This window comes from Petromyzon marinus, chromosome 4, assembly GCF_048934315.1.
Source record: "Petromyzon marinus isolate PM22_M1 ecotype Great Lakes invasive population chromosome 4, UKy_Petmar_22M1.pri1.0, whole genome shotgun sequence".
In the NCBI taxonomy this organism is placed as follows: Eukaryota; Metazoa; Chordata; class Hyperoartia; order Petromyzontiformes; family Petromyzontidae; genus Petromyzon; species Petromyzon marinus.
Window position 1 is genome coordinate 12,863,782 of NC_133670.1, and position 234,429 is coordinate 13,098,210.

At 47.9% G+C, this 234,429-nt stretch overlaps 3 protein-coding genes and 1 long non-coding RNA gene across 8 annotated transcripts; 3 read left to right on the top strand and 1 right to left on the bottom strand.

The window, feature by feature from the left end:
- The first annotated feature begins 7,540 nt into the window (after positions 1 to 7,540).
- LOC116938687 (proto-oncogene Wnt-3-like) lies at positions 7,541 to 38,307 on the top strand. The gene is made up of 4 exons (XM_032946171.2): positions 7,541 to 8,500; positions 23,876 to 24,117; positions 31,084 to 31,349; positions 36,185 to 38,307. Exons 1-4 carry the CDS (start codon positions 8,388 to 8,390, stop codon positions 36,662 to 36,664), a joined length of 1,101 nt encoding a protein of 366 aa, XP_032802062.1. The 5' UTR covers positions 7,541 to 8,387; the 3' UTR covers positions 36,665 to 38,307.
- Positions 38,308 to 85,773: 47,466 nt separating this feature from the next.
- Positions 85,774 to 108,365, top strand: LOC116938685 (uncharacterized). The gene is made up of 13 exons (XM_032946169.2): positions 85,774 to 86,889; positions 90,823 to 92,103; positions 93,279 to 93,416; positions 94,393 to 94,522; positions 95,746 to 95,877; positions 96,944 to 97,042; positions 99,014 to 99,183; positions 99,944 to 100,094; positions 100,210 to 101,205; positions 103,110 to 103,216; positions 103,704 to 103,758; positions 105,077 to 105,180; positions 107,374 to 108,365. Exons 1-13 carry the CDS (start codon positions 86,770 to 86,772, stop codon positions 107,560 to 107,562), a joined length of 3,672 nt encoding a protein of 1,223 aa, XP_032802060.2. The 5' UTR covers positions 85,774 to 86,769; the 3' UTR covers positions 107,563 to 108,365.
- Positions 93,623 to 124,205, bottom strand: LOC116938686 (uncharacterized). Of its 2 annotated transcripts, none has more exons than XR_004402307.2 (2): positions 124,020 to 124,205; positions 93,623 to 94,554 (listed from the first exon to the last, which is right to left on the bottom strand). It is a non-coding gene; the product is annotated as an uncharacterized LOC116938686 (long non-coding RNA). The 2 variants fall into 2 exon arrangements; XR_012931055.1 differs by having other exon boundaries at positions 93,623 to 94,557.
- Positions 124,206 to 124,690: 485 nt separating this feature from the next.
- On the top strand, positions 124,691 to 216,779 carry LOC116938683 (sodium channel protein type 2 subunit alpha). 4 transcript variants are annotated; one of them, XM_076056996.1, is made up of 29 exons: positions 124,691 to 124,876; positions 125,564 to 126,063; positions 134,074 to 134,384; positions 140,522 to 140,639; positions 141,568 to 141,658; positions 142,148 to 142,276; positions 144,351 to 144,442; positions 147,651 to 147,878; positions 149,278 to 149,341; positions 152,181 to 152,322; positions 153,268 to 153,480; positions 155,056 to 155,292; positions 160,650 to 161,051; positions 161,972 to 162,107; positions 162,570 to 162,808; positions 166,382 to 166,555; positions 172,092 to 172,448; positions 178,747 to 179,010; positions 181,699 to 181,932; positions 189,009 to 189,129; positions 192,075 to 192,229; positions 194,772 to 194,945; positions 200,161 to 200,283; positions 203,697 to 203,978; positions 205,114 to 205,167; positions 206,351 to 206,488; positions 207,831 to 207,935; positions 209,102 to 209,372; positions 211,583 to 216,779. In XM_076056996.1, the coding sequence occupies exons 3-29, from the start codon at positions 134,127 to 134,129 to the stop codon at positions 212,803 to 212,805; spliced, it is 6,024 nt and encodes a 2,007-aa protein (XP_075913111.1). In that variant the 5' UTR covers positions 124,691 to 124,876; positions 125,564 to 126,063; positions 134,074 to 134,126; the 3' UTR covers positions 212,806 to 216,779. The 4 variants fall into 4 exon arrangements, with proteins under 4 accessions (XP_075913111.1, XP_075913108.1, XP_075913119.1 ...); XM_076056993.1 differs by lacking the exon at positions 200,161 to 200,283 and adding an exon at positions 200,599 to 200,721 and having other exon boundaries at positions 124,692 to 124,876; XM_076057004.1 differs by lacking the exons at positions 124,691 to 124,876; positions 200,161 to 200,283 and adding exons at positions 128,729 to 128,823; positions 200,599 to 200,721 and having other exon boundaries at positions 125,864 to 126,063.
- The last annotated feature ends 17,650 nt before the right edge of the window (positions 216,780 to 234,429 follow it).

A 234,429-nucleotide genomic window follows, 5' to 3' on the forward strand; every position in this document is an offset into this window, starting at 1 on the left:
ATGACGCCGGCGGTGAGTGGTATCAGGTTCTGCCCTGCCGTCCAACACAAAGATCCCCCCGTATAGCATCAACAGACTTTTGGGGCAAGTGCCGTGAGTGAGCATGTATGTTGAACTTCTTTCGCGCCGTACGTAGCCAACTGTGCAGAAGTCGGCAGTGCAGGTGGGGTGGTGGGAAATCAAAGCGAACACCCACGAAGGCCGGCAAGGCACACAAGGGATGGGTGTGTGGCCAGCACTATCCCCGGCCGTCTTTGTCTCCCGAGGGGCGATGTTTGCACAACGCACCAGCTACTCACCAATCCGGACTGATATTCGTGTTGGAGAATGGTAAAACAAAACCCGCCATGATCCATACGGAGCGGAGAGGCCTTCACCCAGCAGAGGTTTCACAAGGGGCTATTTATTATTCGTATTCCGGTATTTTAAATAATATTATATTCTTGGTTCTTTTGGTAAAGTCACGTAGAAAATAAATTTTTAATAAAAAATAAATTTTAATTTCATTTTCTATCTACGTGACTTTACTGAAAGAACCAAGAATATGAATTCCTGCAGTCACGAAAGTTTAAAGTCAAAAATATATTTTTAATAATATTACAACCACCTTATGCTCCCTGTATTATAAGACACTCCAGAAAGTAAGAGGCACTCAAAATGTCCTTCCCAGTGTCAATAAAGATACACAAATATGGTCTCACACACACACAGCTACCGGGTTATAAGACGCACCCCGCAACGATTGCTTGAAAACATAAGGCAGGAGAGGGGGGGGGGGCGGGGCAGTAAGGGGGGTGTGGTGCGTCTTATAATCCGGAGGATGCGGTATAACTGGTGAAAGCGCTTGCGTGTTGAGCGCCGCGTTCCAGACGTCTCGTGAGACGTTTCGATTGTCATGCCTGACAGCCAAAATGGGACTTGAGCGATGGGTAACCCACTCCGCTCCGCGCATTAAGCCCCTCATTCTCAGCGCGCTAATGAGTAAGTACCCAGCGGTGTTACATTCTTCCTTCCTTACGGGGGGGGGGCGGGGGGGGCGAATCCGCCGCGCCGCGAGCTCGAAGATGATTGCGACGCGTTGGGTTGTGGCGCTGCGACTCTGCCGAACACCACTCGGGCACTCCTCGTGTTCCTTCCTCGCGGGGGGGAGGGAGGGGGGAGGGAGGGGAGGAGGGAGGGAGGAAGAGTGGGGAGGAGGGAGGGAGGGAGGGAGGGGAGGAGGGAGGGAGGGAGGGGGGAAGGAGGGAGGGAAGGTAGGGAGGAGGGAGGGAGGGAGGGAGGGAAGGAGGGAGGGGAGGGAGGGAGGGAGGGGAGGAGGGAGTAAGGGTGGGGAGGAGGGAGGGAGGGAGGGAGGGAGGGAGAGGAGGGAGGGAGGGAGGGAGGGAGGGAGGGGAGGAGGGAGGGAGTAAGGGTGGGGAGGAGGGAGGGAAGGTAGGGAGGGAGGGAGGGGAGGGAGGGAGGGAGGGAGGGGAGGAGGGAGTAAGGGTGGGGAGGAGGGAGGGAGAGGAGGGAGGGAGGGAGGGAGGGAGGGGAGGAGGGAGGGAGTAAGGGTGGGGAGGAGGGAGGGAGGGAGGGAGGGGAGGGAGGGAGTAAGGGTGGGGAGGAGGGAGGGAGGGAGGGAGGGAGGGAGGGAGGGAGGGAGGGAGGGGAGGGAGGGAGGGAGGGAGGGGAGGAGGGAGTAAGGGTGGGGAGGAGGGAGGGAAGGTAGGGAGGGAGGGGAGGAGGGGGGGAGGGAGGGAGGGGAAGGAGGGAGGGGAGGAGCGAGGGAGTAAGGGTGGGGAGGAGGGAGGGAGGGAGGGAGGGGAGGAGGGAGGGAGGGGAGAAGGGAGGGAGGGAGTAAGGGTGGGGAGGAGGGAGGGAGGAAGGGAGGGGAGGGAGGGAGGGAGGGGAGGGAGGGGAGGAGGGAGGGAGGGAGGGAGGGAGGGGAGGAGGGAGGGGAGGGAGGGAAAGGGAGGGGAGGAGGGAGAGGAGGGAGGGAGGGAGGGGGGAGGAGGGAGGGAGGGAAAAAGGGAGGGAGGGGAGGGGGGAGTGGAGTTCCAGGTCGCCGCTGACAGTGGCGGCGAGTGGTGGCAGCTGAAGCCGCGTGCATCGCTCCCCCCCCCCTCCTTTCCCCCAAACCGCTCTGACCAGCGTGGTGAAGTATGGTCAAATTCCCTCCATGACCGACATTTGGGTCGCTCAACCTCTGTCATCCCCGCCGCAACCCACCGTTGCCGATTGCATTGATCATAGCGGCCTCTAGCGGCGGCAGGGCGAACGCGATCCTCCACTGCAAGAATTTATTGTGAAAAACGATGGAATAAATAATACATCGCAACTTGCGATTTGATGCATCGTCTGTTGTAAACTTGATTCGATTCCTCGTCTAACCCCGATCAGAATGTTTCAAAACGTTAAACGGTCTCCGGCCTCCAGCGAGTACGATTATTATTATAATAAGGACCGGTACTCACATCAGCGATCGTTGGTGGGAATGCCATGTTCCTATGGCGGGGGTGCGTCCAACCAGAGGGACAACCCACTGTTGACCTCGCACAAAGTGGTGTTACTCATTTTACACAACCCCGAAGGATGATGTGCCGAGTTGACCATTGTCCCCGAGACTTAAAAAAAAATGCATTTGCAATACCCGACGCTCAACGTAAGATGCACGTCAACCTGCTCCGAATTGTGTCCAGCGGTTACCATTGAGTCCTGTGACGACCAATAATACACATTGCCCATGGTACGCGTGACATCATGGATACGTGAACGCGCACCAAGGGGCCGTCCAATAATGACGTCACGCGATTTTGGACGATTTTTTGACCCCCCCCCCCTTCGTCACACGGCGTCACAAAAAGTCAGACACCCCCCCTCAAATATGACGTCACAAAGCTCTGCCCCCTCCTCCCCAAAAAAACACGCTTCAAATCGCTTTAAACTATTGTCATTGTAGTGCGTATTTAATGTGGCGCTGCACTCTGATGTTGTAGGAGAAAACATTTATTAAAAAGTATATATTTAATTAAGTAGAACGTGTTGTCTATATTTATTTAAAGTTGCGCATTTTGATGTGACGTCACATTTCTCACCCCCCCCCCCCTCTCGTCACACATCGTCACAAATGTCTGACCCCCCCCCCCCCCCTAGGTGCGTGACGTCATTTATGGACGGTCCCCACGTGCGTCTCGGCGGGACCTGGCCACTCGTGCCGCGACTGTCCACCAGGTGGCAGTGCAGCCACGCTACCATCACCACCAAAGCAAAGATCCCCCGTGTAGCCTGAACAGACTGTTGGGGCAAGTGCTGTTAGCGAGCACTTATGAAGACCGGGACGGTACAGGAGGGGGTGGGTGGCAAGCCGACACCCGACCGTCTTTGTATTCCCAGTGGCGATGTTTACACATCGCACCAGGTTACTAATTTGACGCTGAGTCGACCTAGGGGATGCCCAGAACCGATTTAGATGATCGTCACCGGTGTTTGGCCGTGAGCAAGAATATAACTCGAGCCGCCGGGTTCGTAGCGCAACGCGCTAATCGTTGCACCACCGCTCCCATACCATCACCGTCACCGCCATCATCATCATCGCATGCGCCACCACCATCACTATCGCACGACCCACCACAACTATCATCATCATCATCACTTATCATTTTCACCATCATGACTTCCACATGCGCCACTGTAAACAGGTCCCTGCAGGGTAGGCTGGTAGGACAAGTCTCTGCGCTGTCTATTGCTGATTTTACACCCAACAGCACGAGATTTCACTTCGTTAAAGTATTGAAAGGGGACGGACGGACACATTAATCTATTGCAGGCTGGTACACTCAGTTTACAACTTCGTTCCTACCAATATTATCATCAGCACCTAAATTATAATCATCATTATTAAATGCTCCAACGTAATTATCATCATCACCCTTATCATCATTACCACAGCCATTATCATCATCGTCATCTCATACACCACCATACATATCATTATCATCACCCGTGTCACAATCCGCATTATTGTCATAACCATAGCCATCACCATTGTCATAACCAACATCGTTATGATCACCAACACTACGAACGCCATCACCATCTTCATCAAAATCCATATCACCATCGTCAAGACCTATGATTTATCCACTGCAACACCGACGACATCGTTTGTGAACTTTTAATGCCACAATCCATCTACGTGATGCGCATGAGCTGATGTCATCGCTCCATCTCTGCGGTGATCGTACTCTTGGCCGAGCTACACTGAGATTTCTTGGTTCTTTCGGTAAACTCACGTAGATAGAAAATAAAAATTAAATTAACATAAAAAAATAATTAAAATAAAACATGTATCTACGTGACTACACTAAGATTACAGGATGTTTCAAAACATCAGAGGATGAGTTAGGCGCAGAACCACCAAGGCTAGACACGCGCATCGAGCGGCGTTAAATGGTTCTAAGCATTGCATTGGGGAAATAAGAGACATCAACATAAATGTACAGAGTATTAACCACCTCAAATGTGCTGACGACATTGTCATTGTAACAATCAATGGAAATTAACTCGAGGATCTGTTTCGGAGAACATTTATTACGAAGCAGGCTGCAAAGTTGGGCGCAACGCAAACTATGAGTCAACATACAAGTCACGTGCAACAAGTTCGCTCAACTAAGGAGACCAATTATGGAAGGCGGATCGGGATAAGCAATGCCACCTTGTTCATAATTATGACCACCACCCTAACCACTAATACCATCACCATTGTATTCACCGATATCACCACGCATCTGTACCACAAAGCACGTGCGTTATGCAGCATGTTGAAATGTCGTTGCACGTATACGCTTTTGAAATCAACATTTAATTGCAATAACTCCCTCTCAATGCCTGATGTCAGCAAGGCACAGATTCCCGCTACCGATAAGTCGTCATGACAGCCCCAAGACCAAATCATCATCTTAATGCAACTACCGACCAGTAACCATCGACTCTCACTCTGAGCAGTGAAGCTTATTCTATCGCTTTCAATATCACGACACGCATTGCTGTGAATGTTGCAAAAGTAACAATGTCCGGTCCTTTCAAAATCTACTACTCGATTTCGATGTTGCCCATGCCGTGTCGGTCATCGGGGGTTGGTTGACCACACATCACCACGTCCGTCAGTGCGGATTGGTGAAGTGGTGGGGGAGGGGGTGGAGTGATGGGCTCCTGGACCAATTCAGAAATCACTCGCCATTGATGTTCGCCGTGGTGAGGAAATGGAACTGATGTTGCTGGGTTCATATCGCAACGCGAAAACAAAACATCCACTGCAACCACCGCTCCACTCCCGTGACAGCTGTCATAGTTACCCATACGTCGTAAGCAAGCGTCCGGTGATGGCGCGGAAACAGTGGCGGTGCGCAGCTGTCCGTGTTTGTTGAGGTGTTGTTTGCCCGGATTGTATAGGGGTGCCTCAATATCGCGGCCCCTCGTTCAAGTCATTAAGGGTGATCACACTGAGTCGGGGTAGGGCATCTCAATGAGTCAGAGCACTGAGCTGGCACCTTAGAATCCGGGGTCGCAGCCGCCCATCAATAAAACCGGGTTCTCAAGTAGGCATGAGTTCACAATTATTACGAAACAATACGCACCTCGAAATAAATTTGGTTTTCTCCATAGATTTGGCGAAAATTCCAACTCTGGTAATTATAATTAAGCAACTATCGTGTGGATTGCTGCCGCACGATGCACATTTATTTATATGCAGCAGGACGTGAAATAAATGTGTGCCCTATAGTGTAAATAAGGGGCAATTGAAGTTGCTCCTCAGAAGCAGTTCTGTGACATCACCTTCCACGGACCGTTCTCAAACACACGGGGGGGGGGGGCAACTGGAGTAACACATTTTGACTTAAAACTTTCGTGACTGCAGGAATAAAATAAAAATAAAACACAAATAAAAAAATTAAATACAATTTTAATAATGGGGTTTTTGCTTTGATTATTTTCAATGTATTATTTTATTATTATTATTTTATTTTTTTATGTACGTGACTTTACCGAAAGATCCGAGAATATGGAGGAACAAACACACGCAACGGGTGATTGCTGCAAACGTCAGAGTATTTTCTCACAAGAAGTATATTGACATGCAATTATGACGATGCCTATAATAACAATGATTAGTTTTATATAGTCGCGTCATTGTTCATACCAATTCGCATCTCACATCCACCGAGGAACCACAGACGCGAGCTGGCGAACGGCCAGGCGGTGAGTCAGCGTTCCCAATGAGTGTTGGTAAGTGTGGGAGGGAACCGGAGCGCCCGGAGAAACCCCACGCATGCGAGGGAGCAACACTCTATCCCATATACAGAACGGTCAAGCGATATCAGTCCACAGCTCTGCTGTACCGACTTGTCGTGGCAAGCCAGAGTCGTGAGCAACAGGAAGGGAGTTCAGCAACATTTGTGCGGTGATCCACCAACCCTGGCTGCTGCCTCCACAGTGCTGGGTTACAGCCAGCCACGTGCATCATAGCCACCACCGCCCGGCTCGGTAAAACGGAGAGCCTCGTCGAGTCTCAATGTATGTATATTCAACTTCTTTCGCACCCGTACCTAGCCAATCGTGCTAATCGGATGGTGCGGGGTCGGACAACAAACTAAACACAAAAATCAGTGCAATGCCCTTGCGCAAGGGTGTGGTGCAACATAGACGAATAAAAACACCTGCCGTATGGACTTAACAGACGATTGTGGCAAGTGCTGTCAGCGAACAACAATAAAGGTGCCGAATTGCGCACAATGGATTGCTGTGGCAAGAACCACGCCCCGACCGTTTTTTGTTCGCTCGTTGGCGATACTCATTTAACCAGCTACTCGTTTGAAGCCGAATCGACCCAGGGGAGGACCACGTTCAGATATGCGTCACCGACATTGCCCCGCGAGCGAGGAGTCGAACTCGGTTCGCCGGGTTCGCTCTCCGCACGCTCAGCGCGCGCGTCGCACATTTACGCACAGCTCTATTTATAGACACGGACGCGGTACGATAGTGATCACCTGCTCGTACTCGAGCATAACAAACAGACGTCGAGACGTTGACCTCATCACATTATTTTTGGGGCTCCTTTCGCAACGGCGTAAAATTATCCAGGGCTCTTCCAGCCTCACGGACACTCGCGTCAACGGCGCGGATTTCGGCGGCGCCTTAGTTGAGGGAGCAGGCAGTCCCCTGTCCCGCGGCTGCGGTGTTGGGAGCGTTTGATAGGAGGTGGGCAGCGCTACAGACACCCCTCCCCCACCCCCCACCCGGCTATCCTCCCCATTCCTCCTCCCCTCGCCCCCTCTATTCTGCCCCGTCGCTTTAATGCATGCAGCCTTCGCAGCTGGAGTGCCCGACTTGAGACGCCGCTGAGAAGGAGGCGAGAAGGGAAGGCAGCGAAAGACGGATTGAGGAGGGGAGGGAGTAAAGGGAGAGTGGGGTGGGGGGAGGCACACGGGGAGGGGGGGGGCACACAGTGCAGAGAGGGGTGGGAGGACGAGGGGAGGGGGGAGGTGGGAGGGATGGGGGGGGGTGTGAGGTCCACGGCGCCGGGGAGGTGAGAAAGGCTCGCGAGTGAGTGCTAAGACTCGGCGCTGCGCTTTGTTGTGCGTAAACACGGGGCGTCGATTTATATGGGAGATCCTCTCTGGCCGGGCCCCGTTCACACCGCCTCGCCTCGCCCCGATCTCTCCCCCCTTTGTTATGGCGGAAACTCCGAAAAGGAGATGACTAATTATGACTTTGTTGGAGTCGTCATGGGAACCAGCCCTGCGGGATATTTCTAGCTGTTGCGCTATTTTTTTCTGGGACGATCACTGCTGCTGCTGGCTGCTGGCTGCTACAGACGCGACTCCAAGGAGGCGCTGGTGTGGTGTGTGGCGGAGGCGAGAGACGTGAGAGGAGCGAGAGAGGCCAGGGAGGAGACGGAGGAGCGCCTTCCCCATCATCATTAAGCCGAGCCCTGTCGCAATTATCGCCGCTAGCGTAGACTCAGTGACAGCGCGCCGCGAGTGGAACCGCACGCACGATCGCCCCCCCCCCGCCGCCTCGTCTCGTCCTATCCTTCCCTTTTCGGTTCAACTTTGAACAATCTGTTTTTGAGTTCTCGATTTCTTGCCTCGACCTCGCGTCTCCAAACCGCGAGCCGAACTCGTGACTCAAACGAAGAGTAAAGAAAAGACGCAGAAGAAAAAACAACAACAACAACAACAACCAGGCGCGCTGATCGAGGAGCGGCGCGAGAGGAACGAGCGAGGAGGGATCCGTGGCGACGGAGCAAGGTGGGCGGGAGAGACGCGCGCGGCAGGGAGAGAGTGGAGTTTGCTGGAGACACGGAAGTCGAAGTGACCTGGCCTCCCGTGCCGGGAGAGCGGAGAGAGATGGATGCTCGCTGCCGCCGCAGTCCAGTGTGCGCGCTCCTGCCGCCGCTGCTGCTGCTGCTGATGCCACTGCCCATGGTTCGTCCAGGCCACGCTGCCTACCCGCTCTGGTGGTGAGTCCTGCACTTTACTCATCGATTGCGAGGCAGTGCGCGAATCGCTCACGCGCTGCCACGGATTCACCCCCGCGCGCTGCAGCACGAAGAGGTTCGTTTGAATGCGAGAACAACAGAGGCTTGGCACGATGATGGTATTGTAATACCGGTGTTACGCGCTACTGCGCGGCTTTATGCAACACCTGTGATATTATATAGGGTGGCCCAAAAGTCAGGACACGTGTGGTTACTTCATTTATTTTAACACTGGCTTTAAAACATTTCAATCAGTTCATTATTTCAGCTAACATTCGATTCATCATTATTATTACTCTGAATATCTACCAGCTAACATTCTATTCATCATTGTTATTACTATGAATGTCTACCAGCTAACATTAGATTCATCGTTATTATTACTATGAATATCTACCAGCTAACATTCGATTCATCATTATTATTACTATAAATATCTACCAGCTAACACTCGATGAATCATTATTATTATTACTATGAATATCTACCAGCTAACATTCGATTCATCATTATTATTAATCTATAATATCTACTTTCTTCTCCCTGTGGGGTCACCTCAAATCTGTTGTTTATAAAACTCGACCGAGGACTCTGAATTAATTGAGACAACACAACATAATGAATGTTCAAAAAGTGCTAATATAAAAAAGTGCTACATTTATTTCAAAAGAGAATTCACGCACGTATTATGTTAATGGTAGCCAGATTAAATATGTGTTACAATAAATTAAATAACCCTTTGTGACTTGTGGGCCACCCTGTATGTTTGCATTTCGAGGTCATTGAGTCAGATTCCGTGAGAAAATAAGCATTCGTGGTGGTACGGGGCTTCCTAAACAGAGCACTGGGAAGTGTAGGCATCCGAGGGTGAACAACCAAAACAAGAGGCTGTCATTTAGCCCTAATGTGCCTCAAAACACCTTTCAGCAGGGTCATGCATTGAGACGTTTGGCCAATTCTCGTTTAATGAGTCATCTGATCCAGAGTTTGCAATTTCATCAAATGCAGTTAGATAATATTGGCTTTGCACACCAACATTGTCCAGGTGATTTTTGTTTTGTTTTTAAATAGCAGAGACGAATAGAGAGGTCTGTTTATACGATTAACCATTTTAAGGAGCGCTTTGCTGCGTGCGAGTGAAGCAATCAGAGTGCCCGGAGAACAACCCCCACGATGAATCCACCTGCCGTGGCCACTACCTCCTGGCCCCCTCGCAGTCTCACACACGTTTCGCAAAGATTCACGAACGCTTGCATCGAAGGACAACTGGGTTACAGACAGGGGTTACCTTCGCCAACACGGAAGGCGTCTGTTTAAATGAAGAATGTCTGTCTAATCTTATCGACAGAGTAAATAAGAGGTGGGGGGGGGGCAGTTTAATATTCTTTTTAAAAAAATAAGGGAAGATGCCACCGAGGTGTTCGTCAATCGAGCAGACGGAGCGATGAAACGGTCAGCTCGTGTGCAGGGGTTACGTGCTTCTGGAAGTTCATACTGATACTTTAAAAAAAGGATAATCAAAGTCCATTGATTATGTGAGGCTTCTGGACTAAATTTGATTTTTTTAAGCAACTCCTGGATTGGTTTAACTTTTTCTGAGTCTCATCAGCGGTGTTGTGACCCGTCAGGCATATACCGCTTAGTTTCCCCGTGTTGTAGGCAAAGAGTCAGTCGCGATCGTGGGCCTAGAGGACACAGTTCACGAGAAGTTGGCAACAGAGTGCGAACAAAATCGTTCACGACAAAAAACCCCCCCAGAAATATTCATCCGTTGAGATGCGGTTAAATGAAGATACGAATTAGCCCGGCCGCACAAGGGAGCTTCGTGGGAATATTTCAAGTTGGTTAACTCACGTGCAATTATAAAAATAATATCGTTCGTAAAGTTTATGGCACAGTCAAACGTTCTAAAATTGCTGTGACATACGCGGCCGTGTTGTATCCGGTGAGATCACGTTGGCCAACAGTTCGTTAATTGCTGTAATGAATTTAAAGTCTGTACACAACAAATGAATAAATGCAACAATCGCCCGTACAGACGTAAATAAATTGGGGCAAAGTGTTGTTGGCGAGGTGGGGGGGGGGGGGGGAATGTTGCCACCCCCACACCTGACCGCTTTAGTCTCCCTCATAGTGCTGATGTTTGCGCATCACGGCAGGTACACCCATTCATGGCGGAGTCGACCTAGGGAAGGCCCAGACATGACAGGTCTGGTTACAATGTTTGCACGAATGCTAGTAGCCGTAGCGAGGGGAATCGAACCCAGATGGACCCGGGGGGGGTGGTGGGGGAGGGGGGGGGGTTCGTTCGCACGCAGCGCTCCGCCCGAGACCCGCGCGCCTTTCATGTGGTCTGCCTTAAGCTGCTGGGGTGAGGAGGAGGAGGAGGGTTTAGAGACGCGCGCTTCGATTACATCAGAAACGACACACTTTCTATGCCCGCACCGCGTCGATGCGCTGCATTGAACGTACCGCCGATGACGGCCATGCAACACCGACACGCAGCAGCAGCAGCAGCATTCGGTGAACTCTGACGAGAGGACGCAACCCTACTGATGCAACTCTGGGAAGTGGAACCCGGTCTTGAGAGTTTCCGTGCGCAAATTAATGCTGGGAAATATTGGCTCATAAAAGGCCGATAGGCCGATGTGTCATTTGTTTTTTGCGTGGTGAAACGGATCCTTGTCTATTTATAATGCATTACCTATCCCTCTATGAGTGTGTGTGTGTGTGTGCCCATATGTAATTAAACGTATTAATGATACCGTTTCACTTACCCAGGTAAGCGTCGGAGACCACTGAACATTTATAATCGAGTACATTTTTGTTTTCGCGTGGGAGAAAAACGAATGCGACCCGGGACAAAATCCGCGCACATTGGACAGTGGCCCACGTAATGCGTGCGTTATGTGTGTCTGGAAGCCAACAGACCGATAGACTCGAGATGCATTTTTATTGTGGAGGGGCGGGGCGGGGGGGGGGGGGGAACACTGACACGCGCTGATCCTTGCGTGATCCGTCAACCCCACGGGCTCGCCGTCTCGCGCGCCACCGCGCTCGAGACGCTGATGGCGTCGTTGACTTTCTGGGCCTTACGAGCCCTCCTCATCGGGATTCCCAGTGCACTGAAAATGCTCCGGGCTTCGACTAAGCAGCTCAAAACCCGGTTTCAACGTTAGCCGGCCTCTTCAGCAAGTTGTAGCCTGTTTGGATAAACGCCGCCGAGAATGTGTAAATCACCCCTCGACAAATATGCGAGACTAAGCGGTTGTTTATTGCCGAGTTGCTGAATCGACGGACGCCGTCCGACCGCATATATTTCTGTTTCAGTTTCATTTATTCGGTTTAACCCTGCGAGCCATGCGGCTCCTGACTCGGCTGCAACCGCAACAAACAAAAACACGAACAAGAAAACATCTTAAAGTGACTACACGCCACAACAAAAAATCCAGGGGAAAAAAAAACAGCAAAAGTCTTCCAGAAAAAAAAAACACCGCATTTCAACGCTGTGCGCAAAAATCCCAGTGGGATGCAAGTCAAACAACAACAACCGTAAGTCATACTCATTGGTTCTTTCTGTAAAGTCACGCACGCAGAAAGAAAACTAAATCGAAATAAATCACAAATAAAACAAAACTAAAACAAATCACGACGTTTGTGTCGTCGGACAAACGCAGATCAGAGACGTCAGTCAGTCAAGTCAGCGGAGAAAAGTAAAGCGGGCAAGAGCCCACGTCGCGTTCCGAAGGCGAGGATCGCCCAGGTGGTCGAAGCAGCTGGCGAACGAAATGTTAGCCAAAGAGACAGGAGATGGAGCGACAGGACGATCGGTGAACGTGCACGAGTGAGATGGATTGTGATGTCTCGGGAGCGTGAGGGAAGGCGGCAGACGGCGGCGCGGTTGAGTCCTTCATCCAGCAGTGGATAGGCCATGGCTGGCGGCGATGATTACGCGAATCTTGATGTAAACGTGCGCGGAATCAATGCTGGTTCTGTCGCCAGCAGGGAGCTCGTTACCTGCGCCCTGCCTTTGAATGCACGCGTGAAGAGTGTCCACACGGGGAATTTACGAGCACGGATCGCTCGCGTAACCATGCAGAACTGTTGGGGGCAATTGTGTTAGCGAGAAACCTATTAAGGCCGGGATTGGAGCGCGAGTTGGGGTGGCCAGAACCACGCTCGACCGCCTTTGTCTCCGCAGTGCTGAAATTTACCCACGGGACCAAATTAAGGCTGAATCGGCTTAGAGGATGCCCGTGATGACTTCTTCCGCTGATACAAGTGAGGGCTGTAAAAAAAATAACTTAAGTCGACATTAGTAGGAACACACACACACACATGACCGCGCAGACGTAACCCCACCAGCTCAGGAGGTGAAATCAGCTCGCGTGGAGGTGCTTCGTGGGTTGGCACATCGTGGAGGACTCTGGCGGCGGCTTGGGGAGTCCTTCGTCCAGCAGTGGATTGAACATGACCGCTTATGATGAGGACGCCGATGCACTCCGTACGCAGCTGATGTGCGGAATATACAATCGTCCGTGAAAGTTCCTTCCGGGAAAGGTGCCCCACGTTTGTAATCGAACACCCCGCTGATTCGCTTCCCTCCCCGACGTGACGTCGGTTTCAGCACGCGGCTGTGTCAAGCGATCGAGTCCACAGCGCACACAAGGATGCCGATTTACGGCGCACGTGCGTCTACGTGATGTGCAACTTCTTTCGCCACCGTACGTAAGCCAAGCGTGCTCGTTGGAAGGTGCGACGTGCACCGCGGTGGTTTGCCCACCGCGCTGCGAACCCCGCGCCTGAGTTCGACACCCCAACCGGTTCCGCTCTTCCAGCCTCGCCCCCACGCCTCGCGTCAACAACCCGCACGAACGAGCGTGGTCACCATGTACGGTCAAAATAACTTCATTGGCAGACACGGCGTGTGGAAGGCTTAATCCATCCAACAGTAGATTGACGCCTGCCTACGCGTATTGTCCTTAGCGGCTGTTGGCCCCATAGCCGGCTGTCCGGAGTTACATATGATTGCATTTGTGTTTGACGTACGAACGTCAAACTCCAATTCAATCATCGTAAGTTTTTTTGTTTGTTAGAATGGTGTTCCTTTTCATGAAAACAAATATTTCGCCGACACGGGAATGATATCCAAAGAGTCTTGTTGCTGAAACGGTCATCATATACGCCAGATATGGAAATTATACATTCCTCTGGCGGTGATGCAACTATCGTGATTTGTAGTCGATAGCCGCCGATAACGGGTCACGTCCTCTCAACACAGATATACATTGATAATTATCAATAATTATCCGAGAATAAACCATTCGGGCTGTACCACGCGTACCATTCAGAGGAACGCCAGAGCAAATGCAAGCGACGCGTGCGACGTAACTGCATGGTGGAAGTGGCGGTGACGCCGGGCGCGAGAGCTGGTGGCGTCGGCTGACGGAAATGATAACCAAATCTCACTGTGAATATGGCTGGGCTGGGTGGGTGGATGGATGGTGACTGGCTGGGTAGATGAATAGGAGGTGATGTGGATGGTTGACTGGGTGGGTGGACGGCTTAGATGGGTGGATAGCTGGCCAGTCGGCTGGGTGGATGGCTGGCTGGGTGGTTGACATGAATGAATGGGAGAGGTGCATTGATAGATGGCCACTTGGCGCCATGGCTGGCTTGGAGGCTAGAGGGTGCCTGGCGGGAGGGGGGCTGGGGTCTCGGGTGCCGCCCCCCCCCCACCTCTTTAACCTCTTCTCATTCACCCCCCAAGAGCTCTCGATCCCGCATGACATAGAGACCCCGTGCCTCGCTCCGGTACCGACGCAATCTCATTAAAACGTTTCAGTGGCGACACTGACGTGTGTGCAATGTGTATAACGCGCGGCCTTACGTGAATCCGCTGCTGGATGAGGGCATCCCCACGCCCATGCGGGTCGTATGCCCTATTGATCATACTTTATTATGATGGTCAGTGCACGTTGATAAAGGCGAGTAGCATCGACGTTGGAGCGTAGTGCGCTTCAGCTCATCGCGTCGAGAGAAACCTCCAACACCTGTTGTGCATGGCGATGACCCATCCAAGCGGGATGTGACGAGATGTGACGAGATGTAACGCATTTGCGGATGATTTGGTGACAAGATACAGTACCATCGAGGGTTAGGGCCCGAATCACGTGGTTTCTTTGTACGAATGTGACTTTTGATCAGATTTTTCGTGAAAACGTGTGAATGTTACTCCTAATCGCCACAACAGTGGCACAAATCGCCAAGAGGGGTGATGATGATGGTGGTGGTGGTGGTGATAATGATGATGTATTTCAGCCGAGTCCACCAGATGTGAATTGGTAGCATTAAACTAATTTGAAGCCACGTGAAATAATGAAAATCGCAACCAGGGTAAAGGAAATATCTCACGTGATTTACGTAAACTGTGATCAACGTCTGCTGTTGAATGTCACGTGATAAAGTTTAAGTTTGTGTGTTAAACTGTACCCGGCAATCCGGGTTCGATTCCCGGTCACAGCTAACACCGGTGACGATTGTCTGAACCGGTCCTGCGCCTCCGCCTAGGTCGACTCAGCCTCAAATGAGTGCCTGGTGCGGTGTGTAAACATCGCCACTGGGGAGACAAAGGCGGCTGGGCGTGGTGCTGGCCACCCACCCCCTCGTGTACCCGTTGCGGCCTTCATAGGTGCTCGCTAACAACGCTCGCCCCAACAGTTTGTTAACATCTATAGGGGGATCTTAGTCTTTGTTTAAACTGAACCCTGAGAACATGTAAGTGACAAATAACAATTTTACCAACGTTTGTAGACGCGTGTAAAATACGAATATGCACGTTATAAAGTGATGAAGTGCTTCATGATCTATCGAGTCGCTCGTCACGGTAACCGTGGCCAATAATTGCGTAACTAAACACTACGAATTCAGAAGTGACATGATTTACGATTATGTGGCTTGCTCCCTCTTCATGTGCAGGCCACTATTTGCGCTGAGCCCTCTAAGTTTTGGGCGTAAAATTCAACTTCATAATTACTAACTTGATTCGGCGCATAATTACTATTATAATGATGCAAACGCCGCCTATTTAGGGTAACCCCAGGAGAGCCTCCCTCCTGAGTCTCAAGAATCGTGAGGATGCTGCACCACTCGGCTGATGATATTTACGAGTGGCATGCGGGAGTTGTGGCGCTGTGTTGTTTAGAGCGCATTGCTGAAGGACCCGCCCAGCCTGATTTCGATTCCCCGGCCTCGGCATAACATCGGTGGCGAAGCGCCGATAATAAAATCGGCATCCTTCCTGGGCTCTCCCTCCTGCGCGGTGCCGGCGCTTAGCGGCGTGGCAAAGTCACGGCCAGACATCGCCTCTGGAATCGAGGCGAGGGTACCTTCGTCCAGGAGTTGCTTGACCGTCAATGTAGCAGTAAATCCGGAGGACCGCAGAGATAACGGCGCATGCATTCGATGGGGACAACAACCCCGCACCTTCGCACATGTGCAGCGCAGAGCCTCGCGCTGCACCTGTGCTGATCAATTGGCCGCGTCGAAGTTGAGCGTCGAAGGATATTGACCGCTCACCGCGCAAGATGCGGCGAGGCGATTGTGTTGTTCTATCGGGAAGGGATCGTAGCGTCCGGCTTCCATTCAAGGCATGCGCGTGCTACAACGAGTCGTCAGCGTGCACACGGTGCGCAATGTCCTATTGTGTAACAGCACCAGGACAGCATGCTCCTGAAAAAAGTGTTGAGAATCTGTGAGGTTTTCCAGATTTAAATACACCTCATTACGATCTCTATGTATATGTGTGTGTGTGTATGTGGGGAGCGGGAGTGTAGTGGTTAGCGCACTGCGCTACGATCCTGGCGACCCGAGTTCGATTCCTGCTCACGGCCAACACCAGTGAGAATTATCTGAACCGGTCCTGGGTCTGCCCTAGGTCGACTCAGCCTCAAATCAGTACCTAGTGCGGTGTGTAGTAAACATCGCCTCTGGGGAGACAAAGGCGGCCAGGCGTGGTGTTGGCCACCCACCCCATCGTGTACCGTGCCGGCCTTCATAGGTGCTCGCTAACAGCACTTGCCCCAACAGTCTGTTAAGGCTATACGGGGGATCTTTGTTTTGTATGTGCGTTCGTCTAGCTGCGTGAGTGTATTAATCCATGGGCTCAGATGTCTCATTTGTCGGTACCAAGGTGGATTAACTTTCGTGGTTGCAATGTTTTTTAAGTGGCCCAAAAATAGAGAATTATGTGAGAACCATTTGAATTAGCGATATGATTAAATGCATCACTCTTGTTCGCTGTAAGAATGAATCGTATGCGCGTGTAATCGCTACGTGTGTAAATGTTGCCTGTGTTGTTGGAGTGTGAATTTGGATGCGGTCTTCTTCTACGTTCGTCTACACGCGTGTTGAAGATACACATTCTATTTCCGGCATACGGCTAACATCAGTGACGAGTGAATATCCCAACCGGTTCTGCCACAACGAAACTCCCCAAGCCGCACTCACCCAGCGTGGTGAAGTATGGTCATACAAGCCCCCATCACGACCCCCAAGCAGTGGATCGGCTGTAAATTTATTATTTTAATTAACTACTATATACTCTTTTCTGCCATATACGAATGTATATATATCTTACCAATAATCACTTCATGAAGCTGGCCTTTACTTCCAGTGCTGGCTGTTTATCCAGCTGGTTCTGCTTATTTTCTGCTTTCCATGCACGGCTGATTGGGACCTACGGATTTAATCCGCCTTACAATTGTTGATTATTTATTATGAATTATCACCATGAGTAACAAAATATTTAAAATCCTAACTCTAACCAAAAGCACTGTATACATATCTTAATAATACAGTATCGCTACATTATATAACCAAGTAATAATTGTTGACACTATCACATACCTAAGCATGTTACGTGTCGTTGTGTGTGTGGACATGCACGACACATAACGCAGTCGATTATATGAGCCGGTGATTAATGTTGAACTTAGCCCGTGGGGAGAAGCCACATTAGATGAATGTCGCCTATAAATCGTCATTTCCATTATCTAGATCATCTCCATCGTCTGGATCATTATCGTCATCTCCATCATCTCCATCATCATCATCATCGTCGCGTTCACTCATCTCGCTCACGGCATTCACCTATGCGGTCTTGCTCAAGTGTTTCACGAGTCGATTGAAACAGCGCGATACAGTCTACAGCTCGTCTTTACAGTAATTGTATATATGTACTGTCTACAGTATACAATTTAATACGGCGCGCAAACTTGCGTGGTCCGCGTGCGCAGACACAGCCTACAACTGGTGACGTGAACACAATTCAGATGACACACGGCCACTGCTCGATTGGCATATAGAAGGCAATCGTGGAGCATATTTATGCTCAATTATGATTTAATTACGTGAAAATAACATTTGTTTTAATAGATCGCACGTAAGAGTCGATAGGTGTTTCACTGTTACCTAAGTGTATGATTGAATCCACAGATTAACGATGGATGATTACAATTATAATAATAACCGTGTAATCTTTAGAAGGAATGCAATAGTCAATACATTGGTTGAAAATACTAAATCGTAACTTGTTTAAATGTACAGTAAAGTATACATTAAAACTTTTCGTGGATATGGAACAACACCGCCGGCAGTTACGTTAATGGTTGTAACACATGCACACGCGTATATACATACACACACACAATGCTCCCCCGTGAAGCCTTCATAGACTGTTGGGGATAATGCCGTGAGCGCGCACCGATGATAGCCGGCACGGTACACGAGGCGGTGAGTGGCTAACATTAGACCCCAGTGCCTTTGTCTCCCTAGTGCTAATGTTTACACACCGCACCGGATGATAATTGAAGGCTGAGTTGACCTAGGGGATACCCAAGACCGCTTCAAGATAATTCATCACCGATGTCGGCTGTGAGCGGCAATCGAAGCCGGTTGCCGGGTGCGTGGCGCAGTGCGCTAACCACTGCGCCGCCACAACCGACAACAAAACACTCGAACGCATTGTCAACAGTAAAAAGCCCTTCTAATAATAATGATGATGATAATGATGATAATGTTGACCCTGTCATTTATTCCGCGAGGTCACGGACTGGGTATCATTGCACCTTTCACGCGTCGGCGTTGCGCGTCGCACATACAGAATGATGATGCCGTGCGCTTATCGATTTGTATTCTCTACACAATTCTTGATATAGAGTTAAGTGATTTATCATGAAATATATACATAAAAAAATGACATTATTCCGTACATCCCGTAAAGAGTTATGCATTACCGTCATTCTCAGTTGTGCCCAGGTACAATTGACAAAAAAAATCAACACATTCGTCAATAACATTGTGGCCTTAAAGTAACAAAATATATATAATCGTGCTATGAAGAAGGGTAATTGACCGAAACGTCACGTCGCCTATTTGATCTCTTTTTGTTCTTTTAAGGCAACGGTTATTGACGGACGGATGCGTTGAGTTATTTTTCTCCACATAATTCTCATCACTGCGCTTGTGTGGCAGTGAACACAGACTGTATTCACACCGGGTTATGAATGACAGCATCCCACGATAGCACCCACGAAACCATGGGACAGCGAGTTACGGTCGATTCGAGTCCAATTGGTGTCTCTCAAAATAGAGCAGAGTGACGTTTCCACGGCTCGCTCGAGATATCCAGTTATCGCACGCCTGAATAGCACGGTTGGCAACGTACGGTGCGAAAGAAGTTCAACATCGTACATGCGTCGGGTGAGATCTGCAGCTCTCTCCGTGAAACACTTCGCCAGGCAAAGCTCAAGTCCGCGTCGCTGACAGATTTAAATATTACCCGTGTTAATGTAAAATTAAATGTTACATTTATATCTTTCCGCTGCCTGCAACGTGTCTTGATTGTGACCCGTTTTTTATTAATGATTTATTTTCGCGTCCAGAATGCTGAGCTAGGGAAGGAATTTAGGCCGGGCCGTTGAGCGAAATTTCCCTAGAGAATTCGAGCTCCGAAATTTCTCCAGCCTGAATTTCTCAGCCAACTCGTGGTAATAGATTGTATCCATAATAAAGGGTTTTTTTGGGTTAAATCACGTAAATATAAACGTGTCGTTAAACCCGCAACCACCCGGCACAGCCGATTAGTAAGGTTTATCACGTAAACAGAACGTGCCAATTAGTTGCTACTTCAGCACACCGGTGTGTTTGAGAGTAAACCCACAGCGTTTACAATTCGAGTACGACGTTTCGCCGGTGATTACAACCAGCTTCATCAGGCGAATAGCCGGATTTGAGAAGAAGTCTTTCTGTTAGGCTCTCGAATAGAGTAAATGTGATGCAATAACTGCGAGGCTACCGAGTGCCAAGACCAGAGAGGGATTAACGTCGTAAATTATTGGTCGCGAAAGCCGAAGTGTTAATACTCAACAGGCGTTATGGTAAACGCGCTGCCTGGACGGGCATCCCGAGTCCAAGCTCGGGGTGCCCGTGCCTCGTGGCAACTCGATGTGCGTCAGTGTCCACGGGGCTCAGACGCGGGCCTGCGCTGTTCTATTTGTTTGGAGAAAAATTTACTTGCACACGAAAGGTGTACCAGCACTGCTGCGTGGCGGGGCTATTGTACACATTGGCGAATATTTCATTATCATCGGTGGGGTTTTTTTGTTTGTTTTGGCGATATCTGACCCACGTGCGTGCGTGCGTCCGCTGACTTCGCATGCGCGGCTGCACTAAACTCTGCGAGCAATGTTCACATCCCGCTCGACGTACGAAAATGAGCATTCGCAAACGACCAGCGAACCTGCCTCTTTAAATATATACACAATGTCGCTATCGTGTACGCGTGGCCGCAGTTCAGATACAGTACTGTCTCGTCAATGTAAGGATATCGTGTTGTTACAATGTGATCGGCTGTACGTTCTCGTGACTTGACATGACATCCGCCATGGAAACGTGGACATTTTCCACCAGTGACTCAGGGCTGCCAGCGGCGATGATGTTTGCTCGCTCTCTCCGCAAGACGATTGCTCGTAGGCAGAGACCACGTGCGTGGCATGCGCTCACGTCCCGGGCAACGTGTTGGACGGCGAATGCAGGAGAACCGCACCTCCAAGTGTGCAACAACAGCAACGCTAATAATAATACTACGACGACTACAAAGACTTCAAGGCATTGTCTCGCTGGGTTTTTTTTCTCTCTGTCTCTTTAGATCTAGTTGATCGTGATGTTTTTAAGTTAACAAGCTAGTAATATTAATAATGGCCTTTGTGTGAGAAAGTCTCGCCGAGTCTTAACGATCTTTTCAGTGATGTGTTGGGATTTCGATTTAAAGCTTTCGTGACTGCAATGATTCATCTTCTTTGGTTCTTTCGGTAAAGTGACTTTACCGAAAGAACCAAAGAAGATGATGTGTTGGGATGTTTGGTCAATCCTGTGAATGAGATAGCGTGCATGTGGGAGGTTACTTGGAGTACCCGGAGAAAATTCACCACGCATATATGCTACGAAGAAGGGCCATTGCCCGAAACGTCACTTATGGTATACTTTTCCTAACAATGTCACAGTGTTAGTGAGCACTGTGTTGAGGTGTTGAGATTAAAACACGTACCGCTCCGTACATACCGATTCAAGAATCCATCGCTCTACCGCTATCTCTTGACCAACTTCACAGCCCAATCCAACAACACCTGGAATTCTCAGGAAGTCTCCCAGCCTGAGTACTGACCAGGTCCATACCTGCTCAGCTACCAACATTCGATATCGGGCGCATTCAGGGTGATTTGGTCACATGTTTACAGGAAGTAAGCAAATTATGAAACGAAATATCAACCAGAGTCAAAGTCAAGTCGTTTTCCTGCTCAACGGAGATATTGGGCGACGCTCATCTCCATTGGCGGCCCTGAGTCAGGGGTGGAAATTCGACATTCCTATGGCGGGGAACATCACAATCAGTAGCATCAGTTTGAACATTCCACGCTGGTCTAGACTAAATGGCGTGTTATTCTTAGGCTGCTCCCGGCGCTTGAGGCTATGGAAGGCATCCCTCGCGTATGAGCCCTGACATTTCAAAGGTGTTTAGGTCTTGTGCAGTGAGTGTCCACGTCGAGAAGAAAAACCTGAAACGCCAGGCGACCGAGTAGAGAGATACACCTGCCACATTTCTGGGAGGCTCCCACCGGCCCACTTCACATCGCGTGCTGGCAGCTACTCCCGTCGCCATTCTCCGAGATCTTTTTTGAGGGTTGTCCCCACCAACTCTGCTATCCCGCACCCACTGCTCAGGTAGCCGCACCCTTAGCCCGTGTCACGAGTCCGATCATCGAGGTCAAAACGTCTTAAACCGGGGAGGGGGGGGGGGTGGGCAAACATCTCCATCGTCGCAAATGCTCTGGGATATCATGACGTTTCTGGAACCGGCGGGACCGTTCCGGCCGACCTGCGACATTTTGGTAGCACGTTAGAGGGCCCAAGAGCTTGCGTCCTGATAACTTCCGCTGCGCTTCTGTGTAGATCAATGTCCACTTCGGGCCACGATAGTCCGAAGTAGCTAATCGATGCATTTGATTAACATTGACAGTGGGAGTGCGAGAGATCGCAACTTGTCCTGCCGTTCACCTGTCACCTGTGCGTTTGTTCATCTGTGACTCGTTATTTGTTCACTAGTCACCTATTCACCTATTCGGCTATCACGGCAGACGCGGCTATCTCTTTACACCAATGGGCGATTAGGAAGAGCCATCGGTCTTCACGGTCTATGGACATCGTACAACACTACCTGCTTTGATCGTTGGCTGGCACTGTTTACGCATTCTCGTGAGGCTACTCCCCAACCTCCCTCCATGTGAACGTGTGAACAATGGCGATCAACTCCCCACCATAACCTCTTCACCTGACTACCTATTCTTTGTCGTCTGTTCGCCGATCCATTTCTCACCTGTTCATTCATCTCACCTGTTCAACTGTCACTTGTGTACCTATCACATGTTCACTTATCTCACCTGTTAAACTGTCAATTGTTTAGCTACCACATGTTAACTCATCTCACCTTTTCATGTAGTTATCTGTACTCATATGCGACGCCCTCTTGTTACACACACACGTGTTTCGTGTGTGTACTTCCATTCCATCTGCACGTTACGGGGATTTCTGTCTGGCATATTATATTACATAACTGTAAAATAATAAAAAAATGTTGTTACTTGGCGCTGTATTAAAAACTAAAGTGTGTATGCGTGCTAATTCAATCTCTTATTGGTTCACTTTTGGTGTTCATTTTTGAAACAGAACGTGTGACCCTGATCTCAGGACTCACCTGTAAAGAGAGCCTCTTGCCGAGTGGCCTGTCACCTGCTTCTAGATTAAGTCACTGATTGATGGGAGTGAGATTAATTTTCCATCTCAAAGGTGTCCTCCATATTCTCCAGATGTCCCCATTTCCCACGTGTCTCATTACCCCGGGGGGGGGGGGACCTTTAACGTACCGAGGGCTGAATAGGACTTTCAAATACATGTTCGGCAGGCCACACATTAGCGCGCACATTCTTAGCGTTATCCGCCAACGCAAAAACGATTTAGGGTTTACCTTTACCGCACTGATACGATGCCTGTGACTGCTCCCCCCCCCACCCACTCTCACAAAACACGCTGAGGGCGATGCATAGCACAGGCACAGCAAGGCAAAGCGATCACAGCAGAGCGAACTGAGCGCGCGTGTCGACCAGGTACAAAGCTCGACGACTGCAGCGACACAAGTGACAGAACACGCTAAACCATAACACACAGGATTACTGTTGCCAGGGCAAAATGATTCCACTCTAGTACCCGATTAGTGCTGCTAGGATACCTTGCAGTTACTATTTACTATTTTTTATTTTACCAGGTAATGCCCACTAAGCCGTATAGCTGTTATTCAGAAGCCTCCTGACCACAAATGCTAGCTCAACGAAGTGGCTTATCACGTGGAAATGTATAGCGGTCAAATACTCTAAACGCATGTTTATAAATGTGTAGGGGGAAAAAAACCGGAGAACCCAGAGAAAAATCCTAAAAGATACAAACCCCAAATATACAGCAGCAGGCGTCAGGGTTGAACCCACGACCTCCTGTATACCAGCCGAAGTAGTTAACATCTCGCCACCGTGGCGTCCCACGTTGCCTGCCTTAAACAATCGCCTGAGAGAGGTTTGCGGGCCATTTCAAAGTGGAAGCCGTCAATGTGGGCGCGGGCTGAAGTAAAATGAAGTCCCCGGCTGGGCCTTACCCCACGTGTCCCTATCTCCCCGGTGTCCCCGAATCCCGTCTCTCCCCCTCCGTGTTTAAAACCCACATCCCCGTCTCCCCCCCCACCACTCCCTGCAGGTCGTTGGGGGTCGGGCCTCAGTGGGCATCGCTGGGCTCTCAGCCCGTGCTCTGCGCCTCCATCCCGGGCCTCGTGCCCAAGCAGCTGCGCTTCTGCAGGAACTACCAGGAGCTGATGCCGAGCGTGGCCGAGGGCGTCCGTCTCGGCATCCAGGAGTGCCAGCACCAGTTCCGCGGGCGGCGGTGGAACTGCACCACCATGACCGAGGGCCCGGCGATCTTCGGACCCGTGCTGGAGAGGGGTGCGTTGCTCTTTCGTCTCTTTCGTCTGTCCAGCACACCAGTGTCTGGATTTAAGCTAGTGCGGGGCCTGTAGCATATGTTATAAAGGGGCCTTAATTTAAAGAAAAAACACGTAAATATTAAAACACAAATTGTTTACATGTTTAGTGAATTAATTGTATTTTCTCATGTTGCTATAAAGCCAGATAATACGACAAAATCGCTAACCTTAAACACCCAGTCGTTCATAAAAGTTGAAGGCGTTATAGTATTATAGTAATAGACCAAGTGCAGAATCACTGAACAGGAATTGATATCTTGAAAGCATTCATCGCGGGGCCCTTGAAATTGCTGGGCCCGTAGCATATGTAGCTACTTTTGCTACGAGGATAATCCAGCACTGCAGCACACCTATGTCTCCCTCTCGCTGTCTCTGTCTCTCTTGCTCGCTCACTCGTCCTCACGTTTGCTCTGCTTGTTGCTCTCTCACTCTCTCTCTCATGCTCTCACTTTCTTTCCATCTTCAACTTGGTTCCTTCGTGACCATATGCTATCTGGCTTTAACGGTTGCCCAAGTGCGAACACATCGTGTTGTACTTTGCCGAGCGCTGTTGGGGGATTTGGCAAAAGCTGCTTGCGGCTACCCGCGGTGATCTCAACTCTGCAGTGCATTCGGAGACACCCTTGGAGATCATGCGACTTTATTGAATTTCAGCAAAGACGATTGCTCTCTTGGCTGCCTGCATTTAGGAACTGAGATTGCTGTGAAGTGTGAGGCGGCAGGGGTGTGTGATTGCCCCTATGCTCTGCGATGATGGTTTGGGACTGGCCGCTTGGTCGGGTAACAGATTCTGGTCGGCATCGGCGACGTGAAGGTCACTGACCTCGACTCTCCTCACGTGGTGGTTTACGTAGAGTCGCTGGACATCCTCGTGTTGATTGTTGAGGTTGTGGGTGTGGAGACGAAGCAGTTTAGATTGCAGGTATCTGGCTAAAACCACAATCCGGGATGGTTCATGACACCGTTTTGCACTGTGAGTGGTCAGAATGTCGAAGTCCTGGATAAGTTCACTTCACTTGGCAGCGTTATCCAGAGCAACGGAGGTTCTGATCAGAAGTCTTGAGACAACCGAGTCTGGGCTTTGCTCAACCACAGTGAATGGCATTGCAACTATCTTTGCGTAATAATGACGCGCCATGTTTTCAAGGTTCTTGCGTTTCCTGTCTTGCTCTATGGAGCTGAGATGTGACCCCTTAGGGGATCATTGAGGGCATGACTGAACGCCTTTGAAACTGGGTCTCTTTTGCAGAATATTTGGGGTACCGATGATATAACGCCGCGTGAAACCGCAGGCCACTGCAGCAAACTAAGCTTCGGTTTGCTTCCTGCACGATACGGGAACGCCCACTACGCGCTTTGGGCTCCTCGCTTCCCCCTTGGTTGACCCTGCCCACCTTGTTCTCTGATCTAGAGCGTCGTGGGTGGAGGAGCAGGCCACGAGGTCAACCACAGGTCTCATGGCGGTGTCAGGTCGACCGTTGCGATGTGGGGGTAGGAAGGGCGCCGGCTTGGAGTCTTCGCCAGGAGTGCCCCCTGAGGAGTTGGTGCCACAGGGTGGATGGTGTACTCCCACACCTGGCTCGACTTGATGCCTTACTTTTTGTTTCCTATTTGTCTTTTGTAATCATGCTATCCGATCATGTTCTTGGTGTCACGTGCTTATACGAAGTGTCTACAGAGAGCTCTCGCAGATCAATACATCGCTTGATGTTGGAGAAAGGCCAGTGGAAGTAGATATTAAAAAAAAAATACTCCTGAGATTCCTTCGTGTGACCTCTTACGTTTGGTGGTCGAATCAATAATTTGATCTTTATGGACGGATTTTTTAAAAAGCTAAATATGTGAAATATCCACTACATAATGATTTTTTCATGCAGTCCTTGATGGCCGGGCTGAGGCTATCACCTCACTGTGACTGAGAATCCGGTTTAATCACGGGCGGCTGAAACCTCCATTCAAATCCAAGATCTCAGCAGTGCCAGCTTAGTGCTCTGACCCATGAGCCATCCGGCCACCTCAACCTCGTGCTTTTATTGAAGGTCATTCGACTGAAAGCTTGGGTAGCGTTTGTCAGCAAGAACAACCCCACTTTTATATTGTTTAAAAACTTCACTGAATCAGCATACAACTGCACTGACATTCTCTTTCTATGATCGGGGGCCTCGACATGTAGCCGTGGACTTCCAGCCTGTCATTCTGTGGCTGTGCCATCGAGCGGTATTGCAGCAGTTCGCGCACTGCACTACGAACCTGGTTAACCAAGTTCAATTCCCGCTCACGACTGCCAACACCAATGGCGATTATTTAAACCGATCCTGGATCGACTCAGCCTCAAATGAGTATCTGGTGGGATGTTTAAACATCGCCACTGTGGAGATGAAGCTGACCGGGCGTGGTGCTGGGCACCCACCTCTTAGTAAGCTGTGCCGGCCTTAACAAGTGCTCGTTAATAGCACTTGCCCTATCGATATGTTAAGGCTATGTGGGGCATCTCTGTCTTTGTGTCAGGGATTGGTTCACTGATGAGCCCTAATGAGGGCAAAACAAGTTTATGTTTCCTCTGCCGTAGGCTGCCTTGTTGGAAGGGCTATCAGCTGAAAGATTGGCCAGTATACGCCAGCCAGTTAAAATCACCGATGTTAATCGACATTCATCTTTTTTTAAATGTCCGGATTGCTTATACTTTCGTTTGTTTAATTTAATGAGTATTTTCCCGTGTGTGGGTGTGTGCGTGCGCGTGTGGTTTTGTCTGCTTTGTCTCTCGCCCTACTTTAATGCATAGCCCACACCCTGCGCCTGTACGCTAATTTATCATCGAGCCATTTTCCATTTACAAGAGCGTTTTATTTGCCCTGTGCACATTTCACGTGTCTCTTTTTTTGTCACACGATGGATCTCAGGTGGCTTGCTGGTATGTGTAAAGGAAAGTGAGAGACAAAGCCCATAATTACATTGCACCTTAAAACACGGCATTCCATGATGAAACATTGAGCACATGCCCTGCGTGTTCAGGCTAAATGGTCCTCAAGGCCCCATTTGACAGCAAAAACCGAGTGTGAGAAATGGCTGCTGGGACTTTTAAGTGCGCACGCCTATGCACGCACACGTGCATAGGCGTCGCTCGTGCATATGTGGGCTCTTCAACTCACTTCCTCTGCCGTGTCGATTTTCCGGGGCCGTGCCGCGTGACCTTTCAATCAGGTTTTTTGGGTGCTTTCGCATTTTGTCCGGCACCGCGTCCGACGTTTCGCTTCATTTTGCTGGGCGCTGCAGAAGTAGCTCCTTGCTCGTCGAGTGAAGCGTTCGACGTGATGCCGGACAGCTCACGGCAAGACCCGAATACGCAATGGGGAGCTCTGATTCACGTGTTTATCGGCGCAGGGGGTGAGCACTTCCTCACTCCGGTTCGAGGTTAAGGGTCTCATTCAATTTTTGGCGGAAACTTCTTTTCACGCATCGCCAGTGACCATCCTTTGCCAACATGCGAATCTGGCTCTAAATCCTAACAGAAATTACAATTCTCGCTTCTAACACCCGAAACAACCATCAGCGTTCACCGGCATCCTGTAACTTGCACATGGAACAAGACACCCTCCCACCCTCCACGTTTCAGACCGCTGCCCCAAGCTAGAGTCTGCAGCACTTGTGTGTGGTCCATAGCCGTCTGCGGATGGACATGGCTTTGCCGATGATGCCCAACGAGGGTGAAACGTGAGCACACGTGGCTGTTGAAACTCCAAAGCGATTCCCCCCCATTTGGTTGAGCGGTGAGGATCTAGGCTCGTTTCTCGCACCATCAACAGCGACAGAGTCACGGAGTGGGGAGTTGAGACGTCGACGTTTCCACCTCCTAACTGCGTGGCCATGCACGGAGCTGATGAGCGCCTGAACGGACGAACCTTGTGATGCGTACACAGAGTTAAAGCGTAAAATGTGGACGCTGTGTTGAATGTGTGATGCCCTCGGCTCGCAACGTTTGTGCACCACTGCCTATGTAGACTTGTACCTCTGTACTCGACTAACTTTAGCTGTCGTATTGACCCTTGACTTAGTTTCTTGTGGCCTGCAGCCATATGTAGCCGAGCACTTGGCGAGCATCTTAGCCACACTGATCGGGCGCTAGAGAGGACAAACTTTTGACCCGGCTACAACGAGCTTCTAAAAGTATCTCGCGCAGTCCTATCTGTAGCTGCAAGGGACCCTTGCCGCGTCTAAAGTGACCGAGCGTTGTGTTAATGTGTGGCCCGTCAGATGGATATGCAGCGTCGTATCATTCAGCCCCCCAGTAAGGAAGAAGGTTCCTCGTCGTCCTTTCCGCAGATCCATACAGACCATCTGCATCCACCATAGCTTTGCGTAGATAGACGTTCTAAATAGACGATGAACCTATGGTATCAACAGAGACGCATGTGAGGAAGGGAGCGCGGTGTTCGAATCCGTCAGGCTGAACGAGTCGGGAGAAGCGAAGGCTGCAGACGCCGGCGTGATTTGTTTGCTTCTGAAGCACCCAGACGCACTTGCGGTCGCACGCACTCTGTGTGCACTAGTCAGCCGTTTTATGGGATTAAATACACACAGTATATATGTGTTTGCGTCACCAGCTCAATGTTCGGACGCAAGGCAGAAAGTACGTTTGTTGCAACTTCGTTATTGACGCTTTTCGTGAGACGTTCGATTGCCACGACCGTCGCTCGCACACCGTGGTGATCCAAGCGCCGCTTTAGAGTCACGCGGGCCGGTGCAGCTATCGGTCACAATTGTCCTCCACGTTGCCATTGTCCCGAGGTGACGCACGGATCGTATTTACGATGACAACTGTATGTTTGTTGAACTTCTTTTGCACCGTACGTAGCCAACCGTGCTCATTGGAGGTTCGGGGGAAGGACAACAAACTCAGCACAAAAAAAGCGGTTCTAAAGAAGCGAGTTTTAAATGGAGATTTGACGAAACCCGGCACGATCGGAGGCACACGGAGAACGCCCCATCGCCTGGGTGCCCGTTAAACGGGAGTAGCGGCTACCCTGTCGCGGAAGTGGGGGTCGGAACCACGACCCCTGCGCATGGCGAGGAGCAACGGGGCTTGCTCTGTTTCTGAGCCGTCGGGGGAAGAGCCTCGCGTGGGTCGCATGGGTTCGGCGGGTTGGCGGGCGAGGAGTCGGACGGTCGATGCGTAACCCCCGGCGCGATCGTAGCCAACGGGCCGTGCAGACACCCATGGCCACGTGTGCTCCTCCGTCGGTCCGGTGTTGGACGAGCGCGTATTCGCGTCGTGTGGGTCACGGGGTTTCCTTAACGATTCTTCGACCCGCGCCCGTCAGGGTGGTTGGGCTTCGGAGTCAGTGGGGAACATAGACGTGGCAGTGTAGAAGCACAGCACAACGATTGATCTTGCAGCACGGCGCTCCTCTGCAGCCCTCAATAACGCGAGTCCTGTAGCAGTTTATAGCACCTGTTGTAATCCTCAGGTTCAAGCCTGCTTATCTTCTGAGATAATATGTTAGCTCGCGGTATCATGAGTAAAAATTAATGCGTGTAAAAGTAAGTGTGCTTAGTGACATTGTTAATTAACTGATCAACGAAGGCCGTTCAATTGAAGCCACCAGAACGCAGCGAGACGAACGCGCAGCGTGAATATCGTCGGCGAACGCTCACGACACGTGTCAGTTAAAAGGGAGCAATGAGAGACAATATATATACAAAGTCTGCTTATCCACAACGGCATTACTGAGCATCAAGTGCCTGTTAAAAGGTGCTCTTGCCTTGAGATGTTTGATCAATTCCTCAATCAGAAAATCAACTGTAATGTTAGCGGAATGTTGTCTACTTCTCTGTTACAAAACAGTGGTGAAGACAATTGTGCGTTTTTTTTATATTTTATGCTTATATGCAACTGTCAGTTTTCATCTTGAGTGAGACCCTAAAAATACTTTGCAAAGTGATAAAACCTCAAAACAGTCCTCCCATGTTGAGGACTCGGGTCTAACAAACGAACTGTGCCATCGCGATCACATGCTGTGGTCAACCACCACACTGCAGGTCACAACTTACACCCCCACTCACCCACTCAAACACCACACTGCAGGTCACAACTTACACACTCACTCACTCACCCACCACACTGCAGGTCACAACTTACACTCCCACTCACTCACTCACCCACCACACTGCAGGTCACAACTTACACACCACCTCACCCACTCAAACACCACACTGCAGGTCAAACCTTACACCCCAACTCATACCACTCAACCACCACACTGCAGATCACAACTTACACACCCACTCACACACTCGCTCACCCACTCACCCACCCACTTATTCAGCCACTCGCTTACCCACCCACCACACCACAGGTCACAACGCTTCTCTTTCTGCTTCTTCCCTTGCCACTGCTCAACTTTGAAATTCCGTTTCCCACCATCATCATCGCCTGTTTTTGTAAAACTCCTTTAACAATAACCTTGCTCAATTCCAGAATCCTAAACGCGTATCTATCAGCAACCTGAATTGTCATTGCTTAATTTTGGTTTCAACGATCGTGTCGGTGTGATGTCCATTAGAGAGTTGCGCGGCCCTTCACCACCCGACACGGCCAAACAAATCCAGTCGCGACGCCACGGCCGAACGTGCCGATTGATTTTGTTTCTCGGAAAACTGCCGGCAATTGCGAGTGAAAAGCGAGCACGCCAAGGTGGTTTGGCCGTGTCGGGCGGCGGACGTTCACAGCTCTGATTGACGTTACACCTCCACGATGGTCAAACCCCACAATAAACCAACCGCGAATCGTGCAAACGGTCACGCAAGCCCACGTGTGAAACTATCGCGACGCACTCGGCACTTTCGGCAAACTGTGCTCAGCAGCCACGACGAGCACATTGATAAAAATGACGGGCGCCGTGTGATTCCTCGTCCGCTCTCTCCGCAGCCACGCGCGAGGCGTCCTTCGTGCACGCCGTCTCGTCCGCGGGCGTCGGCTTCGCGGTGACACGGGCGTGCGCCGACGGGACGTCCACCATCTGCGGCTGCGACAACAAACACCGGGGCGAGCCGAGCGGCGGCTGGAAGTGGGGCGGCTGCAGCGAGGACGCCGACTTTGGCGTCATGGTGTCGCGCGAGTTCGCTGACGCGCGCGAGAACCGCCCCGATGCGCGCTCCGCCATGAACCGGCACAACAACGAGGCCGGCCGCGTCGTGAGTGCAGCGCCGGCGCAATCGCCACCGCCAGCGCCTACGCTGTCGCGAACACCGCCAATCGCGGCCAATCATCGCCACCACTGCCACGATCACCGCCGCCAGCAGCGCCAATCGCGGCCAATCATCGCCACCACTGCCACAATCACCACCGCCAGCAGCGTCAATCACCACCAATGCCAACACGATCACCAGTGCCAACACAGCGAACGCCAGCACCACAAACGCCACCCTGATCATCACCACCAGCGACAACACCGCCACTTTCGATGCCACCAACCACTATCACCAACAGCATCGGTGTCACCACAACCAACATTGGCGCCACCGACACTACCAACACCACCAACACCGCCGATGCCATGATGACCGCCAACATCCTCAAAACCATCTCTACCGCCACCATCGCTCACGCGACCACTCATTGCCACCGCTGCCATCACCACGACAACACAAACACCATAACCACTGTCGCCAATATCATGACCTGCCACCAACACCAGCACCACTATCACCGCCCACAACACCCAACAGCAACAACAATAGCAACAGCAGCAGACAATTGTAGAGCAATCTTCATTGGCGACCTTCACCGGCAACACATCTATCACGAGTAACTATGGCAACTTGTGTGGCAATGACACAGAGGTGATAGAGGTCTCGCCAAGGAATCCAATGAGAATGGTACCGACAACTGTTGCCAGTGAAGATTGTCCTAAAATTGCCTTGGCGCATCCTGGCCTAAAGTGGTGGCGATGTCGCCATTGATCTTGTGCCAGGCTAGGAGCAACTTGAGACACATCCAAGTTTCTCAAAAAGTTGATAGATCACCCATTCATCTTCATAGATGGTTGGTGCACCAACTACAAAGACAAGCACAGCGCAAGATGGGATGGTGTGTCCATCACTATGCGGTGTTGATGTTCATTTAAGTCGACCTAGGGGAGGTGCAGGACCGGTTTAGAAATTATTCGCCACTGATGTTAGCCATGGCCGGGAATCGAACCCATCATAGTGCCACACACCGCACCACCTCTGCGCTCAAGATTTTCACTCTCGTGGCAGAGGTCAGCAGAATTCCACAGAAGCTCAAGGTTTAAGGTGTGATGTTTATGCTTGTGCAACAGAATGAGGTAATGCGCAGCTGTGATTGGTAAATCTGGTTTTCTGGTTATGTGTTAACCACCCTTAATGAAGTGTGGCTTCACGAAATTAGAGCAGTTTCTCTTGGGACAGAGTTAGAGCACCAAATACAGAAGTTGTTCAATGTACTTTTGCACTTGCCATCCACTCAACGTCAACATTAGAGATCCACAGCATGGCCCCTCACAGCCCTCCCCACTCCTAAGCCCATACAGAGAAAAAGATCCCCCGCAATAGGCTCTGTACAGATTGTTGGGGCAGTTGTTGTTCGCGAGTACCTAATAAGGCTGGCAACTACAAAAATATGGTCCAGACCTTCCTCAGCCTGTTAAGCCGTCTTCTCGCGTCGACGAAGAACGGCGGCGTCCGGAGATTGCCGGCACGGCCCTCTCGATGAAATAACGTCCACGAGAATTAGCCCAAATGCCGCGGCAGGTGAAGAAACCTCCAGCGGGGGAGGGGGGGGGGGGGTGCCTGGATCGTCGTTGGGCGCGCACTGCTGGCACGGCGGGAGCCAACATCGCTCGCTCCCCTGGTGTCAATCGCTCGCACGGCGACAGTGGTGGTAGTGGTGGTGGTGGCGGGGGTGCGCATTCGTGGTTCGAGACAACAGCTCTCGGGCGACGGAGCGCAATGGCCGGTGCGGTGCCGGTGCGGTGCCGCCCCCGGTTCCCACGACGCCCCCGCCAGGTGCTCGCTCTCCGAGGCCGGGAGGACATTTCTCTGCCGCGGCCGCACCTGCTGCTGCTGCTGCGCGCAGGGGGTGGGATGGGGGGGGGGGACTTTGGGAAAGCCAAAGTGGATTCCTGCGTCTAATGTAAACAAGCAGAGGCCGCTTTGTTGCCACGGTGGTGTTTTCTCTCGGAATAAGTGGGAATTTGAACAATGTCGAGGAGGAACTTAACGAAAATATGCAAAAATTACATAAGGCACTTTTTTTTTGGGGGGGGGGGGTGGGGGGGAGGTCTAGCGTGGAGAAGAAGGGACATGGGGCGCGCGCGTTGGCTTTCGTGCATTTTTTTTCGTTCTCGGCAGAGGTCTTTAAGATCCCATTTGTTTGTGAAGCAATGTAAACAGTATCTTGACGTGCCCCGTCACGGTGCAGAGAGCCGCAAAAACCACACTCGCTGCCTTCGCAGAAAATTTGTGTTTCTTTTTTTCTCTCTCTCTCACAACCTCGGCAGTTTTTTTTTTCTCGCGTTGTGCTCTGGCGCACTACGCTACAGGCGAACCGTCGCGCAAGTCAGCTGGACCCGCCGAGCCGGGCCGGGCAGTGAACAAGTGTTCACGTGCGGGGCGGCAAGATTGACACACGCTCCTCGAGCAATGAGAGCCGAGACAAGAGAGAGAGGCCCCCCCCCTCCCCCCCCCCCCCACGAACACCACAGCACTTTAGCGAACGCGGCGAGATGGAAGCTTCGCCCTCCCTATCAACATCAAGATCACGCCTGCGCCGTAGCCGCGGGTAACACCGGAGATGCTACCGTGAAAAATGAAGAGAAGCCCCGCGTCCGCGGATCTCTCGCCCAACGACGAAGCCCAAAAGTGCGCCAGGTGTCTGGCGCGAGGCGTAGGGCCAGAGTGGCGTGCACGGCAGAGGCAAAGGCGCCCTTTCGCAAAAGGGCTGTCCGTGTTTGTCTCGCGGGGGGATGTAATTTAGGGCACGCCACAGCATCAGGTGCTCATCTAAGGGCGAGTTAGGATAGGTCTGGATATCACTCACCACTGCAGTTGGACTTGAATAGGGATCGAACTAACGGGGGGTGCAGTTGCGCGTGAATCCCTGCCCGAGATCAGTTTGAGCCGAGTTTTGGCGTGCATTTGATAAATAGTAGATTTTTTTTTTCGAGAGCATGATCAAAAACGAGGTTCACTCCTTCGCACAGGCTACAGCTTGAGCTCCTGGAGGCACTGGGATCAGCGCTCATACATGACATATGCCGGTCACTTTCCCGCCGCTGCAGTGAGTTCGAGCCGAGTTGGCAAGTGTGAGCCATAGTTGCATAATATCTGCAGAACTGGCTCGGCCCACACGCATTCATCTCGATATTTGGCCATGTGCCCACCTGTCTGTCTCTCTCTCTCTGCTTTGCTTACCGATAATCTTTCAAACTTTTTTGTCACATCCACTGCTGGAAAAAGAAGTCCCCTTTAACAAACAAAAAACGAGTTTTCCCTCGAGATGTCTGCGAGTGGGGCGCACGCCGCGTGACTGTGCGCGAACGCGCTCGCCTCTGAAGAAAGCCTAAGCGAGCGGAGTTGCACTTTTGGTTACATTTCGGGAGCATAGGTTGAGCACTTTGGCACAACTATTGGGCGCTCACTGGCCGTGGATTAAAAATAAAGAATTTGCTAACACTGTTCAACAGCCTCAAGCACACTTAAAGAGGCTTCGGCCAAACATCCCCCGCGCCGAACCTTCGTAAACCAACTCGGCTCATGAAGGCCTCCCCGTGCAGTGTTGGTCACGAGTGTTGTTTGGCCATACCTCACCTTGCTCGTCAACGTTGTTTAGTGGTTAGTGAGGTGTGAGGCAGGATCAGTTCAGATACCAGTCTCCACTGATGTAAGCCATGGCTTGGATTTGAACTCTGGCCGCTGGGGTTTGTAATATCGTTCGTGAACCATTGCGCCACCGCTCAAACCCGACAGCCATCCCATTCTCCTCATCCTAGTTTTTGCACGTTAATGAATCCTTCATGACCTTGACGTTCATATACATCGGATTGTTGGGGATAGACCTCCCAGCCTCCTTCACAGCGCATTTGCCACGACGCATGAAAACTCCCAGCCGAGTCTTGACTTGCGGAATGGTGATGCGGCGTCGTAGATGTCAGCGGCGCAGTTTTTGAATCGAGAAGCGTCCACCATAACAACACGGAAGCCAACAAAAGCGAAGGTGTCCGCTGTTTGATAAAAGGAGCCATCGATCGGCCAGCATCACGCCAAGGAAATACATCCACAAGCCCTGCTGCGTGTGTCCTAGATCAAGTACTCGATTCCATGCCAACTAACATTGGGACCAAGCACAATGTTACTTGAAGAGTGCGTCCGAATGAACACACAAGCACTTCATGCCTAAAGTGGACATCACTGAGCGTGCCCATTCCTCCGTTGTGCGTCTGTGGGGCGTCCGCTATGGTACTCGGGATGTTCAGAGGTTTTACGCCTCCTCCGCTTGAGGTTGGTTTGTATTTGTGTGGACATGTGGACGAGCTTATTGCAGAGTAGAGGTGTTTGGTCGGGAGCGGAGTTGCGAATGCTGTTGTGTTGGTCGCATGTTTTATCACGAACTTAAGGGATCCCCTTTGGGAAACTCATGAGCTGATTAATTGACCCAGAGGGCGAGTTCATTTGCCAGGGTTTCATTTATAAAGCGGATGAAGTAATGACGACGACACACTACGCACAGCAAGATATGTGGCCGCTGGAGGTTCCCAAAGCATTGCACCTCCGATTATCAGGGTTGGCTACGTATGGTGCGAACGTACATACATCAACATAAATACATTACGACCAACGCAAGTGATCGTTGACTCCGTTTTGCCAGCGTCCACACCTCGCAGGCTTCAATGCCACCGTGCCTCTCCTAACCTGGCAGAGTTTTCACGATTCACGAGTCATCTTCACTCAACGCTGCCCTTTCTCTCTCTCCCATGTCCCATCCCCACCGCCCCTCCCTCATCACGTAGTCTATCCTGGACTTCATGCAGCGCAAGTGCAAGTGCCACGGGCTGTCGGGCAGCTGCGAGGTGAAGACGTGCTGGTGGGCGCAGCCCAGCTTCCGCACGGTGGGCGACCACCTCAAGGACAAGTACGACAGCGCCTCCGAGATGCTGGTGGAGCGGCACCGCGAGTCGCGCGGCTGGGTCGAGACGCTGCGGCCCAAGTACCCGCTCTTCAAGCCGCCCGCGGAGCGCGACCTCGTCTACTACGAGACGTCGCCCAACTTCTGCGAGCCAAGCGCCGAGACGGGCTCGCTGGGCACGCACGGCCGGCCCTGCAACCTCACGTCGCACGGCATCGACGGCTGCGACCTGCTGTGCTGCAGCCGCGGCTACAACACGCACACGGAGAGGCGCCGGGAGAAGTGCAAGTGCGTCTTCCACTGGTGCTGCTACGTGAGCTGCCAGGAGTGCGCGCGCGTCTACGACATTCACACCTGCAAGTGAAGGGACCGCCGGCTCGTGCGCCCAGCTCGTGAGCCCGGCCCGGCTGTCTGCCGTGCCGCAAGTTCTCGGTGTTGAGTGCGGGACGAGGATTCGCATTTGTCGGGCGTTGAAATGCCTTAGAAACAAACTCTAAAGCACCTTTGCATCAGATCTCACCGCGACCGTGCTATTGCCCTGCGGCAGCCCGGCCGAGGGAGACCTCCAGTGCATGACTCTCGCTTCTTTTAGTTTGTTCGTGAACTTAAAAAAAAAGACACGCGGCGTCTTGTCTCGGAGCAGACCCCCGTCCCCTCCGTCGATTTTTGTCGCTCTGCTGCGGCTCCGGCGGGGGGGGGGAGGGGGGGCAGCCTGCCCCTGTAAGGAGCACGCGGCGAATCCGCGCATTACTGTGAATGAGTCAAACACTGGGATTTGACGTTCGTTTGACGAGACTCGTGCCGGAACAAAAAAGATCAAAGGGAGGACGGAGGAAATACACGAACAAGGCCAGCGCGAGGAGCCGGGGGCCCGAGCGGCACGACGCGCGAAGAATGCGACGACGGCTGCGCAGGTCGCCCCCGCCGCGGGTCGGGCTCACGACGGCCCGGGCCGACGGCGGCGGTCGCGCCCGTGCAGGGCGCCGAACTCTGACGCCATCGGCGGATATTGCCGAATGGATTCCGGTGCGCGAGGGGATCCGCTGCTGTTTCTGCCGCCGCCGCCGCCGCCGCCGCCGCTCGCGTGACCGGATCTTTCGCAAGCGTTGCTCGGCTAGCCGCGTCGAGCATGACCACCGCCCCCAACTGAGGCGCACGACCCTCCTTCGCCCGCTCGCGGGCGCGCCACGCTCCGTAAACCCGACGCCGAGGCTGAGCCTGAGCGCGCAGCGCGACGCTAAACCGTGTCGAGCCGCAATCCGTGCGACTTCCCAGCTGCTACCGTTGTAGCTTCGCCACTCGCCATGACTAACCCTCGCCCCGCGTTCCCCCCCCCCCCTCCCCTTAACGCTCCGTGGCCAGATTTGGTTGCGTAAATATTTTTTTTATTACGCTCCCCCTCCCACTCCGACCCTCACCCCCGCCCCCCTTCCGCAAAAGTAACTTTTCTTTTTTTTTACATATAATATATTTTTATTTTTAAATACCGTTAAATCGACAAAAAAGTGTAATTGGTGACAAAGTATATAAATGTGAGGATTTGTGCTTCGAGGCTATCCTGCAGCCGAGCCAACTCGAGCGAGGAACCGCCGGGACGCAGGAAGCAACGGGGCGAGCTGCCCCGCCGTCCCGGGCCCGCGGCCGCCGTCGAGCGGGTCCGCGCGACGAGACGCACGCCCCCGCTCGATGAGGATGGTCAAACTGTGCCCGCCATTAACTACCTCAACACTCGGGCCGAGGATTTAAAAGCGCGCCGCGTCGTGGGCAGGAGAAAGAGGGGGTCACTCCGAACCCGTCTAGCTGATTTCTAGGTACTTGTGGAGGGGGGGGGGGGGGTTTCATTAAATGTACGTGATCTAAATCATTTAAAGTTATTTATTTAAAAGGCTGTACATATATTTCCTCATTCTTTGAAAAATGTATACTTATGAAAAAAGTCAATGTTTTTTTTTTTTCCCCCGTCTGGACATAGCTGGTCTTAACAATTAAAGTTTACAGTTTTGATAACGAGGGAATGTTTTGCTTTATCTTGCCATCTCTTGGTGGATGATGTCGAATTTTGCCAAACCTGGACAATGGACGTTTGTTGGAAGTCCCTTTCGCCAGCGGTCAGATTGAGTTGTGGTACTCCTGTCATTGACACGGATAGAGACGGGCAGAGAGATGAACAGAGACAAAGATACTGAAGAGAGACGGAGAAGTAGATTTAAAATGGCCTTTATTGATGTACAGGTAAAAGTCCAAGGAGACCGTGAGTCTCTTTACTGAGGGAGACCTGAGCCTCAATAAGTTGCGGCAAAGCAGCGAATTCCAATGTGAAACAAAACAATATCAGGCAAACACTCAAAATAAACATTGCCATGCAATGCAGAATTAATATTCATGAGAGGATTAATAAACGTACAACTCTTAACCATTTACATCATACAGTATATTTTAAATATGTAGGTGCCTGCATTTTTCTCTCATTTCATAGAACAGTATCCAGCAACGGTCACCAAATAGCCACGGTAACCAAATAGCGACACGAACAGCGACACGAGAAGTTTTAATGAGATGGACAGGACGCTTGAACACAGCGGTAGGCACCATGCCACCCCACGTCCGCACGGGCCATCGCGCGTATGCGAAGGAGTATTACCTAAGTGTCGCGTTGACTTTGGAACATCTGATGATGCGCACGGCCGATCGCTGCCGAAGGTTGATGTCGGTCACCCAATGGGGAGACATCGCCAGCTGAACGCAGCCTTGCGCCTGCTCTGCCACCTTGCTGGGAGTTTTGGTGAGCTCTCTTCCATCTGCTGCTTTTGAATGACGTCTTTTTTTTCCCCGGCATCTTTTCCTCCGGCTGTCTGGTTACCAACCAGAAGCCCACTTTGGCATGCAGAGCACTTGACCAAAGCGCGCAATGTGCCGGTGCAAGGCATTAGCAAAGCATGGAAAGGCTGAGGGATCCAAAAAGCTCAAGGAGCCCCAGATTCAAATCAAAACATACACGCATATAAAGTTTTTTTTTTAAATATATGAGCACAAATTTTAATCCTCAATGAATATAACAAGGGGCCGTCCATAAATGACGTCACGCACCTAGGGGGGGCGGGTCAGACATTCGTGACGATGTGTGACGAGAGGGGGGGGGGGGGGTTTGAGAAATGTGACGTCACATCAAAATGTGCAACTGTAAATAAATATAGACAACACGTTCTACTTAATTAAATAGACTTTTAAATAAATGTTTTCTCCTACAACATCAGAGTGCAGCGCCACATGAAATACGCACTACAATAACAATAGTTTAAAGCGATTTGACGTCATTAATTTATGGACGGCCCCCAAGCTAATCGACAAATAAAGAAAACTCGTATCTTTCATTTATATCATTACATGCATCTCTCGTCTCATCTCACATTATGTATATATTTGTCTAAATTGATAATTTTTTTTATCTTGCTACATATCTACCTCTTGTCTATGATAACCTCCGCTGCCATCTCACTGGGATCTTATCAATTGTAAATGGGGGAGGGGGGCGGGGAGTGTACGGGAGGGGAGCCACCAAAAGCGATTTCTCAGCTCCCACAATTGGCCGGCACAACACGGTCACTGTGGGGCTGGAGTGAGGCCAGCTCTGAGCGGTTATCTTTGGTCGGAATAAAGTTTGATGCAAGACATATACCGAAAGACACACCCCTCTGACTGACTGACTTAGTGATGTAAATGATGGCAATGGTAAATAACGGCTAAATAAATGGTATTTGACACGCATTTGAGGTTATATGTACAGTCACAAGGGCCATGATTTTACTGCGTAGGACAGGCTCAGCCTAAAGTTTTAAACCGGTTTAAGTTACGTGCTAAACACTTCGATTGCCATCGTTAGTTAGTCCAGTAGTTCGCCTCTGGTGGAGTGGGACTCCAGAGCCAATGGGGAGCGAGAAAACCCCGCTACCAGCAACGGGTAACAACTCTGCAAGCACATCGTAAAATAACTTCATCAATTGCCTTGGGATCATTCGTATGTATCGGAGGGTGCGGGGGAAGGACAACAAACTAAACGCAAAAAGCAATTCTAAAGAAATGAGTTTTCAATCTACATTTAAAACTGTGCAGCTCAAGTGGCTTCCTAATATCGGAAGGAAGAGTGTTCCAGTTGGCCCGAAAAGCGCATTTGAAAGCGCGTGATGCAGTGACCATCTTTATTCGATGGTTCGCCAAAAGCCAGTGCAGGGATGACCGGAGTTTGCGTGGCGGTTTATGCTCCTTGAACGAGATCAACGAACACCGGCCCCTGCCATATCTCGTCAAACATTTATCTTCAGTTGGCTAACGGTGTCAGGGAAGGCCAGGCGACAGCGGCGGACCAGGCGAGCGTGGTGGAGCGGAGCTGCAGAGGAAACGGCCTCACTCTGGGGGCAATTGGAGCTCTGCAGGGGTCGTTCTATGAAGCGCCAGGTTCCCTGGGCAGGGAGCGGCTTCGGATGCTGACCCTCGGATCCCTGAACCCTATGCTGGTGGGGGTGCGATGCGGCGCTTTGATCGTGGGACCCCTAAAACTCCCGAGGCCACATCCTATGGCAGGCTGCACAAGGTTGATGAACTCACTGCGGTTCATCGTATTCACGTGTAATGTGATGCTCAGGTATGAGCTTGCCTCGTGCACTGTTGTAGGTTTCGTGAAAGGAAATTAATTTGTAAGTGCCTCCATCTTGCCTTGTACGGTTTGTAAGACTAATGTCAAAGACATCATTCTTTATTTGGAAAAAAAATTAAAATCAACTGTCATCTTTATTTTCATTACTTGAATGCTTTCATTTATGAATGTTGATACATCGCACAAAATGAACTAAAACAATGATAATATATGGTACTATTTCTGACAACCCCTTAAAAAAATGTTTAAGCAAACTCATAATTTTAGGTCACGCATAATAATAATATTTAACAAAAATGTGATCCAAAACAGCGGCAGGTTAAACTTGCCGTACACATCGGGATCAGTTGGTGCCCCTTGTTTAAAGTGAAACGCTCTCAGTACTCTACTCACTGCCCTGTTTGCTCCCTAATCGGCTCATGAACAACACGATCATCATCTCAGGTTTTATTTGCTCAATCACGTGAATACCAGACAATATTTGTTTTTATCGTGAACCGTCCGTCGCTGGTACTGACCGATTCTCCCCACTTAAGGCAGCGAACCGAGTGACGGCTGCATAAAATTGCCTGCAAGGGTGATGCTTCGTAGCAGATCCATCGTCTCGATGGGGGGGGGGGGGGTGATGCCACCGTGAGATGGAATGGCGCGTCTTGGGCCGTGCGCACCCCGTGGGAAGCGACCACCATTGCATCCCACGGTGCTCTGTGAGCGCTCGCGTTTCACGCACACACCTCGCTCTCTCCCTCTCGGGAAAGCCGTCTGTTAATGGCCGCGCAGTGACTAACCTGCAATCATCCCGGGCATCCGACGGATTCCTCATTGTTGCTGCCACCGCAAAGTAGTTGGGGGGTGAGGGGCTGCGGAGGATCATAAAGTGAGGAAACGGAAACGCGGACAAGCGGTGACGCCATCGTGGCACCGCAAACTCCCAGCACGAACCGACAACGATTCCGTCAAAACAACGGCGGTGGAGACTTGCGTCACAAACATTCACTCTGTCCTCGAAGCCGCTCCGTTTGATCTGCAGAATCAACGACTGACAAGGATTTACTGCACCTCGATACAGTGACATCAGTGTTTTGCCGCAGATTTTTATTTTTTATTTTTGGGCCCACGTCATAAATAGTGATTTTATTGTCGAACCGGCCAGAACTGCCCCATAAAGAGGTCGGGTGCTGGTAATTGGCGGTGTCAGGCTGCACATGTCTGCGGGCGACGCGCAGCTCCCTTGTAATGCGGCACCCTAGAATTAGGGTTGAGAGGGGTTCAATTCCCACACAGGGCCCCATAAATAACAACTGCGCGCAGGAATTTGTTTAGGGGTGTAATCGAGTTTACGACATTCATTAAGGTCAGTGGTGGTTTCATGCCCGTCTGGAACATTTCGACGTCATTTGCTAATGACGGCGGCCGCTCTGATCTTCGAAAACACCTGGGGTGCCCTGGGATCAGGCGGAGCAAAACCCTCCTTTCATTTCGGGCATACGCGCGTAAAACGAACGCGAAACGCTTCTCGCTCGCAAGCCCCCCTGGGTTTTCCCCGGGGGTCACACCGATGGCCCCGCGGCAAAAGCCACTGCACGACTCAATGCGCCGGCCAGCGCACGGTAGGCACGTTTATGACTCTACGTGTTCGGGCGGGGGGAGGGGGGGAGGTGCAGCGATGACATGTAAATGTCCTGGTGACAATATTCACAGGCTACTACCGCTTAATTTAGCCCACTTTCGCAAAAAAACTTGCTCTTCGCCGTGTAAAATTACGCGTGCCGATTTGCCGGCGGCCCCCCACGCCTCAAAAGTGCCCATTTGTTTCCCTTGCGCTGGTGATTGCAACCTCTTAAATCCTCCGAGGCAAAGTGTCCCGTGCTCTGAAGAGGCCTGGCCGAAACAAATAGATGGGTAATGGTAATGAGTTGTGCTTATTGCGCGTTGCCCTCACCCCTTATTGACGGACTCCTGTGTGCTACACCAAAGTGCTGGACTCACCTTCACACCGCCTGCCTCCCGTGCCTTCAGTGGCGGCTCGCCGTAAACTCGATTACAGCCCTAAACGGCCGAGGTATGAATTAGGGTTTATTTAGAGAGCACAGAAGATTGCTATGATGGGATCATCGTGAAGACGGCGGAGATAATGTCACAAAGGAGTGGGAGGGGACACCTGGTTTCCCATTTAGAGCGGCGCTTTCCCCCCCCCCCCCCAAAACAAATTCCTTTTTAGATTTACCAAAGTGAAGACGAAAAAAAACCGAACGAACGAAACGACAAAGCCTGTCAAAAGAGAAAAATTATCAAGAGAAGCGTGCACGTAATGACATCTTAACTCTTGAGTTACTGCAGAGCGGAAAGCTGGGGCTGACAGAGTAATTGCACCCCGTGCGGACGGGTGGCCTCGGCTCGAAAGCCGTCGTGGTTTTCACTGCCCGGTCGGCGACCGTGCCCAGAGAGGCGACTTCCGGCTCTGCGTGGGGCCGGGTGAACAACGTTCATCCGCGGCGGCGGCGGCAGCAGAAACGTTGGAACGGCTGTGAAGCCGCCTCGCTGTACCACGGCGCTCTCGCGCTATGCCCGTGACATGATGATGATGATGACGATGACTACGATGAAAAAATGACCACTCAAAGCGTGCTTTGCTTTTGTGGCATTGTTCATATCTGTGTACCGCACAAGACGTTTCATTGAGCAGTAGCGGACCTTTATTTTGAGCAGGTGACATGCAATTGATTTTTTCCTAAATTAATCAGAATGAGATCTTTATTTATAATGGGGGAATCAAATGAGATGTAAAGCTATTTTTCACAAATATAATACAGGGACTATTTTTTAGAACAATGCAATTGCTTGCTTCTAAACTGACAGAAAGTTCTTGTTTTCGAGGGGAGGCGGGTGGACAGGATGAACCTTTGTAACATTTGGTAAAATTGCACGGGATAGATAAGGAATAAATATGTTTATTAAAGGACATTTTGTTCTCATTTAAATTCAGAATATGCACACATGTGGGGATCAATCAGTGGAGTGGTGGCACATCAGTTAGCATACTACGTTATGAACCTGGTCACCTGAGTTTGAGTCCCGACCATGGCTGCCATCATTGGCTAGTGCTCTCTGAACCGTTTATGACCATCCCTTCCATTCGCCAACCAGCAATGGCCAGCTGCGGTGATGTGCAGTCAATTAACTCCGATGACTGTCACAGCACGATGAGGTCTTCACCCAACAGTGATTTGACAGAGCGCTGAAAACCGTTCTATTTTGAGAGGTGCGTGAATATATAAATTGACAGCAAGTCAAGGTTCTTTTGCAGCTTAAGCCCAAGTCAAAGTTATCATTCTGTTGCGAAGTGTTTATGGTTAAATCTTGACTTAAAGCTTTCGTGGCTGCTGGAATTCATATTATTTGGGTCTTACGGTAAAGTCACGTGGACAGGTTCAGATTAAATAACAAAAAACGACGACGTTTCGATCACAACACAATCGGTGACGTCATCAGGAGGCTTGTCTTGTGATCCAAACGTCATAGTTTTTTTTGGTTATTTTTTTGTTATTTTATTTGAACCTATCTACGTGACTTTACCGAAAGACCCCAAGAGCATGTGTGTAGTTACACCAGGGGTCAGCAAGCCGTGGCTCGGGAGCGGTGTGCGGCTCTTTACGCGTGACGTAATTGTATGCGTATGCATTCGCATTGAATCGCGGCTCTTGAAATATTGAGTTTGATACCGAATTCTAAACAAATGGCTCTGCTTGTTGTTTTGGTTGCCGACCCACGCTGGGTTAGACGCACCCCCGCCCCCGTTCTCCCCGTGTGGATTGGAGCCACCTTGATGGGTACAGACATGGGTCTGAGTTCAGAGTGGACAGATTGTCGTGAATCAATTCTCATCACAGCTAAAAATAACTGCTGGCAACATTTCCTCTGTGAAATAAAAAGTGATCCCGGCAACGATCAGACTAGGGCTGTGGCCGCCAGGATTATGCTGATTGCATCTCGACGCGTGCGTTCAGTCACATATGTGGAATCGGACTGACAGATCTATTTTGTATGGGACTCATGCTATCAATAGGATCTCGTTTGTTTATAGGAGTGCAACCCCTACAACAACAACGTATCATTATTATTACAGTCAATGAATACAACTTTGTTTATCATGGTCACTCACGCTTGTGAAAGCTCAAAATTATAGCAAAGTCCTCATTCCCCTCTTCAGCAATTTTCCCCAATGTTGCCAATGGAGACACCAGCAAACTTTCATCAAAACTCTTGACGAATATGAAAAGTCGTCAAGATGAGAATGATAAATGTTGTGACTATAGTGCAATAAAAGCCGTAATCTAAGTGTATTATCGCAATAAATTCTCGTGTGAAGTGGTGTTTAAAGCCAAAGCTCTGAGAGAGCGGCATTTGGAGCAGAGGGACAGCGACAAAACACTGCCGGTGGGTTGGGGCTGTCTCTCTGCTCACGTCCAAATGGGCCATTAAATTTGGCCGTGAATTAAGCAGCGGGAGAGCTCGCTGAATGGGTAGCGCTGAAACGCTGGAGGTCTCAGCGACGCGGGGAAGAGGGGGGGGGAGAGCGAGAGAGCGCAAAAAACATGAACAACGGGCGAGGGCATTAGAGGAGCCAGCGAAGCTGGGTGGGACTCGTGGAGGCTGTGAGGCTGCGGATATCTGCACTGGAATGAGCGGCTGAAAAGGGCCAGCCCGACCCGGGTTAGGCCACCGCTGGGAGGGCCAGCCACTCCCCGCTGCTCCGAATAACGGCTGGAAGCGGCCCTCCCCCACTCCCCCCCTCCCAATCTCCCGCCATCCTCAACCCACAATCCCTCTCCCACACCCTCGCCCCAAAAACCGCAAGCGAATAGAATCGAACCCATGGCAGGGCCGCCCCACACATGCCTGAGAGAGATCCTCCCAGGCGGGGAATAATTAGAAAAAAAATTATATTTCTGACAGAAAGGGACATTCTGCCCCTGCTCGGCACAATGGGTGAATGCGGGTTTGCGACGACGCCACAACAGAGGCATTGGAGAGTAAAAACTAATTCCAGCTTTGCATAAATCCCCCACCCGCCCCCCCACCCCCCATCTCAGCCCTCGCGCCCCCCACAACTCCGTGTCCCCCCGCTGGTGCAGGAGATATGGTGCTGGGCTCAGCAGGCTTCCCCGCTCATTGAGCTGCCATTTAAGAGATATTTACTGGACGTGGTGTCAATCTCCAATAATCTGCGGCATTGTGCGGGGGGCCGTCGGCGCCCGGCGAGGGATTTTTAAATTGGCTCGGGCCGCTGCAGAGCGGGGCCCGAGTAGAATGCGACCAGCATGGGATCACAGTTGCGGGGTTCATATCGACTCAGCCGAGAAAGCAATGGACAATAAAGGCGGTAATTGTATTAATTGCACACACTTTGCGTGCACACGTCGGCACACGAGCGATGCGCTCTCGCGACGGGGGCGTCCGCCACCGTTTGCCTGGCTTGCGCGGTTCAGATAATGTTTTTTTTTTTAATAGCAACGTATTAGAGGCAGCGGAAGAGAAGGTGAGATGTTAATTGCATTCGCACAACAGCGGCGAAATACTCCGTGCAGAAAAAGTTACAGCTCGCTCTCACTCTGTCAGAATCATCGGTAGAGAATTCACGAGAGCCAAGTGTGTGGCCAGCCCCCCCCCCCCCCTTCGTGTGTGCTGAGCGACTCCGGGGGGGGCGGTTGGGGGGGGGGGAGCAGCCCTGAAGAAAGCGGCAACAAAGGTGGCGCTTTCAAGAAATGTTCATTTGCAGTCTTTTGCCGTGTGCGTCTGCGTGCCCTGTTGTGCCCAGCCCCTGTTTACAGAGAGTGCTTGCTTGCATGGAGACAGCCTGGGAAGACGTATCAGAGGATTCCATACTCAGCATGGAGCCGTCGGGTCCGAAACCGATGCTTAGAAAATCCCTCAACCCGTCCTCCCAGCCCTCACCCCTCCCGAGCCCTCGCCCGACCACCCCCTCGGACTCCCGCGCCTCCCCAGCCCCGTGCCCCCCTCTCCCAGCGCCCTGGCTACCGCCAGACGCAGCTTAGCGCTTAACCACCCCTCCCTGACAGATCACACCCCGGCAATCGCCGGACAGTCAGACAATTGTCCGGACAAAAGGGATAAGCTCTCATCTGCGGGGCACCTCTCAAAGGCCGCCTTTGTGCGGCGAAGGAAGACGCAGGAAGCGTCCACACTCCCTCGAGACAACTTAACTTGATTTGCCAGAGCCCAATGCAAGGCGACAGGCGGGAGCGCTGGCTTTTTTTTTGGCGCTGCTTTGCCCGCGGAGTGGACACACCAAACGAGATTACTGTAGGTTAATTATTTTCCCTCTTTGTTGCGATGCGCGCTCTGGGATGCGGATGCCCGCGCAGGGATCAGCTGGCAGCTGTGACGCACGGCGCTCATCGAGAACGCCGAGGGCCCCGGCGGCACGGACCGATACCCGCGGGTGGGACGCGTGGGACGCGTAACGCCAGGCAGGAGAGATGTGCACCACCAGCGCCGCCGCTGCGTACAGACTTAACAACAACAGCAGCACCAGCAGCAAGGCACCTCACACTTTAGCATCATCTCAAAATCTCGGTTTTTTTCCCCCCGGCCTGTAACAAAACACAGTCGCGCATCCACGAATTAAGAGCGACGTTCCCAAAATCTCTGCCTGCCGCGAAAGGAGAAACGCTTGGGAGGAGAAAGTCGACGCGTTGTTTTGTGTCTAATAGCCCGAGGAGCTGTTGGAGGATATTTTTAGTCTTTAATTTTTATTGCTTTTTTGTTGTTGTTCACGCCGCAGCAGCATTGCAGAAGTCAAAGCTACGCCACAATGCGAGGAAAGGCATTCCCTGCGAACGTAAACAGCGAGCGAGCAGCAGCAGCAGCAGGTGTAAGAAGAAGAAGAGTACTGTATACTCTTTGGTTCTTTCGGTAAAGTCACGTAGGCATAAAATAAATCACGACGTTTCGGGCGCAACGCAAGCGTCCGTCATCAGGTGCGAAAGCAACGTCGTGATTTATTTTATTCTTCTACCTACGTGACTTTACCGAAATAACCAAAGAGCATGGATTCCTGCAGTCACGAAAGCTTCAAATCAAGGAAGAAGAAGAGTCTTAGCGGCAGACGCAGCGCCCTCGCGGCCCGGGGGACACTCGAGGGCTTCTCTCGCAGGTATTTCTGCGCCTGCATGCCAAGAACGACGCAGCTCCGCGTGTTTTTTTCCCCTTCTCTTCACCAGAAAGAAAGGGTCTGGAAGGCCTGGGGGAGGGGGGGGGGAGGGTGGCACGTGTATGTGTGTGTGCGCGCGTGTTGAACTTCTTTCTTACCGCACGGGGCCAACCGTGCTGCTAATCGTAGGCACGAGGGAAGGACAACAAACGAAACGCGAAAAGAAGTTCTAAAGGAATGAGTTTTCAATCTGGATGTAAAAGTTCATAGCTCCAGCGGCTTCCGAATATCGGAAGGAAGCGCGTTCCAGACGACCGCAGAAGCGCATCTGAAAGCGCCGCGACGCAGCGACCGTCTTTTTGTCGACGGTTCGCCAAAAGCCGCCGCGAGCGAGCTGGCGAGTGAGAGATTAAGGTCCCGGCCGGGCGAAGTTAGGCACGGTGGGATAGGGGTTTGATGGGGATGCCATTAACGCCGAGTGGCCGCGGCCGTGGGAGAGGGAGGGAGGGCCTTTGTGGCAGCGGCAGGGGGCAGAGGGACACGACCACACGGTTGTTTGTGGCAAACAGGGGAGGTAAAGCTGGACGAGCAAAACCCCACGCAGAAAAAATCCAGCCGAGTAGAAGCGAGGGCCCGGCGAAACGAAGAACCTGTATCCATTTCCTGTGAATTATCCCATCAGGTGATGGCCCGAGGGCTCGACTCCCACCCAAGCTCGCGCGCCCGCTCGCCACAGCCACCCGCGGGAACGCTCAGCCCGCCGGCGCGCCCAGGAATGGGAGGGAGCGGAGGGAACGCGCTGAGACCCCACTTCCCTGACCTTGGCTGCTCTTTGGTTCTTGGCCCTACTTAAGGCGACCATATTTACCCAACCGCTGGGATCTCGCAGCGTGGCTTGCTATGTTTCGAATTACTAATCGCAAAAAGTGGGCAGATTAACTGGGCAATTATGTGCTTTACAGGAGTCTACTTGTTTTGCATTCAAGCTGCGCCGTGAATTTGCCGCCTCGCTCAAACGAGGCTGCGCTGCGGCATACGGGATGAGAAGAAGAAGGTGAAAATTCCAACAAATGTTTTTAAAAGTTAAAGTCCAGAACTTTCGCGCCTTGGGGGAAACTCTGGGCTCACAGACCCCGAAATTCTGTCACGTCCCGGCAAGACTGATTAATGCATTGAGATCTCATTCCAGCAGACGGCTTTCGAACGCCCAATCACTGCTCGGGGGGAATTTCCACACGCAAAAAAAAAGTCTCTCGCGATAAACAACGTGAAACTCAACAAAGTGAGGGCCATGATCGGCGCCCCGGTGTTTCACATTGCCGAGTGCTTGTGCATGAGACAGAAAGGACAGCGAGAAATCTCCACTTGTAGCCCAGGTGACGTACGGATCACAAGCGTGGAAATCGACAAGGAAAGTGGGGAATATTTTTTGAAAAGTGTGCAGGGAAGCATGGTGAGACAAAAGCTTGGAATTACATTGTGACAGGAAGAGAGAATGTATGGATCAAGGAATGTAAGCAAGTTGGAGACGTCATATTTACTGTTAACAGGAGCAAGTGGCCATGGGCAGGACACATTGCCATAAGCAATGATGGCTAGTGGCCGAGACTAACGATGGAGTGACAGACAAAGGGTGTGACGAATGCTTGGAATTACAGGATGACAGGAAGAGAGAATGCGTGGATTAAAGAATTTAAGCGAGTTAGAGACGACATTTACTGTTAATAGGAGCAAGTGGCCATGGGCAGGACACATTGCCATAAGCAATGATGACTCGTGGCCGAGACTAACGATGGAGTGACAGCCAAAGGGGGCAAAAGGAATCTGAGATTGTGTCCCACCGTGATAGCAGCAAAATGAGATCAGCTCAAGTGCAGGAGATGGATATAATTTTGCAAAACCATGACAGATGGCAACACCTTTGGGAGGCCTTCATCTAGCAGTGGATTTATCATGGCTGATGATGATGAATCCCCATTGAGACGGAAAGTCACTTTTGAATATTATAGGATCACCTTTAACATGAAGGGCGAGCGTGCGATCTGTGGTGCAGGGAATTGAAGACTGTGGCTGGTTACGACAGCTCAAGCCATGTCATACTTAACGTGCATTTTTGCACTGAAAGGTCAGGGTAAATTGTCAAGGACGAGCGGTATGCGCCAGGTTTTTTTAAGTGAACAAAACTAACAGAAATAAAAATAATAATTTACAGACTTTTGTCAGTCCACTGCTGGATGAAAGCCTCTGCACACAGTGTCACTTCATCATAACTCCACCTTTCCGGTAAGTACGAGTTGGCAATGGGTGGCCTCCGAGGAACGATGATGCATGCCATGGTAAGGAACGAAAGTCAGGTCACCAGGTTGAGAGTACAGCTTGTTGGCTACGGCACCACCGCTCAAAGTCAATGGGCCCTTTTTATGTTCGTAAATGAAGGAAATTGTATTTGTTTTATTGTGTTGTCGCGTTGGAACGTTCACATGTGCACACGAGAGAGGCCACTGTGTCACTCATGGGGGTCAGGTGTTGTCGATTTGAGATGTGAGGTGGTCATGACATGGTAGCACAACACATTCTTAAATCTATCTGCGTGGCACTTTGAGTGTGACGCCTTCGAATGGCAGGTTTTCTAAGAATTCTCCAGTTTTCTCCATGACGCCAAACACGACCAATGGAATTAGCCAAACATCCCCATGCAGGAGGAGGACACCTCTTCTAAAAAAACAGTTCAAACTAATTTTAGCCATTCCTGGACATTGTTAATGTTATTTTGTGGTGTTCAACTTGAGGCCCTGTAGCGATCCATGCGTTAAAGGTAATTCCTGAGCTAACCTTGGCTTCCAAGCCCACACGTTAACCCAAGGTTGCCTTATCAGCTCCGCGATCATCGGCCCCGGCTCAGCCACTTTCACGCAACATCAATCAGCGTCCATTATATAACCAGGCGCGGTCCCATTCGCTGAGATTCACCTTCCCTTGTTTTCTTTTGCAAAGTCAAATTTGCATCGTCACTTTGACCTGCTCGCCACCACCAGCAGCAGCCATACAAAGATCCAGGCTCAGATTCCCCCACCTCATATTACACTGTGCATTCAGTAAGCCACCCTCTCGGCTGTAGCGTCTCTCCACTGAGCGTCGTTGTTGCAAACTTAAATACATTGTACGTTTGCTTTGTAACGTGCTATACAGCATATTGGTAATTCATCAGTAACTAAAATAAACGTTCGTCATACATAGTCATACGTTTGACTCTTTGAGGTGGAGTGTTGGTGCAGTAGTGGTTAGCACACTGTATTTTGAGCCTGGCAAGCTGAGTTAGATACCCGGCCACAAATATTATCAATTGTGAGTGAAAGCAGAACCGGTCCTGGGCCTCCACTTGTTAACCAACCCGCACGGACCAGTGTGGTGAAGTATGGTCCAACAACTCCTGCATCTGACATCACATGAGGAGGGTATCATCCAACAATGGACTGACAAAAGGCCTGAAACTTACTATTTATTATTGCAATTTATTATCCACTATCCCAAAATATTGTTTTAATACACCACCAGCAACAGCACAATCGCTACTAACAGCACAATCACCACCAGCACGGAACCCCCACTATTACCAACACCTCCACAACCGCCACAAGCACCAACAAGTACCACCACTAGCACGGAACAGTCAAAGCAAATGAGTCAGCGGCTCTTTAATCAGCACTGACAGCAGAACCAGTTAGCGGAGTAGTTTTCTGTGATCACAGGGCTGGACTGTCACCCCGGGGCGAGGGTGGTGGGGGAGGGGAGGTCAGAGTTCTGTAATAACGCACGGGGCTTTTCCACAACGTGGGGCGGCATATGAACGTCCACAAGAATCCAGAGCCATCGGGGCAGGTTCTTGTTAGCAAGAGGGCCGAGGCATTAATTACATCGTTTGACAGCGCAATGTTTGTCTTACCCATCTGCCGATATATTTTTTTCTCCGCGTTTCCCTTTGTCGTAGCATGAATCCTCTTTTTCCATGGATTCATTTGCATCGTTCAATTGTGAACGGTTCTTGTTTGTAAACTGAACCGACCTGTTCCTAACAAACTGGATCTTGATTGGAATCAAACAATGGAATTTAAGGGACTGCGTTGGAAGTGACGCAGAAGCGCAACGCCATAAACACGCTCCACATGCACCATCAACACTGCCTCATAACAGAAACAAATATACGTATGATGTTTTGCAGAAAAGGTTCTTATTCAGAGTAGAAAATATTTTTAAAATGCGCTATTCAAACAGGGCGGTCCGAAAATCAGTTTTACAAAAAACAATAATGTGAGTCTATCTTGGTAATCTAAAATTTGGGCCACCCTAATTGTTAATTCTCAAGCGTTTGTCAACTTTATTCCACGTTTTTATGGTGCAACATTGCAAAGTGCCGTCTCCAAGTCTAAGTATATCAGTCTTCCTGGTCTGGAAAAAGAATATTGCCTAAAATGTTTAGATTTAATGTATTTGATTATTTGAGCAAGAAGGGCCCAATAAGCTGTGAAGCTCCATGTGCGTCCTGCGACGGTACCGATGTTATACAGTACATATCTTAGTTACAATCATGGTTACAAATGTCGCGATACTAACAGTGATTATAATTATCAGTACGTGCTTTACACGTTAAAGGAATAGTAAACTGGTGGAAAACGTAAACAAACATGACTACATTATTTAACAAACTAAAATAAAGGAAGGATTTTTTTAAACTTACTTTAAATATTGTTTTATGTTACAAGGCAGTGCCAACGACTACAAGTGGTGAGTTTTTTTTTCCATCAATCTTGTTTACCCTTCCTACAGTCGCATAATAAAGGTCCCATATTTCACCGTGCAACGACTGAGAAAACAGTGTCACAGAATTGGGTGAATGACATAACCCGAAACCCACGCAACAAGCACAAGGTTCTCAAGAGATCATGGAATTCCAAAGCCATTCACTGATTTAGCAGCACATGTACACACGCACGCATAACGCTAGTTAGGGCTGACACACACTGACCGGGATCGGGCGATCTGTTTGCCTCCAGATGTACCATGGAACTCGAGTTCTATGGTCTGGTTTAATGAAACACCTTAAGTGATAATTTACCTGTAATTTATAATTATTTACATGGCAAACATAGGGAGAGTTCCATTTATGCTGTGTTTCATGCAACTGGTCACAATCTTTGCCAAGACTCTGATAAATACACCCTGGTTCTGGACCCTAACCTGGTTTTATAATAAAATATATATAAATGGCTCTCCAAATCTGTCATGAAGGCAAGGAAGAGGTCACTCCAAATCGCACCATCCCATTATCATGGAAATACCCGTTTCAGCAAGTCATTGTAACAGACGATGGAACAAACTTTGTAATAAAAAAAGGCTGAGAATTGTCCTCCTCTACGGGAGACTCAGACATCCATCTCCCTCCATCTCATCCATCTTGTTCCCATCACATCCATTTCCCTACCATCCACTCCCCTGGCAAGCTTCATGCTCGACTGTCACTCCTTTCATTCGCAACCTCACGAAATAAGTGGTGTCAGAGAGCACCTCTTAATACCGGCATTCGGGGTGGTGTGGCCAATACCACACGTGCCCAACCACATTTGTCAATCGTTGCATCAGGCGACCATCTCATTTTAGATGAGAGTCTACCGAGAAGGGACCCATGTAGTGTTCAGAATTCAGTTGCCACTGGCGCTGTGCATCATGACCAGGAATTGAACCCAGGCGGTTGGTACTGTATACCACAGTGAACTACTGTGCCACCATTTCCCACTGGTCAAGACAAGACAGAATATTTTTTTAATCTCTCCAATTACATTCCAATTGTACCATCAGCCTCATGTCAGGAGACGAAATTTGAATGCATTCAGCAAACATGTGTATCGCCTTGTGTCAGGGGCAGATTCGAAAGAACACATCACAGAAATAATGATTTCACAGAAATAGGCCTCTTTATCCACACCAGGGACACACCTTTCAATGCCCTCTAGAGATTGTTCTACACGTGTCAATCAACCAGATTGCTTTGTCCTCGGAGCTTAAATTAAATTACGAACATACCCTATGTAACTTTGGATACATATGTGCACACGGTGGCTATTGTAATTGCACTCTGCATGTTCAGTGCAAAACAAGCTTTGTAATAATCGGGCTTGTTCAGGGTTAAAATGTAGATTTGTAAGGAGAAGATTGGCAAGCGTGGTAAGGCGGACGATGATGCGTTGTGGGCACGATGGCTTGTGGGACGTATGTGAACTGCTGGACATCTGTGAAAAATAACTTTATAGCTCCTCAGGTTCCTCCAGGATGAATATTCTGATTCTAGGTATTCGTATTGTCGTTATCTACAGTTACCGCCCAGGGTGAGGGTTTAGTTAGCCTTAGTTGTGTCATGAACACACAATTATGGTAAAAACAAAAAAATCCATTTACAGTGTAAAGGTAGCCGATTACTATTGTACATTCCTGGTAGCTCACCATCAAGAAAGATATCAGTCAGGGGAACCCTGGGCTAAGGAATGCGTGGCACTAATTAGACACAGCCCACGACCATGGTCTCGTGGGCTGTGTGGACACACGCCCAAGCAGGGGGGGCGTGTTGATATGAACGTGGTCCGAGCTCGTGTTGTTTTGTCCGCCACGTCGTCACGTAGGGACAAAGCCTGAGCGTGCACTGACTTAGCTGGGGAGGGGGGGGGGGGGGCTCGGGTTGGAGAGGCCCCCAGGCGCTAAGTTGTGAAGAGAGGAAAATTGGACGCGGAGGGGGCACTTTAATTCGCTGAAAACAGGGTCCGTGCCAACCACGCTAGGCCACTAAACTCACGACACCTGGCCGGGGACTGGTATCCAGCCCTACCTACCCGGCACTTTGATGTCGGCCTTGAAGACGGTGAGAAAAGAGAGAGAGATTATTCGTGCGTGTTGTTTTTTTTGGGGGGGTTCTACTTTACTGATTTGAGAAGTGTCCCTGAGCTAAAATACAGCAGCGCAGCGATAATTAATGAGACTCTGGGAAAAACGAAACACGGGGGGGGGGGGGGGATGACCCTCGCCGCTCACAAGCCCCCCAAGATGCACGCGAGGTGCGAGCGTGGGAGTTAGAAAGGCCGCGCCCGTCACACGTCGCGCGACGTCTCACGCCATCAATCCGTGCCGCAGCCACGCACTGCCGCTGTGCGGTCAAGGGTATGGGGGGGTGTTGGGTGGGGTGTTGGGAACGCACCCGCAAGAGTGTCGCCCGTGCGGAGGTTTGCCGGGTCACATCACCCACCCCTCGTGTATGCACGGAGCCACTCTGGCCTCCGTGGTGGGGTTCGTTTCGTGGAGAGAGGAAAAGGAGGAAAGGGGGGGTCCCCTCATTTTTTTGGGCCCCCCTTTTTTTGGGCCCCCCTTTTTTTGGCCCCCCTTTTTTTGGGCCCCCCTTTTTTTGGGCCGTGAGATCGGCAGTTCGCCCGAGCCGTCGATTCAACTCGATGCTGCGAGACTGCCGGTGAAGGCGCATTGCGTGTCGAGACCGGTCCCGTGGGCTCTGCACAGCTTGAGTCAATGCTGCCGAGACGATGCCAATCCCAGAAGGCCGTGCGGATGACGACGACGATGTTGTTGGGTTTGTGTAAGACTACGTTAAATTTATAACACTGGTTAACAAACAAAAAATGTTCCTGGGTAGTGTTATTTCCTAATTGCTGATGCCTCAAAAGTGCAGAAAATTGGTATTATTCCCCACAAACTTTGCTTTTGTTACCAGGACAGTGATATTTTGAAATTTGCCTATTTTCAATGAGAAAATGTGTGCATTTATGTCTTTCGTTCACATACAGTCCTGGTCACAAAAGCAAAGTTTGTGGGGAATAATAGCCATTTTCCATACTTTTTAGGCATAAGCAATTAAAAAAGATAGCACTTGGTACCCAGGAACAAAAATTGTGTTACATAGTGTAATTTGTTACGTGGAGAGAATGATATACATGGAGACATTATCTGCTTAATTTCCCTTAATAGGTTATCGCCTGAGTTGCATTTCCTGCCTTAAAATGAGTACCTCGTGCGCTGTGTAAATAGTAGCCGTTGAAAGACAAAGGCGGTCGGGTCTGGTTCTGGCCACACGACCCCCGTATGTGGCTGTACGGGTATTTGTTTGCACGTGTGAGAAAGTGTGCACGCACAGTTCCAAACCGAGTTGTCACATGAAATAAACGGATCATCAGTTGACATCTGAACCTGGACTGGGCATTCCCCATTTCGACTCAGAATAAAATGACAGCATGGTGCTGTGGTGTGGTCCACACCAGCATTGGGGAGACAAAGGTGGCCGGGCGTGCGTGTTGTGGACCGCGTCATCTGCTCGTGTGACATTCTTGCTTTTTCCTAAGCGTGCGTGCGAGCGTCTGCCGTGTGTCTGTGAGTCTTATTCGCATGGCTTGATGATGTTGATGTAAACCAACAACTCTAATTTTACACAGGTGGTTGAGCCATATAATTGCGTCAGGATTGAGTTGTCTGCGTGAGAGTGGGGAGCGGTAGTATAGCGGTTAGGGCTCGAACCCTACGCCCACCAACACCGGTGACGATTATCTGAACCGGTCTTGGGCCTCCCCGAGGTCGACTCAGCCTCAAATTAATACTTGGTGCGGTGTGTAAACATCGCCACCGAGGAGACGAAGGAGGCCAGGAGTGATCTTGGCCGCACCAACGCCTCGTGTACCGTGCTGACCTTCATGGATGTTTCTCGCGAACAGCACTTTCCCCCCACAGCTTGTTAAGGCTACGCGGGGGCCGTTTGCCATTGTGGGAATCCACTGGGAGAGCTGATTTGTTTTGCATAAACACAAACGCTACACGTTCTTTTCCCCGGACGGGCAAGATAAGATGTTCACGGTCATCGCGAATGTGTACAGGCGGGCTCTAATAAATGACATAACCCGCGTGTTCTTCGTGGGAATGCGACGTAAAATGCTGAGAAAGTCCACGTTGATGGTTGTCAACTGCCAGCTCGGTTTTCATCCTAAATAATGCGGAAAGAATTGTCCTGAGGGCAGCATAATTCATCTGGGAGATTGCTGCTGGAGCAAAAATAATAATAACGTGTATTCGGCGAATGAATAAAATGCGGACCCATACCGCACAAAGACGCGCCTTTCGGTCGGATGAGAGCAATAGCGCGCAAGCGCATTCGTTTCAAATCGCCGCGTGGCGCTCGTGCGCTAATCCTATTGGTGGAAACCCGATCGACATCCCTGGCGCGCGAGTGAGCGCTCGCGAATCGACCCCTCGGGCACATCCAGCAGCGCATCAACCTACAATTAAGTGTGTGTGTGCGTTGAACTTCTTTTGTACAGTACGTAGCCAACCGTGCTAATCGGAGATGCGGGGGAAGGACAACAAACTGAACACACATAGCAGTTCTAAATAAATGAGTTTTCAATGTTGAATTTAAAAGTGCACAGCTCCATTGGCTTCGTAATATCGCAAGGAAGGGCGGTCCAGACGGTCGCGGAAATCGGGTGCCAGATTTCCTCCCCACATGAATGAAGGAATGAATGAACTTGCTTTCGTATTTATTGCGCTCTATCAGTCGCATAACCCAGAGACTCGGAGCGCAGAGCCTCCCCGATTGGCAGCTGTCCACGTGCGGCACAAGGCGACTCAACACCTGGCGCAGTGATGGGCGTAAGGAATTTGTTGGGTGATTTTTCACATTTTTGCAAATTTGAAATGGGATTGACGTCGTATTTATTTATTTTTAGTTGGGGAGGGGAGGAATTTGGAAAACCCGGAGAAAACTCACGGAGAACAGAGGGAGAACATATAAACTGCACATAGAACGGCGCCCGAGTCAGTAATCGAACTCAGGGTCGTTCCTGCTGTGCAGCACAGCGGTAACCCTACCATCCCAAAACACATTCGTGGTAATGGCCAAACATCCCAAAGCATGACCCTCTTTAATAAGTGTCTAGGAACTCAGTGAGGATTTCTTGCCTATATAATTGGCATTCTTATTATTATTTTAGAATAACCGATTGGCGATTTTATTATTTCAATCGGTGACGCGTCGTTAATTAAATAACGAGTGTCGTTTAACAGCTCAAACAGAAACAATCTTATATTATTGGTTCTTTCGGTAAAGTCACGTTTCCCTTCTACGTGACTTTACCGAAAGAACCAAGAATATGAATCCCTGCAGTCACGAAAGCTTTAAATCAAAAGAAACAATCTTGGTCACGTCTTACATTTTCTGGTTACATATTTGCTCCACGTTGCAAAAGTCTTCACAACATTCGGTCAACGACGTTCCATTAGGCAAGGCTCAATGTGAAACACAGAAGAAGAATTTAAAAAAACGACCCTTCATTCCATCTCGGGCCACCTTCGCGACTCCGTGGGTTTATTTCGTGCAAGTGAGGGTCACAGCGCACAGCACCGGTGCTCAGCTCTTGACTGTTGATGAGAAGCGAGTCCCGTAATCAGCAGCGGAGTCCACCTTTTGCATGATCACAGCGCCACTGGTCGTGTCCCTCTCACACGTGGACACTCACTTGCCTACTGCTACCGACAGTTCAAGCGGTAGGCTGCCTCTTATGTAAAAAATAAATACCCTATATGTAGTTACGGTGGCACGGTGGCTAACGCGGCGTTCTGAGTTCGATTCCTGGCAACGGTTGCAAAGTAATATTTGAAGAGGTAAAGAGTGGAGAGTGATTTCTTATGAACAGGTCCCTATAATTCCGTCTCCCTCCCCCACCAACCCTGTTGATAACCAGCGTAGTGAAGTATGGTCAATCACCCCCCCCCCATGACTGACACTGCCGTTTGGGTCACCATCCAGAAATGTAAGTGACCAGGCCTGTATTTGTATGCTGTAACATTCATATATAAAAAGAAAGGACACATCGCCCTGCCCAACAGAGACTGTGGATTTCACAGTCGGTGGCCCTGTATATTTTTGTACAGGACTCGAATTGCACTCAAGCTGTATTTTTAATTCGTAATGCTGGGAAGTAGATCATCTGAACTCCCCTGCTTCCCCAAAATTGCGTCAATTTCAAAATAATAGTTATTGCATTTAGGAATCATCAGCCAATGTCTGTTTTGCCACTGTTTTTGTGAACCTGTTGGATCGCAGGTCTCCTTTTAAAATGGGACTGTCCGAATGAGCTCTGATCTGGCTATGAGGTCGCTCTTTGGTCCTCTGTGAAAGTTTGTGAGGGTTATTACTTAAGCCTGCCTATGGGTCTCTGTGTAAGTGTATACGTCTCCATGTAAGCATATTAGCCGTGGCCGGAAATTGTGCACGGTATAAAATCCAGCCAGGTTGGTGGCTCAGCGGTAGAGCAAAGCGGCTCGCAGTCGGAAGGGTTGCCAAGTTCAAATCCTCGTTTGGAAGTTGACCCAGCCTATCATTCCTCTGGGCCCGACGAAGTGAGTACCACACAGAGTGAGCGCCACTTTGTGTAGTGCCACTTTGTGGGCAAGCCAATAGCGGTTGTTATATGGATAGACTCCCCCCCCCCCCCCCAGCATAGGAACGTGGAATTACCACCACTGGATCACGGCTGTAAACGGTAGACGAGCACCGCCTCAACGCTGGTCTGAGCAGGAAAGGACTCGATGACTTTTTTTTGTTACTGCACTATAAACGACGACGTGAATAACAACGAGGATCTAATTGCGGCGGCACCACAAATGATTGAGCACTCAGCCCATCCGCAAGGGCACTGTAGGTGACAAAGGTGTGCTAACGATTCCAAGTGACAAGGCGGCTTGCCTTGATGAAGACGAGCTATTTGTTAGTTATTGGAACAAAAGACAACGTAATTGGCCGCTCTGGGCCATTGTAAATGGTAATCTTACCAGAGGTAATTGGCCAGTTTAACAAATATGCTGTCAGAGAGACCAGCCAGACTGGATCTGGTCACTGGAGCTCCCAAATTTCTAAATCCATCAGTCAGTGTCCTTCATGTAACCAGATGAGAGGTCACTGGCATTCTTAGCCCATTGTGCAAAGGATATTTGATATGTATAACAGCGCGAACAGTGTAACATCATTATACTAATTTAAACGTGTCTTTTAGCTTAACTGCTGAAGACAGTTTTATGTTATGTAGCAAATACAACCTTATGTAAATGGTAGTTACAAAATACACGTCTGTGTAGATAAGGTCATATTATAAGTAGGCGTATGCATTCAGCAAACAGGCCAACTTAAATGTCATCGGATCCTGTAAAACCGATGTCGTGTTTCAAGGGAGCCGTGCGTTGAAGAAAGGAATCGGTGGAACAACAAAATCTGATTGAGGGGAAAAAACAACCAGGGCAATCACGTACAGGGAGAACACGGCGAGCAAAGGAGATATTCACTGGCTGCCTGCCCGCTTGCCCATCTACTCATCTATTCGTCTCTCCACCCGCCTGTTGCTTTGTTGTCTGTCTGCAAGTCCGCCCGTTCGTCTGTCTGTCCGTCCTGTCCGTCAATCCGTTTGTCTGTCTGCACCCACACCGTCCGTGGGGGTTTTTTTTTTTTGCTAAATTCCTCGTTGGAGTTCTCATGAGTGACGACCCCACGTTGCTGTCCCCGACCACGAATCCCGATCGCAACGAGGATGGGGATGACAATGATGGTGATGATGGTGATGAGGAGGAGGCGGATTAAGGGGTAAGGATGAAGGTTTTGGGGGGGGGGGGGGGGGAGGGTATGGGGGGGTGAAAGGGGGAGGTGGAGGTGAGTGGCGAGCGAGGGGCACGGGGCTCTGTTTTCTGTCACGCAGGCAGGCAGGGAGTTGAGCCGCCGCCGCCGCCGCCGCCCCCGCCGTGATTTAGCGCCGCGGGTTGAGAGGTGCCGGGAGCGCGCGCCCCGCTCGGTGGGCTGCTATACCTTTGCGGTAGGTAGGTATGCGTAGCAATTCATCTTGCGGGGAGGGATCGGGGGCAAGGTACGAACAATCGCGTCTGAAATTGGATATCGCTTTTATGGCGGCGGCTGCTGCTGCAGATGCTGATGCCGCTGCTTTTTTAAATCCTCGGAAGAGAGAAAACACAGCGCTCGGCGCACAGACTCTGGCCAGCATGAGAGCAAAGGCTCGTATTATTGCAGGGTGCAGAATGCAGGTTGCGCAGTTGAGGGTGTCGAGTGAAGGGAGCAGGGTGCAGAGCGCGGGGGAAGTGACTGGATTCACTTTGGCCCCAGGTGGCCACGTTCTGTCCGGTTCCCTTGCCAGCTCCGAGAAGACTTCTCTCTCTCTCTCTGTGTCCTGCTCCTCCCTGCCTTGCGATCGTCAATGCAGCGACAATGGGCAATCACTACGCGCAGAGGAATAGGGGATTGGGTTGTTAGGTCATTCGCATTTAATTGATGAGGAAGTGCTTAAAATATTTCATTCGCGCCACGCCAATGTGGGGCGTTTAAATATTTCAATGCATGGTGTGTGTCGTCATTAGACGATGACAGAATGTACTGGTTAAGTGTCAGTCAAAATTGATATAAACGTGTTAGTTATGCGTCCGAGAGGACGTGCTCCGAGGAGATGGAGCGCTGAAATCAGCTCGTGTGCATATCCCAGGCGGATGATAACATCGCAGAATCATGAGAGGATGACAGCGGCTTGGGGAGGCCTTCATCCAGCAGTGGATTGACGATGACTGCTCATGGTATTATTCTTATTATATTATTGTTTTCTTTAGCGTCTTTCACAAGCGAGTCCAAAAAAAAACTATAAATCTTGAGTCTCAGATGTTATTAACTGGATGAATAATGCAATGAATATCATCATGGTTCAACACTTACAAAGCAAAGTCGTTTGGAGTGGCACGCATGCGACCCACAATTGCTCGGCATGTGAGTGCTTGCTGCATATGCTGCAGCTGCGAGGCCCCGGGGACTTGGGATCGGGAGGTGGGTGGAGGGGGGTACCCCAGACAGGTCTCAAACTGGGCAACAATGGTTATAGGCGAGGAAGCAGCGAGCGCTGCTTGTGGAGATGCGCACCCGGGTGGGTGCAACTGCTGAGCCGTGAACCGTGTTGGTTTGCTGCAGCGTCAGGGGTGGCGATGGCGCTGGCAAAAGCGACGCCGCTCCACGCATCGCGGTTGTCATTCACGCCTCTCTTGGCTCGGCTGTTACCTATCGCCTTGCAAGATTGCGGAAAGTGAAACATAGCTTTGTAATGCAACCCCCGTCGTGTCCTTACGCGTGCACGTGGGGGTGGATGGGCAGGCGGGTGTGCGTATTGTTTTGTGGTCATAAGGGGGAGCGGTGGCGCAGTTGGGGTTCGCGCATGTGCGCCACGAACGGCGCTCCAGAGTTCGATTCCCGGCCATGGCTAAGGTCAGTTGCGATTGATTGTTGACTCCGGTCCTGAGACTCCTCGAGAGCGCGCGTGTATTTATACGAGCGCCCCTGGTGCGGTGTGCAGAACGTCAACAGTGGGGAGACAAAGGCGGTCGTCTGTTGGGCTATTTGTCACAGCACCGCCTAGTGCGCTGTGTCCGACCTCTGTAGATGCTCGTAAATAACACGGGCTCCGAGAGTGTGTTAAATATGGTACATCGGGAGACCGTGAGGTGCATGCGTATCAACATCAGCTGGGGTCTATCCACTGTCATTTCTCGCGATCCTACGATCTCACAAATCCATTTCGCTCCTGCAAATAAACCGATGTCGTCGGTGCCTTTGGGCGGTGATCGTCCCTTTTTACCACGCTGGTCAGCACGAGTTTTTGAAGTGGAGGTTGGGGAGATGATCCAAGCCGGGACCGGTTCAGTGAATCCCTCGCTTCTCATGTTATCCATGGCCAGAAATCTAACTCTGGTAGCAGGGTTCATTGCGAGCCATTGCGCGCCACCCACCGCCCATCTGCTCGTCGAAATGTTTCGCCGCGAAGGGGAATTGTGAAGTTCCTACAGAGCCAAGTTAAAGAAGCCCCTTTCACACTTTATTTCACACAGCTCTCAAACGTCTGGGCACACGAGGGGAGACTGCGTTCTCAGACGGCGTACGACGAAGATGGCCCCGTTTAACCTGCACAGACTGTTTGAGCAAGTTCTACCAGCGAGTACCTTCTAAGGCCGACACGGCGCACAAGGGGCGGCGTGGTCAACAGCACGTCCACCCAGCCGCCTTTGTCTCCCCAGCGCTGAAGTTTGCATATTACACCGAGAAGTCGTTAGCGCTGAATCGATCGAGGAGAGCTCCAGGACCGCCACCGATGTTATAGTCGTGGCCGGGGAAATCAAACTGAGGTCGCGCCGGGTTACCGCGCACGCACGCACGCACGGACACACAACAACAACAACCGCCATTCGCCACTAAGTGGCGGTGCCGTCACCACGACGCTTGTGCCAGGCCATGCCATGTGCACCTTGAGGACCACGTGAAGTGTCGAACGCCCGCTGGCAGGAGGTCACGGGGCAGACCCAGCAGGTGCCACGGGTCGACTGACTGAGACGACTGGCTGATGCACCACCTGTGCCCCCTACTGTGCCAACGGACACACGCGCACGGACACGCACACACACACACATCGCGCGCACGCACGGACACACACGCATCGCGTTCGTCGCCGATCGCGACAGTGACGCGTTGTCGCGATGTCGGGCACGAGCCGGTGGTCGCGCCGTCCGTTTCGCGTCATCGCAGTCGACGTCGTCATCCGCTGCGGAATGGACGACGTCGACGCGCTTAAAGGCGCGTGGCAAAATACTCAGCAAGGTAAATGGGTCGGCCGTCCCAAGACGTCAGTCGGTCACGTTTGCTCAAGTATACTTCGATTGTGACCTAAGACAAGAGGGGACCACAATGAACGTCTTAGGGAACTGCCGATGTTTTTTTTTTTTGCAAAATGCGGCAAAGTCTCGAGTGATTTTGTTTAGAAACTTGTCGGGGTTTTCCGGCCTGTACTGTGTTATGGTGATGATTGCTGATGGGTGTTTCTCGTCATCGACTACATATGTCACCCCAAGTAGGGCTTTCATGGGAAATGGTTTTTAGTTTCAAACAAAGATTTTTTTTCCCATTGAGATCGCAGGATTCGTAATAATTATTCGGTATATTATGATAACAATATTGAGTGTTAGTTTTGTCTTCGAAACGTACCGCAGACATATATTACGTCACGTGAACATATCGTATTTTATTAGCACAGTCTCACACTTACATTCAGTACTGTATCACAACTTTTTTTTTTACACTAGTGACCTCGATTATATCCGTAATATAATTTTCATACAAAACAATTATAGTCCCGTTGTCAATCCGCTGCCGTGCGAAGGCTTCCCCACGTTGCGACGATCACGGGGAGTTGTTTTTTACCATGCTTCATCGCGCTGGTCATCAGTGCCGTTTGGTGAAGGAGGGAGTCAGGACCCGTTCAGAAAGAACTCGCCGCTCGTGCTGTGCCGTGGCCGGCAATCGAACTCAGGTCACAGAGTGTCCAGTGCAGTGCGCTAACTACTTTGCCACCGCTGCCATAACGCCACAGTGGCTGTTCTAAACGCATAACATTTCGAAGTGGCAACGAGCCCGTAACGTCGGCGTTGTCAGTCGCAACTTTCAGAAATTGCGTGGACTATCTCTTTCCTACGAAACATCTAACAGCAATAACTACATATTTGTCAATAACACTGCGACATTAAAAGTAAAACGATATAATAGGCGAAATTTCGAGCAATGGCCTATTCTTGTAAGGTCATAATAAGGCAACGTTTTGAAACGGCCCTTCAAAAAATACATAATAGACATCGTTTGAGACATTGGCCCTTTTTCCGCCTGTTAAACATCTATTTTGTTACGGTTAAGCCCACAGAGATATTGACGAAAGTGTTGAATTTGTTGTTGTGTTCTTTGAGCTAGTGCACCACCGCCAATGCAGTAGCACCGAATACTTTGTTTAACTATAAAGCGCCTAATAATGGGTTGCGGAGATCTCATAACTTCATCCTCTTTCCATGCGAGGCGCGTTGTTGCATCGATTAAATATTCCATTCCTGTGAAGGTCGGCACGGCACACGTGCAGAAAAGAACGACGCGCGGCCGCCTTTACTTCCCGTGGTGTGAATGTTGACTGCACAGCGCATCAGGTCATCGTTCACGACTCAGTCGAACGAGAAGAGAAGGCCCTCGGACAAGTTCAGATCATTCGGGACTGATATTGTGGCCGTACGCACGCACAAACGTAAATACAAACACCCATTTGAGGCTGAGTCGACCTAGGAGAGACCCAGGACCAGGTTCGGATAATCGTCACTGGTGTTGGTCGTGAGCGGGAATCGAACTCGGATAGCCCGATTTCGTAGCGCAGCGCGCTAACCGCGACACTACCGCTCACCGCACACAGGCGCATACACACAGACACACGCACGGACGCATACACACAGACACACGCACGGACGCATACACACAGACACAGGCACGGACGCATACACACAGACACACGCACGGACGCGTACACACAGACCCACGCACGGACGCATGCACACAGACACACGCACGGACGCATACACACAGACACACGCACGGACGCATACACAGAGACACACGCACGGACGCATACACACAGACACACGCACGGACGCATACACACATACACGCGCACGGACGCATACACACAGACACGCGCACGGACGCATACACACAGACACGCGCACGGACGCATACACACAGACACGCGCACGGACGCATACACACAGACACGCGCACGGACGCATACACACAGACATGCTCTTTTCAGGAATATTTTGCTGTTTTTTATGGATTTTCTGTTTGCACAGTCACGTAGTCACTTTAAGATGTTTTCTTGTTCGTGTTTTTTTTGTTTGTTGTGGTTGCACCCGATTCAAGAGCCGAATGGCTCACAGGGCTATATCAAAATAAATAAACTGAAACTGAAACGCGCACGGACGCATACACACAGACACGCGCACGGACGCATGTACAAGACAACGATACAGACTCATGCTCAGACACACACTCACACCAACGCACGCACGCACGCAAACTTTTGCCAAGCAGAATCCGTGAGCGGGACAAGCTCGGGCAGGGTTAGCCCACCGCTGCCCCGGCGCTCTTGGCAGGCTCGTGGGCTCGAGATAATTTATTAAATCTCGAGTTAATTATTGTTTAGCCCCAAGCAAGAGAGGGACCCGGCGGGCGGCGCTGTCAAAGGCAAAAAAATGCCAGCAATCCGGCTGGGCTGGCCCTCGCCGCACCGACAGCCTGTCGAGACAGCGTCGGGGTGCGAGGCGCCGCGACTCGCATAGCCCCACGGCCGTAATCATCACCAGCATCATCGCCGTCGTTATGATCATCGTTGTGATCATCGTCGTTATCGTTGTCATTGTTATGAAAACACCGTGATCATCGTAATCACGATCGACGTAATCGTCGTCATCATCATCATTGTAAATATCGTCATCGTCGTTACCGTCATTTTCATCGTCATGATAATCTTCATCATCATCATCAGCATCTCGTCGCCTTCGCTTAAATTGTATTCAGCCTATTGAACTTGTTTTGGCTGCATTCAAATAATCGAGAATGTCCCGCTATCTCGTCAGATTTCGGAAGATAAACAGGTTTGAGCCTGCATAACGCTTGGATGGATGAGCAGCACGCACAAACAAGTCGCCATAGGTTGCTGCAGGGATGGATATGCGACGAGGCTGCAGAAATGCAGCACAATCCATCGTCATACTTCTATGCTCCCGCTTTTTCTGCCAAACACCTTCATCAACCCGCACTGACAAACGTGGTGAAGTATGGTCAAGTGACACCCCTCCCCCACCCACTACAACCCACGCGAAGTGAGTGAGGCTCTCATCCAGCAGTGAATTGACCAAAGGGGTCTGGACGTGAAGGTTCACATTGAATACGGGACTCGAGACAGGGAGCCAAGGCGCGTGGAAATCTTCTATCCTCCACGTGGGTATGCATTGGAAATTCGTCTCTCTCCCGCGCATGATCCGCCTTGCATGGCTGGAATCTTGAGATTTCTCTCGGGAGTTCTTCCATTCTCACACGAGTGCCCGCAAGCCAACGGTAGACATTGCCGAGAATTTTTTTTTTAAACTTCGTCGTGGATCTCGGGAGATGACCGATCTGTCAGGTGACAGAGTTAATACCGGAGATTTATTATATATTTTTTTAAGCACGCCGCTCCGCGCGAGTTTAATTTACCTTTTGCGATTGGTAATGTACTATCGTGAATTGTTTGTACAAGATAGCACATCTAATGAGTCGCACGACTCTGCTCCAGAAGGGTTTCTGCACTGGCGTGCTTGGTAAATGCGATTTTAAGGCGTGTTGTGCGTGATTGACCATTCGGACACCCATTAATATGCCCGCTCTTACTTTATTCTCGACAGGTGATTGAGTAGCGCCAAGCAAATCAGAACGGCTATGATGAACAAAGAAAATGTCGGGCAACGAACGAAACGAATGTTTGGTTCAAAAGAAATGTTGAAATGACATGTTGTAATTTCGCCCTTGTTGTTTTATGGGGTATCTCTAACAACTCACGCTGTTAGGCAAAAGCCTTCACAAGCAAACATTCGCTCTCGCCCACAGCGTCAAAATCAAACGTGCGTTTTGCGAATGCCGTACCTATTACCCGCAGCCTCAGTGCAACTCAGTGGGGCCACGCGCACACCTTCGTCGCGTTTAGAGCCCTGCTACACAGACGCCAGCGTTGGTGTATAGCATGGGTGAACAGAGAGAAACTCAGGTGCGCGGTGTTTACCTGTGGGGAGCCCACGCGTGTGTGGGCATATCTGAGTTTACACATGCTGGAGTGTCAGTGTGTGTGTGTGTGTCCGTGCGGTACTCTGTGGGGAGCGGTAGTGTAGCGGTTAGCGCGCTGCGCTGCGAACCCGGCCACCCGAGTTCGATTCCCGCTCACGGCCAACGCCAGTGACGATTATCTGAACCGGTCCTGGGCCTCCCCTAGGTCGACTCAGCCTCAAATGAGTACCCGGTGCGATGTGTAAACATCGCCACGAGGGAGACAAAGGTGGCCGGGCGTGGTGTTGTCCACCCACCCCCTCGTGTGGCCTGTGCCGGCCTTTATAGGTGCTCGCTAACAGCACTTGCCCCTACAGTCTGTTACAGGCTACACGGGGGATCTTTGTCGTTGTGCGGTGCTGTAGTGGTGAGCTCGCTACACCACGATTCCCGCTAACGACCAACTATTATCTGAACCAGTCCTGAACCTAACATCCCCTCGGTCAAATCAGTCGCAAATGAGTACCTGACGTGGCGTGTCAGAATCCGAATCTTATCCTGGAGAAATCCGATGAGCTACGAAGCTCTTTTTCTGGGGAGACAAAGGCGCTCCTGGCCACCCACCCCCTCGTGTACCGCCCCGCCCTTAATAGGTGCTCGCTAACAGCACTTCTCTATTAAAAAGTCTGTTATGGCTATGGGGCGGCGGGGGGTGGCGTCCGTGTCTTTGTGTCTCCGTGCGCGGGGGCCTTTTCTCGGTGAGCGTTTGCAGATTCCCTGCTATGAGCAAGCGTGATAATATATAAATATAATTGTATGAGATTTTGGCAAACACAGCTGGCGCGCTCCCGTCATCAGCGCCACGCTCATCACCGTGTGCCGGATTACTGTCAGCCGGGGCTGCATCGGAATTAGCGGCGGGCCGGTTCATCTGCCACGGCAGTTTTCTTCCAAAAACATCCGCAGCGCCTGGAGCTCACGACAGACACCGCCTCTCCACCCCCCCTCCCTCCCTGTTGCACCCTCTGCAGTTTGGGTGCAGTTGTCTTGTGTTGTTATGTTTTAAACAACGGCATTGTGACAGCCTCTGTGCATATGTAGTTCAAAAAAAAAAACCCAGTGCATTGTGGTCCTTGTGAACCTTGTGCGATACGGCCAGCGCAGTTTAGGGGTCTACAGCCCGAAGACATTCAACGAGTTACCAGATCATGTCCGGCATCCGTCCCTGAGCCAGTTTTGCAATAGACTTAACACAGCGTTGTTCCAAAGAGCTTACATGGACTCATAAGAGTGCGCGATAAGACATGCTCAGACGTACTAACTTCTTGAAAATGTAACGCACCACATTCGTCGTAAACCACACGGTTTATGCATTGTGCATGTAGGACGATTAACGTTTCGGGCAAGTATCCTTCTACAGCGCAGGCAGGGGAGTAGAAAGGTCGACGGACTTTGTAGTTGGAGGTTGCACTTTACGCTGACGGACTTTGTAGTTGGAGGTTGCACTTTACGCTGTGGGGCCATGAGAACATGGGATAACTATTGTTCTCTTAGAATCTCCAGGTTTTCTTTCCAGTTTATTTTTGTTTCTTGAAATACAGACGTGCAAACTCCAAATATGCAGGCGGTTGGGTTGGGATCGAACCCACGAACCTCATGTGTACCAGGCGAGGTATTTAACAATTCGCAACCGCATCTGATGTCAGTCGTGACCAAGTTTCAAGTGCAGTGTGTTAATCACCAAGTCCACATACATACAAAGACAAAGATCCCCCCTATAGTCTTAACAGACCGTTGGGGCAAGTGCTGTTAGCAAGGACCTATGAAGGCCGGCACGGCACACGAGGGCGTGGGTGGCCAACACCACCAGTGATATATTCGTCAGCACCAGGCTACTGCGATGGCGTGCATGTCGCAGTGCACGTGAGAACCGTCTCTCGCTCTTTCTCTCTCCCCATCTTTCCCTCTGCTGCCACCTGGTGAAGCCCACTGAGAACTTTGCGATGAATGCAATGGGATTCAAATTAATTTACGTTTTGATATTGAATCGCGGTTGTTGGCGGATGTAGGGGATTGTATATAAGCATGTTGTGGGCATTGACTGTGTACAGGTCAGTGAGGAAGTAGCCAAACACCTCAAGCAGAGCTTTCCTTTAAACAAAATATTGAGAGTCGTGAATGCAGAGCATGAAAACTCACGTCGCCAATTGGAGGCACAAACGCCCACACATAGGCACTTTCACTTAACAAGAAACTAACAACATACATAGGAGAGGCCACAGGGATAGGGTGACCTCTGGCCTCGCTGTTTATCTGCTATGAAGAAGGCCCATTACCGGAAACTTCGCACATTATATACGTTTCCTTTTACGGCAGCGTTATTGACAAATCTGTTGAGTCTTTTTGCAATGTGTGTTGCTTGTGCACGACTTGCCAACGCGGTGCAGTGTCACAGAATAATGTACTCCACAAGGGAGAGAGGTTTCAAGCACGGCAGAGGCGATTGATGGTCGTCATCAGTTTGAGGAATGGAGATTGAGCCGTCTCGTCTACTTAGCAGCGCACCGCGGTGTCCAGCACTCCCTTGAATGGGTGCTGTGCGATATCGTGACGATGGTGAAATGTCACACTGATGCTTAACTACGCCTCACTTGTAAAATTATTTATATTTCACACACAGCATAGTCATTTGCGTCGTTGTCGAGAATATAAACAACACAATAGATCAGCAGGCAATATGTCTCTGCAGCGTAATTTGCATTCTCTCCGCGTAAAAACCGGTCCGAAGTTAGATTGTTTTGGATCATTGCTGCTGAAATGGTGCGCTCCCAGGAGGCTGTGGGGGGCAGATGAGTTACGTTAAACAAAATTGCTGGCGAGTCTCAACAACTTGCATTGCGGCAATACACGTAAAGGGCCAATTGTTATCCACGTGGACCGTGAGGTGGCGACCTTAAATCGCGACGATTTCTGGAATCGCTGTGGGCAATGAATGGTTACACTCTTATCGGGCAGTCCGCAGAGCGGCAGACGCGGGGGCGTTTCGCTCTCATAAGCACTCATCAGCAAGGCAGGCCTAGCTACAGGCGGCCAGACCCATCATCTCGTCTCGGTGGAAGGATGTGGTTATACGTTTGTATTTGACGCTGAGACAACGTGTTGGTGTAGCCGTTACATCTCGCCTGCGGTAAAGCGATGCATGACTGTTAAACTATTAGATGCATCGCCTTCCGTTCCGAATTCATTCAGAACGCGCGCACCATGAACTGAAGGATATTCAGAGGCACGGGATAATAAGTTGTCTGTTTATCGTGGATGTTTATGATGGCTCGTAAAGATTAACGTGGAACACAGTCAACGTGCATATTTTGAAGAATAAAGATCAACACGTTTAACAATAACACTGTCTGTGGCCTTAAAAGGAACAAAAATATATAACAATCGACGTTTCGGGAATCATCCGTTCTTCATAGCACATGCGCTATGTGCTTTGAAGAAGGTCACTGTCCGAAACGTTACCCGTTCTATATTTTAATAGCGACTGTGTTATTTGTGCTCGTGCACCACTACCAAGGCAGCATCACAAAATGATTTGTATAATGTAATTATAACATAGTTTACTGAGTGACAAACACTCTGTACAAGGGATGGCGATAACTTAGGGAAGCATTCATGTGTCATTGGAGTGATCATGGCTCATTTTGGTGGTGGTTGGTGGTGGTGGTGGTGATGGTGGTGCTTTCTCTGGGAAAGCTGCCCCGTAAAGACGCCGTGTGAAACCCAAATAAGCCCTCCTCGTCTTGCGTTCATCGCATGGGAAATTATGATTTTTTTTTTACATAGCAACGTTTATTAGACGCAAGGCATGTGTTATGTGGAACCAGGGCCGGATTAAGGCACGGGGGGGCTTTAGGGGCCGCAGCCCAAGGGCCTTCGCCAGCTGGAGGGCCTTCAGAGATTAAGTGAAAAGTTATTTCATTTGTGAATGCTGAATTTTATTTGTTGTTAGCCTTTATAAAATGTTATTTAATTTTTCTTTAACTTTGTTTTCCTTTTGAAAATATTACTGGGGACCTCACAGTACCTGTGGCCCAGGGACCTACAAAATTTTAATCCGGCCCTGCGTGAAACCTTAACATAATTTCATAGAAAGTCAATAGGACGATACACCAGAATGTATTATTGTTATGTCGAGATACACAGACCGAATGGATGTCGATTCACACAAATCTGTTTGGCCATTTCAGCATCGGTATCTCCCTCACGGTGTCGTGTCTGCCAGTCTCGCCGTGTGGCCTTTCTGCATTCCTTACCACATTGCGTCGAGGTCTCAGGCTGGACACCCCTTTTTTGCCCGGCCAGACCACCTCGCCCCAGGGCCGCCTCGCCTCTCCCACCCGTGCGCCCGCCCAGCGGCTCCTGCATCATCAGACGTGACATGTCTGCAACCCTATAGCATGACCTTGCTTAAAGTGGCGGGGGTGGGCGTGCAAAAAAACTTAGGGCGTCGGGGGCACGAGACAGCCAATGTTAGACAATATTTAAATAAGAGGTAATCTCTAAACAGAATGAGCGACGATACGATCTGCTTTTGTCTTGCGTGCATTCTGCTCTCACCCACCCTCGGTGTATGAGCTAAAGGCTGTGACGCCCATCGCTTAATTGTTCTCATTTTGCCATTGTGCACCCACCCCCTACCCCTGAAACCACTTCAATTTCTATATCGGTGTTGATTCAGTGAACTTAGGCAAACACACGCAGGGGCACGCGTATATGGTCGCACGTGTTCGTCAAATTGGCGAGCTGAACAAACACCCGCCACTGGTGTAACGCGCATTTTGTAGCAACGTGTTTTTGACCTGACCATACGAATTCAGAAGGAGAAGTTGAGGGCGGGGGGGGTGATTCGTACATTTCGTCTACGTAATTATTCCCAAAGTAGCACGACCCTCCTGAAAATGAATCTTGAGACTCGGTGATGACTTCCCAGCAATAATAATAATACTTGTATTGTGCTACTCATTTTATGAACCCCCAGAGAGGGAGGAGGTGATGGGCTGAATTGACCACCGACAAATATTTCCCCTCTTGACCTTACACTTGCTAGTCGAGCGCTCCGACCACACGGCCACCCCCCGGGCCTCAATCAGAAGAAGGTGCGCATGAGCGCTGCATGCTACGACGACTCGCACCCATCGCTCGCTACGCTCTAAATCCGGCAGCCGCCGGTCGTGGCTGCAGGCCCTTTTAGCGCCACGCCGCAGACAGGTGCGCTCCGGGACACGTGAATTGTAATGTGTGGATGCGCGTGATTCACGCCGAGAGCGTGAACTCAGCCGGGTTCTCACGCCGCGCCTCACAATGGGGCCCCTCCTGCAGCTGTGGGAAATGGCTCCGCGTCGATCCGGACACGGTTGCCTCTGGGTCTACGTCTGCATCCGTGCGCCAAGCACGTACTCACGCACGCCCACACATGTATTGTGTGTGTGTGTGTGCGTGCGTGAGTGTACGCATGTGGGGAGCGGTAGTGTAGCGGTTAGCGCGCTGCACTACGAACCTGGCGTTCCGGGTTCGATTCCCGCTCACGGTCAACACCGGTGACGATTATCTGAACCGGTCCCGGTCCTGGGCCTCACCTAGGTTGACTCAGCCTCAAATGAGTACCTGGTGCGATGTGTAAACATCGCCGCTAGGGAGACAAAGGCGGCCGGGCGTAGTGTTGGCCACGCAACCCCTCGTGTGCCGTGCCGGCCTTTATAGGTGCTCGCTAACAGCACTTGCCCCTACAGTCTGTTAAGGCTATACGGGGGATCTTTGTATTTGTACGAATGTGTGGGTGATTGCGTACTTGGGTGCGTCTGTGTTTCCGAGAGAATTTTAACCGGTCCTGGGCCTCCCCCTAGGTCAACTCGGCGTTTAATGAGTAGCCGATGAGGTGTATAAAACACCAGCACTGGGGAGACAAAGGCGACCGGGCATGGTGTTGGCCACCCATCCCCTTGTGTCGCGTCGGCCTTAATAGGTGCTCGCTAACAGCCTTTTGCTCGCTAACAGCGCTAACAGCGAGCAAAAGGCTATACGGGGGGGGGGGGTCTTTGTCTTTGTGTATGCGATATGACCCTAGCGATCTGCGTTTGATTCGCCACTAACATCAGTGGCGAATATCTGAACCAGTCCTGGGCCTCACCTAGGTCGACTCGTCCATAAATGAGTACGTGGTGCGGTGTGAGAACATCAGCAAAATAACATGGACATTCTCTCAGCAGTGAATATTGGTGTGTGTGTATATATGTGTGTGCATGTGGTTGGAGTGGTAGCGTATTTGGTTAACGCCATGCGCTTTCAACCTGATTCGATTCCTGGCCGTGTCTGATCCTGCTTCTGGCTTTTCATAGGTTGACAAATCCTTAAATGAATGCAGCTCCCTTAGTGGGCTGGCTTGTCAGCTTGTATGATGAATGCCTGTGGGATGAGGTGCACGTTTGGTGGCACCAAGTGAGAACCGCGCCTCTACAAAGGAGCGCGCGAGCCACACACGTGCGAATCGAGCGGGACTCGCGGGACCGCCTATTCCTTTCTCTCGCCTCTTCACACGCACACACGAGGCTCGAGTCCTCTGCGGACAAAAGATAAAAAGGCACGAGACTGTGAAGATATCCCCCCGGCACTTGCAGGAAGGCGGCGGCATTTCTCACCCCCGGGAGCCTCGAGGCGCCACCGCTGGTGACCGCGCAGTGAACGCGTCCAGCAGAGAGAGAGAGAGGGAGAGACGGGAGCTGCCGCCGCTTTGATTCCGCGAATTCCCAAAGCTTCGGGGAATGCGAGGGAGGGACTCGCGTGAACTTTGGTGCGCGTACCCCCCCCACCATTCCCTCCACACCTCCGTGTGTCCTCACACCGGGTTTCCCTCGCAGGACATGATTCGTGTCTCGGTGCTTTCTCACATGCTTATGAAGGACACATATATATAATACAGGGACACCACGAGTTACGTCTCCCACTTTTACGTCGTTTCGCAAATACGTCGTCGCTTTTCTGTACCGTATGCGCTACATATTTTTTTCCCCTTTTAACTTCAGTGTTATTGACGAATGGGTTGAAGTTGTTTTTTTTTATTGTGCTTGTGCACCACTGCCGAAATAGCAGCATCACCAAATAACTTACATACGTAAAACTATTCGTGAGAAAATCTTCTTCATCATCATCATCATCACGATCCATGGGCAGATAGCCCGTAGGTGTGCACTGCACATTTCGTCATTGTTTCCACTTTCCTATGTGCTAATATGCTCATGTAGTGCGCATCTTTCTGGCACCAATCTCTTTTGCCGTAAGGGGCCGTCCATAAATGACGTCACGCACCTAGGAGGGGGGGGGGGGTCAGACATTTGTGACGATGTGTGACGAGGGGGGGGGGGTTGAGAAATGTGACGTCACATCAAAATGCGCAACTTTTACTAAATATAGACAACACGTTCTACTTCATTAAATAGACTTTTAATAAATGTTTTCTCCGACAACATCAGAGTGCAGCGGCACATTAAATATACGCACTACAATGGCAATAGTTTAAAGCGATTTGAAGCATGTTTTATTAGTTTTGGGGGGGGGAAGAGCTTTGTGACGTCATATTTGAGGGGGGTCTGACTTTTTGTGACGCCGTGTGACGAGGGGGGGGTCAAAAATCGTCCAAAATCGCGTGACGTCATTTATGGACGGCCCCTAAAGAGAAAATGCATACATATGTATATATTAATATGAAACTGATATAATTTGTACGCACTGCATCCTGATGCAAATGAACTATCAGTATTAATATATATATTAATATACGCGACAAAATGTCTTTAATATTCAATGCATAGATTAAGGGATGCAGCCGATTGCGTACAGCAGTGGTTCTCAACCTGTCTGGTACTGCGGCCCCCCAATCAAGACCACTTCTTCCCATGTCCTCGCCCTCCTCCTCCTCCGCCCGCCCTCAGCTACTCGCCCGCTCCCAACTACTCGCCCCACTCATGGCACGTACAAATGTCTAATGCTGGAGTGTTGTGCATCCGTGTGTTTTGACGCCGCAACGTGGCGCTGACGTTCGACGCACACCTTTAGAACATTCTCCTGCGCGGTATCCATGCCGCAGCCTGCGCCCTCCCACTTTAAAGCCCCGCCCTCCCCCCCTGTGGCATAAGTGAGCCTTGTGAGCCGTGAGGGATGGCGACGGCTGGGGGAAGCCTTCGTCCCGCAGTAGATTCTAATTCATGAGCGATTATGTCGATGGTGATGCTCCTTAAGATCGTTGGCTGTCCTGCTGCCACCCACCAACGACACGCGTGGTCCTGCAGACGGTGGCAAGGAAATCACCGCTCGCTCCGGTCACCGCGGCATTGGGTGAAGACAAATACAAGGCGCGGTAGAACAGCGACCTGCACCCGTTTGAGTCGGTGGCACTTGGGTTCAAAGTCATAAGTTGGCCCCCTTCAGACGAATCATTAGCCCCCGCCCTCCCACGCCCTCCCACGCGCGCTCCACGCTGCGCGTTTCCCGTTGAGATGCCCGATAATTCTGGATTTTTTAGTCGTCATTGTAAATTCCACCTCCACGCATTTCCCCACGCAGCACATGAGGTTCACACCCCTGCTCTACGCGTGTGCACATGCATGGATTTTTTTTAAATATAATTTTCTCCTTTATAATTTGCGCGACGTATCTCTCTCCTGTAATTCATGAAACACTCATTACGCGCTGACACCAGGGAATTTTGGGCAGTGCAATGTATAAATATACTCCCGTTCCGTGTCTCCACAAGTATGATCATAAGGAATAAAAAACCTGTTTTACTCTGTTGGCCTATTATAAAGCAATAGTGTCTATTTAGTAATGTACTTGTGGGGACCCATAGTGTCGAAACTGCGGCTCAGAGTTTTTGCGCTTGCTGGCTTAAAAACAAGCGCTGCTGATCCGACGAATGTCGGTCAGCAATAAGCCTGCAAACTAAAAAAAAAAATCTGTTATTTTGATACGGACATACACACCGGGGGTATGTTTATTTATTTATTTGCCCCGCGTAATCAAGCAATTCTGTACTTAAGCACGCCGCTTCTGTGTTCAATGTATGCGTAATGATGCGCGTCGGTGTTTGGATACTTCTTGTGTAAATAAACAGAGGGTCTCGCGAGTCGTCTTGGAGGAGGAGGGGGGAGGCGGTTAAGAATGAAAAGGATTCAGAATCAGAGTTTCTCTGTGTGCCTATGTGTGTCTCTCTCTGTGCTTCTGTGTGCTCTAGAGGAGTTGTACACCCCTAGCTGCCACTGCTGTAAAATAAAATGAAATGTTTCGCTCCGGATGACGCTGCAAAGTATTATCTGTATTTTGATTTAGCGTGCTGATCTTAAAGGTGCATTGAAAAATTTGATACTCCGACTGATGCTTCTGTTGTTGTGGAGTAACTCATGCAGCCAGCTATGGCTCTAGGATTTGGTGTTACATGTTATTTATGTAGTTTATTGTAGAAATTCGGTCACAGTCCCTGTGATCGCTGTTACGTTGCAATTATGGCTTTATTTTTTGGTGATTTCGAAAAGTTTTTTGGTTTGGACATGTTTGTTTTGTTGTAGTACGGAGTTAGACTGATGGCCTTAATCTAAGTTTTCTTGCGGTTGTTCTTGTTTGACTTGCATCCCACTGGGATTTTTTTGCACACAGTGTTGGTGTACGGTGCTTTTTCATGAATATTTAGCTGTTTTTTTCATGGATTTTCTGTTTGCACAGTCACATAGTCACTTTAAGATGTTTTCTTGTTCGTGTTTTTGTTTGTTGTGGTTGCACCCGATTCAAGAGCCGAATGGCTCACAGGGCTATACCAAAATAAATAAACTGAAGAATAAAACTGAAACTGTGTACGGCCTTCATAGGTGCTCGCCAACAGCACTTGCCCCTATAGTCTGTTAAGGCTATATGGGGGGGGGGCATTTGTGTATCTGTGTTATCCCACTCTGCTTATGTCTGTCTATGTGTCTCCGTGTCTGTGTTTTATCTCTCTCTCAAATGTATAAATATTTGTAAGAACGTAATCAACCAGGTCGGGTGTTGACTGTTATGTTAGCCGACTCTCTGTGTTGTAATGCATTATATTTCTAAGTTTACTAGGTTTGTTTTCTCTTTCATTTGTACCTGATGATGATTGCTTGTGTTGCAATCGAAAGTCGTATGCTATTATTTAATTGATTTTTTTTCTTTCTACGTGACTTTACCGAAAGAACCAAAGAGTCCGTCTATGGCTGACGTGTTTTTTTTTGTTTGAGTCAGCGGAGGGCCAGTCTCGGGCCACGTTACCGCACACGCCAGACGTGGAGTTCTCATCTCAATGTCCTCTGATGCATTTGGCTACGACGCTGCCTATTGATGCCAATTCTGCCTTTCGCTTCCAAGTCCCTTCTTTCCGTCCACTGCCGTAACGGAGTACTCAATTTATTTATATAAACTTAAAAAATCATTTTTTTATATATATAAATCAACTGTTTTTCTTCCATATAGTTACGCAAAAAAAACAGGTTTATTGTCGTTGGTCACGATGATGAAACTGGAGCTGTTTATGCCCTATTTGGCATATAAATAGAGCGGTGGCGCAATGGTGAACACACTGCGCTATGAACTCGGCCACCTGAATTTGATTCCCTGGTCGCAGCTTACACTTCAATGGTTAATGACATCTCAACAGGTCCTACCAACGCGCGTTGAGCAACGTGGTGAAGTGTGGTGAAGCAAGTGTCCGTGTATGTACGTATGTTGCACTTATTTTGCACCGTACGTCGCTCACCGTGCTAATCGGAGGTGTAAATCCATGACCAACACGGTGTGGGAGAGACCTTCATCCAGTAGTGAATTGACAAGAGACGGCGCATTATATATTTATTTACGAGCGATGAAAGGGTCCACATGCAAGCTGAGGTTGATGGGTTGGTGGGGGTGGCGAGCGGGAGGGGTGCCTCTGGCAATTGCCCACGTACAATACACACTCGTGTCTACCACCTTGCCAGGCTGCCCTCCCCCTCGGTGCCAATTTGCAATTAAAACCCCCTACAGCCTCACTTTGCCCCCACTGTGGCCGCACCCATGCGCCCCTGCTAAGGCTCCTTCTTATCGAAACCTCTGTAAGACTCACCTGTCCTCGCTACGTCTTCAGCTGCGAGACGGATATCATTTCCAGCCAATCTGGCAACACCCACCACCACCCTTTTGCGAACAGGCGGCGCTGTTATCAACAGGATCAACTCAACCCCACCCGATTGCTGTTGTTACAACCCATGTATATTCGGCTATCTCGTTATAAGCGTCCATAATTCCTGATGAAGGTATGTTGGACGTAACGTCGATATCATTGTTGTTTTAATTAGCTTAAATATTAACATTTACTTAGAACATTTTTTTATGAACTCATTCAATCAATAGATATTGTCTTGTCCTTACCAGCACAGTGACGTTTCGACAAAGCCCCCCTCTCCCGCCCTACCCCCCCTCCCAAGGACCCAGAAGTGGATTTCCCAAAAGGGGCGGGCGACACGAATGGCACGGAGGTCGTCAACATGTCGGTTCTGCCCTCGGTGATGGAGCCGAGTCTTTACCTAACACGGGGAAGCATGACCGTTAACACAAACATTGACGGATAAATATAAGTTAATGACACTGTAGGACTATGTACGTGTATGTAGACATGCCACTGTAGGACTATGTACGTGTATGTAGACATGACACTGTAGGGCTATGTACGTGTATGTAGACATGCCACTGTAGGACTATGTACGTGTATGTAGACATGACACTGTAGGACTATGTATGTGTATGTAGACATGACACTGTAGGACTATGTACGTGTATGTAGACATGACACTGTAGGACTATGTATGTGTATGTAGACATGACACTGTAGGGCTATGTACGTGTATGTAGACATGACACTGTAGGACTATGTATGTGTATGTAGACATGACACTGTAGGACTATGTACGTGTATGTAGACATGCCACTGTAGGACTATGTACGTGTATGTAGACATGACACTGTAGGACTATGTACGTGTATGTAGACATGACACTGTAGGGCTATGTATGTGTATGTAGACATGACACTGTAGGAGCAGTTAAAATTGCGGAAAGTCCACAGTGGCATTCTTACGGGTAGACTGCGCTCCGTCAGAGAAATGTGTCATTTCCACCACGTAATCATTGGGCCACCATTGGAGATGAACAATGGCAGACTATGTTTTTTTTTAAATACGGAAACTCTTTGACTTTATTTCATCGTCTGTATAAATATACAAATGTTATACATACGTAAAAACACATGTGTCATTTACATTGACAGAGAAAAAACTTGTAAGTAAAGAGCATACGCCATTCAGAGACATCATATTGACTGAAGAAAATTAGGTTGGACGGGATACGTCGCTGCAAGAGATGATGGTCGCTGGTCGAGACTGACGACGGACTGGCAGTCAAAGGAGGAAACACACCCGAGAACAAAGTCCCCTGCGGAGATGGAGCGATGAAATCAGCTCGTGAGAATGTGCTATATGGATTGATTCATTGCAAAATCATGAGATGGTAGCGGCTTGGGGAGCCCTTCATCCAGCAGTGGATTGTCCATGGCTCATGATGATGTATGAGAGCAATAGCATTGCCAATAGTGGTTGATATCGTCGTAGGAGACACGTGGAGCTATAAGACAAAAGCCCCCATTGATGCACTATGTGCCACCTACTCTTAGCCAGCCGCAGTGTATTTTCAACAGATGCAATACAAATTTTGTGAAGAATTCCCTCCTACAGAGAAGGCAGCAAGAGTGGAGTAAGTTTCTCCATTCATATGTAAATATTGATGCATTGTCCAGCCCAGCCAAATTATATATGGTCTGACCTTCCCAGGTCTCCTTTTACAAACACCGATCCCCCCATTACAGAAACACAGCAAATAACGCGCACTCAAAACTCTCATCTGTCTATGACCAAATCGCCCAAAACACACCAGATCTCGTCAGATCTCTGAAACTCAGCAGGTTTGATTGAGTCTGCAATAGTGGTAGGACGGGTGTACGCCCATGCACGTCAGGTTGTCATAGTTTGCTCCGGGCCTACGTGGTGGGCAGGAAAGGGCACTGCGGGGAAATTCGTTGTTGTACTGCGCTTCTGTGCGCCCCGCGTTCACCAACCTGCACTGAGTGGTGAAGTATGGATAATAATCCCATGCTTCACAATACTTTATATACCCACATGTCGTGACTGGATGTCCTAGCCTGCGTGTTTATTTAAATGTGTTCCTCTGCTAGTGCATGACACATGTAGCGTAATGAGGTATGGCTTTCATGTGGTGGCAGTGCTGAAAAGTGGCACAGACGTTTGTATTTGCACTACAATTAATCATGAGAGGGGCTGTGCTAGAGTGACAGTTTGCGTAGAAATCCTTCTGAGAGTATTCCGTGACATTTGATGTCATCTGCTGTAATATACCTCTATAGATCTTCGTGTTATGTTTAAGAAAGGTAATCAGTCATTGCACAAAAAGATGAAGATGTCATAGACCACACACTTTTACAAGCTCACTAATAGTGCTTTTTGTGATCCATTACATGGCCAGCCCTTCATCAAAATCCCCCAGAATTATCAAACCCAAAATTACGGGCTCTTCGGCAAAAACCACAGTGTCGAGTTGATCCCACTAAAGACAAACACCACTTGTAGTTTCCGTCAGCGTTTGTTTTCTTTTGTAGTATATGTTTCTAGAAAGCAAAACATGACAGAGAGAGAGAGAGAGAAATGCATGTTGCCATATTTATGTATTCGAGTGACTGCTATTTATTATTAGAAAAATATATGGACTCGACATTTTGTCTCAGGGTACATTCATTTTGTTTGGTTATGTATTCAAGATAAAAGGGCTTTTACTTTTATCCAATACAAGATATTTCTTGAAAAAATCGTCAAATATAGCGAGACTTTCAGTTAGATAATATTGAGTTCAGTTAATGATCTTAAAAAAATGTTTTCGTCAACTTAACGAAAACATTTTTTTCTCGTGATAAAGGAACACAGAGAGAAAGGGAGGGCCTCGTCTGGCCTGGCGTCGCCTACAGTGAGACCATAGTAGTGCAGCCAACTTCAGCAGTGGAGAAATAATGACGGCTGCGGCTATAAACCATGCCTCCTCGCGCTATGTGTTGGCCTTAATAGGTGCTCTTCAAAAGCAATTTCCCACCAGACGCTGTATATCCCATATACAATAGAATGTATGCTTACATATATAATAGATTAGCACGGTTGGCTACGTACGGTGCGAAAGAAGCTCAACATACATATATGATGCATATTTTGTTTACAAATTAAATAGACTCATTCAGCATCATCAGCCATGGTCAATCCACGGCTGAATTCAGGTCTCCCCAAACCACCACCATCACTCATGATCATGCCGCGTGACAACTTGAATGTTAATTAATAATGCAATTATAAATTGTTATCGTTATATACAAACACTACGACAACCCACCATACAATAAGTGTACATAGAGTGTAATGCTCCCTTAAGAAAATAAATATATATACACATGAGAAATGATTAAAACATTTTAACTAAAGACGTGCACCGCACAAATCTTGGCAAAGATAACGATGCCTTTGATGAAGAGAGATGCAAGCGAGCGTGTACACGCTGTGACCTACGCGGATGCATAACACAGATGTATAACTTCACGTGGATCGCGGTTCGCAGTTTTACCGAGAATAAGAGCCAACAGTGCCACGCATTGGAGAGTGCCCGCGGGCTAAGACGCACAATCAAGTCGTGCAAAAACATTTTCCATCACAAACATCTTATTAGGTTTTATATATAGAAAGTAATGTGTGGGAATGTTTACCGGCTCGCCGGCCCCTCTCTCTCCGTCTCATGTAGTTATGACACACTGCAATTTAGATGTGACTCGAATATTTGCCTTGCTTGTAAATAGCTCAATACGTCTCGGCACTGTCACTGATGTTTTCCTTCTGACGTAAGCTGCCCATGTGTTGTTCTCCTTCCTCCGTATGGTGGGGTTCATGTCGAGATTTGTGAGTGAGCCGTTGGACGCTGTTAAGGAGTAGCCTGGTGAATATCCGAATTGTTTGCGGATGGAATGATCAAAGCGGCGCAACGGTGTGTGTGGGACATTTTTGCGATCGGTGAATTGCAGTCGCACTGCGGGCTATCCTTAATTAGCTGCTGACATCTATGAGACTGCCAGATTTGCGACGTGTAATCGCGGGGAGTGTGGGATACAATTCAGGGTGGTGCAACACGTTTAAAATCTAAAACATTACGCACGTATAAAAATTCATAGCCAGCCTTCTAGGTGATGAGAGTGTCTCCCGGTCTTTGATCAACGCGAGACATTTGTTCTAAAACGCTGGAAGAAACGTCCGCTGCTGAACGTTCCACCTATAAGGCCACAGTCCTGGTGGAGCAACGCTGGAGGTCAGAATCCTGAGTTGAACGGTGTTCGCGCGGCCCCACGTGGCCACACTCTGACATTGCAGCGCCAAAGGTGACCACTTTGGCTTCATATGTTGGAGGTGCATTACGCATACTGTCCTGTAACGATTCGCACCTCTGGCGAATCGGTTTCAAACAATTTTAGTCTCGTTTTTACCGTCTCGCGTGTATTGAGTTTCAGCACAGCGATGCACGGGGGTTACTGGCAGAGGGCTACGGTGTTGATGGTGTAATGAACGAAGGTGCAGGTGGCTATCGTGTGATGATTGGGGTGCGTTGACTTGTCGTTTACATATTTGAGTTCAAATTTTACAAATAACGAGAAGCACCCATCATCATAACAATAATAGTACAGGCTGGAAAAATCACAGGTGGTCGATGATGGAGGTGACTTGAAAGATACATCCCGTGATATTGGTGTGATGTGCAAGTGTCGACCATGCCTAAGCCCACTTTTCTTATCATGTACTATTATAAACATATTATTAATGCCTGCTATCCTAGCTAAATTGAAAATGCTAAACCATTCTCTTTTTAAATTCTTTGGGTCTTTCGGTAAATCCACGTAGATAGAACAAATAATACAGATAATTAAAAATAAAAATAATATCACGACGTTTTGATCACCTGATGTTGATTGCTTGTGTTGCGATCGAAACGTCGTGATATTGGTATTTTTATTATTTTATTATTTGTTCTATCTACGTTGCTGTACCGAAAGACCCAAGAATATGAATTCCTGCAGTCACGAAAGCTTTAAGTCAAGATTCATTCTCTCTTTTTGAACGAGGCACATGTCTCTGTGCTAGTTATTGCCTGGAGGCAGTTTTGGTCAAGAGCCACCCATCATCATCGCTTAAAACATCAAATGGTGCCAGTTGCTATGGGCGTTATTCAACTAGTCCAGAAAAAAATGACATTGCAATGCCAAAGCATTACTGGCTGCAATACAGAAAGCCACACGTTGGGATCCCTTGATGGCAAACTCCACACTCGGTATGTGTGCGTTATGCAAACACCATCAGCTGTCCCATGATGCTCATAAATACACACACAAAGGCTGTGCCATAATGCGCACACGCGTGTGTTGTTTGAAACCAATGATTTTCCGGCCCGTACTATTATTCTGTTATGATGATGTGTGTTTATCGTTATTCGTTAAATTTTAACTCAAAAATGTAAACGACTGGTAAACTCACCACAATCATCACAGAATAATTGTGCTGGTAAACGCATGTGTTCCAAACAGCACACGCAGAAACGTGGCAAAAGCACTCGGTCAGCGTGCAATGTGTCAGCCTTTGTGTACACGGACATCGTAGGACTGCTGATGGCGATTAACTTAACGCACAACGTTTGTTTGTTTAGCCGGGAAAGCCTCAAGACTCTTGTTCAGGAGGGTTCTGTCAAGTTTTTTGCACTATTGGGCGATATTTTTGTCATGCCAATTGAGTAATTTGCAGGTAATGTTTCAACATTGGGATGTTTAGCCAGTACCGGTTACATTCAACATATCCTGTACTGTGTATGCAATGCGAATGTTTTGCTATTGGGAGGAAACCGGAGAACCTGGAAAAAAAACCCCAAGTAGAACCGGGGGGAGAACATACACAACTCCACACAGAAAGTCGCCAGAGTCGGGGATCGAATTCAGGAAAAAAAAATGTTTTGCCAAAAACGGCATTGTTCATAGACGCGCGTGGGTGTTGGGGTTTTTTGTTGTTGTTGTTGTTGTGTTGACTCTTGTCTAAATTCATAAGAGGTTTTTGGGTTAGATCGCGGAAATATATAAATGTGTCGTTAAAACCCGTCACCACCCGACACAGCCAACTTGTAAGGGTTGTCACGTAAACAGAACATGCGCCCGATGAAGCTAGTTGTAATTACTGGCGAAACGACGTACTCAGATTGTAAATGTTGTAGCTTGGCTCTCCAACACACCGTTGTGCTGTACTAGTATACTACACTATACACTACACTATACATTACACTACTATACACTACACTATACACTACACTCCACCGGTGTGCTGTACTAGTGACAAATTGGCCACGTTCTATTTACGTGACAACCCTTACTAGTTGGCTGTGTCGGGTGGTGGCGGGTTTCAACGAAACATTTATATATTATTTACACGATCTAACAAAAAAAACCCCTCTATTATGGATATTGGTCGCGAAAGCCTACGTGTTAAATCTTGTCTGAATTGTCCAGAACTATACTCGTCGGTTCTTTCGGTAAAGTCACGTAGGTAGAAAAATAATATTTCACGACGTTTCGATTGCAACACAAGCAATCGTCATCAGGTGGGACAACCACAGAAAAAAACGACACATTTACAGAAAAAAAAACTGTGGTTGTCCCACCTGATGACGATCGCTTGTGTTGCAATCGAAACGTCGTCATTGATTATTTTTCTACCTACGTGACTTTACCGAAAGAACCAAAGAGTATGGGATTCCTGCTGCAGTCACGAAAGGCTTTAAAGTGAAGATTGTCGGGAACTGCTTGGGCTCGCCTTTAGATTTTGAGCCTCTGAGCCTCAAGGGGTCATCGAGTGCCCCCTAGCGGCTGCGGCACAGATCTCGAGACGCCGACGCCGCTGACGCTGACGCAAGTGACGGGAAATCGGCCCCGTGTGGCCGTGACGAGGAGGGCGAACCCGTGGATGCAAACGAGGAGCCCAGCAGCGGGCGGGTGTGTTTGTGAGTGTGTTTGTGTGTGGGGGTGTTCAGGGTTAGGGGGTGATGGTGGACGAGCTGACGTTCCACATCGCAAGTCCTTCTTCGCGAGCTTCGTCTCGCGATCCAACCGCGCGACTAACTTCAGGGGCCGGGGTGGGGGGAGGATGATGGTGGCGGCGGCGGCGGCTGTGGGGATTTGAAGGCGTCTCTCGTTCGGGTGCTAAAGGAGGAGGAATCGACATTGAAATCATCGTCAGCGGCAACACGAAGAACGTCGTCAGACAGATGAACTGAAGCGGCCCGCCCGTCCATCGGGCTCAACCGCGTCAACGCGAAGCGGCGGTGTTGTCGCTCGCGGCATCGACGACGTCGGCCGAGGGGCCATCGTCAACGGCCAAAAACTAACTAACAAACAACAACAATAACAAACGACAGCTGATGACGATGGGGAGTTTGTTCAACACGTGAGCCGCGCGGCCCGAGGGAGTGGTGGGAAGGATGGTGGAGATGTTGGAGGCGATGTGCTAACGGCGGGGAATCCCGGCTCCCGAGTCCCCTAGGAGCGCTCCACGGCCACGGTCTGCGTCCCTGAGGACCCCTCCACAACCACCACACCCAACCACCACCACCCACAACAACCACCACCAACCACCACCACCCCCAACCACCACCACCACCCCCAACCACCACCCACGAGTTTCGAGCTCGAGTCGCGGGGATGATGCAGGCGAGCCGCGCGGCTCCCGCCTGGGACGTAACGAGCCCGGACGTCCCTGCAGCCTCCTCCTGCTCCTGCTGCTCCTCCTCCTGCTGCTGCTGGGAGGCGCTGCCCAGCCTGGTGAGGTCCCCCCTCTCTACACCGCCTGCCTCTCACGGTCATATATAAAGACTCGAGCGTGGTTAGCCTTCGTCCAGCAGTGGATTGACCGTGGCTGTCGCGATGACGACGAGGGAGGGCTTGGTCGCTTTCTGCGTTGTAAGTTCGCTTAGTGAGCTTTTGTTTATTTTTGTTTTTTATTTGCCGTGTTCTGCGGCGGTGAGGGTGGATGGAAGCAGTTGTGCGGTAAAGACACGGGAGCATAGAAGTGCATTACAACATTGGGGATTGGTCTGCACTGTCCCCTCTCCGTGCACGGCGTTCAACCCCAGCAGCCTCCACGCCTGCTTAGGCGCCAGAGGAATTCCAGGCGATTTGGTCAAAGTGACCCGTAGGCACGCCCGTCAACAACCCCCCTGATCAGTGTCCTTAACTTATTACAGACCAATTCAGACCTTATTGGGTCACCCCGTGCCCTTATCAATCTCAACGTTCATCCTCCAAAGTCCCATCACAAGGGATAAATACAAATAGACAAAAAAAAACATGGGTTGTTTTGCACCCTATTGAAACGGCTGTTACGCGGTATGGACCGGAACACAGTCATCATCATCAGGTTTTCACACCTGATGATGACTGTTTGTGTTACAGTCGAAACGTGAGAATTTTATTGTTTTATATATATTTCATTATTTTATTGTTTCCCTTCAACGTGACTTTACCGAAAGAACCAAGAATATGAATCACTGCAGTCACGAAAGCTTTAAATCAAAACTCCGTGAGTCATTGGCCAAACATCCCCCCCAAGCAGGACCCTCCTGGGAAGTGAGTCTTGCGACTCGCATATGCCGCTTTCATTGGGCAAGTGAAATCAAATGTCGCGAAATTTTGTTTCTGCATTTGTTTTCTGTACACCATGTGCCGTTTGTGTAACAATACAAAACTGGAGCTCTGTGCGAATTACAGATTGACAGGGCCAGAGCTGTTAGCGAGCACCTCTGATGGGGGTGGGTAATGTGCACGAGTTGACGAGGAGGGGAGGGCCTCCAAGTGTCGTTGATGTTGGAGAAGGAAGTTGCTTTGCAGTGGTTTCAAGCAGATAGGGGAAGTGTAATGTTCTGTGTTTTGTACAGGGGCCTAGCAAATGAAATAATGAATACGAGTATAAAGAGCATACAACATCTTGGAACGCGGGGCTTACATGCAAACGAACATGCAAATTCGGTCTATTCGAGAAAAAGTACACATTAGGGTGCTATCTCACTGTACTGTTGCACTGTGTGTGCAATGGCTGATGCACACACAGTGTTTTAGAAGCCATGCTGGTTTATAATTTTAGTTCAACTCCTGACGATGGTGTTCGACAATCGTGCAAAGAGTGGGTGTCTCGACATGCTCTGACCTTGACTAGATCAACTTAGCCTTGTCAGATTCTTGCTGACAGCCTAGAGACATTGACAAGTCTGCACATCGTACGCTGTTGCAGTGTGCAATTCAATATCATTCACTGCAAGCAGTCGCGTGACATTCGTGTCTTCATGTGTGTTGGAACAACTTATCTGGTCGTCAAAGATGTTTACTAACGCATCGGTAAGAAATGCAGACATACAGCATTGCCCAGCCTGAGAAAATTGTCTTTTGTCATGGATATGTACAGTGAGGGAAAAAAATTACTTGATCACCTGCTGATTTCGTACGTTTGCCCACTGACAAAGAAATGATCAGTCTATAATTTTAATGGTAGGTTTATTTGAACAGTGAGAGACAGAATAACAACAAGAAAATCCAGAAAAACGCATATCAAAAAATGTTATAAATTGATTTGCATTTTAATGAGGGAAATAAGTATTTGACCCCCTCTCAATCAGAAAGATTTCTGGCTCCCAGGTGTCTTTTATACAGGTAACGAGCTGAGATTAGGAGCACACTCTTAAAGGGGGTGCTCCTAATCTCAGCTTGTTACCTGTATAAAAGACACCTGTCCACAGAAGCAATCAATCAATCAGCTTCCAAACTCTCCACCATGGCCAAGACCAAAGAGCTTTCCAAGGATGTCAGGGACAAGATTGTAGACCTACACAAGGCTGGAATGGGCTACAAGACCATTGCCAAGCAGCTTGGTGAGAAGGTGACAACAGTTGGTGCGATTATCGCAAATGGAAGAAACACAAAATAACTGTCAATCTCCCTCGCCCTGGGGCTCCATGCAAGATCTCACCTCGTGGAGTTGCAATCATCATGAGAATGGTGAGGAATCAGCCCAGAACTACACGGGAGGATCTTGTCAATGATCTCAAGGCAGCTGGGACCATAGTCACCAAGAAAACAATTGGTAACACACTACGCCGTGAAGGACTGAAATCCTGCAGTGCCCACAAGGTCCCCCTGCTCAAGAAAGCACATATACATGCCTGTGTGAAGTTTGCCAATGAACATCTGAATGATTCAGAGGACAACTGGGTGAAAGTGTTGTGGTCAGATGAGACCAAAATGGAGCTCTTTGGCATCAACCCAACTCGCCGTGTTTGGAGGAGGAGGAATGCTGCCTATGACCCCAAGAACAACATCCCCACCGTCAAACATGGAGGTGGAAACATTATGCTTTGGGGGTGTTTTTCTGCTAAGGGGACAGGACAACTTCACCGCATCAAAGGGACGATGGCCGGGGCCATGTACCGTCAAATCTTGGGTGAGAACCTCCTTCCCTCAGCCAGGGCATTGAAAATGGGTCGTGGATGGGTGTTCCAGCATGACAATGACCCAAAACACACGGCCAAGGCAATAAAGGAGTGGCTCAAGAATAAGCACATTAAGGTCCTGGAGTGGCCTAGCCAGTCTCCAGACCTTAATCCCATAGAAAATCTGTGGAGGGAGCTGAAAGTTCGAGTTGCCAAACGTCAGCCTCGAAACCTTAATGACTTGGAGAAGATCTGTAAAGAGGAGTAGGACAAAATCCCTCCTGAGATGTGTGCAAACCTGGTGGCCAACTACAAGAAACGTCTGACCTCTGTGATTGCCAACAAGGGTTTTGCCACCAAGTACTAAGTCATGTTTTGCAGAGGGGTCAAATACTTATTTCCCTCATTAAAATGCAAATCAATTTATAACATTTTTGACATGCGTTTTTCTGGATTTTTTTGTTGTTATTCTGTCTCTCACTGTTTCAAATAAACCTACCATTAAAATTATAGACTGATCATTTCTTTGTCAGTGGGCAAACGTACAAAATCAGCAGGGGATCAAATACTTTTTTTCCCTCACTGTACTCTGCGTGTATAGTGAGGTGCATTGTTCTGTGTGTACAGAAACAAAGTGCTCTTCTGCTGGTTGTTTTTCATTTACAGTTACGGACTTTTAATGCCTTTAATTAGATTTTTTTAAACCTCTCACTTAGTCTCAGGCCTCTTCAGGAGAGTCCTTGTTTCACCAATTCCATTAATTGCCATTCGGCTTCATGTGGGAGGCAACCAGAATACCTGGAGAAAACCTATTCACAGGAGGGGATAGCACTCTAAGCTGTTCACAGAACGAATACATCCACTGCTGTCACAGCAAAGCTAAGTCTCTCATCCAAGTTATAACCAGGCTCATCTCTGCTTAGTTCTGGAAATCTGAGGAAATCCGGTGCATTCTGGATTAGTTGGTCATACCGATGTTATGGGAAGTCAACAGTGTTCATGTTATGGATATACTAACTCCTGTCATGTAAATGTGGAAATTCCACCACCAACATCTGGTGTTCCGAAGCAGTTTCCCTTCCAAGTAAAATTCAGGTTTCGCCTTTCTTGCTTTTAACGTTTAATACCTAGTTTTTCATCCTTTTAACAATAATCAAAATACGCAGTATCATTATTTATTAATTTGATTAACCAATACGGTGTAACTAAATGTGGCGATCTCTGTTTGAAATGTCTTTTATTTAAACATAATGCCCCATCTCTGATCGCCGTGTAGTGCTGGGTGCCGGCCGGGGGTCCCGTCACGGAGGCACGGCTGGAGGAACTCCTCGTCGAGAGCTTCTCTCACCTCGCCGAGCGCCGCGCGTGCGACTGCACCTCCTGCACCACCATCGTCAGCCTTCTCTCGCACCTCGTCCACAACTGCCACCGACTGACCACCGAGTGCACCATATGCCACGAGCTGTGCCAGCTGATGCGGCGCCACGCGCTGGGCTGCACCCGCGGGTCCCCATGCCCCGTGCTGCCATGCGCGGGGTTGAGCGAGCGCCTTGCGCGCCGTGCTGCCCTCGGCCTGGCGGAGGTGCCCGGCTGGGAAGTTTCCCGCGACCTGGAGTTCGTGCGAGAGCAGGTAGCGCCGCTCCTGTCTGACGGCGCTTTCAGGCCTCGAGTCAGCATAGAGTTCGGTTTGGTCGCTGACGCGGAGATTAACGACGCGACGGATACCGAGCAGAGGGCGAACAGTAATGCTGCCGTGGCCACAGGTCCGCAAGGAGCGGGAGAACGGTTACAATTTGGTTTGATCCGAGGTGCAATGGCACAAAGCACTTTGAAGGAAGAGTCGGGTCGTGTGGAGGCAGAAATCGCTGGTGCGCAGCACAGCACCGACCCAGAGCTGCGCCGCACGCACCCTTCCGATGTGCGTTCCCGGTCCTCGGCACCATCGCAAACCCAGTCGGGAATTGCCTCAATTTTTCTGCCACCATTGTGCGAGGCAGTGGAGATGATAAGCCCCATGGAACAGCTGATGTTCGGACTTAACAGCAGTACGTTCTCCAATTCTGAGGACAGCCTCCTTGCGAACCAAGAGAACATCCAGGCCATGCTGATGTACATCAACGAGGACTTTTCCAACTCGGGCGTACAACTGCCCGACGTCATTCAACCGGAAAATACGGAACTCAACACGGAGGCTGCGTGTGCCCCACAGGGTGCACGACCGTCGTCACCATCATCTCGCGTGATCCCGAACAGCGATGGTCGCACTGCAAAGGCGGACAGTTTAAAACTACGCAAGTCAGACTCACTGCCACTAAGTAGGACCAATCGAGCCCCGAGCAGACCACTGGAGCGACGCACTTCCAATTATACGAAGGCTGTCGTTCGCCCTCACAGCAGCCTACGAGCAGTTCGCTCCGTGTGTCTGTCTGCCGTTCCCGTGTCCGTGAGGGCCCGGGTTTGTGTTGGAGAGTCGCGTGAGCTGAGGGAGCTGACGGTTCACTGGGAGAGCCTGGGCCCGGTCAGCGACTCGGTCTGTGAGGGCATCCTACTCAACAAAGTAAATTCCTGCCCCTTCACAAGGATGTTACGATGATGTTTGTGGCTCACCAACGAGCTGGCCAGCTGTTCACGGGGGGCAGAGGCCCAAGTCTTGATTATCCGGGGTAATGGGGGCAAAGGGTGCCCCGAATGAAACAATACACAGACAATTCTAAACAAATTAGGATATAGAAACTAATTTAATTTCACACACAGGCTGTTACGACATTATTCACCTGAAAAAGCCAAAAAATCAGGTTGTGACGTGGCCAAATATACCAATTAATTCTGTTTTCAGCTCAGAAAGGGCATTCACTCGAGGTCTGAGTAGTTGCTGACCCCTGATGATGCTGGGTTTAATCTCTAGTGAAACGTCGTAGGAAAGTGTCAACACTTTTCTCACTTTTCAACCTAACTGGATTATATCAATACAAAATAATTTGGCACATTTTTCCATGACTCAATGACCTGATATATTTAGCTTTATTGGATGTATAGCCCTAATTGACATTGTACCTACACGATCTAGCCCACAAGAATGCAACTATAAGGCAAGTTGATCGTTTACCCACATAGAACGGGTGAAGACACAGAATGCGTCGTCTGTTTTTATTGCTTCCTGAAGTGGGCAGTTTACTTGCTGACATGTTTGCAGTCACGTGGACGCCAAGTTCTCTGACCTCCAACGAGCGAAGAGAGCAGCTGATAATGAATGCGGTGTGAGCGTGGATGCATGTATTCCTTTATCCACAAGCTCATTTTATATGCAACTGGATATCCGCCTCCAGATAATGCAGAGTAACCTGTATTATTTTTCTGTTTTCTGCAAACCTCAGGAGTATTTCGACGACCAAGTGGCATTTTATTGAATGTTCTTGTGTAAAGAAGCAATAGACATGATTTGCATTTGGGAGTTGCTAAGAGAAGCTGGCTTTGCATTCTTATCTCACTTCAACTCACCACGACAGGGGTTTTGTACCACGTTGTTTGCCTGTGTCGTAAATATGACTCTTACTTCCTCATCAAATGTCTGCGTGAACCGCACTGAATACTCACACCTAGGGTATCATCCCTATTTTGAGGAAAGCCTTGTTTTCGTCACATTGTTTGCTCAATTTTGGCGGTGTCGCGTTTTTGTGAAAAATATCACGATGGCAGGGAGACCGATTGTGTTCTTGTTTTGTTATTGCGCAGGAGCTGAGCCCCATTGGGGGCAGCTACCGGGAGGGGCAGCAGTGGGAGAAGACGCCCCGGCAACTCGGACGTGGCCGCTTCGGAAATGTGTTCGTCGGTCGAGACCTCTGCACGAGCTTCCACTTTGCCGTCAAACAGGTGGGGTGGCGCGGAGTGGCGTGGTGCTGGGTGGCGCTGGCTGGCGCACGTGAATAATGATCGTAAAGGCATTCGCCGTCATCTTATACTCCCACTCATCATTCGCTGTTGTGGTCTATAGAGACCGGGTTGAAGGAGGCTTGGACAACAACCTGCGATGAAGTCACACGCTCGCGCGCATTTCATTCCCGAATAAAGTTTTAAAATGAATTAGCAAGGTCTTTATTTTCCCTAATGACAAAATCGCCCGGACTGCGGCCAATCTCGTCACATCTCAGAAGCCAAGCAAAGTTGAGCCTGAATAGTGTTTGTTTGGGCAACCACGACCCATGACAGGTGTTTTAGGTAGCGGAGCTATGTTGTGGGTGGGGTAGCAGAAGTTCAGTAAAATCCACTGTTGTAGTGTACTTCTTTGCTCCTATATATTTGTGTCCCCCCCTCACCAACTCGCACTGACCAGCATGGTGAAGTATGGTCAAATAACAATGTGAATAGCGTGGATTGTCAATCCAGCAGTGGATTGATACGAAGAAAGCCTCACTGAGCCTCACTGAGCCTTGTGTTTAAGATGGTCCTGCATTGGAATGTATGGCCAGTGAAATTAATCAGTACTTAGCATAGTGTGCAAGGAAAGGAGTGTCCGGAGAAAACCCACCGTGCATACAAGGAGGTAACACTCGGTGGTCTAGACAGATTGCTTCACAAACTCACACGCTGTACTGCCACCTCCCGGCCACAGCAGCACAGTGGGTTTGGGCGTTTCCCCAAATCTCTGCGTGAACCACCGACCTTTGCCTCCTACGTGCGATCACAGGCGTGCACCACTGCTCCCAGTGTGTTGTTGTCGATGACGATGTTGTGGATCGTGGTCTTCGCGTCGACAAGAGCTCCACACAGGTGGAGTCTGTACAGCTGAGCGGAAAGCATGTGTGCGTGTGTGCAATTCATTATCTTTGTTCACGCGGCGTGGTGGCAGCTGAGCGTGGACAAGTTCTCGGAGAACGAGTTGAGCATCTGGAGCCGGCTCGACTCACTGCGCCTCGTGCAGCTCTACGGTGCCGTGCGCGAGGGCCCGCGCCTCTCCCTCTTCATGCAGGTCGCCGAGGGTCAGTGGAGCACCACCCTCACTCTCCTCCTCCTCCTCACACGGATAGACACATACCAATACATACACGTACATGAACACATGGACAAAGATCCCCCTCGATAGTCTTTAATAGACTGTCGTAACAAGTCCTGTTAGCGAGCACCTATGAAGGCCGGTATTGGCACACAAGGGGGTGAGTGGCCAACACCACATCCGGCCAGCCGACTTTGTCTAATGTTTACACAGGCTGAATTTACCGAGGTGAGGCCAAGGACTGATTCAAATATTCGTCACTGGTGTTGGTCGTGAGCAGGAATCGAACTCGGTTAGCTGGGTTCATAGAGCAGTGCGCTAATCATTATACTATCCCTCCCCACACCCTCATATACATATACAAAGATCCCCTGTATAGCCTGAACACACTTTTTGGGGAAATTGCTGTTAGCGAGCAACTATGAAGGCCAACACGGCACATGAGAGGGTGGGTGACCAGCACCACACTCGGCCCCTTTTATCTCCTGAGTGGCGATGTTTACACACAGCACCAGGTGCTCATTTGAGGCTGAGTAGACCTAGAGGAAGCCCAGGACCGGTTAAGATAATCGTCACTGGTGTTGACTGTGAACGGGAATCAAACCTGGGTCGCCTGGTTTGTAGCGCAGTGCGCTAACTGCTGCACTACCGCTCCCCACCCCTCATAAACACATGCATGGTCACATTAATCCATGCACACTCACACAAACACTTTCGCACTGCGCGAGGGTTGCCAGAATGAGACATTAGCAAAGGGTGTACATTTTTTATTTGCAGAATCTATATGCATTTTAATGCTGTTTAACTTCCCGCGTGGATTTGTCTGTGGTACGTGCGGGTTTTTTCCGGGTCCACCAGTTTCCTGTCACACTCAGAAATACCCAAAGAGGAAATGAAACAGTGTCCTCCTGAAAAAAAGAGTGGTGAGGCAAGGCGAGGCTTTCCTGTTGAAGTCATTTTAATGCAATTATTATTTGGTCGGACTCATTGTTCTTGTACCGTGTTTACTTGTGTAATTGATTTTAACTCAACAAAAAAGACAAAATATACATCAGTGGAACTTGTTTCTGTAGTGGGGCACATGGAAGAGTGCATACCCACTGCCCCCAGTTCGTCATTTGAAGTTGATCTCGGAAGTAGTTCTGTGATATCTCTATACTGCTGCTGCTGGGCTGTGGCCGTGTGTCACGGGCACCGTTTCCCACGCAGGGGGCACGCTCGACGTCATGATCTCCGACAACAAGCAGCTGCCCCAGGACCTGGCGATGCACTACACCTGCCAGGTGCTGGAGGCACTCGAGTATCTGCACCAGAACAACGTCCTGCACGGCGATGTCAAAGGTGCGGCCGCCGCTATTGTGGTGGCAACGATCCCTCTGCACTGTTGACGCATATAGCAGGCACCACCGCACCACAGGTTCAGCGTCTGGCTTGGGTTTTTGCTGCCGGGGTAAACGCAGCTTTACAATTGAGCCGGGCACTCAGGTGATTGATTTTTCTTTTTATTTATCAGAGTTAGCTGAGCATGGACCCAAAGGCCCAAAACGGCAAGCAACCAGCAAAACAGCACCGTTGAAGTTGTAGTAGAGGTGTCGATGCATTTTGTTTTTATTGTGAAAGGTTATAAGGACTGGGGAAAAGAGATGATGGGAGGGAATTTCAGTGTTGAGTAGTGCAAAAGAAAGAATAATAAAGTATGGTGGTTGAACGTTAGTATGGATGAACGACTGGACATTGGTGAGGGATGATGGGCTTCCTGGTTGAGACAGGGGCCTGAGGGCCAGGTGCTCAACTGCTGTCCCTGTGGACCAACTATAAAGTTGAGAAATGGCGTGCTGTTCTCGGTGTTGAGTTGGTTCATCTATTGGGCTTATTTACGCCGTCATGTCAGGGCTTAACCCATGGCCTCCTAGGCACATTGCACAGCCAGGCCTGTTGGCTGCCTGTGAGAGACAGTGCCTTGGCTGACGTGGTGGAAAGGGTATCTTTTTCCTTCGTCTATGTGCTCTGCATTTTTTGAGTCTGGTCACCTCACTGGGAGCAGTCCACTGCCCAAGTGTTCCCATCTTTCACCCTCTTCCCCAGCGGGATTCTTCCGCTCACAACACATCGTAGTGAAGCACACGTGTAAGAATTGATTGTTTTTCATTTGTATGTCATAATTGGTTCACGTCATACCTGCAGGTACAAGTGGCGCAACATTCACCACAATGTTTTTACTAAAAATAATGCCCTGATTTGAATTGTGACCCCCAAATCGTGACAATTATCGCGAGAATATCATCTGGTTCGCTGACCCGGACAGCCCCGGCTGAAGTGAATCCCTGATGATGTCCGTATCAAACGCATGGTGGCGAGGTGTTTCCCTGTGTTGGTTAATCCTGAGAGTGTCTATCTGGATTTGCAGCCGATAACATCCTGATGTCGGCCGATGGGAACCAAGTCTGGCTCTGTGATTTTGGCTTCTCTCAGCTGCTGCCCCCGGGTTCCAAGGTTCTCCCCAAAGGTAACGGAGCTCCCCCCGTCAACCCTAGCCACTGCCCAACAGCGTGCCCACTAGGGCTGTGACAGTGCATCCATTCTTCGGTGTAATAATTAAATTTTGATTCATGTAAAGTGCATGCAAATCCTACGTTTTGCTATATTTGGGCCGACAGAGTGAACGTAACTTTACAAACGAGGCAGAAGCACAAGAGGCAACACAAACAAGATGGTACGAACGGAATGGAAACAATCCAGTGAAGGCAATGTTAAAAATACAATTGATTCTCGAATAAAATTGCGGCCCTTTCATAGGGGTTAGATCCGGACTCTCTCGTGCCCAAGGGTGGTGAAGGGGTGCGCAGCGAGACAACCTAATGATCACACAGTGAAATAAAATGTGCAAATAAGCCACCAATATCACCTTGCTAATTCGCATGGATTTCCTCATCATTAGCGAGCTTTGCATGGGATGAAGCAGTGTTATTAAGCCTTCACTTTTGTCTCATAGTAACAGCAGCAATTAGCACGGTGAGCAGTAGCAACTGTGATGCTCAGAGGTAAGGGTGGTGTTTTCAGCAAGAATAATGCACATGTCAGTCCATAACCACTCTGTGTCCTGCACGTGTAACGATATTGCGCTGTTGCTTGAGATCATTTTGGTGAGAGTGATACATTTCGAGGTTGCTGGTGATACACGAGGCTTATAATACTTATTGAACTGGCACTGCTGAGTATCTGGGTTCACAACAAGGTCCAGGCCATCGGTGATTAAAATAGGGTTATTGATGTAAAGAGTCGATGGTCTCAATCCTATCAATGCACAAGCAAATTCATCTTAAATTACAGCCAGGGTTAAGGCCTTCATCCAGCAGTGGATTGAAATCGGACTTTACAACCTCTAGTTAGGTTAAGATACTTCAAATATTAGTTTAGTGACATCATCTTTCGATTTAGCTTTTGGCATGGCCTAACTCAAAGAAAAAATATGGCTTGTAGAATTATCTTCGGCAACTTACGGTTTTAATTGATTTCACGTTATATTGCATCGAAATGCAATCACATCTCGAGTCGCTTTACTAAATATTAAAGACTACATTGGGGCAGTGCCGCGGCACTGTTGGGGACGAAGCGACCGTGCCGTGGTCTGACGCTCCACCGGTCACCGCAACATTTCTGGAATGAAGTCTCTTAGTCCCACAATAATGACACTTTCGTAACGCCATGAATCTACACCGGTAAAGAAAATCCACGAACAATTGTGAAAGGTCATTCCATGACCGCATTCGTTGATTAACCAGCATCGAAGGAAATTCTTCTTGGCTTCAGATTGAACGCAGCGTTGGGCGGGCATTGAGAGGTGATTAGTGGCGTGCTTCCACCTTGCGTCAGTAATAGCCTGTTCCTTGCCATCTGGAAACCCCTCAGAAGCTCCTCTTTGAATTGCATCTGATGCCACGTGCAGGTCTCTGCATCACAAGCAGCCTTGCTATAATGAGGCCATGGGAAATCAATGGAGATCAGTGAAGCTGCCCTTTAGCTCATGTAAGCATCCCAGCAGATTTTGCAGAGGATGGGTGTGGGAAGCTGGGCGGATGCCCCAGGAGGGAACGTTCTCGACGCCGAGCCCCTGGCCACCGATATCACCTCGCTGCCCCATTGGTCCGTGGGCACTGTGTGACGGAGAGCAGGATACAAACTCATTATGCGTTGCTGTGGAGCATTGTAGGTCAAAGCATATCTTAAGTAGAATTTCATTGTGTCCCCGCATACAAATCTATTATGGATAAATAAATGTGTTTTATTATATCGGCCTATTGGTTATTCAGACCAATATTACCCAGTAGCATGTTTAAGCAAGCAAACTCTGGACCGGTTTCAACCTTCTCGGTCTCATCAACAAAGTCAGGCTTGTTAAACGAAGACGGCTGCGTTTCCAGTTATTGTAGGAAATTTACGTAGTAATTCCAAACCGACGTTGCTGTGCACCACCCAGACCAGCAGCCGCGCGGCACGCAGACGCACATGGCCCCGGAGGTGGCAGCGAGTGCCGGCCACGACTGCAAGGCGGACGTGTGGAGCGCATGCTGCGTGCTGTTGCACATGCTGAACGGGCGCCACCCGTGGATGGGGCGCTTCGCTGGCGTGAAGGTGCTCTACTTCGTGGTGAGTGGCGCACGCATGTGCTGTCGCCGCATACGAAACATACGGGCAATGGTCTTGATGCAAACGACGCGTCGATTCTCGCGTGCATGATGGAACGTTTATATTGATAGGGTGAACAATGCTGTGCAAAACAGTCAGAAAAAAATAAAGCCATAAAAACAAGACAAAATGAACTATAACCGCAAAAGGTGACAATTTATCAAATGTCGATGTGGGAGAATTGTATGTATTGTATGTATGTGGTGTCCACGCACCACCATTCACAAAGCCTCAACTCCCCGACTTCATCAGGACAGAGTCTTTTGTTCTCTGTCCTGTGCGTATTTGTCATCAATATCCCAACATGAACACATGAATGCCAATGTCACGAAATAATCTCCATGATCTAATCTGCCTCGAAAACAATGGTGCACGTTAAGGGTGACTACGCGCGTCTCGTGGCAAGATTCCACCCGTGACCTTCACGAGCGGAGATTCAAGAACGCCCGGCGTACGGGTGCAGAATCACCGAGCAAAGCCAACGAACCCACCATATTGAAGAACCGCTGTGAAATTCTGAAAAATTAAACGTAGGCATTGAACCAGCCCACCAGTCTCTCATTTGAAGCCATTTCTCTTTTTAACTAATCTGAACATCTACCAATAAGTTGCTCACCATTCAGCCACGCGCAAAAGAGAGGAGGGGGATGTCACCCTATGTCTCCTCCTTGGTTAATGACTGTTGGTCGTCAAGCTCTGCTGTTGTGGCTGGTGCATGCAGATTGTGCAGCAGGAGGCTCCCGTGAGCGAGGCCCCCGAGTGGTGCACGTCGTGCGTGCTCGACGTCCTGCGGAGCGGCCTGCAGAAGGACGCGGCCGCCCGACCCACGGCCTCGCTGCTGCTGAGGCAGGCCCGTAGCGCCCTCGACGAACGTGAGCCCCTCCGGCGCGTCGCGTCCAAGTGCAGTGCCAAGCCCAGCCTGTGGTGCTCTTGTCGTTGCTGCATGTGTGCGTGTGTGTTCGTGCATGCGCTTTTGTCCGTGTGCAGTGGGAGGCTTGGACACAGCGTTCTCCTTCCAGGAGTGCACCAGCAGCAGCATCTTGGTGAGCGGCAGCCTCACAGGACGCCTCGTGAGCCTGATCAACCGGCGAGCGTCCGGTAACGCGGGCAGCACGCAACTCGGCAGCCTTGGTCAGCGTTCGCTCCGCACTTCTTCTAGCACGGCGCCTCTGTTAAACGAACCAGCGCCGTCACCACCACAGCCACTGCCACAATCGCAGCCGCGGTGGCAGCCTGAGGTTCCAAAGGCAAACCCTGCGTCGTTATTGCAACCGCCACAGTCTAGGCCGCCAGCGACGCACAACTCTGCATCGGCACAAGCGAGTTCCCTGGCTGATGTCAAGCAGACCTTTGCAATGCAGGAGCAAGTGACTCTACCGTCTTTACAGCCTCGACAGTGCGACCAGCAGGGCAGCTCGCAGGGCCCAGAGACAGTGTCCGAGCATTGTTTGGCGGCAGCGGTGGCGGCAAAGGAGAGGCAGTCGTTGCAGGCGGAGGGTAAGGGCGATGCGGGTTCACCTAGGCCGGAGGGCGTGATGCACCCGCAGCCAGCAACGGACGCCAGTGTGGCTGGAGGCCCCGTTGACGGACAAGAGACCGGTCGGCTTGCAGAAAAAGCCAGCCGCGCCGGGGCCACTAGGCACCAAACACGAACGTTGATCTCCGTCGACGCGTTGGAAAACTCGATTCTTGGATCCACTTCGCTGGGTCCCTTGCCTGGCCAGAATAGCAAGAAGCTGCCGAGCAGGAAGTCCCCCGTCGAGCTAGCGTGCCACTTCTCGGGCCGCTCCGCACCGGCGCAGCAGGGAAAGGTGGTGACAGTCGGTGCCACGAGCTCGTCCGTGGCAGCAGCGGTGACGCCCGCAGCAAGAGAGACGCTCGAGGGAGGAGCGGAGCTCAGGGAGGAGCCTCTCCGATTTCCGCTGAGGAGAATGCCGGCCAGGCACTCCGACCCTCAGGCGGATTTGGACGATATGCAGAGAGGTAATTTATGATATATATTATTTACGTTAACATAGATTGTCTCTTTGAAAGGCCTAAAGTTTTCTTGCTTCCATGCCCTGCCGCGGCTGCAAATTCCCTACTTCGCTGGGCCCCTTGATGAGCATGTCCTTTATTTGTTCAGGAGATAATCACGGAGTCTCAAGACTCTTTTCAGGAGGGTCCTGCATTGGGGTATTTGTCCACTTCCATTAATGAGCAGTTTGGCTTCACGTGGAAGGAAACCTAAAAAATTTTTACCCTTGGAGAGGGGATGACGCTGCCCAGAGTGTCTGGCAGAGATGCGTCGTGTACCCCCGTGCTGTACTCTCTTTTCCTGGACAAAATGTCACCCAGCAGGTTGGGACTACCACAGCACATCATGATCTCTGCATGATCCACCAACCCTCCCTCCAGAGGGCTGTAACGTTTATATGCAACGCTAAAAGCATGCTTCTCCCTGGATTCTCAAGTGTTGATGGTCTTGGCCCGATCACCGATGACTGCACAAAATAACTGTCATCATATTAAAGGTGTCTCTTTTGAGTTAATTTGCCATATTCCAGCTCTGAGGACTAAACATTGGTTTTTACTGTCGTGCAATTTGCATTTCTCTGTAGCAGGACATGTGAGGAAATGCAGCACTCTTAGTGTGGATAAGAGATTGCTTGAAGGGATCTGAGAAGTAGTTCTATGATATCACCTTCCGGAGACCATTGTTGTACACGGTGTGATATATTGCCACCTGGAAATGCCTTCTTCTCATGAGCTGATGCCAATGAGTAAGCTTGGAAGTGTAGAATTGTATGAAAATTATCTCCGTCTTGAATTACTAACGCTGAGTTTGTTTTTTTTTAACTCGCGCTCGCGGTGTCTTTGTGTTAATGGCAAGTACAGCGGAGTGCCTCTACATTTCCGTTGACACATCAGAAAATCATAATGGGGAAAAAAATGAACGTACAAAGGGAAGAGCCGGTCAGCACATTGTTGACATGAGCGTCGACATGCACGCCTCTCGGCAGCCCCAGCGCGGCCGTAACGTGAAACTCGACAGGAGGACTCGAGAGACAATCCAGCTCCACGTGTTACACCTCGCGCGCACACGGCACCGAGGCCTCCGCGTCGTGTGACACGTAAAATCGTGGCGATTTGTCCCCTCGCGATCCGATTGCTTGCCCCGATTCGGTGGTCGCAATTCGATTCGAGAACATTTGCTTTATTTTGGTGAATGTAGTGGCCTCTAGAGGGAGGAGGGGTCGTGCAAACGAATTACGGAATTTGAATCGAAAATATATTTAATCTCCTACACATGATAACAGTGTGTGTGTGTATATCAAGAATGTAACAGTTGATTTTAATCGGGAATCTACGCTTCGTTACACCTTTGGTGATAACCTCGGTAATGTAGGGTTACGAGTGTATATTACTCTAAACTGCGGGGAATGTGCATTACACAAGTGTAAATAGGCTGATAAATCACACCTTAGCGCATGTCTGCTAGTGGCCTAAGTAATAGTCGGTTGCAGGAAAAAATTAGTTGAAAATGTTCATCACCTGACCAGACATTCTGCAGCTAGGGCATGAATAACCAGGAAATTTGGAACAGTGCTACCAATTCCAGCACCCTACGTCTGACCAGTGTGGCGAGTCCGCTGATTCTACTCGGCCTTCCACGATTCGCCTCGCCTTGAGATCTGATTGTCATGAGATCAGGGGTCACTGTTCAATTCAGGAATGGATATATTATTTTTTTACAGGACGTATTCGGCACCTCCAGTAGCTGTTGGGCAGTTACGAGAACCCGTCACTAACATACGCAAATTGAAATTCTATTCGAAGCGTCATGTTGTTGCCGATGCATGCGGCTGTTCCCACCACCCTCCGCCCGTCCCAACCCCGACGTGCAGAGCTCGTGAAGCAGCTGTCGGTGCCGAACCCGACGGCGCTGCACGACGCCCTCCTTAATTCGCTCATCGCCGAGCCCGAGTTCATGCCATTTGAGGACGACGCGGAGGTGAGCACCGGCAGGCAGAGGCGGCAGTCGTGGGGCGAGATTTCACTGTTTGGTGCAAGATTGCTCAGATTTTGCAAAGTCAATACTTTGCCCCCAAGTTCCGCTCCTACAAGTTTATCACCATCCACCACCACCACCGTCTAGCTTTAGGTCTTCAAATTTGATTTCCGCAACAATTCTATGTTTTTATTATGAGGCAATGAATTGAGCGGGTAGGCCGCTTCTTGCCCTCAGGACAAGCGACGCAGAAAGCACGATTGCCAAACTTGGTATTTGGCAAATGTTTCTGATGATCGGTCAGTTTGCCATCCACGTCCGATCATGTTGATTATTAATATTATTGTATCATATTCTTTGGGTCTTTCGGTAAAGCCACGTAGATAGAAAAATAATAAAAATAATAAGCTTTAAGTCAAGATTATTATAGCATGTTAGTATGGTGCGGCCATTGAGGTTAATGCGTTGCTTTCTTTTTTGTCCCACTAAGAGCATCCACAGCCTGCCTGAGTCTCCTCAACTCCCAAGCACCGTCCACCTTGAAGGTTAACAACTACGTACTATATTTTCTGTGCGTTTCATTATTTGGCTCTCCCCTTGAAGCTGAAGCTCTGTACTTTCGAATAGAATCGCTTTGCTCTGTGTTCCTGCCATTTCTCTTGCGTAAGCCTGTGCCCCGTCGCCCCCCGCTCCGCCATACGGTTTCGGCTCCGTGCGTTTGTTTTCCGCGAATGAGTCGACATGGTGGCGAGATGTTAACTCCCTCGCCTGGTTTACAGGAGGTTGTGGGTTCGATCCCGACCCTAACGCCTGTATATTTGGACTTTGCATGTTCTCCCTGTTGTCGTGTGGATTCTTATTCGGGTCCTCCGGTATTTCCCTCCACATTTAGGATAAAAATGCGTTTAGCGTATTCACCTGCTACAAATGGCTACGTGATAAGCTACTTTGTTGAGCTATCGTTTGTGGTCAGGCCGCTTCTGAAAAAGAGCTATACAGCTCAGTGGGCCTTATCTGGTAAAATTTTAAAAAAAATTAGTACTAACTCTCGTGCGCGTAGAGACGTGCGGCAGTTTGCCTTGCACACGCGGTAACACCCGCACGCTCACGAGCAGGAGCTTCTCCCCACTGCGATCGCAATGCCCTCCCCAGGTGGAACAGCTGCTGGTCAACGAAGGGACTGGGATCTGGGAACGTGCTGCTGCGGTTGTTCATTACCTATATCTGCTGTTGCTGTTTGCTGCTCTCTCAGTGTCGACCGTCTTTGGCTATTTTTGGCCATTTTCACAAATGTCACCCATTTTGCGCCAGTTTTGTAGTTTTTCTGCTCAAGAGCAGGTCTGCTTCTGCTAACACGTGAATATATCCCTAGATTATTGTTTTTCCCTTATTAGGTATTTTTGTAAACATTTGTAAACATTGTGCATGTGAATAGTTAGCGCATTTTGTTTTGAACCCGGTGACTTGAGTTTGATTCCCAGTCATGGCTTACATCGGTGACGAATATCAGAAACAGTCCTGGGCCTGCCCTTGGGGACTCAGTCCTAAATTAGTACCTTGTGTGGTGTGTATAAAACATCAGCACTAGGAGAACAGAGATGACTGGGCGAGGTGTTGACCACACTATCCATCCTCTTGCGCGCGCCATGCCAGCCTTCATAGCTGCTAACTAACAGCAACGTACCTCCGCAGTCTGTGTGGCTGTAAGCAAGACCTTTGCGCACACGTGCGTGTGTGGTGTGTGGTGGGGGTGCTGGTCACCTACCCCCTCATCTGCCGTGTCGACCTTCATAGATGCTCGCTAACAGCACTTGCCTCAACAGTCTATTAAGGCTATACGGGGGATCGTTGTCTTTGTTGCAGCGGTGCGAGTGAACGTGCTCGGTCTGGCAGGGGAACACGCGTTCACCCTGTTGGAGCGGGTCGGGGTGACGGTGGAGGAGGTGGCCATTGGCATCAAGGAGCGCGTAAGTGCTCGCCTTTTTTTTTATTTGCAATGCTTGCCAGAGCCTCAAGGCCTCAAGGCTCTGGCAAGCTGATCCAGATTAAATGGCGTATGAGGAAGTGTCATGTTCCGTTCGTCTCTCTGGTGACGAGAGTAAGTGCACGTGCGAAAGCCAGCGGAGTGTGAATATTTTTTATCGGAAGTATCATGAATCCGTGCCGAGTGACACAATTTTCAATCCTGTCCGAGAAATGAAAAAAAACATTCTAAGCTGAGCAGAGTATCTGACCTGTGCTTTGTTGTAATAATTTAAGGATAAAGCACTGCTGTGTGACGGTCGACCGACCCTCCATGCACTCTTCTTTACGTTATAAAGAAATGAACCACATCATGTGCCAGTGGAAACATTTCACTAATAATTGTCATTACGGTGTAATACAAGTTCAACAAACAAACATACAATGCTGTAAGAACCTAGATAATAAAGTCATTATACCACGTACATTCAGTTTGTCTATTGTAGCCACTGCTGATTTGATTTGATTGTATATGTGGCTGCCTAGTGCTATGCTACTGTAATCCAGAGCTTTGAAGGCAAGGGTTTTTGGATCAAATAAAAATTTCGTAAAATGCCAAAACCTGTTGGGCTGCGAGGTGGACAGGAGATGACATTCCTGCGAGTAGGTCTGTGAACCCATCTGTGCAGATCTGTTGAGTGATATCCCCTCACATAGCTGGTAGGGATTTTTGTTTTAGGCGCTCCGGTATCATCCCACACTATGGGTGTTGTTTTCGAATGTTGACAAATGCTAAAACTTTTTGATTTTGCTTCAAACTCTGTACAAAAGCGTGCTGCCTCCAGCGACGCCTAGAGCACATGGCTTGCAGTGCACGCACGCGCACAGGGGGTGCATGCACCCGCACAGGAGGTGCACGCACCCGCACAGGAGGTGCACGCATGCGCACAGGAGGTGCACGCACGCGCACAGGAGGTGGCTGCTTGTTTGCTGCTGGCATGTGGCTCCGTGTAGCCCGGAATCTCCTGCCTCCTTTCTCTCCGTGTGTTGTCCCTTTTGCTTTCTTTCACTCCGTTGTTTTAATTCTCGGAAGGCAACAACACCCCAACAGTAACTGCTTAAATGCAGTACTCATCCGTGATTTTGTTATATTTTTTTATTTAGTAACGTTTAAACTCTTTTAAAAGTTTAACATTTTCATAAAGCAGAAGCCGTCTAGTACCCCTATGCAACACTAAACCAAAACCCTCATTAAAATGGCATTGGCTGAACATGTTAATGAAAATGAGTCTTGAGACTTGGTTAGATTTTGTGGATAAGTAAATTATATTATTGCCCGGCTGGAATTATTTCCATCAATCCAAGCGTCTCGCTCTACCAGCACCCTGCTGTCACAGCTTCCTCCTTGACCTTGCCAAAAACAAAATCTTCATCTTCCCGCACGGCCTCATAACAAGCATGTCTTAAATTTTACCTATTTTGAGATACAGTTATATTTAGACATGTTCGAGGTTAATTTGTTAAACCAGGCGAGAAATCAAGAGACCGGGATAGTCGACTTTGCAAGATTGACCTGGGTCAACGAAATTACAAAAGCAAAAAAATATATAAAGTAAAGTATAGCCATGAAGCAAACAGAAACCAAAATTAAATTTCACATGAGAAATCTAAAATATTAGAACATAAATCATTGCTAAACAATCAATTCCCTGTAGCATAAGCCGGCTTGCGCAGATTATGTTTATACGCTTTATACATTCAAATTGTATCTGGTTTTTTTACTGATTTTTCAATTAGGCGTAGGTAATTGGATTTCAGAAAGACATTTGCTATTTTTTTTTAATTCTGATTTGAAGCGTGTGCTTGGTAAATGTAGCACGACGGTTGGGGCACCATGGTCCGCCACCACACGAGGCCTACGACTTTGCCCCAGCCCACAACCAAATCGAGAGGAATATTTTTGAAGTAGCAACACTGTGTGTCTGATTTTAGCACACTCAGTCATTTCTGTCACCCACTGCAAGGGGCTTTTGCAGTCACAAAAGTTGTGTTCATGTTTGGCCTGACGTGTATTTGAAAGTCCTGTTTGGCCCCTTTGTAAGGGAAAGGTTCCCCCACCCCTGATTTGAAAGCAGTAGTCATTCCCGTTTCCCATGACTCAGTGCGATTATGATCCCTGTGCTATGGCTTCCTGGCAGGTGGCCCTGCCCACGTTCACACTGGTGTGGCCCGACGGCACGGAGGTAGCGCAGCAGTTCCAGCTGAGGGAGCCCAGCGTCGCGCTGCGCTACGTGGCGGCGGGCGACGCACCGGGGCTGGCGTGGACGTGGAGGGTGAACGGAGGCCACCTGGAGAAGCGACCACCTCGGATCTCGCCCACATCGTGATGCAGCTGGCGGTGGGGGGGGGGGCGTCTGCCTGTCGTGGGGCGTGGTCAGGAGCGGTCCCTGAATCGACGTGCGGACGGTCGTGAGGACGGCCGCGGGAGCAGACACGTAGCCTCCTGGCCGCGTGCGGCGTGCCACCGCCGCAGAGCCGGCTTCCACGGAGTCGACGGTTTGAGTCCGTCGCAGACGCCGGTAATGTCTGTGGGGGTGGCTAAAGTGGCAATCTACTGTGAAGACCAACCACGGAATGTTGGTAAAGACTCTGCATATAATGAAGAATCGGTGGTTCATTAAGTCATGGATTAAAGTTAGATCATTTCTTACGCTCAAGATAAATGCACACAATCATATGCATGAGAACCACTGATTAGAATTGTGTTAATGTGATGCTAAGCCTCATGAAAATGAGTCGGATTGTGCAAAGAGATACAAATGAGATTGCCAAAACGAGACAAAGAGAATTGTTAATTGAATCGCATTGTGACGCTGAATGACAGTGGAATTGCTGTGGGGTGAATAGCTGTGGTGGTGAAGCATGTCTGTAGCCAATTTGAGAGTTCACTGGCACGCCACTAATACATTGAATTGAAAATGCTATGATACGTAACATAATATCGGGCTAGTTTGCCTTTTTACTCTTGTGCATTTCATAATGGGCTGTACATATTTTGGGTGTGTGTTTGTAAGTTGTAATTTGTATATCACACTCAGCCTTGTTTTGTGCACATGACTGCTGTCCTCGCTTTCCCGCGCAATGCATTTTCAGCCACTTAATAAAGACCATCACGGTATCAATGGAACAACGCGTCGCATGGTGTTTTGGGGAATCGCTCATTAGATTTAAGGCAATCGGGAGTTGCAATAAAGTCAACTCTTACCAGAGCCACAAGTGTTACTACCAGACCACCCACTAGACAGCAAGTGACCTGTCCTGAATTAACAGTTTCTAAATGCATGGCGAAGCCTACCAAGTGATGAGCACGCCTTTGTTTTTGCTGGAGTACGTTTACATGTGGTATTCGATTACCTGTAATGAACACACCTGGGAGGCAGTCATCCGTGAAAGCATATTGGGGGGGGGGGGGGTGTGGTCAAGTGGGGGCCCCTGAAATGACGTGCAGGCAGACGTTAAGACGGCTGTGGAAGAAGATTTGTAACCGTGTTGCCTGGCTGCTTGCTGTGTGTCTTCATATTTTTCGGTGGGCATATTTTTGCTTGTCTCGAATTTATTACATTCACCCTATCGGCGTACTGTCACAGGACGAACTATCCGTTCGGAATTGTCACAGGGCACAGTGCATCACCCTGCGCGTTTGAGAATGGCTGGCGGAAAGAGCCATCGGGGTACTTATGAGATCAAATGAGGTGATCTTTTGCTATTTGCACATTGGGGGCACACATTCACTTATACCCTGTTCCAGAAATACATTCATCGTAACAGCAGTCGAACCAACAATTTTAGATTCTCAGAGCTAGAATGTAACCAAATTAAATGAAAAACCAAATTTAATGTGCATGCACTTTTCCAAGTTGGGTAGACAAAAATATGTACCACCCTGTGAGAAGTCAATATTGGTTGTGGAAGGATCAGCCTCTGGGAACGTGGAATTTCCACCACTGGCTCGGCACTCTCACCAAAGGAGATGAGTGCCTTCCCCGTTTCTCGTTTGAGCAGAGACAAATCTTCACTTGAGCTCTGATGTGCTGGGAGTGTGAGTGCCGCTCTGTGCACAGCGCCGTCGACAGAGAAAGCCATCAGTCTCGAAGCCGTGCCTCACCAATGGCCATGAAGGCATGGGGAAAGTTTAAACAGATCACGGCACAACTCGCAGTTTTGATGCGAGGCCGGTCCACAGCAGCCTCCCGAGGCATTTGAAGCGATCGTAAATCGGGTTTCCAAGAGCGAGTACGGAAAAATGACTCCACTTGTAACAATAGTTTTCACAGCTACGGCAGAAGATTTTTATTGGAAAAATAAAGTTGGAAATGGTTAAAACAAAATCACAGATTCACTGATAAGGACTGGGGAGGCCGTCATCTGGCAGTAGATTGACAAATGTACGGTACAATATTTGCGTGTAATTTTCAAGACTAATTTTTATATCCACCCGCATGGGCAATCGATTTCAGAGATGCACCTTTCCCCTTCGTCTTCATAGCGGCTCTTCCTCATGCGCATTCACCTCAGCTTTCCGCAATGGTCCAGCATCTCCGCATCACCTGGCGCCTTTGCAGTGTCATAGCTACGGAGGAGGAATGTCCCTTCAGTTGCGGTGCTTATAATCAAATTGAAATTAAATTCTGATGGAGACACCTTTACCCGTGGGGCGTTGTGTTACACCAACGACCGGCACTTAACTCCTCAAGTTCCTGGAAATAATTACACCGCTCTCCAATGTCATCCTCATTCGTATGAGCTCAGCTGCAGGGGAACATATCTGGAGCAATCACTTTGCTTCACGATTTGTGTTGATCATTGCGATTAATTATTAAGTGTGGTAAAATAAGCCATGGGAAACGCTGCGTGTGGCACTGTTCTACATGAGCTATCAGACAGTTAGGTCCGTTCAGCCAGGAAAGCCTCGCCGAGTCTCGAGACTCAATTTTCAGGCAGGTCCTGCATTGGGATGTTTGGCGACATTTCTTGAGTTGTTTTAATTGAGGGAGGCAGATCCCAGTACCCGGAGACAATGGGACATGCGTGCAAAGCGTAAAAGGTCAAAATACAGGTCAGCAAACCACTTTTGTGTGCTGACATATCGTGGCCACCGCCCGGCTCAGCTAATTGTGAATATCACCTATGACACTCTTGAGTGATCCGTTAACTCCTCCTCCAGAGCTGGAGTAATTTACCAGGAAAACATAAACTGAAAGTGCTTCATGGTTTTTAAGCCAAATACGATATTGTATTATCCTGCTTCTCTAAAAAGGGCAGTACAGAGGTTTCTGTGTATCTCATAGAACAATCAGAGGTTGCGAAACTAAGGCCTGTTAATTTCACACGGCCCATGGCCACATGAGGCCTAGCACTTTGAAACGGCCGTCATACGACATTCATCCGTCACTCATTCATCTGGTATCTAATCGGGTACTAGAGGGGCATCTATTTGACATAGCAATGCTGTGTTGCCAATCTTTGTGCCAATGAAAGGGTATTTTCTAGTGCCGCAAGTTACCGTGGTGTGTGTTAATGTGTACCCTGCCAATATTATTTGAAAGTGATATTTGAACTTCAGCCAGGAAAAAGGTTCCCCACCCCCGTCTTAGAGGAATGGATATGGTGGTGGAAAACATCCCGCACACCTGTAATTCATGGGCATAGGGTGTGAGTGACTGTGCACGGTTGACAAAGATTTAATTCTGATCATTTGGTTCCATGCATTTTTAACGCGCTTATCCAGGAATATCCTGTTTCTGTAATGGAGGCTGGGTGACCAGTGCGTGACTGTTGGGGTCGCCCCCTTCCCTGGGATTCAAAAACATGGAACGCACGAGAAGAAGAACCTCTCACAAGACCATAAGAGAGGTCAACTCGTACAATCGTTGTTGCGAGCAGCGTATTATTACATAACTGTTGACTGTGGAAGACTTGACACATTTTCCAGGATGGTAGCTACAGTGAGGGAAAAAAGTATTTGATCCCCTGCTGATTTTGTACGTTTGCCCACTGACAAAGAAATTATCAGTCTATAATTTTAATGGTAGGTTTATTTGAACAGTGAGAGACAGAATAACAACAAAATCCAGAAAAACGCATGTCAATAATGTTATAAATTGATTTGCATTTTAATGAGGGAAATAAGTATTTGACCCCCTCTCAATCAGAAATATTTCTGGCTCCCAGGTGTCTTTTATACAGGTAACGAGCTGAGATTAGGAGCACACTCTTAAATGGAGTGCTCCTAATCTCAGCTTGTTACCTGTATAAAAGACACCTGTCCACAGAAGCAATCAATCAATCAGATTCCAAACTCTCCACCATGGCCAAGACCAAAGAGCTCTCCAAGGATGTCAGGGACAAGGTTGTAGACCTACACAAGGCTGGAATGGGCTACAAGACCATTGCCAAGCAGCTTGGTGAGAAGGTGACAACAGTCGGTGCGATTATTCACAAATGGAAGAAACACAAAAGAACTGTCAATCTCCCTCGGCCTGGGGCTCCATGCAAGATCTCACCTCGTGGAGGTGCAATGGTCATGAGAACGGTGAGGAATCAGCCCAGAACTACACGGGAGGATCTTGTCAATGATCTCAAGGCAGCTGGGACCATAGTCACCAAGAAAACAATTGGTAACACACTACGCCGTGAAGGACTGAAATCCTGCAGCGCCCGCAAGGTCCCCCTGCTCAAGAAAGCACATATACATGCCCGTCTGAAGTTTGCCAATGAACATCTGAATGAATGATTCAGAGGACAACTGGGTGAAAGTGTTGTGGTCAGATGAGACCAAAATGGAGCTCTTTGGCATCAACTCAACTCGCCGTGTTTGGAGGAGGAGGAATGCTGCCTATGACCCCAAGAACACCATAACCACCGTCAAACATGGAGGTGGAAACATTATGCTTTGGGGGTGATTTTCTGCTAAGGGGACAGGACAACTTCACCGCATCAAAGGGACGATGGACGTGGCCATGTACCGTCAAATCTTGGGTGAGAACCTCCTTCCCTCAGCCAGGGCATTAAAAATGGGTCGTGGATGTGTATTCCAGCATGACAATGGCCCAAAACACACGGCCAAGGCAACAAAGGAGTGGCTCAAGAAGAAGCACATTAAGGTCCTGGAGTGGCCTAGCCAGTCTCCAGACCTTAATCCCATAGAAAATCTGTGGAGGGAGCTGAAGGTTCGAGTTGCCAAACGTCAGCCTCGAAACCTTAATGACTTGGAGAAGATCTGCAAAGAGGAGTGGGACAAAATCCCTCCTGAGATGTGTGCAAACCTGGTGGCCAACTACAAGAAACGTCTGACCTCTGTGATTGCCAACAAGGGTTTTGCCGCCAAGTACTAAGTCATGTTTTGCAGAGGGGTCAAATACTTATTTCCCTCATTAAAATGCAAACCAATTTATAACATTTTTGACATGCGTTTTTCTGGATTTTTTTGTTGTTATTCTGTCTCTCACTGTTCAAATAAACCTACCATTAAAATTATAGACTGATCATTTCTTTGTCAGTGGGGAAACGTACAAAATCAGCAGGGGATCAAATACTTTTTTCCCTCACTGTAGCTACCTCTCAAGGAGTACGATCCTTCGAAAACCCAGGATAACTGATAACCCGAGTGAATCTCATACAGGAATACATTTCTACCTTCATTTCAGCTTGGTCTGTCCAAAAAGAAAATCCCATCCGGCACGTGACACCTCTCGCTGTGACTACTCGTCACATGCCGGCTGTAGTCTACCAGCGACCCGGAGAACATTCAATGAGAAATGGAGCCCCCGCTTTTACCCGGATACTGCACCAAGCAGCTTGCAACCGTTTTTTGAGCGCGGGCCACATAGGGAATGTCCCCGGCTCCTCGCGGTCTCCCGCGTTTGTGAACGTGGCCACGTCGTAGCCTGTTCGCGATGAACAGTCCACCGAGTTGTTCACCGAGTGTCCGCGTACGCCCCGGTGCTCACGGGCAGGTCAACGCCACACCGCGGGCCGTCGGTGGCACGTCCCTGCAATCTGCAGTGCATTCGTTTGACTTCAGCCTCATAGCTTGTGGGGTCACAGGACAGGTGAAACCAACACAACATCTAACGTGTGTCACGAAACCATTGCAACCAACACCGAACCGACACTGCATGCGGTGTTAAGGGGCTGGCGTTAGAGCTGTAGAGATAGAGTTATGCATTGGGAAAGGCGCAATACGGCTGGAGCAATGCTGACGTTTCCATTTGGAGTTAAGAAAAAAATAATCCACTTATGAGAATAGGTTTTCCCCTTTTTTCAGGCAACAAATAGGGAAAACCTATTCTCATGTTTTGGCACTGGCAAAGGAGGTCCCATGATGTCATCCACTTATGCAAGGGGACAAAAATGAAATCTGCATTCAAAATCTAGGTTTGTAAATATATGCGCTGGTCTGTAGTGGGGTCGGTGTTCGTGCTAGGGTTCGAGCGCCGCTCGGGTTTTGAGCTGTAATTAGACACGTGGTCAGCTACCAGTATTAGGGTTACGCGAGGCACATGGTAAGTGCTGGTGTCGGAGCAGAGCAGTCCCCTCCCCGCGCACACTCAGCCACCCTGCCCCTCACCACTTCCCTACCAGTTCTCTCGCTCTCGCTCTCGCCCCGCTCGCCCTTCCCTGGCTCTCAGCCTCTCTCGGCCCAGCGAGCTGGCAGCCCCATGGCGAGTCCGTGATAGGACGATGAGAATCTGCCCTCAAGGTCTTCTGAACACACGGGGTAGGGTTAGTATTTTGCATCGCTCTGCATCATGTTTTTGTGTCGCACGTTTTAAGTTTAACTCAACGATAACCGTGCTGTCGGCGGCGACGATGCTTAATGTAACGAGTAAAAATTAATCGCTCAGCTGTCACTTAAATTGCTCAATGCGTGTTTCGTGTGGACACCGGTTTAACTCAGGACATTCAATTCGATTCACGGTTTGATTTATGGTAAAGCCAAGTAACGATCTGGCTAAAGTTGTGTCGTCAATACCCTCCACCACTCGACACAACCAAACAAATGAAAGTGTCATCTGTGAAAGAGTTTAAGAACGCGTCAATTGTTATTGTTTCAGCTCACTTACCGGTGAGTTGCACAACAATTTTCTTAATTCTCAGGACCGATTATTATCAGTAAGATAATCGGAATATCTAATCGCTAAATTGGGTCGTGAGAATATCGAACTTCAACTCACCGGTGAGTGACCTGAAACAATAACATCTGGCGCGCTGTTAAACCCTTGTAAAGGTGACAACTTCGCTGTGTCGGGTGGTGGGGGGTCTTAACGACACAAATTTGGCCAGATAATTGCTGCGTTACCTAATCAACTATGGATAATAATATTAGCGGCAAAAACACGCGTGTTAAGTTCATATTTTACAAGTGACTCACATTCATCTCATGTGATACACCTTTAATGACCGGTGGGTTTGTGTTTACTTGTGAATAATAAAACACAACTGTGCCGACTTGTGTGTTTAAATATAATCAGCATGCGCTGCGTGAGCGTATGCAGGGATGTAATAAAATACAGCTCTCTGTCAATCCACTGCTGGATGAAGGGCTCGCCATGCTCTCAGTTTTCGGGGGGTTACTTGACCATACTTCACTACTCTGATCAGTGCAGTTTGGTGAAGGGCTGTGGGGATGGCGGCGAGGGGATGAATGGGAGACTTGGAAACTCTTCAAATATAACTCGGCGCGACCAGGAATACAACGCAGGGCGCTGGTGTATAGCACAGTACGCTGACCATCAGCGAGCACGATAGATTAACAATTCGTACGCACGCTTGTGGCGAGCGGTGGCGCAGTGGTTAGCACGCTGCGCTCTGAATTCCTTGAGTTCGATTCCCAGCCACGGCTCACATCCGTGGCGAGTGTTGTCTTGCACCTGTCCTGCCCCGTCCCCCTGTCAACCCGCGCTCACCAGGGCGGTGAAGTATGGTCAAACAATCCGGGTGACCAACACGGTGCGGGGTGGCCTTCGTTCAGCAGTGGATCGGCAAAGGGGTGACACACCAACGGGACGCTATCTATACCGGCCTGATCAATCCGAACCTGTGCACACCCTGTGTCAGGCGATTAATTGATTACTTAGGCAGCCAAACGTGGTCACGTCATTAATTGAGGCTGTGTGAGCTCGGGGAAGCCTCTTAGACCTTTACGTAGGAGAGGCTTCCAGTAAACATCGCTCCTCTCTCACTCCGAAGCCCGAAGAAGTCTGCGCTGCTGATTGTCACGTAAACTGTCATTGATGCTATGCCGTACAGTACTGATATCACGGCGCACAGCTCTTTGTCAATGACGGTCTCCGCACGTTGTGTCAATCATGAGGGATGCTTGACTATACTTCACCACTCTGGATAGCGTGGCTTAATTAAGGCGGTGTCCAGGACCGGTTCAAGATATTCTTGACCACGGATGGTAGCCGTGGCCCGGAGTGGAACTTAGGTCGCCGGGTGTATACATAGCTCAGTGCGCCCGACTGCGCCACTGGTCGATGGACCTGAATTGTTACTTTTTCTCAGTGAGTTTAGTTCCACCCGTGACTCACCTACTCACAAAACGGACATTGACACGAGCATCGTAAGGAGCTTTCAATTCAAGTATATTGGCCAATGAATGCACAACCGCGCCATACAATGATTAGCTGGATGATGATTTAAGCCTGAATTCATTACCGAAGTGCGCTATCTGCTGTGAAGTCGACCTCAAAGACCCGACATTGTATTTGCTCCCTGCCATGGGAATGCAGAATTGCCTCCTCACTTACGGGCACTGCTCAGAGCTCAAATAGAGCAGGAAAACGTCGATGGGTGTACCTGACGTTTCTGCAAATCTCACTTAAGACGTCGCTCATGAACCAAGCGGGAGATACATCTCGATAAAGACGGAACCCAAAAGGATTTAAACAAACCGGACCTTGTGAGATAAGTGCAGGTACACTGGCTGCGAAGTTCCCCACTGTCAGCGTAACGTTGTCGTGAGACGCGTAAATTACAATTAGGAGCTGTTGCAGAGAGCAGTGCATCACCCCGTGTTAGAGAACGGCCCTGGTCGGTGGTCTCACTGAACGGTGTGTGGCGTATCTTCAATTGCATGTTAGCCCATACGAGGGACGCTGCACTTTCCCTCGTGCCCTGCTCGAACAATTGAAACAAACTCGTGGTGCGTACAATTTTGTTTTATTCCTCGGATATGGGAGACGATACTGAATGGAATAAAACTAATACACTGTAACGTGATATTGGATGCGCAGTCACTGGTGAGCAGGTTGAGACAATCAACTCGCTCCACTCGGAGAAATCCGCTTTCATTAAAAAAAAGACTCATGAACTCGTTGTTGCAAAGCTGTGTGGGTACAAATAAATTGTAAGTTGAACTCCGGTCTACATCTCCACATATAACTTCACGTAATGTTTTAGTCCATCGGCCTACTGGCTTTCCCGGCCAATATCCGTCAGCATTTGTTTAAGGGAGCTGATTCTTGCAAGAGTCAGTTTAAAAGGCAATGCATATATTACCAGATCATGTTTTTTTTTATTTTCACGTTCACCACAAGTACGTGTGGTTAATGCAGACATGATTCCTTGCAAATGTTTCTATTTGGCGTTTTCACATATTAACACCTGTTTTATTGCCAGAAAGGGTAATACCTATTATTATAGAGTCAGGTTTGTTCAACAAATTCTGCAGCGTAGACATGGACGGCTGAAATCCGGATTCGAACTCGGGTTCAAAACGTCACGCGACTACTCCCCCACTCCACGCCTCTCTATCCCTTGCCCCATTGGCTATCTGTGTTGGACTCTTATCGTCTTTCAAATAAAGGAGTTGTTCCCACTGTCGTAGTTTCCCAGAGTGTGGGCTCAGTTATCCGTGCCAGACGCGCTCAACCCGCGGGCTGTCGGTCCAGCTGTCAATGAACGTTCCGACATTTCAATATTGATCCGTGCCAACTGAGGGGTGTCCACAACAGTAACCCCGGCTCTATATATAAAAAAAAAACATTAATTCAGCCCAATGCGTGCAAGTGCTCAAGGCGCCGCATTGCAAATGCCCTAAGTTGTAAGCTAAAGTTCATCAACTCCCGCTCACCAAGATTCTGTCTCGCCACGTGGTATTTCAATGAAGCAGCATTTTAGTCAATTGGGCTAAGCACGAGCCTCGCGAACCCGCGTGTTTTTTTTATTTTTTGTTCGCAGAATTTAGGCAGGAAACACCGTCGTCGTGTTGGTTTCCATTTGTCCGAGTCTCATCAGCAATGCGTGCAGTCCGGCTAGACAATGGTTGCGCAGCCACTCGATATCAGAGTCATCACAGTGCGTCCTTTTAAATCGCATTACGTCTTCCCCTCCCTCTGTACTCCCGAAAATGCCGCTTGATTAAAAGGTTAGCTTACGTTTGTTTCAGGCATTGCGTGCAGCGCTGATGATGAAGGGGTGCTGCTGGTAAGGTTATTTTCGGCCTGTGTGTATGCAATACTCACTTTTGTGGTATGTTGAAAATAAGGTGACGATGCATTTGCTATATTCTTGGTTCTTTCGGTAAAGTCACGTAGAAGGGAAACAATAAAATAATAAAAATATGAAACGATATTTTTTTATCTAAATATATTTTTATATATTTAATATATAAAATATTTTTATTATTTTATTTCCCTTCTACGTGACTTTACCGAAAGAACCAAGAATATGAATCCCTGCAGTCACGAAAGCTTTATATCAAAATTTGATGCATTTGCTATTTGTGACTTAAATCCGCATTGACCAGTGTGGTGAAGTATAGTCACATAACTGCCTCACCTTCCCGTCCCTCACGGCGTTGGGAGGCACTCATCCAGCAGTGGATTGAGACAAGGGCTGTTCGTGTACACGTTATTGTGTAGGCTATTATATGCACGTGTGTGTGCGTAGTTTTTGAAGGTGTGTGTAGGCGTACACGTGTAACCGTACACTTCTATACGCCCGTACATAGCCGCGCTAATGCGATTAAGATCATGGTTAACGGTCGTCGCCTGGATATACTTTCGTTGATGGAGCAGCACAGAGCTTCTCAATCGCGTTGACGTTACGAGCTTCCCCCTCATCCAGCGTCAACTCCGACCCCATGATCTCTCCGAAATGGATCAAATGCAGTCACCCGCCGGGGCGGTCTCGTTGTGCACAGACTGGATCCTGGAACGCGGAGTTCAACACCGCTGGCTTGGCACTTGATGACACCAGATTAACTTTGTACAAACGCTCATTTGCGAGTGAGGGTACTTTGATTTTCGCTGATGACGATGCTCACGATGAAGATGAATTATGATTACAGGAGGCGTTTCCAGAGAAGCTCACAATTATGCCGTACTACTCATGCGCAGCAATCCGCGGTCGTGTTGTATAAGCTCTTCTGTATAAGCACTTTTACCGCGTGTTTTTCGGTATTGTCCGACGAGGTGGTGTCCGACGTTTCGCTCTGGGTGATGGGAGCTTCAGGAACTAAATAATCTACAGGAGCCGAAGAAGAAAGCTTCCAGGAAACTGGAGCGAAACGTCGGACTTAATGTCAAATCACACATCGGAGAGCTAAGCCCACAATGAGTCGGTCCCTGTTGATGTCGTGAGATCGCGGGATCTGGCATGACACGCGTTGTCGGTCGCCGCGTGCTGCGTGGCGATTCCCCTCTGGCCATTTCCACAAATCACAAAAAACGCCCCTGTAGATCCGGAACGCGATAAACCGGAGGGAGAAAATTCGGATGAATGTGTCCGGTTACGTAATGTGCTTAGCGCGACCAGTGCCCCCGCATTCACACGAAGTTCACAACCTCGTCAACGCTCCATCATTCGCGTCCTCCTCTCCCCTCCACTCCCCCCCGGCCCCACCGTGCCAGCATGCGGCTCGTTCACTCTTCTTCTTCTTCTTCTGCGGATGCAGAGAGTACGGGGGGGGGGGGGTGGTGCAATTAGCCCCTCCAGTCCCAGGTGGGCTGGAGGTGGAGGATTGAACAGCTGGGTGGCTACTTAATTTAAAATGCACGACAGGGGCGCCACGGTGGCTAGGAGATGTTAACTACCTCGCTTGGTGCCCAGGAGGTCGGGGGTTCGATCCCGACCCTGACACCTGCTGCTGCTGTATATTTGGAGTTTGCAGTGTCTCTCTCCCCGTGGGCGCGTGGATTTTTCTCCGGGTCCTGCGGCTTTTCCCTCCACATTTAGAAACGTGCGTTTAGAGTATTTGGCTGTTATAAATGTTCACATTATAAGCCACTTCGTTAAGCTATCATTTGTGACCAGGTCGCTTCTGAAAAATAGCTATATATCTCAGTGGGCCTTACCAAGTAAAATAAAAAAAATAGTTTAGTTAAAATTCCTTGTATGAAAGCCCATGACAACAACACTACTCCACTGTTCCGTATCCGTATTTATCTCTTAAAGGTTTACATTTACCCGATTAAGAATAGCTGACGTTGACCCGTGGCTGTTGGTTTATTTATAAATCATCATCATCATGGTTACATCACGTGTTGTTCAGTGTGATCGTAAGATATGTCTTGGGGAGGCTTACATCTCGCAATGGATTAATGACCATGGGTGATAATAATGGTAATCATCTTCATGAGAGTGGTGTCGTTTGGGTCATGGGGATGACAATCATTGGGTTTGCTTCTCACCTGCCCGTGCACTTCGCCACGAGTGTATAATTTCTCACCCTCAACTTGGGTTTCACGAAGCAGTTGGCCGTACTCCCCCCCCCCACCACACTTGATTTAATTGAACTCTCGCATTCAGCAGACTGCTGCTTTGATGTTATACAGTGCACAGTAATTGTCGATCGACCGGTGGCGTCTGGACAGAGTCCGCTTCTTCCCCAAACACGTCCGGTCAGCGAGCGAGAGTTGTTCCAATGCGGCAACAGCCTCTCTCGAGCTCCCGCAAGTGGACGCCCTTTGGTCAGAAATGGCGTGAGCAAGCGATTCCGGGGTCTACATTACCCCCCCTTAATTATAAGATGAAACGAGGGTAAATGTACCAGCCGGTGAATGAGACCTGCCGCTGGTGCCTTAGGTTTGCTGCCGCGCACTGACTAATCAGAGTCGTACGCACACTAAGTCCGTGATTCCGCAACCTCCGATTAGCACGGTTGGCTTCGTACGGTGGGAAATAAGTTCAACGTACAGTACAAAGATACATAGACTTGTGATGGATTGTTTGTCTTACGTGGCGCGACTCGTTTAAATCGTGTATCGTCTCTGTCTCGTTTGTAAAGTTTTGTTCGCTCACCTATTGAGCACGGGCATGTGAGCTGATTTAATCGCTCTTCCACGGTGGGTGCCCTCTTGGACGTTTTCACCACTTTGGTTGCCACTCCTCCGTTAGTCTTTGACCCCTGACCTTTGCCCCTTCCCGTTCATTCTTACGCACGCGTCCGGCCAAAGGGCACTCGTCCTTCTTATCGCTCTCAACACCGTTGTCTCTATTATTTAACAAAAAATAATTGCCGTTTAGGGTAAAGCCGATTCTTTTTCCATCATTTTGATACAATATTGACACAGATAAGGGTCCCCTAGATATATCGTGTCTCTAACTTGTTCTTCAAGTCATGTGTTCATCGTTCTGTTTTTCAGTCTAATGTCATGCGTTTACCTCCGCAATTCTTTGCACGCTTTTCTCAGCTATTGTTCTATTTTCTGCCAGTGTCCTTTTTTTCTAGTTCACGTCACAGCAGGTCATATATATGTACCGTATATACAATGGTTATAAAACTTTCCACTTTCGTCAAATTGCCATGTTTCCATCCACTATTCGTACATTTCCAAAAGCACTGCAACCTAGCTGTGTTCATCGGCCTCGTTACTTCATTATATTGACCTCAGGCTGCCTTGAATTTAACTGCTCCAGGTATATTCTTGGTTCTTTCGGTAAAGTCACGTAGAAGGGAAACAATAAAATAAAAAAATATATAAAACAATAAAATTCTCACGACGTTTCGACTGCAACACAAGCAATCATCATCAGGTATATGTACAATAGTTTTTATTTCCAGGTGTGTAACTCCAATATATATACTCTTTGGTTCTTTCGGTAAAGTCACGTAGGTAGAAAAATAAAATACAACAAAAAATAATATATCACGACGTTTCGATCGCAACACAAGCGGTCGTCCTCAAGCAGAAGAAATCATCCAGTAGTGGAACTGCTGGACCACTAATATATATCTTCAATTGCTTAGCGCGATTATTTTTCTCGGAGTTTATTTTTGCTCACATATCGTGAGCCCTTATTATCCAGTCATTTTTTTGAGTTTCATTTTCATTGTTTTTTTAATAATGACCGTCATCGTGAAATATGTGGTTAACATTTTCTCCATTTATGCTTTCGTACAGTAATTATTGCTCTCACCCAATTGTTGGAAAACACCTTCGGATGTGGCTGTGAAAAGAAATATTGGCAAGAGTGTGCATCCTTCTTTATCTATCCAAATAAGGACAAGGGACAGCTCTTGGACCTGATGGTATTACTGGACATCAGAAATTAAACACCTCATACTAATTTGTATTTTTTTAAATAGAGACAATTGATTTGAATATTTACAGAGTCATTAACTCCCTATCACACCCATAGCAAGTGTTCACCAAGGACATTGGGAACAGAATCATTGAAAATGTAAGAGACCTGACAACCACCTGAGAAGTCCTGATTTAGAACACATGTCTCAACCATTTTAAACACAAACACAATCGGGGATTTGGAAAAGAACAATGAATATCTACCACCATGATCCTCTGGCCGTTGTAAACTACGAAGAGATATTTGACTGAATTAAAATTGATACAGTCATCCCAAGATCTCATCAACCAAGGCCTAAAACAAATCAACATTTGGACAAAATGATAATCGCTTACAGAGATCGGACAGCTCCACTGGGGTTGCAAGCAGTAGCGATGCATGGCTACATGAAAATAAATGTGTGGTACTGTACCGAGCTGTAGTCTGGTATTCTCCACAACCACGCTAATGAATGTTGCGTGTAATGCATTATACAATTTTTAGTAGAACTAGGGACGCATATCTTAAAGAGGTGGTCGTTGATTATTTACATCTGGCAGTTCATCACCATTGATTCAAGCAAGCCTGACTGCTGATGCGACACTATATGTCGAAACCAGGCAAGATGTTTTTGTTTTGTATTAAATCAACCCTGCTAAAATTATACACTCCCAGACGGCCGAGGGGCCGACGGATCGTGAATATAATACCTTAATTTTTTTACGTGAAGAGACAGGTATATGAAGGAGACATTGATTATTTATTTTGTAGCCTTGGTTAGCGTGAATACAGTTTCTGATGCTGTACCTCGCGTATCGTCCATCGTAGTCTCATCTCTGCACCGCTTGGGGGCGCTAGGGCCATGCACGCGTGGACTCTGCGCGTTCGGTGCCCTTCATCTATAATCTCAGCCACAGCCTCGTGCAGGCGGGGTGTTTGTTGTTGTTGTTATTGTTCTACTACCCAGAGAAAATGACTTTGCCTTCGCGGACATCTTATCTCGCTGAGCACTCCGTGGTTGGTACCTACCACATTGCACATCGTTGTGTGTCTCAATGACCCATGGTTACAGACTCGACAAGTGATGGCCTTTGCGCACAAAAGGCTCAGTCATTAATTGGAACATTTGGTCAATTCCATTCATGACAGTTGTTTTTATATATATACGGAAATAACCCGGAGGAATCCTGAGATATCCCGTAACGCATACGATAAGTTAACATTCGAAGCTCCGATACGCTTCGCTGTGCTTCCATCTTTTGGCCACCTCGCAGGCCGGCGAGTTCGGGAGTTTCATCAAAATTAATGTTCTTGATCACGATTTGTCACCTACATGCTGCGGTACATCCCAGTAATTGGGATTTCAGCGAGGCAGCTACGCGTAAGGTGGCCGTGCGCGAAGTTGCAGGGGCTGACGTACAGCAAAATACGTGGTGAGTCACTGTGTCACGCTGTTATTTCTGACGAGCAGGACTTGATGATTTAGCAAATACACGATCGCTCACAGAGAAAGAGGGGAGGCACTGTCGGGTTTGCCTGCGCAAAGCCGGCGGCCCGTTTGCACTGGTTTAATTCGAAATCTTTAATCACCTGCACGGAAATCAAATTAGCGGTGATCCTCGGCAGGGCAAACAAGTCGGTGCAACGCTAGCCCAACGCTCAGACACGACGAGTGAGTGCCCTAGCGCGCACGCACGCACACCTGTAAGTTAATCTCGCCGAGATGTCCGCGGCTCGGATGTCGCGGCGCGATCTCGCTCGCGTGTCCCGATTAAAATCAACAAATGCCCTCGACTGACAAGGGAAAAAAAAATAATACATATTTATCCGCTGTGACCTTGGTTGGGGCTTGCTGTTTCAGCCCGCGATATCGCGTTGCCCTGCCGTCGAAGCGCACGCGAGTAAAGGGGGCGGGTGAGGAGGTTTTGCAGTGAGTTGCCATCCACGTCAAAGCGACACTTTCTGCCAAGCGAGGCACCACCACCAACAACAGGTGATTCACCCGTGAAGGGCCGTGCCAAGCCTGGCTCGAGCATAAACCGTGAGTCCGTCACCACCACTGCAGATCCACCCCCCCTCCTGCCCCCCTCCAAGCCACCTGCTAACACACTGCCGATGATGATGATGACTCCGTGCGATCGAGCGGCTCAACGATGCGTCGACTCGGCGCGCGTACCTGCAACCAAGGTCTTCCGATAGAACGAAACCATTTTAAGCGGCCGGACGTGTCAGCACCCTCCCCTGCGTTTAACCCTTCTCCGGCTCGCACCTGAATTGACGACGCCGCTGCTGCTGCTGCTGCTCCCCGTTACCGCCGGAGGCGTCTCAGGTTCGCGTCTCGCTGCAGGTGTCTCGCGGTGTCGCGGCCAAGACGCATAGAGCGGCGGCGGCGGCGGCGACGCAGGGTTTTGCGTCCCCGAAACGTGTTGGGTAGGGGCGGGGGGGTTGGCAGTGAGGTTGTTGTTGGTGTCGTCTCTCGCTCCGGCAAAACGCTCGAGCGGCGTCTGATTTGGCGCCTGAAATTTCGAGAAGGATCGCGTGCGTCGTGACGCACCCTGCCACCCGCATGCGTTAGCCCCCCCGTGCGCCTGGGTTCCTTTGGCGACGTCCATTGGCTCAAGGCGCAGTCAGTGTCGGCTTGACGAAGGGGGGGCTGCTGGAGCGCTTCTCGGAAAGCAACGTCCGTTCACGCAGCCGCGCTTTCTCCCGTACAACATTTTCCTCTTTTTAACCTTTCGTTTATTTTCTGGGGAGAGGCATCGTGTGGTCTTGCCGCTCTCGCCCGCTCGGAGCTTCCACCCCTTCTTCTCCTCCTCCGCTCGTCAAGGATTTGTGAACGTGGCGCTGTCCGTGGGCTGCTTTGTGCCGAGGGTCTCTTTTTTGTGTGGGGGGGGGGCGGCTGTCTGTGTGTGGTGGTGGTGTTGGTGGTGGTGGGGGGGAAGAGGAGGAGGAGGAGACGCGACAGGAAAAGAAGAATTTTGCTACAAATGGACACGGCGGTGGCCCGGTGATGCGCCGCGCCTGCTGCTGAGAGCTGTAGGGGCAGGCAGGAGGAACCGCGACAATTTGCCACTGGAAACGCCGGACCTCCGCCAGAGCTGCCCCGGCTGCGTCCCATTGCCAGAGGTGGGTCTGTGCTCGTTTTAGTCATCGCCCTTGCGCGTTGCTATCGCCGAGCGAGCATCGCCCGCACGGATCCCCACCGCCCTCCTCGCCCGCTATTCCAGCTGCCCCCCGCGCCTCTGGAAAACGCCGCCAAGCGCATCCCCTAGACCCGGTGCCCGCGTGTACGTGGAGTGAGTGCGCTTTACCATCGTTGGTGTTTACATTAAGCCCTAAATTAGACAGCTTTTACACCCGCCCCGTGAGGTGAGCGGTGGATTTTGCTATCGGGTTTTTTTTTAATTTCGCCGACGTGTCCGTGACTGTCTACGGATATTTAGATTTCGGCTTCGAATGCTCATGTTCCATCGGCGGTTTTTTTTTGTTTGTTTGCGCGTTTTATGCGACGAAACGCCGGGCGCGCGTTTGTGATATTTGTTTGCATTCCTTGCAAATTAAAATAAAAAAAAACGAATACGCTGGGGGAAATATCACGAGCGGCGTCGGGGAGCGGATCACAACACGGGGGGGTGGAGGGGGCATCCGAGCGCGTCCTCCGGACTACGTGTGGGGAAAGGGGGGGGGGGGTCGGTGGGTGGAAACCATGAAAACGAGCTCGCGAAACGGAGGGGAAACGTGGGCGGTATTGTTATTGTTTTTCTTCTGGTTTTCTCTTTTTGTCGTCGTCGATGTAACAACGTCTCGGGGCAGACGCGACGCGAGGATGGCAGCAGCATCTGAGCAATGAGCTCCACTAAGGTTCTGTCGGCGAGAGAACATGGCGACAACAGCAACCACAGCAACCACAGCAGCAGCATCAAAAGCAGCAGCAGCAGCGTTGCGTTCAGCTGCACTCGCCTCGAGCAGCAGCTAATCGTGGGCAATCAGCAGCAAGGACAGCGGCCGCTTAACAAGATCTGGATACGTGGACTCTGACGCGAACAATTGCCCAAAAACATCCGTTCGGCGATCCAGCAACCCCCAATAAATCCCAGATATCCAGCTGTGTAAGAGGCTCCGTCGCGTCTTCCCGTGTCACCACCACCACCAGCACCCCCACACCTCTCCCGGAGAGACGAGGAGCTGAGAGAACGGGCCAGGGGTGGTCTATCTACGAAGATCCCCTCCACCACCGACGCGGTGTCCCCTCTGTCGCAAACGGGAGACTGTGCGCACAGGACTGCTGCAAATAACCCAGCGAGGCGCCGATTGTGAGTACAACGCCCATCACCACCATCACGAAAATCATTCCCATCACACCCACAGTGTTGCACTACTGTACGTACGCTTGATTTGGTACAGAGCGTGATCATTCATCGCCTTCGGAGTCGCATCATCGCCACTGCTTTGACAACGACGCGGTTAATTCGCCCTCGATCACTGTGAATGTATTCATTCGCGCAATTCGCCGGTGCGATTTTATTTAGTGCATTTCTCCGTGCGCACGCGAATACACAAGGATGCACAAGACAAAGAGCCCCCGTATAGCCTCAATGGACTGTTGGGGAAAGTGCTGTTGGCAAGTAGCGCCTATGAAAGCGGCACGGCACACGAAGGGGGGGGGGGGGCAGCACCACGCCCGGCCGCCTTTGCTGTGCCCAGTCGCGATGTTTACAACACGGAACCAGGTACTCGTTTGGGGCTGAGTCGACCTAGGGGAGGCCCAGGACCGATTTAGAGCATTCAACCGATATTGGCCAATGATGGCGGGAGTTGAATTCGGGTCGCCGGGTTCATGCCGTAGCGCGTTAACCGCTACCGCTGCCCACGCACACGCAGGCAGGGTGTGTGGGCGAGCGCGTGTTGTGTGATGTTGGTTGTTCGTCTGTGACCGGGTGTAGCAGGCCAGAGGAATGAGGCGCTTCCCCCCCCCCCGGCCCCCCAGCTTTGTGGAACGCGCATTGACGACGAGCGCGTGCGTAACGCACGAAACGCGCGGTTTTGCGCTCGTGAACCCAGCGCGCACTCCACGTTCCTTTGGCGAGAGAATTAATGAATGGGCGTAAGGGCGCGCGCGCGCGCACGGAGCGAACACTCTACGGTTGACCTCGGGACGCCGTGCGCGCAAATTTGTCTCATTGTTCGTCTTTGAAAAGGTGCCACCCACCACCGCCACCACCGCGTTAATCATTAACACCGAGCTGTTACGGGCAAGATGATGTGTGCGCGCGTGTGTGTGTGTGCGACGTTTCGGGTGACGGCCCTGCTTCAGACAGCAGAGGGAGCATGTTTCCGAGAGGGCGTGGTGGGCGCGGGGAGATAGAGACGGGGAGGGGGGGTGGTGAATGGGCGGTTCCGGGGCCTCAACCGCTGTTGCTGCCAACTCGCAATTAATTATTATGCAGTCCTGTAATGATGTGTTTTCGAAGCACAATAAAACGCGTTTGGGTCGTGTACCTATATCCCCGCATTACGATGCAAAACGCCCTCTGCTAAGCCCGCCCGACACGCCGGCTACGCCAACGCAAATCGCTCCGTCTCGTGTTGTTTGCTTGCGAGAGAAAAAAATATACAGCTTTTGAAAAAATATGTTTCTATAAAACATGTTTTTCCTGCGCTCGTCTTCTGGGGTCGAAGGTTGAAATATGGGCACCATCCATATATAGCACCGGCACATTTTCTTGTGTGTGTTCTGGATAAGGCGGACGTACAGCGAGCCCGTTGCCATTAAACGGTCGCCGTGCGCCAAATCGCAATTTTGGACGAAAAAAAACACCCTAAATTAAATAGAAATGATTATGCTAATAACAACACCTTCCTTGCACAGGGCTCGCCCCCCCCTCAACCATTTTCCGATTTTCAAATTATTTCCACGCGGCTCTCAATGCTCCTCTCAATGAATCTGCCCCGGCTATATTTTACAGCGGCGCTGCCGTGGCTACCATGGAAAAAAAACCACACACACACACGCAACCACATTCATCAAATATTCATCCTCTCTTAATTGTCACTTCGCAGTCGATTCATTAATTTCCTGATGTGCACATTGATCCGTTGTTGCGTTTAAGGCGAAGACGCTTCCCGTGAGCTCATGGCGGGGTTGGTTTTTTTTAAGGATAATAAGAAATCCCCCGTCAGACAATCTTCATTCTGTGCGCATTTCGCGCGCCACGAGCTCGCGAACCGAGACCAAAATAAACAAAAACACAAAGCGTCAATCATGGCACCTGCCACCGTTAGACGTAACACGAATTGGTAATCATTACAAAATAAATACAAAATCAACCCCCCACCCCCCGTATGGATAACAGCCAGAATAGGCACCGAATGGGGATTGGAACCCAAAACCTGATGAAGAGTCAAACGTTCTGGCCGCGAGACTATCGTACCTTACGCAGGGCCGACCCACTCACAGTCAATTCGGCTATAAATTATAGCCCCCCCCCCGTGCGTTTGCCTTGCACTCGCCTGTCCGCTCTACCAGGGCGCGTGCGTGTGCGGCCGTGCGCGTGCGTGCCTTATCTCACACAAAGACAAAGCACCGTGCACCCTCGAGCGGTATGGATTGTTGGGTGCGACGACCTCCGTTAGCGAGCCTCATGCTAAGGCTGCCGCTTGATCACAAAGGAGTGGCGTGACCCGCTGGTTGTCACGCGAGCCCGACCAACTGGCTGTCTCCATAATGCTGATGTCCTGATGCTCGTGACCACACCGGCGCAGCAGCTGCACGTTTCAGTCTTAAGGGCAAATTCTGTTAACACTTACCACATCGTCACACAAAGACAAAGATCCCCCGTGTAGCCTTCACAGACTGTAGGGGGCAAGTGCTGTTAGCGAGCACCAATAAAGGCCGGCACGGCACACGAGGGGGTGGGTGGCCAATACCACGCCCGACCGCCTTTGTCTCACTAGTGACGATGTTTACACATCTCACAGGGTACTCATTTGCGGCCGAGTCGACCTAGGGGAGGCCCAGGACCTGTTCAGTCACTGGTGTTGGCCGTCAAGGGCAATCGAACCCGGGTCGCCAGGTTTGTACTACCGCTCCGAACACAGTCACACACACCCACGCACACACACACGCGTGTCTACATCAGCCCATAAGCCAAGCGTGGGGTGTGCCTCGGGTAGGTTCGTTTTCGTATTGCCACTCGTGTTGCTCACGTTAACCGGGAATCGAACATGGGAAGCGGGGGGGGGGGGGGGTTAATTGCACATTCCCTTATCTCCTACGCACACACACACACGCATGAATTGTAAGAGCAAATAGGTTTAAAAATCACCCATCACACATGGGCAAAGATGTTCTTTAATCACGCATCAAAAGGCAAACATCCCCTGTGGGTGGTGTTGATCTGCAACCACGCGTGGCCGCCTTTGTCTTCACCGTGCTGATGTTTACACACCAGGTACTCATTTACCACCGAGTTGACCAAGGGGAGGCACAGGACAATTTCCAATACACTTTCCACTCCTATAACGCGCGCAAGAACCAACACGTTTTCCGAGAGCCCCCAATCAACCTCCGCTCAGTGGGAGGTCGCTCAGTCTCAAACACACGGACACAATGTTCAATCAAAATCCTTGGAGGCGCCCGAGCTCAAAATCCTCCATAAATTATGCCAACCTAAACCAGTGAGCATTGAGCTGCTGCCTGGTGCTTGGATGGTGCATTGTGTGCAGTGGGAGAGAGCTCCAGATGATGGCCGGTGCAGCTAAGGGGCGAAACGCTGCACAGGCAAGACAGTGCTAGTTTTGAGTACGGTGGGATTGTTTGTGAGATGAACTCCGTAGGACATGACTGTTTTGCTGCGGTCAGCTGAGTGGCAAGGGTAGAGAGGCATGGTGCGAGGCTTTGAAAAATAGCTCTATGGAACAGTGTAGCGATGTTGTATCCTTTCCTTGATTTGATAGTGGAGCCAGTGCAAGGTGTTTATCGAAGCCATGTGGCCACACCTAATACCGAGGACAGCGCGAGACACGTTGTTTTGAAGCAACTATAGTTTGTCGAGGTGTTTTCCTCAAGTTCGAGGTGAGGATGATGTTGCAATAATCATGGTGAGAGCCGACAATGCCACAAGCCAGAGTGTTTGCTGTGGCTGTAGTCGACATTGGGTGGATGTGCCATGAGGCCCTGCGGTAGTGATTACGTGTCCTTTTTGTGTTGAGCGTGTGGTTGTCGGGTGATACGGAGAATTTTTAGATGATTTGAGAGACCAATGATGTGAGCCAGCGATGAGGTGAGGGAGTGACTCAGTGTGACTTGAGTAGAGTGACTCACTGTGACCCAGTGGTATAACGCTGCCTGGTGCCGAGGAAAAGAGCTACGGATTTATGAGGGTTTAATTGGCGATTAGACCAAAACCAGTGCAAGATAGAGTGGGCAATGGTCAGAGGTCAGAGTGTGATTCTTCATCCCGTGACTGTTAATGAGGCGACCAATTCTTGAGATTATAGACTGGTACAAGTTTAAGACTTAGGGAGGGATCCCTGGGAGACACCTGCAGTGGATGTGACAACTGCGGTTGAGGCCTTGCCAACCTTGATGTGGGACCTTTTGTCGGAGAGATACAATGCGAGCCACTGAAGAGCTGTGCCGCTGATGGTGAAGTAACACTCGAGGCATTTCATCAAAACCTTGTGATTGAAAGTGCCAAAGGTGGTAGATATGTCACAATCAGATTATTTAGTTAGACCGCAAGAATCAATTAGCTATGAAGCCCTTTTTCACAGATGTTCATAAGGATGTCCACAGATGTCCAGCCTCAACACACAGATGTCCAGAAGGACATCTGTATTTTGAGTCTGACCACAGCATCGATGGAACCAGAGTCAATGAAAGCTAACATGTTGTTGGTAATCTTGAGTATGCTAGGAGGTACTCAGGCTGATGAAGACACAAATTGGGGTATGAAGTAATGTGATCTTTGAATCTGACAAGTGCGAGACGCTCAAGAAGTTTGGAGATAGTTGATACGTTCGTGATGGGGTGGTAGTTAGAAGGGTCATCAGGGTCAGAGCCGGGTTTCATAAGTAGAGGTTACTTGGCCCAATTTAAGTGATGGATGTAAAACATCAGAAACCATAGTTGCAAATGTATGAGCATAATGTTTGAAGCACTGGCTGGTAGGAGATCAAGGGAAGACATTGTAATTGTAGAGTGTAGGATTAGATTAAGAACCTGTTGGGGTGTAACAGATGAGAGATACGAGAGTATAGAGTGTGAGGTGAAAGAAGGAATGATAACTCGTTGAGGAAAAGGTTATCATCATCGTGTGGAGGGCGGCAGAGAACGAACCGTGAAAGTGAGTCGATGCCAGGGACTAGGCTGGCAGACTGGAGCTCATAGGAGGTGTGTCTAATCGACAGTGGACGACTCTTACTGTCTAGAGGCACGTTTTTAGATGATGGCAAACCCACCACCATGGGAGAGCTCGCAGGACGTTGAAGCCAGGTGGGGCAATGTCCCTCGGCATGGCGGCAGGATGCTCGGTGTGAACCACGTTTCTGTGAGGATGCAGAGGAGGTAAAGGGGAACGGTCCTTAACGCTGTCGCGAATGAGGGCTGCACTTGCATACGGCAGAGCGAGTGTTTCGTCGGCCAAAAGTAATGCCTTTGTTCAGGGTTGTGGCAATCGTTTGCGAAGAAGAAAGATGGTGGCTTTGTGGAACGGTGGCGGGGGAAGCAGTGAGAAGGAGTTGCTGGACATCTCCTGCCACCTCTGCAGTCCAGTTTATAGTTCTGAGAGAAACAGACAAAAGCAGACAACTTTTTTGTTTGAGTGAAGCAATGATGGCAAGGAAAGATTGGGGTAAGAAGAAGCACGTATCAAAGACGCAGTAGCGGGCGGACACAGGCGACCACGGGGACGCGACTGCGTGCAGGCGCGGGCATCCAGAGCCGACAGAGGCACCGACAGGGCCATTAGAACCGAAGCAGCAGGCCTAATGCCGTCAACCGCCAGCAGCGGGGCATTGCAGTGGGCAGGCGTGAGCGGGTGGAGACCGCAGAGCGCGATCGCAGACACGATTGGCCTCGACGAGACGGCCGAGGCCCCAGCCAGAGCAGCCAAAGCACACGCCAGGCTGGAACGGCGGGTCGGCGAGGCAAGCGACCAGCCGCAACGGCAGCGGGCAGACGCAGGCGGCTTGGAGGCTGCTGCTCCCATGGTGTGGAACTCCGTTCCTCCAGCCAATCTGTGCTGTCCCCTGTTTTAAGTTCCAAGCTCAATAACTTCCTCCTCTCCTATGTCTATGACTGACTGCCTCTGTATATATTAAATAAATATGCCCACTGTAGTTGTATAGCGTAGCAAAGCGGGCACCTGCCATTGTTATTGTGTGAAACCACGTGCCATATCTACAAATACTATTAAGTGAAACACAGCTGGCTCTTAGGGTTTATGGAGGCTATGCTGTAATTTGCAAACAGCCACCCAGCTGTTCCCAGCTCCGTGTGGCCTCGGGTCCCTGAAATGTCCTGGGACACGTAAATTAGGAGACTGATGAATATGGTTTGACCTTCGAATTGTTCCTGCAACTGCACCACCATCACCACCACCACCGCTACTATCACCATCACTGCCACCACCACCATTAGCGCCAGCATCACCGCCACCACCATCGCCACCATCACCACTACCATCACCGCCTCCACCACTACCATCACCGCCTCCACCACTACCATCACCGCCTCCACCACTACCATCACCGCCTCCACCACTACCATCACCGCCTCCACCACTACCATCACCGCCTCCATCATCGCCAACAACCACCACCACCCAACCCCTGTAGCCCAGTCAGTGATCAATAAGAATTTAGATTGCACTCTGATAACCGCTAAGATGCATATGCAGGCTCAGGAGGGCCAAGTGACACCCATTTGTTACTTTGAGGGCATGAAGAAATTGGCAGCGTCACACGTTAATTTTTATTAATAGTGGTGCAGGGGATATGAGCCCCATCACCTGCATGTGACTGATGTTTGAGAGCAGACGCTGAGTGATGGCTATGCATTTGGCATGAAATGCTCAGAACATTTAGGGTATGGTAAACAGCTTTTTTAGGCATTTAAGTGGCACGACATTTTTAGATACTGAAATTATCCATGTAATATTAATTGTAATTTAATTATCGATGTGATATTAATTGTAATAAGTGTTTTTGGATGATTTTCGATTTCAGAGTTAAGCGGCAGATGTGAACAATTAGAACATTTTACAAATATCAAAACACATCTCTAGATTTTTGGTTAGGAATTAATATAAATGAGCAATGTGATGTATGCAGTGCCCATATGTTGAGCTAAATGTGATTAATTATATAGCCAAATATATCTTTGGGAAGTCATTTGTATGGGACCATTGGTAATGGCATAAATCTCACTCATATAGTGCTGAATGCAGTTAGATGTTTATATTAACCCCATACTCAACAGTATCAATATTATGTCGTCTTCATATTTTAGTTCACTTGCAGATCTATTACACACTTTAAATATAAACAAAATAGGTTAAATCAAAGGTGTAACTGTTATTATTGATTCCCTGTAATTGTGCACTAATGGCTGATGCATAGCTACCAGCGGTCTGGAACTCTTTCCCACTGCCGAATCCGCATCCAAGCACCTTCAAGCGGCGTTACTCGTTCAGGCTCTTGCTCGTTCAGGCTCTTGCCTGTCCAGGCTCTCACCCTTCCAGGCTCTCATCCTTCAAGTCTCTTACCTGTTCAGGCTCTCACCCGTTGAGACCCTGATCCATCCAGGCTCTCACCTGGTTCAGGTTGGCTTATGATGGACTTCGAGCTCTGGCTCTGTGAGTTCTCGATCGAACATTGCGAAATAAACACGCATTATAAATTGTTTTATTACTATTTTTTTATGTGACATCAACTGCACGTGCTTTTGGAGGCATAGTTATTTGTCTTTTCTAATGCTTGGCCTAATTCCACACAGGCTGTTGGCAGTTGATACTACCGACCCAATGGTAAATGGTGGAAACGCTGCAACACGTGTACTTTTTTTCCGACCCATAAAAAAAAACGCTTTGTGCAAGCGGAATAAAACATTATCTCGAAAAACGTGACCGGCTACTATCGCCGTGGTGCCGCCGCTAAGTTCACGCCAGCGCGACACTTCCAGGCGCGTGGAAACTCCCCGACAGTTCTGAGCCTATAGATAGGCGTCACACTCCGTGCATGACCGTAGCTGGGCCGGCGTCGCAAAGTGGACGCGGCGCTTAAAAACTAAAGTGGCCGCCTCGCGGTTGCGCCGTTCTCAGAATTTCCAGGCGGAGGAAGCGAGCGCGCCCGAGAATCCGCGCAGGATGAAAAGATGGCAGCCCCAGTGCTGTTACCGCCTGGACCGCACAGTCTGCGCCGCTTCACGCCCGAGTCCCTGGCCGCCATCGAGCAGCGCGCGGCCCACGAGCAGGCAAAGAAAGCCAAGGGCTTCGAGAGCGAGGACGACCAGCCCAAGCCCAGCAGCGACCTGGAGGTCGGCAAGTCGCTGCCGTTCATGTACGGCGACATGCCGCCCGAGTGCGTGGCCGAGCCGCTGGAAGACCTGGATCCCTTCTACAGCACGCAGAAGGTGGGAAGACGCCACCTTCATGCCGACCACAGCACCACGAGCACCGCGAACAGCACCACCGCCAACGGCACCGCGAACAGCACCTCGACTAACAGCACCACTGGCACCACCTATTGCACCTCTAATAACGTCACCACCACCAACAGCGCCACCAATGTCACTGCCAAGAGCACCATCAACAACACCACTACTAACACCACCACTAACACCACCACTTACATCACCACCAACAGCACCAGCTGCGCGTGCTCGTTATGGCATAGTGAAATACAGGTGAGGGCGATGATGGCGTATCCTGTGACTTGGGGAAATTGGTTTGTGGCTCACGCCGCTTTGTGAAACTGCCACTGAGAGATGGTTGGTAGCACAACGGAGTGGGTTTGTGAACAGGTTTGCCATGTGTGGGACTCTCCCGGTACTCCAGTTCTCTCTCACGTGGAAGACGTTTCATTTGGAGAAAATTATCCAAACATCCAAGTGCATGGCCCTCCTAAAAAGCAATTTGAGACTCGTTGAGACTTTCCTGGTTAAGTAAATTCAACTATTGTACTTGGAGAGAGATACTGGGGCACGTAGTACAACCAACAGAGTGAATCGGGTCACCCAGGCATCACCTGATGTGCACGGTGACAGTCGAACTACCATTGCCCGCTCGCTTGCCCATGTCGTTGACTTTCAGAGGAAGCGTTTCTGCCGCACACCTCACCGACCCATCCCCATTCCGCACCAGTGTTCTCAACGCGTCGCTGGTAATGATGTGTGCCTCGTGAAGTGCATCGGAGGACACCGATGTGAATAAATGTCCCTGCAGAAGGGGCTATTTCAGGAAATTGTGCTGTAAGGTGGCAAGCCATTTTGCAGACGCTTACTCTCAGTCCTGCTCTTATAACGTTGCGCCAGTACATGCGCACAAAGACAAAGCTCCCCCCTTGTAGCCTTCAACAGACTTTTGGAGCAAGTTCTGTTACCAAGAACCGATTGAGGCCGGCACAGCACATGAGGAGGTGGAATGGCTATTAAACATTCGCAGCCGCCTTTGTCTCACCAATGCTGCTGTTTACACACTGCACCGGGTAGTAATTTTAGGGTGAGGCCCAGGACTAGTTCAGATATTTGTCACCGGTGTTGGCCGTGAGTGGAGGATTGAACTTGGGTCACCGGCTTCGTATTGCAGTACACATTACCCACATGCATTCACAAACAAACATGCACGCACACTACACAAACAACACACATTTCCACAATTAATCATATAAGCTCTAGAGGGGGTGGAGCAGTGGCCCAGTGGGTCAGCGCACTGCGGTTCGAATCTGGAAACCTGAGTTCCATTATTCCCGGCCACGGCTGACATCAGCGACGAGGGATATCTGAACCGGCCCGGTACCCTGGCCAGTTCTTCACCAAATCCGCATTGACCAGCATGGTGAAGTCGAGTCAAACAACCCCCATGACTGAGATGACGTTGGGATGCCTTCACGCAGCAGCGGATTGACATAGGGCTGTAACATTAATCGTAGAGGTAAGTGCTGCGAGCAAATTCCTTTCAAGGCCCTTGTGACGCACGAGAGCGTGTTAGAGCCAGCATAACGTCCGATCGCTGTTGTCTCTACAGCGCCGATGTTCCCACACAATGTCCAGTATTGATTTAAGGTTGAGTCCATCCTACAGCAGACACAGGCCAGGTTTGGACAGCGACTGGCACTTGTTCATAGCAAGGGGCATCCGACATCGTTGTGATTTGCCAGGGGAGGGACATTCAAAGATGGATTCGTAAGTAAATCACTTTTATTTTAATTCTAAATACAGAATTGCTTTAGTAAGCAAATAACAGTGAACAGGACCGTATGTACCCCGAATAAGGTGAATGTGCGGCCCTGCAATGTGTCGCTTACGCCACTGCTGTTGGAAGGCCTTCCACGAGATGGAGCTTCAGAGAGCCCTTCTAGAGGGTATTTAGTCTAGTTTTACAAATTGGCCTGACTTCTCGGAAGAGGTGGGATTAGCCATACTTTATCCCACCACACACGACCGGCAGTTCCACTAACTGTGGTGTTCCTATTTACATCGCTTGGTGGACGGTGGTGGGGGGGGGTGCAATCGTTGTTTCGACTGCCGCGCTGGGAGATTGCAAGTCCAGCGGTTGCGAACCGTCACGCACGCCGCCGGCCGCGTGCGTATACACAGCAACCGGGCGATTAAGGTGGGCGTTCATAACACACGGTGAGCTTCTGGACAGGAGGGCGCCAAGATGGGAGAGTGCGGCAGGGATGTTGCTGCCCCCCTAGTAAGCAAGACTTCACCGTCACGCGTCTGTGCACAAGGTTAAGTCATGCTTACGGTGTACGCATTCTTCCCCTTGCACCCCCCCTCCTCCCCCCCCCCCCCCCGTAATGTGTAATATGAAGGGGGCTTTGGTGGGAACAGTTAGTCTGTGTTCCCTCCTCGCTGCAATCGATGCCAGTGAACCCGTGACAACCATCACACACTTTGCAGATTTCATCGTAACACTTCAACTCAACGGGGCAGGGAAATTGCTTGGTTTACTGATGATGGGGATCATATATTTTGTAAATGTTAAATGGGAGACTTAAAGCGATTTAGAACTTTCGGTCGACCCTGTGCTATGAGAGAAACCAATTAACCACCCACCGGAATTTTGTGAGCTCAATATCAATAATTTAGGTATTCTGTTTCGTCTACTTATAAGCAGAGACTTGGCTATATATACGCAAAATAAAACATGTACATCCCTAAAAGACACAGGCTAAAGTGCTATTAGTCAGTACATATGAAGGCCAACTTGCACACAAGGGGGTGGTGATGTGACCAGCATCATGCCTGGCCACCTTTGTCTCCCCAGTGCTGATGCTTACAACATGAGGTACTCATTTAAGGTACAAAACCAGTTCTGAAATTCGCCACTGATGTTAGCCATAGCTGGGAATTGAACCCAGGTCACATCATTCATCGCGCATTGCAGTCGCCACCAGGCTCAGGTTCCACCTACAACAAAACCCTCCGTATAGCCTTTAACACACTGTTTGGGCAAGTGCTGTTAGCAAGCACCTATGAAGGCTGGCACGTCACAGAAGGGGGTGGGTCTCCAGCACCACACCCGAGATGCCGTCTCCCCAGGTACTTATTTGAGGCTGAGTCGACCTCGGGGATGCCCGTGACAGGTTCAAACATTTGCCGCTGTTATCGGTTGTGAGCGGTGATTGAACTCGGGTCACCGGGTTCGTAGCGCACTGCGCTAACCAACTCCACCTACACACACATGAACGCACTCATTCATAAACATGCATACACAAGCTGAAATGCACAAGACATGACTAATGGCACTACTGGCTGGGGAAATTTGGAGTGGGTGGTGAGCCACTGCAAGGGGGCCCTTGAGAGGGCGTGATGGCAGAATGTGGGATTAATAGAGGCTGGATGCGACCTGAGTTATGACTCTCCGGTAAATAAAATTATCCAATCGAATGCAAGAGGCAGTGGCAGCGTCTGGCACTGAGACAGCTTGCAGCTTCAGATTTTTCTTGCGACGCAGACACTCGGACCTGAAGCGAGACCCTGCGATCGCCTCCCTGTATGAGTGCACCTCTCCACAACCCTCGCAGTCTGATGGCGGCGCAAATCAAGATCCAAAAGTCACGCCTCCCTTTGGAGTCCCTATCAGCGACACTTATATCTGAAGGTGCCGAGTGGGCTCCCACCAATGGAAGTGGCTTTCATGCCTAATTTAGGTATACCGCGCCAGTTGTTTGTCATCATTATGGCCTCGATGGCAAAGGGTCTGCATTAGCACGTCTGCTTTCGGACCGCCAGTGTTGGATTGCGCTTCTTGCTGTCAGGCGAGTGTAGTGGACATGCTCGCGAATGATATCGCGTCAACTCCGCCCTGCTCTTGGCCCTCGATGCTGACATGTTTCATATTTGACCGAGTGACAAGAGAGTGATTGTCGTGGAGACCGCCTCCCTGCCGTCATTCTGTGTCGTGCCACACGCGACCGGTGTGACTTTGTTGATGGCCAGGAAAAGTTAAATCTGCGATGCATCTCCTGAAAGATGTCCTTTCCCCGCCCCCCTCCATAAACCCATTTAATCAGAGGGTGACATCACAGAAAGTTAGATTACATCGCTCTGTTCTCACTCGATGCTCTTCTTGGTTCGCCAATATGTTTCGCGAAATGACCAGTGTGAAATTACCCATGACCAGTGTGAAATTATGACCAGTGTGAAATTACCCAGTTGAAAATATACACTGAGATATACACTGAGATACACACTGAGATACACACTGAGATACACACTGAGATACACACTGAGATACACACTGAGATACACACTCCTAGCAAATCGCTTTGCTTTGCTCAGTGTCGCTCCCTACAAATCGCTGCACATGAACCAGGCTTTGGAGGCTACCAGTCCTTTATGGGGGTATTTCTACTTGCTCTTTATAGTGGTTCCCCACGGTGGCTTGTGCATTCAATATTAGGGCATTTCGCTGTTGGAGCTCGCCGAGTGTCAGCGTTTCCGATATCATCGGTCGATCGAGTCATGAGACTCGTGACGTTCTGGCAGCTTCCATTCTCGTTGGCAGCGAGCATGGCCACATTCACCGACGAGCTTTCCACCCGGTCAAATGCCTCATTGACGGGGTGGTTATGGAAGGGTGCTGCGGCTGGTCACGTCTAATCTCCCTGAAAAGCTGCACGTGTGAAGGATGTTTTGTCGCGAGACTTTAATGACCTTTATTGCATAACGCGAGGCAGTACTCTTTGTTCAGTGATCACCAGCCCATCCTGGTGGTGACCTGTACAATGTGTACAACAAACGCAAAGGCACGTCGATCAATTCCTGAGCGGAAGGTTGAGCAGTAATGTGGACCCAAGTGCATTTCTTTCATGGCAATTTGGCGGTGCAGCCCTGAGTGCTGGACGATGCTGTAGGAAACAAAATCAGGGGACACGTACTCCAGCTTAAACTGCAAGGTTACGAGAAAGTCACCCTGAATACATACAATCTCATCGCAACTTGGAGGCTTAGTTGGGTTGAACATGGATAGTGCTTAAATGCGTGAACAGCAAGGCGTGCCAGGTGTTAGAGGCATGAGTATGCAAAGTGGCCAGGGAGTATGGGAGCGTTGGTTTTCTGCACTTTCTCCGGTTTTCTCTCGCACCCATTAAATGGAATTGACCAGATGTCCCAATATAGGACCATCCTAAAAAAACACGATTTTTTGACAAAGACTATGGAACAAAACCTTAATGTTCAAAAAGGCAGAAACATTTTAAGCGTTGTATATTACGCGCTATTACATGTGACGCAGAATATGGACATTGACAAAGAAAAAGATGAAAAGCTTCGACTTGAAATAACACTTTCAGACAAGAAGCGGAACACGCAGCATAGAGAACATATGAAAGTTATGGACATCCTACGGTTAAGAAACATTAGTGGGCTTGGACATGACACATCATGGCTAGGAGGGGAGGATGGCTGATGGATGGGACCCGTGACGGAATGGTAGCCAAAGGACGACCGCCATGGGGAGAGGGCGATAAGATCAGCTCATGCACTAGAGTGAGCTGCCATTGTGGCATCGCGGGACCTGTGCGGTGGCAATGGCGTGAGGGCGTCTTCATCCAACAGTGGATTGGCTATGGCAATATGATGCGGATGATCTGTTTATATCTATTTGTGACAGGCAGGAGAAAAGCGGTGGCATTTACAAAACTGATGCGCTCTGGTAATGTGCACACCAGGCAGCCTCTGCCTGGTTTTAAAAACCTCTGCCTGCGGTACAAATATTGCACTCTGCCTCTTTTTTATTTGCAGTATTTCAAGGAATCAGAAAACCTAAAATCTCACACCTTATTTTAACTTGGCTTCTTCAAAGAAAATATTGTGCCCAAAGTTTTAACTTTGTTTTCTTACACGCAACTTTTGCTGTTTAATTGGCACAGTTGGGTAATGCTTGTGTCAAGTCAGCTTAACTGATGCTTTGCCCCTTGATGTGTAATTACTGCCAATGCTGTTTAAATGTGCTTTAAGATACTGCAGTACTGCAGAAATGGCAATCTTTTGGTCAAATACATGTCTTGATAATGCTCGTGTGTTTGTTTCCTTTTCAGACATTTATAGTCCTGAATTCAGGGAAGGCCATCTTCCGATTCAGCGCCACACCTGCATTGTATATTTTAACTCCGTTCAACCCCGTCAGAAGATACGCTATCAAGATTTTAACACATTCATATCCTTTTCATGCGAAAAAATTGCATGTCCTAAGAATGAGAGGGGTGCACTTACAGTTCACGTAGTGTGTACAGAGAGGCGCTGTTTTGAGTCCTGCTATTAGTTTAAAGCCACCCTCGAGTAGGCAAGATAGGTCTCCTGTCACGGACTTCACTTAGCTAATACTCATAAAATATTAAATAAAATAAAATTTAAGTCCAGTTAAGACGTCGTTTCACATACAGTATTTGCATAGTGAGACTTGGGTATGTATGTATGAATGCCAATGGGTGGTGTAATTATGAAAATATATTCATTCTCAAGGCAAAAGTTTTGAGGAAGTGAACTAATTAGACACTTAAAAAAACACATTTAAAAAGATGATCATGATCGTGTTTATATTTAAGAGCAAGTGAGAATCCACTGAGGCCATCTATTTCAAGGGAGACTCGGGAGAAAAAGTAGTGCTTCTCACATCTTGAGGAGCTGAGGCTCATTGTTTGAGGATGTGGTCAGCTGCTCATTCAGCCTCGGAGTTGTAAAAACATGCCACGGTGCACTTTGTAGTTGTGACCTCATGAGAAAATCAAGTCATTGAGAGAACATTTTATTGTTTCTAAATTTCATCTGGACATTCTGAGGAAGCGATGCTCGATGCCGGTCCTGCAAGAGTATTCATAATCTGCAATTCTTCTAACGCCATCAATAATAAACACATTATGAGTTAAGTTGCAGACGGTAACGATAGCAGTGCGACTCATTCATGTAGCCCGGGCCTTGATTTATTCTAGAACTCTCCGCTGAGGTCAGACTTGGTTATGAATTTTGCTAAAGATCACCATTAAACGGGAATTAAGCTGCATCATTTTTCCTCGCCACTGGTAATTTGCTGGCTGACGGTTGGCATTTGGACAGACGGCACGGGTTTTTCTTTAACGGCAACGTACGCTTTTCAGTATATTCATAATGTTCACCATTCTAACCAACTGTGTCTTCATGACCATGAGCGAGCCACCCACTTGGACCAAGAACGTGGAGTAAGTGATCGGATTCTACTCGGTCTGTAACCTGCTCCCTGCACGTTATTAATACAATTAAGTATTTTATATTGACACGAGTGACCATGTGTGCATGCCTGTTACATTTTCACAGGCAAGCTGAGCTTTGTGGATAATTGTAATTTGTTTGGTTAAACCTGTATAAAACATGGCACATTATTGCAATGAATAAGGGATTGATTTCAACATTCACCTGGCAGTTTAATGTTTAACATATTGGCCAAAACCACGACTCAAGAATGAATTTCATAACAAAGAAACGTATTTTTAGACACTGTATAAAATCTATTAATTTTAGTATTACTTTAAGAAGTAAAAGTTTATTGTTCATTTTAAAATTTGACGCAACATCGATTTTGAACCGAACACGCCAACTCACTTTTACGTTGCGCACACTAAATGTTCACTTCGCCGTGGATTACGAATGAGTGTGCACAAGCTGTTTTAACCGGTGGTGCGATGTTCCAGATACACATTCACAGGAATCTATACCTTCGAATCCATGGTGAAAATCCTGGCTCGTGGGTTTTGCCTTCACCCTTTTACATTCCTGCGCGACCCTTGGAACTGGCTCGACTTCTGCGTCATCGTCATGGCGTAAGTTGGGCTCAAGTCGCTCGTCGTTCCACACTGAGCGCGTCTCCCTCCCAGGCTAAAGGGGAATACCGCGTGACTCAGCTGCGACCGCTTGGTCCTCTCGCCCAAATGCGCAGTTTTGAGCGAGTGCTAAAAATTCCACATTCACATGGCATGAAGCAGTCTATCGACAGATCGACTTCCCAAGGTGGCCTGGAAACGGAAATACAGCGAGGGATTGAATCCATCCGTATGGATCTTTGGTTATCCATTCATATCTGTGGCCTCTCTCCAGGTATTCCAGTTTCCTCCCACATACAGCCAAATGATCCTGAATGGAATTGACCTAATATCCCACTGCAGTATCCTGAAAATTTGTCTTGAGACTCGGTGAGGATATTCTTGAATATTAAAGAAAACAATATTTTACTTCCTAAGTGGTAAGAGACCGCAGAGGGATGATGAAATGGCTTGACTATGAGTTGAACCCGTAACCTGAGATAGGTGCCCTACAACGGTGCCAGCCAGTGAGGTATTTACTGCAGTTTAGCCCAGGGAGCCTACCTTTGCTGTGTTATGTACGGGCGGGGAGAGCAAGGTGGCGAGATTTAATTGGTTGGCATTAATTATATTGAGGCGTTTACTTTTTTTTCCACTGACACCTTTTTAATTTTTTTATTCTTTCACAACCTTGGCAAAATTGATACAGTGGGTGTGTGCGCGCGTAAGATGATTGGTAAATGTGAAAACTGTTAACTGCTCCAATGCTTAGGTGTTATTATCAGCGTAACTGATGAGAAATATGCTGACATGAAGTTGTGTACATTGATCAAACCGGGTCGTTGCAACTTAATTGTGAAACAATAAGTTTGACGTGTCTCCCAAACTCATGGCACGGGTGCACCAATTAACCAATTATTTTGCATTGCAACTTTATTGAAGTGAAATGAACGACTGTGGCTACCGCCTTAAGAGATCACTTTGTATTTTGGTGGACCGTGAAACTAACTGTGCCTCCATCTATCTTGGTGGCGTAGTGCGATGTGAAATGGCGGCTCATGCAGTCGTCTAGTTTGGGTGCTCTGCAAACAGGAATCCCGTAATCGCACCCCCACCATGTGACCGCGTATACTTGGTCCAACGCTGCCCAGAAACAAATTCTGCTTGTGATTAAATATTGATATGCCAAAATATATTAGAAATCGTTCATGTGAAATGTTAGGTTGCTTGTGGTACCACCAATGGACATATTAATTACGAGAACGATTTAATCTGATTTCACATTGTGCATTAATTATGAAATGGTGAGTAAATATTGTTGATGGTCAACTAAATAGCTCACTTGTGAACTATCGATCCAAGACAAATGTCACAGAAAATTAACAAAAGTCTTGAGTCGCAACAAACAAGTGGAATTCGTGAGCCAGACCAGTCTGCTGATGTAAAAATGTCTACATTAGTGAGGGTAACATTTTTGTACACGAATCATCGCAAATGACGCCAATGTCTATTCATTGGAAGCATTGCCTGTGGGCTGCTGTGTTAATAATGGTTGTGCGGTACTCCTCATGGCATTCCACAAGCCCCGTCTAAAGCGTAATGCACAAACAGCAGCATAAGTGCGAAGCAGAATAACCAACGTCCATGGGGCACAAGTATCTGGCAACAAGATGTGATACCACTGCATAAGTTTGAACCGTTGTGCCGTGTGGCCCTCCAATGTTTTCGGCTCGTACCGTCTCTTGTTTTTCGGCACGATGTCTGCAGCTTCGGCTGTGACTGAAACATCTCTAATTCCCGTAATTCATTGCCACAATTGCTTTAAAACTCATTTCTTTAGAACTGCTTTTTTGTGTTTAGTTTGTTGTCTTTCCCCCGCACCTTCGATTAGCACGGTTCGCTACGTACGGTGCGAAAGGAGTTCAACATACATGAGATGCAGTTAAGTTTCTTCTGTCCACCTTCCCATAACATGCCTCTCTCCTGCCACGTTGCAGGTTTCGAGCTACCGTGGCGTTTGGGACACTTTGTAAATTCGTATCGCAATGTTTTGCTGACACCGTGTGCGTGGTTGTTCGCTTTCCGACCGGTGCAGGTACGTCACGGAATTTATCGACTTGGGCAATGTCTCGGCCTTGAGAACGTTCAGGGTTCTCCGAGCCCTCAAAACCATCTCCGTTATTCCAGGTGAGCGTCGGGTTAAATGCCCACGGCTGCTCAGACTGAAAGGAAATGTGACCAAGAAGAGTTATCTTGAGAAAAGGCCCAGACGGTGTTGCTGCTGCGCTGGAGCTATTGTCGCCGTTGTTGTTGTTGTCCTCGTCGTCCTCGTCTTGTTACTAAAGCTGACATTATTTGTTTACACCCTGCATCAGGCGACCGGATGAGAAGTGTATCAGGGCAAATAATGGACAGGTTTAGTACTTTTTATTCAGCCTTGGAGTTTAACGTATGTATACTGTGCATGGGACATTGACAGTGCGCGTGTGGAGAGAGAATGCTCAGGGGCCTTGCAGAAACTAAGGGGCATCGGCAATCGCTGGTACTGACTGCCAAAAAAAGCGAGGTAGTGGCGTGTGATGCTCCCTGGCGTCAAGCCAAGCAGCACGGGACTGGTGTGAGCACGTGCAAGATGATAACCTGTTGCGAACATAACCGCACAAACAATGAATCGCACCCAAGAAGAGAAAGCTTCAAAAGAAGTAGCTCTTCGATGAGTTGTCAGGTCGTACTGCGGTGTTCTTCGCCGGCGGTTGTTATTGGACGTCGCGCAGAATAGCACACGGTACAACCTGAAAACCTACCCGGTAAAAGTAAAGTAAACGTAACGAATGAGTGAGCGAACAACTATATTACGTGCACACTAGCGTACAATTCAATGTTCAATTTACACGAGTTATTCCAATCTATATAGATACCCATGTCACCACTACCGTGGTTACTGCGACACAAAATACGTGCGCATGCAGTGGTCAAAATGAGCACGTAATTTTCCGTGGTACGAACATAGGATGAATGCGTCGGTCACGTGATCAGTGCGTATCACACGCCACTACGTGGGTAACAACTGAATTTGGAACAACAGAGATCTCCACTTACAAAACGGGCCATTTCGAGCTCAATCACAGTGCTAAGATTTGAGGGGGGAGGGGAGAGAAACCCCACTTTGATTGAATTGGGAGGTGCCGGCCCTCATTTGGTTCATTTATCAAATTAGGCACTGTTTTTTTTTATTTCTGTAACGGCTCTGCCTGAAACGGAGGGACCCATTCTCAGGCATGACAGAGCATGCAGACGTTCATAGACTGCTTCCATTTTTTTTATGAACTTCATGCGGCACACGGAGCTCTTGGGAATGGGCGATGGCAGTGGAGTGGTGGTGGTGGTGGAGGCTTGGTGGTCTCCCCTCCCGCCCCCCCATCCCCTCCCCATGGCCGGGATGAATGTTTCCCCCACACCATCCCCATTCACAAGCAAACTGAACTCACGAGTACGCTGCGCAGCTGATGCCAAACAGAACCCTCCTTAAACCTTAACCCCCCACCCACCCGCCGCCACTTGCCCGTTTCTTTTTTTGTTTCATCGGCCGTGATTACATATTTGCAAAACGTGTCGCTTTTGTGGGTGGGCACGGTGAAACCGAGTGGCTGAGAGGCAATGCGATTGATGATTCGTGTTTTGGCCGGGTCTGCAGAAATTATGTTTTGAAAAAGGGGAATGCCCCCATTATTGTGCTGTGTTGGTGTCGGCGGCTAACGCGGAGAACTGGGCACGTGTCAGGTGGGGCAGTTCGTATCACCCTGGCAAATAACCAATGGCCGTCGAGTGATGACTTATGGACCTTGATCAACTTAGGAGGTCTTTTGACCAATCAGAAGTGAGTGCCTAAATCACATGAGCATTCTAAACCAGTCAATCATTGCACTTCCACATACAGCGCGCCGGCAATTCACTTTGTTATTCAAATAAGTGTTGCGTATTTGACGAGAAGTTTTTTTAAGGACAGAATAACGATTTTGTCATTTAAGGTGCAGTAAAGAAGTTTTCAGGTGAATAAAGCTACGTATGATCAATTCTATCCAATCATTTATCATGAGGACACTACTTTTAAAACGACACTTAAGTCACAGCACACAACGTCAGTAGAGGCCGTTAAAAAGAAGCAATTCCATTTTGGAAAACGGTAAGTTACTTGAATAAATTTTTATGCAAATAAGCTGATCGTTTATTTATTTTCTCTTTCCTGCTTTAAAAAAACCCAGCACCAGCTCATGCCTAACACACGCACACGCGATGATATTTCCCATGTTTTCGATTGGTTTAGAAATCTTCAGTGATTCTGGCACACGCACTTGATTGATCTGTAGCTCCCCTTACCCCGGTCACCAATTGTTTATTCTCAAGCAGAGCCGACAATAGCCGATCTAAACCTCGGACCGTGATCCCAAATGTTATCTGACACCTTGCGAATACTGTATGTGATGAGCCTCGTTTTTTACCCATACGACGGCAGGATTTTATTTGTTTATCGTAATTCACCGAGCACTTCTGTTTGTTCGAGCCCCCTCGCGCCACGCGCAGTTCAGTGCCTACGCCGGGTGGCAACGCGGGCACCCGGCGAAGCATCTCCACTCAGTCATTAAGCCTCTTAAGCCTCGTATAGCGCGTATGCTTATACAGGTGTGTACAATGTACGTTAAAACTTGTATGGAGCCGCATGACGTCATGGCTGAGAAGCATGTTAAACTGCAGCACAGAGAGCTTGAATCCCTGCAGATGCAACGCTGTATCTGCCTTTGGTAAACGTGGTGGGTAATACGCTGTAAGTCTGACGTGTTAAGGTTCGGAGCCTTGTCTGTATCATGCCATTGTGCTCACACGAAGCAAATGCTGCCTTTCACTGGTGCGCAACTGTGCGGGGCGCGCCTTGCGCTCTCCGCCGGCCCATTAGCATGAAGCGGGTCACCAACGCGAGGCATGCTGTGTGCAGCCCTCCACTGGGATAATCGTGCACCCCCTGATCAACGAAAGTTTTCAGCAGCAGATTTCACCAATTGGAATGTGGGAGCTGTGGACTGCACACTCGCGATCACGCGGCTCCATCTCCACCACGTAGCTGAACCTGGGGGAAATGCACCGCGATATACGATTCGATCGCAAAAGCACCAACGCCCATCTCCCATTTTCACTGCAATGCAAGCAGGCATGACCACCGCCGGCAACGCCCGGTCATGGGAGCCGAGCGGGGGCTGTGCAGAGGCAATGAGGGTACACGCCAGCCATGGCACTCCTAATGTATCCCCTACGTCCCAACTCTCCCATTTCCTCGACGGCTCCCATCATCTCCCCGCTCTCCCACATCACCGCCCTGGCCCCCCTCCCCCACCATCCTCAGGCCTAAAGACGATCGTAGGTGCCCTCATCCAGGCGGTGAAGCAGTTGTCGGACGTGATGATCCTCACCGTATTCTGCCTGAGCGTGTTCGCGCTCATCGGCCTGCAGCTCTTCATGGGGAACCTGCGGCACAAGTGCATCCTCTGGCCGATTGCCAACCAGACCAATGTCACGGAGTTCAACGAGACCGCCGAGCCCTTCAACTGGGAAAACTACGTCAACAACGAAGGCAAGGCCCTTGTCGTAGCCATGGGCTCTAGGTTCCGCGATCCCACATCGTCGATGCGGCCGTTGCAACACAGACTGTTGGGATCGCTAAGTGCCAGGGGGCCAGGAAGGACAGCAAGTGCTGCCCCCCCCCGCTATCCTCCATCAACGCTGCAGGGGCGCCGTGACTGTGGGCGTTGTGGGTCTCTAGTCGTGTTCAAGAGCCATTTTCTGTACTTTTGAGGCATAAGCAATTGGAAAATAACACTTACTACTCAGGAACAAATTTTTTTGTTACACAGTGAATAATTGCATATTTGAATCCGCATGTTTGTAATTTTAGTGAGGTGACATGATTGGTGATCATGCCGATGACGGTACTTTCCAATACACAGTAACGCATGAACAGTAGGCCCAGTACCGAGTCATGTAGTCAGCAGTTGAGTAGATTTAATGTCATTAAAGCATACAACTTCTCTTGTTTGGGAAGAAGTGGAGAGCAAACTTCTGTGGATCATATCTGTAATCTAACCATTAACCACCAGGAACCATTAGCTGCTCGTACAACCAGAACTTTAAAAATGTGGCTGCCCCTCTGTTCCCCAGCTCTATCGTGCATTGCTCACTGAGAATCTGGGTATTCCACGTGATGGTGTTGGCCACCCACCCCCTCGTGTGCCATGCCGGCCTTCATAGGTGCTTGCTAACACCACTTGCCCCAACACTCTGTTAAAGACTACATGGGGGATCTTTGTATATGTCTCTACTGTACCCAGAGAGAGAGGCTGGGCCCCACTCTGACTTAGCAAAGAGAAGCTTCCGTGGCTGTATCCTCACATGAAATCCTCTGGGCAAGGATGCTGCCTGGAGCTTCAGTCACGGGCGCACGCATGTCGCTTGAAAAGCACTCCCTCCCCCTCGGCTTGGCACGAAATTCTGAAATCCACTCAATTGTTGTGTATTGTGCTAATCGGTGCTGTAGTACTTTTGACAGGTGCTCTTAAATCATGCATTGTGTCATTCGTGTTTGACTCACAACCCAGAGACAATGGTCGACTGAGTGCAATGACGTTGGTGCAGTGCTGTTACATAATATTCATAATAAACAATATTGCCAGATATTTACCCTTGGCAAGCCACACGTTTGCAGGAAGGTCCCTGCATTAGGATGTTTGGCCACCCTCACCTATGGCAGTATGTGGGCCAGTATTCATTTACGTATATCGTTTTCAATGAATTTGCCCCTTGAATCCGTAACATTTGTTTTCTCGGATACAGGATACGGGATTAAGCTGTGACGTGGATCTAAGCTATGTGACACCACAGGATAAATATTTGAATGTGAAGGGCAGGCGGAGACATTCGTGGGCGTGGATGAGCTTAATCGTGCCGACTTGTTCCCGTTAAACTGTTCCTTGCAGATAATCAGTACAAACTGGAAGGGAGTAAGGATGCTCTCCTGTGTGGAAATGGATCTGATGCCGGGTGAGTATGAACGCACATGCTATCCTTCAACGATCGATAATAATCTAATTATTTACTCTGGCCTCAAGTGAACCCTCTCATAACTGAAATCCTAACTCTGCACAGCCTCGCAGTGGCTAGGCATTTAACGCAATTTATCGGCACCCGGTGGCACGTTGCCCACGCCCATGCAGCAAGCTGACCTTGATGTGTCCAATCGTGCATTCGTGCACGTTTACAGAAACGCAGTTACACATTTTACAACACGCACAGAAGAATATGTTTAATTGGAACGGTCGTCAGCCTTTGGGGTTGGGGGGGGGGCAGCTACTAACAACACTGGTGTAACCCGAGATAAGAATTGTGTGGACATAGCAAACGCTGGCCCACGGCTGTCTTGAGAAGTCTGGTGAAACAAGGGGGGACCAGGAATGAGAACATGATCGATATAAATGGGTTAACTATCATTAAACATGACCAGTTAGTGGTTATAGTGGGCCTACTCAAGTTATAAAGTGGACCTTCCCTTTCGTGAGCTTTAGGTCCCCTCTGAACCAGAGGATTATCACCTGCAAGTGTTCCTGCATGGCTAGCTAGAATGGCGCCTAGTCAGGCAGATGAATCACCACACAGATCCACAGTTATATACGGCAAGAAATGGCAGGGGAGTACCATAGAAACCAATGGCGTTATACTGCAATACACAGGGCTGGTACTTGATCAAGTCATAGAATGGCGTCTGTACGGCAGCCCAGAGAGGAGACGGGCGCCACTGAGTCTAGAATTTCCACTGATATGTGGGCAATGCGACACCCAGTGACTTCAACGGTTCTAATGGTGCGGATAATGTTGGCTATCAGTATTGGTCCCCATGGGTCTGGCGTCTGAAATACCACTTCTAGATGGCTTGCGATGTGAGAATCACTGGCTCCTGGTTGAAGAGTTCTGACCTCTACTGCTTGACCTGGATGTCCACTGCTGGAAAGGCAGTGAAGGAAATCGACCACATGCTTGTAGACAGCCTAAGTCATTCGACATAGACAACATTTTGAAAGGGCCTCTCTCAGGCTTCATTTGAAGTCCAAGGGGATTGTGATATCTGGTTCTCCCAGACTGGATCTTGAGAAGCTGCATGGTGAACGTGTCTCCAGCGAGTTTTCAGGGAGTCTAGATATGGTTTGAGTAGCTTGTTTATCTTGAAAACCTTGATCAAATGTGGGAGATCCTAATGCTTGGAACCCTACTAGCTGCTCGTGGCTGCCTGGGAGTAAACCCCAGGACAGGTAAGGGCTGTGCTTCTGGGGAGATTTTTGATCAGACCATGAGAAGAGTCGTTCAGCCAGGCTGGAGTGAGGAGGGACGAGGACCGTTGGATTAAAAAAAATGTCAGTGAGGTTGAGAGCCATCTTTGATCAATAACTCATATGCATCTTACCAATGTCTCAAACTCCTCTTTTTGAAGCCAATACCTTGGGGTACTTCAATTAGGGTGGCTTTTCATATTTTTCTTGTCTGATTCCAATGAGTGTAGGATCCATTCGGTGAAGTCATATTTGTGCAGCTGTGTAAGTCCACTTCTCCAGTTTCTCAGCCGGATGCCAGTTGCTCTCAGCTCTGATTGCCGACCCACCAATCAAGGGAAGCTTTAAATTCAATTGAGGAAACTCAATTTGGAGGTAAAGCATATTCTTGGTTCTTTCGGTAAAGTCACGTCGATAGAAAAATAAAATAATTTTTTTTTAAATAATGAAAGGAAAAAACTCACGACGTTTCGATCGCAGCACAAAAGCGGTCGTCATCACCGCGGAGGAAAGCAGTTTTAAGAGAAGCAATGTTGTTGGAGTCTGTCATATTACTGGAGAAATGCTTAAAGTGGGTTGTTATGGCATGCCTATGGGATTTCATGTAGAGAGGTTTCTTAATTAAGAATGAATGGCTAAGTTGAAAAATATGGACAGAGGGCAAAATGTGGGATTTTAATGCATACCCATTTGTAGGACTTGAATGGGTATGCATGAGGGATATATTTGAGATATCTTAAAGAGACCGTTGTCCCAGAGATCTCGGTGTAAGAGAGTATGTGGAGAGGTGGCTATTGTGAAGCTATAGGGTAGACTGGTGTGAGAGCACTGGAAATATGGAGTTGGTTACGCCCGGGCATAAACGCCATCCGCAGAATTGTACGGCACTGTCGATGGAAATAAACCGTACAAGTAAATGTTACAACATTGACTTAAAGCTTTCGTGACTGCAGGAATTCATATTCTTTGGGTCTTTCAGTAAAGTCATGTAGCTAGAGAAATTTGTTATTGATATTTTTATTATTTTTCTGTCACAACATTGTTGAGAACACCATCACAGCTTTTACATTATGAGACCTCCTTTGCCAGCAACAAGATATAGGAATAGGTTTTACCCTTTTAACTGGCACAAAAACTGACACCTTTATTCAAGGCATCATGTTTGCAATAACCACAATACAAGCAGTCAAAATGCAAACAAAAGAGACAATTCTGATAATAATATGCACTGTCCTTGAATTTGATTGGTCCACACCCGAGACGCCTTTTGGCGTCTTCTGGTCCAACACCAGTGGAGACTAGGCTCTAAGAAAAGCCGTCTCGGGTGTGGACCAATCAAATTCAAGGACAGTGCATATTATTATCAGAGTTGTCTCTTTTGTTTGCATTTTGACTGCTTGTGTTGTGTTTTTTGCAAACATGATGCCTTGAATAAAGGTGTCAGTTTTTGTGCCAGTTAAAAGGGTAAAACCTATTTCTACCATCACAGCTGTCGAGCAAAGTTTGTCGAGGCCTCGACCCACCCACCAATGCTCATCATAACCCACCCCCGTGTGTAGTTCCTGTCCAGAGAAGTTCGTCTGCGTCAAGGGAGGACGCAACCCCAACTATGGCTACACGAGCTTCGACACCTTCAGCTGGGCCTTCCTGTCGCTGTTCCGCCTCATGACGCAGGACTACTGGGAGAACCTCTACCAGCTGGTAAAGGCAGTTGCCCTTTTTTTGTTCACCTAGTTCCGATTATGGTACGGTTTGAGGTGAAGATAGTAAACAAATTGTGGCAGCTGTGGATTTATTTGTTCAGGACTGCCTTGCTTAGTGTAAAACTCGTTATCAGCAAGGCTGTCTGTTACAATGATTGCCATTTTTGTACATTTAATATTCTGCATTGGAGAGGAAATGGGAGTATTTGTAGAAAACCCATGCATTATGAGGAAATTACACGACAAAAATCGTACAGGTTGGTCAGGAGCCTACTTGCTGTACTTCCATCTGCTGGCCACCTCAGAGTATTGCAGATTTGGTGTGACACTGAACCTCAAAAAAAATACAGTAATTCCTCGTTTAACGTGGTAGGTGCGTTCATGCAAAGTGCCGCGTTAAGCAAAATAAAATTCTCCGCTGTGAGGCTCAGGAAAGTAGTTCGTCATCGACCACTCAGAAACCGCTTTATAACGGGAGCATTCCTTCTTGTGCGAAAAGTGTCCCCTCATGGAAGAACCCTGTTATAGTGAAAACGCGTTGTGTGAACACACGTTAAGCAAGGACCTATTGTACTGGATGACAGATGTACACTAACACCACCACCATGCCTGGAACATAATGATGGTGACGATGATCAAAATAATATATTATCTGAGGTTGAATGGTGATGATGATTATAAGGATGATGATTGTGGTGGTGGTTGTGGTGGTGAGGATAATAACAACAACAGTGATGATGGTAGTGCTGACAGTGATGTTGATTACATTGATGACATCAGTAGGGATGATGATAACGATGACGGTGACATTGATCAGAGATACTTGCCATTGGGGTGATGCGCAATTGCTACTGAGGGGTAAAACGTTGCCGTGAATCTTCAACGTTTGCCACTTCTTCCCCTTGCACAGCTGAATGTCGCCTTGCATTCTGTACCCTCCCAGACTCTGAGGGCAGCTGGCAAGCCGTACATGATCTTCTTCATGGTGGTCATCTTCCTGGGCTCCTTTTACCTCATCAACCTCATCCTGGCCGTAGTAGCCATGGCCTACGAGGAGCAGAACCAGGCCACCATGCAGGAGGCCGACAAGAAGGACCGTGAGTTCCAGGCCATGATGGAGCAGCTCAAGAGGCAGCAGGAGGATCTGGGGAATGGGGTGAGCAATTTGACTGAGGATGAGCGCCCGTGTTGGCCATCGACCTCAAATATCCTATGGAGGATTCTGCCTGTTACCAACATCTGAGGTGGTGATTGGGGTTACAGGGCTAAATGTGTGCAGTTTCAGTGCATTATAATTGCTGTGGTCCCCACCGATCCGGAGACCAATGAGGAAGACCTCAGAACAGATGGTGGAGGGATATTGCCGGGGCAGATCTTGGGGGTTGCATGTTGACTGCAGCAGCTGCTGGATCTGGCGGAGGGTAGCGAGTGTTGGTGAGGTTTGGCTGTGACATCAACTTGATTTGTATTGTTATCGTTACTTTAATAATGTGCTTTGGTCCATATTTATCCTTTAATTGTGGCTCTGGACTCACCCTAAATATGTAGTCATTCTGTGCTCGAAATTGTCTTTCAAGACCCACATTGGCAATATAGCCAACAAGCTAAATCAAATGTTGATTCATGCTACAACTCCATCTGAATATAGTTAGTGCCACCATCCTGCCCATATTTGATTATTGTGACACCATCTACCACCTAGCTTCTTAATCTTCCTGAAAAGATCTCACTTCATGATACTGCTCTGTTCTCCGTTTTGCCCCTTACCCCATAGAACTCATCATTGCAACCTGTACACTAACTCAAATCTCTCCCCCCTGGATATCCGGAAAGGATCATCATGGGGTTGTCTGCATCCTAAAGTTCCTCTTAAACAAATCCGCCAATTACCTCAAGCACTACTTAGTTTCTCGAACTCCCTACCGTAGCCTCAGAAGTGCCTCCTTATTCCTACAAAAAAAATCAATTTGCTAAAACCATGTTTGGTAAAAAAAAAAGTATTTCCACCTTGCTGCTCCACATTTCTGGAATACCCTTGCCACAGATGTATAGCTCCATCCCCTCCCTTCCCTCCACCTCTTTACTCCCCTATTAAACACAAAATCACGGAGAATACTTGTACATGTATTCTCCGAGTACATGTACCTAACTTCTTCTGGCGCCTCTTGCTACATGTTTGCAATGTCTTTTTTCAATTTGCATGTGTCTTTGTCTTTTTTAGGCTAAATAAACAGCTTACTTGCACCCGTACCTAACCGTTTCTGACGCCTCTTCCTCTGATGTTACGTTTGCTCAGTTTTTTTATTTGCGTGTGTTTCTTTACGACCGTTAAATACCTAATGTGTTCATTGTGTAATATTCTTTGAGGATCCTGTACTCGTTCTCTACTATATTAATGTCTCTTTTCCCCATGATGCACATGTGCCACTGTCTTGTATTATATTTTGAGATGTGGTTGCCTTTTTACGTGCATTGCATTGCGCAATATATATTCACTTCGTATTGTGTATTGTGTTACGCTTTATAAATCCACATCGTGTTGTCTATTGTGTTATGCTATATAAAGCCAATTGTCTCGTGTATTGCATTGCGCTATGTAAAATGCAATTGTGTTGTGTATTGCATAGCGAATTGTAAATTCACATTGTGTTGTGTATTGCGTAGCACTATATAAATACACATTGTGTTGTGTCTCGTGTTGTGCACACTTGGGTGTGGATTGCCGCGCCAGGGGGGCACAGCGGACAGCGAGCCCCTGTCCCGGAGCTCATCCGAGGAGTCACGCCTGAGCTCCAAGAGCGCCAATGAGAGCAGGAATCAGAGAAAAAAGCAGAGGCAGAAGAGCGACTCGGAGGAGGGGGAGGAAAAGAGAGACGACGAGAAGATCCCCAAGTCGGTGTCGGAGGAAAGCATGCTCCGCAAGCCGGGCAGTCTACGCGGCAGCCGCAAGTACTCGACGCACCGAGAGGTAAAGCAAGATCAACCCAGCTCCACCCAGCTCCACTCAGCTTCACGCAGATCCACACATATCCACCCAGCTCTACCCACTTTCACCAATATCAACCCAGCTTCATGCAGATCCACACATATCCACCCAGCTCTACTCACTTTCACCCAGATCAACCCAGCTCCACCCAGATCCGCCCAGCTCCACCCAGCTCCATGCAGATCCACACAAATCCACGCAGATCAACCCAGCTCCACGCAGATCCACCCGACTCCACGCAGATCTACCCAGCTCCACACAAATCCACCCAGATCCACACAGATTCACCCAGCTCCACCCAGCTCCACCCAGCTACACACAGCTACACCCAGCTCCACACAGATGTACTCAATTCTATCCACTTTCACCCAGATCCACCCAGCTCCATGCAGATCCACACAGATCCACCCAGCTCCTCCCAGCTCCACCCAGATCCACGCAGCTCCACACAGATCCACGCAGCTCCACATAGATCCACCCATAACTACCCAGCTCTACCCACTTTCACCCAGATCCACCCAGCTCCACACAGATCAAGCAGCTCCACGCAGATTCACCCAGCTCCACGCAGATTCACCCAGCTCCATGCAGATCCACCCAGCTAACATAATGTACTATATTATGACAGTACATTATAATATAACACAACATAACAATTTTATAGTACATGTATACACAGTATAACATATCATATTGTGACAATACATAATATAATAGTACAGTATAAAATATAATGTACGATAACGTACTACGTTACATTATTTAAAACATTTAAGGTGTTATGCATGACATTAAGAATTAATCGTCCAGTATTTACCATCTCCGATTTACTAACTACACAGTCTTTATACCATCCAATTAAAATTAACGATGGGAAATGATTTAAGAGCTTAACAGAGACGGCTGCAAAGTTGGGCTCAAGGTAACCCAGAGTCATACAAAAAGAATACACAACAAGTTTGTGTGAAGTTGTAGGGATACAACTGGAAAACACAGTAGATCATGTACATAGTTTTAGCTTGTTGTCCTTCTCCCACACCTCCCATTAGCATGGTTGGCTACGTACGGTGCGAAAAAAAGTTAAACATACATAGAGTATATAGGTTGATTATTGAAGGCATACCAGGATAAAAATTAAGAGACGAGTCATATCAGGATGAAGTGCTTTTGGGGATTTAAATCTGGTTATGAAAAGCATCGTAACAATGTGCCTAAAGAAGACAGTTTTCACTTGGTGGAAATTTCCGGCCACGACACGTGACTCAGAAGCTTGTGCTCTGACAAAAGAAAATGGCACAGAAAGTGTAATTATAACAACAACTTTGGAGAGATGAACACCGTCAATTAGTCCGTCAGAGAGAGGGAAAGCCAAACGCTGGTGTTCGACTCTTGAGCATGTTCGTTCGTTTCTCAGTCCGCTTGTCCTGGTGAGGGTCGCAGTGGCAGCGTGTTGAGTAGGGTGGTCCAGACCTCCCTTTTCCCTGGCCACAGACTCCAGCACTACATTACTATGCACTACTACACGACTATACACTACACTCCTATACGCTACGACACTATATACTACTATACACTACTACATTGTACACTAACTATACACTATTACACTACTATACACTACACTACGATACAAGGACTCTAGCTCTTCCTGGGGAATTCCCAGGCGTTCCCAGGTTATCTGAGCAGCATAGTCCCGCCAGCGTGTCCTGGGCCGGCCCCGGGGTCTTCGCCCAGTGGGACATTCCCGGTAGAGTTCCAGGGGGAGTCTACTGGGGAGCATCCTTACCAAGTGCCCGAACCACCTCAAATGGCTCCTCTCGAACTGGAGGAGCAGCGGCTCGACTCTGAGGCTCCACCGGATTGGATTACCGAACTCCTCACCCAATCACGGAGAGTGAGCCCGGCAACCCTGCAGAGAAACCTAATTTCGGCCCCTTATACCAACGATCTCATCCTATCGGTCACCACCCAAAGCTCTTGACCATAAGTGAGGGTGGGAATGTAGATCTACTTGTAAACCGCGAGCTTTGTTCAAGAACTCAGCTCCCGCTTCACTACCACGGATCGGTACAGTGCCCGCAACACTGTGGATGCCACACCGATCCGCTGGCCGATCTCCCGCTCCCACTTCCCATCACTCTCAAAAGAGACCCTGAGGGCAGCTGTTCCCCCCGCACCTGGAGAAAACAATACACCACCATCAAACCGTTCATGTGCACGCTGGAGGTCACAGACTGATGAGGCAAAGAGGACAACATCATCTGCAAAAAGCAGCGATGGTATCTCCATGCCCCCGTACTGGATACTGTCCATACTTCGGCTGCACCTTGATATCATGTCCATGAAAATCACAAACATAAGTAAACGACTTTGATTTTACAACAAAAATCTGGACACAACTCTCACTCTGGGAATAGAGGGACCGGATAGCGCACAAAAGTGGAAACAGTGCATCATACTCTCACAGCACCACCCACAAGACATTGCAGTCCACACCAAGGGACGGCTTTCTTTTGTGCCTCGACGCAATTGGTGCTCGACCAGATGACGCCAGACGGCGTACAGCTCAAAGACAATGCACTATCAAAGTAATGAGGGCTTGGGGTTGAGCATCTACATCATTAGACCTCCTTTGCTAGTACCAAAATGTAATAATAGGGTTTTTCCCCTTTCTTCTGGCAACAAAACTGAATCAGTTTCAAGGACAATGCATATATTATCATAGTATGTTTTTTGTTTGCATTTTGACTGCAGGTATTGTGGTTAATGCAGACATGAATCCTTGTAAAAAGGTTTCAGTTTTGTTGCCAGAAGAAAGGGGAAAAACCCTATTATTACATTTTGGTACTAGCAAAGGAGGTCTAATGATAAAGAATCCACATTGTTCCTCCTGAATCTGAGGCTCGACCACCGGGCTGAGCCCCCTCTCCAGCACTCTTATCAGATTCTAGAAAAGACAAATAAAAATGAAATTGCATTATGCCTAGACCTTGTGGACTTTGTGGAGAGAAAAAGTACAAGTGGTTTTCTGCTTACAGCCTTGCGCCCTTGTTGGAAATGTTTGTGATGAAGAGAGACTTGCCAAATCACAATGACCGTTAACCTTCCACAGAGTGGTTCACTTATTCCATTGACTTCATAGGTGTGAAGCCTAAAATTTGATCTACGTGATCTTCCAACAGCGAACACTGTTGGAACTGCTGCACCCCCTAGTGCTATTTTATTTTTATATTACGGCAAAAGGTTACTTAGGGATAGTGAGTCTATGGGTGCAGGTGAGGCTAAAAATAATAGCCTTGGCTTCTGAGCTCTAAGAGTGAGTGGGTGCAATGCAGTTATCGTGAACATCATGTGGTTGAGTGTCCCAGAAACTAAAACGCATCACATTAGTCACGTTGACGTTACGTGAATTGTGAACCCACACAACCTCCTCTCAAGTTTCTATTCAGAGCGGAATGTAATCCTCATATTGCCTGGGCATGCATTTGGGAGTTACCAGCATTAGATTATGATTGGTCAAAATCGATTAAAAAAAAGCTTTTTGAGGTGCCATTCAGGGTGAGCGTGGAGTGCGTTTGTGTGGACAGCACTGCGCAGGTGTTGTCCCAACATGAACCTGGGGGTTCCTTCGTGTGATGCGCACGGCGTACGGAGACCTCATCTGAGCCGGAATGGAAAATTAACTGTAACTTTAAATGAGAAATTGCAACGCAGAATTGCCAGAGATGGCAGCGGCTCGGCAGAGGCCTTTATTCAGCGGTGGATTGACAATGGCCGATGATGTCATGAAAATGTGACTTATTTGTTAATTTAACACCAGGAAGATGCTGATAAAATTGTTCACAATGCTAAATTGGGTGAAATTATGATGATGTCACACATCAGACAAGCAACAATTTAGAGTTTGATGTTTAATTTTTGCTATTCAGTCAAGAGTTTTGAGAGTAAAATTCATGTTTCCAGGGAATGGGTGACAGTGGACGGCCATTCCTTCAATGTTCTTTCATTTGAAGTCGTTCACCACATTCACATTGTGGAGTGTCCATTTTGTGCGTAGGACATTCACAGCACCCTTGTGAACCTGGTGAAATTAAGAGAAGCACATTTCTGTTTAAACAAAAAGGCGTAGAGATGGCGTAAACTTCATGTTTAGTTGAAACGGCACGGCGTTAATGTAGTTATAAATCTGGGATTTTTTTAAATATTTAAACAGTTATACATTTTTTTTATTCGAACAAAAGCTTGCTATAAACAAAAACTTGCTCATGTATTCCTCAAACAAAAACCAAAACGTTGTCAAAAGTTTTTCCCAGCTTTATAACTACTTTAGCGCCATGTAGTTTGAACTATGGATAGTGACACGGCCTAACAGGAGTACATTCACTGCTTATTGCAGAGATTCACAGTTCAAATCCAGCAGCCACCCTGATTATAACTGGGGGTGTAATGATCATAATGTAGTAAAGCTGCTTCACAATGGGCGTCAGAGATCCCCTGACGTCATTCACAAGTATAGACCCACTGGCGTGTGCTGGCGTCGGGATCCCAATTTGCCAAATTCGAAAATGACCAACAGATTACAAAATTGGGATTATACATAACAATAATTGCCCCCTATTGGCAGACTAATGCCCCAGGTCAGGCTTGCAAATGACACTATCCTAGTCTCTTGAGTTATCACCTGGTTTAAACTAAATAAAGTTAATCTTAAATGTAAACAAGTTGTTTGTTTGTCTTGTCAATTTTATTTCAAATACTTCCCCATACTAGACCAGTGTGGCGAATGCCCTTGTCCTAACGCCCATGTCCACATTTGTGAGGTCACTGCCTTGCATCGGCAGTTACACGAGTTCAGCGCTGGGCAAGAGCTTCCTTTGGCGCGCGTATGCTCTAGCATAATGTGTACACGTTATATCGCGTGCATTGTTTCGAGTGGGGTTTTATTGCCTGAGGCTTTCGCAGCCAATGCCACCACAGTGAACCATCGCTGCGGAGATTCTCCTTCAAAAGCCCAAGCAGCCTCCTGAGATTAAGACGTGCTTAAGTTCAGTGACTTAGCCCTGTCACTAATTACACGAGAAAGAAATATAATTTATAAATATATTGCCTACTTCTGGTGAGTGTGGAGCTTTGTTGAATGCGTGTGCAGTTTCTGTATGAGTAAGGCCAAAAATAACCTCTAAAGGGGCTCGCTAGACGTCCCTCTAGTGGAGTCCTTTCCGCCGGTAGTGGCGTGAGCAAGCAATTTCAGGGCTGCGCCTTTGCACATCTCGCTGCCACAGCGATAACACGAATGCGCGCGTTGCTTCCCCACCCTCTCTGCTGCATTGTTCTGCCAGTCCCTGATAAGCATGTACTACAAGCCGAAGAGGAAGAGCAGCCGCACGAGCTTGCTCAGCTTCCGAGAGAAGGTGCGCGACCACAACTCCGACAATGACTTTGCCGACGACGAGCAGTCGGAGCTGCAGAGCATGGCCGGGGAGGCCGGCAGCCGGCGCAACTCGCTGTTCGTGCCGCAGAGAGGCCACGGCGAGAGGCGCAACAGCCAGGGCAGCAAGTTATCTTGGGCCGGGCCGAACCCGCCCATCTTGCCACCGCTCAACGGCAAGATGAACGTGTCGGTGGACTGCAACGGGGTGGTGTCACTCGTCGACCGGCCAGCCGGAACTTCGGTTCCCAACTCGCCTCCGGGGCTGCTGCTGCCTGAGGTGGTCATCGACAAAGCCGTCACGGATGACAATGTGAGGCTCATATTTACTTACGTTTGATCATAATCGCATGCTTTACTTGTTCCAGGAAAGCCTTGCTGAGACTCAACGCTCGGTTCGGTCATGGGTAGGGTAGTTTGGCCACATTCTTTATAATTAAAATGTGTTCAATATCTATGGGATCCTTTTTGCCGGTAAAAAAGTTATGGAACAAAAATGTACTTTACCCTTTTCAGAAATAATACAGGAGGTGTTTAGATATTCAAACACCAAATAGACACCTATTGCAAGGCATCTAGTCTGCATTAACCACGCAAACTCAACCCAAGCTATAAGTGCTTTGATATTTGCATTGCCTTTGTGCTGTTCGCCCTTTGGTGTTCTCTGGTCTAACTCTGTTCAGACAAGGCCATGCAGAAGGTTGTCTCTGGTGTAGGCCAGTTTAAAAAACAATGCATAAATTATCCGAGTATGTTTGTTTGTAGGTTTTACCACGAGCATGTGTGGTTAGTGCAGACTTGATGCCTTTGCAATATGTCTCTGGTGTTTGAACATCTTAACACCTGTATTATTACTGGAAAGCCTATTCCTTTTTGTTCATCAACTAGGCTCAGCGACCCATAATTATACTCGGTTTTTGAGCATCGTGAATTGATGGTGTCAGCCCGGTCACCAATGACTGCATAAATTATTAATCATGTGAAATTAGGTGTTCACTTAATTTGACTAACTTCCAGGTATGCGAAAGTCAGAAGCAGTCGTATGGCATTCCGCAGTCCAATCTTGGAATGATGCATGGAAGTCCAACGCGGAATGATGCACTGCTCTGCCAGTTCCAAATGCGTAACATTTTAAATCGTGGCACGCAATGCCAACAGCACAACAGAATGCATTTAGTAAGGGAAAAAAACAGAATTTGAGACTGGGTGATTTTTCGTTGCACTGTGACCCAGGCCACAACTGAAACGGAGCTGCTGAAGAAGAGGAGGCGTGGGTCCCAGCACACCTCCATGGACCTCCTGGAGGAGCCGGTGATAATACGGAACAGGGCATACAGCGCCATCAGCGTGCTCACCAACACCATGGAAGGTAATCGTCCCTCTCTACCACGTCTGTCCTGCCACGGGTCTCAGATGCTCCTGCGCTACCTGGCAACAGGCGGCTGCCACCTGTGAACGTGCAGCGTTGTCGAGCAGGTGTGAGGCGTTGTCGAGCAGGTGTGCAGTGCCTTGTCGTTTGAGCACACTCTTGCCCACACGTGTATGCGTGTGCGGCAATATTATTCTCGCGTACGTGTATCTGGCCTAGCCGGGCCATGGCAACATCATCTGCGGTGTAGACTCAGACTTAAATGAGCACTTAGCATGATGGGGAGACAAAGGTGGTCGGGTATGGCGCTAGCCACACCACCCCTTCATGTCCTGTGACAGCCCTTAAAAGGTGCTCACTAACAGCAAGGATCTGTTAAAGCCGAACTTGGGGGATCTTTGAACCTTGTACTGAACATCTCCCGAGATGCGCTCACTGTTTTGCTTGCCTGCTAATTTGCAGAGCTGGAGGAGTCGAGGCAAAATTGCCCCCCGTGCTGGTACAAGTTTGCCAACAAATACCTCATCTGGGAGTGCTGCTCACTCTGGATGAAGGTGAAGGAGATCCTCAAGATGATCGTCATGGACCCCTTCGTGGACTTGTCCATCACCATATGCATCATCCTCAACACCCTCTTCATGGCCTTGGAGCACTACCCCATGACCCCGGAGTTTGATAATGCCCTGTTCGTGGGAAACCTGGTGAGTTCACTCACACCCCTTCGTGGATTTTAAACCCCCATCTCATAACTGGAGGTGACACTGACATGTTTGGAAATTACAAGGGGATTTGAACTCTTCTGCTGTTGCCCCCTGCAACCTGGAACATCCCCACCAGCCATCCGTGCTGCTGACTCCCTCTTCTGCCTATAACTGACTTCTCCAATAATGATGATGATAATAATAATAGTCGTAATTATATCCCTGTTGTTGGACGAAGGCCTCCCCCCGCTGTCTTGGTCATGTTGATCGTTTGACCAAACTTCCCTATGCTAGTCCACACTCATTGGTGAAGTGGAGACCCAGGATAGATCACTAAGCACGTGCCTTAGCGATGGTTGGGAATCGAACTTAAGCAATGCGCGACCACTCCTACTTAATAAATAAATCCATGTTTTAGGTGGCCGCACGTGATGGGCATGTCATGCTTGTTGCTCTGTCTTGAGACGTGGCTACATTTACATATTATGAAAGACTGTCATTATTGGGAAGTATAAATAATATATATTTTAATTGTGTTTTTTAAAAACTGCTATTTATCAACATCAAAAAATGTCATAACATAATGTTTTGGTTTGTCAATCTACACACATAAGATGTGTAAAGCGCCACCCCTAGAACTATGTTATTTTTTAGGTACGAATTTTGTTTTTGAATTCACTTGACAAGTATTGCTTCTCATAGCAGTATTCAATGCAATGCCTGAAAGTGAAATTAAAATAATGAATACAGAATTTCCAGTCCTTTACCAATCCACTGCTGGATGATATTTTGACCATGCTTCACCATACTGATCCAATGCATGTTCATGAAGGGGTGGCCCAGGACCAGTTCAGATATCCATCGCCACTGAGATCAGTCAAGGTCGAGAATTAAATTTAGGTCGCCAGGTAAATAGTGCAGTGAGCTAACCACTGTGCTCCTCCGTAAAGCGAAATACACGCGCAACCATGTGTGAGCAAGAGCGTATCTATATCAAAGTAATTTAGTTGCACATATATATTTTTGACTCCCCTGCTCTGAGCACTGTATCACTGATGTGAGTCGTTCTTCACAGTTTTGTATATGTTGATCTGAGAAGTAAGAAGGCTGCACTACTGCTGCTGTCACAGCTGCTGTTGCTGCCGCTGCTTTTGCTGCCACTCTGACTCGCCCTTAAAAACAAGACTTTCACCACACTCCAGCGAAAATGGAACCCGATATGAATTGCTTCACACTGTTTGATTTGGAAAAGTTGAACAACAAGCAATGGCTGACAGCTTTATGTCAAAAGCAAAATAGGGAATACATATTAATAGCTTCACGGGTGTCCCCAATTGTTCATTAACTTTTCAGCGACAGGCATTGTCTGTTTGCAGGGAAAAATAGTTTGTTGTAAAGGATGTGTCTGCCTTATCCAAACACCTGTTCTGCCCGCTTGTAAATGGCTGTAAAATGGAAGATTGAATGCCCATTCAATTCTGGGTCTCGGTTTTTTTCCAGAGCCTCTTTAAAGTGGGGCTCCCTCCTGCTCTGTGGCACTGTCTTTGTGTTTGGCCGTGTGCGTGAGGTCCTTCGGCTCACTTGCTCTGTCGGCTAACTTGCTCGCTCCAGCGCTGTCCTCCAGACAGTCTCGTCCCTTCACCTGACGAAGGCCGCTTGTGTTGTGGCCGAAACGTCGTGACAATTTTATTGTGTTATTTTATTTTATCAATTTATTATTTTATTTCTCATTCTACGTGACTTTACCGAAAGAACCAAAGAAGATGAATCCTTGCAGTCATGAAAGCTTTAAATCGAAATTTAACTTGCTCTGTTGGCTAGGCCGCTGCCAAGAAAAAGTCAGAGTCGATACACAGGTCGTTTTATTTTGTTATTTATTATTTGCGGTATATATTTTATTCCCAATCGAGATTCCAAGTCGGGAAAATAATTCCACTCGAAATGTTATGATGGCGATGATGACGATGATGATGCAGTGTTTACGAAATAAATGAAATGCCATTCTCTAAAAATATATATATTTAATGTACAGATCCTTCATTTTGTAAAATCGCCTTGAAATCCATATGTAAACCCACTGCAGTTAAAATGTTTTTCTTTACAAATATGGGCACAGAAGGGGTTTTGCATCTGAAAGGTGTATTTGTGTTAAATAATATAATTTAAGATTATCAGAGTTTCATGGCTGTCAAGAGTTTCAAGTTATTGGTGAAACGTTTGGAACTATGAACTTGTCTTTGTGAAAGAATAGACTCCTGCATATTTTATTACAGTATTTATGAGCTCAGGATATTATATTAACCTTACTGCTACTTTGTCATCATCACGTATGACAGACTACCGAGAAGCCTCATCACAGTCATCTTTGTGGTCTGGTCAATACATATTTCATGGTACACTTTGCAGAACTTATGTCTTCTCCCAACCAAGCGAGGCGGAGACATTCCTGCCACTTTAATCTTATTTAGATTACTATCTAAATAAAGCTCTAGAGAATTTAAAATGTAGAAACTTGCATGATTTATTTCAGTTTTTATTTGATTGGTGATGGGCTGTCAGTAAGGTTTATTGATCTTTGTTACGTAAATTATGCATCATCATTATCATACTTTCCATCACTATATTTATGAATATCGCACTTATACATGCAGTCACATCTCTAAATGTCAATGTCAATATGTTATTGGTATCTCTCCTGTTAATTTAAATATAGTGATAATTTATGGCCCTTTTTTCCTCCACTGCTGGATGAAGACCTTGAAAATGACATCAGGGTTATTTGACCGTACTTAACCATACTGATCAGTGCGAGGCAATGACAGGGAAAAGGGACCCAGGTCCGGTTCAGATATCACTTTCCTCTGATGTTAGCCATGGCTGGGAATCGAACAAAGTTCCCAGGTTCACAGTGCAGTGATCGTAAGTGCTGTGCCAAGACTCCACCACCCGAGCATTCCATTGATATCGATATGCACATGGCACACACACACACATGTAGTCTGTAATACAAAATGCTGAAGGAATGTTTCGTGTATTTAAACGATGGGGACTTTGGCCTACTCTTCCACACTGAATTAGGGTTCCATTTACTTGCCTCACTGCAAGCAGTGTGCCAATTGGCTGATTGCATACTAAACCACTCACTGTGGCTGATAAAAAAATGGTTGCCAAAGGTTTCAACCACCTAAGCTGGGCATGTGGTATATACGTGTGGTACATATTCGGTATGTGTGTAACGATGCATCAGTTTATCGCTTCAAATACATTTTTACTCACGATAACATGCGTTCAATCACGCCAGTTGAAACACTGGGTAAGTTTCTAAAATCCCTCGCCGCTGTCCACCCAGCAATATAAGTGGGGACACCACATTCGCTCGGAAAGTCACGTGTAGATCTGCCTATCGTGGAGGCCCTTCCACCAGCAGTGGGAGGGTTGCAGCTTTACCTATTTTGCACATTGCATCGCAACCCCAAATCGTGACAATTCATCCAACCCACTGTTAGGGGGGGGGGGGTAACACTTCACTATGCTCACGTGTTACATGAACCGTTCATGCTGCCCAACCCCCAGGTGTTCACGGGAATATTCACGGCAGAGATGGTGCTGAAGATTGCGGCTCAAGATCCTTACTACTACTTCCAGCAGGGCTGGAACATCTTCGACAGCATCATTGTCAGCCTCAGCCTCATGGAGTTGGGCCTGTCTTCGGTGGACGGTCTCTCTGTGCTGCGCTCCTTCCGCCTCGTAAGTCCCACCCCCACAACTTTCCGCCCGAACCCTAAACTACTTACTATTTCTATTTTACTGTTACAAGGTAAGGGCCACTGAGCTATATAGCTCTTTTTCAGAAGTGCCCTGGCCACAAATAACAGCCCAACGAAGTGGCTTATTGCGGGGAAATTTATAGTAGCCAAGACAAAGATGCTGCGAGTTCAATTCCCGGCCACGATCAACATCAGTGACGATTATCTGAACCAGTTGACTCAGCCTGATGTTTTCTTGTTCATGTTTTTGTTTTTTTGTTTGTTGCGGTTGCACCCGATTCAAGAGCCGAATGGCTTACAGGGCTATACCAAAATAAATGGAACTAAATGGAACTAATACCTGGTTGCGTTGTGTAAACATCAGCACTGGGAGGCAAAAGGCGTTGTGCTGGCTATACCACCCCCTTGTGCCCTGTGCTGGTTGCATGCTCACACAACAAATACAAAGATCCCCCATCTAGCCTTAACAGACTGTAGGGGCAAGTGCTGTTAGCGAGCACCTATGAAGGCCAGCACGGCACACGAGGGGGTGCGTGGTCTGCACCACGCCCGCCACCTTTGTCTCCCCAGTGGTGATGTTTACACACCGCACCAGGCATTAATTTGAGGCTGAGTCGACCTATGGAAAGCCCAGTACTGAGAACGCACACACACACACGCATCCATGCTCACATATGTATGCACACATACGCAACCTTAAACACCAAAACACTTGCACACTCATGCACTCAATTACTCAACCAATCACTCACAGCTCTCCCTCTCTCTCTCTTGTTTTGACTCACCCACCCACTCCTACAGACCCACTCTCCAGACTTAGAATGTGGGTTATGGATATTAAATATATCACGGAAAAATATTATAAAAACCGATGTTGATCATAACATTGGAATTGTACAGGGACAATATACAATAATATTCATTCTGACACCAGCATTTTTTTATGTTTTATGAGAGGTTAATGTTTAAGTGGCAAAAAATAAAATAATGAATCATTTACAAACCTGTCAATCCACTGCCAGATAAGGCCTCTCCACGCTCTGTCGGTCGTGGGGGTTATTTGACCATATTTCACCACACTGGTTAGTGTGGGTTGGTGATGGGGGGGGTCCAGACCGGTTCCGAATCACTCGCCAATGATGTTATCCATTCCTCACAAATCGAATTCAGGTTGCCAAGTTCATAGTGCAGTGCGCTAACCACTGCATCACCGCTCCATCCCATGTAGATTAAAAACAAAAGAAACAGATTTATATTTTAATTGTCAATTCCAAATGAGAGTCTCGCTGTTTTCCTAATTCTTTGTAATTATTATTGCCGCTGTACTCACTTTATCTAGGTGACTTCAGTCACAAAATGTTTTAGAAAGCTCTTCACATTCAGCACAATACAAATAAGAATCACCTGCTCAGCCCAAGCACACACACACACACAGAGAGCTGCTGTCAGACAAAGAGAGGCGGGCAACTGTCAGACCTGTCACGTTTGCGGAAATTAATTTAATAGAGGTCGTCCGCAGTGAGGTTCGCATGACTGTGCTGAACGCACAACGTGGAGGAGGAGGAGGAGGCGAAGCAGTGGAGCCTGCCGCTGTTAGCACAGCAACCCTCCCCGTTTTAATGGAAAACGAACCCCAAGACAAACACGGAAAAATGTACAATATACACTCTCGCACAAACACCCGGAAGGATATGTACACATACAAAGATCCCCGGATAGCCTAAACACACTTTTTTTTCCCCCCCGGCAAGCGGCTGTTTGCGAGCACCTATGAAGGCCGGCACGGCACACGAGGGGGTGGGTGGCCAGCACCACGCCCCGGCCGCCTTTGTCTCCCCAGTGGCGATGTCTACTACACACCGCACCGGGTACTCATTTGAGGTTGAGTCGACCTAGGGGAAGCCAAAAAACAGGTTAATATATTCACTATATTCTTGGTTCTTTCGGTAAAGTCACGTAGAATGGAAACAATAAAATAATAAAAATATTTGTATTATTGTATTATTACTCATTGGTTTTTTCGGTAAAGTCACGTCTGTAGAAATACAATAAAATTATATTTATATAATTTATATAATTAATATTTATATAATTTTATATAATTTTATATTTATATAATTTTATTGTATTTCTACAGATGTGACTTTACCGAAAAAAACAATGAGTAATTTTATGCAGTCACGAAAGCTTTAATACTTTATTATTGTATTATTATAAAAATGTTTTTTTAATTTTATAAATAATAAAATAATGATTACTTCCATTGTTTTATTAATAATAATACAAAATATTTTCATTATTTTATTGTTTCCCTTCTACGTGACTTTACCGAAAGAACCAAGAATATTAATCCCTGCAGTCACGAAAGCTTTAAATTAAAAAAAATATTCACCACTGTTATTTTATCGTGAGTGTGGGAATCGAACTCGTGTTGCCGGGTTCAGCAGCACAGCGCGCTCACCACTGCACCACCGCTCCGCGCGCGCACACGCACAGGGACGCCCGCACATGGCACGTCCACACCCCCCCCCGACACGCCCACAATGCTGCTGCTGCTGCTTTTATTGCCAGGCGCATCTGCCCAGTTTTAACTGAGCACAAAGCTGCCGCCGTGTTGACACTGCGAGAGGTGGGAATGGAGCGTTTTCGAATGCGGCCGCCTCTAATGTGCAATGCGCACTGTGCCGCCATCTCCCCCAGGGCTCCGCTATGCCCCGACGTGTATAGTGCATTGTGCGTGCGGTTTGCTCCGCTGCATCTTTTCGTTTAACGAGAACGAACGAACGAACGAGGCTTGCGAACCCAGGCGCCCGGGCTTCCACCGAGGCTCGCCCACCGGGCATCCATTCCCCGAGCGCCTCTGGAATGGGCAGAACGTTTCATCGTGCGGCAACCTCACCCGCCTGCTTTCCACACCCCCTTTCTTTCATAAATGAACAAAAGCATTACTTAATATGCCGAGCCGTTCGATTTTCCAAAACAACACGTGGTTTGAACTGGTTGGACCCACCTACTCAGACGTGGAACCGTTAGAACCAACGTTGGGGCAACGGTTCCAACCACATGTCAGCGTTGGCCAATTGGAAAATTTAATTGCAGGGTGTAAATTCAAAATCTCGACACATTCATCAATTCCTCGTGTACACAAACTGGTATATACATTTTCCTTTCAGGGCAGTTATTGAGAAACGTGTTGAGTTTGTTTTTGTTATTTGTGCTTGTGCACCACAACCAATCCACTATCAATAGTTTTTTGTACATTGTATTCGTATATAAATATGTCAATTGTAGGACGCAATCTTGTTTATGTTTTCTTTAGCTATGAAACAATATTTTTTTCTCACAAAAGGAATGCTCAATATTGTAAGGGTCGGTGTTTATTTATAGCCGCCTACTCCATAGATGTCCACAGCAATTACCTTCCACGTGACGCTAACGTTACAAGACAAAAACGAAACCTCAGTGGCTTTGCGGCAGTGTTTGGCACGAGTGAAGGGCTCTGAGTGAGCGCGAATTATAAAGCAGGGTCCAGTTGAGACTCGCGATCTACTAGATTTTCGGGGCTCTGAAATTCAAGCGGGTCGTGAGATTTAAAAAAATAGTATGTATATTGAACTTGTTTCGCACCGTTCGTAGCCAACCGTGCTAATTAGAGATTGCTAATTAGTGAGACGAACTCGATGTGAGCAATATCAATTCTTAAACGTATACAATAGCCTTTGTGTGTCTAGATGTGGAGATCTCACCAACAGACAGGGACCCGGGTCATGGAAATCTCTCGAAAAATAACTCATGACCTGGGGGCTGTCATCATCACCAGTTCATTTTGGTTAAACGAGTGGGGGGAAGAAATTGACAACGGTGCGAGGAGAGAGTTGAAAGGAAATCAGCAGAGGCCAGCTGAGCCATAGAAATTAGCCATTACTCGACTATAGATTGGACGGGTGAGCAGGGGGGTGAGAGGTGCAATTTAATCCTTCGCCACGGCTAACATCAAGTGACGAGTAATACCATCGCTTTCGCCAATCCGCACTGACCAGTGTGGCCAATTTTGGTCAGACAATTCCCATGACCAACGCAGCATGGGGAGATCTTCATGTACCAGTTGATTGACAAATGACTGTACATTTTTACTCTTGAACATTAACGCTGATAATTATCGCACCAAATATTTATATCAGGCATGTAACAAAACATTGATTCGTCATATAAAATGGATTCTTAAACTCATACATCTACAGAAACATCTGCAGAAAAATAGTGGAAAAGTTATGAGCTTCCCTGAACATCAACATATATACATTTCGATTTAAAGCTTTTGTGACTGCAGGGATTCATCTTCTTGGTTCTTACGGTAGGGTCATGTAGAATGGAACTACCCAACATCTTACGGTAAAGTCACGTAGAATGGAACTACCAAACTATCATACAATAAGCCGGCTGCAACTACCCAACTATCATACAATAAGCCGGCTTATTGTATGATAGTTGGGTAGTTGCAGTTCTTTAGCGTCAATATACTAAATGCCTCTGTTGATATGTAAACTCTGACTTTAACATAGCTACTTCCGTGACCAGTTACATGCTAATCCCTCACATTAACATCATGCTAATCTCCCAGTTATATGCTAATTTCTTATTTTAACACCCTGCTAATCCAACACTTTAACACAGCTATTTCAATGCTAAATTCTTCTGTTGATATGTAAACTCCTTTGTCAAGGCACTCTGCTCCTCCCACCCAGCTTAAAAGACGCTGCTAAGCTTAGCAGTGTTCATTGAAGCACTGTCGTCCCAACAGTTCTGTTCCTTCACCTGAAGAAGGCTACTTGTGTTGTTGCCGAAACGTCGTGAGAATTTTATTTTATTATGTTTTATTTTTATTATTTTATTTCCATTCTACGTGACTTTACCGAACATATATACATTTTGACTTAAAACGTTCGTGACTGCAGGAATTCATCTTCTTTGGTTCTTTCGGTAAGTCACGTAGATAGAAAATAAAAAAATTAATGAAATAAAAAACCAACAACGTTTCGATCGCAACACAAGCGGGCTTCATCAGGCGGAGAGAAGGAAAGGAAAAAAAAGACCACTTGTGTTGCGATCAAAACGTCGTGGGTTTTTTGTTTTCTATCTACGTGACTTTGCCGAAAGAACCAAAGAATATCAACATATATATGCACGTGTCCTATTTCCTTTAGCTTATTCTAGTTCTATGGCTTTTGAGCCACTGGGGAAGCACCATTTCCTTCACCAATATTCCTTTTCAGTGGGCTGTCCACTTGTGTCTGTTGCTGCAACTTCCGTTGCATTCATCCTTTCCAACATTTCGTGGTTGACATCCTGTCAGATTGTGGGCTTTTTCCTCCCCAAGCACATCCATAGTGTTTTCAAGTACTGGTGTATTTAGACGCTTTATACATCCCGAACGGTTTTTTTGTGTCGTTCAAGTGCCCGGCGCTGTTGTTGATTGCCGCGATGTTCACGGGTTGTGCGGTGCGTCTGCTTTTCAGCTCCGCGTGTTCAAGCTGGCCAAGTCGTGGCCCACGCTCAACATGCTCATCAAGATCATCGGCAACTCGGTGGGCGCCCTCGGCAACCTGACGCTGGTGCTGGCCATCATCGTCTTCATCTTTGCCGTGGTGGGGATGCAGCTCTTTGGCAAGATGTACAAGGAGTGCGTGTGCAAGATCAGCGAGAATTGCACTCTGCCTCGCTGGCACATGCACGACTTCTTCCACTCGTTCCTCATCGTGTTCCGTGTGCTCTGCGGCGAGTGGATCGAGACCATGTGGGACTGCATGGAGGTGGCCGGCCAGGCCATGTGCCTCATCGTCTTCATGATGGTCATGGTCATCGGCAACCTTGTGGTGAGCGAGTGCGCACGCCGTCACGTACGTGTACAGGCCCGGACCTGCAATTGCTTGCTTATGCCACTGCTGGCGGAAAAGCCTCCACTAGAAGGTGCTCCAGTGAGTCCCTCCCGAAGGGTATTTGGCCTACTCTTCGACGCTGGTATAGCCAGCCCATACTGTTTGTCTCCCACTGCGATCGTGACAAGAGATCAGGCCGGCTAAAAAACGCATTCTGGGACGATTACAGATGTTATTCTGCGTTGTGTTTTTGTCCTCTTTCGCATCACGTGGATGGTTGAGATGACTGGACAACTTCACAAAGAGGGAATGCGAGTGGGTCTTGTAATGGCAACACTTTACTCATAAGTGCTCTTCTGGGTAGCTTTTGTATCTCTGCAAGTGACCAAGAGACACACACATCAGCCCACGCCACAAAAACACCACTCTACTCAATACCGCGGTCGCCCACTGAGCTGGCACTCAATATAACACATGAACCATATTTAACAAAAAGACCTAAAAAAATATATTTCAGCCAAAGTGTCCTATTAAAAACCACTGTAATCTATATATAAGGGAAATTTGTGAATATGTATGTCTGTTCAAAATGTTTAGCATACTTCCCAACATGCAACAAACTTGATATTTGGCATGTGGGTAGCTTCCAGACTGTACATAATGCAAAAAGTATAAAAATAGACTTTTGTATTTGGGGGGGGGGGCGCAATAATGGATATATTTTGCACGGCAAGTGAGCGGTGACGTCTTATCTGTGATGTCACCCGCATGCGGCAGCGTCACGCAGTGTGCCTGCTGACGTCATGCAGTGTGCCTGCTGACGTCATGCAGTGTGTTCTTGCTGACGTCACGCATCCCCCCCTCCAACCCTCCGCGTAGGCCGTGTATAAATCCAAGACAAGAATCCAAGTCTCGGGCGAAGCCGGGTAGTAAAGCTAGTGGTACATAAATTAAACAATATTTGCTTGTAAAAATGAATAACATTTAATATCGAATTATATGAGACAAATAATACTGTACCAATCATAAAACAAATACTGTAAGTGTCTCCTCTCTGAATCAACCATTACATTAATCTCGACCAAAATAAGTAAAAACAAAGTCCGCTCATACCAAATTAACTTATACTGTACTTAATGCTGAATGCGAAGCTGTAGGGGCCACCATTGTGTTTCAACCATTAACACTGAATAAGTTCAATATTGAATTGAACTGTCCAAAATTAAATCGAACTGTCCAAAAAACGGCCTCTACTTTTGCCATTAATAACGTACAGTGAGGGAAAAAAGTATTTGATCCCCTGCTGATTTTGTACGTTTGCCCACTGACAAAATGATCAGTCTATAATGTTAATGGTAGGTTTATTTGAACAGTGAGAGACAGAATAACAACAACAAAATCCAGAAAACGCATGTCAAAAATGTTATAGATTGATTTGCATTTTAATGAGGGAAACAAGTATTTGACCCCTCTGCAAAACATGACTTAGTACTTGGTGGCAAAACCCTTGTTGGCAATCACAGAGGTCAGATGTTTCTTGTAGTTGGCCACCAGGTTTGCACACATCTCAGGAGGGATTTTGTCCCACTCCTCTTTGCAGATCTTCTCCAAGTCTTTAAGGTTTCGAGGCTGACCGTTTGGCAACTCGAACCTTCAGCTCTCTCCACAGATTTTCTATGGGATTAAGGTCTGGAGACTGGCTAGGCCACTCCAGGACCTCAATGTGCTTCTTCTTGAGCCACTCCTTTGTTGCCTTGGCCGTGTGTTTTGGGCCATTGTCATGCTGGAATACCCATCCACGACCCATTTTCAATGCCCTGGCTGAGGGAAGGAGGTTCTCACCCAAGATTTGACGGTACATGGCCCCGTCCATCATCCCTTTGATGCGGTGAAGTTGTCCTGTTCCCTTAGCAGAAAAACACCCCCAAAGCATAATGTTTCCACCTCCATGTTTGACGGTGGGGATGGTGTTCTTGTGGTCATAGGCAGCATTCCTCCTCCTCCAAACACGGCGAGTTGAGTTGATGCCAAAGAGCTCCATTTTGGTCTCATCTGACCACAACACTTTCACCCAGTTGTCCTCTGAATTATTCAGATGTTCATTGGCAAGCTTCACACGGGCATGTGTATGTGCTTTCTTGAGCAGGGGGACCTTGTGGGCACTGCGAGATTTCAGTCCTTCACGGCGTAGTGCGTTACCAATTTTTTCTTGGTGACTATGGTCCCAGCTGCCTTGAGATCATTGACAAGATCCTCCCGTGTAGTTCTGGGCTGATTCCTCACCGTTCTCATGATCATTGCAACTCCACGAGGTGAGATCTTGCATGGAGCCCCAGGCCGAGGGAGATTAACAGTTCTTTTGTGTTTCTTCCATTTGCGAATAATCGCACCAACTGTTGTCACCTTCTCACCAAGCTGCTTGGCAATGGTCTTGTAGCCCATTCTAGCCTTGTGTAGGTCTACAATCTTGTCTCTGACATCCTTGGAGAGCTCTTTGGTCTTGGCCATGGTGGAGAGTTTGGAATCTGATTGATTGATTGATTGCTTCTGTGGACAGGTGTCTTTTATACAGGTAACAAGCTGAGATTAGGAGCACTCCCTTTAATAGTGTGCTCTTAATCTCAGCTCGTTACCTGTATAAAAGACACCTGGGAGCCAGAAATCTTTCTGATTGAGAGGGGGTCAAATACTTATTTCCCTCATTAAAATGCAAATCAATTTCTAACATTTTTGACATGCGTTTTTCTGGCTTTTTGTTGTTGTTATTCTGTCTCTCACTGTTCAAATAAACCTACCATTAAAATGATAGACTGATCATTTCTTTGTCAGTGGGCAAACGTACAAAATCATTAGGGGATCAAATACTTTTTTCCCTCACTGTATAGTATTAATCACTCTTCGATTTTCCAAAGCAAAGATAACGCGTAAATATTAAATAAAATGCAACAACGAGGCATCCGACGCCATTCTGTTTTAACACGGTAGCACCCATAATTGTAAACTTCGTAAAAATTAAAAACTAAAAAAAAAACATCTCGTCCCAGCAACATTGACCAAGAGACGCCCCCGTCAGCCGACAACGCCACGCTGCTCAATTCCCCTGTAGATGGGATTGAGCAAACAAATCGCCACCGCTGTTAGATTAAATGAACAAAATTAACTTTAATGTTAGATTTAATTATAAGCCCATTTATCTCTCTCCAACTCATCAAAAATCAATTAACTTTTAGTGACTCTTAACAAATTATCATTTAAATGTATTGGCATTATTGTAACTGTACACAGCTAGGCTCTTAAACAGCTCCCGCAGAGCCCGCACTGAAGAGAATTTTACAACTGAATCAGAATCTTTATTTATCCTGGAGACAAATAAATGTTCTGCTCTCTGGGCATGGCCTAGGACAAATACACAATTTATTCCTGTATAACGGAGGAACCAATGCTGTTAACGAGCGCCTATTCTGGCCGGATCTGCATGCATGTAAACAGGTATACAAGAATGTCGTGTAGCCATCCAGTCCCCGTTCCTGACCACTACTTTTCCCCACGGTAATATTAAATGTGCCACGTGTGAATTGAAGGCTGAGTTAACCTAGGTTAGACCCAGGCAAGGTTACTACTTCACATTGATCTGCATGAGACAAAAAATATCACCCAGATTGTCAAAGTTGTAGCGTCGTGCACAAACAACTATACCACTGCCCGTGCTCCACACACTCAAACCATCAAACACACTGGTGCAACAACGCACAACAGCCGCCATTCGACCACTAAAAAGTGGCGGTGATGTCACCACGGTGCCTGTGCCAGGCCAGGTGCACTTTGAGGCCACATTTCTGCATGCATGCACAAGAAGCATTCCCTCGCCATCTGGGTGCATCCACCTCGATTTGCTAATAAATAACGAAGACTGAAAGGCAGAATGGATGGGAGTCTCCCTCCTGCCCTCCCATCCATCATCTGTCCTCCTCTCTCCTATCCCTTTGAAACATCATTCTCGCTCCCAGCGCTCACCCACTGTTCACACCTCCCTCGGTGTGATCGTCCACCTTTTGAAATCTCGGTGTTTGAACTTTTAACTCCTTTTCGCACCGTACGCAGCCAACCATCTGAGATGCTCGCTTGATTTTGCTCGACAACATTCCCAACCACGCTTGTGGGTCCCATTCACGTATCGTTGGCGTACCCCTACCCCCCCCCGCCCCCTCCTGAGTTTTGAAGGAAACGTCCGGCGATGTTTCCGTCGCCAACGGTGGGGCAAATGGTCGGGGCGATGCGTCTCGGGCGATTAAGCAAGACGTGAAGCCATCCCTGACTCTGAACGTGTCCGTTCTGTTCTGCCCAGTCGGACGATGCTAGGCACCGCAAGTTGTAGTCAGACATCTGTCTCTGTAAATAAAATGCAAGCTGGCGTGCGCGTCCCCTCCGCCCCCAGCCCGCATCGTAGCCTCGATCGCTCCCATCCCCAGCTCTTATTCCCGGCCGCAGCTCACGCACTCGCCAACCACACAACACGCCGAGACGCACGGGCAGGGCACGGAGTCGTCGTATTTAAAGCGGACCTCGCTGTGGGAATATACATTTCTCGGGGCTGGGTGCTCTACCGCGTGATTCTCTGGTCAGTTCTTCATGCGAGATCATTATCGAGGTGCGATCTGCCGTGGTAAACTTCTCAAAAAAACGGGGTCACTTAAATAAATATAAATTCCCCCCCCACCCCCCTCCCAATTAAAAGAGAGGCGTCCGAATAAAATTATTATGTTAATGGTACAGAAATTATTGCGACAAATTGGTTAATAACATGCTATCAATAATTAATTGCTTACTGTGAGCACGAACATTAATTATCTTGTTTAGTAAAGTTAATTAACGGTAGCATATTGAATTACAAAGTAATTCTTGAAAAAAACACATTTTAAAAAGTTTATGACCGGAATCACATTCGTAGGCATTTTAAACAAGTTGCATTAACTGTACAGTAATTGAAGCTTAATAAGTCATCACAATCATGTGACTACATTCATGCAGCTCATTGAGAGCCGAGTTAATATGTGGAAAATGTAAAATGTCGCTTCATTATGTTTTACTTGATTTTATATGAATTCCGATTGTGGCACAATAATGTAAGCACTTACTGAGCCAATCTGTACAAATCAGTGCTATTGGTTTGTGTTCAGTGAGTTCACAAATTACGTGAAAGGAACCTTCATACATTTTATCAAAAGCTGAGCATTAGCAATATATTTATTTTTCCTTAAAATATGAGAGAGTAAAACAAGGTTGCCTTGAAGGCCGATATTGATTTTTAACCTCATCGTGAAGGCTAAAACCCCTTTGTCTAAATTCAATGCTTAACTGTTTCTCTATTCTACCGCTCCCTCTATTTTCCCCTCTTCCCTCCACTGTATCTCACCCACTTACCTCCCCCTATCTCTCTCCCGGTTTATCTCACATCTCGCTCTCATTCCCACCTCTCTTTTACCGTCTCAATCTCTCTTGCCTCTCTCTAATCCTCCCTCCCACTGCTTGTCGCTTTCTCTTGCTCTCCGTTTCACGCCCTTCCCTCTCTCCCCGCCCCTATCCTCTCCGTCTTTTTCTCCCTCCGCCATCTCCCTCCTATCTTTCTTCTCTGTCACACGTGCGTGGGATTCACGCCCGGGATGGAGGGCGGGTGACATCATCGTACAGATTTGCGCGGTCAAGCAAGCCAGCCAGCAAAACTAACAAAAAGATCGTTTGACAAGCATGAAACAGTATCAGATGGGCAACTTATTTTTTTGTAGTATGTCTAAAACACGATTTGACATTTCCTCAGATGTTCTGCTACAATGTCATTGAAATATCACATTATACTTTTTAATGGATCGGACACCTCACAATGAACCCCGTGACCTGAGCGTGATTTTCAGTGACGGCTAGCATCAGTAACATCTGAAGCTGGTGTCGCCAGGGCTTTGTGCTGTTGCGTGCATTGAGGGAGTGCCATTCACTGTGCATGCCTGAAAAGTTAGGACAATGTGGTCCACATGTCGTGTGTCTATGCAGTCACATTCGTGTGCTCGGCACCCATGTTGTGACGTTATGGTGTTCAAGTGCTCTATGCCAATGTAATGAAAGATGCTTGACACGCATGCCCATGTAGCAATGCCGCCGTTCACGTGTGGCGTTGCCAATGCAGCGAGGGCCACACACTCTGCTGGCCGCCTTGGCGACGTTCACATGTGTGCGCCGCATGCCCGTGCAGCGCCTTTGGTGTTCTAGCGTAGCGCTGTGCCCATCTGCTCGACCGACGCAGGTGCTCAACCTCTTCCTGGCGCTGCTGCTGAGCTCCTTCAGCGGCGACAACTTGTCAGCCACAGACGACGACGGTGAGATGAACAACCTGCAGGTGGCCATCGGCCGCATCGAGCGTGGTGTCTCCTTCATCAAGCGTTCCATCTGCGACGTCTTCCGCAAGGCGCTCAAACGCAGCTGTGACAACGAGGAGATGAAGGCCCTGGATGACCTCGGAGGCCTTGACAAGATGGAGATCTATGTGGGGAACCACACGGGCGTGCAGGTACCACGCGACGCCGACACCCCTGTTCCGCTGACGCATGCGAGCCGAGGCAACGTGGAGCCGAGCCAGAGTCCAACTGTGATGTTCCGGGCTCACAAAACATCTGAATCTTGCTTGGGGCCAAACGTGGGCCAAGGGTTAATGACGTTGCTCCCTGTGCGTGATGTCGGCACCGGGCCGACTCAGCGTGCCTACGGCGTAGCTCAGTTTATAAAGTTTAAAAGAGGTATGAGGTCGATGGATCGACATTCGGCGCTTGGTTTTAAGAATTTTAACTTGAAAAACATCGTTAACCTTCAAAGCACCTCCAATCTACTTCACAGCGAGCATTAATTTCTCCTTGATTGCAAGCATCTTCATTCGTATTGGCCAATGACGAGATTAGTGCTGCGATAAGAGAACCACATCCATTCTAGGTAACACCGGTGTAATATAACACATCAACTAAATAATGAAATCTCACTTAAACCATAAAGTACGGATAGATCACTTGTATCATCTCCATGAATTGTTGTGATGGGGTAAGATAATCACGTAACTCAATTTTTTTTATTTCATGGATATTCACGTACACCAAGCTCTCAAGGTGAATGGATATTCAGACTACGCAATCCGTAAAGCTATCACCCCAACCATTGGGAAAGAACCATCTGAGGACCCATTCAAAACCATCACCTTGCAATACATAACAGGGGTCACCAAAAATATTTCCAAAATCATGAGCAAACACAAGATACAGGTTTGATTTAACACTACATAAAATTCGTCATCTGATTCCATTTGTGAAGGATGTGATCCCTGACATGCAATACCCCGGCATCTACAAACTAAGCTGTGTCTGTGGCAGTAGTTACATTAGGGAAACTAAGCGACATGTCTCGGACTGTGTTCATGAACATAAGGCAGATCTGCAACATGGTAGGACCAATACCTCGGCCGTTGCTGATCATTGTTTTAATGTGGTGGGCTCACACGAAATGTATTTCTCTAAGACGAAGGTACTTTGCAAACCCACTGGCTATCAACAGAGATTCGTTCATGAAGCCATTCATATATACAGACACAATTTCAACCGAGAAGATAGGTACAAACTGAGCAATAATTCGAAGGACGTTATCAACCAGTTTAAGTCATAACTGGCTGTGATGTTCCCATCCTACCACTTTCCGATGTTAGTTGTTCATTAACAGGTTCACACTAACACAGCCACTCCACGCGCCGACCTAGAGGTTGCTGCTCTGCGATCTTCCACTAACATGCTAATCTCTCACATTAACAGTCACCTCAGCGCGTGCGCCGTGGAGACCGCTCACCGATCTTACATTAACATGCTAATTTTCACCTGGCAGCCCTTTGATTGGTGGAAAACCAACCACCGTCGTGGTTGCTGCCCACCACTTACATTAACATTAGCTGCCCCGCCCATGCTGCTGACATTTGGGCTACGCCCATTTCAAACCTTTATAAACAGTTTGCCTTTAGAAGCTAACCCCCTTTTCCTGATGACGACCGTTTGTGTTGCGATTGAAACGTCGTAGTTTTTTTTTACCTATCTACGTGACTTTACTGAAAGACCCAAAGAATATTAATTCCTGCAGTCACGAAAGCTTTAAGTCAAGATTTTTCCAAAATAAGTTAAGTTCTTCTGTTGGATACTACATTACCACTAAGGTATTTTTTTATCCAGTTTGTACAATGCTAAACAGAGGGACTGTGACATGGTAATGCTTCGTGGTATTCTTTGTCATAGAATAAATTGGCATCGTAGATTTTACAAAAGAGGCATTGTAGCTAAACAGATGCCACAGGAATTTGACACACTTTAATACCTAATATTAACATCATAATTCCAAACGCACTTGTTAAACAACTGGAAATGTGGGCATTTTGTGTCTCTTCTGTTATATAAATACGACATTCAGATTATTGGGGAAGTAAGTCCAGAAACTTGGCACGTTCACACGTTAACTCTCTCTTCTGAATTCTACCGAAGTGCTGAATCAAATAGAAAAGTAACACAACACTAATCAGAAAGGAAAATGGGCTACGGTGCTTTTGGCAAATCCTTTATTGAAATCGGGCTGGCAAGGACTGACCGCCCATGTAACTGTACAGCATGCTGATTGCAACTGGCAGTCGACCATGTGTACATGTGTACATATGTGAGTGCGTGCGCGTGTGCCCACTTGTATGTATATGTCCTGCATGTGTCGTGGGTGTGTGTTTGTGAGTGCCTGCATCTGTGCTTATGTTTCTGCTGTGTGTGTGCGCGTGTTGCATATATGCTGTGTGTGTGTTCATATGTATGTTGCATGTGCTGTGTGTGTGTTGCATGTGCTGTGTGTATTTGCGTGTGTACATGCTGTGCACGTCTTTGGCAGTGGTTAACGTTCAGCTCTATGAGCCCGGCGGCCTTAGTGTGATTCCCAGCCATTGCTGACATCAAGGAGCGAGTGAACCGGTTCTGGGCCTGCCCTAGGTCTACTCAGCCTTAAAAAGTAGTACCTCGTGCGGTGTGCAAACATCAGCGCTGGGGAAGCAAAGTTGGCCAAACGTGGTGTAGACCACACCACATTTCCATAGGGCGACGTGCCAACCTTCAAAGGTACTCGCTAACTCTCCCCAACAGCCTGTTGTAGGCTACAATGTGTGGGGGGGGTGCATCTCTGTGTGTGCGCGTGCGTCCAGGGAGAGTCAATCGTGAAGGATGGGAATGGCGTGGCGAGCGGCGCCGCCGGCGTGGGGAACAGCTTGAAGAACCACCACGTGCTGGACGTCGATCGTCTCGGCTTCCTCACCAACCCCAACCTGGGCGTGCGCGTTCCCATCGCCGTGGGCGAGTCCGACTTCGAGAACCGTGACGAGGAGGACGAGGATGACGACAACCAGACCACGGAGTCTGGCATGGATGAAAGCAAGGAGGTGGGTGCCCTGGGGGGGCGGGTGTAGGGGGGGGGTGGGGGAGAGGGGGAGACTCGTTCGAGATGGACGGGTATACGGTCAAAGCATTGGGGGCTGTGCACCTGTCCGTTGAAGGATCTGAGACGATTCTGGTGGAAATTCCACATTCCTATGGAGGTGCTGCATTGGAGTAACTGTTGTTAGCACGCTGGACCTGCAATTCAAAGGTCGCTGGTTTAACTGGACCCCTGGCACAACAGTTGAAACAGTGGTGCAAGTTTCTTGAATGCTTCCCCACCTCTGTAAACCCAGCAGTATAATTGGGCACCCGAAAAATAGTTGATAGGCAGGCCACGTGCGGTGGGGTAAAGTGTGGGCACTCCCATCTCTTCCAGGATGTCTGGCAGCTTGGAAGAGTAGGCCAAGTACTCGTTTTATGTATCCTGTAGAGATAGTGGAGGGCCTTCATCCAGCAGTGCCCGGGCTGCACCTTTACCTCTGGCGTGGTGCGGTCTCTCTCGTTGACTTACAGCTTTCGCGACTGCAGGAATTCATATTCTTGAGTCTTTCGGTAAAGTCACGTAGATAGGTTCAAAGAAAATAACAAAAAACTACGTTTTTATCGCAACACAAGCGTTCATCATCAGGAAGATGACGAACGCTCGTGAACCTATCTACGTGACTTTACCGAAAGACTCAAGAATATGATCACACATTCCCTTGAATGAGTGACCACTTTGTAGGACGCATCCCCGACCGGGATTTGAACTCACGACCACCTGATTACGAGTCATGTGCCCTGGTCACAGAGGTCCCCTTCACCCCAGTTGGGTGGAATTCAGATACTTGTGTGAAATTTCCCAAATTAAGGATGCACAGGCCCAGGGGCTCAAGGATAGGGGAGCTGATAGAAGCTCGTCATCTCACGTACAGAAAGAGGAATGTGAGGAGGTGACGAGAAGTGAGAGGTATATCGGACTATTAATAATAATCATCATTTATCGTGCAGCCGTTTTCAATTCCACTGATGGATAATGGCCCTCTGCATGTCATATCTGTTGTGAGGTTTGTTTAATCATACTTTACCACGCTGGTGCGTGCTGGTTGATGAAGGTGGAGTTTGTAGCACAAGTGTGCAAACCATTGCACCACTGCTCCACCTAACAATTATAATAATAATAAAATAATAATAATGCCCCTTATTTTGTCCAGGGAATTATCGCTATGTCTTAAGACTTTTTTTATGGAAATTTGGACGTTTGGCCAATTCCATAATGCTTCCATGTGGGACAGAACGAGAATAGTCAGAGAAAATCCACATTGTAAACGAGGGGATAACACTCAACGGTTCTGCATATATAGATTCAAGAATCCATTGCTGTATTGCCATCTCCTGGCCACCTCACAACCCACAGGAAGACACAAAAGCAAATTGGCAAAAGTGAACAGTATTTTTTTTATTTAAAGCTTTCGTGACTGCAGGGATTCATATTCTTGGTTCTTTCGGTAAAGTCACGTAGAATGAGAATAAAATAATAAATTGATAAAATAAAATAACACAATAATATTCTCACGACGTTTCAGCCACAACACAAGCGGCCTTCATCAGGTGAAGGGACGAGACTGTCTGGAAAGAACCAAAGAAGAAGGGCCATTATGTCAGTGATGGGGGTTGTTTTACCATACTTCATCACACTGGTCAGTGTGGGTTGGTGAAGGGTGGAAGGGGGGAGAGCCAAGAATGCTTCATATACCATTGACAGCCTCAGCCAGGAACCGAACTTATGTTTCCAGGTTTATAGTGCCCACCCTGCAGGATGATATGCAGTGTTTAAACACTGCAATGATCTCCCCTTCTGCGGCACGCCGTCCAGTGTGGGATATCGAGGGCTACGAGCTACAGTGTGGAAACACCGTAATGTGCACGATAACAATAAAAGACCAGAAAGTGCATTAATTTTATATGGAAGCAGTTTCAGTCGCTATGCCCTTGAGGCTGGACTGTAAGCAATTCCACACTCATCACTATGCTCTGAAAGCAATTTTCAAAGAACATAAAGCATTGAGTGTGCATGGTTAGCTGCAATCCAGGCAGGCAAGAGATCCATTTCAAAGAGATGAGAATATCTTGGTTTTGCGCTCGTGGTACATGTGAGTGGAGCTTGCAGCAGAAATATTTAAACGTTTGACAAATGTTGTGTGGCCCTGTGGGCAAGTGACACTGCATTGAATACCAGATGTGTCTCAGGCTTACGTGGTTATGTGCCAGTGTTATCGGCCGTTTGTTTTTTGTTTCTGCCCACAACAAAACCCCATTGTGTGTGTAGGCAAATGCAGTTGCGACCCAAACCAATAGCAGAACTCCGAAATACAATTTTCCGTATGGGATCACAGGGTTGTTTTTGGACAAACTGCCATTTTAAGATGTTTACCCTGCTGAGAAAGGCCCTCCGTCCCTCTACTAGCTATCGATGACCGTACAATGTAGGACGGCAATTGATAACATAGAGTATGATGTGAAATATCTGTGTGGGATAGCTGGGTCACTTTTCCTGCAAATGTTTTGATGGTCCAGTATAATAGAATAATGCCGCAGAAAATAAAACTCTGCCTTAATTTTTGGCAAGAGTGAAGTGCTGAGAAAAGCTGAGAAAATGTAAAAAGTGTTTTTTTACATTGCATAAACAATCTCTACATTAGCCAGAAGGGCCTCCACTGAGTATCAAGTGTCATTTGGGATTATCTAAACGAGAATGTTGTCTCATGTATTAGGAAAACTGTCAAAAAACAAGGTTCCATGTATACAAAATAATACTAAAGCATGCAGATAGGTCAACAATCTATTTGCTGTTGTTCCTTCGAAACCTCGCTGCCACTACGTAAACTGTATCATTCTTAGACGTAATTGCTCAATTATTTAGTCACGTGATATTTTGGCAGATGCCCAATGTTGGCATAATGAACATTGACAAACACGAACACACCAAACCTTTTTGACGTCAATATACAGTGCGCAAAGTTGCCTAAACAAAACCTGCACGTAGTGAACTCAATGTGTGCTGTCATTTTCATTCCGATGCTAAACATTAGGCTCACTAATTATAGATGCGAGGCCGGAAGGCAAAATTTGAAAGTTGTGCCACTGGCTCTGCATGAGAAGAAAACTGAATTACTACCCTCTCATTCCACATGTGACCAGTATTTCTTGGTAGTGAGTGGTGTTTCTTAGTGGTGAGTGGTGTTTCTTGGTGGTGAGCGGTGTTTCTTGGTGGTGAGTGGTATTTCTTGGTGGTGAGCGGTGTTTCTTGGTGGTGAGTGGTATTCATGGTGGTGAGTGGTGTTGGTGGTGAGTGGTGTTTCTTGGTGGTGAGTGGTAATGTTGTTGTGACCCCTTTTTTTGGAGGTGCATTGTAACCTCCTGTTCGAAGTTGCTTCTGATGATGCTTGATTTGTATCGGTTGCCGTTGTTTTTGGACGCTTGATGGCAAGAAACAGCACGACCCGTTTCACTTTGCGAGCTGTGGTGAGTAGCAATAAGCTCAATTAGATATGTCAGGACATTACCCATGACTGACGATGACACAAGCGGCACAAACTATTAAGTCCTAACAAGAAGACAGATATCTTCTCTCTGTTCTCTGCCACTTGTTTTCGTAAGATCTTCCGTAGAATTTCACGTGACTGTTCTTTTTTTACTTTTGGTTTGTGCTTAAAGGCCATTGAACTATATTTTGTTTTAACTGCATGTGACTAAGAACTCCACAGAGTCCATCTCTGACACCAAACCGAGTAAGCACTGTCAATAAATCATCACTGCACACCATAATAAGTTGCTTCCACAGAGATGGTTTGGGAAACAAATGTATGTCATTATAACGCAAATTATTCCTTTACAAATTATTCATATTTTGAATACATTATGTATGCAACTAATTGGAAATTATAGTATTTCCACTTGATGAATTTTTAAGAACATAATTTGAGTGCAGAAATTATCCTGGAATATTTTTTTCTTCTTCTAAATCACTCGAAAGTAACTCGTGCAGTTTCACTATTAATTTGACGAAAGTTGCTTCAGTTGAAGACAGGTGTTTCAATCATTGACAATTCATACCTTACAGTTAAAAAAAAAAATACTGTATTGTTATGCCATCATACTAAAGAAAAGCAAACAGTGTGCACTGTTGTCTTTAGAAAACACTCAATATGATTGTCTTTTTCACATGCTAATAATAAAATTATCACACAATACTAATATTAATTACCATATATCGTGTTCAAATATTATAGTGTACATACTTATTATGGAGCACGTTTCATCAACTGCAATGAAACATAATGAGCGTGATACAATAAAATCACCCTGGCAAATGTTGAATTACGACTCGATAGAACACCTCGACTTAAAGCTTTCGTGACTGCAGGCATTCATATTCTTTGGGTCTTTCGGTAAAGTCACGTGGATAGGTTCAAATTAATGAAAATAAAATAAACAAAAAACTACGACGTTTCTCTCTCTATCTCCGCCTGATGACGACCGCTTGTGTTGCGATCGAAACGTCGTAGTCTTTTTGGGTTCATTTGATTTTTTATTCATTTGAACCTACCTACGTGACTTTACCGAAAGACCCAAAGAATATCGATAAAACATTTTTAATGAGCGGAGCAAATTCTTAATGTTGCTTAAAATAAGGTAAAGCAGCAGCATCCCGTTAAGCGGTACAAATGCGTTGCAATCGAAACAATTGCAAACAATAATCCAACGCAATCACAATTATTCTGACTTGTACAATGTAACGTATTACATGAGCGGGGCGGCGCGCTGTGTCTGTGACAACAGCGGTGATGGTACGAGGCAGGTTCATTCTGTCTCGCCGCCATGAAGGGAAAGGGACCCCCCTACCCCGCATCAGGAATGTGCCACAGCCGTGGCCCTCCTGAGAGCCGCAGAGCTTTTAACACCGAGCCGCCTACAGCTGGCCGTCCAAACGCCACAGCCAGCAGCACCCTCCAGCCAGTCGAAGAAGCATTGCTGGACGAAGCGCAGCGCTTACGCAAGCGCTGCTCCATTGCAGAGCCAAGCGGAGAAGAGAAGCTTGCTGCCCCGTGGTAGGCTGTTGCAGCGGGTTTCCGCAGCGGGGTTCTCTCCGCTGCCGCAGCAGGCTGCCGCAGCAGGCTTCACCCAAGCAGGCTTCTCGAGGGTTGAAGGGTCTCGGAGCGACGAGGTGCACGCTGGCGTGGACTGCGCCGCCGAGCGAGCAAGCCCGCGATTTATCACCGGTCTAAAGGGTTCCATCGCTCGATAAGAATTTTTTTTAGCAGAGAAAATGTTCGCACATGTGATGATTTATTGGGCTGTCAATTGGTATGAAATTATTGGAATGTATTTATGCAAATACATTCGCAAAATTTGCCGGTACTAATAAGTCAATTCAAGTACGAAACCACTGGGACTTTGCCACGCACCTCTGTGAGTCCCGCGTACAAAAACATGAGCACTGAAATCCTTAAGGAACATTTTCTTCATATGTACAACAGCTGCTGTTGTGTAGAATGCTTAAAATAGTGCCCCGCTCGGTGACACATCTACTCCTTACGCCACCTTGTTTATTTCCTCTTCATTAAAAGCAAACGAGAGGAGACGGAGGTTATTCATTCATCGCGATGGTGGTCGGGCACCACGGGGTGGGGAAGTGTGAGCAGTGAACTTGCACGTTGTGTTGCCTGCCTGCCCGTCGTTCGCAGCTCACGTGTTTTTGTATTTGTTACCCCCCGAGGGAAAAGGCAGAGCAAGGATAAAGGCTCGGTGGGCTATATATAGGTGTGCCCATGCACACTATGTACGTTTTATCGTATGCAAGGATTTGCAAGGCACTCCAGAGTTATTAAGCCCTGAAAGAATTAGATATATCGTTCTCCGAAAGACTCGTGACCTTTTCCATCCAATTTTCCGATGAATCATAGGATTGCTAAAACAATGTGTTGTCGGAGAGTTGAGACAGGGGTTTAAGTCTTCCCACTTGCAACGCTCGCATGTTTTAAAGATGACTTCAAATTTTTGGCCCTTATTATCACCTCTGTGCCCTCATTTGTTATTTTTATCTTTGTGCCGCTCAGCCGTGTGCGACAATACCACGAACTGTCGCCATGGCCACCAACAAGTGTGTCTGCATATCGCGAGCGAGCAATAGCACGTTCGTCCGTTACATTTTCCCCCAATTAATTGTGCTTGAGCTGTTCTTTTGGTCGAAGTCCTAATTAGCAACATTTCTGCCTTCCAGCGTCTCCTCCCAATTGTGAATTGCGCTATTAACAAATTTAATCTGATGATGAAAACAGCTGAACTATTATCACCTCCCAGCATCAATCGGTCGCCCGTCGCTCTAGTGGAGCGCAGCTGATTTGTTGGGTTTGGTTACACTGACGATGACACACACTCCACCACTTTGAGCGATTCCAAATTGTGAATGTTATTCCAAATACGCGTTATACTTAAATGTGTGAGAACAACACTTCATCAGAGGTGCTGTGAGAGCTCCCGGATGTGTTTTCAGGTTGCACACACAGTTAAACCCCCACAACACCTCAGAGGTTCTTCTCAGGAAGCATTGGTCCTCATCTCAGAAATGTGGAATTGCCACCACTGGCTTAGGGTTATGAGTGCACATGTAATCACAGCGATACCTTGACTTTTAGACTCTCTAACAAAATAACTTGAGGTCATTAACATGCGTTGTACCACAGGCAGAAGATGAAGTGGCCATTTCACTACTTTTTTACTGAAAAACATTTAAAATCCACGTGCAAATTATGAGGCTATCAAGTAAACTCCAACACACTTGCTAATGCGGTGGATTGGCCGGTATCATTTAACAGGGGATTACATCCGCGTAGTTGTTTGCGATTGTGTTATAGAGCTCTCCGATGGGTTTTCGGGCTGCATTACACGTTATTAAGCATGATGTCCGGCGTTTCGGTCCACGTGTATATCCTCGCGTGCCGAAACCCCATCGGAGAGCTATAGCAGATGGCATTGTCTCCGTCTGGCCTGTGTTTAAGCGTGCCCAACCTTTATGCCCCCTGCTGCACCACTGCAGAAGTTGGACACGGTGAGCTCGTCCGAGGGCAGCACGGTGGACATCCAGAAGGAGGGAGTGGTGGAGGTCCCCGTGGAGCTCGTGGAGGAGATGATGGAGCCAGAGGAGTGCTTCACAGAAGGCACGGGTCCCTGAGAGCTCTCTGCACCTCCCGCCACCCCGCTCACCTCGTCTGGCCTGCCCACACATGCGCACACTGTGCTCGATCCCTCCCACCGCGCCTTACCTATGATTTGTATTGGCGCCATTCTTACAGTCCAAGGCTCCCACGTAGGCGCTCTGTGTCGCAAGTACAGCCTGCAGTAGTTTCACAGCAGGGGTGTGCAGTTGTTACGTGTTATCCCAAGTGAATAATATTCAGGTAGTTAAATTTTGATTGTTTTATATTTTTATTATTTTATTGTTTCCCTTCTACGTGACTTTACCGAAAGAACCAAGAATATAATATTCAGGTAATTAAGAAAAATTGGCAAATTTAGACCACGACGCTCATGCTATATGGCCTACTCTTTTCGAATAACTTCACGGGATCAATAAAGTCCACTGTGAAGCAGAGGGTGCATATTTTATAGTTAATGTATGTTGAACTTCTTTCGCACCGCACGTCGCCAACCGTGCTAGTGGGAGGTGCTCCAAATATACCGACAGTAATACGCTGCAGTAATAACCAGGGCAGCCTGCCGGGTTCAAACCGTGAACCGCTATCATAAGCAGCCTACACGTTACTACTGGCCAATTTAACCGCCACTACTGACGGCTTTCGACTCTCCACTCGCCAAAAGCTGCAGGTACCCAGCGTTGCGGCTCTCCCGGCTCACACTCGGCATCTGCAAGCCCCAACTGCCCACTTAGCAGCCAAAGATCGCTCTGCTGTCGTGCCAGAGGGTCCCACACGCGTCCAAGCGGACGGACAGACCCCCACGATTATGCATTTAATGATGTAACGATGCATTCAATATTCAATTTTTTTGTGATTCATCCATTCATCGATTAAATTGATGTATGCCCTCTCACAATATGTGCATCGAATCCTACGCATGAGTATTGATTCCTTATGATATGTAAATTACATGATTATGCTACATCTATGATAACGGAGCAAACTAAATAGCACAATTGAGACAGAACAAATGAGAAACATACACATGAAACGGTAAAAAAATAGACAAAAAAGTACGAATGCTGAATATAAATAACGACTTCTAATAATTCACTGAATCTCTTAAGAGGGGGTGGTGAATCATTACGTGATTACTGTCTTGCCTGCTGATCCCAGGACTCTCAACCTCTGCCCACCCTCCACTACTCAAGTGCCCTACCATTAATTTCATAGGAGCAGAAATGCTAATATTTTTTGCATATTCTGGCATCAGATTGCATAACCTCTCACTTCCATTCATCCACGCAGAACTAATACGTCTTGATGTTTGAAATAGGGTGGCAAATAAGCGTGAAATTTAGTTATCCAAAGCCACATTTTTCTTCTCTGTATAAATCCGCGAGTTAAAAACGCCACCTTGCAACATTCGAGCTGGGTGGTTGCAAGGATGATTTAACTTCACAGGCTCGATTGTGTTCACCGCACGCATGGACATTTTGACGGAAGCGGAATGTGGATTGCACGGGTAGTACGCATGGATCCACGATGGCCAGAATTTGCAGGGGCTGTGGTGTCGAGTCAAATTAACACACGGTTCTCGCTGTGACCCAGATTGTAGAACACAACACAAAATAATCGTTAGGAGGCGTATTGTCAGTTTATTTATGTGATTACTTACATAAATATTGTGATCTCTACAATGCTGATAATGGTCATTTCGTGTTATGTATTGAGGTTTTGTGTCAGACTGGGACTAGCGTCTGACAGAGAAGGTCCTTTAGCCTATAAACATCTGGCAGTTCGCTAGGATTGATTCTAGCAAGTCAAACTCTGCTGATGAGACACTGAATGTCAAAAGCAGTCCAGAGTTTTGCTCCTATTGAACCAATGCTGCTGAAATTATCCACTCCCAAAGGCTGTATTTATGATGGGATATGTAAAAACTACTTTTTCATGTAGAAAGCTAGATATGGGAAGGAAGCATTTAATATGCTTATTTATTAAGATTTATAGGCATGAATTCATCAAATAGCATAATTGATTTAGCTTAAGACATGCATCAAACCGTTTATGTAAGAATCTGTTTATTTACAATGTATGCAAAGGATTCATGATTGTTGCACTTATACTAATGAAGTGAACACAACTGACATAAACAAATAATAAAATACATTTCATACAGTAACATATTGATAAAAACAAATTATCGATTCTTGAATTGAATCACAATTCCAAATGGTGACAATGATCGAACCTCTTGGGAAGGCGGGGGTGGATCATTATGTGCCTACTCAATGCGTCATTCATTAGCGTTGGTCAGACTCTGAGCAGCAGTTTGCCCTGCCCGATGAAGTTTGTGCCTTTGACCATAATGTATACAGCTCCATAACTCTTAAAGCAATGGCAGTTATTTATTACGGATAAAATATTTAACTGATATAAATTATGGTGATGAGTTATTCTGCTTTTTGTTTGCTGCTTTAATTGAAGTAACGAGCAATTGGTCAGATGTTGCTTTGGGACGCTTTGCTCGCTTTAATTCAAATCAGTAAATTCACGAGAAAAATCGCAACAGCAAACATTCGTGCAGGCACCGCGTGTAAGATAAAAGCTCTCAGTCTTACGTATTATAGAAAACCACCAGTTCCGGAAGAACTGCATTGTGGTCATCTAAAGTCATCAATTCACGGAGAAAATGTGACCAACCAACATCCAGCAGGGAGATTCGTCTTTTTCATGAATACAACTTTTATCGCAGCCGAACAATAGGAAGTGATAAACAGATACGTAATAAAATGTGAATTAAAAGCTTCCACGCCCCTTCTTGTTGAAACTCGTACTGCACTCGGGTGTCCCGATCCGTAATGTCCGCCTGGGGGAGCGAGCATCTGTTCTGGGTGTTGCTGCTGTTGTCTCACTCGCTCCACACCTCCTACCCCCCACCACCCTCTCGCATGGCACTCCAGGCTGCCTGCACCGCTTCCCGTACTGCCGCCTGGACGTGGGCACGGACCGCGGGAGGTCCTGGTGGAACCTGCGCCGTGCCTGCTATCGCATCGTCGAGCACAACTGGTTTGAGTCGGTCATCGTGTTCATGATCCTGCTCAGCAGCGGCGCCCTGGTGAGCCTCTTAAACAGGTCACAGGGGATCGCGTCCGTCCGGTGCCCAAGCTACCTGTCCCTCCTGTCTTGTATCTCGCTTTGGTAACAGTAATAATAGTTGCTAAAGGTGGTAAAGGTTTTTACTATTGTTATTATTACTATTACTGCCCGTGTTTACCCACAGAAGCCTCACTGAGTCTCATGACGCTTTATGAGGAGGGTCCTGCCAAAACAAGACATTTGCAGAATGAGGCGATGATTGCTAGGCATAACCTCAATTGAGTTATTTGTAGGTTATTGTTTAAATTTGGACCATGATACCAGCACACAATGGCCTATTCCTGAAAATGACACTGGATTTTAACTGTGGTGTACTCATTTACACAGCTGATTTGAACATAAGTGGGGGGATAAATCTTGACTCAAAAGCTTTCGTGACTGCAGGAATTCATATTCTTTGGGTCTATCGGTAAAGTCACGTAGAATAAATGTTTTTACAAAAAACTACGACGTTTCTATCAATGTGTTGCAATCGTCATCAGGACGATTGCTTGTGTTGCGATCGAAACGTCGTAGTTTTTTGTTAATTTTTTTGTTCTACGTGACTTTACCGAAAGACCCAAAGAATAAGTGGGGGGGATTTAAGAAACTCCCATTGTTTTAACTGCCATGCCGGGAGATCGCTGGATGGTCATCGTGAACGCTCGCGGTGAGCGGTGTAACATCACATACAGAGCAGTACTCATCTTACCAGCCATCACAAAGCGATGTGTTTGACGCACGTGACGATGTCTGCATGATCCACTAAGTTTAACACGTAGGCTTATTATGAATGATCCACTAAACGTACTTCGAGAGCGCTGCATCGGCCACTGCCGCGTAGCATTTGACGACGCGAGAGCCATCGCGGTCAGATAATGGACAACGTCTCCACGTATGCGCATTCGTGCCCCGGCTGAAATTCCGCATCCCACGGATAGCCTGAAAACAAAACGTATTATCTCAGAGCACGGCAACGCGTCGCAAAGGTCACGAAGCGATTAGAAAGATGGTGTGCGCAGTACTGCAGAGCGTCTCGATGGCGCGCTCTGCGTCCGCTCACTCTTTGTGTAGGAACACGGGGCACGGTTTTCGTTTGAGCAAATACCCACAAAGTTTTGACTTAAAGCTTTCGTGGCTGCAGGAATTCATATTCTTTGGCTCATTCGGTAAAGTCACGTAATACCCACAAAGTTGTTCAGTTTTGGTTTCCAACGGAATGACCCCTATTATTATTATTATTGGCTTTGTTCTTGCAACTTACTCGAAGCTTCGCGGTGTGTCAGCTTCAATTATCTCTGAACAGATTACAACTGTGAGAATGTGTTTTCGAATTCATAAACGCGTAAAAAATGTAAACACTAATTAATTGGCTGATAGAATTTTCATGTAGAGGGGACCACAGAGCTTGGTGGTTAGGGGGGGGGCGGGGGGTAGGGGGAATTTGGTGCCTGCTGGCTCACCATGTGGCTGCTGCCTTTCTCGCTCATTCTGTGGTTCTTTGGACCTCGTCAGTCGCTCTCTTTCTCTCTGTTCGAGAACGAGCGAACACTGTGCAGCGAGTCACAAGTTTACATTTTCATTATCCATTTAACAAAAAAAATCTGAAATGACAGACCTGCAAGTACCGGCTCACGCCAGCACTGGTAGAAAGGCCTTCACATGAGGGGGCTCTAGAGATGCCCTCTCGATGGAAAATTACCTCCACGCATACACAAGTAAAAATAGGACATTACAATTGTAACAGAAAGTGAGTGGAGCGGCAGGATTCTGTGCCCGTTAGCAGTGTTGCAGCATCGAAGGCTAGCTATGCTGGGCAGCAATCCAGGGCTGGATTTCCCACAGAGAGGGACGAACAATTACTCCTAAACAACTTAATCACTCAATCACCGGTATTTTCCTCCGTAATTTGTTTAGCATTTTCAGTCCGTACCTTTAGCATTTTTAACAGTAACATATAACTGAATGTGTAAAGTATATTAATGAAGATAAAAACGGTGCTGCATATGGAATTCAGAATTTAAATCACTGGCTCGTGATTGCCAGTGGGGATAGGCACCACCCAAGGCTTGTTTGAGCAGGCAGACATTATGAACTGTTTTGTGGATGAAGAAGCAGTACCTACAGTGCGGACAATCATGATCCACAATGAAAGTCAATTCGTAGCGTGCCAAAATATGGTTCCTTGATTATTTGTGAATAAACTTGCTTTCGGAGGTTTTCACCGTTGTGCTGTTTAACTCTCCTTCGGATTGTCCTTGCGAGTTGTTCGCCATGAAGGGTCAACGTTTCACTCTACATGATGGGAGCTTCCTCAGAGTTCCTAAATGACTAAGTTCCTGAACAAGATCCTAGCACGTGGAGCAAAACGTCGGACATCACTCTGACTGACACGCGGTGCAACTCAAAAACACCTCGGAGATAGCTATAAAGACATATTTTTGATTATTTAGAAATTAATAAAAAAATTGATGCCCACGTTAAGCAAACAAATTTGCTCTTTCTTCCTTTTGTTAACGCAGGCCTTTGAGGACATTTACATCGAGCAAAGGAAGACGATCAAGACAGTGCTGGAGTACGCTGACAAAGTCTTCACCTACGTCTTCATCCTGGAGATGCTGCTCAAGTGGGTGGCCTATGGCTTCCAGAAGTACTTCACCAACGCGTGGTGCTGGCTCGACTTTCTCATCGTTGATGTGAGTGCCTTCCCCTCGTCACTGCTCATCATCGTCATGTCCCCTCGTCATTCCCTGCTCAGGCCATGTATTCAGATGGCATGTCGGGTTGTAACCTCCAGGGCTTAAAATACCAGGACATATCACAGGAAGAAAAAATATATTATTATAATAATATCTCACAAAACCACCAGAAGGGAACACTTCATGTAAATGTGTTGTCTTGAGTGGTGTATTATTACGCAACTGACAAGACCAAGACTTTTAATGTCCCGGGAATACTTCCAGATTTTCCAGGACAGATACCTCAGAGTAAATCATCCTGAGAAAACCAGTACAGATGGCAACCTTTACAATTCGGTAAAAAAACTATTACAAGTAAATGTTGGTCCAATGAGCCATTACTCTTTTCTTGTGTTGCATTTCATCTCGGCCACATTGGTACATTTGGGGATTCCTCGAATGTAGGGCCCGAGATAGTGTCTTATCTGTACATTGTTCAGAGGTCAGAACGCCTGAATTTTAGTTTAGAATTTTAGTGCCAGGAAGCTTAAGCATGAAACAATGTATTTTTGTATCCAGCAAAGTCCAGCTAATTCCATTTTGAATGTTTTAGTCTGATCTAGAAATACCAGGATTCCCAGAAAAATCCCACACGCACTCAAACTGCACAACATTACCTACGAACCTACTTGCTGCACTACCTCGTATAGGTGATTTGCTGCCCCACACAGGTGGATGCACGAAATCTGTGCAGTCTGCCACAATCTCTCTTTTTCCAAGGTGCTGTTTTACTGTTTTACAAACATCAGGCCACCACGCACGTGTAAGTTCAGAAGCCACGAAATATCATCAGCCTTAATCAGGCGCATACTGTACGTCTCATAAGGACGCCAGTGGATTACCAAAATCTGGCAGATGAGAGAAGAACACAAAAAAAAAACACCGTGGAGGTTTCATATTTCCTTTGCCAGCTGCTTTAGTCAGGTGAGCTGGCTGCACCTGGTTTCTGAAATATGAAAACCATGGTTTTCTCTAATTCTGTGGGGTCTCAAACTCTGCATTGTCACCCCTCCACCCCCAAAAAAACACCCTGACAAAAGGCAATTAAGTACACCACTCTGCTGGAAACGTATCATTTAGCCTTTGTTCATAAATGCTGACGGAGCTTATTATGGACCTCTTCTCCCAAACCGTGGCCTTTGTATGCTCGTGAGATGAATAGCAATGATCGTGATTAATAGCCCTCAAAATGGCCACACAGCAGCCTGCGTGAGTCTTGCGTAATCTGTGTGCCAATGTTTATATGAAAGGCTTAATTGATATTGTTGTTTTAACCCAACCTTTAAAATGCATTGTAAGGTGATCGTCGTGTCCCTGCTTTCATAAACATAATATAATTAAGGTTTTACTTGAAAACTGAAGAGTTGTAGTATTTAATCAATATAAAAGATATTTTTTTTTTTTTGACCAGCGATGGTTATTGGAATTGGTAGGGAGCTGCTGCATTGAAACGCATAAAGAAAAATAATTTTTTAAAAAATACAAATCAGAAAAGCGGTTGGGCAAGGAGATACATTCTCACCAATGCTATTTACAGCAGCATGAGGAGATATAGTCTGAAAATTTATTTGGATGAAAACAAGCATAAACATAAATGGAGAATGTAATTTGTAACCATCTTAGATGTGTTGACAGCAGTCATTACAACCAATCAAAGTGAAAAACAGGAAATGACCAAAGAACTGTAAAGTCGGGCTAATATAAATATGAACATGCAAGTTCACAACTAAAATGACTGATGGATGAACATTAATTGAAAATACAAGATAATATTTATGTCCAGGGTGATGATTGAAGTCGGGTTGTGATCGAAATCAGATCAAGAGAGAACATGTTGCAGTGTTTTTGGACCGCTGCATTTGATCATGGTTCATCAACACACCTGTACTCAAAGAATACAATTTGAAATCACAGGCCTATTACCAACCATAACAGATGGATCAGAAACATTGACAAAGAGCATTAAACAAATGCTGAAAAGTGCACAGAGAAAAACGTGGAGAGGAGCATTTTATATTGTGCACTTTTTAGCTTTTGTTACAATTTTGGAATGAGCGCTGAGAGATGGAATGAAGAAGACATAATTTGCCTCGAGATATAGTCTTGTGACGTTGCAAGACTGAGGGATGCATTGGCATGGGTAAGCATTCATAGAGTAATGGAAAGATCACGCCTTGTGAGGATTAATAATAAAGGAACTGCAGGAGTCAGTATGATGTGTAAACTATAAAAAAAACATAATTTCTATTTTTTTTCCACAATTGGACCCAAAATCAAGCAGATAATTATGAAAGCGAGGTCAATTAGCGTGCATGCCGCCACACCCATTAAAATCAAAAGCATTTCCAGAGACCCAAACTCGTGTTCCCAATAAAAGACAGCATCATTTATTTTTGTAGCTGCCATATTGCCATAAATTATTCTTTGATGTTAGCATGAGCATAAAGATTGTAATGACGGTTCTTAATCATCTCCTCCCCTTCAACTGGAATAAAAACCCATGGCCCCAAAGAGAGTTCTGTAGTGGTTTAACTCAATTGATACATTACCTTGGGCATCTAAAGTGATTGAGCTCTGTGCTGTTAGCCAGCACGTGTGCATTCCATCCTGTAAGCCACCACTAGCAAGCCTTGCGCTGAAAACCAGTGCACGTGATTCCCATCATGTAAGCCAGAACTAGGGAGCATTGTGGTGTGAGCCAGTACAAGTGATTCCCATCTTGTAAGTCAGCACGAGTGAGCCTTTCGCTGAAAGCCAGCGGAAGTGATTCCCATCCTGCAAGCCAGCGCAAGTGAGGCTTGCTCTGTGAGTTGGCGGGCGGGAGAGATGGAGGAGCGCGGCGTGGTGGTGGATGTGCGAGCCGATTGCCGCCATGGACGCTGGGCTGGTGGCTGCCAGCGCGGGCTCGGCACGGAGCCGTGATGCGGCGCTTGCAAAGCGTGGCGTAAATGTGGTTAAATGAGAACGCTGAGCACTAGTGACGGCCGCGCATCCCGGCCGCTCGCCGCGGTTTGCGTTACACCAGCGGCACCGCTCCTGTCACACGGCACCCCCGTCCATGAATATTTGATGCTCGCGTGCTCATTCATGGCAGTGACGCACATTTTCATCGCAAATTACTTGTATAGCCAGGTGACGTCACCTGCCCTTGTTTTCCAGGATCATCTGCTTTTTGAGATAGCTCTCACGGGAAGTCTTTCGAAGACATTAAATAGTCCCGGTTTTTGTCACTTGCATAGTAATTCGCCGCTCACGATAATGCATTTATGTGTGGTTCTCCACTCTCCCGGTACTATGATACATTCTTCTTCCAATTATATGTTTTTTGTACATAGATTAAAGTCCCATCACTCTCCGATTTGCACAGTTGGCTATGTACAGTGCGAAAAAAGTTCAACATACATGCACCCCTACGGGGTAAATAAAATTAGTGCTACTTTACATGATGTCAGCAGTGGATGTCCTCTGGGAAACCTAGCCCCTGCCATAGGAACATGGAGTCATCGCTTCTGGCTCATAGCTGATGATTTGATTGGTATTGCTGGCTATCTCGTCTAGTCAGGCAGGCAGTTTGTCTTAACCTTAAATCCTGAGTCAATTATTTACATTGCAATACTAAAATAAGAATCCCAATTGGGGGCTTTATTGGCAGTGGTGAATAATGATTATAATCAGAGATTGAAACCCCTTTGCCAATGTCACCTTTAAAACCTGCCTTATAAGAAGCACACATGTAACAGGCTAGCGTTGCAGGTAGGGTTGTAACATCTGAGGTGCAAAACACTGGTGAATGCATTGTGTATTATTGTGCACCTAAAACAACCGGGAATTTTAATGTCCTGGCAAGACTTACACATTTCCCAGGACAGCAGCTACCTCAACAAGGTGACGATCCTGGGAAAACTCGGACAGGTGGATCTCTTACTTGCAAACTGTGGTCCTTAAGGGCATCTTCAGAGCCATCAAATCCTACAATTTGACTCGTTTATAAGACGGTGTTACTGACGAAGGTGGCGAGTTTTTTTTGTTTGCACCAAAATACACTGCGATTGGGACGATGACGAATGAACGTCATTGAAGAGAGCGGCTCGATCCAACTAATTCCTGGCGGGAATAAATTCACCGGTGGGAGGTGGAATCAGCCAAGGGCTGTGCACAACACAGGAGGTTCTCAAGAGCCGAGCACCCCCGCAATGTAATGGAATATGCCAGCGTGTTCCCAGGAGCAGGGAACCCCGCCACGGGCTGCGGGAACACTGCAGGTGACATTGACGCTTCTCCAGCAGGTTTTGACGAGAACGTTTTGCGCCCCGTTCCCATAATACCGCACATCAACTAGTGAATGATTTAAATGTAGTAAAAAGGTAAGTATGTTCCGGCTGTGTTTATGTTATTTCATATTGTAATAATTTGCACCCAAGTTGATCTGCAAATTCGCTATGTTTTCCACAGCATCTGAATAACCGGAGAGCATTGACATTGATTGATGGCGTAGGTGCATTGGGATAACAATACAGGGTGCTTCAGTGGCTCATAACACTCATCACGCCACACTCCGTTTACATTGGAAAATAGTTCAAGCACATACAGCTGCAAAAATATGCCATGTACCTACATTACAAATAATGTTGTTATTATTATTACCAAGAAGTCAGTTTCAACAGTGATAGAGGACAATGTTTCCATAGTTTTAACATGAAATATTCTCTGACGTTTTATCACCTTGTATTGATACTTCCATAAATGAATTAGCACTGCATTGTGTAGGTAATATAATTTTGAAAATGGTTTAGGGAGACTAAAAAGTATTGCAGCATAAACACGTTCAGGTCTCTTGGTGATCATGTAAGCTCGTGAACATTGGGATAATACATTGATGTCATTGCATAAGTTTTTATTTTAAATGACCAGTTTGATCAAATTATTTGATTACCATATTATTTGAGCCACTCTAGATCATGTCCTTGTCACTCGCTTGTCGTTTTATAATATACCTTTCGCTGTTTTTTAAATGTGTATAATTATCATCCATGAATCGGAAGCATTAAAAGTATAATCGCGATAACCGATTGTTTGCTGATTCAACGTGTGATCCCGCCCTGCACAAAAGGCAATTTGACATCCTGCTACTTAAAGAGTGAATAACCAACCCCGTTCCATCCGTTCTGGACAGATCTCTATTGTTTCCCTCATGGCAACAGCCCTCGGTTATGATCAGCTCAGCGCAATAAAGTCCCTAAGGACCCTGCGTGCCCTGAGACCTCTGCGCGCGCTCTCCAGATTTGAAGGAATGAGGGTAAGACGATGCCGCTCGCGTCGCGTGCGCCCACGGGCACCGCCCGCCTCCTCCTCGTCCTCCCCCCCCCCCCCGCGCGCGAGGCCCTGCTAATGCGTTTTGACGTGTCCGCTTCTCCCCGTAGGCCGGCTGCCACACGACGCGGGTGGGTGGGTGGTTGGGGGGGGGGGGTCCGTAACCCCGCTGCCCCCCGAAAATTCTGCCGGCGGCGACCCATCGCCCCCCCCCCCCCCCAGTTGCGCCAGTGGGCCTTGGGCGCGCCTAACACGCGCGCACCTCTTTTTGCTTTGTCGCCCACACCCCTCCCCAATGTAGGTGTCTTTAGTCAGTCTCGTAGCTAATGCCATGGGCTACTCGGAACTGGGCGCCATTAAGTCCCTTAGGACGCTAAGAGCACTGAGGCCCTTGAGGGCCCTGTCACGATTTGAAGGGATGAGGGTAAGAGTGCATAGGAAACAACCTTCATGCATGCTCACAACTTGGAATGCCAGAAAAAACGGATGCCTCCAAGCGCCAAATATAGCCGAGTCCTACATCTCCACCCCTCGCTCTCTTTCGATGCATCATAAATGAAGTGCTTGCTCTGCCGACCATCCCCCCCCCCATCACATTTTCACCAACTCCAACCAAACTGCATAATGAACTGAGCCTCAATTAGACTTCTCTGCCTCCCAGCATCCCGCGGGAGACCAAGAGGGACGTGTGGGGGGTGCGGGGATGGGTAATCTCATGAGCGTCTCTGCTGTTCCACCCCAACACTCAAGACTACTACCTCTGATCTCACTCTCCGGAAACCAAATGACAGACCACCTTTGGCGCAACATCGCCGCGTGAACGCATTATTTATTTGGTTGGTTCTGGAGGGTGGGGTTGACATCTGAAGTTAGTTGTGAGGTTCGGGTGGAACAGACCATGGGTGCCTAGATGCGTGCAGTGTGTGGGGGTGGCTGGGAGCTTTTTTAAAATGAAAGTATCTTCGACCTTGCATGGGACTTGAAGTGTGCATTTGGGTTCAGGTAAAGATAACCAAAAATTTCAATCCTATGTGTTCTCCCCAAATTGGGATGCTCATTTCTCAGCATGGGATGATGGCGCATTTTCATTATTTATAATTCATATTTTGATACAAAGTTTAATACTAAGCAAAAAATGCCATTCGAAATTGAAATGAATGGCTGCAGTTTCAGGTCGGAGCGAATTTCATAAGCATGGTGTTTTGGTGTTGCTGGCATGCCTTCCTCGGCCCCCACATCCCTGGCATTTGAAATATTTACTGCTGCATGATACCTTGGCTGAGTCAAACACAATCGCGTACGCGGCGCAGACATTCCTCACGTATCGGTACACGTGCCGCCGGCAAGAGGTTGGCCCGCGCGCGGTGAAATCGCCTTGAAATCAGCTCCCTGCTGCGAATCATCCTCTACTCGTTACCACGCGTTAATATGCCGTGCCACCGCAGTGCCTTCAGACTTAACATCTCAACGGCAGCTTCGCTTAATGGCTCCGTTGCGGACATGACCTAAAATGGTTTCCGTTGCATGGAAACGCGACGGTGGCGGTGGCGGCGGCGGCGTGGGGAGGGGGGTATCAGAGACAACTCTCGAGTGCGGCGTCAACCCTCAGCACCGATGCCGACATGCAGGGCCACCCCTCCCTCCCTCCCTGCCCCCCCCCCCCCCCCCCCCCGATAGGGCCACAGTAAAAGGACGGAGGTCAAAAATCAATCAATTCAATTCGTTTAAGGCATGCTTGTTTGGGGGGGGGGGGGGGGTGACGCTTATAGAATGATTGCAGCAGCGTAGCAGGCGCGTGCGCGCACTCTCTGGGATGCAGCTCCCTCAAGGCCGCTCGTTATCGCCGCGCCTCCCACCGCCCGCACGGGCGGACGGCAGCGCCGTCCGCCCGCTGCAACCGCTCCGCGCGTGGTGAGCCAATTGGCTCATTTGGCTCTTCCCAATAACAGTGGAGGAGGGAAAGCTCCGTTGGTTTCGGCCAACAGGGTTTTACCTGGTCGCTTTGAACATTCATCTGGCTCGATATGTGCCGATGCAATCGTGGTTAAGAGACGAATTGGCAAATGCACCGCAGGCAAATTAACAAGCAAAATGTCTCGTTAGATGCTAAATCCGATTACGAATCAAATGCATAATCTAATCCACAGCTCTATTATTTTAATCCTTTAACCCTCTCATGCATAATGACCGACTTTTATGGGGGCGGGGGGGGGCGGTGAAGTTCACATCGACTATTATACTTGCATGAAACTCCCCAAATAAATTGGTTTTGCACGTAACAATTCATGCGCGAGGGGCATCACAATGCGGTGCGAGTGCCGTGGCTGGTGATGCTCCAGAACGACGGAAATGTTGTTTCCTGCTCCGCATCGCGAGTGGATGTGTGCGTGGATGACGGATGTGCCTTATTTTATTTTTGTTTTTATCACTGCACTTGACCATCCCACTGCGTTGAGCCATTTAAGTGAAAGTCTGCGAAGGAACAACTGACTTGTACGACTGCATTTCGGTGGGAATGTTTTGTCCATTGGCAAAAATGTTTCTCCAAATCTGTTTTCCTTGCATGCCTTGAAATGTCACGTCCTGCATTTCGCGACGGCTTTTCTCTCCGGGAAACTGCGTGTACACTGTTTCACATGAGCACTATGAGCATTGTTAAACAATCGTTCTTAAACGCAGTACGTACTCGCAGTAATGTTTTATTTTACATTTTACTCCCAGGTAGTCACTGAGCTGCCGGAGTATTTTGCCATCAGCGTAGGGCTACACGCATAAATAATAATACGTCTACTCAGTACGTTAGGAAAAGTTAACCAGATATATAAACCATCAAGTCTTTACTGGTAAACAAATTTGCTTAGATAGTAATTAGTGAGTGACGGGGGGGGGGAATTACATCCAAGTGGGAGATATTTAAATTAGCATTAATTTTAATTCACACCAACAGATATCAGAATTGTTATTTATCTTGGAGAAATCCAATGAGTTATGACGCTTTTCACAGATATGCAGTAGGGGTGGGTCAGAAAGTTACAAGTACAATAATATTCAACTCTCTTGTTGACAGATACACCCAACACACATGCATAAATCTTTACCACATTTCCAACTTATACTTTTTGTTTCCATCGCTTGGGCTGTCGCGTCCTATTTCTACGTTACGTCTATTGCATTGACGTTTCCTACGCTGCCTGTAATAGGTTCACAATTTGCTCTTTTTCCGTTGCTCGTCAGCCCCTAGATTGGTAGACGCACACCATTCGCTCGTAGGACTAATGTGGCGGTGGTCGCTAAAAGGTTTACGGGCTGCCACCACTACTGCCGTAGAGGCTTAGCGGCTTTGCGCGAGTCCCACCCGCACGGCCTCCACCAACATGACCTCTCCGCTGCCCACGACAGGTGGTGGTGAACGCGCTCGTGGGCGCCATCCCCTCCATCATGAACGTGCTGCTCGTGTGCCTCATCTTTTGGCTCATCTTCAGCATCATGGGGGTCAACCTGTTCTCGGGGAAGTACTACTACTGCCTCAACAAGACGGACGGCCAGCGGTTGCCCATCTCCATCGTTGACAACTACAGCATGTGCATCGCGCTCAATGACACCACCAACGAGACGCTGTGGAAGAACGTTAAGGTCAATTTCGACAACGTTGGCATCGGTTATCTCGCCCTGCTGCAAGTCGTAAGTGCCCGTGATGTGGCTGTCTATGGGTTGTGGAGTGTTTTTCCGTCTGCTGTTTATTCTGTTTTCGCTTCTCCCTCGAAAAACCGATTTCGTGAGTTCCGTGCCAAGCCACGTAGCAGGCAAAGTCAAAACGTCTCCCTGCTCAAATGAGCAGTGGGGCAGGCACTCATCTCGATCAGTGGCCCTGAGCCAGCTGCAGAAATTCCACTTTCCTATGGTGGGGGTCAGTCTCTCTATAAGATGAGCACATTTCACCTCACACAACTTGATAGTTTATTTATACTAAATGAATGATGACTAGTCAACCGCTTTGCCTGGATTTTAACTCGCGAGATTTTGCTAAAATTATAAATCGGCCACTACTCCAGTGACCCCGTGGTCCCGGATAAAATTCAATGTACGACACGTAAAGGCATGCTGAGAGCTGTGATATGCGAGCAACGTGAGAGTAGTCTGTCGTGAGCACCCTCGCTCCTGAACTCTTCACTGTACGACGCACATGAAAAGGCTTACATGGGATTCCTGACTGACCACGTAAGACACGGCCAAGTGAAATAAAAAAACAACACATTAAGATCATGGTGCAGTTGGGATCACGTTTGTTGAAGTGACATGCGATGAAATTTCCTTCAATTGAATTTGAGATGGCATCATTGAAATCAGAGGAACCAGCAGAAGCCAATCATAAATCACGCTTGCTGTATGCTTCATAACCGGCTTAAAGAACCACGAAGTAGAGGTTCGTCTTGATGGAGAATGCTCACAATGTGTCCAGCGAATGTTATTGACGACCTCAAATTTTGGCCTCGGTAACCTGTAGGCTCGAATAAGCCATTGGGAATCCTCATTGGGGGCTAGGCACCCAAACAGAGGATATTTGTCATCTAGCCAACATGAATCAGATTTAGAATCGCATGACTTGGCGCCAGCTGAGGGGGACTTACCGATCGCCGATCAATGCTCTCAGAACAATAAGCTCACCTCCGCACAATACACTTTTAAAATGTAGCTCGTGTTCCATTTCCTGACGTCTCATGGGCGAGCCTAATGGGCGGTGGGGGGGGGTACTCCCACTTTATAAATGCAACGCGCGTCATGTTTAATGCAACATTTGTGTTTTTTTCCCCCGCAGGCCACATTTAAGGGCTGGATGGATATCATGTATGCAGCAGTGGATTCCCGTGATGTGAGTGATGGCATGCGGTCCGTTGTTACATCTCTGGAGATCTGTTGTGAAATACAAGAGCTTCAGCGAGTCATCTTGCTCGTATTGCACCACGGGCAGTGACTTAGACAAAGCGATATTTTGCTAGACATGGGTTAATGTCTTAGTTGTACCTCATTACTCAACTGCTGCTCTTATATATGAAATGTTCATCCTAGCATGATAACGTAAAGATGCATTTAGTATGATAAGTATGTGTGAGTTTAGCAAAAGCAGAGCGATACAAATAATCAAAGGCAACAAATGTAAAGAAGAAGCATAATTATTCACCTTGGAGTGGTGGCACAGTGGTTCGCACACCACCGTAGGAACCCGCTAACCTGAATATTATTCCTGGCCATGGCTGACGTCGGTGGCGAGTGACATCTGAACCCAGTCCTTGCCCCCAAGCCCCCCCCCCCCTTCACCAAACCTACACTGTCCGGCATGAGGAAGTATGGTCAAACAACCCCCAGAGCAGTGTGAAGAGGCCTTCATTAAGCAGTGAATCAACAAAATGCTGTATATTATAATTTATAGAGTCATTACATTGGTACCATGCGATTGAAGATATGACTGTATTGTGCAAATGCCATTCGTGGCTTGAAGGCTCAGACACACTGCACCACAGTGTGGATGGCCCGCATTCAATACCTGGTGGTAGACAACACAAGTGGCATTTGGTATCTCAACCTGACATGAGCCTTGTTTGTGAGAAAGAAAAAAAACATTTGAGCATATTCATAATCATTTAACATTTCATACTGCAGTTAAACAAGCAAAGCACATCTCAGAGGGTGCAAAGACGGTCAATACAGGTACCTTTTTATGTTTAAACATGAATAACGAAGTTCCAATGCTACTAGATGTAGTGGAGGACTCGGGCCATACATGGGGTGGTAAATTGGAGTGTCTTGCAACACAGCGTCCGTCAGAGCATTCACCATGGAAAATCTCTCTGATGAGTGCCCCAACAGGTCTAGGGGTCATTGGGGACCAGTTTTTGTGTCCTGGGGCCTTGGGTTCTAAAATCAGGGGTCCTGGGTCCAGGATCCCAGTTTTAGTACCGACCCTGGGGTGTCGGTCAAACAATGAGTGTCTGGCGCAATGTGGTTAACATCACCACTGTTTGTAACGTGCAATTGTGTGTCTCTATGATGAACAGGTAAAGGAACAGCCGTCCTACGAGATCAACCTTTACATGTACCTCTACTTCGTCATCTTTATTATCTTCGGCTCATTTTTCACTCTCAATCTCTTCATCGGTGTCATCATCGACAACTTCAACCAGCAAAAGAAAAAGATAAGTGGCACGCAGTGCCGCGTAGCGAGAGTTGCTCACCACGTTGCTTTATCGTCGGTACACATTGCCTGTGTCCATCACAGAGAGACCGACACGTTTGTTTAAGTAAAAATATAACCGAAGTGTCATGTGTGCATTCCACTAATTAGGAAATTGACTGAAATTGAAATCAATCTCAGGATAAATTGCTTGGTTTAAATGTGACGCATTTGTATGAATATCTGTTCAATTTGTTTCGCACTGTACATAGCTAAGCGTGTTAATCGGTTGGCTACGTTTGGTTGCCAAAATCGTATGAGAAAATGTATGAGTATTATATGCCCAATCATATAATGGACCTTTAATTTAGCAAATGCAATGTCATAGTTGTAAACACAAACGGTGGCTCGTGTTCAACATGTTGAAATGTGATTTAAAGCTTTCGTGACTGCAGGGATTCATATTCTTGGTTCTTTCGGTAAAGTCACGTAGAAGGGAAACAATAAAATAAAAAAAATATAAAACAATAAAATTCTCACGACGTTTCAACTGCAACACAAGCAATCATCATCAGGTGTGAAAACCACAACAAGAAAATTTCCTTGTTGTGGTTTAGATTTGTATTATTTTATTGTTTCCCTTCTACTTGACTTTACCGAAAGAACCAAGAATATGTTGAAATGTGGTTGTTGGAATGTGATGAGTTCAACATAAAATGAATTGTCTCATACTTTGTTGTGCAGTATTTGAGATTTTAAATCATCCTTCCTGTCTACAATTTTTTCTTTCACATTACTGTGACTTTTATAAATCAAGGTAAACGTTTTTAATCTTCACAGTATTTTCTTGAGTAGTTGCGTGATTCATTCGTAAGGCTCATTTGCAGCAAGAATCTGCATTTAGTCCATGAGCCCAAACCAGATTTTTCACTTGTGCATACCACAAGATATCGCATTTGTAACTGTGGCAAGTAACAGTGGATTATCTGATAATTATTTGAAATGGGTGGGTTATTAAATTACTCACGTATAAGACATATAAATAATAGGTACTCCTAAAGTTGTGGTATCTTAGGTAGTACCTAATTCTAACATGGCCCTCGGACTTATTGGGCTGTGTAGATAATTCTATTAAAGACTGATGGAAAGTGTGAGGGAACTGGAGTACCCAGAGGAAATCCATGCATGTGAAAGGAAACATACTCAAAAATCTATACAGATGGACTGATTTATCAATTTCCTTATTGCTGTACTGCATTTTCTTTTATATGACTTTAGATTATTAATTGGTGGTATTTTGGGCTGCACATCAGGATGAGAAGCAGAGAGCGAGATTGTAACCAGTTTTGTATTTGCCACTTTACTTTGGAGGGGAGGACATCTTCATGACAGAAGAGCAGAAGAAGTTCCACAATGCCATGAAGAAGCTGGGCTCGAAAAAACCACAGAAGCCCATTCCGAGGCCTGGGGTGAGAACATCGCAACACTCCATGGTCTCCCTTGCCCCCCCGTGTGCCTTTAAAAGCAGCTCATTGTGGAATTTGTTCTCGACGAGTCTCAGTATATTACACCACAAGCAGTGTTTATGGCCACCATGTCAATGTCTATGAGAGAATTGAAATGGCAAATATTCACCCGGTGGGCTTTCTGGACTCTGGGGGAAGATGAGGTGGGACCAAGTTAATTGGCCACGCCCCACTTTGGCTGCCACTACTTAACATTAATACAATAAGCTTGAATTTTCACACCAAGGAATCAATTATCAGAGCATTATAATTATCATAGCATGTTTGTTTGCATGTTCACCACAAGTATGTGTGGTTAATGCAGACTTGATTCCTTGCAAAAGGTTTATATTTGGTGTTTGAACATCTTAACACCTGTTTTATTGCCAGAAAGGGTAAAACCTATTCTTATTTTTTCATAGTATGTAATCTGTTGCATTTTTTTCACGTATAAATCTGGTAAATGTAATGTTTAAATAATTGGATTAAATCAATATATCTCACGGTAACTTTTCTCACTTTAAACGATACGCTGGAAATAAAACACAATCAAAATGATGATATAAAGAGAGACAAGTGAGAGAAGGTTGGAGTGCTTTTGGAAAAGTGAACTTAAAAATTAAATGTATCATACCACTATGCCTTAAGAAGAAACGTTTTAAATCGGTCTATATTACATGCTATACCATATGGAACAGAAACACAGAAAATTGCCACGAAAAAATGGAACAGCTAAAATGCCCACAAAGAAGCATGGAGAGACGCATGCTTACAATTACACTGAGCGACAAAACAAAGAAGACATTGATCAGAAAACATATGTAAGTTAGACGCCCTACTGACTGCTCGGGGAAATACGTGGCCTTGGGCAGGACACATCGTTAGAAGGGCTGATGGCCAGTGGCCAAAGATGCAAGGATGACACGGCAGCTCAAGTATAAAATGTTGCTGAGAGGACATGCTCAGTAGTAATGGAACCATGAATCAGCTCATGTGGACTGTGGCATCGTGTTACTGGGGAGTGGTGACAACAGTACGAGGCCTTCATTCAACAGTTATCGACAACGGCTGATGATGATGACAATCCATATTCTGTTTTCTGATAAGCACTCCTATGTTTCATTGTGCAGAACAAGCTCCAGGGAGCGGTCTTCGACTTTGTGACGAAGCAAGTATTTGACATCCTCATCATGATCCTCATCTGCCTCAACATGGTGACCATGATGGTGGAAACCGACAACCAGAGCATCGAGATGGAGAATATCCTCTTCAGTATCAACCTCGTCTTCATCGTCGTCTTCACAGGGGAGTGCGTGCTCAAGATGCTTGCTCTTCGGCAGTACTACTTCACTATCGGATGGAACATCTTCGACTTTGTGGTTGTCATCCTCTCCATAGTCGGTATGTAGTTGTGTGTGTGTGTGCGTGCGTACGGGCGCACTGAGGCAGCTAAATGATTCCACGCTGCACTCGCTTTCGCTGCGACCGCTGTCGTTACATTTGGGAAAGGCCCTCAAATATTTTCCGCACCTGGCACACCGCATCCAGTATATGCATTCTTGTTATGGCAGTGTGTGTATGTTGAACTTCTTTTGCACCTTATGTAGCCAACTGGGCTAATCGGAGGAACGGAGGAAGGACAACAAACTAAACACAAAAAGCAGTTCTAAAGAAGTGGCTACTAGTCAAGTGCCCTACTCCAGTCTTATTAGTTACCCGGAAACAATTAATTGAATGCCCTACATGTAATAACAGAATGCAGTTGTTGAATAGCGTGTGTGAAGTTTGCTCATTTATGATTAATGCAAATTACATTCGAACGTTACATTTAGGCCAATAGAGCAACTGAAATGGTACGAGGCAGAAAACAGCAAAAATGCAAACGAGGCGGCCAAAAAAACTGCACAAAGAACGAATATTCTATTCAAAGTTTGTCCCCAAATTGTGACAAATCACCGAATCGCTAGGGATAGGGAATCATTACATATCATGGTTCACCAGCATTAAATAACATGAATCACAGGTGCAGTGTGAATGTATCTTCAGTGGTTGTACCATTTGTGTTGTTTTCATTTATGATTGCACTGCGGATTCCCTCACCTTCTTTACGTGTAGGCCTCAAGACCTCCTCAGCCTTTCTTTATCACTGCGAAAAACTTGCTCATTTCCACCACCCCTTTCCCTGGTGTGCATCACCCTTCTTTCTATTCTCTCTACTATATTTTACCCCTTGAATCTATTTTCTCTTCTTTCTGCTTTCCTCGTAATTTCTTTGCAGACCAGATACAAATATTATTCTCCTTTCCTTAATTTACTCCTGTGACTTGTCCTCTCCTCCTGTCTGATGGCCATCAAATCCCGGATGGCGATTCTCTCTCTCAATCTCTCCGAAACAGCAGTCATTTTATCCCAACCATCTCCTTCCTTCCTCTCTCTCTCCCCCACTCCTGTTTCCTCTACCCTCAACCTTGGTGTCACCTTTGACCCTTCCCTCACGTTTTCCACCCACATCTCCACTCCTACTACTTGCATCTGCTGCTTCCATCTGTTCAACATCAGGAAAATCTGCCCTCTCAGTTAAATGTCTGCCACTAATCTCCTGGTTCATTCTCTGATCTTTACCCACGTGGACTTCTGTAATTCTCCTCTTCTTGGTCTCCCTACCTCTGCTCTCAGTCCCCTCCAACAAATTCAAAATGCTTCTGTACGAGTTACTTTCAATGTCACCTTTAATTCTCACGCTTCGCCTTTCGTCCTTCAACTTCACTTGCTTCCCATTTACTACCGCTGTCTTTTCAAATACCTGACGCTCGTCTTTAAATCTCTTCACGGCCTTGACCCCCCATTATTGTGTCTCCCTCATCTCCTTCCATGTGCCTCTGTCATCCTCTTCGTTCCCAATCTTTTCTCTATCTCTCTCTGTCCCTCCTCCCCATGCCAAATCCCGTTTTCGGTCCTTCTCCCTCCTTTCACCCCTCCACTGGAATAAAGTTCCCTTTCAACAGTAAGCAGTCCCCCTCTTTAACCTCCTTCCATTCCTCACTTAAAGCTCACCTCTATCGCCCATTCTCTTCCTCAACTGTCCCCTTGCCACTCCACTACTTCCTGTCCCTCCTCATCCTTTTCGCGATCCCTGAGTACCCTATATCGCCATCACTCATTCCTCAATCCTTGTACGCCCATGTCAACTACATCATCCCATTCTGTCATCGTTTTGCAAGCTATGTCGAGCGCCTTGATTGAAGGTGCTCTATAAATATAAATTAGATTCGATTTCAAATCCAAATTGTATTCGTGTAATGCAGTTTCAACTCACTGCTTTCATTTAGGAAATTGAGAGAGCCCATTCATATTGTGATTTAGGTCATCATAATATGAATAATTTCATTGTACATATTATTTTCTTTATTTTAATTGCAGATAAATTTCACCAGCACACATTATAGCCCACTGTTGCGAATTATACCACGGGGGCTTTCGTATCCACTTTAAATGCTGACCACTTGGCTGTCCATCTGCCTCGTAATTATGGAAATGCAATGCCTGGCATTAATATTAAACCGGTGACTTCAATGAACACACGTGATCTTTGTGTTGTGCGTGCAATGCAGGCATCATGCTGGCAGACATGATCCAGAAATATTTTGTGTCGCCAACACTTTTCCGAGTTATCCGCTTAGCCCGGATTGGACGAATCCTACGTCTCATCCGAGGTGCCAAGGGAATCCGTACGCTGCTCTTTGCCCTCATGATGTCCCTCCCCGCCCTCTTCAACATTGGCCTCTTGCTCTTTCTCGTCATGTTCATCTACTCTATCTTCGGCATGTCCAACTTCGCCTATGTGAAAAAGGAGTCCGGCATTGACGACATGTTTAACTTTGAGACATTTGGCAACAGCATGATCTGCCTATTTCAAATCACCACTTCAGCTGGCTGGGATGGTCTCCTCGCCCCGATCCTGAACAGCGGTGTCCCGGACTGTGACCCTGAAATTGAGCACCCAGGCAGCCTGGTTAAGGGCGACTGTGGGAACCCCATGGTCGGGATTATATTTTTCGTCAGCTACATCATCATCTCTTTCCTGGTTGTGGTCAACATGTACATCGCCATCATCCTCGAGAACTTCAGCGTTGCCACGGAGGAGAGTTCAGAGCCATTGAGCGAAGACGACTTCGAGATGTTCTATGAAATCTGGGAGAAGTTCGACCCAGATGCCACCCAGTTCATCGCCTGGGAGAGGTTGCCAGACTTTGCCGATGCCTTAGATGAGCCGCTCAGAGTTCCCAAACCAAACAAGATCAAGCTGATTGCGATGGATCTGCCCATGGTGATTAACGACAGGATCCACTGCCTGGACATCTTGTTCGCGTTCACGAAACGTGTGCTGGGTGAGGGCGCCGGCATGGACGCGCTCAAGACCCAGATGGAGGACCGCTTCATGGCGGCCAACCCCTCCAAGACTTCGTACGAGCCCATCACCACCACGCTGCGGCGCAAGCAGGAGGAGGTGGCTGTGCGCGTGATACAGCGCGCGTACAGGCGCCACATCTTGCACCGGTCCCTCAAGCAAGCCTCCTACATCTACCGGCACCGGAAGAGTGACGGAAACATCCTGGAGGAGGAAGCGCCCGAGAAGGACGGGCTCATCGCGAGGAATATGCGCGCCAACTTCTCCACCGACTGCGAGTACGGTGACTCCTCCACCATTACTCCCCCGCCTTCATTTGAAAGCTTGGAACTAATGGATAACACAAACAAGCACGGTGGATACAACGATGAGGACCCCAAGGAGAGGGACATCGAAGGGAAGGACATTCGTGAATCGATAGTATAGTGAACTTAATCGGTCACCCAAGCAGCTAGTGAAGGTTTACACCGTCGGGATCCTACGCTCGTGAACTGAAGGTTTAACGTGTACTTCGTGCATCATAGACACACCGCAGAACAAATGCCAAACAGACCTGTCGGGGCACGGGTCGAGCAGACCCCATGACAGACATCCCGCCTCAACACGGAGGAACTAGTGGTGGTGAAACAGATCCGTCAAGACTGCCGCCGGGGAGAGGAGGCCCAATCCAACAGTGCCGTGGTGCTCCTTGGAAGGACACACGTCCACGAGATGGAGGGAGGGGAGCCCCTCAGCCTGTATTCATTCTGATGAAGGAAAGTGAATGCAAACATCATCAAATGCATTTCTGCGGAAGGAAATACACGATGCGTTTATTGTCACCAACATTGTAGTTCATTCATCAGAACTTTAGCACGAACAAACGCAAGCATGCTAAAGTAATGTTGTGTACACTGCAATGTTCCTGTTTGGTTTTATGTTTTCAGGTTAAACTTGACTTTATGTTATCAAGTGTTGGTGTTTACGTTATAAACGTATTTAAGTTGCACTTTCAAATCCAGCTTCTTAGTTCCGTGTATATTTTTTATTTATTGTCACCAATTGGGCTGGGTGATGGGAATTCCATTTCGGTTCCTCGAAGCGGTTTGAGTGTCTTTACTGCATCGGTTTGTGACGATTTACAGAAGTCTTGCCGGTTCACTATCTGCCGTACGAACGGAACGTGGGAGAGAAGCCACAAAGCTGAATTCACACACACAGCAGTGCTCCTGAAAAGTGCTTTGCCTTTGACTCCCCAGCCCCACACGTCGTGTGAGATGCAGTAGTTGTGTTTAGAGGTACCGTGAGTTCTGCATGTTGCAAAGGCCTTGAGCTGTTAGTTCACCTTAAGCAGTTCTGCATTGAGAAAAACAAAAAAAAGCTTGAATGTGCACGGGTGTAAAGTGCAGCTCAGTGCCGTACTTGTTGGTGTGCTGTTTTTTTTCTGCACACCTACCCCGTCCTGTGCCGCTGTTTCAATAGGAACCTTTTTTTTCAGTTTCAGGAAATAGGAAGCTTCCCCCCCCTCCCTGCAAAATGTCAACTATCAAGCGACGCTATTGTGCAAATACTTTGGTTTATTATTTTGTATAAAAATGCAATGATTCGTATACTCCATCAGTCATCGGCATGTCATGATCAGGCAGTGAGATTTTTGTGCTCTGTCACAGCTGTTCTCAGTGGGTTATTAAAAAAATTTAAAGATTAAAAAAGGTGAATTTTGTTATGGTATATTTCCATTTCGATGTTTCAATAGGTGCGACCTACTTTTGATGCATGCTTTCGCTGATGTATCTATTTTTTGCACATTGAAGCCATACGTTATTGACAGCCGAGCAATGTGCATTTTACGTGCACACGCCAATTCTGCGGAATATTGACAGAACACGTGTCATTATTTTACACTGGTTTAGTAAAATTGTACATTTTTATCTACAGTTTTATTTTATGCATAGATCTTTTTACCAGTACATTATAAATAATGTAAAATATAATTTTAAATGTGTCAGCATTTAATTTGTAAATACAGAAGCATATCTATTAAAGCTATTGGAACGCTCCATCAATATGTCTCGATGTTCTAATGTGTATGGCCTTTAAAAAACGTTGGATTTTTAAATAATGCAAAAGATATGCTCGTGAAAAGCGGTTGTCTGAGGACAGTTGTGTTCCACTGCCGTACGATGAACATTTCTCGCCGCTTTTCGTTTGAGCTCTGCTGCTAAACCTGTGATGTGCAGTCAACCCAGGGTGCGTACGCAAGCAAGGCCAGCATGCGCTTGGGCTGCCAAGTTCGGCTTGGATCTCAGATGTGTTCAGTGTGGAGATATAAAACAAAAACATGTTTCATAAATTTTACCTGATAATTGTTGATGTGTTTGTGATCTGCATGCAGAGCTATACCTTTAACAATAGCAGTTACAGTTCATCTCCCACCGATGCAAAATTCATATATTTTATTTTACGACACCAAAGAGATGATCACTGTAGGCCTCCACCACATGCGAACTGCTGACCCGGCCAGCGTGGTCCCCTGTAGGGCCAATACGGACGCTGCTTTTTGTATTGGTAAGCAGCTCCATGCAGTGAGATACCGTTCAGCAACATTCCACGTTCAAAACGCCAGCACGCTGCCGTTCACTCCCTTGTGAGTTTATTGAGGAGCACCCTGAAGCATGTGCTTACTTTATATTGAATTTGGTCCCTGTCAGTGGAATATAGAATTTTTACTTCCAGCCCATGAGCACCAAAGGAGATGAGCACCATCCAGCCTTCAATTGAGGATGCATTTTTTGACATTTATTTTTTAAATAACAGCAGGGATGCATTTTACATTTTGTAGTGCATTACTTCATGCACAGATGTTAGTCTATTTTTTTTTTTACGTGAAGGTAACCCTAAAAAAGATCAATATGTAAATCATTGTGCTTCATGTCCAGTGGGATCGGAATGATGAACACCCCAGATACTAAAGTGCACCCGTTGATGATTCCGGAGAGAGCGAGACGTGCCATAAGTCCGTGCAAGGCTAAGCACATGTCATCGTCAGTAACATGAGAACACCACACGTTATTAAGGCACAAACGCATTGGTCACGAGAACCACCATGCGTGCTGCACAGGCACATGGCCAGGACGCCAAAGTGAAGGAACCGAGGGGAGGCGTTCAGGGCAATTTCACATCTACCATGTCGGCTGTTGCCACAAACGCAGCACGCAAAGCTTCCCTGCCAGGCTGTCACTCTGTCCTCCCTCCTGCCCTGCCCTCCCACCTCCTCTCGCACCCCCTGGGACATGTTAATGCTGGCTGGCACTTCCTTACATGAAGTCAAAAAGCACGGTGTGGTAATGTTACTAAGTGCACAAGATTTAGGCCCCATTACCCTTGTACGTGAGCCAATGAAGGGATGTGAATGTGACCTTGATTTTTGGAAAACAGCAGCCCTTTGGGAAGATACCCATGCGGTAACGTGATACCTAGTCAAACACTCTCGAAACATTTTTGGATTACCATCCTGGCATAGTAACTAATCAAAAAATACCAGCCCACGTCAATGCAATTCCATCCACCCAAGCTTCAGTATAGCCCACTCGTTGATCGAATCGTCATGCCGTGCACAAATGCAACACACTGCCCTTTGCCAGGTTTTGTCATCTTCTAACGAGGTTCCAAGGTGGCTGGCAATAGACTGAAATCTAGAGCTAATAAGGCTGCAGGAAACGAAAGCACACTGCAGCAGCAAGCTTCCAAGGATCGCGCTGTCAGTCGACAAGACCGCCAGTCCAGCGGGAAGGCTTACGGGTGTGTTGACGCTTTATCCTGGAGGAAAAGAAAAACAAGTAGCTGGGCTAGGGCTTGTAGAAACATAGAATTAGGAGTATGTTTTTAGCTGCCTCTCACGACTAAAGGCTGCACAGTGATCGAGTCACACATGAGTTGCTAGTCAAGGGTTGAAACCGCTCTCCTAAGCACGCATTCCAGACATAGAGCAGTAATGACACAACACAGCATTTGAGCTACTCGGTTGTGATGGTGTTGTTTATGGGGATAAATTCAGATGTTTTAAAGCAACGTGAACAGCTCACGGTCCTTGCTTGCACTGCTGGTGAATGTCTCACGAAGTTTTGTAGAAGCACATTGACGACACTTTACTGGGCTCAGCCAAAATGCGGTATTAACGAAAAGCTTAAATACAGATACATTATATACCAATTGCTTTCTAATCTCACACACACACAAGTGTATAATTCTGACCTCGTGCTGCTTAATAACAGTACTTGTTATTTTAATTGCATTATCGACAGCTTCTACTGTATTTTAATGACTAAAATACATTTAAAATAGGCGTGATAAATGCAGAATTTATAGATGTTGCACATGTATGTTTTTTATTACAAATAAAAATTTATTGTGGTAAGGTTTATGGTACTGTACACATAATTTCCATTAACAAATTTATCCATATTTGTTAATATATCAGCCCCAAAAAAAACGAAAAAACTATGTAAATTGCCCAAATGTATATTAAATATATATTTCCGTCGGTACACGAAATACCGCTGAATGTTCTGACTGAAATAAGCGTCCACAAATCCACAGTAATGTACCACACGTACACACATACATATATACGAGAGAGTTTGGCGGGTGCTGTTTAATCTCAATGGGGCTTTGGTCAAAACACACACGGACAAGACAACCTGCCACCCCCCTTTGTATGCCCGGTCTAGCGTCGGGGTTGCAGCGATGCCTCCCATTTCCATGCTAATTGAATTCAAGGCGCTGTGCTGCTGCTGCTGCTTCCTCGCTCCTGGCCACCGCACGGCCTTGTGAGACACCAGCACAGATAATACAGAGGGCCGGAGCTCAGCTGCTGGAATTAGAATTTCCACGTGTTCAAGTCGTTTCGATACCCCCATTCAAATGGACGCAGTGTGACGGAACAAGCACACCCAAAATTAGGCGCCTTTTACGGAGCAAGCGCGTGCTGCCTGAATCACTCTCGGAGCGGACTTTGCGAACATCCCGACACATTTCTCAGGCGCACGCGTGCGGCACACGTGTGATGATACATGGCAAATGGTATCTCCACCATGCGCTCATGATATCTAATTTCCAAGCGGGGTCATGACATTGTTGGGTATACAGTACGTAATTGCGGCCAATGCCCCCACCCCCTTTCAGCCAGCGAGCTGTCCCTTTTGACTGTCATCCCTGTCCTCCGTTAGCTTCCTATTTAAATCAGCAGCTGGCTTCTGTGCGCTCTCCATCACTATTTGGAACAGCCCCCCACTCGCCACCCACTCGCCCCCCGTCAAGATATTAATGCACACGGTATGCACAATTAAACCACAGCCAGGCCTGTCCCCATCCTGTTATGCGATCCCGCAGAGAAGCCCGCAGTGCGTGCGGGAGTTGCTCATCACGCTGCGCGAAGTGGCACCGTGGCCTGGGTCACTGGCAGTCTCTGCTGGATTGCGGTGCCCAGCATCCGATCTGCATGTGTCGTACTCCCATTTTAAAACAAGGCTCGCACAAGGGTCCCCCGGACGCCGAGGCTCAAGCCACTGTGTTTGACATTACGGGAGGGTCCATATGAGAGCCCTCAACGGATGGACGTGTCGGAGAAACACCCATTGATTGGACACGGTGCAGCGACAGGCCATGTTGAAGGCAACAACACAAATTTTAAAAAAATCACCACGTTCGTCATTGACACTGCCTTGTGAAACATAACAGTCACTTCTTCGGAGCAGAGACAGGGCGCGGAGGGATCGACCAATTTTATTCTCGGTGGGACTTTAAAAGCAATATTTATTTATAGTGGAAGAATCCGATGGTCTATAAAGCTCTTTTTTCACAGATGTGACAGGGGGTTCGGGGGGGTGGGCTGAGAAAAATATAAATTTGTAATAATGTTCTTTGGGTCTTTCGGTAAAGCCACGTAGATAGAAAATAATAAAATGGAAGCATTACTTTATTATTTTTCTATTTAATATTTATCTAAATTAATAAAATACTATTATAATGTTAGTATTTAGTAAAAATATTTATTTCATTATTTTTATATCTACGTGGCTTTACCGAAAGACCCAAAGAATATGAATTCCTGCAGTCACGAAAGCTTTAAGTCAAAATTGTAATAATGTTTACAATTCCACCATTGAACTCGAAAAAGAGCAATGGACATTGGTGAGTAAAATATATATGTATACATTGTTATGTTCGTAAAATTATCACATTTGATTGTTGAAGGGGCACCATCGGAAAAATAAGTGACCATTGCAGCGCACATTTAATTTTAACAATCTGTTTGCATCCTCAAGTCATATCTGACTGCATAGCAAAAGCATTCAGATAGCTGTGAAGCTGAAACGAACCTGTGCTACCCCAATTAGGCGACTCTTGTATAATTAATGTCCAGCCCGTGTGGTGTAAGCTTTGATGTGAATACTGTGTCCACTGTGCCTAACAGGCCATTAGGGAGCTCTAAAAAAACAGTACCATACCGGGCATGCTGACATGGACCTGTGGAGCAGCGCTTTGGATGTGGGTGCGGAAAATTGTGCAAAAATCATCGGGTGTCAAAAACACTCATAGCCAACCTGACTATGATATTGCCAATTCTGTCTATGGAAGTACTGGCTATCGCACCTGCGATTAGCACGGCAGGCTACGTTCGGTGCGACAGAAGTTCAACATAGAGTACATACTAACAGATACCAGGTCGAAGTGTTATCTCTTCATATGCACGGTCTTCCTCTGTGCTCCTGTTTACTTCCTACACACGCGACAGTATACATTGTTTTCGTTTTGTCTGGCTGGCAAGCTAGCCACAAAAGTGTGTGCATGTGCACACAATTATAGATACACATACACGCACAAGGGGATTATAATGTAAGCATGTGTAGCCGTACGAAAGGACTGCTCACAAAGGGTCATGGAGCTTGCACTGCGTTGAATCAGTGCGGCTGGCGTGAGCAGGACCTCCACCCATGTACCGCGTCGCGTGCCTCGGATAAAGATGCCACAAAGGGGGGTCAGTATCCTCACCCTTGCACATCTCACCGATGGCAGCTCAGGCCTTTCTCTAAAACTCTTACTACGAGCGCAGAGGTGACACGCCAATAGTTTTATGAACGATCCTTTACAGCCCTCTGTCAATCCACCGTTGGATGACGGCTTCCCCATGCCAAGGTCAGCGCGAGTTGTATGAATGTTAGTTTTGCATCGGTGCCCACATCGACTCCTCTCATTCGGTCCGTCTACAACTGAAGGCGCTGGTGATAAGGCGAATAATTTACGACAGTGAGTGAATCTGTCACTGAAGGCATTATACGGGCAGTTACCAAAGGACGATAGGTATCATGGTGATATTAAATGAGTTCCACTGTAATCATAAAAATAATGTAATTGCGTGCGTTATCTGGAATGATCACTGCATTTGAAGCTCATCCAAGCCACAAAGTCCTGCCACATGGCTCCCGGTTTTAGGTTTCACTGTGTGACCACGGGGCATTTCAAGTCCTTTATTTGAAAGCGGACTTTATTATACAAACACGCGACAATTAAATATGTGAGATATGTACAACGGGAAGAAAGACATTCAACGTTTATTTTTTATTTTTACGGAAGGAAAGAAGAAAGAGATGGTTTGTCAAGTACGTTTTTTAAAGATACAGTAATGTTATCTCTACACTTCCCAAGAGGAGGTGGTGCAGTTCCACATTTTCAATGTTTTTAAATCGGGCCCTGCATTAGTACAGTATAGACAAAAACATTTTGTCTGGTCGAAAATCTATTTTAAAAAAATTTGGGTCGCAAGTCGAGGTGGGGGGTGGAAATCCCCCCCCCCTCATCACTCCCTACTCTCTTGGTTCTGCCACTGATACCATTGCTCATGTGGATTACAGTACACTGTATATGTGTGTGACGTGTGTACGCCGGGTCTATATTCACATATAAAGGTGCTTGCTGCTACGATAAACATGTATGTGAAAAAAGGTGATGTTTTACACGATAATATTTAAAACAATTCATTGCTTTGTCCGAATAACACCGTAGTTGCTACAAAGGGCCTTTTGGTCAATGCTTCAAATTAAAAAGCGTGTTCACCTAAACAGCATCTGCTCTTTAAAGTACAAGTCGAATGAGAGTCTCTGTATAGACTAGAAAGTCTAATTATCACTTTCCAAAACAACAAATGTATTTTTTTCTCAGCAACAAAACCAATTAGAGATATTGTTATTTTAAAGTATATTTATAGAAATTACTATTGTTTAATTACCAGAGCAGCAACACATAAACTTGGTTATATATGTCATGACACCGACTGAACGTCTGTGAAAAAGAGCTTTATCGCTCATCGGATCCCTCCAGTATAAATAGATAATCTGATTCTGATGCATATGCAAGTCATACACTTCACCGACTTTAAATATTTTGTTTTACGCATGAATGCATAGCGGCTGAAGTTATCAATACGTTTTCACAAGTATGTAATATAATCAATGGTAGCTGATCGTATAGATCCTGGTGCATGCTACTGGACATTCTAAACAAGAGGAAACATCAATATTGGAGGGGCACAAAAATCAAACAACAATAAACGTCAATTTTTCACGATAGATTAAAGTCAGATCTAGATTTTTTTTTTATTAAATGAGGCGCACAATAGCAGGATGGGGTTATTCTTGAATAGAATATATTTAAATCATTGCATGTTGCCGATTATAAACAACGACAGTGACCAAGAAAATGGAACGAAAGCTGAATAGGGCACAAAAACATAATGGCAAGATGCTTTCAATTACAGAGACACAAAGAGGAACACGTGGCTTAGGAAACAACCACAAATCAGAGATGGCATATTGACTGACTTGAGAAAAGTGAGCTCGGGCAGGATACATTGCTAGAATGGATGATGATCGACGGACAAGACTAATGACTAAATGGCAGCCAAAGGAGATAATGCACCTTAAAGGACAACCACCGTGACAATGGAGTCATGAGATCAGCTCATATGCAGGAGACGAAACATGGCATCGCAGAACCGTGAGTGATAGCAACAGCGTGGGGAGGCCTTTACCCAGCAGTGGATAGCAAGTGGCTGCCCCTCATCATGATCATGATATGGAGCTACCTATGAGAGCTCCATTTGGCTCCACATAGCTGCTTAAAATCATATTCTCGTGTTTCCCACGAAAAGCCAGACATCTATAACTTGAGTTTCGATACAAAGTCAAAGTGTTGCTCTGCTCAAACGAGCACAGTGGTCCTAAACCAGTGGTGGGAATTCATCATTCCTAATGCGAGGGTCGTTTTCTCCACAGTCCAACCACTGATGACTTCCTAAGAAAAAAAGGTACATATTAGATCTACTCTTGATGAATGATGGGTTGATTCGAGAGTTGAATGGTACACGTGGGCAGGGCGGTGTCCGAGCCACCTGTCGTGCACGTTGAGACCGGTTGTGGATCTGCGTGTGACAGGTGTACTGGTGCTCCCCCAACAATGCCTTCCGCTCCCAGAGGACCGAGCCCCAGTAAATTTAGAAGCCTTCACTTTGCGGGCACAGCCGCTGTGTCTGCTGCCCCCACTGATGTCAGCTGTCCCATGTGCCACATTTATAACCTGTTTCATTTCTCTATATCGAGCGATCCGATTTCATGTCTTCTTATACATATATACATTCACGATACATTCACACTATCATGCTGCCAAATGACATATTTTGATTATAAGTTGACCTATAGGATGTTTTCTGTTAAATATCAGTAATTGGATACTAAATATTTAAGTTTTTTTTCAAGTTATATGCAGTGGGATAATGACCTGCAAGTGCTCAGTTAACACAGAGGATTTTTATTAGTTTATTTAGCCTATCCTTCCAAGAGGGATCAAATTTGGCAAGCCTTGGGTGGTCTATACATGTGTAGTGAGTCCAACTGAGTCGCAGACGTTCCTTTTAGAGGCAACACATTTATTGTAACACCATAACACAAAGGGGTAACAGCCCCTTCACCAGATACAGCCTAGGGTGGTGACCACCCAGCTAACTACTCCATACAGTGGAGTTACAGCTACGAAGGGTCGGACCCTCACTCGGGTCTCCGACCACGTGGTTGCCTCGTAGGACAAAGAGCTTCAGCTTGAGACGTAGAGCTTCCCGCTTCCAGATGTTGAGCTTCCAGCTTGTAGAATGCAGCGACTGCGGTCCCTCTCAGGCACCCGCCATATATCCCCCTACGGTCGGGGCCGCTCCGCCCTCGGCCCGCCCGCCTTCTCGAGCATTCTCATACAGTGACATCCCTGATGTCACTACATCATCCCCCCCCCCCCCCTTCGTAGCATCCAGCCGTCCCGGCTGTCAACTCCCCCTTTAAACGAACAATAAGTGAAATGCAACGAGGAAAAAAAACTGTGTGCCTCAACAATAATAAGAACAGAAATAAATACCCCAACCCACTTGTACAAAAATTACACTATATACAAATTTACAAACCAACAGGGAGAAGGGTGGCAACCCACAAACCAATAATAACCACACCATATCAACAACAATATAAGAGAACCACGTAACCCACGGGATCCCCCATTACCATCACAACTCCCACCTTCACCATGTAACAACACTCGCGAGATTCAATGGCAGCCAGCTTCAGCCAATGACCGCCACAACTCACAAGCATGACAAGCAGGCGACAGCGTGGGAGCGTGTGTTGAAGAGGATCATGAAACGAGTCTTAGAGCGAGTCCGTGATGCCGGGCCCCCCTAGGGGAAGTGGGCTCGCTCACCCTGGAGGACCCGGAGGGAATGTGCTAATGCCCTGTCGAACCTGGCTCCTCATGAAGAGCAGTGGGTCGGGCCGACGGATCCACCGCTCTCGTTTCCCGCGAAACCGGCATGCGCAGCCGTTCAGGGGACGCCAGGTGTACAGCGGCCGGGGGCGGAACAGAATTGCCTCGCCCAGGAGCAACCGCAGCGTTTACTCTCCCCGGGTCGCCGGACGCACTCAACACTCGGCCCCAGCGATATGGAGATGAGATGAATTCGTGCGGCGCGATAACCGGTTCAAGGCGAGAGGGGCGGACAGCACAGAAATTAACCACATCCCGGGATCGTCACGTGCAAGGCTCAGCACCTGCATTCCCAACAACGCACCCTACCGAACGTGCCGGAGCCGCATGAGCCAACTCCGTACCCTCCTGAATGACCGTGGTGTTCAACCCAGAATTTTGAACCTGAACACAAGGTTCCTGGTCGTCGGACACCAACGTCTGAGCTATAGCTCCGTACCCCGCAGTACCCAAATCGAGCGGCTCCCTCAAATGGAGGGGAAGAGACATCCACGCGCCAGGCGGGATATTCCCCGTTTGGCGCGCGGACACCTGCACCGTAGCGTTAGCCGCACACAACTGGGTAGGCGAAGGCAAAAATGCCACACGGCGTCCGGATGGCAATTCCAAACAGCCGCGGTCAATGCAGATTTCCAATGGCATCCTACCAAGGAAATCAGTTCCAAGTAAACATGGAACAGTTAGGGACGTGGAGACAAAAATGCGTCCCAACAAGCTAACATCAACGATGCGTACATCGGCCATGATCCGAGCGATGATACCCAACGAGCCGCCATTAGCACCGGCACACGGCACATCGAGAAGGTCGAGAACCCAACACTTAGGGGGCAGAATGTTAAAAATCAGGAGAGAAATGATAGTTGCCGACGCACCCGTGTCGATCAGCATCCTTAATTCCACACCCTCGATAGACCCAAGCACCGTAGACGAACCCTCAGTCATAGGCACCACTCGATGGGCTAGCTCCGATCACTGACCCGGTCAGAGCTGACGCACCTCATGATTACGCGTAGGACTTTCCCGTACCGACGCGCGATCGGGCCGCGAATCAAATTGCCTAGATGGGTGAAGTGAGGCCAGGGGTCGAGTGTGGAGTGCGTCGTGACTCGCCTCAGGGTGTAGAGGAGAGCAGGATGGCGGTGATGCCGGAGGGCGCCGACGTGGGACACAGCAGCCCGAAGCCACGTGGCCCGGCAGGCCGCACTGATAGCAGGTAGCACGGCCGCCTCTGGAACGAGAAGACGATCTCGACCGCCCCCGCTTGTCCGTCCGCCGCGTGCCACCATCGTCCCAGTGGCCACCACCCCGAGTCGACGCGCCTTCCGTAAGGGGCCCCGCTCCATGCGGTGGCCCCGGCTCCGTGCGGGACACGGCACAAGTTACCGGCGCCCAGTCCCGATGCAAAAGTTGCTGGGCTCAGACGCACTTGGCGACTTTGCGGTGCGCGTCCGCCAGAGGCTCGTAGATGGACGCCAGCTGGTCGAAGGCTTGCGTAAGGGTGGATCTCTCCAGCGGGGGGATGGCGAGAAACGCTGCAAGGGCGCCTTCGTCAAGGGCGGCAGGTAGTGCACGCAGCGCCTCCTTCTCCGACCAACCCGCCAAGCCGGCGTTCGCGAGGAACCGCCGCTTGAAGACCACTCAGTCGCCAGATACAGCTTAGGGTGGTGGCCACCCAGCTAACTACCCTATACAGAGGAGTTACTGCTACGAAGGGTCGGACCCTCACTCGGGTCTCCGACCACGTGGTTGCCTCGTCAGACGAAGAGCTTCAGCTTGAGACGTAGAGCTTCCCGCTTCCAGATGTTGAGCTTCCAGCTTGTAGAATGCAGCGACCCCGGTCCCTCTCAGGGACCCGCCTTATATCCCCCTACGGTCGGGGCTGCTCCGCCCTCGGCCCCGCCCACCTTCTCGAGCATTCTCGTTCTCTCTCGATCCTTCTCGTGATCACCAACTAGCCCCCCCACCTGGGGCCCCTTGTGTGGACTCTCCGGATCACGTGTCTTCGGTGTCAACCAGAGTGCCATGGCCCAGGGCAACCCTGGCCCTGGGCTGACGCTCACTCACTCCCCCTCGCGGGAGCCCCCACCACACGCTGTGCATGGTGCCCGCACTATCCCAGTGCTCGCCAAGCCCCGCTAGGGCTGGTACTACACACAGCCACCCACACGGTGCTGTCCACGCTAGGGCTGGTACTACACACAGCCACCCACACGGTGCTGTCCACGCTAGGGCTGGTGCTACACACAGCCACCCACACGGTGCTGTCCACGCTAGGGCTGGTGTTACACACAGCCACCCACACGGTGCTGTCCCCGCTAGGGCTGGTGTTACACACAGCCACCCACACGGTGCTGTCCCCGCTAGGGCTGGTACTACACACAGCCACCCTCACGGTGCTGTCCACGCTAGGGCTGGTGTTACACACAGCCACCCTCACGGTGCTGTCCACGCTAGGGCTGGTGTTACACACAGCCACCCACACGGTGCTGTCCACGCTAGGGCTGGTACTACACACAGCCACCCACACGGTGCTGTCCACGCTAGGGCTGGTGTTACACACAGCCACCCGCACGGTGCTGTCCACGCTAGGGCTGGTGTTACACACAGCCACCCTCACGGTGCTGTCCACGCTAGGGCTGGTACTACACACAGCCACCCACACGGTGCTGTCCACGCTAGGGCTGGTACTACACACAGCCACCCACACGGTGCTGTCCACGCTAGGGCTGGTACTACACACAGCCACCCACACGGTGCTGTCCACGCTAGGGCTGGTACTACACACAGCCACCCACACGGTGCTGTCCACGCTAGGGCTGGTACTACACACAGCCACCCACACGGTGCTGTCCACGCTAGGGCTGGTGTTACACACAGCCACCCACACGGTGCTGTCCACGCTAGGGCTGGTGTTACACACAGCCACCCTCACGGTGCTGTCCACGATGTAGGAACATCGAACAGCACGGCCCTTCCAGACCGGCACCATACAGTGACATCCCTGATGTCACTACACATGCATTTGTGGAGTTAATATTGTAATTGAGATAAGTAGGCATATAATGATTAATCTCCAAGTGATTTGATAGTAATTAATTATATAATTTTGCGTAAATTTTCCCATTTCGTTTGTATTTTCTCAATTCTTCTGCCTCATTTGTAGAGATGTTTGCTCAGTTAGCATAACATTCCATTAACATATCACCTGTGCATGATTAGCATTAATCTTACATTAATGAATCCGCAATCACAATTCAATGCATTTAACGTAAGATTAAAAAACACATTCGTAAATGAATCAATTCAGTATTACGTACCTAGAGGTTAGCAACACCAAATGCCCAGGGCAAGATGAAAAATATGTATTTATATAGACTGTATCTCCAAATGCATTAGTTCTACGCTGTACTGAATGGACATTTTGTATTTGTAGATGTTTCTAGCTTAAAACATCAGGTAAGTCAGCACCGTTTATCTCATAGGCCACTCCCTGCTGATGAGACTCAGTGATGTAAAAAAACTATATTAATTGCTTTGCTTAAACGGTGCTCATCACTTAAATGTAATTTTAACGATGAAATCGATATTTCCCTGTTCATTTTGGTATATATTCTTATCTGCTATCTTATCAAACGGCTTTAGGCCTGGAATTGTGCTTAACATTTTTTTTATTTGGAACGAGTAGTCGATTACATAAGTTAATCGACTAAAAATGGTCATCGACTTCTGTTTTGTGATCTGACGAGATCGGGCACATTCTGGTGACTTGGTCAAGATGCAACTCATCCTATTGAATGTTAAAGTAAGTGGGTCTCAGCAGGACACAATACCAGAAGGGATGACGGCCAATGAACAAGACTGGTGATGGAATAGCAGCCAAACTAAAGGCGATAACCTACCCAAGAGAGGGCGACCACTGTGGAGATGGAGCCAAGAGATCAGTTAATTCGCAGGCGTGATATGGATTGTGGCATCGCTTTCCCTATTCGGGAAGATAAGTGGCATAAGGAAGCCTTAATCCAGCAGTGGCCGTGCAATTGCTCACGACAATGGTTGGCGAAGATGATCAATCCACCAAGACGGCGACGTAACAAACGTTGCGCTCAAGCACCGCACGCCATCGGACTCTGCCCGCCGATTATTCGTCAGTGCGCGTGGCCCAGCGTTGGGAATGAGAAGCCGCGGACCTGTGGGGTCCCCCCACCTTGACGTGCGTGCTCTTGCAAGAGCCACGTGCTGGGGCGAATGCCTAAGGTCTGCCGCGTGCGCCGCATGTAAAGGCGATAAGGCTACGCGCCACCGCGTCAAGTTGCTATAAATGCACGTGGAGGCATTTCAGGCTCTCTTGCTTGACGGCTGTCGGAAGCATTTGCGTGTGCGTGTGTCTCTCTGTGTGTGTGTGTTTGGTGCCGGTCTGGAAGGGCCGTGCTGTTCGATGTTCCTACATCGTGGACAGCACCGTCGCCAGGTTCATAGCTGCGCTATGAACCTGGCTACCCGGGTTCGATTCCCGCTCACGGTACAACACCAGTGACGATTATCTGAACCGGTCCCGGGCCTCCCCTAGGTCGACTCAGCCTCAAATGAGTACCTGGTGCGGTGTGTAAACATCGTCACTAGGGAGACAAAGGTGGTGCTGGCCACCCACCCCCTCGTGCGCCGTTCCGGCCTTCATAGGTGCTCGCTAACAGCACTTGCCCCTACAGTCTGTTACAGGCTATATGGGGGATCTTTGTCTTTGTGTGTGTTTGTTTTGTTCACCGTGCCACGAACCTGGTGACCTGAGTTTGATGCCTGGTCACAGAGAACACAAGTGGTGAGTGATTTCAGTCCTAAGCCTCCACGCTGTCGACCAAGTATTGAATGAGCAGTACCCTGTTGTGGTGTGTAAATATCAGTACTGGGCACACGAGGGTAGTGCTGACCACACCATCCCATTGTGTCCGTCCCAGCCTCAATAGGTAGTCGCTAACAGCATTTGTCCCAACAGTTTAACGCGATACAGCATCCTTCCCATTCAACGCTCCATCAACACCCATCCAATACATCCAAACAATACGCACTTTTATACACACGTACAGCGCCCGCTGATATTACGCCGACACACACCACCTACCTACCTTATATAGCCTTAAACAACATCCGTTCTGTACAACCTTAAAACACAAAGCAATATATACGGTATATGCAAAGCAGCCCTACACAACACCACCAGCCCATTCACCCCTACAACAGCCATCCAGCCACTACACATCATTGAGACCATCAAGTACTGGTCACCTAACCAATTACAATGCTGTCAATGGCAAACAAAAATTATTACTATTTATGCTTCCTGTGCTATGTTCTTAATTTGGGTTACTGTACGTTTTTTTAAATATATTCAACACATTTACTGTTATCACATCAAATGAGTACGATATTACGTATAGTTTGATCATTTAAAAGCAAAATTAGTTCGCATATTTATATCAAAAGCGGAATTTATTTCCAAAGTTTTATTTTCTTTAAATCATATGCATTGACTTAAATGTAACATTCACATTCTTTTTTTCGAAAATGACAATAATTTGATTGGGTCTGTTACATCCATTTCATACACTGTAGTAGCGGTTTTGTTATTGCTCTTTAGCATTGGGGATTTTTGTTCTTATTTTACACAAAAGGGCCACAATACGTCCATTGTAAATTATTTAGCTGCTCTGTAACATACCTCCCTGGTCACAAACACATTCAAATCCCACGCCTCAAAATTGTGCGTGCAAAAATGACAAAGCAACTCAGCAACACAACAGTAATGACACCACAGCACAGCAGTAATGACACAACAGCACAACAACGGAGCACACCTGCAATGACACAACAGCACAACATCACAGCAGCAATGCCACAACAGCACAACATCACAGCAGCAATGACACAACAGCACAACAACGGAGCACAACAGCAATGACACAACAGCAAGGCACAGAGCACAACAGCACAGCAGCAATGACACAACAGCACGACAACAGAGCACACACACAACAGCGTATCTCTGCACAGAGCAGCTTGCACACCCTAAAATGGCTGGAGAGGTGGCTTCTCACTCTCCTTCTCCTGCACAAGTGCTCCCTCTGGCTGACACTTTAGAGTGCAGCTCCGTATTCCCGTGGTCACCGACGCGTGCGATACCCACCCCCCCTCCCGTCACTTCAGCACGCCCTCATGCCCCATCGGCCCTCAGCTCCGACTCTCAACAGCACCGCTCGTCACATTGCACCTTTGCTAATTCCCGGCTGCCAGTGCAAAGCCCCTCTGTGGAGGGAAATGCTTCATCGCGTGGCTGTCTAGCCACGCTAGGAATTAAGCGGTGTCTATCTTTGTTTGGTATTGTCTTTTCGTTGGACAATGCTGAGCCCTATTTTTTTTTATTTGCTTGCCGTTGTCGAGCACTAAAACTGAAAATGAGCACAGAGGAAAACATTGCCAGGGGTCAAGTTAGGGTCATCGAGAGGACTAGCACCAGTGGCTTGCTGGCTGGTTAGGGGAAGGACTGAATAGTGACGGTCCGTGGCTCCCGATTAAGGTGGCAACAAAGTCCACCTCCGATGTTGCACTCTCAGGTGATACCACGTGGAGAGGACTCATTTAAAACTGGAACAGAACGTGTGACGGTGCATTGTCCTGGGTTCCCATCTTACAGTTCTCATCAGAAGATGCACGGGCTGCGTGTTCCCGTCTGGTTGAGATATCGGTGGTGGTGATGATGATGATGATGATAAAGCCACACCAGCCCATTTCAGTTTCTCAACGATATCTATTTGAACAGCCACTGTCAGGGCGTTCTAGTTACTCAATGAATCCAACTGCACTCATTACCTGAGTCTGAAAACCCCGAGATGGACGTCATTGCCTCCTCAACTTGTAGCCACGAATTGCCTAACATTTGGATGGATAGAGTGGTTTGAGTTAGGGTTAGTGAGGGGGCTTGTGCCAGCAGTTGGTTGATTTGCCACTCTTCACCATTACAACTTTGTGACCGTTTTGAGTCTTTCTCTTCTTGGTTGTTTGCAGTGCCAATTTTCTGATGTTTTGCAAGCAATTGAAGAAGTGCATCTGTTCATAAATATTCTTGCTTCTTTCGGTAAAGTCACGTAAATATTTTTAAATTAAATTAACATAAATGTTAATGAGGTTCTGTGCGAAAATATGTTTCCATTTCACTCGCAGTTCCATCTGACTGTATGCCCACTGGGCCACTGGGCATACAGTGTTAAGATCCTTGACTCAGGGAAAATGCAATCTCATCTGGTAATGGAAACTAAACATGTAGTAATAATAAGACCTTCCACAACGTTACAATGTTATATTCCAAGAGTTAATACCAGTTTTGGGAAATAAATTATTTCCATTTATCAGACCACTCTTATGTAATAACTCTGCATCCCAATTACGCATAAAAGCCTCCCCTCCGAAGCTGATTTTTGTTCTAAACGATTCGCTCTTCTCTCTTCCATGGCAACTGATGATGAGGCTCAATAAAACCTCTACCACTCCTTCCTTTCTCTGACCATTGCCATCGCTTGTTTAAATTCAGTGTGGATGGTGAAGTGGAGGGGGGTAGACGGGAGGGGGTTCATGACTGGTTCACATTAATTTCCACAGCTGTGGGCTAACATGAGTGGAAATTAATATGTGCCACCACTCCACTGTGCCACACACATATATACTTCATGTAATAAACTACAATTATTAATTGTGCCACTATTGTGCTCTAGTGATGTCACTGTTTTGAAGAAGCATTCAAATGTATCGAATTGGCATGCTTCACTCTAACCTTAAAGTCTTTTTTTTCATGAACAAAGATTCAGAATCGTGTGAGGCAAGGTAAGAGCTCCTTTTTGGGCCTTGTCTTAATTTAAGTGGTAGCGTTTAGTCGATAGCCACAGCTTACTTTCATCCAGGTTTGTCCAAGTCAGCGACCTGCAATATTTCCACACCCAGCACACCACATTCAGTATACATCTAACTACGAGTCACGTGCCTACTTCAGTCTACCAGCTGCACGGAAATCGAGCCTTATTGGAGCAAAGGTTTAGACTAAAAGTAGAGACTCATTCATCTCAGGCAATGTGGGACTTGTGACCAAATGTCCAGTTCCATTATTAGGTGTTGCCGTCATTATATCCCATGGGATCACAGCAGACAGGCTCATTCACTCGTCAGTACCCACCTGTAGCGGCCAAACATAGCTAGTTTTGGATGCTATAAACATAAATGTGTTTTCATTGGCTGTAGATCATAATTACAGAAATCATGCCACTCAGGTTATAGGCCTACTACATACTTGGCAACCCAACTGATTTAAGTGGCATCTCAATTTCACAGCAAGAAAATGGGTAGATTTTAATTTCCACATCTTTTTTTTTATGAAGCCGCATGATAAGCTTTGAAAATCGGTATACAGTCAAATTATTTAAACACCGACAGCCTCAAAATTAAATATGCAGGCTTGGCAACCATGTGCCTCAATACAAATCAAACCTAGAAGAGAGGGCACTATGATTCTATGAACACCAGGAAAGTTGCCAAAACTGAAAAAGCCACGGAGGGGCAAACAGTCTTTCAGCAGAACACACGAGCCAACCACGTGTCAGCCATGCCCCGAACCAGCTACAGGAGTCAACCAGCTACTAGTACTGTACTACATTGACCACACTCTCTCTCTTGCACATGGTAATATGTTCAGGAGCGAAATTCAATTCTCGTCTGCTAGCCACGAGAGGGCTTCAGGATAGACTCCGTGCAGCTTTGCTATTTCACTGCTAAAGGCGCATAGATCACAGTGGTTTATGATATGGTCATCAGTTTTGGTTGCATGGCCACAGGCCCACAATCGCACTGATCCTACGTATGTATGTATGTTGAACTTCTTTCGCACCGTACGTAGCCAACCGTGATAATCGTAGCTGAAGGACTAAACACAAAAACAGTTCTAAAAAAAATAATTTTCAATATAGATTTAAAAGTGTATAGCTCCAGTGGCTTCCTAATATCAGAAAGGCGTTCCAGACGGCCACAAAAACACATCTGAAAGCGTGCTATGCAGTAACCGTCTTTGTTCGATGGTTAGCGAAAACCAACTGTAACCAGCCAAAAATTATCACCCTTCCACCGGTCTAACCTCACCTCTGGTCATTCACCCTTTCACCGATTGATTATCAGATTCGGTGATGACCGCAAGTCTGTGGGTGCTTGGGCGATGTCTGCAAATTCACCACCCACAGAATGTGATCGTAACAGTAAACGCTAATTGTGTTGCTGGAATGCGCTTTAAGCATGAAGTGTTGGTGCCTTACGTGCGTGACGTCGTGATCAATGATTCATTCCGCCTAAAAGCCCCATGCAATTTTAATGCTGGACAGGGTGGGGGTCCACAATAGAGTGGCTTATACTTTGCATGAGATAGTATAGTGCGGGGGTGGAGAGGAATGGTATCTCCGCGTGTAAAATGTTAGCGATTGTTTACCATAATACCTCGACTCTCTACGTCAGCCGAGGCGACACAGGGCCCTGGAGGTAGACTGTAATAACCAACAGGATATGAGAACAAGTGCCACATTTTTTTTGACAATAGCCCTTATCACAATCGGCTGTATCACAATAAGTCAAACAGCATAGGAGGCATTGCTATAATGCAACGGCATTGCACGCCCAACGCTCGCTCGGCTCTAGGGTGAACAGGTGGTGACCTACAAGACCCACCCAGCGCATGGGAGATCCCAGACATCACTGGCGGAGCCAGTGGGGGTGGCACGTGCCCCCCCTCCCCCCCAATGAGCCGATCGAAATCCTTAATTTCGCAACCCCCACTGCCACTGTGTAGCATATCATTGTGCCAGGAACTCTATGAGATGATAGGACAATAGGCTGAGTCCATAATTGGCAATAAGTAACGGCAAAGCAGTTATAAGTGACTCAGAATTGTGCGCAGTTGCGTACACAGTACACGACTTCCCTGCAGGCATTCACCTTCAGCGAGCACGATGCCGATCACACAACGCGGTTCGAATTCGACCCTCGAACGATGGCTGCGCCATCGCCGCACACGCGTTGAATAAAAAGCAAGGGACAAGTCCTTACTTACTAACAACTCCTTATTTACTAACAATTTCTTACTTACTAACAACTCCTTACTTACTAACAACTCCTCTGTCATTTTTCATTGCTGGAGGGGTTGCCCCCCCTACCTGAAAATCCTGGCACCGCCATTACCAGACATAGTTTTTAAAGTGAGGCTTAGTGTAGCTTGGATATCTTAATTTCTTTTTTCAAAGTGTTTAACGTTGATTCTACACACTAATCAATAGTCATCCTCATAATCATCCATGATCAATCCACTGCTAGATGAATACCTCTGCAAGAAATTGCCACCTCTTATTGTCCTGTACACGAGCTGATTACATCACTCCATCTTCACGGTGGACGATCTCTCTTGCACATTCACTCCCTTGGCTTCCGCTCTGTCAATATCCTTGAACCAGGCAATCATCGCTTCTCGTGACATGTCGTGCCCAAGCCTACTTACCTTTCTGAAGTCAATATTAATGATCTAACGTGCCTATGTTCGTTAATTCAGGTGTTCAATCGTCTGTCTTGCTCTTATCTTGGGTACAATATTGTAACCTTCTTTATTAAGTTCAATAATTTAATGTTGGTTATTCTCATTTCATGGTATAATGACTATGTTGTCAGAACATCTGAGATGGTTAATGTTTTCAGCATTAATATATGGCTTTGTTTCTTCAATACAATTTTCACAAAATGCTGTACGGTATATTCAAATGTTGCAAGGAATAACTTTGACTCCACATTTATTTTATGTTTGGTACTATCTTCATTTAATAGCAGCGTGCCTGTTCGGTTTTTCTCAGTGATTATTATTCCTAATAAATAGTATCCCTTATTCATAATAATAAAAATAAGGCAGCTTTGATGACTGCATACATTTACATTGGGCTCAAATGCCCTTTCACAGTCTATAAAAGTAAGGCATGATGGTATTTGGTCGGCATTACTCCTTTCCAGAGTCTGATTAATAGTATGTATATGATCGATGGAAGAGAATCCTTTCCTACACCCACCTTACTCGTTCGGTTTGTTTGCCTCTAAATGTTATTATTCTCTTCCCTATTATCTTAGTGAATTGTATATATGTATGTGCGAGAA

Bases quoted from the DNA above. Each gene is read 5' to 3' on its own strand.
- LOC116938687 (XM_032946171.2), top strand. From the start codon at position 8,388: ATGGATGCTCGCTGCCGCCGCAGTCCAGTGTGCGCGCTCCTGCCGCCG. The intron at 8,501-23,875 runs GTGAGTCCTGCA...CACTCCCTGCAG, and splicing joins GCTGCCTACCCGCTCTGGTG to GTCGTTGGGGGTCGGGCCTC. The intron at 31,350-36,184 runs GTGAGTGCAGCG...CTCATCACGTAG, and splicing joins ACAACGAGGCCGGCCGCGTC to TCTATCCTGGACTTCATGCA.
- LOC116938685 (XM_032946169.2), top strand. From the start codon at position 86,770: ATGATGCAGGCGAGCCGCGCGGCTCCCGCCTGGGACGTAACGAGCCCG. The intron at 103,759-105,076 runs GTTAACAACTAC...TCTTTGTTGCAG, and splicing joins AAGCACCGTCCACCTTGAAG to CGGTGCGAGTGAACGTGCTC. The intron at 105,181-107,373 runs GTAAGTGCTCGC...GCTTCCTGGCAG, and splicing joins CCATTGGCATCAAGGAGCGC to GTGGCCCTGCCCACGTTCAC.
- LOC116938683 (XM_076056996.1), top strand. From the start codon at position 134,127: ATGGCAGCCCCAGTGCTGTTACCGCCTGGACCGCACAGTCTGCGCCGC. The intron at 149,342-152,180 runs GTGAGTATGAAC...CCCCGTGTGTAG, and splicing joins GGAAATGGATCTGATGCCGG to TTCCTGTCCAGAGAAGTTCG. The intron at 155,293-160,649 runs GTAAAGCAAGAT...TTGTTCTGCCAG, and splicing joins AGTACTCGACGCACCGAGAG to TCCCTGATAAGCATGTACTA.